Below are 263,126 nucleotides of genomic sequence, written 5' to 3'. Positions count from 1 at the left end.
TGAGGGTGCTGTTCATGGAGGAAAGATGAAAGCTTCAGCTTTTTTCATTAAAGAGTGGGGATGAAACACTTCTTCTGCCCACCAACCAATATAAATAGTTTTTTTCTTTAAGTGTTTAAAATTTCTGCTGCTTGAACGTGATAGGGAGAAGCACATAAACTATATATAGAGCTAAATCTCTCTCTCTCTCTCCCACTTTGTTTCTAAATTTTTTATTTGCTTATTAAATCTGTGTAGTCTTAACTTTAATAAATGATTAAAAACAAATCGGTTCACCTCGATTTGATAAAGGGTCTGAACCTTTTGTGTACCATTTTTTGCAATAAATATTCAGCGTTCACGACCCACCTGCGCCTGCCTAAAATATTTTAACATTAAGTAGGTTTGGTTGACTACAATTGGTAAAAGGACACTTATGGCTGGGAAACCTAACTACTTGAAAAGTCATACAATCTCTAACTGCTACTTTATATATATACATATAAAAGATGACCTTCACCAGTGAGCTGAGCTCCATTGAATAGTCAAGTCCCATTCAATTTTCATATATATATATATATATACCAACCCGTTACCTCTATGGCCAGAGAGTTGTTGTTTTTTTATTTTGTGATGCTAAAAACTATCACTATTAGTGTGTTTCGCAACTAAAAATTGGCCAATCAATCATCGCAAAATATATTTTATATATATATGGCCAGCTGATGTCAATTCCTCTATATAGTTAACCACATTACTAACTATATTTTTTACTATCTTTCAGATTGGTTTTCAAGTTGCTCGTTTTATTAGCTTCAATTTGGTGCGTATTTAATTTGTTTTTTTAATGTGAAATTATAGGGGTTTTTATCAATTAATTTAATATGTGGATTTAGCAATTAATCACAATTCACCAAGAAGTTAACATGCTGAGATTGGCCGATCCATGTCCTTAGTAAGAATTCAAAATTCATCTCATCTTCTCCTCAAATTTCTAGAGAAGGGAGAGACTTCGGCCTTCACTCAGACAGTCGGATTTCCTTCTTCTCACCCAAGAGAGGCTACTACTACCTGTCAAGTCAGCTTTGTGCTCCAGAATTATAAAAAGAAAACGTAGCAAATGCACCTAGACCTGCATTTGAGACGTTTGAACTAACAAACTTTTTTTTTTTTAAGAAAGAAATAAACAACTCAACTTTGGACTGAGTATCATATTAATGCATGCATGCTACCTTTGATAATGATGCTTTCATCACCAACTTAGCATCTAATGAAAGTTTCCATGTTGGTACTTGGTATTGGTCATACCTTCTATATTATTTTAAGGCAAAATTTAGTTAATTACTCTTGAAACAAGAATTTTTTCGATCGAAATTAACTTAATTTATTCCAATGTCAGTTTGATGTTGTCTTGTAGGATCTCATTTATATAGTAGAAAATGATTATCACTAAGAATAATGTAACAAGAAATCACTCCTAAGTACTTTGCAAGCCTGTTAATTTGATTGCAGGATGTCCACAAAGAGTCACAGAGCCTGGTGCCAAGTAAGGCTGGGCACCGTGCCGGGCTGCCGTCAGTACCCCATACCTGCCTGACTAGAACTTAGGCCCCGGCCCAAAAAGAAGGGCACCGGGTTGGCCAGGGTGGGCCCCATAACAGTTTTTAATGTATTTTTTTATTATGTTTATATATAATTATAATATTTTATTATGATTTTTAATATATATATATATTATTTTATATTAAAATATATATATTTTAGAATTTACTTGAGCAGGGCTCAGCCTATGCATGGGCTCGGGTTTTGAGTGTCGGACGGCCCGATGCCCGGGCTTAGTGCCAAGAACACTGCAGAAGCTATTTTTATCACTAAGTAATCTACAAAAACTTGAATAGGTGATCGGTTCTAATGATTCACTCAAAACAAGGAAAAGGTGAGAGATCATGAGATCAAGAATGTCATTTCAATTATATATTTTCAGTAAGAGGGTGTTTGGAAGACAACCTGAAATCAGGTTTTGTGAGACAAAACCTGGTTTTGCCCCAAAAAGCCATTTCAAATATGTTTGGATGACATCAAAACTTGGTTTTTGAAAACCCAGCTTTGGCAAAACCTGGTTTTCATAAAGACCCTGAACATGTGAACTCAATCTTAGCTTACACTTGAGCAAATATTGAACATATATAACGAATTGGAGGATATGGATGCTTTGCTGCAATGTATCGACCTTTTTCCTTTACTTCGGAACACTTAATTTCCTACTGGTTTCATTCTCGTTCTTATTGATCATACCTTATCTATGACAGATATGAATTGTCCTTGTTCATATTCAAATCTGAATATGTAAATATTCAAAAAATCGGATTGGTGAAGGGTATGTCCAACTCGAACCCGATGCGTTAACATCCCAAAAATATATTTGTTTTTGAATCATTTATATATTCACATAATTGTGATAATCATGTCTTTCATCCTTTAGCTTATAATAATATTCTCAGTGTCGTAGTTGATATATTTATTCCTCACATGAAAAACTACAATAAATATGATAATCCAACCTCATTTCAGAAAAATGGCAAAACTTGTACCAACCATACTAACATTGCTTGCCTCAAACCCTCACATGAAAGAATACATGAAGCTAGCGTGCAATTAAACATGTTATATTTGAGCTCATGTTTTCTCAAAATCATGTGATTGTGCCTTCAACGACAACATATTCATCTCATTTGATAGCAAGAACTAAGGTCCTTCTCTTCAATGTAAAACCTGTAAACTTTTTCCTTTAAAAGTTATTCTTATTCTTTTGTGATGCTTAAACACATCTATCCTTTCGTCTATCACCATCCAACTAACCTAATTTGGTTAATTACGGATCAAAAGAAAGGGCATCGAATCATGCACTTTACCAAGAAGACAAGAAATCTCTCTCTCTCTCTCTCTCTCTCTCTCTCTATATATATATATATATATATATATATATATATATATATATATATATATATATACACTATCATCAGTCCAGGAAAAATAGATCAGTCAAAAACATACAAATAGTGGAACTATATAATTTATAATTCCTTGTAAATTCACAAACGTCTCATCCATGCATTGACACAAATTGAGTTGAATTAATTCTCATTCACATAGAATATGAAATGGGTCACGGGCTTAGAACAGGATCAGAAAGGATCTCGACTACCAGTGAAAAATATATGAAAAGGAGGAAAAAAGACCAGATGAATATTCTTATCTGCAGTTTCCAATTCCTTAGAATCAAGAATGACAAATCGATCGGCGCAAGAAGTAGACCTTTTACCAGACCAGCAAATGCTCAGTGACAAAGAATTACAGATCATTCAGCCCTTTGGACCATACAGCAACGCAGATAGCATATCAACTGGGAGAGAAAAATTTCTGCTGCTAAATCAAGAAGATAAGAGAATCAAGAATCACCCAAAACAACAAAAAAGACACACTAGAAGATCAACAAGACAAGCCATCGGATTGGTTCTGCTGTTGATCCATGATGAAATGAGACAAAGGATATTGCTGGGAACGATTGTGCTTGTCCACCACCAAAAGAGACAAGGCATTGCATTGTTGGAACTGTTTCCGCCGCACCGCCAGCCAAAGCAGTCGCCGGCGAGGAATGTTGGTGGTGGCCGGAAATAATGCAATATCAGTTTCACCACCAGCACCAGCACCACCATGACAAGCCAAGCGCACCTTCTCCTTAGCTACCAAATCGTTCACAATGCAAAGCGAGTTGCTTACCATCTTGTTGATCGGGTCCATGTGTTTCTTGACATCGTTGAGGTGCTTCGTCCTCGCCTTCGACTCCTCCAAGCTGATCATGCACGTATCGTGGTCAGCCATGGCTGCACTCAAATATTCCTTCACCTCATTTTCATGCCAGGAAAAGAGGGACGAGCCCTTCGCCGACGGCGGCGGCGTGTGGCCGGAGGGGGACGAGCCGAGGTGGCTAAGGACAGCGCCGAGGTTGGAGATGATCATGTCCATCATCTGAACGCAATCGTTGATGGCTCCCCGCCGCCGCTTGCTCCTCCACTTTCCTTCCCGGACGAGGATGCCGTCGAACTTTATGAACGCCTTCTTGGCCAGGCGCGCCGCCTCCATCACAGAGGCCACGAGGATCTCCTTCTCGGTGACGGCGCCTCGGACTCCAGGGTGGTGGGAGAGGGAGGAGATGCAGAACTCCGGATAGAGGGTGACGCTGCAGGAGTTGTTGAGTACGTCGCCTGCAGAAATGGACTTCCTGGTCGCCGTCGCCGCAGGAAGTGGTTGGTGGTAGCGCTGCGAGGGGGACGCTGTGGAGGAGGAGTCGCCGTAGAAAAAGATGTGAAGCAAGGCGAACAGTACAACAGAGAGGGCGATGAAGACAAGCAGGGTGGAGTTCATGACCTTAGTGCAAGAAGGATCCACGTTTTCGTCTGGGGATCTTGCAAGTTTTCTGGAATCGCTGCCACCATCAATGAGGTGGGAAGAAGAAGAATGAGGAAGTGGGGAGGCAGGAGGAGGAGGCAGAGGATTCTTGGTCGCAATTCTGATACTCGACGTCGCTGAACTCATGGTCACGACTGGTCCTTGCCTTCTTGGCTTTCTTGGTAAGAAAGATCGAATGGAGAGGAGCAGTTTGATTGCAGAGAACAAATAAAGCAGATGAAGAAGAAACAGAGAGAGATGCACATATATACGCACAACTTCAACCAGTGAACTTCCCTTAAGTCTCATCAGCAGGGCTCATGAATCATGAAGACCAAGAGATGCAAAGTATTTTTATAGAGAAGAGGCGTAGATGGATGTACCACGGAAGATTTCAAGTTGGGGGCTGAAATAAATTTTGTAAGTACTATTTAAGTGCCCAAAAAGACCAAAACAAACCATATAATGGTTCCCCTATAAAATACATAAAAGTGATAATAGATTGAGAAAAGCAAAAGTCCCCTGCAAAAAATTATAAAATGGAAATCAACAAAAGGCAAAACGAAATGCCAAGATTGAAAAAAACTTACTTGGTTTCTGTTTAAAAATTTTCAAATTTTATTAAACCTGATATGATTCTAAGCTTACCTCTTGGTCGCCCATTTCAAGGCTTCAGATGCACTCACGAGTCACCAGTCACTTGGTTCCTCCACCCTTTCGCACCTCCCTTGAGTGGGAAGCGCCGCCCCCGAAGAAGGAGATCCTCGTCGCCTCTGTCATGGAGGAGGCGCGGCTGGCCAAGAAGGCATTGGTGAAGTTCAATGGCATCCTCGTCCGGCCGGGAAAGGAAGCGGACGAGCAACCGGTGGTATGGATTCCTCAGCCTTGGCATTGTCCTCAGCCACCTCGGCAGCAGCTCCTCCTCCGGTCCCCACCCGCCGCTGCCATTGGCGAACTGCTTGTTCTGCTTTTAATGGCATAAAAATGAGGTCAAGGAATATCTAAGTGTGGCCATGACAGACAACGATACGTGCATGAACAACTTGAAGGAGTTGAAGGAGACGAAGAACCAACTCAACGAGGTCAAAAAGCACATGGATCCCACCTACAAGATGATAAGCAACACAAGGATCCGATCTACAAGATGGTAATCAACTCAGTCTGCATAGTGAAAGATTTGGTTAGAAGTGGGGGAGATGCACTTGGCCGGTCATGGTGGTGGCGGTGGTGAAACTGATGCATTATCTCCGGCCACCGCCCCTGCTTGAGTTGGTGATGCACAGAAAAAGATCCCGATATTGTTACGATGTCATCTGTGGCGCACAGGCACAATCATTCCCAGCAACTTCCCTTGTCACTTTTCCTCATGAACTAGCAGAGCCAATCCCATCTCATGGCTTCTCCTGTATGATTCTCTAGTATCTTTTTAGGTGTTTCTTGTTTCTTTATCTTCTTGATTTAGCAGCTGAAGTTTCCCTGTAGTTACTGAAGAGATGATGTCTGCAGCGTTGTATGGTCCAAACTACTGAGACTGTAATTCCTTGTCACAGAGCATTTGCTGGTCTGGTAATAAAAGTTCTACTTGCAACGAGCGATGCGTCTCTTACTGCCACTGCTTTCAAGATATGGGTCTTCTTGTTTTTAAAGAAATGACAACAGTCATAATATTCTGTCTCTTTCTTCAAATTTTCTTAGCACTCTCCGGGCTCATCCAATTGTATGGCAATGCAAACCATTTCATATCTTATGTAAATGAAAATTTCATATTTTGCCTAACTACGGCCTAGACAAAAAGTGGAATCATAAATATTAACTGACAATTACTAATTATATAAAATGTATAATTCCAACATCTCATTGTGTTTGACTGTTGTCGGATTGATGATATTGGATAAAAAGATTATGAGAGAGATAAAGAGAGGTTCTTAGTAAAGCGCATGATTAGGGAAAGGTGCCCTTTCCTTGCTTAAAGGAGCCCTTCATATGATGAATTTTTCTTTTTGCGTAAAATGCATAATTTGAGATGCAAGAACATACTTGTTTTTTTATTGATAGATAAATGATATTTATTTAGTTAATCACAATAATTGAAGTTTTTACTTTTCTGGTTGTGATGTGCTAAAGAGAATGGTTCCAAATTGATATTCAAGTCGCTCATTTTACTAACTTTAGTCGTTGTGTATTTTAGTAAAGAACGGAATTGACTCAGTTCTCTGCGAAGAAATCCAAGGAAACATTCTCTCTCTCTCTTTCTCTCTGACCCAATATCATCAATCCAACCACGATATTAAATCAGTAAAAAACAATCACTCAATCCAGCCAGAATATTAAGTCAGTAAAAAACATTCAAATGTTTGAATTATATATTTCACAATTGCTTGTAAATTAATATTCCACTTCTATCTAGGCCGTTGATAAAACTGTCATCTGCTTGAAATATGAAATGGATGCCAGGGTGTAAGAATCGCATCAGTAAGGAGAGTACTCAAAGAAAAAGAAAATACTGGATGAATATTATCATCTGCAGTTCTAATTTATTTGGAAACAAGAAGACGCATATCTTTGAAGCAGTGGCAGTTATCTCCCGAAAGACGCATCGATCAGTGCAAGAACTAAATCTTTTATCAGCGACAAAGAATTATTGATCATTCAGTACTTTGGACCATACAGGGTTGCAGGTATGATTTTATCAGGAACTGAGAGACGGAAACTTCAGCTGCTAATAGCTGCTAATCAAGAAGACAGAGAAACAAGAAACACCGAATTAAAAAGATAGTAACGGATCAAACAAGTGAAACCATGGAATTGGTTTTGCTGATCCTTGATGAAAAGAGATAAGGGGAGTTGTTGGGAACGGTTGTGCTTGTCCACCACGGAGAAGACATCGCCATATTGTTGGGATCTTTTTCGCTGCATCACCAACTCTAGCAGCCGCGTGGGTTGTGGCCACCAAATCTTTCACCATGCAGAGCCATTGCTTACCATCTTGCAGACGGGATCCATGTGCTTCTTGACGTTGTTGAGGTTCATCTTTGTCGCCTTGAACTCCTTCAAGCTGTTCATGCACGTACCGTATCGTGGTCCGCCATAGCCGCACTCAGATACTTCTTGGCATCATTTTCGTGCCAAGAAAAGTAGGACGAGCCGTTCGCCGATGGCTGGGGTGACCGGTGACCGGAGGAGCTGGTGATGAGGTGGCTGAGGACGGTGTGGATGTTCAAGATGGTTACGTCCATCATCTGGACGCAGATATTGAGGCCTTCATACCGCCGGTTGCTCGTCTACTTCCGTTCCCCGACGACGATGCCATCCAACTTCACCAACGCCTTCTTGACCAGCCGCGCCGCCTCCATGACAGAGGCCACGAGGTCCCGATGACCTCCTTCTTGGTGGTGGCGACTCGAACTCCAGGGAGGGAGGTGGGAGAGGGCGGAGAGGCAGAATTCCGGATGGAGGATGACGCTGCACGACTTATTGATTACGCTGCAGAAGAATGAAGAAGAGACGCAGGCGGAGGCCGAGGATTCTTGGAATCAACCTTTATACGTGCTGAATCCATGGCTTTTTCTCTTACCTTGCTTTTCTTGGTAAGAAAGAATTGAGGAGAGCAGCTTGATTGCAGGAAACAAATCAACAAGATGATGAAGAAGGGGGGAGAGAGAGAGAGAGAGAGAGAGAGGGACAGCTAGTAGTAGATGGGATTCCCGTTCATCGGCATTCGCTTATATATAACAGAAAACTGACATAAACTCAAACAAAAAGCGGTTATTGAGCAGCAGAAAACAATGCTATGATCTCATCGCCAAAGCATTTTAATAGATAACATCTAAAAATAATTTTCTTTTCACATTACTACCTTACTACCTATGAGCAGGTTATACTGGGTTAAATGATAGAACCTTTCTCATGACTGACTAAGCTTGGGCATTGGAAGAGGTACTCGGCTTGACTCAGGTTCGGGTCCAAAAATTGAGCATTGGGCCGGATCATATGGGCTCGTTTAAGCTCGATAAGATATATTTAATATAAGTTTTATTAGTTTATATATGATTATATATATATTATTATGATTAAATTATATTTTTATATTATTTTATATTAACAAATATATATATATTTTTAAAGTTAAAGTTAATCAGACCGACTCAGCTCCCAAGTTAAAAGGTGTAATTATAAGTTGAGTCAAATCCTGAAGCAGCTTTGAGCTTTCCAAAAAAGCCATAGGAAACCAAAAGTTAGCTCCCTCATAAAGCACATAAAAGTGATAGTAAATTCAAAAAAACAAAAATCACCTGCCAAAAACATATATGATTGAAAACAGCAAAAGGAAAGTGATAAATTTTACTCAAAATTTAAAAAAAAAAAAATCCCTTGAGAACAAAATGGAAAACAAGGGCCATCTGATCCTGGTCTTATACACTACTGGGTCTTCTCGCCTTCAAGAACAGTAAGTTGGATTTCGTTTTAAAACTTAGACATTTTTTTTTTTTTACATCAGAACCAGTTCTAACCTCATCTCTTAATGCTATCTACTTTTGCCCCAATTTGACCCATTTCAAGAATTCCGATCCACTCCCCAAGCCAAACATCCCTACTTGTCAGACAAGCATGAATGGTAAAAACATGTAACTTGAAGCAAGATCAACTATTACAATGCAAAGTGAAAATCATGTAGAACCACGCAGTCAGTCATGAAATCGCGAATAAAAAGGCATCATCTCCAGCATGAGAAGGCGAGGATGCTGGACGTAACAGACAGCATAGATACAGATTCCCCCAAGTATTTTCTGATGTTTAATGAATGAAAACATAAGTGTACCAGGGCAAGCATAGACACACATTTTCTGGCAGAATAACAATATCTACATTCTGAACATAAAGATTATTTCAGTCATTTTAAGTTCATTATTTACGAACTGTTTACAGAAACATAGCTACATGATTGTCTTATGTACACAGCTCTCTAAGTAAGCTCTCTGATATTTTTTTCCCCATCATCAGTTATACCTCCTCCACACACTTCAAGTGATCGAAAATTTTTGAAATCTGCAAAAGCAGAACGATTCATGGAAAGCTCTGCAATTGATCAACACGTAGCATTAGATTGTCAAAAGGCTAGAAAGCCACAGTCAACAAATACAAATAAAATCAACCATCCAAAAAATGACATGGAATAATAACTTGTGGAAATACTTTTGTTGAAAAAAATCAAACAGGCAAAAAAAAGAAATACGTACTTAATATGAACGGATTATTTCAGCCCCAAACTTGAAATCTTCATAGTGGTACATTCATCTACGTCTCTTCTCTATAAAAATACTTTGCATCTCTTGGTCTTCATGATTCATGAGCTGATGATACTCAAGGGAAGTTCACTGGTTGAAGTTGCGCGTATGTATGTGCATCCCTCTCTATTTCTTCTTCATCTGCTTTATTTGTTCTCTGCAATCAAACTGCTCTTGTCAGTTCGATCTTTCTTACCAAGAAAGCCAAGAAGGCAAGGACCAGTATAAGGAAGCCATGGGTTCAACGACGTCGAGTATCAGAATTGCGACCAAGAATCATCGGCCTCCTCCTCCTGCCTCCCCGCTTCCACATTCTTCTTCTTCCCACTTCATTGATGGTGCCAGCGATTCCAGAAGACTTGCAAGATCCCCAGACGACAACGTGGATCCTTCTTGCCCTAAGGTCATGAACTCCACCCTGCTTGTCTTCATCGCCCTCTCTGTTGTACTGTTCGCCTTGCTCCACATCTTTTTCTATGGCGACTCCTCCTCCACTGCGTCTGCGTCCCCGTCGCAGCGCAACCACCAACCACTTCCTGCGTTGATGGCGACCAGGAAGTCCATTTCTGCAAGCGACGTACTCAACAACTCCTTCAGCGTCACCATCTAGGGGAGTTGCTGTGAACGGTTGTGCTTGTCCACCACGGAGATGACATCGCGATATTGTTGGGATCTTTTTTTGCCGCATCACCAACTCAAGCATCCGCGTGGGTGGTGGCAGGAGATAATGCATCAGTTTCACCATGGCCACCACCATGACCAGCCAAGCGCATCTCCTCCTCTGTTGCTACCAAAGTTCGGATCCATGTGCTTCTTGACGTTCTTGAATCTTGATGTTGTTGAGATGCATCTTCGTTGTCTTGAACTCTTTCAAGCTGTCCATGCACGTATCGTGGTCCGCCATGGCCGCACTCATATACTCCTTGTCCTCGTTTTCATGCTAAGGAAAGCGGGAGAAGCCGTTCGCAGATGGCTGCGGCGAGCGGTGACCGGAGGAGCTGGTGACGAGGTGGCTGAGGACGGTGTGGAGGTTCAAGATGGTTATCTCCATCATCTGGACGCAGATACTGAGGGCTCCATGCCGGTTGCTCGTCCGCTTCCGTTCCCGGACCATGATGCCGTCGAACTTCACCAACGCCTTCTTAGCCAGCCGCGCCGCCTCCTTGACAGAGGCCACGATGATCTCCTTCTTGGTGTTGGCGACTCGGACTCCATGGAGGTGGGAGAGGGAGGAGAGAAAGAATTCCGGATGGAGGGTGACGCTGCACGACTTGTTGAGCACGCCGCCTGCCGAGATGGACTCCCACGCCGCCATTGCCACGGGAAGTGGTTGGTGGTAGTGCTCTGAGGGGTCCATAGCGGAGAAGTCGTTGCCGTAGAGAAAGATGTGAAGGAAGGCAAGCAGTACCACAGAGCAGACGATGACAATCAGGAGGGTGGAATTTGTGGCTTTAACAGGAGAACGATCCACGTTTTCATCTGGGGATCTTGCAGATCTTTTAGAATCGCTGCCTCCATCGATGGGGTGTGAAGAGTGAAAAAGAGACGCAGGAGAAGGCCGAGGGTTCTTGGAATCAACTTTTATACGTGCTGAATCCATGGCTTTTTCTCTTACCTTGTCTTTCGTGGTAAGAAAGAATTGAGGAGAGCGGCTTCATTGCAGGGAACAAATCAACAAGATGATGAAGAAGAGAGAGAGAGAGAATTGGTGGGAAGATGGGATTTCCGTTTATCGGCATTCGCTTATATATAACAGAAAACTGACAGATAAACTCGAAAACTGACGGATATAACAGAAAACTGACAGATAAACTCTAAACCTGACGGATAAACTCTAAAACTGACACACGGCTTATACCTTCACTGCGTTCTGCCAAACCAAGCCCACATATGTACAGAAGCCTTGGTCATTGAGACAAGGTTGAATTAAACGAGACTTGTGTCCTACCAGTCGAGTCGAGTCGAGTCGAGTAAGGAAGGCACAGATTGGCTCATTCAGCTGCACTGACCGTCTTAAAAGCCTCGATTGGCATAGTGCTGTCGATAAGAAATGGAGGACCAGTGCTCGCCAATTTAATTTTTACCAGCATTATGAGCACTGCTTCTGTCAAAAGGTGGCAGGCATTACTCTCGAGTTAAAAGGGTGTAACTAAGTTACTAACCTCTCCTCTTATGCTCTCCACTTTCGCCTCAATTTGACCCATTTCAAGAATTCTGATCCACTCCCCAACCCAAATATCCGTACTTGTCAGACAAGCATGAATGGTCAAAACATGTACCTTGAAGCAAAATCAACTATTACAATGCAAAGTGAAAATCATGTAGAACCATGCAGTCAGTCATGAAATCGCAAATAAAAAGGCATCATCTCCAGCATAAGAAGGCGAGGATGCTGGAAGTAACAGACGTAAGCCGGAAGAAACAGATTGTCATGCTTTAACAGCCCGGAGTGGACTTATAGTATATCCTTTAATCCGTCAAAAGTATCATGCATTCTTCAGACCCTTTACGAGTATCTCATCAGCCATTTTCCACCGCCCCACGACCACCATGCAACCACAAACTTCGAAACCCTAAAAACAACAGAAGGAAGAACAACGATTGTAAAGAGGACCAATGGGGGTGGTTTCTCGAGGTGGAAGATGACATACGGAGCCAAAGAAAATTCTCATATTACTTTTCCCAGGAGGAGAAGCGGGAGCTCTTTGTTGCAATATGGAGCTCTTTTGACAGAATAACCGCCTTAACAACTCGGACTTGAATGTATGAGCAGCAATTCATGCAGTCCCATCCATACAACATACAATTGGGAGACATTGGTGGTATACCAAAGTTATGATGCAAACCCTGCATTTCCGTGTGTGTCTGTACATTTTCTGATATTTATTGAATGAAAACATAAGTGTAGCAGGCCAAGCATAGATACACATTTGCTGGCAGAATAACAATATTTACATTCTGAACATAAAGATTATTTCAGTCATTTTAAGTTCATTATTTACAAACTATTTACAGAGACATATCTACATGATTGTCTTATGTACACAGCTCTCTGAGTAACACCACCTTATCTTTATACTTAACAGCCATTACTGAATCAGCTACTTGGGACGAATATTTACCAGGTTTGGAAGTGCGCTCAGCTGCAGTTTCTTGATCTCATTGGGTGCAACTTTGCACGACTCCAAGGAGAGGGACCTCAAGTTTGTCAACATCTTGAGATGCTGCAGTCCTGCGTTTGTAACCCGTGAGCTTGAAACGTTCAGTGAAACCAGCGCTGTCAGTCCTGCGTCAAGGAAAATAACAAGTAATACACCCACACACGGTTCTGTAACAGCCAAAGCTTGTAACGTGTATCTGAACTGACTGGTTGGACTAAATCTTTGATATTACAGATTCACATACTTGCAAAAGCAAAAATGCAGGCACTATATGGATACCTGAAATTGATTCGAGTGCCTTGTCCGTGAGATTGCAATTCTGGGAGAGGTTCAAATGTGTCAAACAAGTAAGCTCTCTGATATTTTTTACCCCAGCATCAGTTATACCTCCTCCACACACTTCAAGTGATCGAAGATTTTTGAAATCTGCAAAAGCAGAACGATTCATGAAAAGCTCTGCAATTTATCAACACGTAGCATCAGAATATCAAAAGGCTAGAAAGCCACAGTCAACAAATACAAATAAAATACTGGCTTTGCTTCTGGATTCTGCAGACAATTACTGTTGCCATATCTCATGTAGAGCACTTCAAATAGAACCATCCAAAAAGCACACAAATCAAATTATATATTAAAAGAAAAATGACATAGCAAGTAAGACACTTCGAGAAAACTTCAAGGGAATGTGCATGATATTGTTTTCTTGAATCAAACTAGTCGACTGGAGAAATTAGAAAAACTTCAACATTGTCTGTGACAAGTATTAAGATATTGTGTCAAAAATGCATCCAAGGTTACATTAGCAAAACCTGCTCAAAAATAAGACATGCTTCCAATTTTATCTTCATAACAATCCACTAAGACAAACATAATGCCTATACATTTCACCACATGAAAAGAAATAGCGCACCTGCACCCAAAAGCTATGACTTCAAAGAATGCTAATGATAACACTAAGGATCAGCTTGCAGCTGATGAGATTGACAAGTGCCAGTGCAAGAATTAAATGATTAAGCAGGAAAATACATAAAAATCACATGAAAACGGTTGAAATACACTATCTAAAGAATGAAATTATCAAGTGCAAAACACGACGCAAGAGTTTAGAACCCAGTACCCCAGAACTCGATTTGGAGTAGATTGACTGATTTGCCAATGAATTGCCTAGTTTTGACAACTTTTATGTAGACTATATTTGTATGCATATACAAGGGTTCTCAAAACATTATGGTGTTAACTATCAAATAATACTATATATAAAATGTATACTAATGAATATTCATAAGATGCAATTTTCAATCATTTATTTACTAGAATTATACCCGAAAAAAACCTCGCCGTTTAAATCCCCGAGACGTTATTTGTGACTCTAAAGTATACTTAGGCTAAATACTCCTGCTTACCAATAGAGAAGTGATACTACCAAGTTAAGGCACCCATTTAATGCCATTCACCTCATATGTTTATTTAACATGCACATTATATACACAATGACTATTGAAAACTTGTGACTCAATCTTATTGCTAGAAGTCTAATACTGGCCTGATGCCTAAGTTGTCAAAATCAGAGTCAGATGCAGGTCATTCAAAACTACAAAAGGAATAGATGGGACTAGTCAGATCAAGTTGATTGACTAAAAATAACTAAATAATATACACATATATGTAGAAGTACATAAACAGATATATATTTATAGAAATAATACATAAGATTAAGTATTGGTCAGCTGACCAACGATTAGGCTGACTAGTTCACTAGTCTGACCAACTACAAGTGAGTTCAAAACCAGCCACTTGCACTAGTCAGCCAACTAGCTGGAATCTTATCCACCAAGCCTGACACAGCTAAAACCTTGGATGACTCAACCAGGTCGCCCCATGACTGGCCTGTCTCCTCTCAACTTCCTGATTATAATTTATCTTATTCCACGTAGGTAACAGACTGACCAAGTCAGCCAAGTCAAACTAAGTATACTTGGTGAGTTTTCAAAAGCCAGCCAGATGGAAAAGGAAGAAAACGCCTGAACAAGAGATAGAGCTGGAAGCTGCCTACCTCAAAAGCACATAAATCTCAAACGACAACCAATACAAAGATCAATAACGAAGTAATGACCCACAACACACACTTCACGAATCTCAAGGTACAAATCCTCTGCATAGATCCATGATAATCCACAACCCCAATGTTTTCCCCCTTGTGGCAGCTGATAGCAGACAATCCCCTGAAATTACTGCATGCTTGGGCAGATCACTTAGACATTTGCTCTCTCCACTTGGTCCAACTATTAGAGGTACATCTTTAACCTTTAACCAAACCTCAAAACTCAACTTCAATGTCACAACACTCGCAAAAGCAAAATCCATAATAACAAATTGTAACCTGTAGGAAAGAATTCCAACTGGAATAACAAACACAAGAATCAAAGAGACATAAAGAAAAAATTGTATAAACAAGCATGTATCATTTGTGTGTGTGTGTGTGTGTGTGTGTGTGTGTGTGTGTGTGTGAATTGGGATAAAGAGTGACAATATCCAATATCAACATAAGGAATAGATTGACCAATGCAAGTATTTTACAACCACGCAAGAATTGAAGTAGATGTATAAACAAAAAGATGGAAATCTTTCTAAATCCAAGTATTTTCACCAACATCTTAAGTAGTTTGTTCCATAATCTGTGATGCGAGCACCAAAAAGATCCAGATGTGTCAAACTTGTAAGACCTGCATCACAAAATAAAGCAAAAAAGCTTCCATAACTACACAAAATCACCAAATGCACCCACCAGCAGATTCATCTACTCCTTTGGTGCAACTTTGCACTTTAAGAATAAACAGCATATAAGCACGTTTGGAACAAGAAATATTAGATGAGCTCCAAAGTCTAAAGCATGCTTTGAGGAAGTTTTGGAGTTGCTCAAAATTCAAAATCAACTACAATTTTTCAATTCAGTATTTGGATGAGCTATTAAAAAAATATGCATTGAAAGGATATCTTGAAGAAATAATAGAAAGCACCAAACAATGTAAATAGCAGAAAGCCTTACTAGCTACGTTACTGCCTACTGGGTGAGCCACCCACCTCCACACTGCTGGTGCACGTGTGGAACCTAGCAGAATCATATTCTGCATTTTTTTACTATTTTGGAATTTTTTGTGTAGCAATTTATAATACATGAGTATAAATAAGACATATACGTAGTTGTTTTTTTGCGTGTGTGTTTGTGTTGTGTATATACCAGGGCCCTGAACCCAAGTTTTTGAAGAAGAGAGTTTTGGGAATTGCATTAAATTGTCTGACACATGAAACAAGCAACAGGAGTGGATCCAGTCATCCAGGTACTGGTCTTACTTGTAAGTGATGCAAGCCCTGTGTCTGTAATTTGCCGAGTATCCAGATTCAGTGATTTAAGTGATGTCAATCCTGAGAGTCTTCTCAAACCACCGTCAGTAACCAAAGTAAATGAAAGATTTACACTCTCTAGATTCCTCAAACCTGCAAAGGCCAAGGAAGACAAAGATACAGAATCAATTTATACATGTGGGTCTTTCTTTCCCTCCAGTGGCTGTCAAAGTCAGCAATCAAGTGTAGGGGCTACTCCAGTAACCACAATACAAGAATATAAAAGTAGAAACTCATATTCAACTACTTATGCTTATCTCATATACTGACCATCTAAAACTCCCCAAAAAGAACCAAGGCATAAGACAACGAGACCAAAAATTCTAGCTAAAGACATTATGACGGCATTTTGAAAGAAAACCATCTCATGAGTCAACGTTCTACTACGAGAATAAGATGCACAAGTTGTCAAAATTATAGTAAAACTAAAAAAAGAACGGCAATACAATTTTAGGGCAAAACATGGACAAAAAATGACTTAGTGGAAGGACCTTAATCCCGGAGTGCTTACACCGTCGTCACCACTACTGTTCTCAGCAGTTGCCCCAAAGAGTTTCATTTTAGGAAATATAGGTTTAAAAACTTAAAAAAGAAATTGTATCCATGAGTCGTAGTAGATAAGAAGTACATATATTGGAAAACACAAGGACTGACATGACAATCGGTTGGAGGAAGCTTCACCATGGGCCACATAATGCATAGATATCAATATTAGTCTTGGTAAGATTTTCTTGGAGATTTGTCTTTAAATGTACTGTCTTTTTTAGCAACTGTAGGAAACTTTTAACACTAAACAAAAAATTGTGGAAAAAAAAATGGCATGGAATTAATAACTTATGGAAAAACTTTTATTGAAAAACAAAATCAAACAGGGAAAAAAAAAAGAAATACATACCTAATATGAATGAGGATATGTTTTTGAGAAATCCCAAAATTATAATGCTGCTGATGTTGCAATAACCCAATACTGTAATATTCTGTTCTGACCTACGTCACGCAGGTACTGCTCCTAATACCCATACCATACTGGTACGATACCGGTATGTGTGCCGCTACATACTCAGGTACGTCTTGGATACAGGTCTGACCATACCGAGTACGGTCAACGTACCCGAGTACGTATCCATCTTATTTCGTACTCAGTCAAAGTTAACCAAGTCGTAATCCGTCTTAGAATTTAGGGCTTTGGGTTTTTTTATATTTAAAGAAGACGCGAGGACTCTGCGTACAACCCATAGCAGAGCATCAACATCTCCAGAGATGCTCCGGCATGCGTTCGAGTTTTCCGGCAAGAGTATATGTCTCCAGCAAAGGGCGACCGAAACTGACTTCTCTGTTGACTGATTTGGACATTTTTTTAATAAGCTTCATATTTGGGCCTCTTCCTTTTCCAGCAATCTCTCCCATTGTCCGGCGGCAGGTTTAGGTTCGTCTGCCCCATCAACTGTTTTTCATATTTTTTTGTTTTTCTTATTCTACTGGTCTGTCATTTTAATCTTCTTTTTCTTCTTCAAAAATCATATCGGCTGCTCTTTATCTTTTACATTTATATGCAACAATGCTCCACATCGTTGAGTCGTTCCAGTATTTTTGTATTTGGTGCCTAAATCTTGTATTTTCTTTAACTGTTCTAGTTCAGCATTTAGCACTTACATTCCACTTCCACAATGATTACCATGTTCCTTTAGATGTCAAAATGTTCATATTTGACTGTCTAGGGGGCTGCTTGGTTGTCCATATGCTTAAAGCCTTTCATAGGTTTCTTATACACACTATTGCAAGAGCCATTGATATATATTTTCTATGTTGTTTACTTGTTTATGTTGATATATATTTTCTATGTTGCTTACTTGTCATAGATTTTTCTATTTGGTTTACTTGTTTATGATTTCTTCCTAAGTTTTTCTCTTTAGTTTTGTGTGTCTGTGTGTCATATATATATATATATATATATATATATATATATATATATATATATATATATAGATAGATAGATAGATAGATAGATAGATAGATAGATGTGCAGCCGTAAATCGTTTGAAAATGGTCTGTCACCTACTGGCACCTGTATCCATACCTATGTGACAGAGGCTCTGACAATCTTTTTCCTGTAACTCAGCTGGCTCCAAAATGTCTATAACAATAAAAGGTTCCAAGAAACTGGCATTATTGAGCACTGTGACATATTGACGAGAATTGAAGAAAGCAAGCCTATGTTCCATGTCACTTTGTGCATTTACATGTACTAAGGATCAACCCACTTTTTCTCCAGAGTCAATAGTTCTTTTCTCTCACTACGTCCTAGATAGTTGGGACTCTCTTCCATCAAATTGAAAAATCATGATTTTTCATGTCAACAGTTGGGTTTCTGGACATGCAGATCACCTCTGTGTGATCAAATTTCACAAAGGAACACCATCAAGAACGAGAGCCATGAATCATTCCAATTCTCATTATGCATTTTTGTGAAGAAAAATTAATTTGTCCACGTTGTCAAAGAAAACCTTTCACTGCTTGCAAAACCAAGTAAATATTTCCCACACCAGATTAAAAGTTACAAGGAAGTTCCTTTGAAGTACATACTACTCATACTTGGTCTAAAAATGTATCGTGTGAAAAGAAAATAAAGATAATTATTGATAATCTTAAAGATAATTCTTGATAATCTACAGTAATGGAAACCTGCATGTGCATTCTGTCAAAGCAGACCATACCAAATTAAGAATAAAGGAAGGGCCAGACTCCATCTAGCCAATACGTTCCAAATTGATATATAGAGGAAAAAAAAGCCAATAGCAATAAAAGATGACCAACCAGAGAGATGACGAAGCCCACTGCTTCCAACCTCGGTGTCAGACAGCTCCAAACACCGCAATCTTTTCATTCCTATTTGAAAAGTTAAAAGTAAACAATTGTTTAGAATGGAGCTCTACTTATGAGATGCATGTTCAAAATAATAATTTTATCAAGACAGTGAGCAATTTTTTTTGTTCCCATTTGAAAAGTTAAAAGCAAACAATTGTTCAGAGTGAAGCTTTACGTATTAGATGCATGTCCAAAATAATAATTTGAACAAGGCAGAAGCTTGCTTCACTGGATTGTCCTGGAGTATAATATTGTCAGACTAACCTATTAATAAGTATTACTGTTTACCAAGCCATTTTGCCCACTTTAAAGCATTGTCATAAATATTATTCTCAGGAAAATCTCAGAGGTTTTCCTTGGTTATTTTTCGGCAAAGTTATTCTTCTCAGGTAAATCATGGGAAAATCTCAACAATTTTTTAAAAAATTAAAAATCATAAAAATCCTTAAAAAATATGAAAATATCGGGAAAATCGCAATAAAATTGCAAGATTTTCATTTTTGGAGAAATTTTCAAAATCTCGGAATTTTTTTCCTATTTTTTCAGTTTATTCAATTTTCTCGTAAATATTGGGAGATTTTAGAAAATCTCGCAATTTCTATGACACTGCTTTAACATGTGATGCTGTTCTAATAATCAATAATGAATAAAATGACCATGGTAACTTATATTAGGCTGCCAGATATTAGAGACAAGGGCTCTCTTTTCTGCAACATCTCTTTTCCATCCATCAACAAGCTAAAGGTTCTTCCTTAGACACGTTATAAACAAGCACATTCACACACACACACAGAACAGGATTTCCACAAAAAACCTTCCAAGTAAGCCATCCCTTCATCGCCAATCTTACATGAGTCCAAGTTCAAGCTCTCCATATTTGTTAAACCTGAAAGATAAGCAAAGCAGTTTAGCTGCAAAGTGATAACACCTTAAATGTGTCTAAACTCTAAAGATAATTATTAGGAAGTCAAAGGAATACATGCAGATAAAAAATAGTAACCAAATACAACGTAGGTTTAACAAATATGGAGAGCTTGAACTTGGGAGATTGAGCATGATGGGTGACAGTACTTAATGGTGGTTTGCTGACCAGATAGTGACAGGGTTTCGCTGATGATGGTTGTCACAAATGGCACATTGTGGGATCAGAAAATTATGGGTAAGAGAAAATGACATTCAATTATATTCAAAAATCATGCTCAACATTTTCCAGGACTTTATTTTGCGGTCGGAAGCAGAAACCAAACCAACTTCAACCTTTGAAGTTTGAACCATTGGTTGTGTGATGCACCTTGGTTGCCAAACCACCAACTAGCTTGTCCAACTAGTTGACTAGTCAGACTAGTACCCTGGCATGAAAGTTACCACGGCCTAGTTGGGTGACGGTGCCAGGCAGCACCTAGCGCCTAGGCGGAACTAGGCACGCCTAGGAAAAAAAGGAAACCCTTTCTTTTTTGTTACATTAACCATTACAATGTTTACATAATAAAATTATGAAGTTACTGACTGAACTGTAAGCTTCTATTCCAAGTAAAACCTGAAAAACTGTCCTGTTTTGTTCTAATTGAATGATTATACATTTATACTTTGTAAGTAAAGCCAAAAAGGAAAACATGAAAAATTGTTCTGTTCTTGTTTACATGACAGAGTACATTTCCAGATTGTTTACATACTGGAAAACTGTGTTGTTCTGTTTTAGCTGATGCCTTAGTTTGATACACAAAAGGAAACACATCATTCTTGTTTACATACTAGACAATGCTTGCATTTCTTATAGACTATTTCATTTGAATCATTTCAAACAAAATCATATCAAATCAGTACATATAAAATACATTACAAGTTTACAATAGATTGTACATATAACATATAATAATAATATACGTATAACACACAAAACACTCACAAATGAGAAAACGAATCTGTATTCAGGTTGCAAAAGTGAGGTCCGCACGCATTTGTCTTATTACTAGACATGCACTAAACAAGAGAAACTGATGGTCTTTTTACCATAAACCTAGGTTTTAACATGGGTAACAAGAAGGTAGGCATAGGTTCCACAAAATATGTTTTAGAGCACACAAGATATATACAGAAATTCATTGGTTTTAAAGAGTATGTATTTAACTTATGGTTGGAACTTCCATTTGATGAGTTGATATAGAATATGTAATTAACACACAGCAAATTGTACTTAAAGAACAGAAATTATATAATATAACTGCATATAATACAAGTATATACATTATAACAGTGTATAATAAAATTACAGGACTTAATTTGAAGGGAAGGTGATTTTTCACCTTCCCATGGACTAGGCGTGCTAGCACCTAGTCCAGCCTAGGCGCCAATCTAACACATGTCGCCTAACTGATGGGCTTAAGTGATGGGTGTGGACACACGCCTAGGCGTGGACTAGTCCACACCTTAACAACTAAGCCACCAACTAGGTCAGCTAGTTGCTGCCCAGGTTGGTGTTTTGAACCACGCAGTGTACATTTAGTTACTTTTGTTTTTAAGTAGGATAACTTTTAGAAAATCAAAACATCTATACCAAAAGTTAGATCTGTCATATGGTTCCTGATTTTCTTCAAGCCAAGTCTGGTACCTTTCCAAAGAACTAGAATTTGGATTATGGTTCTTCTCAGAGGTAGAAGGTTTTGGAATGGTTACTATATCCTTCGGACATAAAGATGTTGACTGTTGACACTAACTACTAATGCAGGACTTGAGTTCAGCTGAGAGAGAAGCATGCTTTGTATCTATTTCCATGTACTTCAGTCTTTCAGTGGAACCCCAAGATGAGGAGTAAGAGATGAAGACATCCGTGAAGAAGATATCCTCTTGCCATGTTGGTCCATGAGAGGCACTGTAGCCTGCATTATTAAGAAGCCTTTTAAACTAACTAGCCGTGGACTACAACTGCTGTCATCTTGAACAACCATGTCATTTAATTCTTGTTTTCTGCTTGATCATCCAAAGTTGACTACCCAGGATATTTTTACCATCCAACTCTTTCCTCTCAAAAGAAATTGCATAAATTACAAGCCTCCTGATTACTTTAAATTCTTAATATAACCATAATTTATTTACATCTTTAAATAAAAAGTACAGAATCAAATACTGATATTTAGATCTGTACATTAAATAATTAATTTTACACTGATTACAATTTAGGTTTAACTCTCGTTATAGTTCGATATCAATCAGTCGTTTCCTTTTATGACAAATTCTAGGCCATAACTCATGTTGCAAAATATGAAAATAAAACGCATCATGCACAGCCAAGCTATAGAATTCATCAAAGCTAGATCCATGACCAGAATGAAAGCTTCAAAGAACCACAGCTACTTAGCAACAGATATGCGTAGTTCAAACTTCCCAGATGCAAACACAATGACGAATGATGAAGGCAGAACACAGGTGAAAGAACTTGACAAATTAAAGGTCAGACAAAAAATTAACCTGAACTAGTTACTAGAAGATTAAAGGCCAATTTAAATGAATAAAAATTTTACCTTTTAAATGCTTTAAGCATGCATCTGTGATATTGTTGAAACCTATATTCAACACTTTCAGGTTCACAAGTCCTGCAGAAGAGAAAAATGTCATCTATCACATCCAAAGTTCCAAACATAATATTTGTTATATCTAATTAAAAAAGATAGGTACGGGCAATGCAACTTTGGTGCACTGAACACTTCAATGATAGGATGAACATAAGAGTCCAACTAAATAACATGGAAAATAGGGAAAACAGAAGCCATATTGACAACTTTTCCATCAATGACATTCCTTCCACAATTTACATATTTATTCATAAAAATCAGGTAGCTGGCATCAGGAACATAGTTTATCAAATCATAGTATATGAAAAATGCTTCACTATAGCAATAAAAAGTAAAGAGATGTTACAGAAGAGATGCATCTGCCTAATCCTACACTGTCATTCAACAAGTTTCTTCCATTTATTGTACAAAAGAAAGAAATATCGAAATTTCCTGAAGAAAAGCCCTAGTAGAACAGAACATAAACCCACAGCAATAATCACAGGAACTTTTGACATGTAATAACCAACAACGCAAAAATCACACCCTCTAATGCATATGAACTGATTGAACCATGTCTCATTGCCTTCCCAAACTAAAAGGAAAACCAAAAAGAAGTTAATCTATATGCAAATCAACAATCTCGAAAATTGGAAAGTATCCATAGCTATTGCGCAAGTTGTACCTTGCACCATTCTTATGGTCCCATTCATGCTCAGTAGAAAAGTCTACTAAAAAGAGGCAATCTGAGTTGCATGTGGGCAAGCAGAGGAACAACTACCTCACATTATACAATCAAAAGAAGCAGCTAAAGGCTATAATAATTTGCATATATAATAATTTAAGAACAGCAACAACTATCTAAATAGGTAATTCTCAACATTAACAACTAACACTCCTGAATACAAGAGCTACCTCTCAGGGTCATATTCAATGGAAATGCCTTTGGAAAGGAATATCTGTGTGTCTTGACTAAGTTGTGATTTAACTTTCAACTGAATGCTGATCACAACAGACTTGATTGTTTACTTGAATAACACAAGAATGCTTCAGCATGTAAATATGCATAGGCAAATCTTAGCAATATGCTCCACTAAAAAACTTTCTTCCAAGAAATTGAAGACTTGTATTCCACAAGGACCTCGCACAATCACATAAAATGAAACAGAAGCATGTAAATATTCTACAGCACCCTTACCTGCAAACTTATCACAACCATCATCAGATAGATTGCTTCTTTGAACATTTAAGTGTGACAGCTTGGCGAGTCCTATCCATGAAACGAAAACCAGATGTTATATTATGTCATATTTCATGAACATCAAAATGATAAGATTGTTGATCACCAAAAAAACCAATTTTCAACAAAGAAAACAAAATCAAAATAAATGATAATGCAATAAAACTTTTACCAGTAGTAACAAAGAACACTATGACAATGTAAATCAACAAGTTTGTTCATATCTTTGCCACAAATATCGTTCTCCGGCGAGATCCAGAACTATTCTTCACAAAGAGGATACTACAAAGTGTACCAAATAAGTAAAGGAGCCTAACACTAAGTCACCATTCCTCTCAGAATTTTCTTTATAACCTATGTCACATGGGTGCGGATGCGATACGGGTGCGGATACGGGGATACGGGTGCGGATACGGCAATTTTCAAAATTTTCGGATACGCGGACACGGCTACATTAAATATTCTAAAAAATGATAAGATTAAAAAAAACATGTGTTTTATCACAAAAGTACTGAATATTTGAAATGATTGTTCATGGAAATAATTGGATGCATCACAAAAAATTGATAAAATGAAAAAAAAAACATTAAATTTTTATTTTTTGCCGTGTCCTAGCCGAGTCCCGTGTCGGCGAGTCGACACGGGTACGCAGCCTCTTTAGCCGCGTCCGTGTGACATAGTTTATAACTCCAAAAACCCAGTAACAAGAGCATTTTTGTCAGACATAGGTTCAAAGATTACAACCTTAGTTCACCATCCAGAAAAAGAAAATTAATAACCAACATATTATCCAAACTATAGGGAGAACAGTGAGAATAAAACCTGAAATCGTCTCTAAGCATGCTGCAGTAACTGGGCATCCTTCCATGTTCAACAGTGAAAGTTCATGCATACCTGTAAACAAAATACATAAGATCAGACAAATGCATATAAGAATAAACACAGCCAGTTTCTTGAACCAAAATATTAATGTTAAGTTCATTAACAAACGAAGGACTTAAATCCATTAGATAAACTATCCATTTTAATCAGCCTGAAGGTGCCCACAATCAATTTGAACCAAGACCTAAGGCAGTTTAGCAGACTTTATTGCCTTGAAATGTCAATTTTGCAGGCCTATTCTTCCACCCAAGGAAGAATAGCTAACACCTACCTTCTCAACTGCAGAATCAAATCAGCTCCACTTCATGAAACGTCAGAATGCTAGGTACTAAAAGAAAGGGAAAAGGATACTATGAAACAAATGAATGTATAAAAATTGAAAAAGACATGTCCAGGAAATTAAGAAGTAAAATGTGTGCAAAACAAGTGAACTCTAGCAACAGGTCCGTGCAAAAACAAAAGGAGAAACTTCACACCTGCACCCTAAGATACTTAACAGGGCACAAAAGATTTTGAAATTCAGGAACAAATCGCTAACATATAGTGTCTTTTCATTAAGAACCCTTCCACAAAAAACATATTTGCAAGATAACTGTCATCCTTATATTTTTCCATATCCATCATTCCATCTTACTGTTCTGGAATATAATATCTAGTGAAGGAGTAAATATGATATAAACAAACAACTCTATTGCTAGAAATGTTCTACACACTATCCTACAAGCTGCAATTATGGACTCCTACCTAAAATAATATATTAAAAAAGAAATTAAGCAAAAATTAAGAAAACTTCATTTTTAGTCAATCCAACCATCCTAAAAAGGAATGAACACCCATGAATTTACAGAGAAGACGGCTTAACAAGAGAAAAAAGGAGAAAGGAGAAAGGAAACAAAGATAATTAATTACCTAAAGCATTGTCTACTACAAGGATAATTACAGCAAATACTTCCCTACCTAGAATCAATAACTGCCTAAACTAAATAATGAAGTCATATAAATAATCACAACAAGATCACATTTCTAAATGTAATGAGTCTTATAATTTGATCTATTACCCAATCATATTCTATAAATCCGGAAAAAAAAAGTCCATAGTGAAAATATTCGGATCCGAGCAGATCCAATAGAACTTGATGGTAGATCACTTGCACCCACCATCGAAATGACACATCCACATGATGATAGTCAAAGTCAAACTGCCTCTTAAAAGCCAAGGGAAATCTACCAACTCAAACTGCCTCTTCAAAGTATGTTGATTATAATGAAAAAAAGAACCAAAATGCCCATAAACTGGTTTGGTAATATACATGCTTCAGTTGGCAATTATTAGATCACATTATAACTAATCCTTCCCATACAAACTCTTATTATTCTTCCCAAAAACACGAAAGAAAGAATCATAAATAACGTAAAGAATGGCAACCAATGATACAGGGAAAATGACAAAATGTAAAGCACCTTTTAGAAAGACAACTCCATCATCAGAGACTTTACTTCGCGGCAGCAGCAACACTCTCAAGTTTGTCAATCCTGCCCAACATCAAGTAAATTATATATGATGACACAAAACATGTATTAGAAACTAAGGAACAGCAGTGTTCCATGAAATAGAAGAAACCTTATAACCTGCGAGATAAAACAGTTACGGTTTTTAACTTGTTGAAATAAACTAAAGGGCCTTTTATCTTGTTTGTATAAACTAAAAGTTAGCCTCCATATGGACCAACTAAAACACTAAGAGGATGGAACAACATTGCCGTTTTGTATGCCACCAAAGAGGAAAATCTCAAATTGTTGCATGTAATAAAGGTGCAGAATGATGATGTAAAAAATACACGCTTTCTGATTTTGACTTTCAAATAAACCCTAAGTCACATGGATACTTCAGTAAGGTCCACGTACCGTGTCGCACCTTTATTACTTTGTTTTAATTTTTTCCACCTTACTTTTAATTATATTCTTAAGAGTTATTGTTCATTAACATACTAATGTTTCTATTTATATCACTTGTTTACTAAAATGTTGCTTTCATTTTGATTTTTTTGTGTTATTTTGCACATATACATACATATATCCTTTTATCTTTATCACAAGTAATGGTCCATAATAAAAGGAAAAGCTTGCCACATCAGCAGAAATTGGAAATATGGAGACAAGAAGAACACCACCAGAGAAACGTAGAGAAACCAATTTTGGGCTGTGTTTTGCATTTATTACTTGGTTTAATATTTAGAATATTTTATAGGAAATCCAACAAATCCAAAGTATAGTGGTAATTGGCAAATTTCAATGTCAAAATTAATCTAATATAATAGTAATAAAACGAGACCCTGACATCTCCAAAATATTGAAAATATTCCCATATTATCCCAGCATTTCAGAATTAGGCAGTAATATTTGCAAATTTAATGATATGTTCAAAATCGATACGTGTATCATAATAGAACAATATTTTTGCATATTTTTTTATAAAACTCCTTTTATATATCGTATTTTTTTCTAATTTCATTGTTTTGACTTAATGGTTTATTTGCACTTTTTGGAAGCAAAATGCTATAAAACCTATGACTTTGTAGATGTTTTAAGCCTCTTATTAACTCTTTAGATATCTATTTATGAAACACACAAACCAAATATATATATATATATATATATATATATATATATATATATATATATTCAAAAAAACTTAAAAAGAAAAATTTGACGAAAGTTGGAGAGGATGATTTTGGTGAATATGACAAAAACCCATATTTTTCAACGTTTTATGCATGATACTGGAGAACATTGTGAAGGACAAACTAAATGAAATGGTAATGAGAAAAATAGATAGCTTAAGACAACCGCTGATGGCTTTCCAGTCTCAATGTCATCACAATATAATTTTGTGATAGACACACCATCTTCCAAAGGAAATATAGAGTATATCAACTACCTGAAAGAGGTTTGAGGTCGGAATTTGTAATGCAGTTACACCATCCAATATTAAGTGACTCAAGCTTCGTCAAACCTGCAATAAGGAATAGCAAAGGAACATCAAACCACTCATAGAAACATGTGCATCCACAGACACAGTGGAAAAATAAAGCAACCTGAATAAGTTCATCAAAAAAACATCAAACACTTATCATCATCATTGAAAAATAAAGCAAGCTGAATAAGTTTATCAAAGCAACATCAATCACTCATCATCATTTATAATATGATCACTTCTAAGTTCTATCAGTGTTTCGGACTACCACTGAAAGGCATTTTAATAGCAATATAGGCACAAACACCATAAACACAATTATCTTCAACTTCCTGGCAGTACAGTTTTAGTCACAAATTAAAAATTTTAAATGGAGCATGTGTGCCAAACAGTCTATACCATTTCATCTGCGTCGGATTCATAATTCTGTATAACAGGTAAATAATAGGTTTTCATAAGAAATGGCCTCTTCCAAATACGAATATGTCTTCTGAAATTCAATTTGATCAATAAAATTGTTGATCACAGTCAAAATTCAATCCACTTTGCAGTAACAGTATTTCTCCACTTGCCATCATACTGCCGGAAGAAGCCATCTACATTCTACAGTAGTGGAGCAGGTCCATGTAGTAGGTAGATAGTTTCTTTCTGGCAATAAATATTGCTTCCATAACATACAAAAAATTAAATTGTCCAGGAGAATCTGCAAGGTATGTTCAGGAACAAGCCATCCTTCTTTCAAACTGTTTAAAACTGCAGATATTTTTATCACAAGCTTGCAGCAGACAAATAACACACCTCTGAGGTGCACAAGTCCACCATGAATGCCCGGACACCTTTCCAGATCCAGACTTTTCAGATTAGTTAAGCCAGCAAAGGCAGCCATTCCTTGTGCAGTTATTGAACTACTCTTTTTGAAACTCAAGGTGGTCAGGTTTGACAGATCTGAAACACAAGAGCATGATCATTAGCCAACATTCCATGCTTCATTTAGCATATCTAAAGTGGACGGAGTAGAAAACATCTAAACAGGAAATGTTGCCCAGGATTAGCTATGATAAGTGGGTTATTGAAATCATTCGGCCATCTGTCCATCTGGATGTCTCACACATGCAGCCCAATGCATTATGCAATGCATGGGGCTGCATGTGTGACATCCGGATGGACAGAGAACTTCAGCTTCTACATTGTGTACATATACATATACATATATATAATCCAACTTTGACTACTTAGTCATGACAGATTCATATCACAACATTTTCACTGAAATCATCCTTTCAGAAATTTTTAGATTGGCCAATTTCCAAAATTTGCAGTACTATTTAGTTTCACACTTTCAAAAGCCTTCCAAAGAATCCAAACTTTGAAAAAGGTAAAGAAATTTCATCACGGTTCTAGCTTCTAAGTCATAACCTGTTTAGACAAGTCAAGTACCAAAAAGACAGCATTGGCTAGCACTTAAACAGAAATGCAATAGAAATTATCTTAAACTATTGATGCTTACAAGTATATTTACAATAAAAAGGCTGAACCTAGGACATAAGCAGTAAGAGACAGCCGTTCAAGGTTTACAGTTTACACCCAAGCAGTAAGCAACAGAGTTCCATTATTTAAGCACATAAAAACTGGAATTTAAGGAGACAAAACCATGATATGCACTTAACATCTTCAAAAGTCCAAATTGAACCTAGGACATATGCAATAAGAGACAGCAGTTCAAAGTTTACAGTTGACACCCATGCTGTGAGCGACAGCGTTCCATTATTTAACCACATAAAAACTGCAACTTAAGGAGACAAAACCATGATATACAGTTAACATCTTCAAAAGTACAAACAACATGAAAACGGCTTTCTCTCTCTCTCTCTATATATATATAGAACTGACCAGTTTCCAAAGAGGCCTTTTTAGGGCCCTAGCACCTGAGTCCCATCTAGCACTTTTTTTCCACATAGATATGACTGCTTATGAGAAATGACTATTAGAAGGTGCTGGTTGATGTAGGACTTAGAGACTTTGAGCAATGAAGGTTAAACATATACTTGAAAATTGAAATGAAAGGGAAGCCAACAAATACCCAAATAATTTGCTGGAGATAGTACTTCGCCAATTCTAGGAACCCAGTATTTTCACTTGTCCAATACAGATCCCCAACTAACCAACAACGTCTAAGACGCTATGCACTACAAAGTATTTCAGAGGCACAAAATTGATTTGTATCATGTAAACAGGATCAAAAAGATACCTGAAAGAAACCCCAGCCCAGAATCAGATAACCTATAGCAGTAATCAAGAGTCAGACCCTGAAGATTTGGGCAATCCTTGAGGAGATCAAGCCCAGAGTCTGTCACATCCGAGGCAGAAATATCTACAGATAATAGAGATGGACCCTGAGATGCAATGACACTCATCCAACTGTCTCTCACTGCGGGGTATTCACCCAGGTAAACATCCTACAAAAGAAGAAATAATTGAGACATCATGCATGAATCTACACTCTTCTGGGGACAGTCAAATAATCAATGGAAGATGGAATATTGAGAGCAATACTTCGAGAGCACAATCGCGGAAGGCTTCAAATGAAACATCAGTCAGAAGGTGAGAATCAACCAACTCATTGAATATCTGCTGACTTATATCTCTTGGAATCATGGCGAAGCTACTGTATTCATTTATATGCTGCAATGTACAAAGAAAGGCATTTGAATTATGAGGAACCTATTCACTAAAGAGACACAGAGAGCAATTGCCTCATATATTATATGAAAAAGTGAAGAATGCTAGATCGTTTTGCTATCTAAGAAAGAAGCAACGGAAGCAATTACCTCACATATTTTATGAATGGTCAATTCCATAAGTGTAGGGCATGTGCTCCCACGTGACATGCCTGCGCCTGCACGAGGCAGGGAACTTCCGAGCCATTTTGAGCTATAGTTTTTGCAGTATTTCCCTGGAATTCCTCTTCTTACATCATCTTCACGCACCTGTTGATATCTTTTCCTGGAACACGCACCCCCCATGATGACTGGCTCTACTACTAAGATCCCAGATTAAGTTGGTCAAACAGCAACGGGCTCAATGATCTCCCACCAAAATTTCAGTACGAGAATCAACCATTGACTAACACATAACAAACATCGTCTAACTTTACAGACACCAAGTTCTTCAAAACTCTGAACATCTGATTCATTGTCATTCATAACTCAGGCCCCCATCACCACATGTCAACTGAAAGAGCAAACCATCTCGCAATGCCTCATAGGAGAAGAACGCAGCTGCCTGAAAAACAGATTATGATTAATGACCTTACATTTTGTATATTTCTCTCAAGCGTATATCATGAGCAATTCAAGCGTTAGGTGATCGTGTATTTGTGAAACTCCTTAAACTTAATATGCTTGAAAAGCGATGAGATATTTTTATTCGTCACCATCGGATCTTTTGGCAGAAGACCAGATTTTTCATGTTCTGGTTAATTTCTTTAAGTACGTACCAGGTCCTTCAAAATATTCATAAATCAAATCATCCAGGTTAAATGTCATCAACTAAGACAGAGTCATGAACTAACGACTGAAAGGGTGACCGAACATGGACAAGCATTTCCATCCCCCTGATACTTGTTTCGACAAATAATAAGTTTATGAAAAAATGTTAACGTCCCGGCCGAAATTCTAAGTTCTAAAGCATCTCATAGCAACTTTATGGCCCAAGGCGTCATTAAGGGATCTTAGCTTCTCAGTAATTTAGATTAACTAGCTATTCCAAGACAGTTTGTATATAGAAAACTATCAAACTATTTATTTTCAAACTAATAATTGTCATACATAAAGGAGCGCGAGGACGACATAGACACCAACACAAAAGGGAAAACGTTTCACCGCAGAAACTGGCATATCCAAATGGTCGGTGTTAACAAATCTTCTTTAAGTGAAATATCAAGCAACTAAAGTTAGCTGATATTTTCACCATGAACACAAGGGCGTCCAGAAAACAAATATTATCGCTGGGAACGTCCAACTTTTTTTATTGCAAATATACATGATCAGAATACTCTGTTAAAAACCGCAGTATTATCCTTTTTTTTAACAATACATAGAACTGTGGAATTACTGGTATTAAACTATGACATTCTCTGAATTAAACTCCACCGCCATCAATTCTCAGTGATGTTCTCATTATCATGGTGAAACTAGAGAGTATATATTCAGGCACCAAGGTAATACCCGATCATTAGCTTCATACTAAATCAATTCGCAGGATAATTTTGATCAACTCAGTCCATGGCAAACATCTCCATGGCCCCTTGAGCTAAACCCCAACAAAAAAACTTAACCAGACCATCATCACCAACCTCCCAACCACACAGCACCCACCCCACAAAAGAAAATTGAATTAAACATCCAAAAATCCAAGAATCAGACCAACACTAACGACTAATGTAAGAAAACCAAGAAAAAAGGAGACTGAAAAACGGAAGAAAGACCACCGACGCCCCCTAACAGCACAACGACCAAAACCTCCACAGCTCCAGAAAACAAAAAGAAAAAGTCCCAACGATTCATCGGATTCCGATCATCGCGAAAAAGATTAAAGAAAGCAACGCGGAGGTCGGAGGGCAAAAGCCATCGAAAAAGGGAGACGAAGCCACCCACCCGATAAGGGGAACAACAGCCTCTTAAACCCCGCCAACCGGAGAAGAGAAACAAGCGACCAACCGCGAGGCCCAACCGCGACGCCTCCCCCGGCGGCCGCCACTCGCCATGGCTGACTACCAAAGAAAAGGAGCAAGAGGAGAGAGGAGAGGAAGGAGTCGTTCCACCGCGATGACGACGACGACGACGACGGAGCGCGGAGCGCAGTGGAGCGCGCTCGCCGCGGGGAGGGACGGGGAGAGAGGAGGAAGTGCGGCAGAGGAGAGAGAGAGTGTGGGCAGAAAAGAGGGAGGCGTGAGGCGAGAGGTTCGGATCCGAGCCTCCTCCGAAGCTGGCGAAGCTGACGAGTGTATTCAGCGGTGGGGCCCAACGGGTAAAGAGATAAGAGAGACCGGCGGGGGAAGGGGAAGGCGAGTGGGTCCCCGCCCGACTTTTTAGAGATAGAAAGAGAGAGAGTTGGATTTTTTCTCACGCAAACGTGGCTTTCATGATATGATGCGATCTGGTGACGGGGCGGGCAAAAAATTCTCCCCAGGTCCAACCATTTACAGTTAATTTGCGTCCCTGTCAGAAAATATTTCGAGAGTCGAAACTTAAGAGGAAAAAAAAAAGGAAAGGAACATTTTTATAGTTCGTGCAATTTTCTGCACTAAAATAAATCGTTTTCCCAAAACGATACGAAGAGAAGCCGTCTTGTATCAGACTGTCAAACGATTTTTCTTTCTTTTTTTATTAAAGGAAAATCAGCCATAAATTGGAATTATATATAATTAAACTTTTTTCAAACGAAGAAATTGGGTTTCCATTGGCAAGTCTTGATGAGATTAACAACTCATCATTTATAAAATATCTAATTGTTTGTGGAGATCTTCGGCTGTGTCTCTAGACCTAGATAGAATGCATTATACCAATAAAATGTTATTATTCCATAGTTGAAGCGTAGCACATATAAGACTTAAATATGTGACACGTTTTCTATGTGTCCGCCCACTCAACTAGTTATGCTACGCTCTTTGATCTAGGTCTAAAAGGTCTAAAGACTATATCGATTGTCCCCTCACTTAAAACTCCAAAGAAAAAAAAAATCACAATGAAAAACTCATGGCTCAAATGGAGAACTTTTTCTTTTTTTTTCTTCAGCTTTCCGTGAGCTTTGACCTCTAAGGTTGACTTATTTTCCGGCTCGTGTGTTGGTAAAGCGACTCTTTATCTTTCTTGAAGTGATGGTTAGCGCAACCAATTAGGCTGTGTCGCGTGTATTAACCAAATTCGAGGTTGTGTTATCATGATGGTATTGAGGAGTGTTGATTTAAGTTGAAGGTTTGCCGTTTTCAAGGTTAACGCAGTTGGGTCTTAGCCCAGGTGGGCCGCATGGACCCTGACCCCTCTTAAAGAAAATTACATCTAAAATTTTAAAAAAGTTCACTTGTTTTATACAAAAAATTTGAAAAATGATATTTCGGCATAAACTTTAATTTGACCCCCTCATAAAAATTTTCTGCTCCCCTTCTCTCTCTTAAATTTTAAGATTCTTGTCCAACTCTGCTGCTCTCTCATAATCTATAATTAAGATGAGGAGGTGCGGCCAATTATTTTGCCTTCGGTTTCACCACAGTAATTAGAAAAAGTTTAAAAAACAGATAATCACTCTCTTTTAAACTTTAAGTTTTTGTCTAACTCGGCCGGTTTCTCATATCTATAATTAAGACGATGAGATCCTGTCAATTATTTCGCCTCCAGTTTCACCGCAGTAATTAGAGAAGCATTAAAAAAAATAACACTGATAATCACCTCTCTCTCTTTCTTAAATTTTAAGATTTTGCCCAACTCTTCCGTTTCCTGAGATCTATAATTAAGATGAAGAGATATGGTCAATTATTTTGTCTCCGGTTTAACCACAGTAATTAGATAAACATTTAAAAAACACTTAATCATTAACTGATGTTAAAAAAGATATTTAAGTTTTACATATTGTCCAAAACCAACTTAAACTTTTTGATGGCCAAAGTAAAAGTAAAAATTAATTTATTTATGTTAAATCAACAATTTTGCACCCAGTGAAAATATTATGAGAGATGGTTTCTTCTCCAGTCCTTCATGTGAGAAATGTACTTGATTCATGGAAAACACGAGAAGCATACCCAATTTTGCGAATACACTTAGGTTTCTATTCAATATTAAAAATCACCAACTAATTTTTATATAAACATAAAAGGGAAAGGCCAATGTAATGGAGAAATACATGGATTAGCATGATTTGGTATTATTAAAAAAGAAATCAAGCAATCAAGTGTACGAATTTGGAGTTTTTTAAAGTAATGAACAAATATTTTCGATAAAAAAGCTTTTGAAAATTATGATCTTCCTTGATGATGGAGATTTATTATGAAAAAGGCACGATAATCCTTGAAAGATGATGAAAGTTTTTACTTTATCACGCAAATGAAATGAATTATGTCAGAGATAGGTTGCATTGGGAAACAGGTTTATTATAAATCCTCTTTGCTGTTATCTTGCCATGATCAACATTGAATATGATTACTTTAACATAATTTATCCTTAGTTTCAAATTAAACATGCTATGGACTAATTTGCAAAAACTCCACAACGTAAGGACCATTTTTTCTTTTCTTTTCTTTTAAAAAATATTTTTATATTATTAGTCAATTCATATTCAAATTAGGGCTGAAAAACGAATTGATCCTATTCATGCTCAACTCGAACTTGCTCAAAAAAACACTACTTGAACTCAATGGGTCAAACTCAAGTTTAAATTTATACTCAAAATGTTAAACAAGTCAAAATTAACTCGTAAAACATCGGCCCACTCGACTATTATGTAAAACAAGTGATTATTTAATTTAAACAAATTTATACTCAAAATATTTGACAACCATAGTTAAATTAGTTAAACAAGTTAAATTAGTTAAAAGAAATGAGTTAATCGAGTCGAGCTCGAACTCAACACTATATAGTCAAGTCGAGCTCAGGTCTATTCTACTCAAGTCGAGCTCGAGCTCGACTCAGCATAGTATGCTATGGCTGTGCCATAAATATGGAAACTTTTGTCACCATTTTGAAATTTGAATAGGAACTGGGCCTTAGTTGTAATGTGCCCTAAGGAGTATATCTCAGTGGGTCAGTTTGCTAGATATTTAATTCCTGTGGTTGGTCAAGGACGAAAAGGGTCCCCCATTGACTTTTCAGGTTTATCTTATCAGATTTGTTAGAAAATATTTATTTTTTATGTGCTTTGAAGGAGAGAGAGAAAAATATATTCTTGCCTTGGGCATCTGCCTTTGCTTTGCTTAGAAATCAACTGATATCGTAAAGATGCAACTCCTTGTACATTGATTATATTTATGGCAGACAAAATTGGATCAAGTGGCTTGAGATTTGGATTTGTAGTTCAATAACGTGGATATTCTAAACATGACTTAGTTTTGGATTTGGATTTATATTTAGATTCAGAACTAGGTATATAATAGAAAATGAGAAAGCTACCCAAGGCCGAGCATCAAGGATGACAATGAATTGGACTCTGATCCGATATCCAAACCAAATTGCTTCTTATAGTTTGATATGGGAAAAAAAAATTTAACATCCCTTTAATAAATCAGATCGAACCCGAGCCAAGCCGGTGACTCGGCTCGGCTCACCCTCCTAGCGAGTCAACCTTTGACTCATTCTACTTCATTTTTCAATATTTTATTGCTGTTTATAGTTGATACATGTTAAGGTATAAGTTTTGTTTGTTAGTTTATTAAAGATACAAGTTCAGTTTGTTAAAGTCGAGCAATACTAACTAAATTGGTTGAGTTTTCTTAATGCTTTTTGCATTGAACATGCTAAATTGCAACAATTCATGAAGGATGAACTTAGTTGCGACTTTACGTTAGTTTGAATCATGTAAGTGTCCCGAAAGAAATTAAAAGAAATTAACATAACCCAGTCCGAGTCATTAAGTTGACCCACAGAGTCACGAGTCGAGAACAGCCGAGTCGAGTCCCGAAAGGAACACGCATAAAAAAGATGGAAGCAAGAAACTGAAACCTAACCTCATGGTTTCTTCCAAAGGACGTCATCAATCTCCTCCAGCTCTGTAGATTTTTTTCTTGACCAGTAGAAATAGAAAACAGATTTTCTATATTAATTGGTAGGTTGTCAGGGACAAACTTAAATGCAACTGGTAAGGGATTTGCTAATTTCCGTCACTCAGGTTACCTTTTGAATCAAAGTAGCGACGAAAGAAAGGATTGGGATATATTTTTCCAGCCGTCCGATCCTCCCATGTCCGAAGTTTTGGACATGAGTACTCACCATACCAAAACAATGCCATTAGTGCTCCCAATGGCAATTGTATGCCTTCTATAATTGCATGTTTATAGATATGATGTGAAGAATAAGTTAATGTGAAACATATATTAAATTAATGGTTTTTTTTATAATTTAATCGTATCTAGGTACTAAATAAAACTGAATGTCTCATTAACATCAAAATTTTGATGGTAGGGTTCAAGTCACCTTTTTCCCATAAAAACAGCTTACCAAATTTAGTTTATAAACATATTAACAATGTTTTATTTTATTTAAAATAGTTTTTTAAAAAAATAAAAGGCTTTAATTTTTATCCTCTGACCTAACGGTTTATCATTTATGATTTACCAATTTTTTTATCCTAATGTCTCCCACATGCAGCCCAATGATTGCATCAAGTGGAATGTTTCATGTGTGAGATGTGGATGGCCCGAATAAATAAATAAATAAATAAGTAATATATATATATATATATATATATATATATATATATATATATATTTATTTATTTATTTATTTATTTATTTATTGCAAGTTGAAGTTGGTCTAATATTGCTGCTTTGTATCTAATCTAAAAATTAGTTTAAATTTATTGAAAATTTTAAAAAGTGTTTCATGAATTTGCCTACTTTTTGAGAGATATACATGAAACAATAACATATTGTTAACATTCCCAAAAAGTCTCAACAGTCTCATGAACATATAAAAAATAATAATAATAAGCATATTCATGTAACACTGTCACAAATGTCTTATTAATCTATTTCATTTTTTGAGGCACATTTATGAGATAATAACAATGTGTTACGGTTGTCAAACTACCTTTAAAGAACTGACCCACTATGCAAGTCCCAATTTATTCTGATTTTCGATAGAGTCAACTAGATTGCCATAAGGGCCATAACCTAGAAGCCTAAACTATATACTTGATTAAATCCACATCTTCTTGCATTTGGCACTCCTTCAAACAGTATTCCTTCTCTAAACCTCTTTGTATTTTTTCGTATAAACATCTTCAATCAATAATTAAACAATATCCACTTATCATCATATCTAACTTGGTTATTTGGTCAGGGCTGAAGAAACTATGCCACTGGATCATTATCAAAGTCACCAGATTGTTATCTAATTGACTGCATTTGCTTTGAGGATTCATTCCACTAGTGCACTTTTTAATAGGTTATGAACTAGATTAGAATCATTCTAAACAAATTCACAAGTGATTTAATTTTGTTAATAGAGTCCAAATGAAGATCAAAGTTCTCGAGCGATCAATGCTTATTTTGACGGTCATCCGGTTCTATATTTATAAGGGCAAAGGCCGGGGGCTGGTAGGGGTCATGCCTGCTGCCCCCTCCCAAAAAAAAACAAACCCCTAGTTTTGAAAAATAAAATCTCACGTGCTAAGTTTTCAAAATTGTTGTTTGGCCCCTGTAAAACTTTTCAAAAGTACGCTGACCCTTGTGAACTCTCAGAAATTTTATTTAGCAATTTGGCGGTCCCCGAAGAAAGAAAATTCTGGCTCCGCACCCACATTTATGAAGTGTTCTTTTTTTTTTTCTTTTAGAAAACATGAAAAAAATCATTCTTGCGGCGGCATTAGGTGCCTTTGTAATAGTGCAAGACTTTGAACTAAATAAAGTACTTTTATCAATTTCCAAGAACTTTTCCCCAAAAAAGCATCGCCAAAGCTCCATTTCCGAAAAAAAGTGCAACTTGGATGCTTGGGCCCCTTGAATTTGACTCGGAGGACTTTCCCCCAGCCAACCTCATTTTCAAGGAGTAGTTTATCGAGTTCTTTTTGGATGCGTGTGAATGATACTTCTTTTATGACATTTTGTCTAAGATAGAATATTGGCGTATCTAATTCTTTTTGTCCTATCCAAAATAGGTTAGATAAAAAAAAAAGTGTATACAAAGAAATGAACTACAATTATAAACTTGGTGAAGTGCTTTTTGAGTGAATAGGAAAAGTATTTCATCCTACTGTCAAAGAAAATAGTCGAAGCCTTCACCCTTTCCTTATCCCTTTAAGGTCCTAAACATACTTTTAATGCTTTTGAATTACACTTTCCACTATACTTCAATATTTACAATATGAGCAGAGAGTCCTACTACTATAATTAGGTCTAAGAAATGCTTTATTAAAGAAGAACTCAAACGTCAAATGACTAAAAGTTGCTTTGAAAGGCTAAAATTTTTATATTAATTAAAGAATCTAGAACCCATTTATTAAGGTAAGAACCTACTTGGTTTGGCATGTATCCTCGAATTGATTACATTTAATGGTTCTAAGATTGAAATGTGTTTGGCGAGATCTCATAAGTACACAAACATTAAAATCTTAAAGAGGCGTTTGAATCAAACTCAGAATCATGGAATTTTAATATCAAAACTTTCATTTTCTTAAGAATCAAAATTATTAAACAAAAAAAGTATTTTTTTTCCTACGACGAATTATGGTTCTGAAATTTTCGTTCTGGAATCAAAATTCTAAACCATCAAACGCCCCCTAAAGGTGCAATTGATGGTAACTCTAGGATTTTCAGGCAGACCTGGCTTCCGGTCGGTCTCCAGAAAAATTCATCCGTTTTACATGCCGCTGCAAATCTAGGGAAACCCATGTGATCTAAGATATAACTTATTCTGCGTTTGATTGACCTTGAGGCAAACACGCCCTCATGCAAACGCAAAACATGGGCAGCTTAGATAACTTATATTCTTGGCAAAAAGGGTAGTAGAAAAATGTCAGGTTTTCAGTCCTTCTTTCGCTCTCTCTCGGGAAGCTGCCCACTTTAAGTACAAATACAATTAAAAATCAATGAAAACTTGTGTTACTGGCTAAACACACATTGGGTACTGTTCACTAATAAAGCTATCCAAGGATAACTTCCCCCATGAAGCAAACGAGTCCTTGTTTATATCTGTACTTCTTGTCCCAATACCATAAATGCCACATCATTGAGTCAGGATCATAAAACAGTCAGATTTCTACATCTCAGGCCCCCTGATCAAGATGAACTGCTACAAAGATTTATCTTCAACTAATTAATTATCCAGCATAATAAGAAAAATAAAAAAGGAAATTGTTTTGCCACTTGCATTTATTACAAAAATCATGCCCTTAAGTTCATGATTCTTCTCCCATCATTGGCATCTTTATTGAGATCAGATGAGGATACCAACATTGATCTTCTAATTGTTTATCTTTTCCCATTTGTCCTGGCTTGCTTTTACAAGGACAAAGACTACCCATACAGGGTATCATTCTTTTGCATGATTGAGAAGCCATCATGGCCCTACCAACTATATGTATTATATTCTTTGTCCCAATTCCCAAGTCTAGAATACCACCACTGGACATCATTCCAGTGTTTGGTCAATAATAGAATTCAATGGCTGTGACTCACTGCCTTCATTTATGATTTTTATATTCTCTGCTTTGTTGCTGCCTGGTTGGTAAGAAACTTTGTGCTTGTTTGTTACTGTTTGCTAGAGTTTTAGAATTTTGGGTTTTTCTTTTCAGGCATCTTCTGACATGCAGATCTGCCCACAGGCAGGAAAGAACAGTGAGAACAACTGATACATGTTCAATTTTCTAATAGGGGATGCACTGCATCAAGTGAACCTAGATAATAAAGACTACCAAGTTGCAGATATTTCAGATATGGATCGGTTCAATGCATCAAATGGATATGGACAGCTCTCTCTCTTTCTCTTTCTCTCAACAGTTAGATGATTGAGCGAAAAACAAGAATAAAAGGGTATGAAATAATATTAGATGATGAGCATACCTTCACCCATTTCTACTTGCTTTTCTCTTTTAAGAGTCATCTTCATGAGTCGGACGGTCTTGATTAGATGGCTGTGTGACTTTGGAAAACCAGAGAGTATTATATATATATAGGTTTTGCTTACCAACCCTAGTTATATGATTTCCAGCCTCTATTGTTGTCCAAATTTATGATTTGAGTATGGAGTTCAATAAATTGAAGCTGTAGTTGTGTTGGCCCCGGTAGGTAAGCTATTTCATCAAAAGAAATTTTTCCTCAAAAGGTTTAACATTTTCCTTATAAGATAGAAAAGGGCTTATGTTTCTGAACATTTCACGTGGGCCAACTTTTTTCATGACAATTCCCAAATACAGTTCCAAGGATAAACCCTAAGTTTCTGAGGATAAAAAGTATTGTGTGAGAAGATAAAATAAGTATACTTAATTCGGGAAAAAAGAAAGAAAGAAAGAACCGCTACAGTCTGGGTTCAGTTTTGAAGCATGGTGGTAACACAAGTTTTTTTTTTTTCACTAGTTCTGAGGATAATAATTTGCTGTACGTATGAGAAATTCAGAGAGTGAGGGCCTTCTTAAACACCATTGGCCAAATTATGGCCCTAAAATGAAAATTCTCTTCAAATAATGCAGTAGGAAGTACCTTGCCTGCACTTTGGTTGCAAGTTAGGTGACAAATATATATTCCCAGACCCAAAATTCCAAAAATATTTGTCAAGAGGTTTTTCATACTCACATTTTCAAAATGCGTCTTCATATAACTTTTAATCTCAGTTTCGATATGGTTCACAGACTCGGCAAATCAACTCGAAGTTGACCCGGACTGCACCCCGAGCCATTAAAAAAATGGGGCACAAAGCCAGGCTTGTTTGAAACAAACTTTAACTTGGTCAAGGGATTGACTCACCGGAGACGGCAAGGACTTGACGGAGCCGAAGGAGATTTGCCAAGTCTGTCTCTCTTTACTAAATTGTAAGTCCTCTGTGATCAGGGGATAGTCTGAAATTTTTCATAAATAGAATCAAATTAAAGTTTCTAAATTTTGGTATGGGTCGAAATATCATTTTTCAAAATTTTTATATAGGACAAGTAAAATTTTCCTAAAATTGACATATATATTTTTTAAAAAAAAATTAAGGTGGAGCCAGGTCCGTGCAAGCCTCCCCTTGGCTCCTTTTGTGATTCAATGTAAATACATGGGGGCTAGGAAGGTGATAGTTGAGTGGCTACAGCTACCCTTTTCACTATGTAGGTGGTCTTACGGTACACTCTTCAATTTGAGTGTCGTGCATGTCATTGTTTGCAGTATATAAAAGAATCTAAAAAAGTTGCACCTACGAAATCTATTTACTTAAAGGATTTGACTCGCCCGAGTCACCGGTTCTAATCAGCTGAGTAGATGGTAGGCCGGTTCTAATCAGCTGAGTAGATGGTAGGCGATCCAATTCCAAGTCGCTTGATTGACTGTAAATATTCAAAAATATAAGTTCTTCTACTGAATGGAAGATGTTTAAGGGTAAGTATTACATCTTGGACTAAAAAGTCTTATGTCTAAACCAAACCCAAATTAAAAATATAGAATCAGACAGAACCGATTAGTCCGGACCCTATTTTAACGGTCACCAAATCTAACTTGGGTTTATCCATAACAACAAGCTACATTGAAATTGGTGAACTCCATGTTTCATATTCAATGTGGGATATTTTTCCCTAGTAGGCAAAATGAAGAACAATGAATCTGACTCAAATATTATACGTACAAGACATGTTAAGCGGCAGGAGATGAGAACTATAAAGTAACTGAACTCTAAGAGAACGTTTGACAGCTTTGAAATCATGTAAAATAAGGATCTTTTAAGTGTGGATCTTAAGTTTGACCTTAAGTTTGATGTAAGATCTTTAGTTTGATGAACCATAGATTTTATTATAAACAGTTTGCCACGTCAACAAAAAAGTAACAAGGCAAGCCCACATCAGATTCATGGATTTCAAGTTTAAGGTTCTATCTGTTTCACCACTAATTTGAAATCTGCAGTGATTGAGATCCTCATAATATCTCAAATCCATAGATTTAAGATCACAGACCTTAAATTTATGGTTTTTAATCATGGGTTTATTTAACATGAGAACTTTCTATGAAGCTTAAGATATGAAGCTATCAAACACAACATAAAAGTTTACCATGAATGAACACGTGTTCGTACGTTATAATCTCAAAAAATGATTTTTTTTTGGAGAAAGAAGACGATACCTGGAGGACCCATGGATAGTCATATTCCATCGTTTTCATGGTTAAGGCTGTTTTTCACCTAAAATTGGTGGACTCTAAGGAGGCCAAAAGAAGACATGTAAATCTGTAACAACCCGACCCACTCAGGACTGCACATGAACCGAGACTGAACTCAACTCGACTTGACTAAAAAAGTTGAACTTGAGTCGAGCTCCATAGAATAGGGCTTCAACTTGACTTGCCGATACAATATCGAGCTCAACCTTGACTCGCTTAGCTGGTTTAATTTATTTCTGTTAACTACTTAACTTGTGTTGTTTCTTTTAACTCATTTAATCGGTTTTTTTTAACTAATTCATCTATGAACGACCATCTAATCGAAAATCCAAAGAAAGAATGCATATATTTTGCATCCAAATATCTCCTACAGAAAAACTTGCAACAAAATAAGCATCTCATTCATGACACATTTATGTAGTCGAGCTCTTACAAGCCTAACTCAACTCGTTCAACATTTTGAGCATAAAGTTAAACTCGAGTTCAATTATAAATGAGTCAAACTCGAGTTGAGTTTTTTTGAGCAGATTCAAATTAAGTCCGACTCATTTTGCACCCTCTAAACCGACTATGAGAACACTTTTACTTATGTCCCATTGGTCTATTTATATTCAAATTCAAAGTGCAAAACTCTATTTGCATTCTCCATACTGGTCTCCCATTTCACGACCCGTGGCAGAGCGACATATAGACAGGTGTGGGCAGTTGCCCACACCACCCTCTTAATTTTCCTTCATTTTTACATTAAGGTTTTCTAATATTTACTTTGTTATATATGTAAGTGCCCCTTCAAATATGAAAATATGTTAATTAATGCCCTTCCAGAAAATTTTTTTTAGCTCCGCCAATGTTCATTACTGCCTCTTCCAACCATTACTGCCAGCAATTATAGCATGATTTCCTACATCATCCTACTCTGCAATTAGCCTATTAAAAAGTTGATAAATCTCCGTTGTATCATCTCCCTTCTTGGCCGGAAACATTTCTGACCAATTCCTACTTCCATACTGCTAGCACAAACAAACCATCTTTCTACCTTCTGATTATGACTTGTAACAAGTTACACTCTCTCTTGAACAGAGTCGTTGTTCCGTATCAAACCCGTCGCTCCCCATATGAGGATCATCTCCCTTCTGCATCTTTCCAGTTCATACCATTGACGACCTCTTCACTGAGAATTGAGTTCTCTTCCATCTTATCATGCACATGCATGGTCATGTTTGCGCACCACCGGCATTGCTAGCAAGTAACTTGGAAAGAAGGGAGCTAGCATTTCGAACCCATGTTGATGTTTGGTTTCAGCTACTTATTCCTGGAATTCTTGTCTCGTGTTTGTCCACAGGATTCTTGTCCTCTTAATTTTTCTTACTGTTCAATCCAAACCCCCTCGTCACCGTGCAGCTGATGAGAATGTAGTGACTTTTCTTTTCTCTCACTTTAGAAAGTTGAGCATCTGTTAGCCATCATTGTTCGAAGACCTGGCGTGCAATGGCTTCCACCATCACCTAGGCTGATTTATCATGCTTATTCTTCGCCACCAATCACATTGAAGGGATGTCTACATTTCTGATTTGAATGGGATAATCCAATTAACAGTTTCGGAAAGAAGGGATATGAAAAAATTTCATTTCTAATTAAGAAATCTGATCAGATTTAAAAAATGACATCCAATTGGATTCGAATTCAAATTCAGTTACACATAGATTAAATTTGGATTCGGATCAGATTCCTTGGGCTCGAGCCTATGGAAGGTAAGTAGAACTGAGCCCATGATGTTTGAAAAGTACATGCAGTGGAGGTTCATCCACATAAACATTCCCAACCGAGGCCCACAAACTATTGTTGGACCCATGGAAATGATCAATATTAAAGTTGGCGATTAAGAAGACACCAAAAGAAAAGAAAGGGCGATTGGCCAATTGTAAGTGAAATGGAGCAGAATAAGAAGAAGAAGGAGATGATGGCAGTCCATACTCCATAGGCCATTGGAGCAAGAGAAGAAGAAGAAGAAGAAAAGCAAGAACGACAAAGATGGAGATAAAAGGATGGCTTGGTTAAAGGAGGAGGTGAAGGAGAGTTAGGACTTGCTTACTCCGGTGACCATCGATCGATTTGCGTGAGGTGGGAACCGACTCATATGAAAATGAAAGGGAGCAGGTAGCGGCCGGAAGAGGCGGCCTGAGTGGAAGGCCAACGCAGAGGCGGAGCCGGTGACGGTGGAAGATCTAATGCAGCCATTCAGCAGCTAGTAGGGATGCCAAAACTTCACCCAACCTACCGTGCCACCATGTAGTTCCGTTGTCAGTAGCCTGGCACGTCAGTTGGCGCCAAAGCCTGCCAATCTGACCAACTAGACTGCATCCCTCCAGGCAAATTCACGTAAATGAAAGTATGATTATTTCTACGGTAGATTACTCCATATCTTCAAGTGAACAATAAAACTTCGGCATTGCTGTTTCTCCAATTATTAATAAACTGGCAGGGGTGTGCCTAATGACAGCATTACACATCCACCTATGGGCATTTTAATTCATTTAAGCATGCTAAACAACCGTGCGTGTTTGACCGACCTAATGTACAAAAGATTCACATTTGAAAGTAAATCTTTTATGCTTGAGCTAAAACCAGTAACCGCAATATTTCACTATGCATAAAACTTCGGCAAAGCAGGAGAACCAAGAGCAGATGACGTGCAAAGGAAGAATATGATTAGGAACAAGTGGAACCCGTAACAAGACATTCATGATTTTTTCATTTGGGTAATCCAGTCTCACTCATGGTACAGCGAGCCCTGTGGATCTAACAATAATTCCAAAGATGACTGCCCCGGACCTACAACCACTCCTTTTTCATTTCACAGGTAAGAATAACTAATACAGAGACTATGGTGAAACAAATGGCACAGCCGCAATCGCTCCCAGCACACGTTAAAGCTATCTTGCCTCATAACCCTTAACTTCACTGCCAGCCAGCAAATCATGAAGCTACAACAGCACGACCATTTTGATGAGAAATGCCACTTCTTCCCAAACCAAGACCTAGACCAAGAGGGACTGACTCCGTCTTCTCATGGTTGTCTTTGCAATGAGACGAGTGTGCGTGCCCATGAACTCTTGACTTCCTGGATTCCACATCCACACATACGTGTCCGTTGGCATTTCCTTTCTGCGAACCATTTTCAGAACCTCTAGTTACAGGATTTTTGGCCATTTGAATCACGCTAGGGCCTTCAGAATGGCTAGGCCATTCTAGACGCTCCACATCTTCATTGTATCCGTTTATCAGGAAGTCAGAACAGTTCTTCCACACACCATGGTCGTATGGGTTTCTGAATCTGCCTCCTGGCCCTCGCAGATAGCTGTAGCGCATGGCATTTGCCATTTCATTCGTAGTGATGTTGCGAGAGATCTAAAATACAAGGAGTTGCAGAGAGAAAGAAAGAGTATCAAATGCACTTGCTAAGTAATCCTGCAGAAGCTTGAATGGCACTCATCAAAGGAAGAAACGAGCAAAACTTGCAAGTCGATGAAGCATAGGAACTTTCCATAAATTAGAAATAACAATTTATATGGTCATTCCAATAGTTGGCGATTTATCATTGCTTGTTTCATAATCAACAGTCATTTCGACAGGGGGGAATGCAGAACTTAAAAGGAAATTTTAGTGATGTTAAGGAGAATCCACTCTTGCAGTAAAATTTTGTAAATTAGAAGGAAGAGAGGGACAAGGTGATGACGTGGAATTTGTTCCAGAACACTATTTTCCACTTGAATTAACAATCAGCAGTTGGTGCATTCAAAAGAAATGCTAATGAAGGTAAATATAAGATTAGGGTAGAAAGTATACGACAAGAATGATACCTGAGAAATCTGAACAATGGTCAAAACTGCAACACCAAAAAAAAGAAACACATCTGCGATCAGAAATGATATTGCCCCAAGATGGTGGGTCCCAGCATGGCTCATCCATGCTCCAAATGAAGATGGAGAAAATGGATCAGAAAAGATTCCTGCTTGACATGGAAACCTTAGTTTTTTGACAGGCAAGCAACATCGATGATAAAATATCTAAACACAACAAAAGGCAAATGAAGGGAAAAGGTATGATACATACTTATTGAAGTTATAACACCAGTTACCAGCATGGCAATAGTTTCCAGAATAAGAAACATTAAGAAATCCCATTTGTTTCTCTGTGGAACATCATCAAGCGGATAGGAATCGATAAAAAGCCACATTTGAAGCCAAAACATAATCCCATGAGAAAATAAGATTGACAAAAATACAACTAAACTTACCTTGCCAATGCAATTTGATACCCAAGGACAATGATGATCAAACTGTTGAACACAACGGTCGCATGTGGTGCAATGCTTTGATCGCAGAGGTCTGACTATCTGTTCAGATACAAGAAAGGTTTACATACGAATCTCAACTGGCCAAAAGAATGTCACAGAAACCCATTCAAAAAGAGAAGACAAAACCTTGCAAGTGGAGCAGAGCTGTGACCAATTTCCGGCAAGTAATGCAGGATGATTTAGTTCTGTTTTCAATAATGGCTCCTATTAAACAAAATTACAAGACAATCAATGAAGCTCCAGATATCCAGTTCAAAATATTTAAAAGAAAAAATGTAGAGATTCTACAGAACAGGGTTGTGGTGAAAACATATAGAAAGCAAAGCCTAGAAGGCTCTGTGCCTATACAGTAGCAGTGGCTTAGGATGTTCAGGACACAAACAAGCAGGTTGGCACACATGTTTTTTAGCAATATATGACAAACGTGTTATGATTTAATTTCCACCAATCAGCCACATGTCCAGTCTTGCATTCAGAGCATCAAACTGAGGTCAGCTCACATTACCCACAACCTTTTCCAAGGTAAGCCAGGAACTAACAAATATATGGAACAGGGGTACTAGCTGTCCAGGCCTAACTCAGAAAGCAACATAGAACTTTAGGCAGAAACTCAGGAAATTATGCACAAGCAAACACAAAAAAAAGTTATCTAACAGCACGTAGCAATATATTTAGAGGCTAATGGGTGCAGCAAGTGTTTGTAATCTTTGACTCGTTACCATCAGAAAAGGATTCATGCTCAATGCCCTTGCAAACCCATAGCGAAATAGCATAAAAGAGAAACAATCTGCATATGGTTCTGAGTCTCAAGATTCTACAATAGATCATGCACCTTCTTACAGGTTGCTATGCATATATGACATAAATTTCGAAAATCAGAACCATCTTCCAGATTCATGACAATATGAGCTTAAAGCCTTAAATACTTAACCTTTATTTAAAGGTTCATTAATCATGTAAATTGCAATGCTGAACTGATACCTAGAGCCATCTCGCTGATTCAAAATGTCTAGACAACAAGATTTTGCTTACACAAATAATACATGCACTTTCAAATAAACAAGAATATTGATGAAAGATGAAGAACAAAGGTAAACAAGTTTCATCTGCAAAAGGCGAAAAGAAAAGATCACCTAAACTATGTTTAAGTTGCAATACTCACATCAACATCTTTAAGGTTTCCGGGACCACGTGCATTTGTCCTTATGTAACCAGGATCCTTTCTATATGAAAAAAACAGGCAATACATCACTATAAACATAGGGAAAAGATGATATATCGCTATGCATAAGCATAAATGTGCATATCTTTGCTTTAGAACCACATGCATGAATGGTCAAATGCAATTGCAGGATCCTAATCATGAAACAAAAGGAAGTTGCAAATTAAGGCAAGCAGAAATATTTGCTAGGGAGAAGACAGACTAGTTATTGGGATGGTCAAATGGAATAGAACTCTTTGGAGCCTTTTAACATTTAGAAACAGTAAGAATAACCAATTCAATGAATGTATGGGTTTTCCTGAAGCAAAGTAGGTGACTTGTTATTAATCATAGGCTTCTCAGATAGCTAAAATGCTCCTGACAACTTACAGATGCTAATTTGTGAAGAATCAATTGGATAGAACCTATAGCATTACTCTTTGCTTGGAACTGGTATATTTGCAAGAACTAGATCACAATTGCTATCGATTAAACAAATAGTTGGAACACCCAATCCCAAAGTGATGCATTCTCAAAGAATCTTATCTTCTTGCTGATCTATGATGATTATGGTGTAACTCCATCATATATTTGGTACCACCCAGATACAGATGAAGAGAGATAATTCATTCTCAATATTGTTGCATCCAGTTCCATGTGACGACTGAGTTGCCCCATCTTCACTCTAAATCCCAAGTTCCTGAACTTCTGAAGCCTCATTTTTTTGTGAAGTTTAAGACCATTTATCCCAGAACCTTTGAAGACTTGAACCAGAAAAGAATAATAGAATGTGTTCCAGAGAAATAGTGCAAAGACGATCACATACTCAAGTGCGAGTTATATAGTTATCAATCAAAAGAACCCCACCATGCTGATCAAATAATACAGTAACCTTCTTGAAAATTTCTCTAAGAGGTTCTTCTGAGAATTTTTTTTCCAAAGCGTTGGTTTTTCCCAGAAAAGCTTCAGGAATTAAAGAAAAGAATATTAAATATTAGACAAAACTTTTAAAAGTTCCTTTTCTCTTATTTTCTTCCTTTTCCATCTTTCATCCTTTCTTTCCTTCATTCGTTCCATCGTTTTAAGTTTTTCCCTTCTTCCTTCCTTTCTTTCTTCCCTTGATTTTCTTCATTGCTTTTCTACTATTTTCCTATACTATGAACAAAGGAACTTTTATGAAAGGAGAACATATTGCAATGATATTAAGCTTTTTTTATAATGTTGTTTCCTTCTTTTTTATGATAAAATAGCAATATTTTCAAGATACCACTGATATTTGTGACTACACTTTCAAGTAAAGCTGGACTCTGCTCGGATTTACCTTGGCACATTGTCACAAAAAACATGTACGGGTATTATATAGCGAGAAATTTCTCGGGTATAATACGGCAAAGTTGTATATCTCGGGAATATCTCGGCAAGTTTTTAAAAAAAATTAAACCATTTAATAAATCCTGAAAATTATAAAAATACAAAAAATGCAAAAAAAAACGAGTATAATACGCGTTTTTTTCACATTTTTATTTTCTGGCGGTTTTTTACGGCAGACTGTTTTTTGGCATATTATACGCGTTTTTTTCGAATAAGACACCTTTGCTGTGATAATGCCTTGGCACAAGTAGCGTATACCGCATGTAATAGTCAGGTAGGCTTAAGGGTCAATTCATCCAGAATGTGTCAAACAAGGATGCAGTATTTAGCATAATATTTAGGGGCTTAGAAACATCCTGCTTTAGAATTGAACCTGAAGTCTAGTTAGCAATGCCAGGCAACTAAGATATGTGCTGAATTACATTGGCCTACTGAATCATAAAAAGCCTCCAATTGTCTGACACCTAGACGTGAAAGTAGCAATCACCAATTTTATCAATACTAGAAGTTTTAACAAATATCTTCTTAAGCATGCAGTTCTAGAAGCAGATCAAACAAGTCATGTTGATTTCCATCACAAATCATACGTTAATGCATGAAAGAGATGCATATGAGCTTATAAGGTACCTCACCACCTCCAGCGACGAGATTAAACTTTAAAGTAAATGAATGAATTAATTTTAATTCTTGAAGAATACTCTTCAAGCTTCATTCCATGAGCTAATCATATCACAGATTGAGCTGTAAAGCATACCTGCTACATCTGTAAAACATTACAAGGCCAGCAGTGGCAAAGAAAACACCAAGCCAGGCAAAAAGTCCAATCACAGCTGTTAACTTCAAAAGGGATGTTGCTGCAATTAGAAGAAAAGGCATAAGTATATATTACTAGAAAGAAAGGACAATGACTGAACAAGATTTTCACAAATGCACAGTAACCTACTTGCAATAACAGAGTGGATGTATGTGACAAGAAGAACTATGATTATACACCAAAGAATAGGTGCTAGACCTAATCTCTTAATTTTCCCAAGGCGGCTGTTCCCATCACACCGTTTGTCAAACACCCTTTTAGCATTTGACTGCAAAGATAAAAGTTCATCATGAAAATTTGAAGTTATTAGCCAACACAAGCTTCAAAGTATAAAGATTGTGTACAACAGGCTGTTTTAGTGCAAGATGCAGGCAACCATAGAGAACCAACATAAGCTACTGGCAAAGTGCAGACGAAAAGGAATAGGCGACAAACAATTTGATAGAAACCAAACAACAGGAAAAAGTGATCCCCCAGAGCAACTATCAGAACTGAGACAAATTTTGGGTTTTGCTTATTTACGCTAGAGAAGTTGGTCCAGAATCTAAAGATATAAGATGAGTAATCCCAACCCAGAGAAAAAAAATTGAACCAGTCTGAACCAACTTTACTAGCATTTGTTATAGCCTTATAGAATATGAGATTCGCAACCGTCTGCAGAAACCAGAAATTGGATATAAATAGTTCGTTCCCCATGGAGTACTAGAAATTGGATATGAATAGTATGTTCTCCCAAGACTGGTCAAAATCAAACGCTCAAAAAATTGGTCTTCGTGTGGAGACAAAAACATTGGTTTTAATTAACATCCCACTTTGAAAAGTATAATCTTGTATCTAAAAATGTGAGGAATTTTGTAGGACTTATAAAAAAAGGTTGTTAAGTGGTTGGTTGTTCTGATTCTTAATGAACCAAAGCTGCTAAGGGGCAGGTTCGGATCCACCAAACTAAGGACACAAACCTGGTGTGGTGTGGGGTGGAGTGGGTTCTTACAACATTAATAAAGCCGGTTCAACACTCGAACATAGGGACCCATACGCGTGGATGTGTGTGCCTTGAGGGAGTGGATTGTAATGTCCCACTTTAAAAAGTCCAGTTGCATCTAAATTGTGAGGAATCCCAAAGGACTTGAGGTTGTTAGGCAGTTGGTTACCTTGGTTCCAACACTTTTTAAGGCTGGAACCGAAACAGCTAGGGGGCGGGTTGAGATTCACCACACCAGAGGCATGGGCCCAGTGTGGGAGTGAGCTGGATTGTTACAACTTACAGTTAAAGTAGGCCTCATTTAATAGTTTAAGACTATTGGTAATGTGGGTTAAATTTCTTAGAAGCATAGCCACAAATATCACGATATTTTCAAAAATATCGCAATATTTACGATGAAAAGTGAAAACAAGAAAAACATTAAAAAATGGCAAAATACCGCGATATTTTCAAAACATCACCAAAAAATATACATCGCAGTTTTATCACAATAAAAATGTGATTTTATAGCACTTTTTTCGTCTCTATTTAAACATGCACTCAAACAGGGGCATTCTTGGTATTTAAAAAAAAAAAAACTTTAAACTGCACATGCTCCAATTCCTTTTTAAAAAGGGTAGTTTATGTAAATAAAAGTTTTAAAGGAGCAGTTTTGAACTCTATTCTTCTTTTTAATGATAAAATCAGAAAAGGGAATAGAGGATCAGGGCTTTTAAGCCATCTTTTCCCTCCATGATAGGTTTTGGCGTTGCTGCTCTTTGGAGAGAAGTTGGAGATATGAGAAGGGAGAAGAAACCACCTGCAGTCCTGCAGTAGGTTTTCTTTTTTCTCGCTTTCTTTTTAAATTTTCTTTGTAGATTTCCCTTCACCTCCACATGTGTTCCTGTCTTTTAACTGTTTAATAAAGGAGCAGCAAGCTTTACGCCTAGTTCTATAATAGGCTTCAAGTTCTGTTTTTCTTCTCAAGGTGTGGCATGTAAAATCATGTTTTGGTTTTTTGTGTTGTTTGTTTTTACATAATTTTTTGATTTTTTTCTATTTTTTTAAAAATTGCAGACATTTTCAGGAGATTTTACAGAGTTAAATAGCTTCACCGAAAAATACCCGAGAAAAACCTCACCGATTTTTTCCCAATGATGTTGGCGTTGCATAGAAGTTATTGCTATTATTATTTATAAACCAATGGAATTACTATCACCTTTTTCTACATAGATGACATAATGACTACAGGAAATACCAGCACTTAGATTAAAGATTAAAAGAGAACTTTGCATGATTGACCTTATAGGCTTATATAAAAGACTCTGACACCTCAAGGAGAGTACAAAAGTTAATCTGTTGGCAATGGAGTTAGTTCTCATAGACTAATGCAGAAATCTGCATCCAACCATAAAGCATCTCATGGAGTTAAAATTCTCACAGTGTGTTACAGGAATTTCTCCCAGCTCCAATTCCCATGGTAAAGGATACAATAAGTTCACTTTTAGGATGGGCTGATGATGAATTGATACATAAGACTCAACATCTTGTGCTCAAAATTCAGACCAAAATTGAGATAAATTTTATTTGTAGGTGTGTGTGTGTGTGTGTATAAAAGAGGGAGTCAAAAACAATGTTGTAAAAGGCGAGGAAGCGAGGCGAGGCGTTAAGCCTCTCATGAGGCGAGTCGAAGCGAGGTGTTAATCGAAGCGTAAGCCTTGAGGCATATGCCTCAAGCACTGAACGTGCCACATATGGAGGCGTACGCCTCAAGCACTTGAGGCGCACGCTTCAGGGATGCGTTCGCCTCACACCTATAACTCAAGGCGTTTTTTTTAAAAAACGCCTTGAGTCGTTCACAAATTGTAAGAAGCTTACGCTTCTTACAACATTGGTCAAAAATTAAGGCTGTCGCATTCACCATCTGGTATAAATCAGAAACACACAGCAACACTTGCTAAACAGGAAAATCATTACTGAATCATGTGTTCTGCAGTTATGAAATACCTACAAGGAAAAAAGCGACTTGCAGATGACCCTTTTCTGATGCAAGTTGTGCTGGGGTGAAGCCGGTATTATCTGTCACCATCAAGTCCTCCCCCCTACTTGCTTGCACTAAGACTGTGCATGCCTCTAGATTTCCCCTAATAGCAGCCCAGTGAAGTGGAGTACATCCTAATGGCATATTGTAAGATACAAGAGTAAAAGATCCTTCACCAACAAAAAGGTTCTACTTGCTTATGCAGCATAAATTATGCTTACCAATGGAAACAAGATCATTTTTTTTAAACCAATAAAAGCCAGACTACAATACCTTCCTTATCTTGTCTTCCCCGAAAAGCATCTAAAAATAAAAGCAGTCGAACGCAATCAGCAAAGCCTTTATAAGCAGCCCTACATGAAGACATGAAAAGAATGAATACTCTTGGGTCTAGCTGATGCCTACAGCAGTAAATGGTACATCTTAAGCCAGAAAGAGTGACATGGAAATTTTGCTTGGAGAACAGAAAATGTAAACGGACGATATGTAACCTGAGACAACCGTCCATGTAAACTGTAAGTCTGTAACTAGATAATGCAGAAAATTTATATTAGCTTGTGAAATGTTACATCCAACTTTGTCTTCAATAACTTCAGCAAGAAAAGCAGACCAAAAGAAGCCAGAGATGAGAAGACCGCTTATTCAAGCAGGTTTGTACTCGGTATACAGGTAACGTGTTAACCGAACATGTCTCTAACACCATGGACATTACTATAGTACCTAAAGAATGCAATCAAGACCCCCTCATCTGCATTCTCTATAATATTGATGATGTACATGCATAGAATTCATTTACAATTTCATATTAATGCCTGTCAACGACTAGAAAACTTCAGATTTTTACCGAACTGACCAACACAGAAATTTCATCAGAATCAGTTGTCAATAAGTAAAATATATATATATATTAAAATCACTCTTTCAACAAATTATATAAATGAAAAACATACATAAATTAATTAAAATAATAAAAATTAAATATTCTTCAAAAACGAAGCATGACACTGTCTAATCACTGAATCAAATCGGTTTGCCATGAATTCAATGCGAATCAGGCCAATACAGGATTATTCTGATAACACTGGTCTGTCTTCACACATGCGCATACATGTGTGCAAGTGCACTCATATATATACAATTATACATACATAGTTAACAACTATGTTGTCAAAAGTTTTCCCAAACCTAAATTCTTGTTCATTTTTCCTCCTTATTTGCTTTTCCTTATATTGAAACAGATTTTTTTATTTTTTTTCCTTCTTCTATTAATGTGCAGTTTTCTTTCCTTTTTTTTATTTTAGGTGATTATGCATTAAAAGGATGTGCACGTGCATGCACACTTATAGACTTATAGCTACATTTATAATTTGTATATTATCATATTTTAAATATTTGCATATTATTTTAGGTGTTGAAAGTTGAAACTCTACTTTGCATACATATGTGTTATCCTTTTAAAATTTTTCAAATTATACTATAAGAGAGTTTTATGGCAAGCAGTGATAACATGAATTTGGAGTGAATTTGGAAAGCTTTAAGTTTTAACTCCATCTCTCCTACTTTCCTTTTAAGTGAATTTGAAGCATAAAGTGATAAAAGAACTTTACGGATCAAAACCTACAACATGAAGTCCTCTTAATCGAGAAGATAATCTTGCATCTTTGAATTTTGGGCATAAAATGATAAAAGGATTTAAACTAATCTAAATTTATGACACAAAGACATTCTAACCGAGAATGATAGCCCGTGATGTTGCATTGTCTAGCAAATACAAGTTGGTTTACCGATAAGTTGATAACTCAGGGATAGCCAGCTCAAATCACTCACCAAGAGGCAAGAGCCCACTGAACAAGGGCCTCCATGAAGAACTATTGCTGTCAATACTTCCATAAGTATTTATTTTGTCTAGATGAAAATGCTCTTTACCTGGAAGTTGGAACTCTCCTCAGTCTCATGATGAGTGTTGGTAGGCGGTCCAAGCTTGGGACTTTCCATGACAGGTTAAGTTCAAAAAAGAGACCTCCTTGCTTAAACAACCACCTTTCTCTTCATTCAACTTTTACATTTCAAAAGTTCTAGGGAAATCATTAGTCTCCCAATTCAGTCCTTAAAATTTTAATCTTATCTACAATCATGACAACTATGAAAGTGGCCTATGACCTATTTCTGTTACCAATGGCAACCCTTCATTTCTAGCTATTGCTTGTAGCTCGTGACCTATTTCAGTTACCGATGGCAACCCTTCATTTCTAGCAGTTGCTTGTAGCTCGTGACCTATTTCAGTTTCCGATGGCAACCCTTCATTTCTTGCAATTGCTTGTAGCTCTTATACCTAGTGGAACTTTTAACAGGTTGTCAGTATTACACCAAAACCATGTTAGAAACCTCATTTTAGCATCAAACTAATTTTTAAAAATTTACTTTTTGATGTGAAAAGTTAAAACCATGTTTCTAACATGGTTGTAGGCTTGTAGCATCATTGACATTGACCCCAGATCTGGTATATGCTGTCACAAATTCCAACCTTTCCTGGAACCTCATCCCAAGTGAATTACAAATCCCGAAAGTCAAATGTATCTGGATGGTCATTGTCCTCGCACATATTAAATAATCTACCTAGTCTTTGTTTCCCTTGATCTGGTGTGTCCTTCTTGCTCTTAGTACACTAACACACAAATACTTCAACATTGAACACTTCCACCTAATTTCAGTCTAGATGCAACATACACCTGCTCCAGGAACAACTGGTCTCAACGCCCTTGGGCCACATATGGTGTTAGTATCTCTACTTCCAAGAGAAGTTTGATTTTTCTCAAAACTGTTGAAGTTCCACTTTCTCAAGCTTAGAGAAGCGATGCCTCCGCACATGATATCTGTTTCATCAATCATGATGTCAACTCCTAAAACCAAACTAGATGTTGAACAGATGTATCCCACCTAAGATATTGAGGCATCAATATAGGCAAGGAGTTTAAACCTGCATCATGGTTCGATAGGGTCAGCCTTCTACATCAGTTTATTATACACCACAGACATCTTCCCTTGACAATGACATGCAATAATGCTCTTTTTGCAAGTCCTTTTCAGGATACGTCTGTGTTTGTATCTTCAAGACATTACTCACTACATCATCCTTTTGACTGCAATTTTCCAAAACTCTGTTCATGCAGAAAAAGGATATTTGAAACCTAATAACAGTAAAGAGATTTGCATCGGTGAAAAGCAATTTTGTATGATAACCATGTACTGCTGCTCTAAAGATGTCTATCTAACAGCGAAGAATAAATTATATGAAGATTGAAGATGCATTTATACATCCACAAAAAAGAAATCTAAATCTCCGCAAATTGTTTCATGTGCCACAGGAAGCCAACATAAATGAAATATTTATGATATATTTGTTAACTATATTAATATTTTAAAGTTCCAGAAAAGGCAGTCACAAAGTACCAATGCAGTGGACTCCTTCCATCATTATCAGGGGTATCACTATCAGCATTCCATTTCATAACAATGTGATACAAGAAAGCTGTCTGCCCATACTGTGCTGCAACATGCACCGTCTGCAACAAGGACAAAGGACATCACTAATGCATGCAGAAAAAACTTATGCAGATTTGTGTCTACGGTAGTGAGACAAATTAAAATTAGCAGAATGGAACCATTCAGTCAAACGAAGATGGAATAAGAAGGGATAAAGAAGATTCCATCACAAACTCTCTTCACCGTCAACTTAAATTGATCTGCTCTACAAAGATGGACCAAAAAATGAATTTATTTGTCGGAATCTTATAAACAGTTCACATTAAAACATAAATACAGCATTAAAGAATGTATCATTAAGATTCTCAAAGATGACTTCGGCTTGCATGAAATTAAAAAGAAAAAAGTTAAATAATTGTCAGAAACTGTATGAGGCTAGGAGCCATTATTCTTTGTACTAACAAATAGCAAGATGTAGATAGCTTGAGATTCAGAGAAAAAAACATCAGTTAGGATAAACAGCCATCAACAACATGCACTTGAACTTTGATGCCAACAACAGAACAACACCCTTTATGGGCATATCTAAGACGGAGACAACAAAATATATTGTTATCCACATCACATGAATGCAATAACCTATGACCAGCATGCATTATCTGAATATGCAAGTGTGTTCATCTATCAGTTGGATAAAGAAAAAATAAATACATGAACAACTTGCACAAGAAGACAAGAACGATCATCGTGGGTTATGCATTTCAACAAAAATGTGGGGTGATTCAGTAGTTTACTTCCATCCTAAGGGTCCCGCTACATAACTCCTTTTGACAAAAAGTGATAAATCAAGAAGAGGATAATTTATGTATCAAATCGGGTACTCTGTAGTCTTTGTTATACATATTTGGGCTGCTGTTGAATTGAGCACCTGCTTAGAAAATACGCCTGAGAGTATGTTTGAAATGTCCACCAATTAAGTTCATATCATATTAAAAAAACATATAGCTCTCATGGGCTATGCACCTTAAAGACAAAGTTGCCTGCAGCTTATAAACTCCTTAATGTAAGTCTCTATCATCTCCTCTATATTATCCAAAAAACAAATCAATGAAATCATCAGCACTTGAGTCACTCTCAAGCTAAAAGCAGCCAGATGGAGCATGCAGGCAGCAAATATCCACTAACACGGATGCCTGAGCACCTTCATGACCGGCCATTTGTTATACCTGTACTATTGTGGTTGGCATACTGTGACTATGATTTGCCCGGCAAGTTATTGAAAGGTTTCAAAACCCAGCTGGAATTATTCTGATCCAAGAACACTTCCTCATAGTTGTAGTTCCAGGGAGACACATTGAATCAAGACAGACTTAGGCCCTAGTACCAACTTCTATTGCTAAAGCAGGTGGCCTTGGGGATACAGTTGCCAACAACATCTTAGATTCGTGCATAAAAAAGGAAAAGAGAGAACGTGAATGATGGTGAAGGAGGTGGTGTCCTTATACAGTTGCAAGCTGAGTGCTCCCAAACAACACTAGGAGTCAAGAAAACTGCGTCAAAGCTCTCCAAGTAGGAGGAAGTATTGGCATTTCTGAAATAGACGTCAAAGTCTAGCGTTCCAAACAAGGACCAAAGCACTTTCCATGGAACAAAAGGTTTGTCCTTCTCATTAACCAGTTAGCTTTGTCATCTCCACATGAATTGTGCCCTAACAAATGTCAAAAGAAATTAACTGATTTCTCCTTTATATGACATGCTGATAACACTGAGAAAATGAATAAGAAAGGAAGGCTCTCAACCATGTGTCATCTAGCATCAAACTCCTTATTTTTAGGCAAATAAAGCTCAAGGAAAGAAATCAACAGGCAATCTCCACAAAGGGATATAAAACTGAGACTTATAGAGCATGAATAGTTGTCAATAAGAAGACGTCGTCAAATTAAAGTACCAAATTTGAGAAAAGAGAGCTTAATTATGCTCAAAAGGCACAGAGTAAGGAAAAAGGTTACACATCAAGAGAGACCATGACTGAGAGGACCCATTAACTCTCTTTATATGTGTAGAGCTAGACTAGAATTCCTAAGAAATGTAATAATGCAGTATGAAAGAGACGGTTAACTTCATCGATTCAACCAAAATATGATTTTTGATCAAGATGAAGAGTTTAACACATCAATTGAACTCACGTCATGGTTGCGCAAGCATAACTCCCCAGAAAAAAGGATCCAAGCCAATGAAATCCAAAAGGAGAGAAAAACGGCCGCCACAAATCAGATGAATGAAGCAAGCTACAGGCAATAAATGGTCCAAGTAAAAAGGCTGCAGATCAAAGTGATGAACATCAGAAGGTTCATCAGAAGTGCACAGTGGTGGATAGCCTAACCAACATGTGCCTTCATAAATTCAGGACTGAAAAATCACATCGCTGCTTTCTGTCCAAAACGCAAGTGCTTCTCACTAACTAGACGGTTTTGCTATCGAAAAAGTGCCACCACTAGTATCCACGAATCAAATAACACACGCCAGGTAGACAAATTCGATTTACTTTTTGCACAACCTCCCTCGTCTTGAAGCCCAAAAAGCAGCGAAAAATTGTGCTATGTGCTGCAGATCAGCACACAGTACCAACACGACTATTGAAGAATTTCAAATTCTAAGCGCAGATGAACTGCGTTCAGCAATCGGACGAGCAGGGACTGAAGAAGGAGAAGAAGCGTGACTATAAACGAATGCCCAAGTGGTTGTTCTATCCGCCGATGGTCCGGCCAAGTAAACAGAAAAAACCTATGCAGCAAGCATAACTTCGGCAATTGCCCATTGTTCAGACGGTGCTGCAATTTTTCAGCACAGAAGTACGCAAAGGCACTGCCAGGAAGCAATTGCGCAACTACGAAGCAACAGGAATCTTATCTTACTAGAACAAAGTCAGAGCGCTAAACAAAACGACGGGCAGAGAGAAAACAGAAACAAGGAAATCGCCTAACCTGATAACCGTTCATGTCCGCCGCGTTGAGGCGAGCCCCTTCCTGAAGTAAGATCTCCGCGACCTGAATCGCCCCGCGTACCGCGCTCCAGTGGAGCGCCGTCTGCCCCGTGTGGTCCGCGGCGTTCACGTCTCCTCCGTGCTAACCCGATTGCCAGTTCCCCCAACGGTCAGCGCAATATCAAGAACCAAAATAAGGGGAGACCCAAGAAAAAATGACCGAACAAAATTGCCCAAGAGGAAGAAGAGAAGATCATCAAAACCCTAGAAGCCATGAACCCTGCGATCGGGCGGCTCACCTCGAGTATGTATCGAGCGGCGGCGCTGCGGTTGTTGAGTGCCGCCCATTGCAACGCGTAGTAGCCGAGCCCATCAGGCTCCGAGACGGAACAGCCTTCAACCTCGACGAGTCTCTGCAACTTCTCCAGATCGCCGTAGGCCGCAGCAGTGTAAACATCGTTCTTAAGGGACTCATCGCCGGCATTGGCAGCCGATTGCTCGCCTCCCTCCGTCACGACCTCGACGATTTCCGACGCCATCTCCGGTCCGAGGAGGAGCGGAAATGGCAGGCGACGTGCCGCTTCTCACCCTTGTCCCTTCCTTCCAAATCCCAACCTCCTACGCTTACGACGACGACGACCACCGCCACCAGCAGCAGCGCCACCGCCCGCCTACCATCTGATTTTGGAGGGAGAATTGGTGGAAATGGACAGATGTTTGACTCGGCCACGCCTTCCTCACCCTCCTCCCTCCTTCCTCCCTTCTTGCCTGTACCACTCTCTTCATTCTTTCAATACTTTCATCATTTTTAGTAAGTCAATTTCAGTTTCAGCGCTCACATTTTGCCAATAATTACAGGAAGGTGACCTAACATTCCTGAATTTCTCTGTGCGGGTTTCCATCGACCCAAGAAGCAGTTATAGTATCCACGCTTTTGGGTAGGGCCGCCAAATTCATAGGTTGCCTAATTCCTTGCTCAAACTTGGAACTAGCAAATGAGAAGAGGCTTTATTATTAATCTAAATTTGAATTTGGTATTGTATTGGATTTGAGAATTCAATTCTGAATAAAATTCAGTCTCTCTCTCTATATATACATATTAATTAAGTTAGATTCAAGAGAGCTGAGCGATGTTAACACAAGTGTAAGAAGGGAATGTGAAAGGCATGAATTTGAAGACATTAGATCGATTTTTTCAAACTATATTATTTGTTGTTTGAGTTTTTCTTCTTGTTGCTCTCCTCAAGCTTTCTCGTCGTGATTACAAAATCATGTCTTGAAATAAAAAGTTTAAAAGTGTGCGGCTTTTGGATTTATGACTATTAGAGAGGTCATAAATGAAATAAATTGCCCCGTCGTGCTATATTTTCCCGGTGTTGGAAGAAGGTTCAAAATTCAACGACGACGACTCATTCCTTTGCTGAGCTGGACGGGATAGGGCAGGTGAAAGCCGTTCGTCACTTGACATCAAGCCCACCTATTCAGAACCAAACACGTGTTCCGTTCATGGTCACCCGTGGCAAATGGTGGCGGCATAGTCATGGGGCTTGATTTTAGAATATTCAATAGTGTTCCGGATTTATTTTGCTTGCCCATAGCGTACGCCCTTTTAGGCATAAGTAGGCGGTTCGGATATTATTGGGAGGCGGGCCCCACCGAAATGAGAACAGACAGATAAGGATTCCTTAATGGTCAAATTTGGATATGGATCCGAAATTCCCAAGTGAACTGGATCGATGTTCATAAGCAGATCCAATAAAGATTGACCACGTTGCATCGTGAAGACGCGAATTTTCTAAACAAGTCGGGTCCATCCGCAATCTGAACCGGTTCCGTTCAGATCTTAGTTCTCCGCATTCAATTTTAGTCCAGAGGTTCGGATACGTCATGATTCTAGGCCATACCCGGACCCTTTTGTTCATTCGGGTCGTACAACGCTGTATAAATTGTTCCACCTAATGGATCTAAGATCTGATTTAAGGTGGAATGTCTTCTCATCCGATCTTAATTTGGGATTTTTGAGTCGATCTTAATTTGAGATTTTTTATTCGAGACTGCATAAAAAGATATGTTTTAGGAAATCATCAATTTAAACAACTTAAAATCTCAAGAGCAAAGATTTTAAATCCATGTTGTATGTTAAAACCATAGTTTTATGATCTTAAATTCATAAATATTTCAGATCTGTAATGAAACAAAAACAATGTTAATGTAGCATCAGATCTGAGACTATCAAACGCTACTTTGGACATTTGGTAATAGGAACACTATTTTTAAACACAACAATGTTGCATTGATGTAACTTAAATATCAAATTCATGAAATTCTGCATTGTAAATGATATAATGTTCCTCCTACCAGTCGCCCCATATGGTCGATAAACGGTCAACTTTACTTTTCATTATCAATTGATTTGAAGTATGAAGATCGCATCAACATGGTTAATTTATCGATAAAGTATTCCAAAGTTTTGATATTTAAAAATGCTATAGTTGATTGCACGTATATGTGCTTAACTTTCACCATTGATCAATATAGAGAACTACGTTAAAGCCATATTTGAAATAAATAAACAAACTATAAAGCACAAGGATAATGCCACTTTATTATTTTCCTTGTATACTTTTTGTTTTGTAGTGTGTAAGAATTGTGTTTGTTTCACTGCAGATATGAGATCAGTGGTGCATAATTATGAATTTCATATTAGACTAACCTCTGGACACGATTTTAATAAAAAAACAAATTCATTATTTTTTTTTTAAATACAAGCATGATATTTGTAATAAAATATATAAAAGTAGTTGACCCGGGCCGGATACCCGAAGCCCGTCACGTACCCGGTCCGACCCCGCCTTTACTCGAGTCTTTCAATATACTTAGGAGTAAGCAATTGGAATTAAGTTAATTAGTGCTCATGCATTAAACAAAAACAACATGTGTAACAACACATATCTCATTAGTTTGCGAATTCCATGAAGAGATTCGATCGTGCAGTATAACATTTTTCCTTTTATGTTTGCAACAACGCAATTTTACATTATTCATCTTTTCCATTTACTATACTAAGTAGTGAGACTTAAAAAAAATTGCATCTGATGCTATTTTAGGCATAGTTCAAGGGATGGTTGGCATAACTTAGCTTAGCTAGTTGAGTTAGTGGCTCGAGACCAGTTAGATTTTCGTAAGTGCTGCTAGTTGTGCCTTATGAAGGTAGAACGCGACACCGAACTACAAGTACAATTTATGTAGATAGAACACTATGTCGAACTACAGGTACAAACTCTACCCAATTACTGAGGGCACGGGCACACCACGTTATATGAGGCATCAACAACAGACCTTGACGTTAGGGGGACAGACGAGAAATGGTAGGAGTTTCAACCCATTGATTGGGCGGTATAATGAAATACTCCTACTACTTTAACTGACAGTCATTGGAACAGTTATAAACCCATTAAATACGGAGAATGAGGAAATTTTTCTACCTGTTTTTTTTTTTTTTCATGGAGTGCGTTGTAATCATCGTATTACCATAAAATAATTGGTCTTTTTTTTAACACAAGTATTTGTTGGCAATTATAAATGAAATTTCAAGTTAAGTAATGTCCTACTAGCAGCTAATTGTGAGAAAGGAAAAGCTGGTATGACATACATAAAAACAAAAGTGACCCTAATGTTTGAAATTATTGTGAAGTGGTGTAGTGTAGATAAAATAATTTTTTTGTTGTTATTTATTTTTTAAGTTTATGGTGGATGATTAAGAGAAAACCCCACCATCTTGGGAGAGGCTAAAGACCTTACGTCATTTTGATGACGAGTAAAGCCGAAGTTGTGTTTGGACTTGAGTGGACTTACAATTCCTCTAATTAACTCGAAAGTAATGTTTGTTATCTTTTGCAGTTTAGACAAGTAGCACTCACAACAATCAAACTGTTCTTTCACCAGCTTCCCAACACTAAGTCCTTTGGATATTAAAGCGGACCAATTAAGCCAAGCCAGGTTGTGTGCTTTTTTTTGTCTGTCATAGTCGTGGTTGTTTACATGATGCAAAATCCCAATGTTATTTTTTTTTCTTGAAGTACAGCCAGAACATATACATATATATATATATATATATATATATATATATATTATATTATATATTATATATATATATATATATTTCAAAATCCCAATGTATATGGGCTCATGCAATAATGCCTTACTCTCACGTTAGGACAATATATTTTGTAATGGTAATTGTGACGACAAGCCTTTGCATCCATTTTTTATTTTTCAATATTTGCTAATGTATGCATCCGTATGTCACAATAATAACATGTTATATATATATATTGCTACTTCATTTATTTGCATTTTATGGCTCCTCACTATTGTTTTACAATTTGTTGTATTTTTGCATTATAAATGTTGCGACTTTCGTAATTTTATTATTAGCATTCAACCATCAAAAAAGGATAATACTTCTGTTAGTTCAAATCCATTTTACTATTAGTTTAAATTGGTTGATTAACAACTTCATGATAATATCGTATAATCAAGATTGAAATTTTTATTGTATTTGATTTTTCTAACGCTTCCTAAACATGAACAACTATTTTCTTTGGAGTCAGGATGCTGGATGCTGCCATTAGTGTTATAACATCTATCAGGCATCAATGCAATTAGGGGCAGAGCAAAAAAATTTGTGTGAGAGGGCTGAATTAAAGTTTATAAATTTTGATTGAGCAAAAATATTATTTTTAAAAATTTTCATAAAACAAATGAAATTTTTTAATATTCAAATGTAACTTTTTATTCAAAAAAATATTTTTTTTAATATTTAAATGTAATTTTTTTCTAAGGGGGCCCGCGGGGCTTTCACTTCGGAGACTTCGGAGGCAGTTGAAGGTTTTGACTTTTAATCGGGGGATTTTTTTTTTTGTTTTACTTAACCCGAATTTCATACATAATTTACTTTCAAGTTTACCTTTAAACCAGAAGTCACCTGATCAATGCGCTAATTGAATAACGGGAAAACATATTTATGCTGGAAACCATTTATCTGCCGTTGTTCTTTGCAAGAAAACAGACTCGTTTGGAGAACTCCTTGGTACGATTAGCTTATAGGCAAGATCAAACGAATGACTGATATTAGATCAACGAATATAAAATACTTTAACTATGAATGTAAGTTGTGTATAAGAAGAACATTCCTCAATTCCAGCAAGAATAGATCCTGAAATTGATCTTCCTAACAGTTTTTTTTTTTGTTTTTAACTTAGAAATGTTGGCAGTCCCTGGGCTGGATTATCAAATATAAATTTATCGAAATAAACCATGAAGAAATCTCCCCGAGATTTTTTCTGTTCACCGTTGAGTGGCCGCCTCAAAGACGACACCGCAGAGATAAGAGTGGAAGCTCCATTCTCAGGGCACAGCTAACCAGGCACAGCCGCCGATTCCCCTCAAGCCTCACTTCTGAAAGGGAAGAGAGTGGCTTTTGGGTGCTTGTCGTCTTCTCGTTTCCTTGTTCTTTCTTTTTCCTCTCTTCTCCCCACCTACCCAACAGCCACAAATGGCTGCCTCCGTCCCCTCACTGGGCTTCGCGGCCACGTTCGTGAAACGCCACGCCGCAGTTCAGGTCCAAGCTCATACCTTCCTCTCCCGGCCTTTCGCACTCCTCCCCCGCTCCATCAGCCTCGCCTGCATTAGAACTCCGCCAGCTTCTTCGCTCCCCAAACTAAAGGCCAACTTCCCTAAGTTTAGGAGGTGCACACGGACGGTGGCTTCCTCCGCGGCCACAGCGCAGAACCAAGGGGAAGATTTGATCTCCAAGATTCCCCCGGACAACCGAATCCCTGCCACCATCATCACTGGCTTCCTTGGCTCCGGAAAGGTACTTTGTAATTTGCACCAGCGAGTTATTCGGTGAGGTCGAACCGTTGCCATGGCTAGTTTTTCCTCGTCTCGAATTTCATGTCTGTATTTCAAAGCCGCAAATTCCCCCAGGTGCAGTTTCTGTTGTACGCGCTTCGCCGAGTTTCGGTTACTACGGGAAATTTGGCAACGGAATGGACGTTAGTTAGCATGTAAACAGTGGCGTAAACTAGCGCAAGAGTATATAGGAGCAATGCTGGGAATGAATGAACTATAACAAGCTCTCGGTGGCGACGATGAACTCATTTTATGTGAACCACTCGAGCATGAGCTCTTTTTGGCTGCGATATGAATCTCAGTTTTTTGCTCTGCATTAATGACAATCTGATTGAGCAGAAACCGGGCTGCATTTCTTTAAGGAACAACATTTTGTTTTCTTACAACACATAGGACATAACCTTGAAGAACTTCTTTGATCTCCCTTTTCTGATTTAAGATTCAATTTCACATGTGTTAATGAGCTTCAGCTGGGTCATCTTTAAGGGCAATTTGTGTGAGAATCACATGTTATGCCTGATAATCTTTTTAATAAATGCATAATTGTCTGCTGACATCTTTCTGAAAGCAACAACAATTTCTGTTCCTTTCGTGTGTGTTTTCCCACGGGGTTAAACTTATATTATCAAGGTCTATTGTGTTCTTCCGTTAGTTAGCTTTTTTGGTATCGACTTGAATTTGTATACAATTCTTTTTGGATAAGTTTTTGCTGTTGCTAATAGTTTACTCGTTGTTTCCATTAATACACAATTGTCTGCTCCTATATTGCTGAAAGCAAAAAGAAAAGTTATGGTCCTTTCATGTGCTTTTTTCCCCCCAAAAGACTTGTTAAGTTTATATATCAAGGTTTATTATGTTCTTCCGCTTGTTACTTTCTTTAGATCACTTGAATTTATGCATAAACTCTTTTCTTTAAGTTTTTGCTGTTGCTAAAAGTTTACTTTTTGTTTTCATTGGTACATAATTGTCTGCTCTTAACTTTGTGGAAGCAAAAAGAAAAATTATATTCCTTTCATGTGTTTTTTACCAAAAGGACTTGTTAAGCCTATATGTCGAGGTCTATTATGTCATTAATTAGTTTCTTTTGAGATGGATTTTGAAGTTTCGCTGTTGATAATGCCTCACTTTTTGTTAGCTGCTGCTGATAGTTATTGACTTCTGATGTGCCCAATTTTTTGGCAATGCAGACAACTCTTTTAAACCATATTTTAACTGCTGATCATGGAAAAAAGATTGCTGTCATTGAGAATGAGGTCTGTGGTGGTAACATTTCTTGCTTTAATCCAAGTTGATTAATTTTATGTATACTTTCTTCTACTCCTGCAGAGATTCTTAATGCTCTGGTATGCTAGATTTAGTTATTGAGTTCTGTACATGCTGCTGTATTTAGTATTGATACACAAATTTCTATTGTTAGTTTGGTGAGATTGATATTGACGGTTCACTGGTGGCTGCCAAAACAACTGGAGCAGAAGACATTATCATGCTCAACAATGGTTGCTTGTGCTGTACGGTGAGAGGTGATCTAGTTCGTATGGTCTCAGAGCTACTCGATAAGAAAAAGGGGAAGTTTGACCATATTGTTATAGAGACAACTGGTATGACATGCTTCCAATATTTCTTTGTTCCGCACTCTGTCAGTTGAGATGTGCATTCATTGCAATGTGTCATATGTTTCTGCGTATAAATTGCAGTGAGGTTGGAAGTGATATCAAAGTGATCTGGAAATTTGGTAAGTTTGATTAAGAGGACTATTGAAGTTAGAAGTACATAGAGAGCATAATTATAATCACTTTGGAAGAAACTAAGATTTATATGAACTGATGAGCAGCAGATGTGGAAGGCCATTAAATGTATGAGTTAGTGTTTAAGTCACTTAACAATAGCATGAGAAAACAAAATATGCAAACAGAATATTGGAAAGCAACAAACCCTTTTCACTGTTCAAGACTATGGTGAACTTACTTTATTGTTGTTGTTCAGTTGAACATCGATATCTTCTGCAGAATTTGACAACATGAAGATCTATTGTAGCTTCAGTTAATTTCTATCAAATTTGATGGCCATTGAACTACTTTATGCTATTTAAAGAATCAGAATGGAAATCCATGGGACTGTGTCTTGTGAGAGTTTCATATGGATGTTGTCTTAAAGTAGAAATTCTTCCATGTTAAACATGCTTATGTTATCCCAAAATTGTAAAGTCTCTTCCCTTTCCCACCTTTTTCTGCTCCACACCAAACAAAGAAAAGGAAAGAAGAAGAACAAGAAGAAAAAAAAATCTCATTTCTTTTTAGTCTCATTAATCTAACTGTTGGAAAAACGGAAGTCTATGTTGCACTAACCCAAAATGATAAAAAAGGTGCCATCTGTACTAACCTGATAAAGTAGCTCCAAACCAATATAGTTTAATGACAATCCTATTTTCAGTAGTTATTGACTTCTTGATGCTTTAACCATAGAGTCTACAGATGCTCTTATTAACTTGCAATTCTACTATGAAGTTGTCAGCATTAGGAGTCTAGTTCAATATCCCCCTTCATATGGGTGCCCCTTATTTGGTTATGGAGCCATTGCATGGAGGTGGCTTCTACGGTTCAGTGGGATGTGCTTCATAATATGCATGTCTGTGGTTGGTGTGGAGGGCGTGCACATGGTAATTGCAAAGAAATCCATGGTGAGTGAATGAAAGCCATTGTCTATTCCAGCTATTTCATAACATATGCAAAATACCCAACATCGAGTCAGTGGAACCAACTGCAGATCCATCTTCACTAGAACTTACTTTAAGAGCTTTCAGCCCTCTTGTGGTAATAATGAATCTTTCTCTCACTGCTTGGAAACTGATAGGTTCATATGATAAATATGTCTGATGCATGTGTGCACTCTGCATATACTAAAATAAATCAAGCTTTAGCAAATGAAAATCATTATTTAGTCCAGCTATTTTTTGCACAATGCTGATATGGATATACCCCATGTTGACTTATTGGTACCAGGTGCAAATCCATTTCCATTTGAACCACTTTTAACTTTTAAGGGCTAACATGTACTGCCAGTCAGCAAATTGTCTTCTGTCATACTATGTCAAACTCTATTTGGACTATTTTACTTCTCTCCCACATATAAATTGAAAAAATGTAATTATCAATAACATGGAAGAAGGTGCAATAAAAAAACTTGGGAGCTAAAATGTTTGACACCCGACAAGGAAATTTGGTTCATACTAGACAACATTCATTAATGGCCAGATTATAAATTTTGCAACAGGCTTGTACATGTATCACACCTGCAACTTATGTCATTGGCCACACCAATCTTTATAATTTCCAAATTGAACTTATCAGGGGAATGAGATTTCAGATAAAACATAGTGATCATACCAATCACATACTACATGGGGTAAACCATATTCCATTATACTTGTTCATTCAATCACTCTATGACAATTCACTCAAACATTCATTCATACATACAAAGGTGTGTCCCCCTCAAACAGGTTTCAGTACAAGCCCAGTTACTACTCAAGGCACACATTTAGTGCACGTCATTCCTCATACACCATGTCAATTCATTTACTCTAGAACCGCTTGGCATACTTCTCTCCTAGACTACAATGACGTATCTCACATTACCTAAGCGTTTTTCTTTTATACTCGACAGTCTCGCAGTTTAAGCAACCAGGCCCCCAACCCAGCTTCACTAAGTATGACTAAATACAAGTTTCTTTTGAAGGCCTTAGACTGCTCACCTATGTGATCTTGCCAATTTTAACCATCCCACAGTATGATTCTTTCACAATACCATTTTTCAATTTGTATATCCTTTGGGTGCAAGAACAGTTGTGTCCTTTGAGATTGAAGTTTTTTATTTTGGATTTTGGTGTCTTTGTATAAGGTGTCTATATATATGCTTTGTATAGATGAAATGGAAAGCCTAGTTTGTGGTCTAAGCTTTATGTGTTTATACAATGTTTTTGAGTCTGTCACACCGCCAACAGTTTATGTCTGCTGAGCACCTTAAAGGAAAAAAAAATATTGGGTGAGAATTTGGGGTGTGACAGTATTGGTAGACAACATTCATAGATGACCAGATTATAAATTTTGAACTCATGAGATTGGTTATGGGCACACATAACAGACATTTATAGAAGTTCTTTACTCATTTTTGACAGGTGTTATGTCAATTCAGAATAAAAAAAAGGACTTTTCCTTTCTTTCCTTTGAAAAAAACAGAAAACGGAAAAGAAAGCAGGATCGTCTGGTTGAAAACCTAATTATGAGTTTATTCCTCATGTCCTCTATGACTTTGGCACATAGTTGCATCTTGGTTTTGGTTTTGTTTATTCCTTCTCGGAGCTGATTTTGTTAGGTATTATTTAGTTCAATCTAGAGCGTGTCTTGTTTTTCTTCTGTTTTGACATGGGGCTTCCTTATATTGCTTCTTTACAGGCCTTGCAAATCCAGCCCCTATCATTCAAACTTTCTACTCAGAGGACAGACTTTTTAATGATGTCAAGTTGGATGGCGTAGTTACTCTGGTTGATGCAAAACATGCAGGCATCCATTTGGATGAAGTAAAACCAAAAGGTGTAGTGAATGAAGCAGTTGAACAAATTGCATATGCTGATCGTATCATATTGAACAAGGTGTGGTTCATTACATGAAGATTTGCTTGAAAGAATGGGTTTATTCAGTAGCATGAATTTAACTTATGCTTCTATTCTACACTTGGAAAAAATTGTTTTGGATATAGTACTTGGGACTTGGAGAATTTGGGTTCCTTTCTTTTTTATTAGTTCTTTGTTGAGGTCAACATTGTTGCTTGGAAGTTCTTCCAATGTCAGGTTTTTTTCTCTTCAAGACTTCTCTATGGGTTGGAACCACTTCGAGTAATTACTAAATGTGTTTTCATTACGACCAGATTGACTTGGTTGGTGAGCAAGAGCTTTCTTCCTTAGTTCAGCGAGTAAAGGTCATTATAAAACACATTGATTCTTTCTGTAATTGTTTTCATGTGCTCGTTTCTAGGAAGTTTTGAATAATTATTCTTTTGTTTTCATATGTCTAGAATATTAATGGTATGGCTTCACTCAAGCGAACAGAGTATGGCAAAGTAGACTTGGATTATGTTCTTGGAATTGGAGGATTTGACTTGGAAAGGTTCAGTTTCCTACTGTTGCTTCTTGGGATATGTTCATTTTTTTTTTTCCTAGCAGACTAGTAGTTGTCTTAAATATATTTCTAGTTTCTATGCCATTGGTTTGACTGAGATCTAAGGTTTGCAGCTATAGTCTTATTATGATTGTCTTGGACCAGGACAATCTATACTTTGTTTTGAATCTGTATCATCAGATATTGCATAATATATGTTAAAGAGTATTTCTGAAATATTAGAAAGTTAAGGAGGATGTCTTTAAATATTTCCTTATAGTTGTTGGACTTTTTTTGTAAAGTGTGTACCGCCTGCCCTAATCTCTTTTAAAGGAGATTAGGGTTACATTAATGGATATCTCTTTTGGCTCTCTCTGTCTCTCTCCTATCGCAACATCTCTCTCTCTCGTCTCCTCTTTTCTTCAATCTGCAACAATATATATATATATATATATATATATATATATATATATATATATATATGTATATCAGTAGTTTAATTGCCAAAATATTTACTTTTAGATAATTTACTATGTTGCTAGAGCATGAGTTCTTTCTTGTGGTGCCTGAAGAGAAGAATGTGGCCATGTGCCTCCGCAAGAAGTGTGTATTTCTTTCTGACTAAAAGTAAGATGCCAAATTTGGTGTTTGGAAAGGCAACTGAACTTGTGGTTCTCTCAACTCTATCCTAAGTTTAGAGTCTAGACTGATAACGTGGAAGTCATCCCATCAGGGAAGTTCTGATTTTGGTTTTACCCCCGAGGTCTCTATCCAGACTTGTGGATCTTGGGTGTCTGTTGTGTTGGTTCATCCTATCTTCCTGAAGTGAACACGTTAAACGGAACAAAGTGAATCCTAAAGCATTCTGTTGAATTAGAAAGTTTTAGTTTCTGAAATATTTAAAAATAGGTTCTCTATGGACTTTTTCTTATTTTCCATTGAAGTAATTTGCAAACTTTCTACCTCAGCCCTGACCTCTTTATTATGGAGATTAGGGCTAGTTAATCGACAGTTTCTCTCTTTCTCTCTCTCTCTCTCTCAAACTGTTGGCTGTATCACATTCTTTTCTGTTACAAGAGAAAAATCACCTCAAATGGGAAAAAGAAAAAGGCCATGTTCTATATTTGGTCTTTCTACATTTCAAGCCAAGAAGATGGCAAGGGAATTCAACGCAGAAAACAATACCAGATAGCTATTCTTTTCCTTTTTGTGCTTCAGTTGCTTAAAAAATGGCAATAAGGCCACGCATCTCCTCCATAAACTGCACCCTCTATCTGCAAGATCTATTCTTCTGATTGTGGTCTTAAGATGAACCATTTGGCTTAGGCACCATCTGTTGTCTTACATTTTTTTTCTAAAACTAACTAGGGAGGTGGCCAGCTTTTTGGATATATAGGATTTGCTAATTCGGGCCATACATTTTCTGGAACGTTGTTCTAATTGTCCAATATGAAATCCTCTAGCCACCCTTCCTTTGCTATTAAGAAAGTACACCAGCTGGTCCTTCTTTGTGAAGGACACAGCTCGATCTCTGATCTCCTGCAACTTATCTACTTGTCTTTGAATTTTTCTCCCCTATAACAACATTATACTGTTGCACATGCACGTATGACATGAAAGAGCATTTTTGTGTAGAACTCCAGGTCAGAAGACAAAGAAATAGTTTGGTTGAGGCAAACACAAACTGAAGAGTTCTGAAGTGATTCAGAGAGGTGTAAAAAAAAAAAAACCTTTCCTTTTATGTATGAGGCAGTGAATATGTCTACATGGTAGGTATTGGTCTATGGTTATTATGAGCAATGAAGAGATTCAAGAAACGATAGGAAAATCCAGTCTACATGATCTCAAGCTGTACATGGTTAGTTTCAGCATATATGTAAAAGTAGTTCTTTTGGCAGACTGGCCTCAAGTTCCCCTAGAGATATTATGTATTAGTGACTTCAATGGTATTTGCACATGCATGTTTTTCTCTTGTTCGTTTCTTTTAAATCTTATTTACTTGGTTTATAACTCTCTCTAGGTTGCTTCCTGGCCAATGACACTGTTACTTTGACATTACAGGATTGAAAGTGTTGTAAATGCTGAAGAGCCGGAGGACCACTCTGATCATGATCATTGCCATGGCCACTGTGATGATCCCAATCATCATCATCATGACAAGCATGAACATGAACATGGTCAGGATTCAACAAATTGACTGACTCTTCTCTGTTATTTATCGAGCATCTTCTTATGGCATTGATATTGTAAAATCATCAATAATTAAGGTCAGGAATTAAAAAAGAAGCGATAAATAATCAAACAAATAATCTAAGCACCTCTTTCTCATTCATATTGATGGACTTGTGCACTAGCGAAGTGCCATACAGTGATACAGGCATAAACACTTGTGCCAGTAAATCAAAATCGAATTATTTATTTCAGTGAGATGAGATAATAACAAATAAGCCAATTTAAAGAATGAGACAGAAGGAAAAATAGCCCTGTTACATGCTATGGTTGCCAGGCTGACACTCTGAATCTGTTTACTTGCAATATATTTGTAATTCACTTGCCTTTGGATATAGATGAATACAAGTTCAGTAAAATTTTAGGGCTTGTTCTTAACCATTGACAGTTTGACACTAATTGATGGGCTTCTTAAACTGCAGAGGGAAAAAGACTAGATGATTGGAGAGGAGGCCCAGGCTCTAAAGTCCTTACTGATAAGGGGTTTGCTAATGCCTAAAGGAAGCTGACCCCTCTTATTGGTGCACATGACCAGAACAGTTTCTAATGGCCCCTAAAAAATGAAAAGATGACTACAAATAATGAACTACGTGTAGTGCATAGCAGATATGGTGATTCTTGGATGTGTTTTAATTTTTAAGACATGTACTGACCTACTAGTTTCACGTCCCACTTGCACTTAAAAATTTGACTTAAAAATGGTTCAATAGGAATCAACGAGTTTGGAGATAAGGGCTCTGCTGCATGGCTGAACGGAGTGTCTCCAAATGTAATTATGAGACAGGCCATGTCAGAAGTACAAAGCATGAAACAAACATGTGACTGAATGTCAGGATCAGTCAGTCACATTTTTTATTGAACTTCTGCATTATTTATGTCACCCCCTTCAAGTGCAACAGAAAATGGGTGTCATGGACACCTTATCATCTGATGGAGTTCTTAGATGGAGTATCGCATGACTCTCATGACATCCCGTCCACACCTCTCAAACATCCCTAAAGGTGCCAAAACTGTTGGTTGTGTATTTGTGACTATGCTAATCCACTGAACAGAGCACAAGGAGATGTTATCATCTAGATACTCTTATTGAACAAAGTGCTCAATGAAATTTTGCAAGTCCTCATGAAATTCAAGACACTTTAGTTATTGCAATATGAAACAGTCACGGTAACAAGGTAATGTTTTATTAGCTCTAATCAGATATGTTTCAGAGATCTAAGAGTTTGTCTTGTCTCCATTCCATGTCTCAATCTAAGTTTTTCATCTTGTAGTGCTGTGAATGAAGACATTCCACATGATTTTTATACTGATTAATTTTGTTTTAGATGGCAACTTTATAAATTCCCCCATTTATATGCCCTTAATTCCCTTTTTAAAGGGCTGCTATTTTATGGAGTGGCTAAAAGTGTTTTCTGGTTAAATCTTTTTCTCACAGAGCACCATGCAAGCAATCATGCACATGATCATGCACATGATCATATACATGATCCAGGTGTTTCATCTGTCAGCATAGTTTGCGAGGGAAATTTGGATCTAAATAAGGTCTGCCTCTTTACTTTAAAAGTTCCCTATTGTCATTTTTGTTTCTTCACAACGTTTCATCAGCTGTTTGGATATCCTACTGCTTCCATGGTCACCTTCTTTCATTTGTTCTTTGAAACATTAGCAGTTTGTTACATTTTGTCATTTTCTCGTTATGTTTAGTAAAGCAGGAGCTTGTCACAAAATTTCTAATATATGGGAATCATAAATTGTTTAATCTTATATCGTATCTCAGATCTTCACTTGCCTATACATGGTGTTTTTTTTCCTTTGGCAGGCAAATATTTGGTTGGGGACCCTACTGCTGGAGCGCAGTGATGACATTTATCGAATGAAAGGCCTTCTTTCTGTTGATGGCTTGAACGAGAGATTTGTTTTTCAGGTGTGTATGGTACATCTATCCAATGATACAAGTTGGACTTGCTATCTAATCAAGTTTGTGTCGATAAAGTTGTCAAACTAGGAAGCTTAAGGGAGAAATGCAGAAATGACATTAAAAATATTAGGAAGTAGAAGGGCTGGTATTGCTCGCAATGAATTAATATTCAAACTGGTAGCTGCTTGACAATTGAACTAGAAAAAGGTACTGAATGAGAAGCAAAATGAGGATTTGGAAGCAAGCTAATGAGGAGCCAATATTCTCTTTTAACCAAGAAAAACATATGGGAAAAAAATGAAATGAAATATAATATTGAAAACTGAACCATGTCTTCATTGACTTAACAGTTGACACTTTTACTACCTTAAAGTTGTCAAAATTGGAAGTTGGACACAGGTTGGTAACTAAAAATTTAATGTAGACTGGGTTTTCTCTCCCCATTTTTAAATACATGTTTAAAATAAGTGAACCATCGCAGAGGGAACCCGATTTTGTTGAAAAAATGAAGAATATGAGAATTGATGAATGAAAGAACATACAAGATCGCCCGTAAAGCAAAACTAAACCAGAACAGAAAAACAATGATACTGCCAACATAATCTCCTCTTAGAATCCCAATCACCTCTCTAGAAAGCATCCTATCCTGAAAACTCACCGTGCCAATCAATTGACATCCCCAAAACAACTCAGAGTGATTACCAGCAGCCTTCTTGAGCTCTGCCAGAACCCACCATTTCCATTTTGGAATTGTGTGAATTTAACCTTCACCTCCTGAACCATAAAGGGAACCCAGTAAAACAGCTTCCTCAGCAGTGAGGCTAACAGAAAGGCTGATCATTATCAGCCAAGCAAGACACAGAGAAGCAGAAATACAAATATATTTTATAAAGAAATACAAATATGTCTACAAAGAATGCATATCTATATTCATGTGTATATATAGGTTTCAACCAGTCAAAACTGGTTCGCAGTCCCTCTCCTCTCTACCCATCTAATATATTTTTTCTCTTCCTTATTTGAGGCTGGTTTTATTTAGTTCCCCACTGTGTTGTGTGTGTGTATATATATATATATAAGTGAATAGTGACTCTGGTATCAGAGTTACCCAGCTCACTCATGAGGGCGGTTGGATCTATCGTGATGGATAGTTGACTGAAAAACAATGAAAAAAAAAGTGTAAACTAATACTAGATGACAAAATGTCCATTATCTTTCTCTCCTTATTTTTCTTGCAACTGTCTACCATGATGGATCACATGGTCCTCATGAGTGAGCTGGGTGGCTCTTCTAGAGTCCTCATTCAATTATATATATATATATATATATATGAGGGAATGAGTTCAACTATTCCCATTTGGGACTGTTTTTTCAACCCGTCTTTCGTCTCTCTCTCTTTTGTTTTAAAGATTTTTGCTTTCACAACTGTCCTCCTCACCTTAGGATTGAGGAGGGAAAGAGACTTGGAAAATTCAGTCTTTGGACTCATTATATATATATATATATATATATATATATATATATATATATATATATATATATATATATATATATATATAAGCAATTGGTAGAAAGCAGACACTTAGGCCAGGGATAAAAACCAAACCCTTTAATTTTTGGTTAAAAAATTATTTTAAATAAAATATAAACATCTTAATATATTTGTAAAAAGTATTTTGATATAAAACATGCTTTGGTTAAAGTTGTTTTGATAAAAAATGTGGATTTTCTTGTTATAAAAAAGATGATGCTACGTGGGTTATTCATTTTTTCCTATTATAAAAACACTATTAAAGACTAACAAATGATCAACTTAATGTAGCGCTTCACCTTGGCTTTTCAGTCTAGGCATCATCATCAGTCTGTCCAGATACTGTTGTTATTGCTTCACGGCATTATTGCTCTTTTGTTTTTGTTCAAGTCCTAGCTATTTTGATTACAGAAACCTTCTGAAGCTTCATGTAATTTGCTGTGGAACAGGGAGTTCATGATATATTTCAAGGATCACCTGACAGACCATGGGCCCCAGAAGAGAAAAGAATAAACAAGATTGTTTTCATAGGAAAAAATTTGGATGCCAAGGCTATAGAAGAGGGTTTCACAGCCTGCCTACTGCAATAAGGATTGCCCTTGCCCTGGTGTTCGATACTTCTGTAGAGGTAGTGGCCAGCTCTCTGTTTCTCTCTCTGTTTGCCGCAGGTTCATACTTTTGGGTGCTAGTAAATATTCCAGTGTTCGAGCATTTGTTCAAGAGAAACCCACATGTTAGTGGGCTGACAAAAAGACTTCTTCTTAGAACGATATTGCTGCATGGCATTTCTAGCATTTGAAGATCAACAGTCTCCTGCCAACTGATGGATGCATATCTCGAAGGTTGTATTCAGGAAATGGCAGCATATCATGCATGCAGAATCGCAGATGGTATACAATAAGAGCAATCTCGTCTCCTATCTAAGGAGGAAATGGTTGGACATTGGCAGTATGGAAGAACGACCATTACTGGCATACGTACAATGTTTTAAACTTTTACTGTTTATGGCTATTTTGTTGCGACTTAATAAACTTCGGACGAGTATACCGGAGAAAAACTAAAAGTAGCAGAAACAAGCTTTCGAGTAAATCCAATTTCGCATTTGATGAAACTTAGGTTCCTGGTTTCAATTTTAACGAGCCAAGGTTGCTTCTTGCAGAATGGCACAACTACCTTCTGATGTATACGACTAGAAAATGGTTAACAAAAGAAAATCGAAACATCACAAGCCAATGAACGCATTCTCTTCTTTTTCTGGAATTTTCGCAGACGCTCCAAGTTGACGGTTCATATATTTCATTGCCAATAAAGTGAAACATTAAAAAGCAAGGAGTAGAAAACCTAATCAAAGATTCTATATACAAGGCATATTGAAGAACAGAAAAACAACGCGTAGATAGAGAAAATCAGGGAGCAGCGGTAACAGTCCGATCAAACGGTGGCGTTGAGAAGGGACTGGTGGAGGCCCTCCTTGCTGGCGGCTGCCGGTGCCTTGGTCTCCTTGGGTTCCCTGAGGCCGTACTTAAGGCAGAGGCCTACCAGGAGGAGGGAGCCGAAGGTGACCGTGCCGAAGAAGATCCAGGACATCCACTTGACTTCGGAGGGGAGGATGGACCACAGCCTGATTCCATAGTTGTACATGAGGAGGATGGAGACCGGGAGGGTGACCACTTTCAGCGCCTCCGACGACGGCGATTTCTCGGGAAGGAACGACGAGACGGAGATGGAGGCTGCCATGATGACGTAAAGGAGGAAGAGAGTAAGAAGTATGAAGGCGTTCCATGGCTCCGGCAGCGAACCTTCCATGTTGATCAGGATGCAAGATGTTGATCAGGATGCAAGGTTGGCCTTTGCTTCTGCGTAGAGGAAGGAAGACGCAGAGGAAAAGAGGCCCTTAAGGGACGACGGCGACTTCTTGACCTGTGAGATCTTTCGCCCCGCCTGTGGTCGATTTGGGGAAGAAGAGACTTCCTTTTTATAGCTATGTATGACAGAAGGCAAGGGAAATTGTGCAGGTAGTTTCCTGGAAAGACGTTTCAGACCTGACGCTCCTTCTTAGCATGTTAGCGTTTCATAGCCCAAGATCTTAGATCCGAAGCTGATTTAAGATCCGAGGATCTCATATCCACCTTAAACAATCTCAACCCCTTTTCCTTTGTATGTTTGGTGCTTTGTTCTTCTTCTTCTTTTGTTCAATCCTCTCTCTCTCTCTCTCTCTCTCTCTCTCACACACACACACACATACATGTATCTATATATATATATATATTTCCTATGTCAAATTGAAATACTGTTTTCAATGTTATTAATATTTTTCTTCTCTAGTCTTTGAAATAAGTGGAAAGCCATTGTTTTAGAGTTATAGGGTTTTGCCAACAACTTTAAAAGCTTATGTTCCATGGTCAAATAAACTGAGTGCACAAACTTCTCTAAAAAAATTGTAAGAAGAACTGTTAGTCTATTATGGAGAAAACTACAAGATTTATTACACTTATGTCAGAATTCAAATAAAAAAGTCTACAACCCATTAATTAAAATACTGATTGGGCATATAACTTCAAATGAATGAAAGTTACTGGTTTTATGACTAAAATGCATGTGGTAAGGCTCATCTAGAAAAACTTGTAATACAAGCAAGAATATTGATTTCATAAGGGTATGTTTGTTGATCTCGAAGATGGGATTTTATGTGATCTAAAGACAGGTCAATTTGTTGGGGTAGAACCACGTATATAGATATGGCTTTCACCGGAATTTAAGATCACAAATTTTAATGACCTTAACTCACCCAAACGCGTTTTTGATTGACGCCGTCGTGAAGCTAACGTCAAGCACAAAAATTTAAGATCCGTCGACTCCCAAACGCGCTCTTGTCTCACGCTGACGCGCATGTTGCAAGGGTCCACAAACCCGACCGATACAAGAGTCGACCCGGTTCATATTTTGTATCGGCGTGTATCGACCGATACTTATCGTATTAGCTCCTAGACAACACGATACAAGCTCGATGCAAGTTCTTCTTTTCAATTTTTTTTTAAAATCAATTTAAATTATTTTTTTAAAGGTAAAATAGAGCAATATGATACCAGGGAGAAAACCGATACGGACGCGACACTGTTATTGTGGACAACATCGGTTCGAGCTCGTCTAGCCCCAAAATGCCTGCTCGGTTCGTTGTGCTTGCTTTCTAATCAACGCCCTCCCCAACTCCAGACTCCTCCAAACCCCACCCCAGTAGGTAGCTCCCTTGCCCGTCTCCCTCCCTTAAACCCTACTCTCTCTCTCTCTCTCTCTCTCTCTCTCTCTCTGTATCCATGGCGCCAATCCTCTCCCCTCTCTACTGTATCATTGTGCGTTCTTCTTCTTCTTCTTCTTCCTCCCTCTGGTAGCTTCTCCTTCTTCCTCTCTTCTCCACCAAGGCCTTCTCTCGGAGCTCCAGCTTCTTTCCTCTCTCCTCCACGAACGGTACCGCCTTCTTTGCGTCGCTTTTCAGTGGCTGCTCTTCTTCGAGTGTGCTTTTCTTTTTGCGCTTTGTAAAGTGGTTTTTCGTTTTCTCTTCTTGGTATTGGGTTTCCTTGGTTTTACAGGAGGGCTGGGAAGTGATGGGAGGTTCCTGTCCCTTGGAGACCGTCGCTGGAAGGCATATGGTCGCGTCGTTGATGGACGCCGTCGCGGTAGAGACGGTGCTTGTCGCCCAGAAGTCTCTCCACCTCGTTCTAGCGGTAATTGCCGTCCCTTTCCCGCCTGTGGTACTTGCCTTTGTTCTTTTCTCTATCTAATTTCTTGGATTTGATGGCTTACTACTGTGGCTGAGCTTCTATTCCGGTTTCTACGTGCTAGTGTTTCTTCCGGCGTTTAGATGTGAACTGTACTTTCAGTAAGAAACCTTAATATAGGTTTCCTTTTGGAGGAGGAATAGTCCTATATGATTTTGTTGCCTGTTGGTATTAGGTTTTTGGTTGTGATGCTCTGGCGTTTGACCTCACGGAGAGCTAGGAAAGGTTTCCAAATTGTGGTCGTCTCCCCCCACTCTCCCTCTGCGAACAATCTTCTTTTTGGGTCTAGGGTTCCAGTGGAGAATCTGATTCTTTTATTTCCCTTTAGGTGCTGATTTTATTACGTTTAGTTTTTGTACGTACTATGACCAGTTGCTTTCCTCAGGGCTTTTTGTTAGAATTTTTGAGGGTTGTCAGAACTAAGATTTTTGTTGTCGAGGAGTTTAATTGCTTGTTTTTTTGTCTGGTCGGTATGAGCTGGATTTGATTTTATCATCACTTCATCATCATACTCAATTGGGTGGGCGGCCATTTGGTTCTTGTTGTTTGCCTTTGCTTTTTAAGATCGGTCAACTGCAAATTCACCAAAAGAGAGAGAGAGAGAGAGAGAGAGAGAGAGAAATATTTGATTTATTAGCGCGTCATTAATGCATCAACTTCCCCCAGATGGGCTTGCTGTTTAACGCAATAAGCTTCTTGGATCATCAGCATGGCGCCAATCAAGGGTAACATCGGTGCTTTTTCCTTCTATTCACTGGCATTAAAAAAAAATGTCAGTTTTGCTGATTTGACCGTTTCTCCTCTTTCAGGTTCGATGATTCCGTGACAGTTGAGTTGAACCAAAAGGCAAGTATCAATATTTATGTATATACCAATCCATAGTTCAGTTGTTAATGCTCAATCCAAATCAGTGTTGGCATCAAACCGTAATACACTCCAAGTTGGGTGACTGACACGATAGTGAGATCAGGTAATTCGGTGTTGCATGTGCTATACCGCCAGGGGCCACATGTGTACCTGGTGGCTTGTCATTGTGCCGCTGATGGGACAGTAGCTGGGTCGTTTCTCTAATTCATTGTGGTTTTGGTAATGCCTGTGATTTGCTCCACCATGGAATTGGTTTTTGTGGAGTAATTTCTCTAATTCGGTTGCTTTCTTTTTTGTTGGAGGTGCAGCATGGGAGATATGTTGGAGATGGGTTTGGTCCTGACTCCAACCAGGTTCCTCCTGAGAGCAAAGAGGATGGTGATACAGACGACGATGATAAGGATGAAGATGATCAAGAGGGCGATGAGCAGGACGGTGAGGAGGAAGGTGGTGGTGATGATGTGTCAGGTAATGAGGATAAGAACCAAGATGACGATAACCCGAAAGACGAAGTTGAAGCAAATGGAGATGGTGGCAGCGACGAAGAAGAAGAAGAAGAGGAAGAGGAAGATGACGATGATGACGAAGATGAGGATCATGATGACGAAGAGGAGGAAGAAGAAGAGGATGAGGAAGATGATGAAGAGGAAGAAGAATCTCCACCAGAACCTCCAGCAAAAAAGAGGAAATGACCAAAGAGGCAGGAGTTTTGTTCTAGTGTCTCAGGATCAGAACGTAGCGATGACGCTGCTTTGCTGTCATGTGCATGCGTTGTTGATACCTAGAGGTTGGCTTTCAAACATGGTACTGGTTAGCCTTTCGTCTTTTACCAGACGATACTGATGGTTCATCAGCTGGTTAATGTATTTCTTTATATTTATAAAAATGTGAGAACAGTATTTGGTCTTCTAAAGGTATGTAGCGACCTTTCTTTCTCTAGCAGCATTGGTCGGTATATTTTATCTTCTCTGACGCTGAGTTGGGTTTTTTCTCTCTAACCTGTGGAAACCATCGGTTGCATGGTCCGACCGCTAACATGGGAGCCAAAAATTTCTACTAATCCCCCTTGTGAAATATCTGCGAGACATGAAAAATGAAGAATAAATAGGAAGTTGTGACCACAAATATTCATCCACTTAAAAATGTAGAAGATGCAAAAATTGATGGAAGGAAGCCGTGGTGGAGTTAAACGAATGCGATGGAGAGGATGCACGGCACAAAAGAATATGCCAGGTTTCGCTGTAAGATCACCGTTAACGACACTCAGTTTTCCGGAAGAACACAAGGGTATTGCATCTGTCGATTATGCAGGCGTCCAGGTACATGAGAAACTGGAAACCAGTGCCGCTAGCCTGGAACTGACCAGAGTGTGCTTAAAATTGAGAAAAGCAGCAGGCAGTGGAAGTGGCAAATAGCCCTTATCGGTAAGGGGATTTCTAATTGCATAAAATGTTTTGAAGAGTGAAGGCGAATAGAATTTTCAGGAGCTAGTATTAAAATCGCTCACGAGTATTTTCAAAGAGGCGGTTTATTCCAAGGTTTCCAGTAGTCAGATAAGGTGACTGACTTTGCCACTGAGACCCAGTTACTTGGAAAAATGACTGACTTCGCTCCATCTGACACCCAGTTACTTGAAAAATTGACTGATTCGGCTCCATCTGACACCCAGTTACTTAGAGAAGGCCTTTGAGTCTCGACCGTAACCAGGAGAACAGGTTTTTCAAATGATATGCAACACTAGTTTGTACAGAATATGTTGGATGTGAAAGTTGGTTTCAAGGGTTCTGTGGAATAGCATCACTTCTTGGACCTGCAAACAATTACCATGTGGATTTCAGCATGTTGCTTATAAACCTGGTCAAATATGGCCAAGAATAAGCGTGTGGATTTTGTGAACTCAATTTTGCAAATTGAATTATACGACACTACGTGAAATTTTGCAAATAAATCATAACCTGAAAATAACCTTGGTGAGAGAATTTCTCAAGACCAGTTTTATGTTGCTAATCTCGACTGATCAGTTGAGCCATCTGTCGACCAATTAAGCGTGTGGATTTTGTGAACTCAATTTTGCAAATTGAATTATACGACACTACATGAAATTTTGCAAATAAATCATAATTCATAACCTGAAAATAACCTTGGTGAGAGAATTTCTCAAGACCAGTTTTATGTTGTTAATCTCGACTGATCAGTTGAGTCATCTGTCAACCAACCTAGGATGGGATTGCCTGCAATGGAATCGATAACATTAACATGATTCCATGCGTGTCAAAAATTGCTTTCTGAGAAATTTAGAGAGAAATTTTTTTGTTGCTAATAGAGTAAATAAATCACTGGAAGTACTATAAATTTTTTATGCATTTAGCCGCCGTTTAACAGATATTACAGACATTGAAGCTTCTAGGTCCATGTCTTTCTGCTACCTTCTCTTATTTTTAGTCATGTTTATCACAATCTTATGAAAATCTTTAAGATCTGCATGAGCATATAGGACCATAAAAGAACGATAGTCGAGAGTCTAGCACAGACGTTTCTAAAATGTAGAAGTACCTGTCTTGACCCAAACCAACAGAGGTGTGGGTAAGGGACATGGCAGACTTAATTTTTGTAGTTTCTTTGGGTATATGTTAGTATTTTTTTTGTTCAGTAACAAATGAGTATAAACAATGAATTTGTATGTTATTTGCTTAAAAACTTATTATATATGTTTGTATACATACATGTATGTATATATATGTATTGTTGTGTTTCCGGACCCAATTTTTTCGAAAATGCCCTGTACCTGTGTCCGCACGAGCATCCGTGCTGGCACCCATGTGACATAGGACAGGATGAAGTTTATTGAAATTTCTTTGAAAAGAAACAGGAGTTTTCCAATAAGAGTATCAAACTATCAACCAATGGTGCCATTGGCTCCTATATGGTATACTGTTACATGTCGCATGTGTAATGCTACTAAACTAAGAATGTGGACACTAAAGAAAGTAGCCGGATAACAAAGAGGAAGAAAGAAGCTCCTAACAAAGAATTTCTACAGCTACTCTTTCAGTAACGACAACTGAATCCTAGCTGTTATCTCTGTCTCAAACTTCTAAGCAATTTGTTGAAAGAGTGGATATTGCAACCTGGGCATGTCATGAGGCTGAAGTTGTCACCTCGTCAACCTTCTACCCTAAAAGAAAATACTTGACTAACAAGAAGAAGAAAGAAGCTCCTCAACAGGAAATTTCCACAGCTACTCGGTAACAATAATTGAAACCTGGCCTTCGTTTGTTCGTCTCCAATTCCTAAGCAATTTGCTGAGCAAGAGGAAAGTGCAATCTGAGACATATATCATGAAGCTTTCTGCCTCCATTGCCTTTTGTTTTTGGCACTAATTCACTTACTTTAGTTTCAAAAACATTTGGTCTCTTTCCAAAACAGATGCTTCCTTACCATATTTCTCAAATCTCAACAAATGATGGATGGAGACTGGAGAGTGTATGTTCACCAGACAAGCTCTATTATGTTTCAATGCGTTCATTTAGAAATGGATTAGGCCAACAAAGTCACCCTTCAACTTGGGCGGACTAAAACTGCAAAGTTCCTTACCAAGTAAGTTTCTAGATTCTTCAATCCAGTTTAAGTTTTTTTTTTTTTTGGCAATTCATTTAAATGCGATTTTTTGTTTCCTGCGGCTCTCTCTTCCTATGTTCTAATAACTTAAAAGGATACATTTTAGACAAGCAAGGTTCATAAGTACACCCTTACTTTCTTTTCAAGAACACGCAGAATCGCAGATGCAGCTAGTTAAAACATTATTCATCAAGTCCACTAGCATTTGCAGTTGAGCTAGAGGCAGTTTTCCATTTCCAAGTTCCACTTTAATAAAGTTTATTCTCCAGCCAGCAATTATTGATAGTTATCTACGTAGTAGTGAAGATAGATTCCACAATCTCAAGGTCAAATTGCAATATAGATCTCAACCTGAACAGTATGGGGAAGAATTAAATGTCCATGAGATCTTCACATTTTGAAGCTAAAGAACATTGAGTAAGGTATGGTGATGAAGACATTTTGTTACATTGAAAGAATAACCTAAGGAATGAAAAGTTATTCCAGGACCAAAATGCAACAGAGAAAAGCAAATATAGAAAACAGAAAACCTAAAGAAAATTTCGAAGTAATAAAGGATCTCATTACTAACTGAACCAACAAATTGTTTGATCAAAGAACAGATAGAACTAGACAAATTATGAACGCAATTCCATTAAAAAAAAAAAAGGGTCGAGTTCCTCACTTGGGAGATTCCCCAAGAAGACAACCTGCATACCCGGACGCATTCCTAGATCCTCCTGCAAGAACCAAAACCGCCAATCATTTCTCAGCCCCGCCCCTGGTTCTCTACGGACGCTCCGTTCTTCTTCAGCCTCTTCCAACTGAGATAGTTAGCGCCATAAAAAATGGCGGACTTGGCCTTGAAAAACACGACCAGCGGACCAAGGCGGTGCGCCCCGAGCGAAAAACGGAAACGACGAACCAGTGTTTACTAACCCAAGGAAAAAGGAAGAACCGGCGACGTCGATGGTCGATGAAGAATAAAGTCAAAGACGGCCGGGAAGATACTCTTACCAGAGGACAGGATTGGATATATAACCGGGACTAGTCTGAAAGACCGATCCTCTGATGCTTGGACTCCTTGTTGCCTTGGAGATGATGGAGGAGAGTCGTTGCCGGCGTGGGTGTTGTCGCAAACGTTTGCTGCTGCTGGTGCTGCTTCCTGGCTTCCTCCAGCTCCTGCCTGTCTTCCTCCAAATTCATCTCTATCCTGCTGGGCTTTCTCCTCATCATCTTCCCTCCCTCTCCTTTCCCACAACAAAAGCAGCAGCAGAAGAACAGAGACTTGAACGGATGAGGAGGAAGCAGCGAGGGTTACGATTCTGATGGCAGCCGCTTTCCCGACTCCCCGCCACCAAGCAATGGTGTCTTTAATAACTTTTTGTACCAGTGACTGTGAGAATCGGTTTGTGAACCGAATCGGGAGAGCTTCCGATTCGGTGAAAATCGGTTGAAATAAGTACGACATCGGGGAATGGCGTCTGCCCGACCGGTAACATTTCCCAGCGACCTCACGTTCTCTCGCCTCTCTTCCCTCTGCTCCGTTCATTGCCCTCTCGCCGTGGTCGACAGCCGCCGGCCACACTGACCGCCACCCACACCGCCGGTTACAGGTGAAATCTCCCTCTCTCCTTTCTCTCGCTGATTGTCTCGATCTTGATCTCTCGTTTCTCTCGTTCCTCTCGCCGACTCTCACTCCCGAAACATTGTTCTCTCGTTTACTCGACCTTTTCTTCTTGCGGCCACCTGCAGTGCGAACGGACCAGCGGCGACCCGCATCTCTCACCGCCGGCAGCCCGAACGAACCGCCGCATCTCTGAGGTGACTTTCTCTCTCTCTCTCTCTCTGCCTCCTTCTCTTTTGATGTCTCTCGCCGACAGTCCTGCAACCCAAACCCTTTCTTCCAGCCACCCTCATCGTCATCTTTCCAAGCCCTGATTGAATCCCTATTCTTTTTCCCTAATTAAGCACTGCCTCAAAGCGAAGGGACCTGAGTAAAAAAGAAAACAAAGAAACGGTAGTTATTGAGTAGTGGCCTTCTGCTGGCCAAAGCGTGTGAAACATCTGGGATTTATTCTTGGACACTAAGTCTATGTGGTCTTCGCCATAATTTGTTTTCATCTCACCAAAAATTGAGCCGAAAGCATGTCTTTTCATTTTCATTCTGTTTTCTGTCATGTATACAACAAATTTTTATCAGATCAAGATAATTTTCATGTTCACCTGTAGTTTTTGCCATTTGTGCGTGTGGTTGTGTAAATATCTACCTTTTGCTTTCTCCAGATTTAAACCTAGCCTGTTTCCTAGTTTGATAATTGCAAGTTGTCTTGTCTTGTTTCTTAGTGACATCATGTGTTTGTTATTCTGGTCTATTTGAAAACTTGTGTCCAGTTGCTTGACGTTCTGTTGTAAATTATTCAGGTGCTAGTGGTCTAATGATCGACTATTGTTGGATAATTTTCTTTTGGCTGTAGGAGATGCTGCGATCTTGTTTGAATCGTTAGCTATGCAAGGAAATAGGATAGGCATCACGAGCATTGATATCATCTATTCATCCACTCGTTAGAATTCAAGTTGCTTTTCCTGAAACTTTGCCTTGGGGTGTGCACCTTGAGTAATTGTAGTGCTAGAAAGTGTTTGTAACAGATAAACATTATAGTTTTTTGATCTCGTGAAACTAGTATGCTAACCGTGGATATCCTTTTTCACTCAACCTGTCCCCCCTTCACCTAGCTGAGATTGAACACAAACACGAGGTTGTGTTAAGAACTGCTTTTGTATCTGAACTAACACTGAGGCAGACAAACAGCTTAGCACAATTGTTATTTCATCTTGTGAAATCAGTATGCTAACCATAGATACTTTTTTTTTGTTCAATTTAACTCCCTGTTCACCTAGCTGAGTTCGAATCCAAAGACAAACCTGTGTTACGGACTGGTTGTGTGGCTGAGCTAGAAGCGTTGAATTTTTGGATCACAACTGGCACTGAGGCAGACAAACAGATTGTATGACAGGAACAGCTTGCACTACATGCATCTGCCGAGGCCCTTCAAACATCTTGAATGACAGGAACAGTTTGCACTACATGCATCCACCGAGGCCCTTCCCTTAACCTCCACAAATTGATCCAAAAGTTTATTCTAACATAAGGATACACCTGGTGAATCTACAGTGGCGGTCCGATTTTCAGCAATGCAGCACAAAACTTATCTTTACATCTGCTTTCTAATTACTGGTAGCCGAAAGTTACCCTCTTAGTCCAACTGCACCCTATTGTCATTATCAAATTGGAAGCAAATTCAAAGATGAGATCTTTTACAATAAGTTCCTGCGTAAAATCATTCATGATCGCTGGACACTAGATGGATATTCAGTAAGATATGTGTTATCTATGTAAACAAGCAATATGATGTCTTTCTTTCTTGTACAAACATAGAAAGTCAGCAGCAATATCTAAAAAACCATAAGCAGAAAGAGGCTTGTTTCAGATTTTTTAAGGTGCAAGTTTGCAAACATGATTCTCATCCTCATACCTGGCGGTTGCTGCATGAAAACTTCTTTGCTTAAGGAGCGATGAAGGAAGACATTTTAATATTAAGCTGCTTAATTTTACATTGACCAATTACAATTATACTGAGAGCAATGTGAGCAGTGTCTGTTTGGATAACCAAGGGAAGGGTTTCATGAAAATTAAGTCCCTCAAACTGAGTAGAGCCACTAGTCACAAGGTGATCTTTCAACCTACCTAATGTGCCACTTGAGTTCAATTTGGTTTAGAAAACCCACTTTGTTTTAACTGTATCCATATTTTGGTAATAAGGAACTAATTCCACTGTTTTATGATGCAATGGGTGGCCATCTCATCCATAGCTGTTTTCTATCTAGGATGATTAAGAGCTTCATTAATTTTACAAGGTTCCTTTGGAATTGGCATACCTTGGAATAGGTTTGGATATTCCTGTTGTTGACCTAGTCACAACGGTACACAGGAGAACATTTATTTGATCCTCAGGTTGGTCTGACTGATTTTCTTGCCTACTGTCATTCTCATTTTGATGAAATGATTGATTTGTGTCTTCTGAAGCCACTTTGACCTGCACAAGCTGCCTGGATTTTTGAGGGTGGCTCTTTTGAATTTGCATTTCACTAGGATGATCAACAATAGGAGGAAGAGTAGCTTGATAAAAAACGTTATCAGGTTTGTGTCTTTGTGAGCAATAATATGCTGATCAAAGACAGATGACTAAAGCTGATCATGGTGCTGAAAAACATATTTTCTTCCCAATCCTCATACTAACAAATCTATTTCTATGTAGCCATTTACATGTAATTTGAGGAATTTTGTATGGAAATTTCTGTTCATCAAAAACCACATGTCATGGTATATAAATTCAATGAGTAGAAGGATTCAAGTGCATAAAACTTTTGTTAGAAGACTATAACTGAGGAAAACACAAGGCAAACCTTTTGACTCATACTTATTTTTGGTGTAATCCCTCAAATATGAAAGCATCTATATCCAAAGGTTTGAGAAGTCAAATATCCAGGATGTTTACAATATAATCTAAAGAAAGGAGAATTTATGTTTATGGATGAAGGCAGGTGAATTATCAAAAGCACAAATAGTGAAAGCCTCAAACCAAAATTCTTGGGTATGTGAGCATGAAACATCATATTTGAATCCAATTCTTTGATATTGTGATGTTTTCTCTCAGTGAGGCCATTTTCTTGCTTGGAATTAACACATGAAATTGTTGTTTGATTTCAAAATTTCCTAAAGTTTGGACAAATTTATGATTGGTTTATTTTGGTCTGCCATCATTAGCAGTGCAGGGAAGTAACCACAAATTAGAGCAAACGTAACGCTCTGTTCTTACTGGTACGTTTGTCTTTATTGCTGCTGTTACATGACTGGAATATGCATATCTACTGATTTTTTTAAACTGATTTTTTAATATCTATGCAGCTCGTGAATCATCTGCAAGATGGTTTCCTTCGAGATGAATGACCGGAAAAGTATGTGAATGTACCTTATTAACCTAAAGTATTGCTGATATGTTTAGTTGTTTACATGTGTCTCAGCCTTTATTTTTATCTTTTTGGTGCTGGTACAAGGGATCAAATGGGATAATTGGTTGTATATTTGCAAATATTATAGATGGCAGGTGTTTGGTTCAAATAGCATGGTGATATAATCCAACATGAATATGAAAAAGCAAGTGCATTTTTTGTAGTGAACTAAGACTGGAGAAGCATTTACTTTCTTGTTTCATTCTTCTTTTTTCTTTGCCATTATGGTCATAATCCATCATGTTATTTGGAAACTAAAAAATAGGATAAAAATGTATTTAGGTCCCTTAATTGCTTATATAGTTATTTATGTCAAGCAGGACATATCTGGGCCAACTCACCCAGTAATTATGGCCTTACGCTTTTATTACAAAGTCTTCAAAAGGACTAGGCTTCTTCTCAAACAAGTAGCCCTGTAGTGGTAGAATCTGATTACCCGGATCATCATTATGCATACACTTGTTAAAACGTTTGCACATTATTTTCACTAAAGGTCCGAAACTGGGGGTACAACACGTGATTTTTTTTTTAAAGAATTATTTAGGGTTCATAAATAGTGTGTATGATGAACAGTTTTGTTTTTTTCTGCTTTAGACGCCAATTCCTGGTATTTGTTTAGTGGTAGCTGGTGTAGATGGTCCATACAATTTCAATAATAGAGTAGAGAAGCCACTCAAAAGGTTAATGTCCAGTGTGCTCTCTCCCCTGTATGTGGAGGCAGTGCATATATGCTTTGTGTTACTTGCAAAGCTGTTAAACAAGTTTTAGTTGATTTCCAAATTTTCAGCCATTACCACTTGAAGTTACTTTTAGAAGATTTTAGATTTCTCCTTATGAGTTCTAAAGATTCCTTGAGTAACCTTTGTTGGGTATGTAGAAGTTTTGTTGTATAACTTGTATGCAGACGATCTGACTTCTCTTTTCCTTGTCTCCCCTTTTACAATAAGGAATAATCATTCTCGTTTTGGACGTTTCCTGCCACTTGAAAATTTCCTTCTATTTGGACTGAATTTTATCATTTTGATTAAACTTAGCTGAATGCATTTCAGAAATTGTTAATTTCTGTTATTGTTTCTCTATGTTACGTGAGTAATCTTTGCTTTTCGTGCAACAGAAATTGGGCTTGGATTGACGGGGTTTGGTATCTTTTTCTCCCTCTTGGGAGTCCTCTTCTTCTTTGACAAGGGACTTCTAGCCATGGGAAATGTAAGTAGAGCATGAGGTCTGATCAAGCAGCTTTGCCTTGAATTGATTTTCCCATTTTTCTGTTGTGTTGTGTTGGTTAAACTGTCATATTTATTTGTTGCTTTTCAGGTTGGTTAAACTGTTAAATCTATTTGATTATTTTCAGATACTTTTCTTGTCGGGAGTGATGTTAACCATTGGACTGAAGTCCACAATGCAGTTCTTCATGAAACGACAGAATTACAAGGTGTAATGCTTTGATCAAGTTTTTTAACTTGTTGATATCCTTTTCTTACACTCGATCACACAATGTTTTGTCAGGGTACAATTGCTTTCGGTCTGGGTTTCTTCTTGGTTCTTATTGGATGGCCTATCATCGGCATGATCCTTGAATCATATGGGTTCATCGTACTCTTCAGGTACTTGCAGTGTTTCTGTCTGTTGCTGTAGATCTTCATTTTACTTGGAATGCTAATGCGTTCTGTTGCCACAGTGGTTTCTGGCCAACACTTGCAGTCTTCTTGCAGCGGATACCTGTTATTGGTTGGTTATTCCAGCAACCATTTATTTCATCAGTAAGTCTGACTTAACTTTAATAATTGCTTTTCCATCTGCATGTGGTTGAAAAGGTAGATGACGTGTGTGTGCGTGTGTTTTGATGGTTGGGCTGTGCATTGCAGTTTCTGGATCGATATCGACCCAAAAGAGTCCCTGTGTGATCATTCAGATGAACATGTGGTGGCAAGGACAAAATAATTCTTTGGTGCAAGTAGAAGTTTCAGCTGTTGTTGCAGATCGATTGCATTGTCCACTCATACTTTTGTAGTGCAGTTATTCACCATCATTGTATTCAGAAATTTTGTGCAGTATGCAGGTATGGGTGGTAAAATTCATCTGTTCATGTGAATACATCAGGGTTGGACCATTATAGATAGATATTCTGGATCCGCCTTCATGTATTGACCTACGAAGCAGCTGGAAGGCCCTGTTTAGTGCTGAAACTGACTTGCTTGCTAAACTTCTTGTGCTTTGTTAATTAGCTGTTAGTTCTGTTGAATCAATTGGTATGTTTTCCAAAGTAGTCCACAAGGTCATGTTTTCAAAATTGTAAATTCTGTTTTTGTCATTTTTGTTTGACATATACTTGCAATTCTGCTTCTGCTATTTTGAGACTCTCTCTCTCTCTCTCTCTCTCTCTCTCTCTCTCTCTCTCAACCATTGCTCCAACCATGAACCTACTAATGGTTGGAGTAATTTACAGAAACATCATCGACTTTTTGGTGGTATAGCAAAGATATATGCAAATTGTTATTTAACCACTTGAATTACATATAAAAAGTAAGAGGGTTAGATGAAAGCAATTCAAGCTTAAGCTTGGATTTTTTATACGACCAAAAGTTATGTACTTTTGTAAAAGATTTATTAATAATTGGACACAGGCTTAGTAGTTAGTAATGCACTTGAATCCTAGTAGAATCTGGATCCATGTCTTGAGTTGAGAGTGTCCGACCATCAGACTTTACGAGTGACGAGTTGAATGTCGATCTAGCGTCTTGAATGTCGCTCTTTCCTCTTACTAGTTCGCTACGAGGATAATGTATCCATCTGAAAAGTTAAAGTTGGTTGTAATGGTTTTTTTATTTTTGGAGTTTCATTTCATCGAAATTTGGGACCCTTGATTCAAAGTTCAGACTATCTGCATCCAATTCGGAATTCAGATCAGATAAAGCCTCATGCGGAAAGATCTCAGCGGGATTCTGTTACATCTATCCTCCACGGTTGTTATGGTCCAAAATTCACCCGCTTCCTATTCCGCAACAATTTTCAGGAAACCGCTTCATTCTTTAATATATATATATATATATAGAAAACGAGAATCAGAAACTCTGTTTGACTAAAAATAATAACTATGTAATGTTACGAACATAAGCATAAGTTCGATTTTTGAATTCTTTTCGTTTGATTGTTATGGTGCATACGTATTAATTTTACTCTTTTAAGCATCGCGATTAGCAATCTCTCTTGTCGCCTTTTGATGGTTTGCTTGCAAAATCACGTTTTTCAAATCATGCTGAAGCGTTCAATCAGCGATTTAGCTTTACGTATAACCGATCTCAGCTAGATCCTTGCCTGTTAACTCTGCTCCTTCTTCTCCGATTCTAGTTCCAGGACTTTGCTTCAATAATCTGAAAAATCACTAGTCCATTTGTGCATGCTTTTGGAGAACACACTCTGTCCAATGTTCATTGCATGAGAAGTGCAAGTAGATCTTAAAGTAAATAAGATGCCTAGCTTCTTTTTAAACATTTAACCGTGGACATGTAATCCTTGTAGTTGAAAACCTAGAAACTGAAGATCATGTCAGGAACAAAAATCCAGTTAAAATTCTTGAAGTTTTACGCTCATGTGAATAAACTGATCCATGGGTGAATCTATTGGTCTTTACCATTGGACATTGCATGAATCCAGTAATAATTTTGAAAAAAAAAAAACATCTACATTTTACTGTTAGAATACAATTGAACTACTTGTGCAATTGCGGTGGATTCAATCCTCATTCGAGACATTAATTTGAAATTGAATGGCACGAAATCGACTTCTGTTACAGTCATCGTCCTTGTCATAAGTATTACTGAATCTTGATGATCATTCTTTTCTTGCCATCCTGTTGGCGACATCAAATTCTTTAAATAGATTTTTACTATATCATTAAAAGAAACTCAAACTGAAGGCAAATCATTATTTAGCAAACCTGATCCCAAACAGAGTTGCATTTACAACATGTGCCACACCAGATCCATCTTGGAAAAGAAAAGCTAGACTAGTTCAGATTCACATAGTTCAGATTCACATAAGTGACAACCTTACCCACCTGAAGCCCATAAGCCAGGGGCTGTTTGGCAATAGTAACAATATGTTACTGTTTTATGTATCTGCCCCAAAAAATAAGACAGATTCATGTAACACTTTTAAAGTGTCCATTGAATCTAACCAGTTAAATACATGAGGCAGTAACATAATATTACTGTTCCCAAACAACCCCATACTGTGGTAAGAGGCCTAACATCTTACAATAACCTTCTTCAACTTGGGGACGTTTCATGTGAAGTTATTGTGGAATTGATAATGGTGACGGATTAGTCCGCTAGTCCTTGATGCCAACTTGGACGACGAAAAAAATTCCCGAACCTGAAACTGCCTGGAGCAACAATAAACATTTCGGGTTATATTTCACTATACCAACAGATGTGCTTGCTTCTGCTTTTGGAACAAAAGCAAATGCATTTTTTTTCGAGACAAGTGTCACCTATTAATTAGAACAGGCCCGCCTCTAAAAGAGCCGCCGAAGGTTATGGTGGTGCCGGTTGACGAGGTTTTGTCTTGATTACACTGCAGTCTGCAGCATGTTAACCCTCACAAGTAAAAGGTAAATTCCCTAAGCAAGAATACTGTCTTCCTGATAAACTTTCATAAAGAAAATTCAAGTTAGGACCACATGGGCTACATAGGTAGGGATCAAATGGTGACAAAATGACTCTCTCTCTCTCTCTCTCTCTCTCTCTCTCTCTCACACACACACACACACACACACACGCACAGAGAATATCATCACCATCTCAATTAAAAAAAAACGCTTCATGAGTCGTCGTTCTCTACTTGTTATAATAGCATTTCATGTCTCTTCAAAAAGATCATCACTATCTTCACTAAAAAACCACCTTACAAGTCAGCTGCTCATACCGTATTCGATAACGTTTATGTTTCAGAATGACTTAAAATAGTCTCACTTGATTGGTCACATGTATACGAACTTGCATGACCTATTGCTCTTATTTGTGAAGAAAAAAGGGAAAGTATTTAAGAAAGCTTGCACTGACATCTGATGCGGACATGCAATTACCACCTCTTAGTTTGACTTCAAAGAGCCAAATCAAATTATTAACACAAAAAGGGACTTAGAAGATCTGTAAAATTCCAGCCACCACCGGAACATCCATGGATCGATGCGTGATAACAAGTTACACTGCACAAGCCTGAGGATGATTCTTAGATAATAACCGGTGCTCACCACCACACGGAGAAGAGGAAGATGACATGAAAGCTTCTTATAGCTAAGCTGAATGTTCTACTACAAATAATACAACATGCCATCAAACCCAAGCAACAAAGAACGGAACCCAGCAACGACACCATCTTCCCCTTTAGTAAGCCGTGCGGAGCTAGTTGCCCGGAGAAAAAGAAAAGCGAAAAAAAATTGAAAGGACCAGGAAAGAAGGAAAAAAAGACTGCCTAAACAGCAATATCCCTATCCCCCAATAATATGCCCTATAAATAAATGCTATATAAGAAGATTGATGAGCTATATCCCCCACCCATTTGAATTTAGAAAGGCGAAGAATAGACCAAAAACTTCCACAATTTTGGTCATCTCTGCGGCTGGTCTATTGTGGACCCAGTTGCTGCCGCAGATGGAGCAGCAGACATGGTGCTGGCAGAACCATTCTCAGCTGGTGGATTGCTGCCCCACTTTCCTTCTGACTCAAGTGGCTCCAAGACATGAACCCCTCCATCTGTTAGGCCAACTGCAAACTGGCTTGGTTCGGATGGATGTGCAGCAATGACAAGGGGATAAACAGTGGAACTGCAAAAGAATATTATTTTATCAATTTAGAAAGCCAAAAGTTGTAAAACAAAGAATGTTAGCAGGCCTACATTGGGTGATCAATTTATCAGTGTAGTCAATTCAACCATAATCAAGGAATTGTGTAAACTTGCAAACGCATCAAGGACATGATCATTATGCAGACATGGGATACAGTGGGGGGTTCAGATGTGGCTTTACTGAAAATTAGACATGCATGGGAAAGTAGCAAATAGTTCAAATAAGGATCATACTTAAGCTAAATTCAAGCAAATTATCCCTCTGCACTAGAAACTTGAACATTCATTTTGATTATAAGTGATCCATGTAGAATACTGACAGAACAGCAAAACAACAATAAGGAAGATAAGGTAATTTTCGTGCTTAGGGACATTAATGCAGAGAAATAACTTAGTTCCTCAATATCCTTCATTATGAAGCAAGCATGATGAAAAGGACTCACTAATTGATCGGACCAATTGAGGAGTAATATTATGCAAAACAAACTTCTTCCCTTTATCCATTTGAATATGGTAAAGTTTACGATAGCCAAAACTTATGCAGGGGAGAAATGTCTTCACCTATCAAACACTACCTAAATGCACAGATTAGCAGCCTTGAAAAGCCTTTCTCTTGTAATGCAGAAAGGTGTTTCAATGGGTATTAAGTAATGTGCACCTAAAGCTTTTTAAGTATCACCAAGAACTAGCTTGTCCTAAGCCACTTTTAGAAGCCGAAAGCAGGTAACTGTTCATACTAAGAGAACCATGCTTCTCCAAGCAGGCTGTGGGCAAGATAATTGGACATTCACTAAGAGGCAACATATTTTCTACAATTAAAAGCTTGAGATGTCCATAAGTTACTGACCTATTTAACTGAAGTGAAGGATAATGGTTAAAACACTAAGATGCATAAACTTTTAGAAACAAAAACTTTTTTTTTTTTGGTTAATCGAGGCATTCAGAATTTTGCTTGCTCATGCAATCATTTAATCAAGCATATGATGGTGTTACCAAGGAATGTTTTTTTCTGTGAATTTTAAGATACTGATGCCAATTTTCATCCTTAGTTCTAACATGTATAATTCCAACAAAAATAAGAATGTTTTTCTTGGTTCAACAAATTAGAAAATATTAGTTGGTGAATAGTATTATTATATGCTCATTGCCGATCAATTGGAACAATTTGATTCCCAAGTCTAAAAAATATTCATATTTCGATTACTTTGTGATACTGCTTTTTCCAAAGAAAAGATCCACAATTTCTTTCCGGCAAATGTTTTGATTAGTCATACATATGCTGACAGGCTTCTTCCTCAATCTGCTTGCTTTCACATTCCTTGAGTATCAAAAGGCATCCCGAAGGCAAATCAATAAGCATTATGAGAAAGAAGGAAAGTTGGCAGGCAAATGGCTGTAGGGGACCACGAAAAAAGTTCCAAGAACATGGAGGTGTCTAGGTGGGAGAAGGAAGCGCCAGAGGAGCAAGGCATGAAAAAGGTATAAATCATAGGGAGATTATGAGGCAACAAAGAAAAGTATGCAGCAGGAGGATAAGTTCTGCCAATAAAATAAGACAAAAGCTGGGAAAGGCATTCAAGAACCTCCCTTGATGAAACCAAGAAAAGGCAAATGCAATAGCCAAGGGCTTCCAATATGACGTGAAAGAAATCGTCTATGCAAACGGCATAATCATCCATCAGACATGTATTTAGACAATCAGACATGTATTTAGACAAAATGCTAGTGCTTGGAAGTTGCACCCAAAAATCTGGTAATTTGTATGATATTCTTTTTAAAAATCTCAGGCTGCATGCCCATATTTCCCTTAGTCATACAAAAGGAACTAAGTGCCTTTAACTTCTCCTGGATAAGAAAAAAGTCCTTTGTGTGTGTGTGCGAGAGAGGGAGAGAGAGAAGAGAGACAAAGAAGAGCTGAATTATCCAGATCTCTAAAACATTATAATGACAACATGGAAAAAAAGCTTACCTGGCATTAGCGGAAAGATAGGCTGCTGGATTAATTCGACATCTTAATCTCAAATTTGCAGCATTAAACACACATATTGCTGAATCTACAAAGGTAACGTACACCAACTGGCTGTCACAAGAGAATGTAGCATGGGATATAGGGGCAGACGATTCTCGTGGAATCCACTGCAGACAAAAGTTCAATAAAAAAATTAGCAAAAATGACTGATTGGCAAAGAAAATCGCACAGGACTATGACAATACCTGTTTTACACATTCCAATTTTGTTGTTTCATAAATAGCTATCTGTGTCTCATGAACAACTAAGAAATGTGTTTGATCCTGGTGAAATTGCACACGAGTTTCTGCCAGTGGAGCTGGTGTCCGGCCAGCAGGGACCTGCAATGATCTGCTTCTTTGCTTTTCCCATCCATCTGTTCCCCAAACACATATCTGCAGGTGGAGAAGAAAACTGATCACCCTTGTGAAACCACAATGGAAGGAGAAAGTGCAGGTGGTACAAATGGTGGAACCAATATTTCTGTAAATATTAAATATGTCTATGTGCACCCTGGCCAGCAAGAAGGCTTACAGAAAATGCATTCAGATTATGAGAGCCTGTATATTCAAAGGAGAAAACCTTGTTACCTGAGCATCAGCTCCTGATGACACCAAAACGTTCAAAGAGTTTGAGAATGCAAGGCCAGTGATTCTTTTGGAATGGCCTTTGAGTTTGCTTTTCACCTGAATCATGATAATGCTTTTAGAATACTTCAACAGACAAAGAAGAGGGTTATTTATTGATTGTTATGTATTACCTCATCTACTCGAACATTATAAATCTGGATGGTGGAGTCATCCATGCCAATAGCAATGATGTTGTTATCCTGTGGGTGGAACGCCAGAAATGTTGCTGCTGGAGGTGGTGGCATGAAAGTTGTCATTGTCTGCACATTGTAAATGCAGGTAACAATCAATATATGTTCGACTGAAAATGTAAACTGGGCACATCCTCTATTTAGCTTACCTTGAATGTCATCATATTGAACAGAGAAATTTTTCCACCTGAAGCTGACATGACATATGAATCATTTTTGGACAGTGCAAAGCAAGGAACAGCTTCTTCAGGATTTGTATCTGTTACATCATTAGTCATCATGATGCCACTTGGTGGTTGCCATAGTTGAGGTGGGATACTTGCTGTTGCCTGCATAAGGAGAAAAATCTAAGGAAATATGCACATAGAAAATACTATCGAGGAGGTAGTTAGTTTTTGTCTTCTGCAAATTTTTTACCTTTCCACTAGTGTTCCGGTCATTACGCTGCCATTTCCAGAGCAGATGAAAGGCATTGGACGCTAGTGCCAGAAGGGCAATACCTGAATTAGTGTAAATTAGCCTTGATATCTGCAGTCATTACAAGGACGATCAGAACCAAAACAATTGCAAGGGAAATAACTTGTCTAAAGTGTTCTACACAGATACTGTCGCGAAGACAAATCATTTAATGAGAGAATGAAGATATAATTTCTTATATTTCACAATGAAAATGATATCAAAACAGGAAGCAAATGCACGAAGCTCATCTTAGGTTTCTTGCTCCCAACATAATTTAACTTCACTGGAATTTATTAGCATAAAACCATGGCAAGTTGCTTAACTAGCTCATCTTAGGTTTCCTTGCTCCCAACATAATTTGACTTCATTGGAATTCATTAGCATATAAAACCATGACAAGTTGCTTAACTGGCAAATTTTAAGCTGTCCAAACAGATAGATCAAACTGTTCATGATTGGTGCCCTCATGCTTCTCTGTCTCTGTCTCTCTCTCTCTCTCTCTCTCTCGCTCTATATATATATATATATATATATGTATATGTGTGTGTGTGTGTAGAGAGAGAGAGAGAGAGAGAGAGAGAGAGAGCACTGGCAAGTGAAGGAAATAAACAACTCAAATGCCTAGTAGTCAGAAATGAAGCAAGCAAGTGGAAAACCTCTCTTGCAGATGTGATGCTACTATGATTGGACTGGATCTCACTCACTCAATTAGAACAGGCGTCAGGCCCCTGACGAGCCTTCAAGACTAAGTGATCTTCACAGTCAAAATAGGTAGCGACCACGAGAAGTGACGGCAAGCATGAGAAAGAGGCATTTACTTGATCTAGCTCGAAACATAAAGATTAGCTACTTACAAAAAAAAAAAAAAGCTCATTCAGAAGTTGTGATCCGAGTCATCTGACTGTTCGCTTTCTTGGTAGCAAAAGCACCTTTCTGCTACCTAAGTAAATAGAAGGTTCCAAAAGAGATGATTGGTTTCCCAGTATTGGAGTAATTACATATCCCTTTTTCTTATGATCTCAAAATATAGGGTGGAACTAGGGGAACTACTGGTGAAACCGTGAAAGATGGTTTGTTGGCCTGATCAGCTCAGGCTTTTAGTGGCTCAGGTCGCATCAGAGGCATCTGTTTATGAAGATTATTTTCTGGAGACTTGGCAGGTCAATCACTGTTAGTCGATCCCATCCTAATGGGCAGGATCCACATTTAGGTGTCTTCTTCCTTGGTCTTTTTGTTCAATGCGATAGTATCTAGGTTTCTCATCATGCTGCATGAACACATTTTCCACTATCTAGGTTTAAATTTGTTATCCCAGTGCAGCTTAAAAACCATCTTGTAGCAAGCAAGATACAAACCACTAGTCTATCTGAACAAGAGGCAAGTGCAAGCAATGAACCAATCAAACATAAATGCCATTATTGTACTGATGCTTAGTTCACGCAAACAGCCATATGGGACACAGAGAAGTTTCAGTTTATAGATGCATTCACATCAAACCTCCAAAAAGAAAGTAACCACCATGTACAAACAGAATCTAACCCCTTATAGAAGAAGACATTCTGTACCATCTACATTCTTCTCTTCTTGCATATGATAAAGAGTAATACACCATGTCATGGTGCTCTTTAAGCATTGGCTAAGCCAGCTTAGTCTATATTCAATAGATTGTCTTGTTCAACAAATTACCAGATCCAAGCACGTAAAATTTGCTTTCAAGATATAATGTGAAGCTGAAGACTTGATCTACTGGAGTTTCATGCCAGCGGCATGCCAAAATCCTGAGGTCCTGGCACAGTAAAATTTAGCTTTTTTTCTTTGTTTGGAGATCTGTCTTCTTGCTTTCGGAAGTGCAGGTGCCGTAAAAAGAACAAATCCAAATGGAACAAGGATCAAGGCATGCAAAGACCATAGGACCTTCATTGCACATGTAAGCAGTAACCATAGATAGGACCAAATTAAGGAAGCTAAATAAGTGTAGAATAAAGACAATGAAAAGTTCCCAATAAAAAAAGTTCAGTCCATAGACATAAATACCAGCTATATTTTAAAAAAATTGCAATAATATCACCAAACAGGAAGAAATTGAAGAAAATGTGTATTTATATTGATACTTTGACATTTTATGCCAATTTCAATTTCATACAAATATATGACAAAATTTCCACAAGATTTAAATATTCTTTTTACCATATTTTGTCTTGTAGTTTCATTTACCATTTTAATAATTATTTTGAATTTTTATTAACGTAACATAACAAAATCAATAGAAAGCTGATAATTATTTCCACTACTTTTCGTATTTTATTAATTTTTTTGAATCCCAGATACTTTCCTAAGAAAACAATCTTTCCAATTGATACCTAAGAAGAACCACATGCCTCGCCAATAAAAAAAACCACGACCTACATTTATAAACATGGTTTGGTAAAATATATCATTAAGTAGGGGAAGTCATTTCTTGGTTAACAATTTATTTGCCCATTCTTAAAAAGTTAACACTTCACTTTCAAGAATAAATGTGCAACCGCCCAAATAATTAAATAGGAGCCTATCTCTGCCTTCAACCCTAGGATTGACTTTTAATTGGGAGAATTCAATAATAGAATTATAGAAGGTTTGCAAGTTGCAACATGTCTCCATGAATTGTGTAAATAGTAAATACTACCTCAAGACCTACATTCTATCCTTCACCATAACCATTGATGTTCAGATATAAAGCTGTAAATATTGGCTGCAATAACCAATCCATAGACAAACTAAAGAATGGCATCAGATTTTTGCATGATCTGCCGCCAATATTGTAAGCATATACCTCATAGTAGGTAATCCTACCTTGCTAGCTCTTAGGTTCTCAGGAAGCCTTAGTGAGCGACATTGTGTTGGTTCACTGATTTCAGTAAGCTTCCAAATCTTTGACTTATCCAGTGAGTCATCAGCAACTCTGGCTTTTACATCGCCCAAATTTCGAGAATCGCCATTCTAAGTAAACAATAATCAATCAGTAAAAATGCAGAAGATATAAAGACAGCCATTGTTCTTGCATACAATATAGCAATTGAATGGAAAGCTTGCAGTAAAAACATGCTACCATAGCCACTACAGCAGTAGCTCTATCTGCAGTTGTGCTTGTACCCCCAGAAGAAGAAACAACAATCATAGCATTGATTCCCGGTGCCTACAAGAAAACTTTCCCTTTTGAGCCGTAATCTTATTCATTTATCTATCATACATTGCAAAAAACAACCACTTTATTGACCTTAGCTACTGCCTCAGAAGCAACTCTAGAGGGATCAAAAGAGCGATTCTCAAATGTACGCAACAGACGTAACCCATCTGCATTTGCTAAGACTTTGAATCCATTATCACTTGATGAAACAGCCAACAGTGTCCCCTCCTTGTTGAAACGGATACGTGGGCTTGCCTGCCAAGAAGAATGTTTAGGGAGCATTCTTTGCAAATTAAAATCTTTAAGAAGCAATACATAGATGGTATTTTCTATTTTCCTTCAAGGGCTTACAGGCAATCCAGCCTCAGCATCAGTGGTTGTCAGAAGGTTAACATTGTCCATGTCCCAGAACTTGATCAAATATTCATCACCAGCAGCAAGAAACCTGTTTCTTGTTGTATCAAATTGAACAACGCCTAAGGAACGTTTTCTGAACCCCTGGTATGTCCTCTTTACAGCACCTTCACTTTCATTCCACTCAACAATGTACGACTCTCCTTCCTTGCTGGTACCACATGAAAATAGCCTGCAGCACATTCAAAAGATATTTATTCCATGACCAGCTTTCAATTTTACAACTCAGTACCTAATTTTTTGAGTAGTAATCGAACCTTGAACCATCAGCACTGTAGGCCATTGTGGTGCACCAGTGACCTGGAGCATCATAATCAACTCTTGAACCCATATTATCGTACAACCATGCCTTAATTTTTCCATCTACAGCTGTTGAAAAAATGAACTGGAGCCAGAGCAGTTAAAGCATATTATTGTTCGAAAGCAAGTAATGGAAATGTAAGATGAACCAACTCATATTACTAAATGGGCAAGTACCTGGATATTTTCTTTGTAATGAGGACAGACAGAATAAACAGGTGCTTCATGTCCTTCAAAGCAGTACTGTTTAGCACCAGTGGCAGCATCCCACACCTATAATATGCAGAGTTTTATAACAAGAACATACACTACTGCAAACCAGAATAAATAGAGTCACAGAAGACAACCTTTATCGTCTTGTCATCACCACAAGTTACGACACATAGTTGCTTGTTGGGGTGACAGAATGCAAGGTCATTTACGCCACCAGCATGAGCATCAATCTTGACATACAAGAATTGTATGGCCAAATCAAGAAAAGTACTAATAATGATGATGGTTAACTGATACGCAGCACTACAAAATACAAACAATCTCCCAATATTGTATCCTAAATAACAAGCAAACGTACCTCCAAGTGTTGTCTTATCTCATCTGCACCATGATAGGAGTACACATGCACAATATGCCTTGAATATGCAACTCCTGGAGAAAAGCAAAAATATATATATGATTTAAGATATACAAAGCTGTTGGAAGCCAGACAGACAAACTAGATGACTCTATGTTCTTACCAAACAGTGAGCCATCAGGACTCCATATAACACGATTAACAGATACACCAGGTTCTTTACTAAGAGCAGCCTGATCATTGGAAAAAAAAATGTTCAGTCAAAAATTCTGAACAAGTTTTGGGACATTTTCAAGCAAATCACCATGCTACAACCTACCTGTAAAGGCATAGAAACAGCACCATGGTCCCAAACCTTGAAATTTTTCGCCACCAATTTTTCTCTGGAGCCAACTTCCCACAATGCTATGTCTCCCACGTTTGTACCAACTGAACATAGTTGAGATAAAAAGACAACATTAAGTTTATTTGATACATCAACAGGAAGCTATGTCACATGGGTACTCCTCTTAAGGAGGAGTACCCGCACGGTACGGGTACGGGTATGACCCTGGGTGCGGCAAAGGTGCGGTCAACGCAGCACCGGGTACAGTCAACGTACCCAGGATCATTTTTGTCCATTTTCAGACTCGGTCAACTTTGACCGAGTCCAAAGTTGTCCAGTTTTTGAGTTGAAAATTAAAAATCCCCCTTTCTTTTCCTGTTTCCTTTTTCACACTAAACCTTTCTTGTACATAGTTCCTCACAACTTTTCATTTAAAATCTTCCATACAATGTTTCAAAAATCGATCCCTTCTCTATAACTTGACTGTTTGATAATAGTGTGAGTCATAACCATAGCGATGTCAATATATCTTAAAAGTGTGACCTGTTGCTCCTTCTAATCTTGATGATGCGACGGAGAATCAAGAAAGTTGATATATTTGTATGTTAATTACTTCCATACTGTGTTTTGGATCATGATTTATGAATATGTTATTCATTTTGAAAATTTTTGACATATATATATATATGTCCGTGTGTGTGTACGGCCATACCCCCGCACCCAAATTTTTTGAACATGGTCCGTACCCATACCCACACGGGTACCCGCACCCGTACCCATACCTATGTGACATAGACAGGAAGAAATTAGAAATGTGATCAGGCATTATGACCTTAAGGATCCAAAAGGAAAAAAACAGAGAAGGCAAGCTCAGGAAAGCTGACCAAGAAGTATAGTTTGCTGTGTGGGATGGAAATCCATGCTCATGACAGTCGATCCCTGACTCAATGTACGAGCAACATTCTTCGGCAAATCATCTAGAGTATACAAGCCCTGGACGTGGCTCTGACCAGGGTAACTAACTGGCAATATATTTACAGGAAGGTTAACCTGTAAAGATGGCCCTGAATAAGCCATAACATTTTTGTCCCAGCAGGTTGTTCAACAAGTTCATATACAAAAGGAAGAAAATGCACAGAAACTCTACACCAGCTCTTCAAAGTAGCAAATTTTAGCCTACCTCGTCAGATATTCCAATAGGCCTTGTTCTTTTTGAGACATGATCAGAATCTGCCGAGTGGTAATCAACAGCAGGATTATTGGTTGGGGGTGTCCTTGGATGTTTCAATAATGCAGCTAAAGCCAAGTTGAAAAAGCGTAAGTTCACAAAAGCAGAGACAACAACAAAACATGAAAGGGATGTGTAATAGCACAAACGCTGTTAACTCCTGTACCAATAAGGAGCTGTATATACCTGAATTTCCAGGAGCACTAAGACCAATGGCTGCACCAGAAACTCCAGCATGGGTTACAGTAGGTGGATTAGACATCCAACTTGCCAGTGGAGTTGCAACAGATGCTGCTGCTGGTTGAAATGGCTAACCCAAAACAAAGTTAGTTAAAGTTGGTGGATTAGTTCAAGATGCATTACTGCAAAACTCTTACCACATGCGCTGTCAATGGGGGAAAACCTCCAGCTTTTGGCATGGATCCTAGCAAAGGATTGTTTGCAGGTGAAGGAGCACGTGCACCATTTGGTTGCCCACAAGAATGATCCACAAAAAGAGTCTTTATATCAGGGTTGGGTCTAGGATTCTTGCACAGCTGATGTTGCCAGTTCAAGCTGCAAGAATGAAAAAAGTGAAAGGATTAGACTGTCACTTGTCTTCTTCCTAACAAAAGAATATGTTCATTCCATTCTTCACAATAAAGTAGTTTGCCAATGTGTTGTTTGGAGATAATTAAAGCACAGCACAAACATGAAAGTAACAAAGCTAGTCTGTTGTGTAAATTCTTTCTTTTGGAATCTTCAGGGCAAAAAGAAACAGAACACAAGCGCTAAAAATGTGTCAAGGAGTAAAAAAGTACACATTATTTCTGGAAATAATTGGTTGGATCCTTCTGGCATTAAAAAAAACCAGTTTATATCACTGTATTTTTTGTGGACATGAAAAGAATTGATAATATCCTAGATTTCAGAAGTTTCTAGTGCATTCATAAGAACAGCCTTCATCTCCAAGCAATGCAAGAAAAGAGCAAGCAGAAAAAAGAGATAATGGTTGTTCAGAAAAGATTATACGATGGGGATACCAATGTAACTAACACATTCAGAAATAGTTTTGACACATCGACACAACATGGTAATAGCCAAGAAAACCAGTTATGATGCATGTCTGCGCATTTTGAGATCTGTTTAAATAATTTCTAATAATATCTTAATGATATTTCAACGAGAAGATTTTTCTACTTAATATGAACATCAAAAGACTTGGTTTGCAATTGAAAGAAATCAACAACATGTGCACTCAAGACCAATTTTAAGGGGAAAATGGGACAATTAAAGGTTGGAAAGCTTTCCCATGGCCTTGGACCCATGGATCAGAACACAAACGACATTAGGTACTGCAAAAGTACATCCACGAAACCAAAAACTTCAGCAAAGAAAAGGATCCAAGTAAAGCATTTGGAAAACCCTAATCCTAATGCAAAATAGATAAATCTTGTGAATCCAACTAGCTTTCCGGAGGGTGGAGCCAAATAATTTTTCATGGACTCTTGAGAACAGAATTCATCTAGTTTTGCACTATGGTCTGAATGTAGAAAGGAAAACTTTCCTTGCTTTTTATATTTTTCTCCAAAAGGAAAAAATAAAGACTGGGTATAGCTGTAGAAGTAGGAGGGTTTTCTCCAATCACGTAACTATCTATGTTCTCTTGCTCTTCCATTTCATCACTTTTTTCATGTCATTGGTTCCTAGATAAGTAAGGATCAGGGTATTGTTTCCCAGAAATTTACACCAGTAATTTTGTACAACAAAACCTAAAGCACTCATCAAGATAAATTTCCCCCAGAGCTACCTATGCAGATAATCATAATTAGTTGCTAAATCAGTCTCAATATAGTAAACATCTAGAAACACCGGGAAATAGTGGAAAACAAAGTTCTTATTCTGAGGATCTCAAGGCAAAACAAGGTTTCACTTTGCAGAAGCAGCCAAGATAAACATCAAGTTCATTACCTCTGATTAATGAGAGTTCTTAATCTTGAAGACTTGAGGCTTGGGAACTGAAGCTTATCGCGAAAAAGAGGATTTGCTTCAATGAGTTTTTTTAACTCAACCAACATGATGGTTCTGGCAGACTTCGTATCCCCATACTTAGAGAGCTGCTCATTTTCCCTTGCAAAAAAAAAAGAAAAAAAGAGCAAAGCAAATGAAAACCTAAACTGCTTTCCATAGAATGCAGAAGGTTTAGCAAATATGAAGTTCACAATGGCAACAACTACAACACCAACGGCATAAATTTAAATAGTGACCACAATGAAAAGAAGGTTGGAAAATGATACCTGAAATTTTCTAAGGTTAAAAGTTGGGTGATTTCCTTAAACAATTCTTCATTAAATGATGCAAATACTTTCAGATCTTTGACAAGGATATCCACAGCCTTTGAACGGTCATGCCTGCAGAAATCCAAATGATATGCACAGTTACTGTGTATAACACTAATCTAACTGCCGTAATTTGGGGGCGGGAAGGATAAAGATATGCATAACATGAGAAACAATAAGCTAACTCACTCTATCTTCAACCCTTCCCCTTCCGCTTCACCCTTTCCCTATAACATCAGAGGAAGAAAATGAAAAAACAACAAGAACTGGTCTTACTTATCCAATGCTTCGAGGTATTTCTGCTTTCGAATCTCAAAGAAGATCTTCATGGAGTACCGATTATCATCCACTTTCGTGAATCCAGAGAGGTACTTTTCCACCTCATCCCACTCCCCATTGTGAACAGCATCCTCGAAATACTTCATGTTAAAGAAGAAACCAGACTCTTGCTCCAGCCTAAGAAACAAAGATCATGTCAAATGAATCAACCGCCCCCATTCCCAAAACCAAAGCGGGCCATGAAAAGTACAGCAAATTAAAGGAGGAAAAAACAGCAAGCACATACTTACTTGTGAACAGTCTCTTTGAACTTCTCTTCATCAAGAAACTGAAGTATCAGAAAGACGAGTTCTCTACTAAGCGACGACATCTTTAAGACTGCCTCGGAAGGGAAAACCTGAACTTCAAACACTGGCTGCTAGAAACAGGGAAGAAAAAAGAAAACTGATGAATGAAACCCTTCTTCTCTAGACGAAGGCAGATACCCTCACACTACAGACAACAAATCAGAGCATCACTACTTACAAAGCAACTACAAATAGAAACGAACAACGGATTGAGGGATAAAACAGGAAAAAATGAACATATTTCCGAGTTCAAGCAACCAAAGAAAAAGCAAAGAATCAGTTCAGAAACCTAGGTTTGACAAGGAAAAAAACACGGCAAAAAGCAAACGAGAAGAAGGGAGAATTTAGAACGTCTCCAAGCAGTGCAATCAAAATGCCACGGAAGAAAAAACGAAGAGCGAGAGATTCACAGAGAACTCACCTCTTCTCCTCTGTCAGAGAAAAGATAAACTACCAGGAAGCACGAGGGCGTCAGCCGGTACTTCCCTCACAAATCCCATCCGCGGCACCAGCCCGTCCGCCTCAGAAACAACCCGCCAAGACTCCCCCTTTTCTTTCTCACCCAAGACGAAGAACAAGAAGAAGAAAACAGATGGAAAAAACTTCCGAGATTCAGAAGGAAGCATTTATAGGGAGGCGAATCCAGCTCGACATGTAAAGCAGCGCTGCTTATCAACGTTTGATAAGCAAGCGTGCTTATCCAAGGGGCATATATAAGTTCACCAACTTATCGACGTTACTCGAGGAAGGTGTCTCCAGTGGCGTCTCTGAGAGCCACCGACAGCTGCCGGTCGTGTCGGAGAGAGCCGTCCGGACTCCAAATCAGATTTAACAGCGGGGGCTTGAGATCCGCAGAACGAAAGAAGGCCGCCCGCCCGGTCTTCACTCCACATCAGTCATCGCGTATACCACCACAGAATATACGTATTCGTATATGTCGGTGTTGGTGTAAATGACCTAAATACCCTCGTACATATAGTAACCGCGGCAACGAAGGAGGTTGTTTCGGTCAAAATTGCGTACGACGCAGGAAGCCTGTAATTTTACGAGACTATCCTCCAGCTGTTTTGTCTTAAATACCCCGGAATGATCTTCGAAAGGACGTCTTTGGGTTTGGGAGGGAGTGGGTTGCGGGTCCCACTTGACCTGGTCTGAGGCTCAGGCGCCTTGTGCCTGCTGCCAGATGGACCGTACTGGGAAGTGTGTGGGTGAGCGCGTCCCTCATGTGAGCTCCTTTCGGGGCGAGCCTCAACCGCCCATCATAATAACTTTATTATCATGCCGACGAAGAGGAGACCGCGTCGGGCTGCTGTCTTACAGGAAGTGCAATGACTTGACTGCCCTCGGTCCTCGTGATTGGGAGTGAACCCCTTTTAATTGCTTCCGAGATATCATCTTGTTGTTGTGGGGGAAGGAGGAGAGAGAAAGTGGATTGAAGATGCAGGGTCATGACTTTCACGCGGTGGCTTGGGGATCTAAACGGGTCGGGTATCCGTCAATTTCGATTGGCCCTGGGTTCATTTAATTGTTCGGGTTTTTCCAAGAAAGAAAAACCAAGTAAGTTAGCCCTGGGTACGGGTTGGGTCACCACCAGGTACCCGGGGTCTCGATACTGTAGCATGAGGCCATGGCTAAGCCTGGTATCTAAAGCTTAGGCCCGATTACATAAACAAATATTTTTTAATATAAAATAATACATAAAAATAATTAATGATAATATAATATTATATATTAATATAAATTTAAATAAATCATTATCGTGCCTGACCCAAGCTTATCGAGCCCACTTGGGCTGGCCCGATAACAAGTCGGGCCACCCCGAGTCACATTTTTTTGGGCCCAAACCCGAGTCAGGCATGGTACCTGACGGCAGCCCAGCCCGGTGCCTAGACTTAAACATGGTCCTGTCTTTCATAGTCTGACCAGGTAGCAGGCCTACCCATAATAATTACCGTGCAAAATTATAGGCTGGCCCGCCCCAATGCCTAGTTTAGGTGCGGCTTTAGAAATTCTGAGCATATGTGGTTAAGCTTACTTTATGTAAGCTATCGAATTAAAAAAAAAATCATACTATGGAGATTAAATTGCAAATGTAACAGCCAAGCTATTTTTTAAAGTGCCAAAATTCCTTCAAATGATGAGTGAGGGAGAGAGAGAAAACAAAAGAAACAAATGAGTTTCATTAAATGAAATCACTTGTCAGATGTATTTAGAACTCTTTTTATAAAAAAACAATTTAGCTTTTATATTTACAATTTAGTATATACTATCTGATCTTCTTATAATCAACGCCATATATGATTTCTATAAAGTTTGGTAGATAAATGTTTGGTAGCTACTTGATGTCTCCTTAAAAGAAATTTGCTGTATAAATGACCTCTCTTTCGCAGCGACAAGATATTGAATTCTCTTTTTGTTTTTTTACTAGGTCATTAAGATGTAGGTGCTACCAAAGTATTAATAACGATGAGCAGTAGTTTATGGAGCTTTTAGCAATGGTTTATATGTTTTCCGCTACATGTTTTTAATTGATTCAACAACTGTTTGGCATCCAATAAATTACGATAATTTATTTTTTTATTTTTTAACTGAAGGTGTTATTGCTCAAATATCTAAATCTTTATTTCTTTTTTACTCTTGTATTAAGCATTAGATATAATTATATTTCTACCAAAATAACTTACTTTATTTAAACTTCTAATTTCTTTCGTCATACTTTTATTCTAGATAACTATAGGATTTGTCTACTTATATATAAAAAAAAGTTGAGTCCTTACTCAAATTACTCGTGTTGAAAAAGTTGCATCAAAAGGTATTTTAAAAATTTAATATATCTGAATTTTGTTGGATGGTGCTATTTTGATGGTATTAAAAAATGTTGAGCTACGTATAAACTTGGACTTAGATATTTAAATTTGGAATTGGATGAAGAGATTCACATACAGATATATAAATTTGAGCTTAGATATCCATTATCATTTGTTATGCTTATTATCAGATCAGATATCTATTTGACACTAAATCTTAATCCAAATTCGATTGGATGTCAACTTTTAAAACGGAAACTGATCCTATTTTTATTTAAGATACCAATATTTGTTTACATCTCATTTATTTAAAAAAGTTCAATAGGATATTATATCTAAATCTTATTCATTGACATCCCTACATGGATTTTTCATGAAGTTCTCAAGACCTGAATCCCAATTATTAAGGACCTTATAACAATTAATTTCATTCACAACTATTTTCATCATGTCATCATTCTGTGTTGCAAGAAAGTGGTCATTGACGTGCAAGGTGAAGAATAGTAAGAGCGGCATTATGATGTATTAAAAGCAGGTCCTTTATCTTAAGAGGCTAAAGAGTTGAGTGGAAGCTTCAGCCTTCTACTAGGTAATAGGAAACCCTGCTCACCCATAAATATAGAGTTATGACTCATGTCGGGTAAAGTCATATTTAATACAACATTTTAGTGGAGAACAAATTTCCACTTATAACTAATGTTGAGAGCCTGTTTGGATGGGAAAAAAGTGAAAAAAGATAGAAAGAGAAAAAGACAGTTTGTTTGGTTGTAAGGAAAGCAGAGAGGGAATGAAAAAGTTAGATATGTTGAGGACATAGTTTTCATGATGAAAGTTAAATATGTTATTTATTGGTAAATATGTTTTATTTTTTTTTCAATAAAAAAATTTGACACTGCTACAAAGAAGTACAAGAATGAAACAACTAAAAGATAAATACCATGGCTCAAAAGTATAAAGAACCATTTAATATAATCACCTCAAATCTTGGAAGCAGTTAAAATGAGGGGTATTGGAGACATTATTGTAAACATAATTAAATCATTTCATTTATTTTCCTTTACATGACTAAACAAACATGATTTTTAACATTTCATTTCCTTCCTACCCATTTCCTTTCCCACCTCATCATTTTCCTTTATTTTATTTTTTTTCATGAATTAAAATCTTTTCCTTTTCATCCATCCAAATATAGCATAGTTTTCATAATTTCAAGCCTACCAAATCGAAGCTCTATATCTACCAACATCCACTTATTTTTCTTGTCTACTTTACTCTTTTCTAAAATTAAAAGCGAAATGCAAATGGTATTTTTTGTATCATATGGTATATATCTTGAACTTTGTTGTTAATAAATTAATATTATATTTTTAAGATAAGTTTGATTCATTTTTTTTTAAATTCGCTTTCTTGATTATACTCGACAGGAACTAAACCAATTATTCAGAACAAAACTTAGACATTTATAGTGTTTTCTTTTTGAAATATAACCTTACTAATATGGTTTTAAGGCAAAGTTGATGAAAATATATATTAAATTGATTTTTTATACTATAAAATTCAATATTTTTCATAAAAACAATTTGATTCAAAACATGTTTTTTTATAAATATATTATAAGGTTTATATTTTATTTAAAATAACTTTTAGCAAAAAATTAAAGGGTTCTGTTTTTATCTCTAATCTAAGTATTTAGATATATATATATACAAAAATTAAATGATGATTCTGTCTTTTCAGAATTATTTCTCATTCAATTAGGACCATTCAATTTATAATGGTAGATGATGAAGAGAAAACAAAAGAAAATGAACATTTACGGTTTAGAGTAGGATATATTGGGAGCCGGCCGCTAAATAGAATGTTATATTGACATTGTTTGAAGTCCAAGAGAGAAACAACGACGCGAATCAAACGGGAGGGAGCAGCTATGAAGCTCTCCATCCATCCATGTAGAATAAGAAGGGGTAACGAATTGCTTTTAATAAAAGTTTTGTTCCTTTTGGGTTCTATTTTCAGTTAACGGGGGGCAGGTCTTGCGCTAAACCCTCCGGAAGGCCAAAACCCTTCCCCCGGCCACCGTCGCCCCACAACGATGGCCAGGAAGAAGGCAGCGACGGAGGAGAAGCGGAACCGGAGGCCCAGGGAGAGGCCGAGGAAGCTGACGAGGCAGGGGATTAACCTGAAGCAAGACGAGGCGGCGGCGCTGCTCTCCTCCGTCGCCAACTGCATCGTCTCCGTCCACCGGTTCTTCTCCGAGAACGATCTCTACCTGCTGCCCTCCCAGACGGCCTCTCTGCACTCCTCCCTCCGCTCCAGCGTCGTCCTCGTCGCCCACCTCCATTCCCTCTTCTCCTTACCCGATCGCCTCTCCGTCCCGCGCCTCCCCAGCCCCAACCCCAAGCGCACCTGCTGGTTCCATCGCTTCTCCTTCTCTGCCTCCTCCTCCTGCGATTCCCGCTGGTCGGATTTCTTCCACATGCCCAAGCCCGTCTTCGACCGCCTCCTCCTCACCATCGACCCCGCTCTCAGCTCTCCTCTAGCTGTTGCCGGCGCCTCCGGCTCATGCTCCAGGGAAGTCCCTTCTGATTACAAGCTTGGCGCTGCGATCTTCCGCCTCGCGCACGCGGCCCCCTTCCCCGTCATCGGCAAGCTGTTCGGCTTTGACCAGGAGACTGCGTGCGCCTCGTTCTATCAGGTATGCAAGGCCCTGCACGCCCGCCTTGGGCATATCTTTGAGTTCTCGTCGTCCTTCCTGCCGGACGTGATCCATGGCTTCTCGTCGGCGATCGGGCTTCCGAACTGTTGCGGCGCTCTAGGGTTCCGGAAGTTTGTGGCTGAGAGGGATGCGTCCGAGGAGGGATCCGACCTAGAGAATGGGGTGACTATGATGGGGTTGGTCGATTCGGAGGGGAGGTTTATGGACGTTTCAGTGGGGTGGCCAAGCTCGATGCCACCGTCGAAGATTTTGCCCAACACCCATTTGTATTTAGAGGGGAAGGAAGCGATCGGTGGTCCTTCTTTTGAGCTTGCTAATGGCTTCCCCATGCCAGTCTATGTGTTGGGAGATTCTTGTTGCCCGAACCTACCGTGGTTGATGACGCCCTACTCTCAATCGAATCCAGGAGATAAAGATAAGCAGGCGGCATACAATTCGCTTCATGAGCGAGGTATGAAGGTGGTGGAAATGGCGCTCGGGAGGGTACAGTCTTTGTGGAAACTCCTTGCTGTGAGGCCGAAAACTGGTACTTTGGGGTCCTTGCCGGTTATCGTCACCTCGGCCTGCATTTTGTATAACTTTCTAATGAAATGTGGAGAGACCATGCCTGGGGAGGTGGATGATTGCCTTGACAAGACGTTCCCCGATTTTCATGGCAGAAATGAGGATGCAGAGGGAGCTCGAGATGCGCTTGCTTCGCATATTATGGAATTGAAGCAAGTTACACAGTGATTGATGACATGATGAAATCAAGTGATTCCTCGTTTTTCTCAGTGGCACTGTATTTTTCTAACCATGGTTAACTCTCTTACATTCAGAGTAGGAGTGAAATATTTACAGTCTTGTAAATAGGTGCACGAAAATAAAAATCAGGTCTTTTTGTTCTCTAGCTATGTTAGTTTTGTTTGGGGACAATTAGAAGCTGAAATTGCAGGCTCAAATTGTATGAAAACATCTTGCTCCTTTGCTCATTTTCCACGGGAGCAAATTGAAAAGTTTTATGGGCCCTCATGCTGCATTTGTTTTGCCAAACAGGCAGATGCCACTGTTAACTTCTAATTGGTGCACAGTAGATCTTAATGTAGTTCTTTTTTCTGATTGATTTCTAGAGAGTAGTTGGTTTGACCGTAAGAGTTTCATCTGAGTTCTCTTCCCACGGATATGTCAGCTGATGGTATTTTTTGAAAGAGAAATGAAGGAAGAGTTTTTCCACGGATATGGGCAACGATTATTCGAGTGTCCATTACATCGGCTGGTGCAACACGGAGAATTGGCGTTGAGGTATCAGCTGAGCAACTGCTTCTCCACACGGTACCTCTATCTGATATATGTACTTTTACAGTCTTTGTTACTGGATTTATTGTCATACTAGATATACGCTTTCAGTCAATGCTGATGAAAAGCCTCTGCTATGTGGCATTCTTGTTGCCTTGTTCTGGACATTAACAGAGAAGCTCGGGTTTGTTTTGGGAATGTAGAGAGCATCAGGTAAATCTCAGGTGTAACTTGTAATGATTGGAATTCCAAGTTATTGATAATTTTCAATGTATCTATACTACCAAAGATGCAAGAATGTGGAGAGTGTAATGAATATACCATTTTGGTCTACAAGAATACACATATAGCTAGTTAGGCACCTTCATGGTGGTGCCTAGATATGCGAATAATTCTGCAAGCTTTTGTTGAGAAGAGAAATATGATAATGACTGATAAACAATGTGGTTTTTGGTTTACTATAATTTACATATAGCTAGCACCTTCAACAAGATGTTAGATATTATGAATACTTTCTTCAAACTTTTCTTTGGGAAGAGAGGTAGGATGTTGTATTCACTAAATCCTTTTACTATAGCCCGTTTTTCATGTCTTGCATCTATTAGTCTTTCACTGAACTAACCATTATTTGGTTTCTACTTCACAATTCTGGAAATGCACAAAAGAGGGAGAACAAGAAACTGCATACTTCTTTGACTTCTTGTTTGTACACGCCTGACTGGGAGGAAGATCTTGGCTGCAGCTTCCAGATGAATCCAACTGGTGAAACGTGGAAATGCAATCCTGTTTAATGGAGTAAAACCTCAGAAAGGATCCCACAATTTTATTGTGGTATGAACCAATGTCCAGGAACACATAAATTAAATTTTTTATAGAGAGGGTGCAGGGTTAGCTTTATTTTAACTTTCATGGTAACATGACTCTCTTTTCTTTATTTTTCTTTTTAAATTCCATTCCAAATGATAGTTGCTGTATGGAACTTGCGGTTCTTTTTAATGTATGACACTGTTGCTTTGAACAAAGGTAGAAGTCTAGCATCCAATGCTAGGGTGTCATAATTGGTCCATCAGAGATTTCTTTCTTTTTTTGCCCCTTCTTTGAGAAGTCTCAAGTTCCAACTCTGCAGGGTCCTTTAGTTTCGTTGAAAAGGCTAAAAAGGATTTATTTGTTATTGAGACAGGTTGAACTGCAGCTTGCAATGGAGTTTAGCATCCAATTGGGTAATTTTCTGCTTCGTGGGCTTCATAAAGGCAAAGGAAGTCTGAGAAAGATGAGAAAATGTGGTTTTAATAATTAGTCAACCCTATGACCTGCAATGCAGGCAAAGCTAAAGCCTATGCATCCTCTGCAATTGAAAGAGGAGGCATGGGGACAAGGTCTAATGACCCATGAATGTAGATATCTCCATTGAAGACAATGTGGAAAACTAGTATCTGCGCATGTATAACTTTGTGGTGTAAAACAAGATACAAGGTGGTTAGATGAGATCTGGCCTGATAGTGCAATCTCATAAAAAAGTAGTTATAGGTAGCTTTTAGCAGGACAAAGTTTGTGGTCAATCAGCATGTACCAGTTACAACTTATGAGCCCCTCATTCACAGGATGTAGAGTTTCAAGACAACCTGGACACCCTTGCTTTGATTTGGCAAGTAAAATTGTTAACACAGTGATAGATGACCACTATGGATGTACCGTGTTTAACTTATTTTAACAAAGCTACATCAATATAATATAATTACATTGTTTGGCTTTGACTACTCAATTTATTTTTTGTTCTTCTGACCTTGCAATGGAAGTGGCAAAGTTGTGAAATGTTATTGACAAGATATACCGTCTGCATTAGAGAAGTTCAATTTTAGTTGCTAGACAATCAGTTTTTCAGCTGATTCCAATTATGATCATTGAATTTTAACTGTTGTGTTTTCTTGTCACTTTTCTCTTTCCTTTGTTGTCATGTGATGTCGATTTCATTTGTCATTGCTCTAATGGATACATTTCCTTGGAAATATTTAGATATGTTACTCAATTTTGTCTTTGGTTCCAGCTTCAACTTGCTATCAGCGTTAGGAGGTTTCATTTGCTTGTTTTATAAAAATTAGAGTTCCTCTCTCTGATGTTGTACTAAGCTCCGATTGCAGAATCAAAGGGCAGTTCTATCCAACAGTGAGAGATTCACCGACCATGTTGTACTTCAGTCACCTTGCGTGTGTGGTATGATGTGCTAGGAAAGAGAAAAATACTACAAATCAATGCGATAAAAACCAAAGTCTTACCACAACTATTGGCCATAAAAAATAGTAGATCTGCTTAAAAATATTACAACCTTATTTGCTAACATCAAAAGGTCTCAACATTTCTATGTGTGGCATAAAAAATGAAAACTATTTGAACAAGTTGCTTGCTCAATAATGATAAAACTAATGAAGAGATCTTCATGAGAGAAAAATCACCAATCAATTGTAGTTTATGACTTCATGGTTCATTACAAAAAATATGTACACAACCTAGTTCGATCATTTTGAAAACTGTTGGCAGAACAAAAAAAGAATGACACAGATCCGATGAGGATTTGCAAAAAAAAAAAAACCCTACCCAACTCCCTTCAAGCTATCAACTTTGCTGTCCATAGATAAAATATCTAGGGAACTGGATAAAGGAAAATTAGGACTACCCAATTCTCATTCAATTAGAAATCAAGCTAGTTGGACATATGGATAAAACAAAAGAATAGATAGTTAGAAAATCACAAGCACAAAAGACAAAAACCATAGGCGAACATGAAAATAGACTTGATTTGATAAAAATTGGTTGTATACATTACAGAACATAGATGAAAAATGAAAACACGTGTTTTCTAGCTCAATTTCTTGTGCCCCTCTCATGTATACTCAATGGAATGAAAAACAAATTATGGCAAATAGATGTTTCACATGTTTTTGAAAGTATGACGGCATAATGCAGCTACTCATAACTACCACTTAACTACCACTTCTCTGTTTTCTTTTTACATGGGTCCCTTTCGTTTTTTTAGTAAGGAAAAATATTGAGAATAGGATTCCGTTGGTGCATTTGGGATGCAGGAGAGAAACCAGAGAAGTCGAGAGGGAGATGTCACCTGTCACGGGCGCTGTGGGTGGCCGTTGGTGGTTCGGGTTGCCGGCAACTATTGAGTGAACAGAGGGAACTAAGGAGACAGAGCTTTGGGGGTGAAGTTTCTCTCGGGAAACGCTATGCATCGGACCGGCTCCACCCCTAGGATCCTACCTACTTCAACCGATTTTCACCGAGTCGATGAAGCTCATACGTATCGTTCATGTGTATCGGAAACGGAAACACCGTCTCGTGTCGTTCATATGCATCAGCTCGCATAATCACTTTCAAATGTGCTTAAGTTCAAAATTAATGTTAAATTGTTATTTATTATGATTTCTAGAATTTATTGCTTTTGGGATCACAAAGATTTCTTACAAAAGATGGATTAGAAAAAGTGTGTTGAATTTGTCACACCCGCTTTTAACATTTCATACCATTTTCGTGCAAAATGTAGCAAAATGTAGACGTAAATCTTGGTCCTTAAAACAATAAAATTCTACCTAAAATGACGTTATAATGCAGAAATAAGATCTTAATCATCCTTTTAAGCTTATAAAATTCATTTTTGTGTTGATTTTCACAATGTAACACATGAAGATTAATAAAGTTTGATAAAAAATAATGACGGGTCCTCTTTTATATATATATATATATATATATATACTTTGCTAACTTTATTTCCTTTTCATACGGACTAAGACCCATTTTTGCATGATCTGAAAGTTTACTGAAATAGTTTTTTTGTTCAAGTTACCAAGTAAAAGCACCATTCACTCTAAGTTAAATAGTTCTAGCTATAGTAAAACTGATTGGAAGCAAACCAATGTAATTAAACATACTAACTGCACACATACATGTGGTAAGAAAAATAATCAATTTTGAGATGCAAGGGACAGTCCCTGAAGAGTTGTGGTGATCGTAAGCTCCATTGTAGGCGTGTTCTTGGTTGACAGTGCCCTGCACCTCCTTCGAATAATAAGAAGACAGATTGGTAATCAACATTATTTCCTCTTACAATTTTCATTTATATATAGATGCCCCCTATATATATATATATATATATATATATATATATATATATATATATATATATATATCCACAACGATGGTCGGAAGCTGATGGGACCATGGTCGAGATTTGATGCTCTGTTCTTGAGGACCATGGTTGAGAATCTGATGCCTTGTTCGTTAGGACCATGGTACATACATTTGTCCTTCCCCTATGTTCATGAGTCAATAAGTGGATAAAGCAGAGATGAAATGCGAAATAGTTTGTTCATTATAAGGTTCTATGGTGATTTTCATTTTTTATTCAGAAAACCATCCGCTTGCTTAGCAAAAATTTCACTGTTTCAAGTGTTTGAGATCCCATTTCTGGTCATTTAATAAATTAAAACATATGAAGCTTTGTTCTCCTTTAAAGTGGGGGAGCCGTAAAGCATCACACCCTCATTTTCTGAACTTCTCATATACGCCCAACTCCCTCTATGCTATCAACTTCACTACCCATAGATAAAATATCTTAGGAACTTTTTCACTACCCATAGATAAAATATCTTACGAACTTTATAAAGGAAAATTAAAACTATCAAATTCTCAGTCAACTAGAAAGCAGACTTGGCTGGGGACGAAGCAAAAGAATAGATAGTTAAAAAATCACAAGCACAAAAAGCAAAAACCATAGGAGAACATGAAAATTGACTTGATCCGATAAAAAAATTAGTCGTATACGATAAAGTACATAAAAGAAAATGCAAGTGGTTGGCAAGGAGAAAACAATAGGGGATATGGTAAAATTTGAACACTTAGGTCACCGATAAAAACTATACATTTTATTTTTTTTTTTCTAAAAAATTATTTTAATGAAATATAAACATCCTAGTACATTTATAAAAACTATTTTGATATAAAACCTGATTTGCATCAAGTTGTTTTTATAAAAAATGTTGATTTTTCTACTACCAAAATGTTGATGTTATGAGAACCATTCATGCATATTATAAAAACATTCTTAAAACCCAAAAAGTGATCAACTTCATATATATTTGGCATCAATAAATAAGATCATATTGGTATATATATATATATATATATATATATGTGTGTGTGTGTGTGTGTGTGTGTGTGTGTGTATAGACACACACACTCTGACCAGTCATGCATGCAGCACTACATGTTTGAGTGTGATTGGCGATAAACAGAAGGATTAATCAAATGGATGACCAAGGGTTAAGACAGAAAAACACCTGTTACAATATTTCTATAAATAATTTTAAATATTTTTTAGCTGAAAGCAGAATTTTTAAAAAACAAAGAAACTAATGAAATAGCTGGTTTGTCTGTGCCATGAATTTGGATGTGCTTTGCACGATCAGTGATAATTATTTTTTTAATTAAGTTATGGAAACATTGTGGTACCCTCAGCTCTTCCAAAAAACGAAAAAAAAAATCATGATATTTCAAACATTGCATATAATTTTCCGGCCAATTGATTGATAATGCCGTGAGGCATTATCCTGGTTTCTGATAAAAACACAAAAGAAAAGATCGGTCTTAAACCGGAATTTATATTTTCCGTTTCTGCTGCTATAAACTTTGACTTTGATTTATAATTGAAGGTCACAGATCTGAGTTCTGCTTTTCAAATATCATGATCTTTTATAGCAAGAAATCACATTTTCCTGAAAAATTTTGAAAGTGATTAGGAAACGGTTCACCTTACTGATGGAGAGAGAGTGGGAGACCAATACCAGTGATTTTAAAACATGAAAATCTTGAGGTAGTGGTGTTGCTTACCCGAAACTATATTGGCCTTAGACTTTTGAAAGTTACGGCAGGATGGCAGTTGAAGGAATCAACCGCCGTTCTCCCTTTGAAATCCTCTCCCTGTTTTCCCCTCTCCCTCTTCAGTCAACTACGTGTGCCTGTGTAGGGGGGGAGAGAGAGAGAGGTTCTTCTGCACTCCATGTGGTTTAGAATTTTCACTTATCATTGATATACACAATTGAGCATTCTCTTCTTTGGTAAATTGGTTGAGAATTGTTTTCATTTATCATTGATATATACAGTTGACAGTGATTCCCCTCTTCCCTTCCCTTTGTTTCCACAAATCTTTGCAGTTTGGAAACCATGTATTCTGACCTGCCCATCTCATCAGAAGTCCGTTGCCCTACAGATCGATCAGGTAATCTCATAGTTCCTCAGAAACCAGCGTTTGCAGATGGTGCCCACAGAGAACCCAACTCTTCACAGCAGCATGGTCATGATGACATCGACGTTTTGCCTCTTATTTTCAACGAGACTAGAAGTGGGTCTGGCGTTCCCGGCGCCGTCTTCAACTTGGCAACGTCGATTATCGGTGCCGGAATCATGGCCCTCCCAGCAACGATGAGAGTTCTGGGATTGTTGCTTGGTTTTGTGTCCATCATTTTGATGGGAATTCTCTCTGAGTTCAGTATTGAGGTTCTGGTTAAGTTTGCTGCTCTTAAGAGAACTACTTCTTACGGGGAAACCGTCGAAGTTGCTTGTGGCAAGTCTGTTAGGGTGATCTCCGAGATCAGTATAATTGTTTATAATTGTGGCATTTTGATTGTTTACTTGATCATCATGGGGGATGTCTTGTCCGGTTCATCGTCTCATAAGGGGGTTTTCGAGCAGATGTTAGGGAAACAGGGGTGGTGGGATGACAGAAGACTAGTAATCTTCCTCCTGTTGATCTTGGTATTGGCCCCCCTCTGTTCTCTGCAAAAGATCGATTCTTTGAGCTCGACATCGGCCGCTTCCGTCGCTCTGGCAGTGGTTTTCGTCGTGGTTGCTTGCGTTGTCGCCTTCGTTAAGCTCGTGGAAGGAAAATTAGAGGCTCCCAGGCTACTGCCTGATGTTGGTACCAGGAGGGCTGTTCTTGATCTGCTTGTTGTGATCCCAATTATGACTAATGCTTATATTTGCCATGCCAACGTTCAGCCTATATACAACGAGTTAGAAGGGAGATCTGTGAAGAAGATGATCAAGGTTGGAAGGATTTCTGCTGTACTAAGTGTTGTTGTATATGCATTCACTGCAACTTCTGGATACCTCTTGTTCGGGAAAGGCACGGATTCTGACGTACTGACAAATTTTGACAGAAATCTTGGAGTTCCTCATAGTGCAGTTATCAATTACATTGTTCGAATTTCGTATGTGATACATCTGCTGCTTGTTTTTCCTGTGATACATTTCAGTCTTAGAAACACAGTAGATGCTGCCATTTTTAGGAGCTCTATTCCCCTGCAGGAGTGCAGAAAGAAGTCCTTGCTTCTGACTTTTGTGTTGCTGGCATTGCTATACTTGGGTTCTGCGGTGATTCCTAACATTTGGGTTGCCTTCAAGTTCACGGGCACGACATCCGGCCTCGCCTTGGGATTTTTTTTCCCGTCTCTTATAGGATTACGCTTAAATGGGCAAGGGGAGAGCTTAAGCTCTAGACAGAAGATGCTTCTAAGGTTGATGCTTGTGTTGGCATTGGTAACAGGAATAATAGGAGTTGTAGGAAACGCTTACAGCATCAAAGAACCAGGAAAGTGATTGGTTTGAAGCTCTTTAGAGCAAAAATAGCTTGAGTGGCATATGAATCTATCTACCCTCAACTTTAGGACAACATTTGATTTCTTCTCAGCTTGCAACTGCTTAATTTTGGAGCTCTCTTTCCAGAGGCGGTTTTGGTGAATGGCACCGTTGGACTAGAAAAATACCAACATATGATTGGCAGAAGATGGAGGCGAGTGCAATGTCATGGAAATTTCCACTCTCAAATGAAATCTCTTGAGGATCTAGAAGAGTCTAAGTTAATACCTTGAGGATTTAATGTTGTTGGCATTAGAATATTGCATATTTTAAGTAGCACTGTTAATGCCACTCAATTTTGTTCCAGTGGCTTCCATTTTATGGCATACTGTATTCATGTTTTCATTTATCAATGCATTCGAACTGGAATCAAAGACTTATGCAAGCTTGAAAATGAAACAATATACGCAGGCAATTTGATAGGCATTTCATTAAATTCTTCCACATCGCATCTTCCTCCTACAAACAAATCATGAGTTGATCCAAATCGTAGAACAACTAAATATTGGACATAGAAGTGACATGATATTGGATCCCCACGTTGTAACCAGTCAACTTCTCAACCATTATATGATTAGTGAATAATCCATTAGTTCCAAAATGACCATTTAATACAAGTATGGCTGAATTTCATAAGGCAGGAGAATGGTGATTTCTTGCAGGAAGCCCGAATGATGCTGACTAAGTAGCCAATACATCCTCTGCAGCTAGACATTGTGGATTTAGGTCTAATTCATATCAGATCTATACTTAGTTCTTGATGTCAACTAATCGATAGATACACCCTTTACCATATCTAGCTTATTGGGTGTTCACATGTTTGGATTTGAATGTGATTCCAAAGTGAATGAAGAAAGCTGTCGGTGAACCTGCCTTCCTATAGAGGAGAAGCCCCAACCAATAATTTGGGTATTTATATTATATCCATATCCGACTTAGTTTAAAATATGGATCCAGACCAGATCCAACTTTTAAATTCGCAACCAAGCCTATCCAACTTGCATTTTGATATGCTAAGAACGGACTTTCAAAATGTAGGGACATTGGATAAAGAAAAATTTAACTGGCTATGTTGTTGCTTTTTATCCGATCCAAATACTTATTTAAAACCGAATACGAAATTGATCAGATGTCATTTCTTGTTTCTTGTCAGTAGTACATATAGACAAGTTCAGGCTACATTGATACTTATTATCCCCTCCAAATATTTAAAAACCGATTATGACTATGGTTGGATGCCATTTCTTAGATGCAAATGCAATCTAAGTTCTTAATCAGATTTTAGACTTTTTTCCATATTTGGCTTTTTCAAAAGTAGTTAGGTAGATATCCGGCTCGAATTGATCTATTGACATCCATGTTCATGATTGAACTAGAAATTCTCTTGTAAAAACTCTCTCTTATCTCTATCTTTCTGTCAGTTTGTCAGTTGGTCTCTCTCCCAGCAGGGTTACTGTCTTGAAACGTAATCCAATCCAGGTGTGCGGGAAGTTAACAACCCAATGTTTGGAAAAAAAACATGAAAGCCTTTCATTTTCTTTGCCTTCAGGGTCCCGAGTTATGTCGAGGTCACCTTTATCTCTACCAATCACTTCCACCTTTTGCAACACTAGAGAATAGCACTCACGGATATCGAAGCAAAGCTGCGCTGTCTATGCCGTCCAACTATACTACTCCCCTAAAGGCACTATTTTGAAACAAAATCAAAGTCAGGACAGTGGCGCAGATGGTCACTGGTTCGAGTGGCGTGAGTGCACCTGTACCTCGCTTGTCAATAGAGGGAAAACTATGGATTCAACCTCCCTTGTTTTCGGTTTCAGCTTGAAAAGGGCTAGGAAATATGACAACAACCACTTTAACAATTCCTTGCATAAGTCTTTCAAGATCATTTACAATTTTCAATATAAAACTAAACTTTTTGAGGTGTTACATGTACACTACGCACACCAAAGAAAAGCTTCACCTCTCACTAGAGGTGAGCATCGGGCCCAGGTTCAAGCCCCAAGAAACTGGCCTCGGTCGGCCCTTTTAATAATAAATATATATTATTATCAAAATGTATTTTATTTTCAAAAAAGATTATTTTATATTTTTAAAACATATTTTCTTTTATTGTAATTGTGCTTAGCCGAGCCCGGGCTCGGGTTTGAGGCATTGGACTGGCTTGATGCCCAGTCCTATCTCTCACTCAAACAAAATAACCCCACCATGATGAGCACTAAACTAAGTCATATAAGGACAACCCCATGACAAAGTTTAGGCGACAAAATGAAGGAGTTGGCACTTGATCCAAACTTTGCACTCTTCACATTTCCAACTTACCAACATGAATGGTGTCACTTAAATTGAAGTTTTACTTTAGGAAGGAATCTTATAATTGTGAAGAAAATAAAATAGTAGCTTTTTGTAGGTAGACGTACCAGCTTGTAAAGAATACCAAACTTTGGAGTCCGTCCATAATAGGTGATGACAAATATTATGAATGAGTCCTAGGCAGGCAATGAAGCAGAGAACAAGTGGCAAGCAAATAATCATTTTCTATTAATTTTTTGTATCACGATTCCTTGAAAAAAAAAGTAGACATTCAAAGGGGCTAGGCCTGCTTTCGGTGCTTTTGGGTAATGCCGCCCATATGCTTCAACTTATATATCGGCAACCACCTTTTGTACCATGGAGACTCGACATCATGAAAGTTTGAAATGGAGACTGAAGACCGCATAATGCTAGTTTTCGCCCCATTGATTGCGCTAACCCCCTTGCAAATACATTATCCTAATACTCAAATATCAGGCTTGGGTTCACTTCTGTTATAAAAGTGAACATTAGTAATTGGATTTAGATTTTTTTTTTACCCAATCCAACTAAATGGATATATCTAATTCATTTACATCTCCACTGCCATATAAAAACATATGAAAACAAACTTTTGTAATAGAAGAAAATAAATAAATAGAAGACTAAAGTATGGCTCTTTAGGAGCCTATGAAGTGGAATTCTTGAGAAAATTGAATTTTCTTAGTGGCTGATGATCTTGCCAAACGTAGGTGTTTATATCAAATTTCCTCTGCCAATCTTCTTTTCCTTAACTAATTAAGTGCAATAGGCTAGTATTTAGCATACCTTTTTATCTCCAACAGTTTCTTTTCATTTAAGGTCGCGTTTGATTACTGAGGATCTGACATCCGCAGTTTTGAGATCAATGTTGAGGCTGGATGCTGGAATCCACAGTTTGAGAACTGGCATGGATTTCAAATCCTCTTAGATTTGATATCCGTGGAAGATCAAACACAACCTTAGATGATCAGGCAACTTACTAAAATCCAGCTTCTTGATTCTTTGGGACTCTGATTTGAGCAATTTAACAGCAAAGAAAATGCCAAGAATAGATTCTCGTGAGAAAGCGCAGTAGACAAAAGCAAAATAGTTGACTACTACTTAACTAGATTTAATATAGCAAGTCAAGAATCTAAAATTTTTTGGGCATGTAAACGGAGACTAACTTAGGCAAGATAAAGATAGAATATTTGGAAAGAAATGAACAAGCGACTTAGAGCCTTACAGGTTACAGGCTGAATATCTTCATATAATATTAGCTAGTAGCAACTTATACTGCCTCTATGTAGCATTTCTATTAGCAATGTACAAATTATTTCATTATTTCTAGTGTTTGTCAAGATCCCCACTACTACAGCTTCTTAATACAGCCTATCTGAGTTTCGGCTGTTGGGTTCATGCAAGACTCAGATGTGGGTTAAAGGAAGAAGAGTATTTCATCCTACCACCCAAAGAAAAGTAGAAACTCTTATGCCTGGGCATTGGCCCGGCCTAATAAGGACCGGGCATGGGCCGGCCCGACACTCAAAACCCGGGCTCGTGCCAGGCCCGACCATTCAAACCTGAGCCCGAGTTCAGCCCAGGCCTGGTTCGATTAAATTAAAAATAATTTTAATATAAAAAATATATAAATATAATTAATTATAATAAAATATTATATATACATATTAATAAATAAATATAAAGAAATTATTGGGCCCACTCGAACTTATCCAGTCAGCCCAGTGCCTCTTTTTTTTGGGCCCAAGCCCGAGTAGGGCCAAGTATCGGGTATCCACAGACCTTAGAAGCTCCCACCAGCCACTTGTTCTCATAGGATACATGACTTGCTTTCAGTACTTTGAGGTATCATTCTCCTTTCATATGCTTCAACTTGCACATTAGGTGGCCCTCTTTTGCAGTACAAAAATTGAGGTTTTTGATATTCAAAACAAGAACTGGCTGTCTACTTGTTGCTGCCCTGACAGCTGTGTCAACCCCTTCACGAACATGAGAGACTTGGATGTGACATGCTAGAATTTGGCGATGTCAATAAATTAAAGAGTCAATTGAGATCACTTCCATTAGTAACTAAGATTAAGGAAGCAGTACGCAGACTACATTTTTGGGAGCATTTTGGATGTAATGTGAACTGGCATGGGATTCAATAGCTTGAAGTTCCGGCAACCGGATGCTTCAAGAGTCAAGACCATGAAGTTAAATTAGGCTGGAGAAAGAGCTTGGTGGCCCTGAATAAAATTTTCATGCTGTGCTTTATCTAAAAAGTTTGATATATCAAGGAAAAGAGTCGAAACTTGATCTTGAAATTTTGAAAAAAAAGAAGAAGAAAATACTGTATTAAATTAGTCATTTTCTCACTTAGAGCATTTTTTTAATAATTACAAAAATAAGCAGTTCTTATAATACAAAGTTGTACTAATAAAAAAATCAAACTTTTTTACAAAAATAACTTGAAATAAAACATAATTTATATTAAATTGATATTTATGGACATAATTTGATGTTCAATTTTTTTAATATCTATATAAAAGGCTAGATCATTTTCAAGTTTCTTGTCAATGATCCACCAATCATAGCATGACGAAGATGATTGTAAAATTTAAAAATAAAAAAAATAATGAAGAGAAAAAAAAAGAGAGAAATAGAGAAAAAAATGACAGATTGGGAAAACCAGTATTAAACTGAAATTGGTTGAACTCTCTTTATATATATATATATATATATATGCACTCAATCTTTTCAAAATGATAGATTGAGAGAAAATCAATATTTTATTATTTTTTATTAATTTTCTCTCAGCCATTCATCTTCAAAAGACCAACTACCAAAATGATTCTTTAAAAGTCATTCACTTAAAGTTATATATATATAACATGTTTCATTGAAAGGTGCTTCAAAGGTCTTTTAAAATGTTTGCTAAAAGACAAAGGACACTGTTGCTTACAAATCTTAAATCCACAGGAAAATAAATTCATAAATAACTTACACGTTCAGTTTGGAAAGCTTGCAGTACCGAAAATTGCATTATCTAATTATTACAAAAAAAGCCACCTAAGGAAGCAATATATATATATATATATATATATATATATATATATATATATATAATATATATATGCATCACAACTTTATTTATTGGGGTGAACCTTGTTTGAAATATTAATTGCTTCTACAGTCGGCTTTTTGCAATTATCAGATAATTGCATTATCTGATAATTGCAAAAAGCCGATTGTAGAAGCAATTAATATTTCAAACAAGGTTCACCCCAATAAACAAAGTTGTGATGCATATGTAGTTTGCAAACAAGGCACCATATTCTTTCATATGCGTGGGTTTTTTTGTGATATTTTGCTTTCCTTTTTCCCCTCATTAGAGAGGAATTTCTCCACCCGTGTCATTGAAGTTCCGTTTGAAGGCAGGTAAAAATTTGGAACGATAAATTTACCATGAAAAAAAAATCCATAGTAAAAAATCGGATTTCAGAAGGTTTGACTTTTTTGTAGGGTAAGGTAAAATTACCCTAATTTATCTATTTCAGCAGAGAAATTTTTCTTGTATTTGATTTGAAAGTGAAAAGCCGTACAAAAACATCAAGTTTCTCCGATGCATAGTAAATTTTTTGTGTATCAAACAGACCCTAGTTTTGAAATGAATATGCTTTATTCTACCTATTGATTCTTCTTCCTTGTTTGTGCAGTATAACATACCTTAAAGCTTTTATGAAAACAAATACTTTTGATGATGAGGTAACAAAAACAAAAACAGAAATAAACTTAAGTGAGAAACACATTTAATTGAGGGTGACTTATGTGTTAGGGCATTTCACTAACGTTAGTCAACCCATCGCAGGTAAAATGCATCAACTCCCGACTTAAGCTCTTTATATATATATATATATATATATATATATATGGAGATTTTGACTTCAAAAAATTGGTGAAATTGATGTTCTTAAGGAGACTTGTCTCCACGTTCCACTTGACATTGACATCATTTAGGTTTGAGTCGCTCAGCCTTGCCCCGTTGACCAGGCAATTGTTGTTCGGTGCATTGTTCTTCTGGCGCCACCAGCTGTTGGCTTGTCGGCTGTCTATCTGACGTGTGCGCGACTGGGTAAAGTTGGGGTCAAGCTCAATCCTTTTCTTGACCTTAAGTCAAGTTTCACTGTAGTCTCCGTGACTCATGAATCGTTATTTACCACTCAAGTTTATGGTTGCATAATGAGTCGAGCCAGCTTAAGCATCACTCATAAAATCGAGCTCGAGTTCAAGTGTATATTAGAAATGTTAAAACAGTTGAGTTCGAGTTGTAAGGACTCGATTTAGCTCAACTATAAACGGGTTAACGAGTTAAAAAAAAAGAAACATGTTTAACATAAACAAGTTAAACGAGTTGAGTTCAAGCTCGATGTTATATTATCAAGTCCACTTGTTTTATTGAGCTCAACTCCAATTTTCTGAGTCGAGTCAAGTCTCCTTATGTGCAACCCTATTGGATACCCAATACCAATTGGTCAATTTGAAGTAAAAAAACCATTCACCAGGGTAGGGTCCATAGGGGTGAAGTTAACATTTTTTTTTTAAGTTCAAAATTTACTTTAATATTTTAAGTTCAAAATTTACTTTAATATTTTAAAAAGCTTTTCATAAATTTCTCATTATTATAGTTTATCAAATCACCAAATCAATTTTTATAAAAAGTAATGACATTTTTTTTTTTTAAAACTCCGGCTGATCCATTTCCGCCTATTTCAGGTTTTTCTTATTTAAAATATTAAATCAGAAAAGTTTTAAAAAACTTAAAATTATATATATTTTTTAACCCAGGGTAATCTCAGTGTAATATTATTGACAAACCTTTACGATTGATTGATGGGAACAAGCTAAATGAACATATTGTGCGGACCAGAAGACGGAACGGTGGGCTGATATTTTTGCGGTGCTCACCATGTTCTCTCCGCTATTCGCGCCCGCTCGACGACAACGTGACATTTTCAACATTTTTTTAGAACGCTAATCAAACAACTCATTTCAGAAATTAGAATTAACATTTAAAGGCCTAATTCTACCATAATATAAAATATTTTTTTAAATTTTAATCTACAGCAAGTTCTTGCAAACGGCCATGCAACCAGGGCTTACTTTTACGAGTTCTCCTAAAAAAAAAAAAAAAAGAAAAAAAAAAACCGCTCAGTGCACTACAACCACTCTCAGTAGATTAATTGATACGCCAGCATTGAGGATGTTCCAAACTCCATCCACCTCCAATATAGGTTCCTTAAAAGGTACTTTTAAAACTTTTGGTAGATCTCTCGCTATGATCACGCAAAGGCCTGCAAGTTAGGCGATATTCTTCATTTGCTTTAGTCATATTTATTCAATACCGTACATGACATCTACCAAGTAAATCTATATCTCTTTTGGAACTTAAATTTTCTATATATATGTACATATGTATCCACAAACAGACAGCTACTGGATCTTTGTATGTCAAATTTGATGGAAATCATCTTTAACTGTTCATTTCAAAGTGATCAAACAGTAAACACTAGCTTGCAAATAAAAATAACTTGTCTTGCATACATGTAAATTAGTTTCCACAATCTGATTCATTTAAAATCCGCCGCTCAGGTGGTTTATATATATATATATATATATAATAATAATGAATCTGATGGCCGGGTTTTCAAGAATCTAGCATATGACATTCCCAAAAAAAAGTTCATTAGGAAACAGTTTCCCAATTCCAAGAAGATCATCGACGGTTGCAGAGGGACTCACCGTCCATCACCAACATCCCTCTGGTAGTCGCTTGAATAGAATGGCCCCACCATGTTGAACATTTTAATATGAAGGTGATCATCCTCTCCCCATCTATCAAGGACCATCACTAGCATGGCCCCCTTCTTGTTACGACTCCTAATTCAGATTGATTGCAGACCGCATTTACCCTCTTCTGTCCCTTTGCTCCCAGGCAACATGCCGTGTGAACATTTCAATGGCTCTTCTTCCTCCTCGGCGCTCAAGTCCAAGACAGGAGATGGCCCACTTCGCCATTTCCCATGGCGTGATTGAAGATGTTCCTGAATGCAGTCACTCCAGACCTACTTTTGTGCCTCCCTCTTCACCCCTTCCTGGGCCCGATTGCCCCAATTCTCAACTACCCACCATTAGAAAAGTAGCGGAGAGATCAATCAGAGGCAATATGGCCAAAAGGATCGGCTAAAGATAAAAGGAGCTGGGTCTAATCATTCTGATTTCCAGGATCTCTTTTCCTCTGATCTTCTTCCCCTCCCCATGTGCTCGCCTGCTGTTGTTGCGTCCCTTCTTCCCTATATAGACGCATCCATCACCTCCCCATAATTCATAAGTCTCAACCATGGACTGGTTCGGTTGGCTGTCTAAGACCGGTCTCGAGCCTTCGTTGGTCTATGAGTACGGCCTCACGTTCGCGCGTAATGAGCTCGAAGAAGACGATATCGCATACTTCAGCCATGACTTCCTGCAGAGCATGGGCATCACGGTGGCCAAACACAGGCTAGAGATACTCAAGCTTGCGAAGAAGGAGCGAGGGGGAAGGCCGCAGCCGTTGTCTAGACTGCTTGCTGCGATTCGGAGATCTCAGAGGTACGTCTTCAACCGCCTGCATGATTGGCTTGTTACTAGGGAGTCTTCCTCCCTTGCGATCGTGCCGAAGTCCAACCGGAATAGGAGTTGGAAGGTAAGGAAGGCCCGGAGGTTGATGTCTGCCAACTCGAGCAGACTTCTTCTCACCAATGGCAGCACCAATGGCAGGTCCACTGCCGTTGTTCGGCCGGCAACTCCCGGTGGAAGTCCCCTGGCTTTTAGTTTCAAGAATGATTATGCTGATGGCGGTTCAGTTTCTCCATATGCGAAAGAAGAAATTCATTGGTCTTCAATGTTTCAGGATTTGAAACCCACATGAATGAATGAATGAATGAGTTTTTCTTTTTTCTTTTTGCCTGTGAATTTGTATATGAAGAGGGCCGTCTTTTCTGGATAGTGGGAGTGCTTGCGCTTTGCAGCAGCCTCCCCTCTTTATCAGCAAGATGCCATGAACCCTCTCTGTTTCTGGGTTTTTCTCATACTTTTTTGAGATTTTTGTGGATCATGTTAAACCGAGAATACTAAGAATGTTTTTGCCTGTATGAATTGTATAACATTTACGCCTGAAAGGTTTCTCGTGTTGAGCATCAACCCTCATCTGTTTGCGAACTGCTCGCGTTTGCTTCAAATACCATCTTTGAAGAGCAAGAAGTTTAATCTGGTTTCCCATTTTCAACGATGCAAACAGGAAATGCTTGCAATACACATCTTCCCTCTCTTTCTCATTTATTAGGCCAACATTGTCTATGAATACTCTGATCATCTGATAAGGGAAGATCATGAACAGATTTGACAGAAACGTTACAAGTTCAAACCATGCATTAAATGACCCCTGGATACATTCAAATGGGCATAGAAACTCAAGAATTTTGATAAATAAAAGGCCTGCTCTTGCGCAACCTGTAGTAAAGGATTTCCCCTTTCATCTCGCACATACTGCCACCACACAAGGGAAAACAAATGATGAAAACAGGAATTTTAAGCTACATGATAATTTTAAGCTACATGAGATTATTTGCCACGGAAACTTTACAAAACCATCCATACCAACTCCTCCAGCCTGCCAACCAGAGCAAGACTGATTAAAGAAAACTGACGCATCGAAGACTCGAAGTACATGGACCGATTCATTCTTCATTCAACTAAACCTTCAATTAAGGATGCAAGAGTAAACATAGACATGGCCCCAAGTAGAAGGGAAAAAACTGCAATCTTTTCTTCAAAGAGGTTACCCGGGCAATGATCTGGCCCTTTTATTATGCTATCATTCTAACATTCTGAATCCCGAGGAACTCATGCGAGTAATGATACACAAAAACACAACAGTTCGAATGTGAGAAGCTTCTCTCACAGCTAAGTACATCCACACTGTATTATATAAGCTACACTGTAAACTGGATCAAAATTTTTTGACGTCAATGATTTCAAATCCAGACTAAGCAATCACAACAAAACTTCTTGACCATCAAAATTTTCTCTTCTGCACTTTGGGCCACTGGCTTGGAAGTACCGAGCTCTACAACTTGATTCTTCTCCATCAACAAGAAGAGCCACCTTAAGACTGTGAAGTACCACGAAAACGAAATGAACCACCTGAGTAGAGCATTTGATATACAGGTCTTATTCTTACTGTAAGAATGACGCTCAGTAGGGAGCCCAAGGCACAAACACCTGCTAAAACAAGGAATGTGAGCCTGAAGCACATGACACCAAGACATGTTTCATCCGATGTAACCAAACCTTCTGCAAATTGTTTTTCTGCTTCCTTATCATAAACATACCCAGCAAGGCCTGCAGAGAAAATAAGAGCACCAAGTGGATTCCCTATCCCTATAAAGTTGTAAATAACACCAAAGTGCTTTAGTCCAAACAGCTCAGAAGCTGTTGGGATCATGATAGAGAACTGGACGCCATAGCAGATGCCAAGCAATGCAGTTGCGGCGTATAATGTGCCAGATAGAGCTGACGCAAAGAGAAGGTGTGCTACCAACATGATCAGTTGTGTTACTGTCATCCAAATTGTCCGAGGGATTGCTTTCAACCTGAAGGACACAAGTGAACGTCACATCCATTAACTAAACAAAAGATATGTTTTAATGAGTGTAACCTAGAAAAGGAATTACCTCACAAAGTATTCAGACACTGCACCTCCACCAAGACGACCAATGAAATTGCCAAAGCTGAAGAGGGATAGAAGAATGGAGGTATCATTAGCCCCAAGCGCAGTTCCAATTTGTGCTAGATTGTTGAGAACAGTGACACCAGAACCGACACCAAGGAAGTAAACCAGAAAAAGAAGCCAAAAATCAGCCTTAATTATGGCTTCACGAAACATAAAATCTTCCCCCCTTTTGGGTCTCCGTTTCTTTTCTACAGCACCCTCCCCCTCAGCTAGAAGTATGTCCACATCAACTAACTCTTCATCATCTTCCAGGGTCCCAAGGCTTCTCGTTGACAAAGAAACATGCAAATATGGCTCTTGGTTTTCAGAAATTTGATCGACAGGGACATAACTGCTAGGTGTACTCTTTGCCTGCTTTTCTTCCCTTTTAGAACCAACAAGTAAAGGCTCTGTATCAGAACCTCTCAGATCAGACACACTTGGGGTTCTGGATTTATCTCGAAAAAGCGTCATCTTTATGGGAATGGCCAATGGTGCCAAAAGGAAGATTACCATCACAAGCACAAATGACACCGAAATCACGTAACTAATAGAAAGAACATCATCTAGTATTGTAGTCGTGAGAAGATAGATGCCTAGAAAGATGCTTGTAGCTTGGGTAAACAAGAAATGACCATGCTCAGCTGAGTCTTCTCCTGATGCAGGTGTGCAGCGCCTGATAAAGTACATCAATGCAAGACATATAGCAGGAAGGCCCAATGTAAGAAAGAGCAAAAGTTTTTCCGATGAACTATACAGTACCCCTGCATAGATTTCTGTATATACAGCAGCACTAAGTCCAGCATATCCCTTGAGGAGGCCAGCTACTGTGCCTCGACTAAGAGGAAAGTTCCGCATGTTGGTCACAAGTACAGCAGTGCCAAACCAAGCCCCACTATTTGTGCCAATGCATAAAGCAAGCCATAACTGCCACAGTGCAGTAGAGATTAATCTACTTATAAATAAATAGACAGCATTTATTAGAAAAAACAACTACTACAAGCATGCACTAACAGTTCAAAAATTGAAAAAGATATCAAGATTGCCATGTAAATAATTTTTCATCAGCTTATGTTGAACAGAAATCAGGTCACCACCCATTTCACCTCCTTGTGTCACCCAGCTGCAAGAGCCCTTCATTAATGTCAGTGACATGCTCTCACCAGCACATTGACAACTCTCAGTAGTGTACTCCCATCAGTACACTGACAACTCTAGCAGACTGAATGTATGGTCCAATTTACAGGGCAATGCACACAGGTGGTGACCTGACCTCAATTTACTTGTCTTCCTTAAAGTACTGAATGGGAGGCTTTGCATTTTTTTTACCTCAATTTATCATCGATTATCTTATATTTCAGTTTCAATTTATAATTTATTTGATGCTTTTACTCAATACATTTTCAGGTTTTACTTCTTTATAACTTACGCATTTTTTGGTCATATTCTCCTTTAATCTTCAAGAGCAGTCACAGGGTACATGCACATTTTGTCGTTCCATATTCTTGCATCTATATCCAGGCCACATGTAGAGCTGTTACATGCATAAAAATGTTAGGATATAGGACTGACTCAGGCAAGGACATGAAGGTATTCTAGTGAGCTATCTTGACTGATTTGGCTTTACCAACCAAAGTCCATGAATTTCAAGCAAATGATGACAAAATTGATCCATGGGAAGCCAGAAGTCATCCAAAATTAAATGGGATGCCAATTCTACAGTCTACATAAATATCCTGCTTCTAGCCTGGTAATCTATCAAATGCACCAAAATTGCAATCAGTCACCTGTTATCAGCACTTCGACTGATACTACAACTACAAACCACCATAAATTCTAAAATTAGGTATTGCAGAAAATCCTATCAGAGTATTGCCAAACAAAAATACACTAATAAAAAAAATCACAATTTCCAGTTTCCTAATTAGCCTACAGACATAAACCTTGCCCAAATCTGCAGCTAAACGTGATTGTCTTAAAGAAACCGCCAAGAAGACACTTGCTTATCCAAATTGTAGCACTCAAATCCATTGTTGGCAAACTCAACGGGCTGACTCAAGAATCGCCCGAGTCATCTCGGATCAGCCACAAATCCAGTCACATGTCAAGGTTTTGGCGAGGTAGAACCTGACTCGGCCCGACTCACCTGGAATCACCCGATTCGGCTGCAGTAAAAATACATTATGGTAATTTGATTACTTGACCAAGTCGACGAGTCAACTAGCCGACCCAATGACCCGATCATCTGCCAATCTGAATCCAAGTCATGGGTTTATCAACTATGCTCAAATCAGTATAAACAGGGAAAAAATGAAAAAACAATAACCTGAGAAAACAAAACAATGGATAGACATTAACGTTTTAAACAAGCCTCCCCTTTAAAGATATCTACATGGAGAACAGAATGATGTTGAGTAGTCTAAGAGCATGGGAATCATTTTCAGAAAGAAAAAAATACCTTTTTCTCAAAAAATGCTATGGGAGGAAACATGATCTAACAAACCACAATCTCAAGATAAAACTTATATACTAATAGCAGGAATTGTAATTTGCATCTGACGCACATCAAGATTACAACAATAGGAACCCTGTGGAGTCAAGTCAAGATTCTTTCTTTCTTTCTTTCTTTCTTGGGAATTTCTAGTTCTGCAAGGCTGCCACAATACCATCATTGTTTACCAAAGTACAATTTATAAAAGGTAATCACTAAGCAAAAACAGAAAGTGAAAAATGAAATTCATTGTCTTAATCTATGTCACATGGGTAAGAATGCTGGTATGGTCCCCATGGACATGGGTACAAGTGCAGACACTGGCACTGACTGTTTCAGAAGACTAGGGTGCAGGGAGCAGGGACACAACCATGTGTGTGTGCATATATATATATACAATAAGATCCTAAGCAAACAAAAACATATTATTTTTACTAAATAAGAAATACCAAATGAGACCAAAAAAGCACCAAAAAATAATTTTTTCTGTGCCCTGAACCTGCACAGCGCCCTTCAGCATAGTTCTTCATCAAGCTGTAGTGTTAGGGCTCCCATCTTCAAGACACTTCTGAGATCCGAGTTATTCCATCTTAGCTAGCCACTTTTCATTGTCTCCTAACAGCTCAAATACATTTTCATAATCCTCAAGAAGGATGTAATATGGATCAGAAAGTTGACATAACTACCTAAAATAGAATAAGAGTCACAACCCATGCATGTTAGATCATGAAGGATACCAAGGGTCAGTGGTTCGAACTATCTACCTGAAGCACCAGTGCTCCAAGCTGGGCCATTTACTAGAACAAGATTATATTCCTTTGAGGTCGACAGACATTTGTGACTATTGAAACAAAAGAAGTAGCCTTTGATGCTGTTCTCCATCAAATTTTGATTGTTAGACATATCATCCATCACTAATCCTCGAATGGTATGTTACATAAGTGGAGGTGCTGGGTGCAAATGCAATATAGATGCAATGTCGTCAAAAGACTTGGAAGCAGGGGAGTGGGAAGGGCATATAGTGACCCACAAAATCATCATTGCAGTGCAAACTAATCAACATTGTTTGAATTGTTGTTCACTGATGATTAACGGAAAAAGTAATAGAAAACTGTACACAGCAAAAGCATAATATACGAACTTGCTTATGAAAATAAGATAATGAAACTATGAATTATCTGATTTTATATGATTCGCTTGATTTTCAGTAAAAGGTCAAATTTTATGTGACTTAGGATGTGGATGAATTCGAGCACATACAGTTAACTTTAGCTGACATGGCTGACCAATGAATTTGGCCAGTCAGAGTCGCAACCACATGCATACCAAGAACCTACTAGTGGGTGTATCAACCACTACGTCACATAGCTTTAGGCTCTCAAAGACTCTGGAGAATCAACTATAATTTTTTGTTCACTGAGACTTTGTTCATCACTTCCTTCTACTTTTCCAATCCTTTTTCCATCGTCTCAACCTAAGAAGTAGTAGAGACAGAACCATCAGAAATTACCTTTTGTGAGGAAGTGTTCCAAGTTCAGTTTGGTATTCAGCAAATCCAAAGACCCAATTTCAAAGGTGCAAAAGGTCATTTCTTTAACAAATGTTAGTTTGCATTACAAACAGCTCAAATTTGGTCTCCTGGTTCTCAGGAGGTCAATGACGATAATCAAGAAGTCTCCAAGAGAGTTCACACTTAAAAAATTTTCACATCGTACCACATGCTGTCATATGTATCTTAATTTCTAACTAGAGAGAAACTAATACGGTTCACTCACTAAACCAGTTTCAATGGTATATCAGTTCCCTATTGGTCTTATCGTATAAGGCATTTTTATCTTTTATGACACTGTATACCATGGGAAATGTATCTTTGTGTGTATCTGCTACCGTCATTGAAAACTCATAATTGGAGAATCCTTTTTGTTTTTAAAAGTAAAGCACCTAAGATAGACTCTCTTACACTGCATGTTAAGCATGATGTAAAAGATAACCTTAGACATTCAAGTGGAAAGGCCATACCTCTGGTGCTGATGTTGTGCATAAAAAAGAATGTACATGATTTTCGCATGGAGAGTTCCTGTTTCCATCTTATGAGATAGAAATTTGACTTTAGCTTTTATAATTTTTGGAGCTGCTTGAAGGGAACAAATTGCAGACCAAAGTAATTTTCTACGTCATTTTTGTTTAAGCATTGTGGACTATTTTAAATTTTTCTGCCGAAAATTTTAAACAAAAGGTTATGGATTTTACGAAGCAGTGGTTGTTAAATGTTAACGAATATCTTAATTTGGCCCTAACCATTATGGGTTGGGATACTCATTTTACATCACTAAAGCTCATGCAAATATGGAAGGGCTTCAATCAAATGGGTTACATAAAGTCGGACAAATATAAACTAGTTCTTGGGGGAGAAACTAGAAGAAAGTTGGGACCTACTAATGATTCATATAAGCCCTCATGAACTGGAACGGGCGTTTTGCAGTTGTCAGAACCAGTAAAGTTGATCAAGGAGCACCCCACCGGTTAGATCACAATTACCGTAACATAGTTTGCACAGAAAGCAACAGCACAATAAACGGAGGAGCAGCTACAGTCTCAAGTAAACGGTCCTCCATCACCCTAAATTCATTTCTTTAGAGTAGAGCATGCCACCACAACTAAGTAACTACTGACAAAGAACGTAATAGGTTTACTCACGTGAATGGCTCCAACTTTTGTCATCATTGTGTGTGTGTGTGTGAGGAAGATCCATTAATAGAAACTAGCCAGAATGAACAAAAATTGATCCACAATAGAATCAGTATACAAAGCACATACATGCTATAAGAAAATAGCACCTAGGGATTCCTAAAACAAATAAAGTTAATAAACCATCATCCACCGGTTTCCCATTCTCATTTTTCTGAAAAGTGAAAACATCATCCTGAAGTAAAGGAAAAACCACCAATAAATCAAAATCTTACACAGACAAAAAAAATGGTTTTGCAGACTTACAACGATAAAAGGCAAGGAAGACACGGTCTGACTGACGGCGAGCCATATGACACCATAGCCCAGAAAGCAAAATAAGGCGCCAATCATGAGGAGCACCCATGGCGGGAGCTTGTTGCAGGCGATCCCCGGAAGGATGCCGACGTTTTCGCCTATGTCGTTGGCCACGCCAAGCAAGGTGAGCTGCTGTTGGCTGTAGCCAAGCACGGACTTGAGGGTGGGCGAGTAAAGGGGAAAGTTGAAGGGATTGCCTGCAGCTACTTGGACCCAGACGGCAGCCCCAAGTCCCACCCATGGCGGCCTGGAGCCTGCCTTCAGTTTCACCATGTCTCTTCTTCCCAACTACAGCCACCCGCCTATCTCTTCGTGGTGGTGAGTCGGGTGACGGTGGTTGCAGACCGAAGCCTCTTATAGTAGCGTAGCATCAGAAGACGACCATGGGAGAGAGGGAAAGGGAGAGACACGGCAAGAGAGAGAGAGAGACCTCCTTTCTCGATGCTTTCACCCTCCTTTCTCGATGCTTTCACCACTGTATCATCCTTCGATTCTTTACCTCCAGAAGCCAACAATCCAATCTGGCTTTTCTGCCTTCTTTTTCTTCGCTTTTTTATTCTCGAAAAGTCAGTTAAATTTTCGCCCTTCGCTTTAAAAAATGGAGGTATTCACTATTCATTACCGGAACGGAAAAGGAGGAGGATGCTTTGGTTTCAAAAAAATGTTAAAAAATACGCCAACATTTGAATATTTTTATATTGCAGATAGAACTGTGTTGCACTATGAATTCCCTTCCGCCTTTTTTTTTTTCACCGCTAAGAACCAAAGTTCAATTTGAACTCTGATTCAGCAGCAACCATGAAATGAAATGCAGATGGTCCTTTGGATTAACAAGTTCAATCATGAGTTACATTAAATTCAGATAAGATTCATTGGAGATTGTTATACGTTAATATCTGAAGCATGTTATTTTGTTAGAGATTGATGTGTAATGTAATGTGGTTGAAATATTTCATCGTCACAGGTAAAATACCATAACACCCAAATGTCATGTTGTTGAAACATTTCATCGTCACAGGTAAAATACCATAACACTCAAATCACTATTGTCTCTCTTAGCTCACTTTTTTTTTTTATGACCAGAAGCTATAAATTGCCTTCAATATCAAAGAAGGTAAACAAATCACCCTTTTCCATTTGTTGTTTTATTTTATTTTGAGTTATAAAAGCTTATTACTTAAATGCACAATTTAAATGCCGTCTTTATTAGAGAAGTTTTCTACTTTGTGTTGACAACCAGGTGTGAGAAATGGCTCCTTTCCACAAATAATAAATTGAAAAAATTGCCTTAAAAGCCTAAGGTTTGGGAAAATAACAAATCATGTTCAATTTAAAAAACTTAAGAAACAGGCACTCACCTTTTAAAAGGAAATTTTGGAGAGCCAACCTCTAAAAAAATATTAGCTTTTGATGTTAGATGACAAAATTACTCATCTTGAAACAATTCTTAAATAGTTCTTTGTAAGGGGGTAATCTTAATCCTTTTATATAAAAAACTATTGATGTTGGTTGATGCTTTGTAAGGCAGCTCTTTAAAAAAATTCTTTAACTTTCAAAAGTTGAATGATGCTTGTTCTTTGCCCAAACATTAACTACTTTCTTATAATTTTTTTTCACATATTGTCCCAGTTTAACTATAACATGTGAAGCCCAAAACCCACCAAAGAAAATTGTCTTGATTCCCAGAATTTTCATAACAAAATTCAATCTCTCCCCTTTTTTTTAGATTTTTTTTTATATTAAAATTCATTCCCCTTTAAAACAACAATAAAAAGAGGAGCAGGTTAATGTTATAAGAGGCACCATTGACAAGTCGATGAGCTTTCACTCTCATCTCTTCTACAGATCAAGGGGGGCCTATAGACCTTGTCTCGTCAAAAAAGTTTTTTTTTTTTAAATTACATGTAAATTTTAGAAAATTTCACTTGTCTTATATAAAAATTTAAAAAATAATATTTTAGCTGTAAAACATTCTATCATCGCAAGTGAAATATCATAAAAATTAACTTCTCAAATTGTGCTTCTTCTTCCTGGCTTGACTACTTGTCATCATAGGTCCCGTTTAGATTCAAACTCTTCTACTTTGCTGTTCATCAGGAATTTCAAGTCAAGTCAAATTTCAATTGGAATTTTCTCTTTTAAATTCAATATTTAATCAACAAAAAAAATTGTCAATAAATCCTTTTCCCAATGCATATATCCCATTAGCTCATATGATCGGTGAAAGCAATACCCTGCTTCTTCTAAGTGCAAAACTTTAAAACCTTTTATTATAAATTACTAAAAAAAATACCCTGGTAATAAAATGTGAAAACAAATATTTTCATGTGAAATGAACATTCTTTGCTGAGTTTGAACAAGCTTATTCTGTAGTTCTAAAAGTGGAGACTGTTTCTGGTAATGTTGTGAAATTTGGTTCACCACATTCTTGGAACACGGAAGAATGCAAAGGGAATAACTAAAAATGCTGTGCATTGACAAAGATTATTGCAAAAACTTTGTTTAGAAAAATAAATAAAGGAATGTACTGAACACTTTAATTAAGCTACATCGATTGAAGATTGACTATGGCAACACTAATTCTTTTTTTTTTTTTTTTGTCCCTTGCCAACATGATGGGACCATTAATAATAGAAAATAAAGTGATGGGTATTTTTGTTATTTAATATTATTATTTTTTATTTTATTGTCAATCATTCATTTGCTTTATATAAATGACCTTGATTAAATTGTTGAGTGACTTTAGATAACCAAAATCAAATATATATATATATATATATTAAAATAAAAAAAATTAAGTATTTTTGCATCGAGCACCACCGACTGGATTTGATTTTGATGACACTGCTTGGAACAAGTTCATTGATTTTACAACTCAATAATTGAAATTGTTATAGAAAAAGTGGAGCCCGACATCTTCCACTAATTTGTTGGAAAGGTACCTCATAACATACAAGTTGCCCTTTATTAAAATCATTGACTTAGCTCATGCCAATAAATGGCAAATGAAGGGCCTTTTCATTTTGTTCAAATTTTTCTAGTCCTCTTTCAGGGTTAATTCGGTCATTTTACCCCCTAACACCAGCTCAAAAACACGAATCTTTGATTTTTAAAGTAAGAGGAAAGAAATTATATGTGACAAGTGTGTTTAATGGGATGAACCTCAGTCATAAACCCATAATGGGACCTTATATTTTTCGAATATGTTATATAAGTAGATTATTTACTCAAAAAACGCCAAATGAAAGGCCCAAGATAATCTTCTTTCATTTTTTGGAGCATTTGGAGATTTATATTTCCCTCATTATTCTTTTCTATTGAGAAGTGCTAGCTCTTGTATAGAACATGACGATTCCCATTTATAATTAAATACACGGTTCTAGGAGATCTTGGATTTCAGAGCTATATAATTAAGTTTTTTTTTTAAATTTAATATGCCTTAAAACCTATAATTTCATCAAACTTTAGATTTCATAACCATGAATTTAAGATACTAAATATACCTTAAATTTATGTATCTCAAGTACTCATGATTTGAGATTTATGAATTTGAAGGTGCAAGGAATGCAAATTTAAGATGTAATTTTCTATGATCCTGGATAATCAAACACCCCCTCAGATTATAAGACTTCAAATTTGCAAGGTCTAAACAATAATATATATATATATATATATATATATATATATATATATATATATATATATATATATATATATATATATATATATATATATATATATATATATATATATATATATATATATATATATATATATATATATATATATTGTGTGTGTGAGATTTATGGCTAGACTAAGGCATTAGTACCCTAGAATTGAATATAAATCTAACTCTACCCAACTAATTTTAATGAGAGGCCTCTCTTGTTTCAGAACTTTGATCTGAAGCCCAATTATTTGAACTCGACTCCTTAAGAGGTGAACCCTCCGTCGGTCACATCATAAACCTACGAACATATCTCACATTACCAAAAAATCAAATGGCAAACTAAAGAAACACCTTAGTTATTATTTTGAAATTCTTGAATCAATCATAAGTATCAGGCTGAATTAAAGTTTTTAAATTTTGATTAGAGTTGAAATATCTTTTTTCAAAAATTTTTATATAGAAGAATTGATTTTTTAAAAAATTTACATGTAATTTTTTTTTTTTAAATTTTGAGGTGGGGCCAAGGCCCATGTGGGCCCTACCTTGGTTCCGCCCCTTCCTTCATTTACTTGATGTTTACAGTTCATAGATAAGTTTGACTTCTTCATTAATTCGTAATTTCTAGTAAAAATATACAGTAAAAATTTATAAACCCAACCCAACGAGTCACCAACTCGCTAAACCCTAGTCAACCGGTCTGACTCCGATTCATGGGGTTTTCAACAATGTTGAACATAGTTTTTCAAAATCAACGACAACTAGGAAGCAGCTAGTCCACGTTGGGCACTAAATTCATGATAGGAGGTTAGAATTGTACATAGTTATCGTGTTTTATAGAAATTTTGATCAAATGAAGTTAACTTAAACAAAACACCGGATCTCCCACCACCCGAGTGAGAGCCGAAGCCCCCCTTTCATCATTTTCTCGGGTCCAAAGCTGTGTCGGTGCTTAGATGTGTTCTTGCTGAGCGTCACCTTCACTCATTAAAATATCACACAATCCACATTTTCTTTTACTAGAGAATGAGTTTGAAGTAGTTGGCATGGTTGAGTTTGGTTTAACTTGACAAATTAATATCGGTCCCAATCGAAGCATGGTAGCCGCTACATAAATGTATTGGTCTCTTACCGATACAACACAAGGTTGATAACGCGTTTGAGAAATTTGGAAACAAAGAGGCGATACATAACGATACATACCGGCGGATACGCCGTGTTAGTTAGTAATTTATACGATACGGCTACCATTATTTAAACTGATGAGAATAGATACTACACTTGTTCTTAGCCAAAAGGCCAAGAAAGGTATGATACGGATACCAATATTTAGAATGCTAAAGCCCAAAATCTCCTGCTCTTAATATGTGGGGAAAGGATGATTGGAGTTATTCCAGGGATCTAAGATCCATGCAAGAAGCTTTGGTGGGATGTCTCCTACTAACTTCAGCCAATATATATATATATATATATATATATATATAAAGAAAGAGGAGAATGAGGGATTAGAATCGATCTATCGAGCCACCATAATGGCAGCACCTATAATACCAAATTTAACATTTTCTCAATACCATCAAGATAACACCCTCCAAGATTTGAACTAAGAACGTGACTATAACACACCACCCAACCCAATTGATTGCGCTACCTATCACTTGGTAGAGAGAGGGAGTGAGAGATCGTCATTTCGCCCAATAAGAGCCATGTTTTCATTCTTATTAAGTTCAATCCAATGGAGTGGCGTAGCCACATTGTGGCTGGTGTGGGCAGCCTCTTAAAAGTTTTTTATTTTTAAATAGAAATCTTAAATATATATATATATATATATATATATATATATATATATATATATATATATAAAAGTATCCCACGAGATTTGAGTTTGTTTAAACAAGTGTCCCTCCAATCAATTTTTCTAGCTCCGCCACTGGTTGAGCTTTTTAAGAAAGAGTTGAAAAGAGGGCTGAAGGAAGAAAGAGAGAGACATGGACAAAAAATGGCGGTGAATTTATTGGAAAAAGCGAGTAGAAAGAGTTAGCGGGCATTCATATAGAGAGGAAAAGAGTTAGGTGGAAGAGAAGGAGAAACATATTAAGCTTCAACTTGGCCAAAAAGCTGAGAAAGGTATTTGGATCCTTCCTAAAGGGGGAGAAAGAGAAAGAGCAATTTAGGTCCGGTCACTCTCAAACACGGATTTGAAAGCGATAAGAGGAGCCCTGCCGATCAAATTGGATTTTGAGTCAAGTAATTCAAGCTGCTTAGGTCGGCCCTTCAGCAACGAAGTTGAATAAGCTGTAAATTGAAAAAACAACGTTATTTTTTTTTGAAAAGAATAAAAAAAAATATGCAAATTAATTAAACTAAAACCAAAAAATTTAAAAAAAGCCAAATAGTAAAAAAGTGATAACATGTCTCTGTTTGCGTTTGTCACCACCGAAATTATTGGGAGGAAGATAAAAGAGGTTCCATCGGGCAAAAAGGTTCATGATACTCACCACGTTATATCATTGTCCTTTTCAGCAGTACCAAAAAATGCCATCATTCAACATGTCACGCTTCTTGTCCTTCAAAAGAAGCCGTCGGCCGAGGATAAGCTTGAGGTTGAACTAGTTCCGGGTCTTTTTAAACCGGACCTGATCCAGTTGGATCTTCCCGGCTCATCCTAGAACTCAGATCGGATTTTGCCGATTTTGAATCGAATTTTGCCAATTTCCAAATTTTAATGGCGGATATTTGTCTAAAAATGAATTTGATGTGAATCTGTATTTACATCCGGTTGGATATTTATATATATCAGAATCTGAATCCAAATCTGATCTGATTTCTTAATTGGATATTATTTTCTTCTTCATGTCTGATTTTTTTGGATTGAATCGGTCTGATATCCCATTCAAACCGGATTACATTGACATCCCTAAGTACAACCCAAAGCAAACATACATTAATGACATTATAAATGTTTGTAGAGGTAGAGGTAGAGAAATTTTTTTTTCATGAAAGAGGTCAAATTATGGTTTCAAAATTTTGACAGGAATCAAAATATCATTTTTCAAAATTTTTATTGTAGGATACATGAATTATTTTTGGCCCCTGTCTGGAGGTATTGGTATTCCTCCAATGGGGTGCTTGTATTCTAAGCATTGCCGTTCTAACACACCAAGATAACACTTAACTATCTCCAATTTATTACTTCTCTAGCTGACTAGTCAAGCTTGCAAGCAAACTATGGTTAGTTAGTCACCTTCATGAGTTTGTTTGTTCCTTTTGATCACTAAAAATTGTCCAATCTTCTTTGGGTTATATATATGAGTTGTTGATGTTGGTTTGCTTGTTTTCTCTGCGTCGGTGAATGTGCATTCATTTTATGTGAAAAGATGGAGGACATGGATGGGTTTTCATAATACATGGATCGTTGCGATCTGAGTCAATGGTGTTGTGGGTCAATACTTTGATAGCTCTTGTGGCCTCAGACAAGGTGACCTAATGTCACATCTCTTATTCATTGTTATCATGGAGTGTTTCCATAGATATATTCTGCATAGTGTGAACATGAATAAGCTTGGTGGGCCAACTCTCCCACTCAACATTGAGTTTCTTCAAGAAATCAAAAGTATTATGAGAGATTTCGATATCAAAGTTGGTATAAGAGTTAATGATACTAAATCGAGAATTATAATTTTCAATGCCCATGAAGACTTGAGCAACTTGGCTGTGGCCTCCATGGGCTGGCCCCTTGCCTCCCTTCCTCTTAACTGCCTGAGGCTCTCCCTCTTTGTGAGAAAACTTAGTCTTGACCTCTGCCAACCCCTTGTCCTTAAAGTTCAAAGGAAACTGGCAGCATGAAAGTTCTCGCTACTCTCTTATGTGGGCACATATGTTTTACTTCAATCTTCCTTTATACATCTCATATTTTTCTGGTGTTCCCCCTTCAAACTTTCATAAAAAGATTATTCAGGTACTCGAATCTCTTACTGCTAATTTTTTATGAGGCTCTAACATTGGATGCCACAAACAACACTTAGTTGCATGGAATAAACTTTTCAGACCGAAAGAGGAGGGGGGTGTAGGCCCTAAAAGTATTACAGACCTACACAAAACCTGCTTAGGAAATCTTGCTATGCAGGTTGGTCATAAAATATCTTCTTGGGCATCCCTTGTCTCGAAGAAATATCTCATGAGCCACTGTCTCTGGACACGCAAGGGCAAGACAAAAGACTCATGGAAAAGGAATAAAATGAGGTTGGGACGCCATTAAAAAAGAGGTCAGATGGTCTGTGGGGAATGACTCTATAGCTAGAGTGTAGTTAGATGGCTGAGGGAGGCATTTTGTTGTTCAAAGTCCATTCTTCTAAGTTCTATATTTTAAAGGCCATGCGTTCATTTTCTATTGCAATTTTAAAGCTTGCCATTCAATATGACTTTAATGCCAACCAATTGACTATGGATCCGCCTTTCTCAATTTCAAGACTTGTGGCAATGAGAGGGCTTAGATTGGGATAAGGTATCTTGGTAGCTTTTTTGAGAGGATGTCGGGAAGAAAGGGAGCTCTTTCTATTGAAAAAAGACTATCCTCGATGTTGTTGTTCCCCCAAGACCCAATGGTACACCTACATCATGAGCAAGGGAAAGTTGAGCACTATGGACAACCTCAAACGTAGAGGGTTTCATCTGTCCAATAGATAACCTTTTTGCCTATCTGATGAGGATTCTATTAATCATATGTTTTTTGGTTGTGGCCTTTGGCAGCTCATCATTACTAAATTCCAGAAACCTTGTGGGACATTGAGGTCGTTCCTGCAAGGTATCAAGTGGTGGATCGTCTCCTCTTTCAAGAGGGGATGGTTGAACCGGTGTTGGCGAATAACTTTTCTAGTAGCGACATGGAAAATTTGGGCATGGAGGAACTCATTAGTCTTTGAAGATCGCCCTTTATTCCCACAACAAAATGTTGACAAAATTTCCCACAATAAAATGTTGACAAAATTTGGAAGGAGTGCTATTTGATTTACCAATCTTTCAATTGGTCACCAGATCAGAGAAGAGAGATTTCTCTTTGGGTGAAAACAAACTTCCTTCCTGGTCTAAATCTCCTCAAAGCAAATTATGAGCTTCTAATCCAAATAGCTACATTAAAATTGGATGACTCTGTTAAAGTTGGGGTGCTCATCTCTACCAAAAGGGAAATTTGACACAAGGAAGTAGGCCTGGGCATCGGGCCGGGCCGGGCCGGGCCGGCCCGACCCGTTTAGTCAATGTCGTTAAGGGTCCGGATTTGAATCAGGTCGACCCGCTACCCGGCCCGACTATTATCGGGCCGGGCCGGGCTGGGTACCGGGCCTCGTCAACTACGTCCGAAGCCCGCCCGTTTTGTTAACCGGGCCGGGCCGACTGTCCCAAGAAGACACCGTCCACATTGACGGTGAAATCCCTCTGAAATCCGCCGAGGTCGACCTTCCGAATGTCGTGGCGATCCTCGGTGCCGCTCACGCCCTCGTTGTTGACCTTGATGTTGAGGCGGCCGAAGCGGGCGAGGTCGATGGCCGCGGTGACGTCGCAATGGGAATAGAGGAAGCCGTGGATGGTGTATGAGCTCCGTTCTGGTCTGCCCGATCCCTCTCACTCCTCCCGTCACGATCACGAGTTTCGCTTATGATCGCCAGTTTCCTTCCAACCTGCAACCCGCAAATGCATCATTCCCATGACCCAACATCATTAATCTTACAACAGAGAAAGATGGGGAGAGCGACGGTGAGTCAATCAACAAAAAATAAAAGATTTGTAATGAATCAGTTGAATCGATTTGAAGCAGTGGATGGGATTTGGGGTTGATCTTACCTTCTGCAACGGGAGGTGAAGACTGCCATGAGGTGCGCCGGTGGTGGACTGGAGGTGGATGGTGAAGGACGGTGGTGGCGCCAAGGCTTACTCAATGCACGCGCAATCTCCTGTCGAAAACCCTAAATCCCTAAATGCATTTCCTAAAAATTTTAAATTGAAACTCTTGAATCCATTCTCGAGTTAACGGGCCTAACGGGTCCCAACGGGCCCGTTAGCTTAACCCGGACCCGGCCCGTTATGATGTCGGGCCGGGCCGGGCACAATAGGCGAAAGACCGATAAGATAAAACAAGGGCCCGGACCCGGGACCGAACCGGGCCGGGTACCGGGTAGCCAGCGGAGGCTCGGCCTGGCGCCCAGGCCTACAAGGAAGCACTTTCAGGTTTCCTTGTCATGTTCATTTCCCATCATCAATTTCATGAAACTACTGGTTTGGAACAACTACTGTCCATGTTGCAGATTGAGGGGCAGAGTGTGTAGGTTCTCTCTAACAACATGCAGTGGATTAAAACTATGTGGCAGGTGATTTGTGGTCAAACCCAACTTCAACCGGGCTCCCACAACGTCTGCAAACTGAAGTCGCATTTCAATTTTCGTTGTTGTAATCCCTCTAAGGAGTTGAGTATCATTTTGTCTTACTCCTTGCAATCTAATGTTATCCTTCATTGGGACCCCTCCTCTTGTGAATGGAATTTGAACTCGTTGCTTAGTTCTTTACCATAAGTGACACTTTTGTGTTCTTTCCTGTGTACATTCCTTCCACTCTTTTGTATCTTTTGTTCATAAATTTTCAATAATATGGTTGGGGGCCTTCCTCTGCAGGATTGCATTGGAAAAAAATGGAGGACGTGATGCAAATTAGGCAAAAAGTTGCATTTAATTTCATGGAAACTGTTGTCATTGACTCTTGACGAAGGTGGAATAGGTATTTTGATAATTGCTGAGTTGACTAATGAAATGGAATAAATTTCCTTGATTTCTTTCCTTGATTTCATGTCTTTTCTTAAAATGTATTATCTTAGATTTGGAATGGGAGCAGTGGTAAAGGTAAATGCTGTTTGAAAGTCATTACTTTATAGTATATTTTCATGCGGTTTGGATTCCGATGAATATTTAAAAGTCGGATTCATGTATGGTATAGACTTTTCTTCATTTTCATTCACATTTGAATCTGAATTCGAGTTTGAGTTTGAATATGTGAACATATGATAAATCAGACAAGTGCCAAAATTATGAAAGCGTGCAGGGTAGGCTCCCCTACCAAAAATTTTATGTTTGGGATAAGGTTCCATAGTGGGTCGCATAAGTTTCAACCCGCCGTCTTCTGCTCAGGAGAAAGTTCTTAAACAAGTTTAAACTTTAAAGTACTGTGTAACATGATTTATCTTTCTATTACAAAGTTTAGTTAAAAAAATAAGTAGTCTTTAGTACTTTTGGAAGTTGTTGGCCTTCTTTTTCTTAAAAAAAAAAAACAAGAAATATCGTGTCATTGATATAAAGAAAATGAAAAGTTTTATTCATAAAACAACATTTTTACACGGTTTAACTCGGGGAATAGTTTCTTAATTTTGAAAAACTTAAGTAATCGCAGGTTTAGTGGCATTAAAAATTAATTGGACTTTGAACTTGGAGATTTTAGAAACATTTTCACTGATACAGAACATATATATATATATATATATATGCCTCATTTACAAGATTACCCATTTGTTCACAATCTGTATGTATAAGCTTGTTGCTTTTGAATGCGATATTGAATATACAAAGGGAGAATGTCTTCATATACAAGACCACCGATTTGTTCATAGTCTCAAATATATACGAGCTTTTTCCTGTTGAATTCTTTGATGCAGTCCTCAGTTTTTGGCAGCTGTCATTAAGAGCTTCCGCTTTAACATTTTCCTTTTAACTATATCTTAAAAAAAATTAGTTACCGCGTGAAAGAAATGACAATCAATATACGAAAAGGGACAATATATATATATATATATATATATATATATATATATATATATATATATATATATATATATATATATATATATTTCGATATCTCTTGGCATGTCGTTGTTTCACTGGAAGCACCTTTTTTTGGTTTTAAATTTCTTATAAAAGTAAAAAAAAACTTCAAATCAACAACGTCTAGAAACTCGATCAAAATTCACCTCTTTTAGAAAACGGAAGTAATATTGGCAATCAGGGTTGTCAGTTCCCCTTTCATATGGCTGCCAAGGTGGATTATTATGCAACAATATTATTAATCTATTTTCTATGTTGTTAATCTAGCTACTTAAGTGCAACCCCATTGACATAAAGCATGAGAATCGACGAATCATAATTCTTTAATATGTAAATGAGATTTTATGTGCTCGCAAGTTTTTAGATAATTGTCATTTAAACTTTCCAATTGCTATCGATCTTTATTAGTTTAATTTTCTTTGCAGGTTAGGTAAATAAAGAACTGCCAGTTTATTTAGGTAACTTTTTGGTGGCGCATGCTTCATATGTGGTAAGAAATTTAATTCATTTCTGCCATTTAATCCATTCACCTTTTAGTAATTTGTCTCTGAATTGTTACATTTCTCACAGTTTTTTATTAGTGTTCATCTTTTAATTGTTTGAAAATGAAAAAAAAAGTCACTTTCTCTGTGAAACTTCTGAAGGCAGTAAACAAATCGGATATATATATATATATTGAATGAAATGAAATTGGATGAACTTTTAGCATTAAAACCATTAATGGGTACAACATACAAAGATAATCAGATCGTATCAATTTAATTAATGGCAGCAACAAAGCTCTTTTACATCTATCCATATATACGCAGCCATCAAATGATCAGTAGCTGCATCTGCTGCATCGATCAGCTCCGTCCCCATGTCAAATATCACCCCGTTAGAACCATTCAGCACCGCGTTCAAACCAGATAAATCCACCACCACCGGCATGTCGCCGGAGCTCTGCTTCATGGCCTGAATCTCCTGTATCATGTCCATCTGAAAAAAGGACATGCCGGTGACTAAGCTGTCCCATCCTGCTTGATGGTACCTGTGCTTCCCCTCTCCCTCCTTCACCTCCTCCTCCTCCCGAGAATTCTCCAAATATTCCTCCACTCCAAGAATTTCAGCCATTCTCCGAAGCCCCAGCTTGCCGTGCCGGAGTTCATCGTAGAACTTCGCCATGTATTTCAGGTCGTATATGTTGCAGAAGAGGCGATTCACCTTCTCCATGAACTCTCGTCGGGTGGACGGCAGCGGCTCCCCCCCTTCTATCAACTTCAGCATGTAGGCGAAATCGTAGGTCCCGTGGAAGCAGAGCCAAGCAAGACGGGGATTGCCGAGCAACCCTGCTGCCCAGAACTCCTCGCAGAGCCTCATCGAAGCGATCCCCTGCCGCCGACTTGCCGTGAAATCGATGCCGTTCTCCTTGAGAAACTCGACCGCCGAAGGTGAGTGGCAGTCGCCGGAGGGGTCGAAGTCGGAGAGGTTGAACTGCCACACCACGCCGCAGAAGGGCTTGGAGCAGGGCAGCATGCCGAAGCCGTCGAAGAAGGCGAGACCCACTTGAATCAGCTTCAGACTGTCGACGTTCAGTTTGACGTCGCCGTATAACTCGTCGGGAGTCGCCCCCCGAGACGACGACGCGATGAAGCCGGGAAACTCCGTGTCGAAGGCCACGAAGGGAAAGGAATCCTTGATGGAAGCAATCATCTCCATCTCTTCCTTAAGATTCCAAGCCCACACTTCCCTCACTTCAATCTCCATTGCTCTCCTTTCTTCTTCAATCTCCTCTTGTGGGGATCGAACCAACGTAAAGGGAAGGCCCGAAGGAAGGAGAGGAAGAAAAGAGCTCCGACCATATTCTCCAAATGTGGAGGACACTCCAAATTTATATGTAAAACTCAGGGCGGTTTCCTGAGTCCTGATCAACATAATTATCTTTTTCATTTGATTGGTACCTTAGATAATTCTTCATCTTCATCTTCATCTTCATCTTCATCTTCATCTGAAACCGACAAGTATATCCTTAAGTTTTCATTGATCTGATCCCAAAGTCTCTGTCTCCCACCGAACCATATCTTGTGTTTCCTATGTGATCCCAAAACAAGAACTATGAATCACAGGAACTCGTTAAGTTGGATTCATGCATTTGCCAATCAGGATTCACATTGGAATCTGAATGCAGTTTTAAATAAATAGAGTTCATATATCCAATATCCATGCATTTCCAAAGTCGGTACTCTGCAATGTGGTTCGGATTCTAATGTATATTATTTAAAAGTCGGATTCATATATATAATACATAAACTTTTCCTCATTCACATATGAATGGGAATTGGAGTTTGAATATGTGAATATCTGATAAATTTGACACAAAAAAAAATCTTTTTTGGATAAGGTTCCAATGTGGCTAGCGTAAGTTTCAACCGGCCTTCTCAACAGAACTGTTTTACATGATTTATCTTTCTAGTGTAAAATATAAGTAGTTTCTTATTTAGTACTTTTGAAAATTGTGGGCTTCCTTTGAAAAAAAAAAATCGTGCTGATATGAAATTGATATAAAGAAAATGAAAAAAATTATTTATAAAATCACATCTTTACATTATTTATCTTATGAAATAATTTCTTAGTTCTGAAAGAATTAACTAAGCGCTGGTTTAGTAGGATTAAAAATTTACTGGCCTTCGATTTTGAGATTTAAGAAACATGTGCGCTGATATGTAACACATAATTGAATCTACAAAAGAAAATTTTTCATAGCTTGCATTTTGCCATTTTCCTTACATAGTTGAAAAAATCAGTTATTCGCTGTAACGCTTTTGGGCATCCCCCACCAATTTTAATGCCAAAAAATCAAGAAATAATAAAGAAAGAAAGAAAGAAACTGACGGAGGCCACTTTACAATTACAAAATGGTGTCCCAAACTGTCTTGGTTGTCAAAAAGCAGAGACTGAGTAAGATGATCTAAGATGTCTGCAGCTAACAAATATTTGGGCTCGACTAGAACTCGCTCGGTCAAGCTCGACTCCAACTCAACTTGTATGTTGAACGAGTCAAGTTCGAATTTAACTGATAACTCGAGTTTGTAGACGAGTTGATTTCGAGTTCGATGAACTCGACTCAATTAGGCTCGTTCGACGTTAACACTTTTGTAATTTCAAGAACTTAAAATGGCTTAAATAAAAATGTTAAAATTTTAAGCAAAACATATGTATTAAGGGCACAAGCTTAAACGAGTCGAGCTCAAGCTCGGACTCAGGGAGTTGAGCTCGAGCCCACCTCATAAAGCTCGAATTGAGCCTGAGCATAAGTGCTATGTGTGAGTCAAATCGAGTTCAAAAATGTCTCCTTCTTTTATTTGGTATATGTACGTTGCATGCACAGAGCGACGCACACAACTCTATCCGTCTCAAATTCACCCTACCCACCTTGAAAGGACAATAGAATGCATCCCCATTTAATAAGGAGAAATCTGTGAGACTCCACTTGTGAACCCCATAATAATTCAGCTAAAATTTTGCTTAATCTACCAATAAGCCCCCAATAGTCCCCTTGTGCAATTGAAAAATCAGTTATACGCGTGAAAGAAATGACAATGATGCTAATCAATATATAACAAGTAACTTAAAACCGCAGTATTGAAAAATATGTATAATTTCAATATCTTATAATATGTTGTTTGATTGAAAGCTGGAGCTACACAACCAGCTGAGCCAACTCGGGCTCGACTCAAACTTGCTTGAAAAAACATGGCTCGTGCTTGACTCATTTGTAAACGAGCTGAGTTCGAGTTTACAAAAATAATCGAAACGATAAACGAGTCGAGTTCAAGTTTCAAGAACTCGACGACTCGACTTGCAAACCAGTACACTATATAATATTGTTAGAATCAGTTAACCGAATCACCGGTTTTCACTTTTTGGGCAAAAACAAATTTTCACAAGTTACACGAGTTGAACAAATTAATGCTTACATGAGTTAATGCCTAAACAAGTTAAATGAGTCGAGCTCGAGCTTGCTGTAAGGAGCTTGACTCGAGTTTGAGCCGTAATCGACCTCGAGTTTTTTGAGCCGAGCTCAAGCTGGCCAAGTTCGAGCTCAACTTGGCTCGTGTGCAGCCGTATTGAGAGCACCTCTTCTACCGTTATAGTAAGCAAAAGTGAGCCATTCTCTTCATATAAAAAAAAAAGAAACATAGTGCCATATTGATAATTAATACAGAAAAAAATGTAAATCATTTCAATGAAAATTTCCCAAACAAGTGGAAAACTTTAAAAATGCAATATGTATCCAAAGTTCTTACAAAAGTAAAAATGTCTTCAAATTAACCAGATCTGGAAACTCGATCAAAATCTTTAGCAACAAGCCCTGCTTTGAGAAAATTAATGTATATGCTCATTTCCTCCTTATGTCTGCCAAGGTAGATTATTATCCAGTATTACTTTATCTTTTATGTTATTAATCTAGCTACTTAAGTGCACCCCAATTGACCAAAACCATGAGAATCGAAGAATCATAATTCTTTAATATATATAAATGAGATTTCATGTGCTTGCAAGTTCTTCGATAATTGTCTTTTAAATTCTTATAAAAATTTCACTTGAACATTGAAAATACGTGCTTTTTTTGTTTTATATTTCTACTCATGCAGAAAACATTCATGGATGAGATTGTGAAAAGTAATGCACAAAATACCCTTGTTACATATTGGCAAGACTAAAAAAAAAAAAACAAAAACTTAATTGCCAAATAAATTTCAGGGAAAAAGTAAATCATATATAAAAGTATATAGCAAGTCGAAACCTGAGGGCACTGGTCCTAAAAAATAAACAAGTGAACTTATGAACTTAACATCCAACACATGGCAGGATCGGACTTTGAAATATATGCATCTTGTCTTATTGAATCATTGGTTAAATGTCTAAAAATTATTTTGTGAGATCATAATTTCATTGATATCAAGAGGACTGTATATCGCAACACATAAAGGAGCAGCTTGGCAGCAGTAACACACAGTTATTATCCAATAAATATGCTTTAAAAAATGGAACAGATTCACGAAACAGGAGCCATGAATCAATAGCAAATATGTTACTGTTGTCAAATGGCCCTGAAGGTTCTGATGTGCCAATAAAAGATATTGTACTTCATATTAATAATTTATGAATGAAAATATATAGGAAATGCTCTAAAATTTTTGTATGTATCAATTCGGTTTCCATCAAGATTTCATAACGACAGAAAAGCCATGACCATGAATCGTCACCCTTTTCATGTCACAAAAAAAAAAAAAAAAAAAAAAAAAAATCAACTACACGTACAAGTATCGAGCTTGTATCTACAGTTTAAGTAGCTCGCAATGTGGGATGTATAGCAAACAATGGTATGAGCTTAAGGATCAAAGGTTGCAGTTGAAAGCATCAATGGTTTTTGTTATTTATTTGTTTAGAATGCATATCTTTTGTTTTGATGTCTCTATATTTCCTATTTCAACAGAAAGCGAAGAACTGTATGCAGGCGGTGATGCGAAACTGAAACATGTTTTCCAATTTTCAAAATAGCAAAAACTGCTTGTTTAATTAGAAAGCAAACTTTTTATTTGAAATTGAAGTTTCGAGAGCACAAGGGCTGTAGCATAACTGGTTGAGCTGATGGGCCGGTGAAAATGTAGCAGACTGTTTGATTTTCATGGGCATTACGGTGAAAATGTGGCCGACTGTTTGATTCTCATGGGCATTACTCTTATGTGCTCTAAAGGCTAGTAGGTGGTACTCTGGACGGTTCACTCAATTGCCTAGGGAAAGGGGGGATTAAGGAGGAGGAGGAACTTCAGTCTCTTACCCGGGTGGTGGAGTTTAGTCTAGGCATGGGGCTGGCCCAGCCCAATAAGGAGTCGAGCTCAAGCCAGGCTATAGCCAATGTCTAGGGCCTAACCTCGGCCCGACACCCGAACCCCGAGCTCGGGCCTGGTTTGGCCTGGCTTGGTCAAAATTTAAAAAAATAGTTTGAAATATGAAATCATATATAAATATAATTAACGTAATAATATATATATATATATATATATATATATATATATAAATCAACAAAAATAATATTAAAAATATCTTATCATGCCAAACTGTGTTTAGTCGGGCCAACCTAGTTGAACCGGCCCAGTACCTAATTATTGGGCTCGAGCCCAAACCGGGTACCTGACCCGATGTCTAGGCTTAGTGACTATAAGGGTCAAAGTTGTCTACGGAATACATGGATTATCTACTTTGGATCTTTATTATATATTCTAGGTGTTTTCTATTAAAGTCATGTGGATCAGAGTTGTTGTGGCTAATGGCATGATAGATCAAAAGAAAGCAACAAGGGAGTCAGTAGCCAGACTAATAAATGCAGATGTGCTGGACGTGTTCTTCAGGTATTGGATAAATTATACTGTTTTCTCTGAGTACATATCTTGTACTAATCATATACATCCCTAGATAACATCATAGCTTGTGTATAAAATTCATGTATTTATGTGAAAAGAAATAATGTTTTTAATTTATGAATAATAGACGTAGATTCATTAATCATAAATTGAACCTTCTTTCAAATGTTGTTTATGCACATCCCATGGTGTGAAGTCCACATTACTACTGATGGAATTATCAGTCATGCAAGTCTTATGTCACTACTGATTTCTAGCGATGCAAACACGTAAATGTTAATCAGTAATTTCATATTTGTATTAGAGCGGTCTTCAAGTATATGGAAGCATTGAACTATCGTATGTTTCGGAACTATCTTGCAAACGAAGCACGGGTCGATGAAGGCAGTTTGTGACACCAATTACAAGTTTTACTAATGAAGCATCAACAATCTGTCAAGAAAGATATGTTGATGAAAAATTAATGACGTAAACACACACACACACATATATATATATAAATTAATGAGCTATGAAAAAGTATATATTGCTGCGTTTTACTTTACATAGTATTGTCATCTTCTCATATGCATGGCATCACGCAGTTGACAAAATACTTCGAAAATTATAAGCTTTTCACTCAGTAGATAAAGTTTGATGTTGTGAAATAAAGTCAGAAACTAGTAATGTCATTTGTAAATATACACACGATACATCACACACACACATGCATACATATAAATAAATAAACATATATATATATATATATATATATATATATATATATATATATATATATATATATATATATATATATATATATATATATAAGCTATGAACATGTAAATATTGCTGCGTTTTACTTTACATGGTATCGTCATCTTCTCATATGCATGGCATCATGCAGTTGACAAAATACTTCGAAAATTATAAGCTTTTCATTCAGCAGATAAAGTTCGATATTGTGAAATAAAGTCAGAAACTAGTAATGTCATTGGTTCACTATCTACGTTTTCACCTTATAATTAACATATAATACATTCTGCGAAGTGGTCATTGGATGAGTGTTGCAAATATCAGTTTTCATCTCCCGAGGAAGACTTGCAAGATTGGGCCGATAAGTTCGCTCATAATGAACTAAATAATAATAAAAATAACTTCTTAATATATCAGCCACTAAGATGCCATGTCGGTTAATACATGCAAATATAACAGTTACTGTTGTTTAGAGATGAAGAATATGGATGTTTATTGAATTGGAAAGTTGACTAAATCTTAAATTGCACTGAAGAATATCTGCCAATTAGAAAAAAGATCGATGAGATTTAATTAATTAATTAAGGAATAAAACTTCTTTTGGTAACTATGAAAATGATCAATCTTTACTACCGAATCTCTTAGTTGATAAGTCTCGTATCCTCTCTCATTAGATAGAGACCAGAGAGAGCCGATAATGTTCGATTTTTATTATCTTTAGATGGCTCCAATAAGAAATCTAATCAATAAGAATAATCTCAAGTTTTTTCTTTTACAGTATTTAGGATTTACGTTCAATTTATCTTTATCTTGTAACATCTCTCACAGTTTTCAAGCAATTAAAAAAACTGTGGGAAACGTAACAGGATAAAGATAAATTTCTAGAAAAGAGTGGAGTAAATGGCAGAAATCAATTAAATTTCTTACTGTATATGAAGCATGCTTTTATGAAGATTGATCCGATTCCCATGATAAGCATGAATCATCAAGCCTATCTAAATAGTCTCAAGTTCTTTATTTTCCTGACCTGCATGGTAAATTAAACTAATAAATATCCATATCAATTGGCCTGTGATATATTATATGCTTGATAACAATTATGAATTACCAAAAATTTCTAACTAATTAAATAATCTCGAAGACTTTTCAAAAATGAAGCTACTAAAAGAATTTCCATATCAATTGGCGAGTGAAGAATATTGGATATTGTATCTGCATAGTTAAAGGCTGCAACAAGCGGAAAATATGTATGAAATTTTGATGCGCTAATATGGTTAGTGATGAAAATTCTCTGATTTAAATATAAAAACAAACTTTTTATAAAAACAAAATAGGAAATCGAAAAATATGAAAAGATTAAAAAGGACATTTTTTTATAATTTCAAAAATGCCCTTTTTTTTTCTTTTGGCATATGTATGTTGTGTGCAGAGGCTTTTTTTTTTTTAAATTTCTGGAAAGCATATTCCAGAAAAGAGTTCCTGACTTTACATCAAACATATTGTTTCCTTTTCCTTTATTTGGCACTCGATCATGATTTATCACCTTCAAACTCAGATTCATTTATTCACAATAGTCACTTTTTCCTAACACTCATATTCATTCCCTTTGAATCACTTCAGATTGGTTCTATTACTAAAAAGTTTCTAAGGGCATTTGACATAAAGAACAATGTGTTCTTGGAATATATGTCCTTAGAATACACTTCCAAGAAGAGTACTATTATTTTTTGGAAACATAATGTGGTTATGGTTAATGTGCCATACATTTCATAATTAAATGTCTTATATACACATAATATATTTTTTAAAACAAGGACACGGTGTTCTTTGATGGTGTAATTTAAGAACATTTATTTCCAAAGACAAAATGTTCTCATTGTCAAATGCCTTCTTAATTGGATATCTAGTATAGAAGAAAATTGATTCAAACACTGTACCTATGAGATAGAGATAAAGAGAGAGAAAGAAAGAAAGAAACCAAAGATTTGACATAGTACTTTGAATTTAAAAATCAATTTAATTGATTTGGTGAGAAAATTGATCAGATTATACAGGATAAAAAATTCCTCTACCACATTAAATATATCGTGTTGTCTCCATAAACTAAGTAATCAATTCATAATTAATGCAGAATAACGACACAATCTAATCCATCACAGCGACACAAAGGGCTTTTAAAAGAAAGAAAACAGGGACAGTCATGTGTCGCTGGGGACAGCCCATGTTCTCTCCAATAATGAAAGCGTCCGGGCGTCAATTTCATGTTGTGCAAACGCACGATCACGCACCTAACCACTAAAAGCAAGTCCATGTTCACCTGTCCCGACCCCGTTGACCGACCACATGATCCCCAGATTCAAGTGGACTAGTGGGTCTGGTCATCCCTAGTCTCGAATACATCTAGGTGGTAGAGATTTTTTGTCCCTTCAAATCAAACGAGTTAAAAAGATTATGTATTTGCAACTCAATTTCTAATACAAATATAATTGAAGAAAAGTTTATACCACATTGGCGTCCGGTCTTTTAAGTTCACAATTTGAATTTGATTTTTATATTCACATGATATAAAATCCAATCTCAAGCTGAATTTTGAATATACAATTGTATACGTTAAAAACCGACTTTCAAAATATATAGATATTGGAGAACAAAAAACTGTGGGGGGCACGTGGCAGAACGGTGGATGTGAGGTGAGGACCCATTGGAAAGGGAGAAGCGGATAGGGGTTGGGCCCCACCTGGCATGACGAGCCCACAGCATGGAACTGGAAGGCCGACCTCGTGGACCCCACTCTAAACCTTCGCGGTTAAATCTTAACTCGAGTAACGGTCCCCGTGGTTGAGTTAACCAAAAACCCTAGCGCCCCGTTACCCGCTAGCGGTTTGCTCCGGGAGGGAGGGAAAACCCTAGAAAGCGGGAAAACCGAAAGTTGTTAGCCCGATTTCACCGCGGCGGTAAAACTGTTAGCGGCGATTCCTATAAAGGAATCGCTGCAGCGATGCCCGGTTTGCCAAAATAGAGACCCAAGCCCTCCTCTTCTTCTTCTTCTTCTTTGTCTTCTTCATCAGCATTTTTCTTCCTTTTCTTCTCTGTTGATTTCTTCCTTCTTTTTTTGTTTGTTTGTTACTTTCTTCTGATTCGGATTCGGGAAAACGAGAGAAAAATGGCATCGTCGAGAGCCAAATCTCACGGTTATGGATTCCAGAGATCGATCTCTCCGGGAGGGAGGTTCGTCTCTTCCGCCACTCGCTCGCAGTCCTCTTCCTCCTTCTGCTCCACTTCCGCTGCCTTCTCTTCCCCGCCCGCCGGATTCTTCACCAGATCCGCCTCTCCGACCAGGGTTAACGTCGTTGCGTCCGCGCCGTCCGTCAGGTTTTCCCTCGATAGAGCGAGATCCCCGAGCCGATCACTCTCCCGGTTGCCCGTCTCGTCTCAGCGCAGCGGAGTCGTGAAAAAGCAGAATAACCTGTCGTCGCCGGCGCCCAGGAAGACGTGCATGTGCTCGCCGACGAATCACCCCGGGTCCTTCCGGTGTAGCCTCCACAAGAACACGGGCTCTCCGTCGAACCGGCTCGACGCCAGGAGGTCGTCCATGACGAACTCGCTCGTCCGGATCGGTACCGTGGAGGGCGAGTGGGTGAGGAGGGCTCTCATCACCCTGATCCGCCCGTCGTCGCACCAGCAGCGGCGGAGGGCCGCCTTCCGGCCTCGTCCCAGCCGCCTCTCGAACATGTCCAAAGCCGGAGAGTGAGCGTCGAAGCAAGAAAACATGGAAAAAAGAAAAATCAAGGTGTGTGAGTCTGTATATGCATAATTTTGTCCTCTTAACCAGAACGTCTCTCGTTCAGCCTCTCCGGCGCCGGAGTTTTACAGAACCGGCCAGTCTTCGGCAGATCTTCACCGTAAAACTCATGAGAGCACTCAAAAAAACAAATCAGCCTTTCTGCTATCAGATTTTGTACGGCTGATAGAGCAAGACACTGTGGATGCAAAAGGAGTGAGTGAAATCTAGAGAGATGAGGGACGCGCGCGTCCTTTGTACATAATCAATATGTTAATATACTTTGAACTCTGTTTCTGCTTTGATTTCAGAACAGCCGAGGACTCATTAATCAACTTATAATCAAAATAAACTAAGCATATTAATTAACATTGAACGGACCTGTCACCATTGGCAACAGAGAACCGCAGCACAGAAAGCCAGAAAAAACTGCCAAAACCACATAAAAGGCGGCTCATTTCCGACCGGTGCGCCGGAATCCGCCGTTCCGCTCACCGTTTCCGTTGCGTTTAACCCGTGAAGTCATCGGAAATGCTCCCCGTCCGTCGTCCCGTGCAATCATTCTTCTTCCTGAAGTATTCGAGGTAATTTATTTATTTTTTCTCATTTACTTTTGATATTACGCAATGAATTTATCTACTTCCTGAGATATTAATTGGTTGGTGTTTAACGCTTTGACAAATTTATGGGGTTAGTTGCTTATGCAGGGGGCTCTGTTTCTGGGGGCGCCCGCGGCTGGTGGAGCCAACTGCCAAGAGAAGAAAAAAAAATATCAAAGACGAAAATATTTTCTGAATTGATGGAGGTTGGTCCCGGAACAATGACAATTTAATAAGAGAATCGAAACGATAAAGATTGTAAATGCTAAAATAAACGCTGGCGTGAAAGGATAGACACAAAAGATAGAGCGGGACCTGAGAAGGCGTACTCTGTAAGATTTAAAAAATAGAAGTTGAAATTTTATTCCTTCGGATAAGTAGTGAGGGGAGGGTGGTGGAGGCCAGGTGCCGTGGAGCCGGGGGGACCAACGTCGACAGCATTGTCCTTTCTTCGTTCTTTTCCCTAATGATGCTAAAAAGTGTGGAGTAGTAGGTTTCAGACGTCACAACATATATATATATATAAAGATTTTATGATTATATAAGAATTTTATGAGTTTTGTCTAGGAGCAGGATTTAGTTTTGTGAAAAAGCTATTGCTTAAATGGCGGACTCGAAAAGGAAGGAGGAAGAACACATCACTGCCTACTGATTTTGGCCTGAAACGGTGGGCGGGGGCGACTGTCATTGATGGGTTGCCAACTTGGAGTTGCGAGGACAAAGGGATTCCTCCATTAAAGGATTGGGTGGATCTTCCCTTTTTCTTTCCAAATAGTGATGAGCTTTTCGAATTCAAAAATTGAAGAACGGAAACGGTGGCATCTTCACCTTTTCTCCCTACAGAGAGTCAGAGACTCGACTATCTTTCTCAGATGCGGCCTGCAGGAGCAAATGCTTTTCCTCCTCCTGTTGTAATTTCAGGCAGAGGCGTGGTGGGTCCCCCTGCTCATCCTTATCTTCCCCAAAGCGAAATTGAGGCCCCAGCTGGTCCTTGCTTCTACGTCACTCACATGGCGGCTTCTGCAAATCCAGCTCCTCCTTCTTCCCATCCTCACCCTCTTGGATGAAACTTCAAGTGGTGAACCGAATGTATGGCTCGTGACGCTGGTTTGACTTCTACATCTACTTTTTTTTTTTTTGTAGTTTGCTGCAAAATAAACTCTTCAAAATTTTAAAACCGGAATCTATCTTTTTTTCAGAGACTGTTTAAAAATATAGAAACCAATAAATTGATGTTACCATGTCTGGGTGGCGCAGGCGTCTCCCTAAGAAATACAATTTTTTTTTTTTTATTACCGAATATAGGAGAGGTATCTGGAGGAGGTTGAATTCCTTTTTCATTTTCAGTTGATTTGAAGTTTATAGCTGTTTTAGTATTTGGGTGGAAAGCTACATACTCATTAATTAGAGTGTGGTACATTCACCATCTATATTTTAATCTATATTTTAAGGAAATAACAGTCATAATACTAGCTGTGCCCCTCGGTATTAATTACCAAATATTGAAAAAAAACATTATAAAATTCATGAAAAGCTTTTTGGAGAAGCACACGAAGATTGATGATATTCAGAACATAACTGAGCTTTTGATATTATCAAAATCATGCCAAATACGAAAAAAGATTCGTAAGTAAACTTTAGCCATTGTATGTTTAAAAAGAAACAAGCGCGTCTTTCCTCCTTATAATAAGATAATTATTTTGGAAACTAATAAACATAATTATTTTGTTGTCAAATTTAAATCGCCAACTCAACTTGAGTTGGAAGAAACCAAACCAAGGTTAAATGGATGGTATAGCAAAGAGTTTTTCTAACGCCTGCCTTCAATTAGATCCACTCATTTTATTTGGCCGCTTGCGGAATGTGAATGGTAGACTGCCAAAGCAAGAAAGAGGAGTTGCAATTGCTTGGCAGTTCGGCAACGTCTCGCAGCTTAAGGAATCATCGATTTCATGGATGTGAATGGTTCGAATTTAGATGAGATATTCGCCTAATTTGATACTGCTTAATCTGATGGGATCCTGATTAAGATCGAACATTGAAAACTACCCGAACCTGCCCAAATCAGATGCCGAATCCGAAGCTTGATTATTAAATGAGGCGTGAATCTTTCTTAACAAATCCAACTACTTCAATTTTGGGCCCAACTATGGTAAGGGAAACGGTTTTCCACATCTGAGCTTTGATTGTTAATGAGATGTGAATTTTCTTATCAAGTCCGACTAATTCAATTTGGAATTTTGTTATGGAAATGCTTTAACAATCAAAAGAATCCGATTATCAATCAAACGTGGGTTTTTTAGTTTCAATTTGAATTCAAATTGCTCATCCAGTTATGTTTGAACCTTTGAAAACACAAAACGCTCCTACACTTTATCTAATGTTTTATTCCATTGGCATTTGATGGTTTGGAATTTTGATTCAAGAATGAAATTTCAGAATCATGGTTCTTCCTTGAACTGGAATGGAATCAAAATTCCAGGTTTCAGTCCTAATTTCAGAAACAAAATGTCGTTGTTTAGTAATTCTCTACAAATGAGTATGCCGATTGTCTACAAACGCAGGAAAATAGTAAAAGAAAAATACAAACATAAGGAAAGAGAGGGCACTCAAATGGCAACCTTTTAACGAGCCCACAGCTTTTGGGAGCAATAAGCTTTCGTGAGGGCACCAAACTACAGTCATTGCCAGGTCAGAATTATATCTCCCATAAGAATATGTTTGATAGCCTCGTATCTTAAATCCGAGGCTACCACTGATTCATGGGAAACTGTGGATCTATAGTCCCAACCCCTTCCCCACTTTATTTTAAAAAAAAAAAAAAAAAAACTGCGAACTCCAATTCAGCCTCAGATCTCATGTCCGAGACATTAAGGGTGGGCAGCAATTAAGGGTGGGCAGTGGGCCGGTTACCCAATGGGTAGTTGGGTATTCGGCCTGTGATGAGCTGAGCTTGGGTTGATTATTTGACATTGGGGCCATCCCGATAAAAGAACTCGCTGTGCCAATTTAGCCCGAGTCAGAGACTGGGGGCCCGACTCAGTCTTATATATATATATATATATATATATATGTGAAAACTCTTCGTGTGTTGCCGATGGCTCCTTTAGAGTCTCTTGGCACATTACCAAAGCCCTTTGAGATACTAAAATGTAAAACGTTAAGAGTTTCAAATATGAGCGGACCTTGAACAAGGTACTCGATGGATATAAAGTTGATGGCCTAGCCAGACAAATAACTAAGCGGTTGGGCTTGGGCTGCAAACAAGGGCTTTGGGCTGGCCGGGGGCGATGGCCAGCTTTAAGTGTTTGTTGATGATCTTATATCTGAGGTTCATATGTCTAACTCTCCCCCCACATCCCTTCTCAAATTTGAGATTTTGGTAACTTAACATAGATCTAAAATTCATGGTACTCAAATCCGTTGTTTTCTTACTACAGTTAGCTATCAAACATGCCCTAAAATCTGTAGATCATGTGACCCATTTAGAACTCTTTGGTGTACTAAAAATATATTTTTACAAATATTTTTTGGTGGGGCTCATAATTTCCAACATTGGGACCTACCAAATGATCATCCATGTGGTGGCTTTTAATTATTTTGAGATTCCAATATGAAAAAGTCTCATATTCTGAAGGAGTGTAGTGACATTTGTAATTGAGCTTTCAGGTCTTCACATGGGGACAGATCCAGCTAAGAATGAGAATCCATGGTCCCCAGGATCTTGTTGATCCATTATGTCTCCCAATCTGGCTTTCAACTACTACTTAAATTATCGAGTTTTTCTGTAAGAATCCGCAGTTTATTGACTATTTTCCAAATACCTTTTTACATTTTGAATTTTCCACACCTAGCCTTTTTTTAGAAACTTTAGAAAATGATATAAAAATTATTTCTTCCTAATTGAGTGCAAAAAGTGTTTCCCAAGCCATCCTTTGTTTTTAAAATCTTTACAAAATCCCAGATAGACAACATATTATTTATCAAATAGATTTTTTTTTCCTTAAACTTTAGTGTCATTCCAATTAAGGCCTAGGTGATGCTATATTTTTAATTAAATTTGATGTTTTTCCTTTACCCAATTTAACGATCCTCGACCATAAGGGTAGTTTTGTGCAAGCTGACCAAAAGGCAAATGACGAATTTGAAAACCACATGAATTCCAAAATATCTAATTGAAAACCCCTTGAGTTTTAACTTAACTTTATTGATGGTGATTGAACGTGAAAAACCAAGGTAGTTCCAAAACCATCATTATTTCCTATCTTTAGGGTCCTGCGCTTCATCGGCATCAATGTTAACAGTGATACACCTTTCAATTAATTAGTTACTTTGCATTAGGCTCCCAATTTTCCTTGCTTTCAGAGGTTTGGGCAGCATTAGCTTGAACGACAACAGCACTAACCCAACCAGCTATGCTGCGCTCCTTGACGCTACCATCTTTTACTCCGGTAAAATAATGCACTAGAGCAAAATACTCGTACAAACATCATCATTTTTACCTCATGCTCCCTGCACAAGTCTTCCTAAGTTTACTGGAAGAGAGAGATTTTACCACTACCCACCTGAAAGAAAAATAAAAATAACACCCCAGATCTTTGTAGTTTGTACTCTTGCAACTTTTCCCCTGTGGAAGCCATTAAAGTTTATTTCTGCAACCAGTCGACCAAGGGAATCAAGTGGGGTTTGCTCGTGTGCTCGACCAATGAGGACACCTTCTGACACAGGCACTAAACCTAAGCCTACCAACTCTTATCCGCTTATCCCCTCTACAGGAACAAGAATGAAGACAAGCTCCACTGCAATCACATGACTCATCACCTGTCTCATGAACACATTCATTCTGCCACCAACTGCTATTAATGAAAACATCAAGGCAGGGACTGTGCAAAGGGATAACCACAAGGGAAAAAAATATAGAGTTTGACATCATTCACACACTTTTTCTTTTTGTTTCTCTCTTTCTGTAAAAAAAATCATGTCCATGGGATTTCGGAATCTTGATCTTGACGATGATGATGGTTGATTATGATTTGACAAGAGAACCAGGTTGCCCGTGCCTGAAACTTGTTAAGAATTATGAAGAGGGACAAAAACAGAGTAACAAGAGTTTAGAGAGAGAGAGAGAGCAAGAGAAGAACAAGATTATATGGTTCGGCATTACTGCCTACATCCACGAAGATAGCAGCTAATCCTTATAGAGAAAAATTTGAGATCTCGATATTCAGATTGCCTATCCGAGAGAGATCTTCGCTTGCTGGTTCCACCTTCTTCCTTAATAAGAGAATAACAATCTCTTCCTCAAGTTGGTGCACAAATGTCTATCTGTCCCAACTTGTGAATTATAGTTTGATGTTTTTCATTTGCCAAACTTTTGGTAAATATATCGGCCAATTGCTTGTCACTTTTGACATGAAGTGTTTGAATAGTTTTATCTTGGATCTTCTCCCGTATGAAATGGCAATCAACTTCTATATGCTTGGTTCGTTCGTGAAACACCAAATTAGCTCCAATGTAGATAGCGGCCATGTTGTCACACATCAAGTTCATGGGTCCATTAGTTTCAATATTCATATCCTTTAGTAAGGCTTTAATCCATATCAGTTCACATGTGCATGTTGCTATGACTCTGTATTCAGCTTTTGCGGTTGACCTGGCAACCACTAATTGTTTTTTACTTTTCCATGTGACAAGATTACCTCCAACAAGAGTGCCAGAGGTTGATCTCCTATCATTTGGGTTGCTTACCCAATCAGCATCACAATATCCAATGACATCTAATGTCTGACCTCTCTTCATTAAAACTCATTTCCCGGGAGTTCCTTTAAGGTACCTAAGGATTCTATGAGCAGCGTCGACATGTGAAGACCTGGGCTTATGCACGAATTAACTTATAAGACTGATAGCATACATGATGTCTGGTCTGGTGACTGTAAGATAAATAAGTTTTCCAACAAGTTTTTGAAAACTTTGGACATTATCGACAAGATCACATTGATCAGTTTTCAATTTGCAATTCATTTCAAGAGGTGTGTCGGCGGCTTTTGTTCCAATCTTACCTGTCTCCTTAAGTAGATCTAGAGTATATTTCCTCTAACATATGAAAATACCTTTATCTGAGTGCGCAACTTCAATCCCTAAGAAGTACCTCAAGACTCCTAGATCCTTGATCTCAAACTGCTTGTTAAGAAATGTCTTCATGATAAACATAAAAAAGTCATCATCACCTGTCAATACAATGTCATCAACATATACCGATATGATTGTAGTTTTAGATTCATGAATACGAGTAAATATGGTGTAATATGCCAAACTCCGTTTAAAATCACATTGAACAAGAGCATCACTAAGGCGAGCAAACCATGCTCGAGGAGATTGCTTAAGACCATAAAGAGCCTTTTTTTAGTTTGCATGCATAGCCACTCTTACTGCTTACATCGGGAGGAATTTCCATATACACTTTCTCAGTAAGCTCTCCATTGAGGAAGACATTTTTCACATTTAGTTGCATCAAGTTCTCGTTTTTATTTGTTGCAATTGACAACAAAGTCCTAACAATATTCATTTTAACAACTGGAGCAAATGTTTTTGAGTAGTCGATTCCTTCAGTCCATTTGCAACAAGCCATGCCACTTTTGTATTTGATCTTGCATATCCACTTGCTCCCAACTAATTTCTTTCCTTCGAGAGGAGGCACCAAATCCCAAGTCTGATTTTTTTCCAGAGCATTCAGTTCTTCTTTCATAGCTTCCTTCCACTGAACATGTTTGATGACTTCTTCAAAATTTCTTGGTTCGATGTGGAGATAAGTATTGAGGACATAGTTCCTATAAGTTGAGGAGATATGTTCAAGGGTTAGGTATTGATCAATGAAATGGATTTTGTTTGTAAATAGATAGGTGTAATAATCACTGAGTTTGTAGGTGGTCTTGTAAGGCGGGATGATCGACACACATGTTGGTCTTCTAAGGGTATGTCTTGGGATAAAGTGATAGGCTCTTCGAGGGTGATAGGGTTACTAATAGGTTGAGGAGCTTCAATAGGTGAGTTGGATGTAATATCACGAGTAGTGGGCATATTTGATTTGAGGAAAGGATCTATGATGGGTTGAATAGGTTCAGGTTCAATGGTAAAATTTGAAGTTCATGGAGATATTATTGGTTTTCTCCCCCTGATTTGGTGTCTCAAAAAATGGTTCCTCCTAAAAAAATTTAACATCACGGGAAACAAAAAGTTTTCCATTCAAAGGATGATAGCATTTATAGCATCTCTTTTTGCTAGAATATCACAAAAAAATGCACTTAACAGCACGATTCTCAATTTTGTTCCAAAGATGGCCTTGAATATGAACATAACATTTGCAACAAAATACTTTTAGATGTTGAACATAACACTTTCTATCAAGCAGAAGCTGAATAGGGATTTCATAGTTTATACTAGAATTTGAAATTCAGTTAGACAAGTAACACGCAGTGGCAATAACATGAGTCTAGAAATAAGCAAGAACATTCATATGCATCATAAGAGCACGAGCAAAGTATTTGACGGTTTTTTCTTTCAGTGACACCATTTTGCTAAGGTGTCCCTGAGCAGGTGTACTGAGGTTCAATGCCTTGCTTTGCCAGGAATGACTTTAGAGTGTCATTGACATATTCCCCACCATTGTCAGACCGAAGTTTCTTAATTTTCATGTCATACTGAGTTAAAATCATGCTATAATATTTTTCAAATACCTCAGGAACTTCACTTTTATTCTGAAGAAAGTATATCCATGTCATTCTAGATTTATCATAAATAAAGGAAACATAATACTTGAATCCTAAATAAGAGGCCTCAGGAGCAGGTCCCCAAACGTCAGAGAAAACAAGATCAAATAAATTAGAGGACCTTTCACTAGAAGTAAACGTCAGAGAAAACAAGATCAAATAAATTAGAGGACCTTTCACTAGAAGTGTGGAATGGTAACCTTGTAAATTTTGCAAATTCAAAAGCATCACAAGCCCAATGTTCAGTGACAAGGTTGGGAACAAGCCGCTACAAACTGCCATCTGATATGTGTCCAAGACGAGCGTGCCACTTCTTGTAGTTTGACTCGTTCAAATTTTTTCTACTAGTAAGAAGACTAACATCACATGAATCCATGACATACAGACCACCATGTTCTCGGCCTCTACCAATCACTTTCTTCGTGGCTTGTTCCTGAAAAATCACCTCATTTGACAAGAAAATAACCAAGCAATTATGAGATTTAGTTAACTTGCTAACATATATTAAGCTGGTACTTATTTTTGAAACATATAATACAATAGACTTGTTTCCTTTGTCAAAAGAACTAGTTTTGCCAATGCCATCAACATTAATCGGACTCTCGTTTGCAGTAAAAATATGTTGTTTTTGTCCTTTGTTAACCTCATCTAAGTTTGTTGGTCACCGGCTATATGATCGGCGGCTCCAGAATCAATTATCCAAGGTGCACATTTAGAAATTGTCACTAAAGCAAAGTTCTTACCATCATCGAGTTCCCGACAGGTTGAGATGTAATGAGGTTGGTAGTCTTTGCAAATTTCTGAAAAAATTTCTCAAGATCATCTTTTGTCACAAAGTTTGCAAGATTTGGTGGCCTTGAAAATTTTTCTCTGGTAGGATGTCCAACAAGTTACCAGCAGCAATACTGAGTATCCCAGTTTTTTTGCAGTTGGTGCATTTTAGAAGTGATCGACTCCTTTGGCCACTAAAGTTCTCGCCACCACATTTGAAGTCGCTTTGTTTGTTATCGCCTTTTGTATAACATACCATCTTGTCACTGTTGTTGTCATCGACATCGAGTTTTGGAGGGACATTCATGACTTTCCTTCGAGCCACTTCACGTTGTATCATTTGACACACACTATTAAAAGATGGCAGAGGATTGGAATTAAGTACCTGGCTGCATAGAGTCTCATACTCTCTTCTGAGGCCTGCCAAAACCTTAAAGATCTTGTCTTGATCAAATCACTTTTTATATACTTCTGGATCAGAAGTGACTGGGCGATACTGAAGTAATTCGCATTTGGCCGAGGTAGAGAGTAATAGCTTTATCTCCCATAGTGAGTTGCACAATCTCATTTTGAATTTCATAAACACGAGCGAGATTGTTCTGCTCACCAAACATTTCTTTCAAGATGTCCCAAATGGCCTTTGTTGTTTCCACATAGAGAAGAAGAGATTAGCAACAGATGAATCCATGGAATTAATGAGCCATGACATAACCATGTCATTTTCACTCTCCCATTCATGATATTTTGGATCATTTTTTTCTGGTGGTTTTATGTCACCATTGATGTATCCCACCTTTGAACGACTCCTCAAAAACAATATGGCGGCTTTTGCCCAACTTAGATAGTTTGGGCCTGTGAGAGGTTGTGAGGTAATCTTTAGAGTGTTATTGCCTTGATCAGATGATCCACTCTTAAAATTGCAAACGTTGCCATCTCGGTGCATTGTTGCCATAGGTTAAAGAATAAAATAGTTGATAGAACTCACACTTGCTCTTATCGCGAGATCTCTGCTTAGCTAGAGTTTGGCCGATTGTCTTCCTCTCCCCTCGGTTGAGTCTGTAACTAGAGATGGGAGGGAGATGTCATCAGACGTTCCTTTCTATCATGGTGAGGATGCTGCTTCCGGCCCATGGCGCACAGAGCGGCATCGACAATGGGTGGACATGCAGAGGTTCGTCGAGCTTCTCATGTCACCAGGAATCGTTCTCAACGATTCAGTTCATTGGGTCACCTTCCTCAGCGGGTATGTGATCAAGCCCCTGACTTGTCAGTATATACTGGAAAAACAGCTCCAAGACGCTGTCGTCATCGATACAAGTTGTGGAGATAAAGGGCAAGAAGACTGGCGACCAGCAGATGCTGCTTTGTTTACGGTGAGGAGGTGGCCTCTTGACCCTGGTGCTCTGATACCATGTTAAGAATTATGAAGAGGGACAAAAACAGAGTAACGAGAGTGTAGAGAGGCAGAGAGCAAGAGAAGAACAAGGTTACGTGGTTCGACATTACTGCCTACATCCACGAAGAAGGAGAAACGAACTTCATTAAACTGGTTTTTGTCATGTGTTACATCGATGCTATGCTCTTCTTTATATAGGCAGGGGACAAACATGGGATAAGGATAACAATTCCTTAGCCATCGAGAGAAACTTGAGATAACAGAGACAAAACCGAGATAGCAGCCAATCCTTAGAGAAAAATTTGAGATCTCGATATTCAGATTGCCTATCCAAGAGAGATCTGATAAAAGGAGAAGAAGAAGACTCAAAGATTAACGTGGTTCGAAAAAATCCTACTCCACGACTCAGTCATCAATTCTTTGATGATCTGGTTTCCTTTGTTAATCACTATTTTATACACAGTATTGATGATTTTGAATTCGAATTTGTCTCAACAATTCTCATCGATTTACAATGTGTATCCTTGATTTGCACCCTCCTTGACTTTCTCTTTTGGTTTCAAACAAAAGAAACTATCATCATCCCGCTGCATTTTTGTTGCTTGTCTATTTTGATTTGTTGTCACTTTGATTTTTCCTGATTTGCGTGAATGATGAGCCGTTGCTAGAGTCTCTCGTTGGATTTGATTTCTTTCTAAATCGATGGTGCCTGATTTGTTGGAGTGATGAGCCATTGAGGCTGATTCAATGGTTACGCCTGATTTGGTGGAACTATGAACTGCCAGATTTGGTGTGCGTTATCAGCCCCCCTCAATCGAAGGGAATGTGGTAGTGTAAGCCAATATGTCGAGTGAGGAAGGTGAGCCATTGCTGAGACAAAGGCTTGGTAAAGAGATCCGCAAGCTGACCTTCGGTAGTCACAAATTGAGTGTTCATATTACCCAGCGCAACTTGTTCTCGAACGAAATGATAATCAAGTTCCAAATGTTTCATACGTGAATGAAATATTGGCTTGATAGTGGTATGTAATGCTGAAATATTATTACTTAACAGAATAGGAGCGTTGGAGAGATACATGTCAAGATCCAGCAGAATAAACGTAAGCCACTTAATTTCAGCAGCAGCCCCAGCGAGAGCCCTATATTCAGCTTCACAGGACGAGCGGGCAACAGTTGGTTGTTTCTTAGAGCTCCAAGATATACAATTTGGACCCATAAATGTACAATAGCCAGAAGTCAATCGACGAGTATCAGGGCAGCCAGCCCAGTCCGCATCAAAATAGGCCTTGAGAGTCAAATCTTGAGATTTATAAAATTGAATACCATATTGATATGTGTCGCGAACATAACGGATAATCCGCTTCAAGAGTTGAAAATGTTTCACCGTTGAAGCATGCATGAATTGGCATGCAAAATTCACCGCACGTAGAGATCTGACCATGTAAGGGTCAGATATTGTAGTGCCCCAGCTAGACTTAGATATGTTGTGGCATCAGAATAAGGTGGATCAACTTGTTCAGACGATTTTGATAGGGCAGTAATAGGAGTGGCCATCGTGTTATAGTGTTGCATTTGTGCTCAATAAATAATATGTTGAGCATACTTACACTGATGCATGAACAAGCCAGCAGAGGTGCGTACAACTTGGATTCCTAAAAAATAATGCAAATCGCCCAGATCATTGATAGCAAATTGTTGTCTGACAGACACTAGAAAAGATGATATGAATGAATGAGAATTACCCGTAAGAATAATATCATCAACATATAATAACAAAATAGTGACATATCTGTCTTGTCTGCGAACGAAGAGAGAGGGATCGGTAATGCTAGCAATGAAATTCATAGAAAACAGGAATTGGGCAAATCTGTCATACCATGCCCGAGGAGCTTGTTTTGATCCATAGAGAGCTCGATTCAATCTGCAAACATGACGAGGCTTGAATGGATCCTTAAAGCCAGGAGGCTACTCAATATACACTAGCTCACATAAATAACCGTTCAAAAATGCATTCTTGACATCTAATTGCTTGAGAGGCCAATCAAACGCAGGGGCGAGATTAAGAACAATTCTTATAGTAGCAAATTTTACCACTGGGGAGAAGGTTTTCAAGAAATCCAGACCTTGAATTTGACTATATTCATGTGCTACAAATCGAGCCTTAAGTCGTTCAAGCTGTCTGTCGCCTTTCAGTTTTGTTTTGAAGACCCAACGACTGCTGATCACATGCATATTTGGTGTACGAGGCACAAGATCCCAAGTGTGATTTCTCTGTAAAGCAGTCATTTCCTCTTTCATAGCTTGATGTCAGCCTGGATGCTTGAGACCAAGAGTATAATGAGATGGTTCGGTTGGAATGGTTGAAGTAGTAAACACATACTTAGGATTAGGTTTGACAATGCCTGATTTGGATCGAGTCGTCATGGAATAGGTGGGAAGAGAAGGATTCGTGGGAGGTAATGGTGGGCTAGGGAGAGTGAGAGGGGAAGGTGATGAAGGTAATGGTATTGATGTTGATGGCGGTGAAGGAGGGTCTTCGGATGGCGAAGAAGGAGGATCTTTGAAATTGTGCATTTGGGCTAGACGTTGGGATACATGATGATGGTTAGTGGTCGAGTTTGAAAAAGATACAAAATCAGCATTGGAAGTGATGGCCCTAGGAGTTGGCATGGTATTTTGGTAGGGAAAAATGGTTTCATCAAATACGACATGACGTGAGATGTATACACATCCAATGGGAGGATGTAGGCATCGATATCCTTTATGATGGTTGCTATATCCAAGGAATATACATGGTAGAAACTTGGGCTGAAATTTATGATTAGTATATCCTCTGATGTAAGGATAGCATCTAGATCCAAAAGCGTGGGGGCAAGAATAATCAGGCCTCCTCTAGAACAGTAGTTCATATGGACTTTGCATGTGTAAAGTTTGCGAGGGAAGTCTGTTGATAAGCCAAACCGTTGTGGAAAATGCCTCGACCCAATTGAACTGGAAGATGACTATGAAACAACATAGTAAGTCCCAATTCTGTAACCGACCTATGCTTTCGTTCCACCATTCCATTTTGTTTGGGTGTCTTAGGACAAGTCTTTTGATGTTTGATGTCATTGTCCTTTAAGTAATCCATGAGAACCGAACTATTAAACTCACATCCCTCATCACTTTGAAATACCTTGAGCTTCGCATCAAATTGAGTGTGAATCATTTTATGAAATTCAAGAAACTTGGCAAAAAATTCAGATTTTCGTTTCAAAGGATAAATCCAAGAATATTTAGAGAATTGATCCACAAATAAAGCATAATATTTGATATTCTGACAAGAAGCAATAGAAGCTGGTCCCCATAAATTACAGTGAACTTTAGCAAATAATGTATCCCAATCATCTTCAACAGAAATAAAAGGGAGTCAGCATGCCTTCCCCATCTGACAACTAGCACAAGTAAAATATTTAGGCAAACTTTCTGTCATAGTAATCAATTTATTTGCAGTCATAAACTCTAATATTTTATGATGTGGATGGTCAAGACGTCTATTTTATGATGTGGATGGTCAAGACGTCCATGCCAAACTTCGAAAGGAGCTGATTGAAATCTTGTTGAAAAGAACACACTCTTTGGTTTTGGCTTGAGGGCATATAGATCGCCTTCTCTAGACCCCATTGCAATCACTTCCTTGGTCTGCTTGTCATTAATAGTAAAGAAATTGGAAGATAATTCAAATATGTAAGGCATAGAAGAAGTAAGTTGGCTGACAGAAATAAGATTCTTCTTACTATCAGGAACTATAAGCACGTTGTCGAGAGGAATCGTTCGGTTCCCTACATGAATGTCGGCAACTCCGATGTGTGTAATATCAAGATGTTGACCATTTCCTACCGTAATTTTTTCTATTCCTCTATATGGAATACAACTTTGAGTTTACCTGGATCATCGGTCACATGATAGCTTGCTCCGGTGTCAGGGAACTAATCTTGATTAATAGGATCATCAATTTCAAAGCAGCAAATGCCTGTGGCATATCGCGTGGCTGATAAGTGTGATCAAATCTGTGATAACATTTAAATGCACTGTGATTATTTAGGCCACAAATCTGACACGATACCTTAGATTTATTTGTCTCTCTATTGGTCGATCCTTGCTGACGGCGTGTCTGGGCTGCAGGATTGAACCCACGTCCCTTGGAGTTGAATCAACTATTGTTGTTATTGATATTGCGCCAGTTGTTGTTGTATCGTTTTTCGTTGGTTTGATTGCTCGATTGTTGTGTGAAGAAGGCCATTTGGCTTTTCAATCTAGTCTCTCCCACATGTAGATCCTTCATTGTTTCATGCCCTTGAAGTAGTGATATTGTGTCAAGATATGAGGGAACCGGCGACTTGAGAATAGAAGTCATGAATGACTCATATCTACATGAGTCATCATCATCAAGAGGCTTCCCTATCACTGCAAGTTCATCATATATAGCATTGAAACCAGTAACATATTCAGTGATAGGTTTATCTAGTTTGCCGTGGAGTTGTAGCTTTCTTGTGAGCATGATTTCTCTATCCTTTGATTCACGAGCGAATGCTCTTGTCAAGGTTTTCCACACTTGTTCGGAGGTTTCAAGCCCCACGACAAGTCCAATGACTTTTTCTATGAGCGACCCAGTGAGCCATTCAATTAAAAGACTATCTGATTTTTTCCAAGCAGAAAAGTCATGATTCGATCGTCTCACGACTTCATCATTTTCGGTAGTATCTATGGTAGAAGCTGGTGTGGGAATCGACCCATCCATGAATCCAAACAAATTTTGACTCTCTATGAGTCCAAGAATTTGTGTTTTCCACAATAAGAAATTCTTGTGTGACAGCTTGATAGAAACAAAATTAGCCACATTCACGGTGGAGGGATAGGGGTAATTAGCTGCCGAATTTGTTGCGGATATTGACATGTTGAAGACCTGCGGCACTTGTAAATTCTGTATCTCTTTACAGGATTGTCCAAAAAATCTGAAAATTTGTCCAAAAATACTAAACTCTTGGCCGAATCCAACACCACCTAGCTCGACCTTTGAATCACCTCCAGTCAAAACGCGCCCCAGAGAACGTAATGCCTGGAATGCCCTCTCAGGCGAGTTTGGACGGGGCTACCTTCTTCGATAGCAACGACGGAACTTGTAAAAGGCCTGCTTCTCGCAAATACACAACCAGTCTGCCGGTGAAAGCTTTTACAGCTCCGATACAATGATAAAGAAGAAGAAGAAGACTCAAAAATTAAGGTGGTTTGGAAAAATCCTACTCCACCACTCAGTCGTCAATTCTTTCATGATCTGATTTCCTTTGTTAATCACTATTTTATACACGGTATTGATGATTTTGAATTTGAATTTGTCTCAACAATTCTCATCGATTTACAACGTGTATCCTTAATTTGCGCCTCCTTGACTTTGGTTTCAAACAAGAGAAACTGTCATCATCCTGCTGCGTTTTTGTTGCTTGTCTATTTTGATTTGTTGCCATTTTGATTTCTCCTGATTTGCGTGAATGATGAGCCGTTGCTAGAGTCTGTCGTTGGATTTGATTTCCTTCTAAATTGATGGCGCCTGATTTGTTGGAGTGATGAGCCGTTGAGGCTGATTCAATGGTCACGCCTGATTTGGTGGAATTGTGAACTGTCAGATTTGGTGCTGCGTTATCAAGATCTTCGCTGATTCTGCCTCATCAACAGAGATCTTCGCTCGCTGGTTCCGCCTTCTTCCTTAATGAGAGAATAACAAAACTTTGCTGCTGTTAGAAGGTCAAGCCTTGAGGGTCGTATGGTGTAAGAAATGAGCAAAGGCCTCCTGATCAAACAGGACCTTCCATTCTTGGGAGCAATAGTATTAATACGTTGTGGGATGGTCATGGAGGAGGAGGAAGAAGACCGAGCGCTGCAGTAATCGTGTCAAGGCTGCACCTGAACGAGCCAGGACGGGCAACTATGAGTTGATGCACCATTTCTCCTCCTTGTTGCAGAAGCAGAGGGCGTGATGGGCTCGTGCTGGCCTCTGCCTCCTTTCATCTTCGTCTCCCTCACTCTCTCTCTCAATTGCTAAGTGCTCTTAATTGGACTTTGATAATGCAGAATTGACCAATTTTTTTTCCGATCTTTCTGTTTTAATTTTTCTTGAAGTTGAGGGAAAAATGTCAGCCCTGCTGCGCCTTGTTTGGTTCGAACTTCGAAGATTAACAAAGGGTGGCAGAGCACCCAGTTGTTAAATCAGATGATGCAGATGATTAATGTTCAAACTATTTGATAGTTGATGAAAATCTATATGATTTTCTAATAAGCGTAAATGATGGGCAGCAACAAAAAAATTTAACATAAAAAGATCAGATTTTGGTTAGAAAAAAGTATGAAGATCTGGTGAATTCATTTATAAGTTCTGATTGAACGGTAGATACGCATGAATTGGTAAGAAAATGTATAAAGATCGATAGGCAGGAAATTGGTCATGGTGAATTCATTTACACGTTATGCTTTGAACAATAAACAAGTATGATTTTTTCGAACAAGTGCCAACTTAAGAATAGAACTTCAAATACAAGGAGATCGTCTTCCAGTTAAAGAGGGGAACATACTGCCAAGAATTCAAAGGTGGTATAGATTAATCAATTGACTTGATCGATGAGCTGATTTCCACAGCCGGTCCATATGTTTGTCCGATTGCATTTCAAATCTGTTCACCTTTGCGTCCTCTTAAAATTAGCAGGGATGAGATGGAGGACGACTAAAAACATATTAAAACTGGGTAGAAATCCAAATTTTTCATGTAGTGAGAATCTTCAAGCGAAAATATATCCTCGCCATACACAATCAAACATGAAGCACCTGGTAAAAAAAGTCTCTATACCTCTGTTTCACTTCTTAATCTTAAAAATTCAGGGAAGGAAGCAAAGCTCCAACTTTCTTCACCCGATTTTGGGGTGAAAGTATATCCTAATAAGAGCACGGTCGTTCACCAATCAAACACGTATAAGATCACATGTTTAGGAGTGAGCGCTTATAACTTGTAATCATGAGAGTGAACCTTTACAAAGACAAAAATGGGAATGGAAAAGAGTTGTCAAGGACAACATATCCCTGAAATGACATATCTTCTACCCGTGTTTTTAGACATGTCAAGGTGGGAACTGAAGACTGTATATAGAGGTAAGCACGTCAAGCCAAGTGCGGTACCCTCTTCACAACCTCTCCCCATCTCAGCCCCCTGATTTGTATCTTAAAGTTTAAATGAAGAAAACCATTTATATGATATTTTTTTTCTCTCTCTTGGAAAAGGTCTTTTCTCTTCATCAACTTTTTGGCAAATGGGACCCTTGTAGAGAATATATTGCAAGATACTCTTTGTTTGAAATAATTGTAAAGATTGTCCCTATCTCTTGTTGGATTAGTGCATATGGGTCCTTTTTCTAAAACTAAACTGTAGTCAAGATACGACATGGGTTAGGTTAACTGCTTGCTACAGAATTGGGTTTTTTTAGTGCAAATTATATTGATCCTAAGTTCCTAACCCTCAATTTTTGTTCAGCCAAAAAAAAAAAAATTCTTATTGTTGTCTGACACTGAGTTAGGTAGTGTTTGTTAACCGAAAATGTCGTCGTGGATGCTAGATCCACTGATCTTTTGGGTGAGGAATGACGTTTCTACTTATTGCGGAAATCAATTGTTTGTAATTTAAACAGCGAATCCTGCCCCACAAAATGCTGATTTCAGATCCCTTGGGATGGGAAAACAAACATGCCCAAAAAGAAAAAAAGTCCTAATGTCCAAAAGATATCAATCCTCAGTTCAAATTTCACGAGTGTTACTTTTTTGGATCGCAAACGGTTGATATACCGCACTCTAGTTGACGACTTTATAACCCAAACATGCCCAAAAAGAAAAATCTTCCTAATGTCCAAAAAATATCAGTCATCAGTTCAAATTTCACGAGTGTTATGTTTTTGGATCGCAAATGGTAGACATATTGCAATCTAGTATACAACTGCTCCCTACCAAACATGCCCAAAAAGAAAAATCGTCCTAATGTGCAAAAAATATCAGTCATCAGTTCAAATTCCATGAGTGTTACTTTTTTGGATTGTAACGGTAGATACACCGCACCGCACTCTAGTCGACGACTGTAAGTATGACTCCCTACCTAGGGGTACGAGAAAGGAAAAGGGTTTCGGCCTCTTCGGTATCTCCCTCATTGCTTGCACCATCACTATAGCATGCTTGAAGCTAAGGATCCTAAACTCATGTATTCAGAACATGAAGTTCGTGAAATCATGTACGACCCGAGGTGATTAATCAAATGCCATTGCAAGTTTTCATTGTTTGTCTTTGACGAGAAGGAATGACACTTGTTGTTCTCCAGTTTCTTGTTTGCTTTGTTGGAACATGAAAATAGAGTCTACTTCGTTGAACATATTATAAAGTAGTCCTACATTTGAAATCTGTGTCATAAAAGCGCTATCTTATAAAACACCTATGTATCAGCTCCCTTGGAAAAAACTTTGTAGAAGTATGGCAAATCGCCAAGTCCAATCTCTCTCTGTAACAGCATCTCAATTTTCCAGTTGGGAAGCTTTCAATGGAGGTTGGGGAAACTTATTATACAGGACAGGTTGAACTCCGCAATTCTGGGTCCTTACACTCAGATCAACGACCGGACAAATTTATTAGTGTGTGGCTAACTACTGGAATGCTTCTTATGCATTGTGAAGGGAAGGGAGATGAGTTGGAAAAGGGCTAATATGCCGACTAAGTCAGGCATGTCTTGTAGGTTCATCACATTCGTTTTTGAAAGTTTTTCTGCTTGGTTTCTTGTGAGCATGCTGATTCTGCTAATAAGAGGATAGGATACACTCTTTCCTTATGCACAAGAACTTGCATAATTGTTTTGAACATTAAATCCCACAGCCAACAATATTGTTCTGTACATTTTTTTCGATCTCGCCTTACCATCCTCAGGACTTGACAGACTGCTTCATGATGAACAGTGCCTATCCTGCAGGAAGCTTTTGCCTTATGGAAGCTGTGGACATGTCAGTTATGAAATGGCCCACCCTTTGGATACATGCCAGCAGTGCAATTGATTTGACTGCGCCATCTTTCATCCTGTTCCTTGGTTCATATGCTTTTTATTCTCTTCTGTTTTGCATGATTCATTTTGTAGCAGATCTACGGCATTTAGTAATTATAGTGCACGTCAGAATAACACAAACCATGGTTGCCAAATACAAGATAACTTTCACATTGTGCAGCCCATTGAAAGGAGAAAAATATCATGTAAAATACAAAGCTTCCAACACCAAACTACACAGGAAGCACAATGAGGCTTGTGTATGCACATCTCCTCAGGCCTCATCCCCAAACCAACCATCCCAATGATTAAAAGTACAAAGCCTCCAACACCAAACTACACAGGAAGCACAATGAGGCTTGTGTATGCACATCTCCTCAGGCGTCATCCCCAAACCAAACATCCCAGTAAAAGCTTTGTTCTGCTGTAGCACTTGATACATCTAGTATTGCAATGGCAATTTACTGTACTTCCTGTGCCGCCTCTCTCGAGCATATATAACCCAAAAGATCAAAGAAAACATAACAGCAGCTGAGACCATGACCAAGCCAATATATACCCATTTGCTGTATTTGCGCAGACCAGGGCACTCAGTGGTACCGATTGTAGAAAATGTATCACGCACAAAAGTACAATCTTCTAGATTCACCAGGAATGGACCATATTGGTACAGACCATAGCTCACATTGACAGCCGCAGTCATCTGGCTATAGATGGATGGCGTAACTCGACCAACAGTAGTGCATATCCCTGAGGATGAAACTTGACACATGTATCCTCGCCAAACCTAGACATTGAGTGGTCAGTCAGAAGAACGTTCTCATTGGCGAACAAGTTATTCACATCCAATTCATTGATGTTGATGGTCAATTTACCTGTGTAGCATTGTTAAAGTCCACTTCACCAGCTTGGCACTGTCTAGTAGACAAGTCAGAAGCGAAAGGATTGCAGAGAGCAGGCATCAAAGGTCCAGACTGGTTAAAGTAAAGTGGAGCAAGGGCAGGTGGAAAATTCTTATTGCTGACGTTCATAACGACCTGATTGAGAAGATTAACCATTTGATATGTGACTCTCCGGCTTTGGTACAAGGATTCATTGGCAGTTGCAACATCCACACAAGGAAGTATATGATCCAGTGCAGTCTTTGCAGTGGGGTGCGCAACCCACTCATTCATTGCAACACAAGCATCTGACACAACACTGCAAGTTTGACAAACAAGAAGCTTCAAATGACATTTATCTTCAAAAAGTGTGTATACACTAGAAACAAAAGAGAAACAATTTTTCAACCAAAAGATAAACAAGGAAATATAACAGAATTCTGAGAAGAACAAGCAGTTCACTATTCATGGTTGATTTAAGACCATGGTTGCTATTTCTGGAATTCAGAAACAGTACTGAAACCAAAATAAGGGAACAGAATTTCCAAATTCTCATAAACTTTACAAATAAGGAAACAAAGTAGAAAGCTGTTTGGGAAATTTTTTGGCCATATACAGAATTTCACATGAAATGCTGATAAGTGAAAAATTAATGAATCTCACTAGGAACTTTTAAGAATGAATAGCACGATCAACAACAATTAACGTTTTTGTTAAACAAACCAGTCTTTCAACAACATAAAAGAGCAGAAAAAGATATTCAAGAGCAATAAATAAATGGAGTATTTATGAAACTTAAGGCACTACCATTAATAAACGAGTTTATGGAATAGTTTATGTACATTATACATACAACATTACAAATCTTGTGAACTTAAGTAAGCCTAAAGACCCATAGTTTGTTAGACATTGAAAAACTTCACAGATGTTGCTTTGCTTATAAAATCATTACAGTTCGAGTTCTGCCTAAACCATGAATTTCCTGAACTTTTAGGGAATAGCCTCAGCAAAAAATAGGTCATCCACCACATGGGAGGAAGCTTGTTATCAAGTTCCATTTCATGCTACGAAAACAAAGAAACTTATAACCTGAAATTATTCCTTTAGTTTCTTGTTCTGTAAGTATGTACATTCTACAATACATTTCATACCAAGTAACTCAAAAAAATAATAGGACAACCTTACTCCGCCCACTAACAAATAACCATTAACCAAATTGGCCACTTACAAATATATTTTGGCTAAGAAATATTTGAAGCTTTTGGCAAACGGACAAACCCCTCATCCTCTAACCTGATGAAGCTCTCCCAGGTGGCCCTTGACTTTCTGATTTTCTATGCCACAGCTTGCTTACAGGTCTCTCTCTCTCTCTCTCTCTCCGTAGGTTCATAATGTTTGTTTCTTCACATTTGGGCAACTTTAGAAGCTCTTATTTCGTGTTTAGATGAATCATCAGATCCCATTTGAACTTCCCTTTATCTTAACATTCTTCTGACACGATATTTACAGTGAACTTCCTCATACCCTAACGTTACCATGTTTTTCTGAGAACAACATCGGTCTCATACATATTATTTCCATTACACCAAATTTAAATAATAGAAAAGTTGAACAGCCTTGTCCAGAACAAAGATAGAGAATGCTGAGTGGTTATTCAGGAACTTAGCTGGAATCTAATTGTAAACTCCTCCATCTTCTTGCTTAAACTGGGATTGTTATAAAGAGCAGTCATTAGCATTAAGAAATTTCCTTCCAGGTTGATCTTAGAGTTACATATCTCCTATGATGTGAGGAAACTCATAGTTTTGAAGCAGGTCCCTGAGCAGACGTGCTGGAAAATGGGTGATGAATGGGCATTTGAAGATTAAGAAACTGGAAGAAACTACTATTTGAATGTGGAAACTGAGGACATGCTATCAGAACTTTTCTACCAATTAGTTCAGCAGTCAAACAAGAGGAAACACAAACACATATACATACAATATATACAGACATCCAAAGAGAAAAGATACTTTTATTATGTAGATAAGTCACAAAGATCCACAAAGAATGAACGCAAAAGCAACTCGTGGTTTGTTCTTTAATCTAGCATAGCATAAAGCAAACTCATCAATGAAGCACAGATAAAGTTCATAGAAAAGAATTTAGGCTTGAGGAATACTAGAAGCTGATCACTGGCACATGAGTAATCATTTGACAATCAGAAATTAGGATTAGCAAAGCATCCCCCAGATTATGAAATTAATTACAAAAGACGAGATAGCTATAACTCAATATAACATTTGAGATAAACAACGACCTAAGAAAGGTTGGTATCAGACTCTTACTTGTTGAGCAGAAGAAATACACCACATAAGATAAATGTGCCGGTAACAAGTAGCCAACCAATAATTACCAAGCTGCATCAACCAAAGTCCTCATCAAACCATTAGAAAAGGAGTTTATTCCTTCACACAAAAATAAACATTTAAGAAAAGATAAAAAAATAAGCATTGGATTGAGCCAAGAAAAAATAAGCACTCACACGTAGACGAGAACTTGCAACCCGAATATAGAGAATACTACAACAAAAAAGGAGAAAAAGAAGAGGATAATGCATTAGCATATAGGTATAACACAAGTGCACAAATAGTTCTTTAATTATAAGAAGGAGGCGAACTAATACCAAATCCTAGAAACACCAAGAAGAGCATCACAGCCGCAACAATGATTAAATCCAGCCGCCTGCATTCCAGAAGAAACGACATAATAAGAACAACCAAATTAAGTCGATCAGAAAACAGAGGAATAGAGAAGGAATCTTGGTGCTTACACAGAGTCAAGCAGTCCCTGGATATCATCAGAATTCTTGGCTGTCTGGTTTCCCAGCTCATTAGCCGTGGCATTAAGCTTCATCTGTATAATGTCTATCTTCGCCTGGTCATCAGCAGGAAGAAAGATCTGGTCGACGCCGATACTCTTGGCAGCAGCCAGGTAAGTGGAAAAATTCCTAAGATTGCTGACTGTGAGATCGGCCTGACCAACAACGTATTTCAAAGTGTTTGTTGTACTGCTATGAAATTTCCCCTGGCCGTTGTACAACACGACGCAGCCCACACTAACGAGCCGAAAAAATAAAAAAGGAAAATCAATTGAAAGCCAAGAATAAAATGAAAGAAAAGGAAAATTCGGAAGTTAGAATGACTGTACATTGCAGCAACGGTGAAAAAGATGAGGAAGATCAGGGAGAGAGCATAGGCCACCCGGGAATAAGGATAGCCCGGCCTGCGGTGGGAGCAACAACAGTAGCAGCAACAGATGAAGAACAGGGTCAGGCCGAAGAACACGAACCATGCAGCAGCGATGACGAAGAGCGGCGCGGCCGTAAAACCAACCGACTACAAAGATTTCAGAAAAATCAAAACCAACGAGTAGAACAATGAGGACACTGAAATTCAGAGAGAGAGAGAGAGAGAGAGAGAACGGACGGCCCAATATTCAACGTTGGTAATGTTCCACCCGCCGGTGTAGCGGTTGAAGCCGTTGAGAGGGTCCTTCCTGTACGTCCGATTCGCAGCCAGGACGAAGGAGCTATTTTCCGCAACAGCCCCTTGCGGAGAACTCGCAACCTCCGCCACCATCCTTCCATGTGGAAGACCGAAGCTGACGGTCACACCCTCTGCAACGCGCAAACAACAAGCCAATGAGACGAACCTCCATCCTGGACGAAAGTCGGGAAGAAGAAAAACCATTCCCTAACAACGTAAATTACCTGGTAAAGGGAATGGCTCGACATGGAAAGAAAGGGTGGGGAGAAAGAACAGCAACAGGAAAGAAAGAACTTCAAACAAATGCCGGATTCTGAGCAAACCCATCTTGTCCATTCGTTGCATATACGAGAGATATAGACAAAAACAGAGAATGGGAGATGATAGATCCCGCGCCGTTTATCAGTACAGGAAATGGTTGCTTCTTCTTCCTCGTCCCTCCCCTCTTCTACTCACGATATCATGATTCCCATAGTTGAATTGTTGAAGACGGGAGGAAGAGGAGAAGTGGGGAGGTTGGTAGGTGACGCTTCAGGCAAAAAAACCAACCGGTTTTGGGTGGTGCGTTAGGAATGCACCTCTCTCTCCCCTTCTTTGCTATTCTTATTTTCACAGCCAAAAAACGGCCATTGGGTACCTGACAACAGATCTATGAATGTCCATCATTCCCTTTTACATATTTGCAGAGACCAACTGATCAACTGACATGGACGTAATCTCTCCCTATATCTCCCTTAAAAAGCAGAAATAAAAGGAAAAAAAAACGAAAAAGATAAAAAAAGGAAAGGTAAATGAAATCAAAGGCCACCTTTCCAAAGGAGAAAGAGATATAAGCAAATTAATGCAACGCCAATCACCGACACTCTCCCTCCTTCTTCTCTTTCATCCATTGATATGTTTTTTCGAAAAGAGAGTTACACGCTAATAATGTGCACCCGATCCTTGCGCCCACCACCAAATTGGAAAAATATCTGAGTTTTTAATAATTCCAACCAAAGAACAAGAGAAAAAAGCATGCATCGCAGAAAAATAGAAATATTAAGGTCATTTTCTGTAAGTACATATTCGTTGGAAGAAGGTGCAAACATATTTATATCCACGACAAGGACAGTGGCTCTTTCAATAATGGAGATCTTGGCTGCTCTTTTGTCAGAAGTGCAAAAGCACTTACTTTGGAATTATTGCAAGAGCTAGTTAAAAAGTTTCTTGTTAACGAATCTAAGAAATTATTCCTTCCATAACTTATATTAACAAAGAGAAAATAAAATCTATGTAATGGCAGTGAAGATTTGCACGGAATCGATTTGGATCTAATTTGTAACAAACCCGAAATGTGCGGATTTGGTTAATACAGAGACGCATGTCTGACCCCAAGTTGTGATTAAACTTTGTTTCTTATTCACAAAGAAGCATGGAAAATTGTTATTTTAACTTTGCCCTCCACCAGATAGCTGCAGTATATATATATATATATATATATATATATATTGGCTCTAAGTCAATAAACAACGGCCAGTTGTTTTCGAATGATATTTTGGAGCTTGAAGTACAGGAAGGAAGGTAAACCAGGTGCACCTATTTTGTTATAAATTTATTTTTTAATAAACAAACTAGGGTTAGGTAGCCGTAGCTAGTTAAATATTGACAGAAAGTCGCCGGGCTCCACGCACTTGTTCCGGTTATATATATATATATATATATAAAAGCACTAAAGACGTTGTTTCTGACCCTTTCGTTGCCATGACCATTCTCAACCAAAAAGTACATGAAATTGTGTGTGCATATATGTACTTTGGTAAAACCAAACACTTAGATCAAGAATAAAAGTCTGACCCATTTGATTTTTTGTTTAACAAATTATTTTAAATACAATATAAACATCTTAATATATTTGTAAAGACTATTTTGATATAAACATGCAACTTGTTTGAAAAATCTTGATTTTTTCATTATCTGTCATTGGGGCCTCTCATTTTTTATTATTATAAAAATACCATCAAAGTTTAACAAAATGATCAACTTAGTATATGTTTTTCATCAACCCATTCTTAAGAACATATCAACATAGTTAGATTGCAAAAACAATAATTAAAAATAAAAGTGAAAGGGTCTGGTTTTTATTCCTGACCTTGGTGTTTGATCTCTTTCTCTCTCTCTCTCCCATTGAAAGAAATTCCTGAAACCATACCATTAGGTCATGGGCAAAAACTGAACCCTTTAATTTTGTATTAAAAATATATTTTAAATAAAATATAAACATCCTAATATATTTATAAAAACTATTTTGATATAAAACATAATCTGAGTCAAGTTGTTTTATTAAGCATGTTGAATTTTTCATTGTCAAAATGTTGATGCTATGGGAGCCCTTCTCTTTTTTTTCTTATTATAAAAAATGTCATTAAAGTCCAAACAATAATCAACTTAATATATTTTTTTCATCAACCTATTCTTAAAATCATATCAATACGTTTAGATAGAAAAAGAAAAACCACTGTAAACATCACATTTCAAGTGATTTGGTCTTTGTCTTTGACCTAATGGTTTGGTTTTTTACATTTCCCATTGGGCTCTCCTTGCAAATAAGGAACAGCAGGATGACATTTCTTCTACCCTTCCTTTCATCATTATTTATTCAAAATGCCCACCATTGTAATCTGGACATCTAGAGTTTGCTGGTCAGAAGATGTTGATGGGAGAAAGTTATTTATTGGCAAATGACAAAGGAACAACCGAAGGGTCACTATTACGCCTTGTAGTATATGGGAACCAAGTTTCTCTCTTTCTTTTTCAAGTGTGCCGGTCAGTTCATGGGAGCAGTTACATATAACAAGAAACTTGGGCTGAGCAGAGGGAAAGATAAAAATTCTTTATGATGAAAGATCGAATTAAAGTTTTAAAATTTTGACAGAATTCAAAATTTTATTTTCCAAAAATTTTATAACATAAGTAATTTTTTTTTTAGGTGGAGCCAGAGCCCATGCGAGCCCCCTCCTTTGAGTGCACCCACATAACTAGTCTTGGTTCATTCTTGGAAACGAATTAGGCAACTGCCCACACCTAGCTCCACAACCGGGTCCACGGATTGGCCTTTTTTTTCATTATTATTAAAAGATATGATGTTTGATGCTTAACTGCCCCTACCACTTACTTATAAACCACCATTGTTTTGCTTTAATTTTGAATTGAATTGGCCAGTTGTCAATTCTGCAAAGGGTCGTCAATAGGCAAAAATGATTGCACTATTCATTTTTCAAAAAAAAGAAGAAGGGACTACAAAATATAATAAAAAAATTATAAAAATAATTGAAAATAAGGAAACCCATTAAACTATATAAAAAAAAAATCATAAACGACGAAACGTGACACCCTCTTATGACAGAGATACATGAGGACTGGAGTCCGCCACTTGTCTACACCACACCAGCAGATATGAAAAAACTCATTGAAGGACTTAACATTACGACGCGATTATTCAAAATTAAGTGGAGTATCTACACAGGACTAGGGGTGAACACAAGCATACTCAATCCCGGGTTCAGCCAGCTCGACTAATGAAACATTGACCTCGACTCGGTTCAAGTTCGAAAATAGTTTGCCGGAAGCAGCTCAAGCTCGACTCTACAGTTATGCGTTGAGCTCGAGCTTGACTCAATTAAGGCTTGACAAACTTATTTGAAAAGAATTGACATTCATCGTTATGTGTTAAGCTCCAGCTTAACTCGATTAAGGCTCGACAAACTCATTTGAACAGAATTGATATTCATCGTTACGTGTTGAGGTTGAGCTCGACAAACTCATAAACTCATTTGAATATATCGACTTGATTAAGGCTCGACAAACTCGTTTAAGGCTCGAGTTCGATTCGACAGTTACATGTTGAGCTCGAACTCCACTCGATTACTTGAACGAGTCGACTCATGAACTCCAGTTCAACTCGTTAACCAAATGACTCAGTTAAAACTCGTTCACAAGTTGAGCTTTAAACGAGTCGAGCTCGAGCTTGTTGTTCACCCCAAACGTAGGATTTGAGCTGGTGACTCAAGTGCCCTTCAGCCAGCAAATCCTAACACCGCCACTGCTTGTATCAGCCATTGAATCGAACCAGTTACTATTTGATTACATGAAGACTTTATAGGTATTAATAGCCTTGCGGATTTCACTTTGATGGATATGATAATATTTGTGCCTTCGTGGAGTAGAATTGATGAACTCTTTCAATTCATATGAACAAATTATATAAAGCATGACCGTATCATTTTTGTTAGATATGCTTAAAAAATTCACTATAATAATGTTACGGAACCTTAAAATTTATATTAAACTAGAATTTTCAAAATTTATTCCTGACAAAAAAAAAAAGATATGCACACACCTAAACCACGAACAAAGGTCGCATTCTTTCACATCCATTATGAGCATCGCTTGTAAGGTCGACTATAGTGCATTTTTTTAATCGAAGGAGGGCGTTCACTACCAAGAACTATCAGGTATGTGTTTGATCGCCTCTGATTTTAGATCTCATAAAGTGATTTAAGATCCTTGATTTTAGATGGGTAGATTTGTCATTTGAATTAAGCTTGTGCATCCGGCCTGGGTAACCGGTACTTGGTACCTAGCCCCATCAAGCTTGGGCTCCAGTTTGAAAAAACTGGCTTGGGCCAGTCATATGGGGCTTGATTCGGCCTCATTAATTTTTTATATTATTTTTATTTAATATATATTTTATTATTAAAATATATTTTCTATTAAAAATGTTTATTTTATATTAAAAAGTTTTAATCAGCCGAATCCGAACTTAGGTTTTGGGCATCAGGCGGGCTCAGGTTTCTAACGTCAAGATTGTTCCGACTCTGCTTTTGAGACTATGGTTTTTGCTTTCAATGGTAACTTTATAATCCATCATTTGTTTAATTAATCAATCAAACAACGGATTGATTGTTCTTTCCTTTTCTTTCTTTTCATTTCCTTTCCTTTCAACCAAACAGGTCATTTTCTCTTCATTTCCTTCCAACCAAACACGGCGTTAGACGCAAAGTAAAAAGAACAAGCAACAAAATGACAGGAATATTGCGAAATACATGGCTGAGATAGGACCCAACGTTATCAGCATGCTCGTTATTGGAACCTCAAATTTTCAGGTTGTATTACAAAAAACAAAATGTACCAGATTTTCATCTCTATGTGTGCAAAGATCTCACAATGAATCAAAATCCTTTTCTCTAATGTGTAAATCAGATGTTATAAGGATTTTGAAATGAATGGCATAAAATCGTTTGGTTTATAAATTAAAAAAAATACAACACAAGAAACAAGATTTTATGTGAAATTCTGGTTTTTTGGCATGAAGAACATATCCGTATATGTGGTTAGTTTTGCCAACAAATTTTGCTCAAAAATCTCAACTGAAGAATTCCAGTCTCACGGTTGTCGCAAAAAAGTTGCGTGTCAAATCCAAATGACGTCTTAGATTCAAGTAAAGATTGATGATTTATAATGGTTACCAAACCTTCATATACCATATTTGAGATGGATCATATAAAGGACATCAAATGGTGGATATTAAAATGAAAAACATAAAAAGCCAAGTTGTTTTTGTAGGAGTCGCATCTCCAAAGGGACGAAGTTTCATTGAAACTTATTTATTATTTTTTATTTCTCTCTCTCTCTCTCTCTCTCCTTTGAAGAGTACTGATTTTAAGAGTGAAATTAAGATTTGATCTCTTTCTGAGCTACTGATTCTGACAATAAAATATTAAAAGTAGGTCTAAAAAGTTCGCTAATTATCTTCAAATTTCACATTCGAGTTCCACTTTCTTCCCATCATCAGAACCAAAACATAGTTAAACGACCTTGGTCTTCCTTCATTGCCTACTTAACAATCATTTTAACAATCTTGAACAGCATGGGCGGACCCAGAAATTTTTCATAAAGAAGGCTGAATTAAAGTTTTAAAATTTTAACTAGGGCCGAACTATCATTTTTCAAAATTTTTATATAAAATAAGTAAAATTTTTTAAATTTTACATGTAAATTTAAAAAAAAAAAGAGGTGAAGCCAAGGCTCATGCAAGCCCTACCTTGACTCCACTTCTGGTGAACATACAGGGGTAGGCGAGCCATTGCGTAACTGGAACTCCACATGGGCCGTAGAGCCACACAAAAAGAGGAGGCACATGCTTGACCCCGTTGGAGTCCCCCTCATATAGACGGACCCGTCCCAGCTGTCTTTTCCATTACAGCTGTGTGGGCAGTTGCCCACAAGTATTGATACGTGCCACCACCGTCTTGCATGCACACTCACTCGTCACATGGCTCAATAATATCAACTGAAAAAAACATCTTTCCTGAAACTAATGAATTTGAGGAGCAACTTTTGTGCTCGTTTGCTGTAAACCAACTACTAAACAATCTCTGGCTTAAAAGGGTGAGTGCTTGTGGGGCACTGACAGAGCCCAGTGTCGACACCACATGTGACTGCACCCAGATCCAGCTCAGTCAGAATAGAAAGACTTGACATGGGCAGTGGCCCAAATCAGTTATACAGAGGTGGAGATAGTGTAACGAGTAATGTGTTTTTCGAGGTTCCTTGCCACACTCTTGTGAATTTTCATCTTTTACAGGAACAAACATTCATGTTCATGCTCAGTTTCTAACAGATATTGCCATCTAGATATCCATTATTGACTTGTTCGTACGTCCAAACTGCATAACGGGACAAACATTCCAAAAGGAATCTCAAGGTAGCACTAGCACTATCAACGTATATGTATATTAAAAAAGTTATTATATACCAACACTGGTTGCAGTGAATTTTCGTCGTCATTATAAGAATCTGTTCAATTGACTAAGTTGTCAATACATAAGTAAAATGGAAGGTTGCGACCTATGGTAGATGCCAGTGCATGTCATTGAGAGATTTTGAATGGCCAGTTAGATGACCTGAGCATCTTTCTAGAAGTTTGGTTTGGTTAGCATGAAATTTCCATTGCGTGTTAGTGAACACAAGCCTTGGTGGAGGCAGGCCTCCGAAATACTGACTGAACATCACAGGAAGAAAAAGGTTTTTAGAATACTCAAAAAAGCATCACCAATGATACAAACGTTACATACAGTCACTAGAAGAATGCAAGGCTTCGCTACTCGTAAATCTATTGGAGTTGGGTTCCATTTTCTGCAATGTATGTGAGTAGACCCAAGAGGATTCCACTCACACATTTTGGATATATACACATCTACTTTTTTTTTTCTTTTTTTTTTAGGATGAATGGTTCATTCCACCGCCTAAGAGATGCCACAGCTCTCCCCCCCTCGTCACCCTCCGCCCTGAGTGAAGTGAGCTTGCTTCGAACCCTTTTACCGGCCAAGGACTGAAACACGTCTGGAGCGGGCAGGTGATGCCCAAGGACTCGACCCGAGTTCTTAACGAACATAACACTTCCCCCGCACCAGTGTGCTACTTCCAAAACAACTAAGTTTGAAGAACAACTTTCCCCCGCACCAGTGTGCTACTTCCAAAACAACTAAGTTTGAAGAACAACTGATGACTCAGTTCTTTCCCTCTTTCTAGGGTCTCTGACAAATGATCAGTAATTGACATTCCTATATGGCATGATTACTCATGGCCCCTGGGAATGATGGGATGTTGATTGATATAATAATAAAATATATATTATTTGTTGCAAACTTGTAATGTAATCTAAAACATTTTATTAAACTCTAAAATCAACACTTTTGTCATTTCATGTGATGAGATTTTTTTATGTACAACACATTTTTTTCAATTTCTTATTTGTTTTTCCTGATTTTACCTATTTTTTATTTTTTTAAAAATTTTATGAATTAAAAAATTAATTTACATATGTTACTAGCTTATGATATGTTAGTTACAATACAGCGTAGGGCAGACATATGTAAGGGCGGAACCAAAATTTTTTTTTTTCAGGAGCGGACCAAACGGTACCACTTTAATCTGCATGCCCACATGAAGCCACAACCAAGCCTGATACTGTTATTCCGTGCAAGCACACAGGAAAAGAAAAAAAAAGACTACAAGTCACAAATTTTGCATGTACAACATCAACATCAACTGACCACCTTGAACAATCTTAATTTATCTTAAAATTGAAAGACTAACAAATACAGTTCACAGCAAAAAAATCACAATCATTAGCTATCTTGAAGTAAAATAAATTTTCGGTTCTTTTAGGGGATGCCATTGTTTATAATCTCCTAAAGCAAGAAATAAAAGCACCTGAAATTCTATTGGCTACACAGAAACTCCATTAACAAATAATCTACATAAAATTTCTAGAGGACACTCCTTGAGGATACAGCCATACTCTGATGTAGTGCCACTCATGCAAAACCGCACCAGCATGCGATATATATTAACATGGACCTATAACATATACACATGAAATCATGCTGCATGAAATAAAGATCCAATTAACCAAAAGAAAACGAGGTCAAATAAAATAAATGAAGCAACCAGCATCCATCTGATATAAATCAAAGATGGATTGTAATACATGTACTGGAAAAATGTGACTTCCATTCTAATTTACACATAATTTACCAAGTAAGCAATTTACAGAACAAATGGACAACATAAGCCTCTACTGGCTCATCCCTACTGAAATGTTTCAAGGAGTTCATAGAACAAAAGTGCACAACATGCATAAAAGAGACAGTTTAGCCATCCCTAATGGTTTGGAAAAAGTAATAGAAATCTAGGTTGGTCAAGATGGTATTCAGCAAAGAATATATGGGCATTTGAATAACAAATTAAAAATCATTGATCATATATAATGTTGAACATCTTGTAAGACAGGAAATAACATTTTTTTGCAAGCAGACTTCGCATAGTTTTTCAGTAAAAGACACTGTTTTCCATGTTCATATATATCAAAATATGCTGAACATCCACATTGACTGACACGTCCTGCAACTGCACAGAATGGTTGTAGCTCCCGGAACATACATACATATATACATGTATATGATCTGTGTATAAACTTAAAATTAATGGACAAGCATGATGTAGCACAAAATAGATTTCCAAGTATATGCCCACCAGGTGAGAGCTTTCTTCCGGTGTAGAGTGCACTGAACAACAGGCTTGTCACCAAAATATTGACAGCCACCAGACTTGCAGAGTGCTAAGTCTCTGTTTGCTGTGGAGATCTTGTTTAGAACTAAATCAAGTCCTTGCTTTGGTGAAGAAGTCAGCGATCCTTTTGGTCATCGAGAGGCCTTCATTGAGGCATAATTTTTCTTCAGCAATCCCTCCACTGATACCATGAGGGAAACATAAAAAACAAAGATGAAAGGAAATCATTTAACGTGGCTGGAATAATTCCTAGCCCATCGAAGGCCTCCACCCATCGGCCTTAGTACATTATAACTTCTTATTTATAATGAATTTCAAAATAGTTTCAAAACGCTTCTCCTAAGTGTAAGGAGCAGTTACAATAAAGAATTCCCTATTCCATTAGAATTTAGTAACTGCCCGTGTATGGTCCATTCTTTCTTGATAATCCAGAATCTTCATCAGCACCATTTATGCCATCAGTACACTTGAGGACAGATGGAGATGCATCGACACATTACATGCTCAGTTAGACATGATATTGTAATATACAGATGTTGTAAGACTACAATTATATACATATAGTGGCATAAGGAAGAGATGTAGACAGCTCGAATGCCTCTATTCAGTTACAGGAGGCAGCAGAACATCCTTTGCTTGCCCCAAACATAAATAAATAAATCAATAAATAAATTCACATGTAAATAGATGGATAAACAAAAGAGAGAAACAACCCAGAATTCCCCTTCTCTGTTCTTGTTTTCAGTTTTTGTCTTTTATTGGGATCATTTCATTTTTACCCGTTATTGTGGCTATTGTCTTCATCAAGAGATGTTCAAGCTTGGTAGACCAGTAAGTTGGTAACCTTAACAAAGAAAAATATATAAATAGATAATACAATAGTAAACGAGAGAAAGGAAAACAGAGTGTGGACAGGGTAGAGAATCCCTATCCTACTAGTGGGTTAACTGTGCGAACAGTGAAGCATTCAACCCAATTATACTGTAGAACTGATTATGCATCTATCTCAAATGTCTTCTAAAATAATATGTGAAAATAGTACGATTAAAATTAAAAACTCAAATTAAGAAGAACAAAGGTTCGAGGTCCCGAGGACTGATCGGTTTTACTATTACTAGCATATGGGACAGACATAACATCCAAGACATCGTGATTGAAGGTTGTCAACCCAAAATATTTTGAAACTCCAATTCAGCCCGTGACTGCAGAAGCAACAAAGAATCTGAAATCTCCAAAAACAAAGTTACAAACAAAGTCAGGCAATGCACAAATCAAATCCATCCTTTAAGGCCCATTCATTGATGAATAATGAGCATTGGGCACCTACGATACATCAACCAAAGATTTCGATTACACCAACATACTACCGAAGCAACATGGCTAGGCATTCAATCAAGAGTGTTAAGCATAACAATGAAGTGATCAACACGTAATATCCTAATGTTACTGCTAAAACCAATAACACGCATCAACAGAGCAGACAATTCCAACTCACCAGAGAAAACACTCAACCCTATTTAAAAAAACATAATAATTAGACAAAATTGATAAAAAATAGAAAAAAGGGGTATGAGAGAGAGAGAGAGCTAACAAAAACTAAGAATAGTAGCGGGCTGTCAAAACCTCAAAAAACTGAGAACTCTCACACAAGAGTAGAAGAAATTCAAAATTAATATCCAACAGACACGGTGTTAACTTAATCAAACAAACTAAAGCCCATATCATCGTCCGATTCCTCTGCTGGCTCCTCTTTCTTTTCTTCTTCTTTGGCAGCAGCAGCAGGTGCGGCAGAAGTCTCAGCAGCTACAGGAGCAGCAGCCACGGCAAATTTGCTTGGATCCTACACCATCATAAAAACATCAAACTCATTTGTGAAAAAAAAAAAAAATCAGCAATGAAAAATATGTGCGGGCCCAGGTTGGTTGCATACCTTTAGGTATTCCTTGACTTTCTCAGCCTGAGGGAAGGAATACTCTGTTGCAAGGGCAACGGCTACAACATTCTTATATGCATTAGCAAACATATGCGGTGCAGCTGCAAGAGTTGGATACGATAGGGCCAAAGATAATGCTGTCACCAATGAAACACCAGTTGCAAATTTCTCCATAAGATCATCCTCTGTTAGGTCCAGCACTTCGGGACTAAAGACAGAACCATCTTCATACACAGAGAGGATAACAAGACCATAGGAAAATGGCCTTATTCCTAGCTTTGCCAACAGAGCTGCCTCAGATGAACCCACTTTGTCACCCTTCTTTATCAACTCCACAGGAGTGATGATTTCAACGGTACCCTTGTTAATCTTGGTGGGAATGTTCAGAACCTGGAAAAATGATGTCTGAGAAGGATCCAAGCCAGTGTTTCCAGGAGGCACAATCACATCAATGGGAGCAACAAGCCCAACACGTGCCGGTGCTCCAACCTTGTATTTGGAAACTTCCTCTCTGACCTCCTTCAGGTCTCCCTTGGTGAAAATAAGCCCAACGTTGCCCACAAGCAGGGGGATCAAGTTCAGGAACGCCTTGTTGCCGGTCTTCTCGGAGTGAAGGCGGATCGTCCGCTTCATCATCGTGTTCTTTCCCATGAGGACAATGGAATCGCCCCTGAGACCCTTGCGGATGCTCTGGAGCTGGTTGGATCCGACGTTGTCAGCCGCGGCGATGAGCACCTGGCTGTACTGGTCCAGCAACTGGCAAAGCTTCTTGTCATACATGACCTTCTTCTCGGCCTTGGAGTATTTCACCGCCATTTCTGCTGGAGGAAAAACACACAACTACAAAAAAAACTAGCGAATGAGGAAGAAGGCGAACGGAAAGTGGTCGGAGAAAAGCAGAAAGAGGACCAAGACGGATAGGGATAACTATCGTCAAGGTGGACAGCACGGCGCCGTCCCTTTAACCCCAAAATAAAACCCTAAGAATGAAGCAGGGAACGCGCGAGAGAGACAGAGTCACAGAGGCAGAGAAAGAACTCGTGTTGGGTAATAAGAGGTGCAAGAAATGGGGTTTCGATATCGGACAAACCCTAGAAGAAATTTCATAAAAGCCCCACATGTTCCAGTTATTGTATAATATACTGTTACAATCTTAAAAAATCTTGACTCTCCTCATTTTTCAGAAAACCAATTGCACTAAGAGGGTCACGGGCCACTCACGGCCGCAATTTTAATAACTTTGCATGTTTATAAATTCTAAACAAAGTGCTTTTAATGTCTGTAGGTAGGGTTGCACACTAGTCGAGTCGATCTGCAGCTTGGCCAGCTCGAGCACACGAACTCAAGTTTAACTCTTTATAACAAGTTTGAGCCCGACTCGATGGCACAAAATCGAGTTTGAACTCGACTCGTTTAGCTTGTATAAACGTTAACTCGTGTAATTTTGTTAAAATTTGTTTTTTACCCTAAAAGTTCAAACCAGTGATTTGGTGAGCCGGTTTTGACAAAGAGTACCAGTTTGCAAGTCAAGTCGACTATAAAACTCGACTTGTTTATACACGAATTGAACACGAACCGAGTTTTTGCAAACGAATTTGAGTTAAGCCCGAGTTGGCTAGGCTCTTTGTGCTGCCATTATCTATAAGGTACCTTTGGCTCATTTTATGTTTTTGAAACTTCCAAGTCTCTTGGACTGGTATTAGGAAATTTTGGATCTTAACTTATTTTTGGGACCAAGTTCTATGGACACGAATTTATTGTACACTTTACCTCACGATCTCAAATATTATTTTCAGAAGACACGTGATAAAACAAGTAAAAATTAACTTAAGTTAATCTGATTTCAATATATCTCATATACATCATGAACATGCACCATAAAGTAATGATAGAATTGAATCTGGATTTGAATTTTTAGACATAGTTGCATGCCGATTATTGCATGTGCATGTGGATTGTCATATGTGAACATTCTTGATTTCTGGTTGCATGCAGGCTTTTGTTTGGATTTGACTATGCATTGAACATGCATTTGTGATTGTATTTTTGTTATATTTCAGATCTAATTAAGTTGGGGATTTAGATCCACACTGTTGGTGTTAATGACTTGATTCATGATGGCCATAGATTGCATTGTGCCTCTCATTTCCATTAAGCATGCCAATCACATGGTTAGCATGCATTGTGTACATGCAGTTGAATGAATGTTAGTTGCATCACTCGTGTAGTGCCTGCAGTGCTTTGACAAGAGAAACTTAATTATGGTTGCAAGGATGCTAACAATAATAATTATTTGCATGCATGTGCATGAATATATATCTCACTTCTTTGTTACTGTTAAATGTTTTATTATCAGTACATATTTGATGCCAAAAGTATACTTTGAGTCACTTGATTTCATAGAGTACTAAGATAAGGGTAGACATCATATTGAAAACTTGTTCATTTTAATTCACAAGTTATGGTGGTTCGAGCATAATAGTATGTAATGATGCATAACTATGTTTTCATGTCATGAATGTTTGAAAATTTTATTTAGTTGAGTGAACATATAATTAAATAGGCATTCTATTGATCTGCATGCCATAACTAAACTCAAATTTCGCCATTCAGTTGATTGTCAAATGAATCTTGACCATGATTTTGGTTAAATTCACAATTTAAGTGGCTATGCTAGTATGAATATTCATAATAATAATGTCACAATTAAACATGCATGAATTCGAAGTAGAACTCATGACCTCGTTTAAGGAAAGTTGTGATAGAACATAACTCTCTCTAATAAGAAGTAGAAATATTAAGGGCTGTCTAGTCGACTACCGTTTCGAAATTGCAATTCCCCACGAAATGAGTAGTTCCAACTCAAAATTATTAGTGGATGGCTGAAACCATTTCTAAAGGGAAGAAAAAAATGCTAATGGCGCACTTACAAAAAATTGATTTTACTGACGCTAAAGGACGTGGGTAAGCGTCAGTACAATATTTCTTGTTTTTTATAGTGACGCAAAAAAAAATGTCAGTAAAGACTTTTATCGCTAAAGCCACCACTGACGATTTGCAACATGTCAGGCAAAATATTAACAATGAATGAAGAGACAGGAGCAAAATAAGAAATTTTTGATGAGGGCGCCGAATTAAGTTTCTAAATTTTTTTATTAGGGTTAAAATATTATTTTCTAAAATTTTTATATAAAACAATTGAAATTTTTTAAAGTTTACTTACAAATTAAAAAAAAAAAAATTTGAGGTAGGCAAGGCTCAAACAAACCCTACCTTGGTTCCACCCGTGAATAGAGAAATGGGTGGCAACGACTTTATCTCGTTTAATGCCCGTGATTTCTAACTACTGCAAGGGCTTGGTGAAGGATATGAAGCTTTTCCTGGCTTCGGCGTTCAAGCCTCGTGCTCGTTCCTACGAAGAAATTGCACCTCTCCTTCAAAGCTACAACGCCATATCAAAGATTTTGTCTGCCCAAATGGCTATAATCTACCAGCAAAATGAAAAAAATTGAAGCAATCAACAGTGGCTTTGCAACTGATTTCTGAGAAGCTTCATCAGAAGATGCTGCAGGTGTAATAGAGAAATCACCCAACTGCAAAGCCATGCAACTCCTGTCTCTCAAACACATGGAGCCAAAACTCGAGTATTCCACTTAAAAATTCTCTGCATGAAGAAGTTTAGGAGAAACAAAGTTCTACGCGTTATTTTCTTTATGTTGTCCATCCGTAGTTTTAGAAACAACTTCTTCAAAACTTTTTGTGGCCGTCTCGCACGATTCTCTCTATCTCTTACCATTTCATGGTTTCCGCCATCCATCGGTTCCTTAATTTGTTGGATCTTCTTCAAAATTTTCTCTCCTTCTTGATCTTGTGCATTGACAATGAGCACTTCTTTTCTTGTTTTGTAAAGCTAAATGTAGCTTGAAAACAACCGTGGATTCAATTCATTAAACACATATAATTAATGAACTTGTATGCAGCAACCATGTTCTTCACCTTCAAATCTCAACCTTTTATGGTGGTATCTGTTAATTTCTTTTTGCACATGGTAACATGGACAAAGAGCTTGAATTGAGATCAATGACTAGTTTCGTTACTTTTATCATGTTTATGAACAAGAAACACGTGTTTAGCAAATAAACTTAATATCATCCGTAGAAAACGTAAGCAACAAAAACAACAAGAAACTGAAATGTGCAATGAAACCTGAAACCATGCTACGCTTTTTTTAAAAGAAAACTTGAACAGATTTTTCAGGAAGGACAATATTTTAAGGCACCATTTATTTCGTTTCCAGACATGGAATAAACTCTATATAATTTTAATGTGTCTGGTTTTTGTATAGTGGACTGGTTTTCACCAACTTTTTTCCTTTTCTCTTTCTTTTTCTCTCTCTTTTTATATATATATATATATATATATATATATATATATATATATATATATTGAAAATATTAGCTTTAGATGCCCACGAGATTCATGACCCAACTGGAAGCCCACGAGAACCATGAAGATCAGCAGTATTGATCGTTTGGTCGCCTTATTACACAAATGTTAAGCTAGATATTAATTTGCCAGACCTAATGGGCCGCACCTGATCCCAAGTTTCACGCCAAGGACAAGACCAGGGTTAGTTTGAACCACCCACACTATAATGAAGTAAGTCTACATCTATGCGGGTGAGCATGGGAAACCCACTGCTTGACTAAAGGTCGAAGCGCTCACTCAATCTTTTATTTTTATAGGGTACAGTGTCTACTTTTGGTGTCTGGAGCTGAAGCCCACGTCCATATACGATAAAAATTCAAGTAAAAGTAACAACGTTGTAAATACTGTTTGATGTTGTATTGTTTGATGTTGTATTATGAGCACAAAAGCTGACTCCAACCAAAACCATTGTCATAAAATCAGTATCCTCACTAGTTTGATGTTGCTATTTAGGAGTTGTTTGGCAACTGGAACATTAACACAATAATAACACAATAATAATAATGCTTAATATTTATTTTGTTCCTAAGATTATAGTAGACTCGTGAGAATATTGACATAATGTTTCATTTTAAATCTGTTCTACAAATTGTATAGATTCATGAAACTATGTTCATGAATCTGCCACCGTTTGTGGGAGAAATTTAATCTGCCACTATCTCTGAGAGAAATTTATAAAACATTGTGTTAGAGTTCCTATTACCAAACCTGAAACTTGCAGAAAAATTAGTTGGTTTGCATACAAGATTTTGCCAGAAATTCATGTATGATCTCAGGAGGTTCAAATTCAGAAACCGGGAACGGAAGCTGGGCTCTTAAATCAATATTTCGCTTCTTCCGGTGTTTACATTAACAGCTGATTTGTATGCATCTCTTTTATTTATTTATTTTTTTAAGGGTCGGATGTGAGGAAGTCCTGAAACGCATTTATTGCATGAACTTAGGCAATGGAATAAAAGGAAACGGATTCAATTCAGAGAAGGGAATTTTCTGAGCTTTAGTTCTAGAAAAAGTGCGCATCCTCTTTTCAAAAATCAAAGATCTAACGAGAAAATCGAGGCCAAACATCTGTTGTTCTAAGGGACGTTAATGTGAAAGAACAGAGGTTGATGAAGCCAGAGGCACAGCAACCGGTCAAAGAGCAGAATGGCGGATCGCAGAGGAAAGGTTCCAGTGCCCTTTCTCCTGCCAACCGCCATTCTCCGGCCCCATGTCCAAATTAACCGACTCCTTTTCATATACCTCGCCATCTTCTCGTCGCCTACTTCAGCACCATCCAAGGTGGTGGTGGTGGTGGAAGAGAGGCCTCATTTTCAGAATGAGACCTGGACGCCCTGGTCCGCCGGACGACCCTTGGCGGGATTTTGGACCTCCTCCTCCTCCACCGCCAGTTGACCCTTGGGGACCTCCCCCTCCACCACCGCCCGTCGACCCATGGAGACTTCCGCCACCTCCACCTCCTCCTCTTCCTCCTCCACCGCCACCGCCGCTGTCGTACCCGCCACCCCCACCACCGCTATGGTACCCACCTCCACCCCCTCCACCGCCTCCACCACCTCCACCACGACCACCGGCTCCCGATCCTTGCGATGACTGCTGCGGATGTTTAACAGGAATGTAAGTGTTAGAACTTAGAACTTTCTTCACAGAATCTCTACAGGTGGTTTTGCTAACAGGAATGTAAGTGTTAGAACTTAGAACTTCCTTCACAGAATCTCTACAGGTGGTTTTGCGTGGGTCTAGAAAAGATTTAGTTGCTTAAGTCGAAACCCTTTTCTTTGGTGATCTTTCAGACTCTCCGTCCTTTGCTGCTGCTGGTTGTTCGAGTCGCTCTTCGGTGGACCACTCTATGCGCCGCTTGCGCCGCTGCCGCCTCCGCCACCACCGCCGCCGCCGCCACCACCGCTCTTCTAGTACCGTCCGCCCTCCACTGAAGGGTCCAAGCAATTGGTATGCGCTGGCAATTGATCAGAACACGCACACGCTATTGTGGAGAGTTTTCTGGAGTCCATGGCAGATTATAGCCGATTGTTGATGCTTATGTTTAAGATACAGAAAGAATACTGTTGCGCTCATTTTAAAATGGGCAGAGTCATCGTCTGATTATGAACTTCGACACTCTAAATCGAATAAAGAAACTCTTTATCTACCATTGTCTTTATCGATGTTTCCCAGTTAGTTTCTCTCTTTGTGGAGAGACGATGAACTCTATTTGCTTCTGCATTTTTTTTTTAATATATGGACATGATTTAGAACAAAAGTATGTAGTTTACCACAAGTTCAATTTCTTGGATTCTGGTGCAAGGTCCATTTAAGAAAATATTATGAATAAAGTATATCCATGTAGTGAATTTGAATCAGAAACTATCTAATTTGTGAAAGTTGGCCTGTGAACCAAATCGGCGGGCCTCTATCACCGGTCATAACATTAATTGACTCTTGACAAGTTGAAGAGGCTAAAAAGCAGCATGGGCTCGAACCGAACGACCGCAATTCAACCGAGCATACCCAAGCCCTACCGGTCTTTCATCCTCTGGGAACGCCGTGAGATTGGTAGGTTCAGTTGATCACATCTTAACTACACCTGAAAGACGTTGCTTGTGCCCAACCACACCTTCCTTTCCTCCTCCTCTTTCTCTAACATAAAGGTTTTTTGGAGGTTGTAGGTTTGAGGGGTACTCCGGCCGAGTACCCGATGCGTAGGCTTGACTCGGGCCTGGGCTTGGGTCAAAAAAAAAAAAAAAAGGCATTGGGTGAGCCCGACTAAGTTCGGTTCGGCTCGATAAGATTTTTCATTGTTGGATCCAACTCGAGTTTCAAATGTCAAGCGGACCAGCCGATGCTTAGGCCTACAATCAAGATAATCAAGATAAAAAGAGCTTTCTAAATAAATATGCACCAAAAAGAAGATGCGAGCATTTTCACACATTTAAACAGTTTTATTTTTTGTATTTTTATTGGGGCGTTTATGTTATTGCATACTTTTGTGCACCAAAAAATCCTTCACAAATATAACCACCAACCAGGTTAGATATTGCCCGAACACCCAGTCCCATGTTTGGCCCCTTGTGCAACTGTGTGAGGGGAATTTTTTTTTTTTTTTTTTTGCTTCTTTAAAATTCCTGTTCTTTGTTTTTTATTCTACGAATTGGCTTGTTTTAGCTCAAAGTTTGCTTATAAGAATGTCAACAAGTTCGACTTGGATCTTATAAGTGACGAACTGTTTCAAAAAACTCGGACAAAAAAAAAAAAATCAACACTTTGTTTTAGAAATCAGATTATATTTGAATTTAATTCCCATCTGGTATGGATTCAGATTTAAATAAGTATCCCACTGGATTCTGTTTCGAACTTGTTTAAGTTCTTAATCTATGGCAGATTCGCAATGCAGTTTGAATTTTGTTTGAAAACCAGATTTAGAGTCTAATATAAATTTAGAAATTGGATTTGGACCATATTCGAATTGTGAAACCTGATTCAGATTTAGATATGAAGTAGATTTTTCTTCTTCTTTATTTGAATTATTATATGTGAACATCCAAAAAAAGGAAAAATGATACAGTTAAAGAGTACAACTAATCTAAATCTGGCCAAACAAAATGAAGGAAAATTCCAATGTTTTGTCTTGCAATTGGTGCATTCATGAAAGAAGGACTAATTATTTGGAATATTATAATCGTCTTGCTATTTCTAAAAAATATTTGTCAAACAGCTATTTTAAGCACAAAACGGTGGATCGGTTAGAAGTAATTAATGCTAAATTAATGAAGACAAAAAGACAAATTTACACCCCTTTTTTTTATTTTCATTGATTAGTCATTATCAAAACGTGTAAAGATTTGGATATCCTTCCAGCCTTCATTCTTTATGTGGACTTATATATATCGGTCATTTGGCAAAACTCGACACACCAAATTGTTTTAGGAGAGAAATACATTAATTGAAATCAAAGTTAGGCGGATTTAAACATATTCATTAATATATTTAGTTTTAACTGTAAAAGGCTAGGAATCAGAACAATCAATCACCTAACTAATTTTCTTCCTATAAACTTTTGAAGCTTTCTCATCGTCTTCAATACATAAATAAATTTTTTTTTAGTAAAGTGTCACAATCTACCTTGCTTAAGGTACATACATTTTACACATATGAGATTCTAAATTGAATGTTGAATTGTGCTCTCATACCAATTGAAACAAGTCAGCCTACTAGGCTTAGACCCCTGGTTTGGTGGATCCCAACCTACTAATCTTTTACAACTTCGATCCTAGCACAAGAAATAATAAAACCATCAATATGTGACCATCAATCACTTAAAATCTCTATTTATAAGTTTTTGAAGATTTCTTATAATCTTTAATATGAAATTAAGCTCTCAAAGTATGGCATTACAAACTACCCCATTCTCATGTGTGGGACATTAGGTTCGAGCGTTAAACTGGTTCTGATATCAATATAAGGTCCCAAACTACTTCCATTAAGGCTCGAGCCCATTCAAGTTCCAAAAATGGGCTTAGAAACCTACAAGTAAAAGGTCAAATAATAATTCTATTGGCATATTTTGCAGCAGCAACCGTTTGAAAATATCTTTTCAACTCAAGTGGTTACTTGTAACTTTTGAAACATTAGGTGAGTTTCTGTAAATATACTTAAAACTATGCTTGTTGCCAAACGAAGTAAATTTTGAAAGCGTTAGGGCTGTTTTTGCCATTCTTCAAGACTGACAAATAAATTCTCCAAAGTAACTTTAGACGTTATTAACGTCCACATTATAAATGGTTCTAACTTCCCATTAACTAGTAAATCTCTAATTATCTTATGCTACACATCAAGCGCCTTAACTCACTATGAATTGGAGAAGAAGAAATTGGTGCTGGCATACACAACAAGAGCAGACATGAAGAAAGAATCGCCACGTAGCTTCAATGAGCACAGATGGGTAGTCCAAATCCGTCGGCAGATTGAGGAAGCACTCGACGACGACGCCGATGCCGATCTCCCGGTCTCCATCTTCAACGTGCCGAAGCCATTAATGGCAGCCAAGCCAGAGGCCTATATTCCCCAGCAGGTAGCCATTGGACCATACCACCATCGAAGGCCCGAGCTCTATGAGATGGAGAGGTACAAGCTCTCTTCTGCTCGATGGGTGCAGAAATCTCTCCGAAATATTAAGTTTCAAGCCGTAGTGGAGCACTTTACGAAGTTAGAGCACAGGATCAGGTCATCCTACCACAGGTATGTGGAACTCAATGGAGAAACCCTTGCTTGGATGATGGCAGTCGACGCCTCTTTCCTGCTCGAGTACCTGAATCTCTACGCCGTAGACTGCCCGCGGGCATCTCCTGCGTCGGCGCGGATGTCGCATCTTATCGACTGCACAGGCAGGAAGGCTGCCCACGGCGCCACCTCGAGGGACATTGTCATGTTGGAGAATCAAATCCCCCTCTTCCTGCTGGCCAAGCTCTTAGAATTCCAATGTGCTTCGCCTCAAGAATCGGAAAGGAGGTTGCTGATGATGTTGATTGGTTTTTGCAAGGAGCTTTCCCCTTTCAGGATGGTAGACGATGCACCACAAATTCAGGTTACTGATCAGGGTGCCCACCTTCTTCAAGTCCTCTACGATGCAGTCGTTCCACCGGCCGAAATCACGCCGGAATCTGGTAAAAAATCCGGCGAGAATGTCGAGGAAGAGATTGACGGCCATGACGACGATGGCCCCAACTCGAATCAACAAAAAGTTTCTTGGACATATTTCCGGCAATTTATTGGTTCAGTCTGGAATCGCACCGCTCAGAGGCTTCTACCACCACAGCCTGTCAAGCTTATCGTCATCCCATGGAAGGTACTCCGCAACCTCCCAGTTTTCGCCTTATTGAGGCAGCCGATTGATGGACTGCTCGATTCTATCTTCGACACCGGGGCCTCCGGGAACGTCGGGAAACAGAAAGTTGGGGAAGAAGACCAGTTAAGGCCGCCGCTGGCGGAGGAGCTAGAGATACCCTCCGCTGCGGAGTTGAAGGACGCAGGAGTAACGTTCCGTCAGACCACCGGCGGCCTGATAAGCATAAGATTCGACTCGAAGAGCGCCGCCTTCTTCCTGCCGATCATCACGGTGGACGCCAACACAGAGGTGATCATGAGGAACTTGGTGGCCTACGAGGCTTCGGCGACGCCGGGGCCTCTGGTTCTCACAAGATATACGGAACTGATGAACGGAATCATTGACGGCGAGGAAGACGTGAGGGTTCTCAGGGAGGAGGGGATCGTCTGCAACCATCTGAAGAGCGACGTCGAGGCTGCCTGCATGTGGAACGGCATGAGCAGGTCGGTGAGGCTGACGAGGGTGAAGCATCTGGACAAGGTGATACAGGAGGTGAACAGGTACTACCATGGAAGCTGGAAGGTGAGGACGAGGAAGTTCATGGGGAGATACGTGTTTGCGTCATGGCAGTTGCTTACTTTGTTGGCGGCGGTTCTTCTCTTGTTGATGATGGCCTTCCAGGCGTTCTGCTTGGTCTATGGCTGCTCTCGGCTTTTGGACGAGCAAAAGGCCATGGCAGATTAGCTTAAGAGAACTTTGTAAATCAGAGCGATAGAGAAAAGCAAGAGAGACTCCGCGATAACAGATTAAGAAGCTAATAGAAAAATTGAGACACAAGGTAGGCACTCGTAATGAAAGACAGAGGAAGCACATAAACTGAACAGACTCAGCAGAGTGTATTGTATTTGGTTCTAAAATCTTTTAAGAACGGATGCATACTCTAGGTACATACATACATGCATGCATCCATACATCATGCGTGTTTGGATTAAAATAAAACCACTTGCATTTTTTTCTTTTCTGTGAGATAAATGCTTTGTAACTTGTCTCAGCGATCCCACGTTACTCATAAAGTTTTGCAGTGTCGTTTTTTTGTACCTTCTGATGGTGCCTAGTGGGGTTTGGAAAGACCTTACTGTTCATTGATAGATTGTCGCTAGCAAAACGATTTGCTGTTCTAGAATTTAAGAGTATCTCACTCTAGGGACTGATTCTCCACTTCCTCTTTATGAAATTGCTAAATTAGCAAGATCAGAAGCTGTTTTGTAGCTTCTGTTCGGCGCATGCACCATTGTGCTTACATTAAACTGTCATATGCAGATAACCATGGTTCCAACCCTTCATGAGCTTTGCCTCTTCCTTCAAGAAAATTTCTCATTTCAGCAACTAAATCTTTCAATGAAGATTCTGTGCAATTGAATTGGTTCTATCCATGCTACTAATGACCTTAAATTTGCCTTTGACTCTTGTCTCTGTTGTCCACCGTGTCCTGAACTTTGCATCACATAACATCTGTTCATTTGGTGCACTTGCTTCTTGTTATTTTCTGCCTGAAAGTAACTTGTCATACACATCTTCATCTCCTCATCCGTTCTTTGAGGCCACCAAAAAATACCCACTTAGTAGTATATAGCAAAGGCTGCAAGAGATATATTCCTATGATTCCACATCTCCAGTTTCTTTATCAACTTGTCCCCTGAGGAGGAAAAAGGAGACAATCTACCACTAAGCAGCAGGACCCCAAGATACTTGGTAAGCAAAGATTTTTCATGCCATCCAGTGGATTCTTTTGTCAAAATTTTCCCGTCACTGGTTAGATTTTCTTAATTTGAACTTGACAATAACCTCAAAATTTGACTGGATTCTTCTATTACCTACCTTGAAGTTGAGGTAATTCATCCTGTCTATGAAGAAAAGGGAGATAGCTTACTATCTATAGGAAAGAAATGACATGCTCGTTGAAGTGGAGAGTCTAATAAGACGAACAAGCACTTGTTTACAGGGAAGGTCAAATAAAAAATCAGTTTTAATAGTACAGAGAGAAGCCTCCTCTCAAGTGATGGGTAGTGCAACCGGTCGGGCTGTGTGGTCCATGTATATATGTCTCATGAGAAATAGCCATTGTCCACATTAAGTGGCACCAGAATGCCTACCAAATGAAGAAAACTGCAGGAACTTGAAAGCTGATTTTGTGTTTGGATACTCCAAAAGACTAAAGGACCTCTGACTGAGCCCCTTTCAGAACATTAAAAGGAGGCAAAAGAGCAAAGGGAAAAAGACTTTCTAGCTATAAAAGACAGAAAAAAACTTTCATGGCACCATGTATAAACTGACATGTTCTCTTTTTAAGAGGATTGAACACATGAAGAAGGACCTACCAGGGGAAAATCTGGCAAGTATGAACAGAACCAGGCAATTTCTTTGAGCAAATGATACATTCCACTACAAAGAAGAAACATCACCTCAACTTGTCATAAAGAATCTTGTTCATGTGCAATAAAGACACTCAGAGGAAGCCCAAAGAACATGGCAGTCTGTCACATTTCTTTCCTTTTTTTTTTCTGAATTTTGTCTTTTCCAAGATTTAAGTGAGCTCAGCCAAATTAGTGAGTTCAAACTGTAATTTCTCATGACTATTTCAAAAGATATTTCACAATTTAAAATGAGCATCAATAGGACAAACAAGTGAAACATGCATATGAACAAATAACATGGAGACCTCTCTATGAGTTGTTGAACAATGGAAATCGTCAATAATTTGGAGGTCCGGTTAGTTCAAGAATCAATCAAGTAATTTGTATGTATACCGTTTTTATTCAATTCAAGGAAAGCCTGACTGTGAATATCAATACTCAGAAAATAGTGCTGAAATATCAAAACAGCTACTTATTTATGTTTTTGTCAAACATTTCTGTTCATTTAGTTTTCACGATATCATCAACATAGATGAGCAACAGGATATCAATCTTATAATCATACAACCAACTAGCAATTACAGGTTTTTAGTGCTTCATAAAAAAACCAAGAGATGAGGAAATTCGTGAAGTGCCTTAAGTTCTTGGGTGTGCTTCAGCAATACTCTAAGAGATAAATAGAAGCAGGTGAAACATACTATGTATGTCCTAAGGCATAATATTTAAGCCCACAAAAGGCCTTATTGGAAGCTTGCTATGGAATGATTGCATATTTATATTTCCAAGATGTTGTTATTGGACATTTATATTTCCAACAGGTTAGTCGTCCAAGGAGAAGCTCTTTACTCATAAGTCCATGAAGAAGGTGAATATTTGGAGAACCGATATAAAATATTCTCATAATTTCATTTAAGACATGGGAAAACTGCAATTGAAGCCAAATTTCATTTAACACATGGGAAAACTGCAATTGAAGCCAAGATCATAAAGCCTAGTAGCTGGTACTTCAGCCATGGTTGGAAAGCTCGTGGAGCTGACTCAGGAATCACACGAGTTCAGCTTGGATCGCCAATGATCCAACCAAGAGTCAAGGTGGGCCTACTTCACCCTTGACTTGCCCTTGACCGAGTCTCACCCCTGACTTGCTCCTGATTTGTTTGATTCAGCTGCAGGGATTTACATTTTGGTTATTTGAATACTCAACGGGGCGATTCAATGAGTCTAACACATTGACTCAATGACCCAGTCATCTGCCAACCTAAGTCCAAATCATGGGTTTGCCAACGATGACTTCGTCTCCTTGAGCCCTATATATACATGCTTATGCCCATGCCAACAACTCCAGCTCTTGAGTCAATCTGAAACCAAGTTCAACTCCTCTACATCAACCCTCTTGGCACTATATAGACACACACACACTAGTCAAAGTGGAAAACAACGTAATGCTTTCATATGCACCAACAAATTTTCTTTTTAGTGTTTTCTTAGGAGAAAGTTTTTTCGACCTAAAATCCCTAACACCATATCCTCATATTTTCAAGATTCCGTCTTGCTTCGAGGACTGAGTAGACCTAAGATGCATCATTCAACTTGCTTCGAGGACTGAGTAGACCTAAGGTGCATCATTCAACTCAGTGTCAGGCTTGCCATTGCAAACCAATAACAATAACATATCCGAGCATGAAAATGAGCGTAGAAATTGAACCTTGAACCCTTAAATGTGAGCCACCTTGCCACCCACACCCAGTTGCGTTGTGCACCAACAATTTACCACCATAAAAGTCTATAACTGCAACTCACATTCGTATGTTCAGATTGCTACGGAGGAATATGACGGTAGGTGGAAGACTTGCACTGACGCAATCCAGTGGAGCGCGGGATTCGCTGCCGCACCAGTACAATTAGTGGCGGTGCAGTCGCTGGTGCCGCTGTAGAGATTAAAATCGGCGGGGCCAGCTCCAAGGGCAGACACCGCCAGAGGAGTGAAAATTTAGCGCGGGCATTAATTTGGGGTCTCGTCTTCCCTCCATTTTGTGCGACCCTGCAGCTGCTACCGCAGCCAGAGCAGTCATCCGTGTTTCTCGTCGAAGGGGATACCGCTGGTTGTGGCTGCCTCGGCCAACGATTGATTTTGCCGGAGCTGGTGATTGCGGCGGACAAAAACTACCGGGAGAAGGGGTCCTCCACCGCTCGTTGCCTGCCGTTCCACTTGCCAGGTATACCGTTTCTCTCTCTCTCTCTCAACGTCGAAAAATTGATGCCGCGCGGAAGGGGTTTCATAGGCAATGTTGCTGGAAGACCCCTTTCTCTGATCATAGAAAATGGGAACCGGGAAATGGGAGTGTAGATTTCCCTGCTTATACGAACTGTTCATCAAGTTTCTTCTTCATAATGTTTCTGTCCCTGCTTCATTTTTTTTGCCTTCTAAGCAAACCAATGGAACGGGATTGGCTTTTAAATCTTTCACCGACTGGACCCCAATGACCCTAGAGTGTGCATCAATAGATATAAAGAACCTCGAGTCATTCACTTCGTCTAGGCTCCTAGTACGTACCTCCGCTACTTGTTGCATGGTCAGTATTTTCACTTCTCAATTTGCCTTCTAAACTAATCTCCTGCAGTGGAAAAAAATGTTAAGTTTATTAGTAAGGACAAAATTAAGCATGTTTCAAAACGAATAGTCAAGATATAAAATTGGTTATAGGACGATAGGAGTATAATATTTATTCTCAAAATCGTAAAAAGTAGCTCTTGACCGAATTTTTGCAAAGCCTCTATAATACGTCAATATGGATTAGCTCATTTACCAATTAACTTAGCTGAATTGGAGTTCATTACTGATCTTCTTAAGTGGCAAGTTTTTAATTACAAGTACTTTAGAACATTTTAGGCTGTTTTAATCAAATTCTTGTATGTAGGATTTTATTTCAGTTCACAATCGGATAATCACAAATATGGCAAAATTAAGGTAAAAAAAATTCTTCTGTTTATATGATGAAAGCATGATTAAGAAGTCTTTTTTCATCAGCTCAGCCATGTACATTTCAACTAGTTTAGGCAAGTTTAATCAGAATAGCTTAAGAAATTTAAATTTAAAATGGTCAATTGTGGCCTCATCTTCCAGAGCTGGCCTAACTGCATCTTAGATTAGTGAGAGCAGATTGATCCAAGTTGGTGAGGCATGGTATGATGAACAGAAGTTTTCATTCTGGCCTAATTTATGCTGATGCTCCTTCATGAGATTAGGCAATCATAGGAAGAACATCAACGGGATTGAGATGGGTCTCAAGCTCAAGTTGGATTTCCAGGTCAAGTTGGGGCTTCAGTCAGCTGGAGTTATGGATCTGTATGGTCCTTTAGTTTTATGCAACTCAGCACCAGTGTGCAAGTCTGAAATACGTGTAAACTAGGTGATGGCTGTTGAAATTGTGGTCTAGGAAGGTTGTTGAAATTTCAAGAGGGTAAGATTTATATGATTGTTTTGCAATGAAGCATAATTCGGATCATCATACTGCATACCTTGAAAATTTCGATAACTCCTGTTGCTCATATTCTGCAGCCATATGGACTATCATAAGAGATCCTGCTTACTGAAATGTATCTGAAATATCGTGTGAACTAGGTGATGGCTGTTGAAATTGTGGTCTAGGAAGGTTGTTGAAATATCAAGATGATTTATATGATTGTTTTGCGATGAAGCATAATTCTGATCATTTTACCACATATCTTGAAAAATCTGCTAAGTCCTATTGCCCACATTCTGTGGCCATATGGATTATCATAAGAGACATCCTGCTTGCTGAAATGTAGATATGCTTTTAATCCGAGTTTGAGCTACAAGGAGGTTTAGAAAATAAGTTTCCCATCTGAACTGCTAAAACATCTTCATTATACAACACAGATTAATCCTCGATCTTCTGATGGAAGGATAAGTTAGTGCAATAGTATCTTCCTCTCTCCTAATTATCTAATGAAAACATGGCAAAGATTTGTTTCTGATATAATATTTGAGGAGGTATGGAAGTTAAATTGCAATAAAAATTGTCTAAAAAACATCAAACTCAGATGCAAATTTGTCACAAAACTGTCACTGAAATGCTCTTGGGATCAGGAAAATCTATTGTTTGTAAATACTTATCCAGTTGATTTGCTACCGAAATCACTTTCAACAGATTGGAAACTGAACCCTGAATTTGGTGAAATGTTATTGGAGTCTAAAAAAGATCTTACTTAATGCTTCAATGAAAACAATCAAGTAAGCTTAAAACGACATCTATATATGATAGATATGACATGAATTTGGAGACCATGACCAGTGTAGGATGCGACAAGTTACAGTGGACTTTGTTAAGCATCATGTTAGAATTGTTCGTAAATAAATAAAAAGGACAATGTCGACCCGTCTTGCCTATCAGGTAGCTGTTGAATAGGCAATGAGCTATTGAGTTTACAACAGTAAATATATCTTTTCCTCTCTAAAATTCTTCTTTCTGATCTTAGTGTGAATTTCAAAAATATTAGTACCATAACTCTTTTTTGGTTGTCTATATAAAAGTTTCTGGCCTCCAATATGTTTCCTTGTTCAAATTGTTCTTGTCATTAATCAACAAAACCAAAAGATGAAATCTCAAATTAATACATACGAGATACTTATGGTTAATTAGCTTACATAAATTTCGCTCTTAGTTTCTGGGACGAGCAAAACATTTTCTTGTGCCAATGGCAATTTTATAATCACTTTCTATCATTATGTTTTAAATTATCTGTAAGACTTCAGAAACCAAATTTGATTTTAAAATTTTTGAAAATCCATATGTATACATATATAGGTGTATATATCAACTTTGTTACTGTAGTTGTCCTAATAATATTCAGTTCTTCATTTCCTTAATGGCCTTGAATTATCCTGGTGTGCATCATTGCTATCCTTTTCCTTTTACTTGTCCTGCTTTACCATGGACTTTTATATTACAATTCCTTGCTAATCTCCCACCCTTGCATCTGACTGCAAAGCTAAATTACTCCGTCTTCACTCTGAGAATATGAAGTTTGTCACACTCATTGAGAGAGAATGAGTCCGTGGAGTTCCTGCCGTATCCTCAGGGTTGGTCGCTCATCGAAATGTGACAGATGAGCTTGATCTTTGGAACTCGTATTCCAACAAAATTTGAGGAGGTATGTTGAGAAGAAGGACTTTGATATAAATGTTATAAAAACTGGTATTTGATTAATCAGATTGGCGAGGCTGCTGAAGCAGTTATGAATTTGTAATTTTTTTTTTTGTACATAAACTAAATAAAAGCTTTAAAATTGTCCAAGAACAGTAAAAAATGAATAGCATATGGCGCATGGCCAATGAACAAATGAATTTACTACGAATTCATTCCAATATAGTCCAATTCAAGCTCATGTTTACAGATCATACTGTCATCAAACGGCTAGAGGGAGTAATACTATTTGGGCCACCCGAAGTTTTAAGAGAAAATCAAAGAGCGAAACTTTTTGCAATATAACCTCCTAAAAATCTTTAGAAACCATGAACAACCTCCCCTTCTAAGAAAATTTTACAGAAGCTTTACTGCGCTATGTCTGGCTCAACAACTGCTGGTTGTCCCACCAATTATTGGCAGGGGACGAGTTTGCAAAATCCCATGATGGATGAGCGAACAATTTCATGCCCTTAATTTTCTCAAGAAAGAACAAACACCAGAGCAGCTTTCTTCAAAGAACAAAGAAACAAGAAAGTAAACCACAAAACTATATAGAAGAAAAGTGCAGACCCACAGGTGAAAAACCAATAATTAATTAGCCAACATTGAATCGATGGGCTGTAGATTTCTGTTGGCCAAATCGCTGTCTCCACTGTTTCTATGTGACTCTGGTTATCTAAAATCACCCAGATCACTCATAAGGGTCGTTTAATATGAACGGTTGAGTGAAAAATAATAAGAAAAAATGTAATAAACATTTTCATCATCTATTTTTAGTTCATACATGTTTTTTTTCCTTAATTTTCTTTTAATCGTCTATCATGATGGATCAAGTAAGTGAGCTGGTGACTATTCATTCACTATTCTTTTAATTGTCTATTATGATGGATCAAGTAAGTGAGCTGGGTGACTATTCACTCACTATATATGTATATGCATCAGTTCTTGTCACGGATACTTTCCTCGGCTTTCAATTTATATTCATTAGCTGCTATGCTGGTATAGCATGTTAAAGATACAAAAAAGGGGTTTTCTGAAATATTAGGAAGTTAGGGAAGGTCTCTTTAAATGTTTTGTTACTTTTAGTGGACTTCTCTTGTAATTTTCCCTAACCCTAATCTCTTAATAGAGATTAGGGTCACGTAATGCAAGATAACTTTTTGCTGCCTCTCTCTCTCTCTCGTAACATGGTATCAGAGCGGGTGTGGGTGTCGACGGCAGAGTGCACTTTCCGGTGACCTTCTCCGGCGATCACCATCTTCTCCGACGAACAGCCAAGTGAGTTCGTTCCTTTTTTTTTTCTCTCGTTCTCTCCCTTGTCACCTCTACTCCTTATTCCCTCTTATCACCCAATAAGGAGACAGTGAGGGAATAGGGGTTGGGCGTGCCGTGAGAAGGAGGACCTGATCACGCCTATGTGGAAGGCGTGATCAGATCCTCATATTGGTCGTATGAAGAGACTATTGTGGATGCAGCGTGACGTGTGACGCTGTGGTTTGTGATGATCGTAAATACAGTTTCGGTAAAGTCAAGCTGCGTGAGGTGTTGTGGATGCTTTGTGGAGTCTATGTGCTGCTTATAAATTCAGGTTTTTTGAATATGATCAGATTTTTTTTCTATAGATCGTGGATACAAATTCAGTAAAGAAAGGCTGCGTGAAGACTGTTGCTGATCCTTAGTACAAGTTTTTGTTTGATTTCGTGGCTTTCTTTGACACGTGGACAGGAAGTTTTATGAGAACTAGCTGCTGTTATAAGTGGCAGCAGTCTTCAGTCGTTGGGAGCAACAGTCTTCAGTCGTTGGGAGTTCATTCTTGTTTTTGTCATCGGCTAAATCAGATCTGAAGTGACAGTAATTTCCTAGCCCTCCTTCTTTAAACGTTTGCGTCAATCTGGTCTTCTTTATTTACTATGGCTGAAAACAGTAAATCTGAAGGGTCTACTGACTACAAGATGGCTGGGAATTCATTCTCTTATGGAACCACGATGAAACTTAATGGCTCAAATTATGAAATATGGTCTAGGGTATTCATAATGTCGGTGGCTGGTCATAGGAAGAAATATATTCTTGAGGAGGATGAACCTATTGAGAAAAAAGGAATATATGCTGCGTGGGATGAAGATAATTATATTGTTATGTCTTGGATTATGAATAGTGTGGAGTCTCATATAGCCCCAACTATTGCATATTATACCAAGGCCAAGGATATGTGGTCTTTCTTGAGAAAGACATACTCGCATGCCACTAATGTAATCAAGATCCTACAACTAGAAGAGGAGTTATGCAACATTCGACAAGGGGATCAGGACCTATCTCAATATTTTGCTACTTTGACTGCTGCATATGAACGGTTAAAGGCTCTTCGCCCACCTTGCCAGCATTGTTATGCATCACACGTTGAGACTGGTATGGTGGCAAAGTTCTTATCTGGCCTATCTTCCGAATACTCTGTGGCAAAGTCTCAAATTCTAACAGGCAGTGAACTTCCAGATTTAGCAGACACGTATAATAGGCTGAGTCGCTTTGCAGCCACTCTTTCTCAGACTACGCATGACATACCAGTCTCTGCACTTGTGATATCAGGAGGACGGGGCCCTAGTTCTTTTGGAGGCACTAGGGGGCGTGGTACGGGCCGTGGTGCTGGACGTGGCAGATTTCAGTGCTCTTATTGTGGCAAAATTGGTCATCTAGAGGACCGTTGTTGGGACAAACATCCTCACCTCAGGTCTAATGTTTCCCCTGGACGTGGTGGAGGTAGAATCACCACAAGCAGAGGTCCTTCTTCATCCCAGGCAACTCATTCAAAGGCAACAATATCTATGGTTGAGTCTTCTACTGATCCTTCTATATCTATGTCATATTCTCTTAACCTAAGTAAGGATGAATATGATCGTGTTCTTGCTCAGAGGTCTGGCTCTACATCTGCCTCTACATCTACCAATGCTGCTGTTGTAGATTCAGCATTCTCTGTTGGTGCTCCTACTGCTGATCCAGGTATGACATGGATGATAGACTCGGGCGCTTCTAGACATTGTTGTAATCAACCACAAAATTTTTCATCATTTGTCAGATTTTCTACACCACAGTATGTTAAGCTGGCTGATGGCAAGTTGTCCCCTGTTTTGGGTAGCGGTGATATTTATCTTCCACATTTAGGCACTATTACACATGTGCTATATGCACCTCAGTTTCCTGTTAATTTGATATCTGTGAAGCAGCTAGCTATCGATTTACAATGTAAAGTCATTTTTGAATCTGACTCTTGTTCTTTTCAGGACTTACCAACTGGGAAGATGATTGGTGGCGGCCATGAGCGTGAGGGCCTTTATTTTTTGTCAATCCCAGTTGATGTTGCTGCATCTTCAGTCCCTTCCAAGCCTTCTCCCTTCCAATGGCATCTCAGATTGGGTCATCCGTCCGTACCAAAACTTCGTCGCATGTTTCCAGACATTCCTGCATCAGAGTCCTTCTTATGTGATGCCTGCCAGTTGGGCAAGCATACACGGAGCAGCTTTCCTTCGAGTCAGAGTCCATCGAGTCAGAGTCCTTTTGATCTCATTCATGTGGATGTATGGGGTCCTAGTCGGGTTCCTTTTCGATCATGTTTTCGATATTATCTTGTTCTAGTTGATGATTTTACTAGAGTCAGTTGGGTTTTCTTGTTAAGGGAAAGATCTGAAGTCATATGTATTCTTCAAAAATTTATCAAGGAAATAAAAACTCAGTTTGGATTCATTGTCAAAAATATTCGCACTGATAATGCTCTTGAATTCAAGTCTTCCATTCTACTTCAGTTTTATGCCGACCATGGAATTCGACCTCAATATACTTGTCCACATACGTCCCAACAGAATGGTGTAGCCGAACGCAAACATCGGCAACTCCTAAACGTAGCTCGTACCCTCATGTTACATTCTCACATGCCTGCCTATTTTTGGGGTGATGCTATCCTTACTGCGTGTTACCTCATTAATAGATTACCCTCTTCCTCCATTCAAGACCGTATTCCAATTCAAATTCTATATCCAGGGCGTTCATTATTTCATTTACCTCCCAAAGTTTTTGGATGCACTTGCTTCGCACATATCCTAGGCCCGAACAAAAGCAAACTGGCTGCCCAAGCTATCAAATGTATCTTTATTGGCTATTCAGCTAATCAAAAAGGATACAAATGCTTTGATCCCGTGACCAAGAAAGACATTATCAGTGCGGATGTTACCTTCTTTGAGTCTCGTCCTTATTTCCCTCCGTCAAGTCCCTCTTCATCTGAGATGCATGCACCTATACCTCTTCCTATTCCACCAGTGTCACTTGAGTCATTTCCATCATCTCAACCTAGGTCACATGAACGTTTTCTTGAGCCTCTGTTGGTTTACACTCGTCGTCTAGGTCCCTCTCTCGACCGTCCACCAGCATCGTCTCAAGAGGTAAGCTCTACTGATAAGACTGACTCAGGTTTAAGTGATGACTATTCTGCAGCAGATCTCCCTATTGCTATTCGCAAGGGCAAGCGACAGTGTACCTTACATCCTATATCTAATTCGGTCTCTACTGCTCATCTGAGTACACACTTAGTACAATTTGATCAAGCTTTATCTAGTCATGTTATCCCGTCCTCGCACAATCACGCCCTGTTAGATCCACGTTGGCGACAAGCTATGCAGGAGGAAATGGATGCTCTTCTTTCTCGGGAGACTTGGGATTTGGTAGACCCCCCCAACACGCTGTGATGTGGTTGGCTCACGATGGGTATTCACCATCAAGTATCATTCTGATGGGTCAGTTGAAAGGTTCAAGGCCCGTCTTGTCGCAAAAGGTTATACTCAGACTTATGGTGTTGACTTCTTTGAGACCTTTTCGCCTGTGGCCCGGTTGGGCACTATTCGCTTGATTATCTCTCTTGCTGTCCAACGAGAGTGGCCTCTTTTTCAATTGGATGTCAAAAATGCCTTTCTGTATGGAGACCTTTCTGAAATTGTTTATATGCAGCAACCACCTGGTTTTGAGCGACAAGGGGAGTGTTCCAAGGTATGCAAGTTAAAGAAGGCTATTTATGGACTCAAACAGAGTCCCCGTGCATGGTTCCAAAAGCTTACTGAAGTGTTATCTAAGTGTGGATTTAGCCGATCCCAACTTGATCACTCATTGTTTATCAAGCGAGGCTCAGCAGGACTTGTGATATTGATTGTCTACGTGGATGATATTGTTCTTACAGGGGAAAATGATCAAGAGATAGCTCAAACAAAGGAGTTTTTACAGCAACACTTTGTTACGAAAGACCTTGGACAACTTCGTTATTTTCTTGGTATTGAGGTGGCTCGTAGTAATAAAGGAGTTGTAGTGTCTCAAAGGAAATATGCTCTTGATCTTCTACAGGAAACAGGACTATTGGGGGCTAAACCTGCCACACTTCCCATGAATCCTCGCATTCATATACATGATGATGACTCAGAGCCGTTTGACTCTAGATCTTACAGATCTCTGATAGGGAAACTGTTATATTTGACTGTCACTCGTCCCGACATTAGCTTTGCTGTGAATAAGTTGAGCCAATTCATGGAAAAACCCCGAAAAGTTCACTGGGATGCAGCTCTAATGATTGTAAGATACTTGAAATCAGCCCCGGGAAAGGGGCTATGGTTCAAGAAAGGAGAATGTGTTGACATCGAGGCGTATAGTGATGCTGATTATGCTGGATCTGTAGATGATAGGAAGTCTACTACCGGGTTTTGTGTCTTTGTGGGCGGTAATCTTATTTCCTGGAGGAGCAAGAAGCAGAATGTTGTGGCTCGTTCTAGTGCTGAGTCAGAATATAGGGCTATGGCTCAAACTGTGGCTGAAATGTCATGGGTTAGATCACTACTTGTAGAGTTGGATGTCTCAGTGAATCTCCCAATGAAGATGTATTGTGACAACAAGGCAGCTACATATATCGCTAACAATCCTGTCTTCCATGAGCGGACTAAACACATTGAAGTGGATTGCCACTATATTCGGGACTTAGTTCAAGGAGGAATTGTTAGCACTATTCATGTCTCCTCAGAAGATCAGGCAGCAGATATTCTCACTAAAGCTCTTCCCATAGGCGATTTCCTGAGATGTTGTAACAAGCTGAGCATGATTGACATATATGCCAGCTTGAGGGGGAGTGTTAAAGATACAAAAAAGGGGTTTTCTGAAATATTAGGAAGTTAGGGAAGGTCTCTTTAAATGTTTTGTTACTTTTAGTGGACTTCTCTTGTAATTTTCCCTAACCCTAATCTCTTAATAGAGATTAGGGTCACGTAATGCAAGATAACTTTTTGCTGCCTCTCTCTCTCTCTCGTAACATAGCACACGATAAGGTAATTTATTCCCAGTTGCAACAGTCGTTCTTTCGCATTCTAACATCACAGACCGGGTTAAAGGAAATGGAAATTTCCGTTTGAGGACATCGTCTTTTTGGCTGGTATTCTGAAAAAAGTCTGACATTTTCTTAAAAGAAGAAGTCAGCCAACTTTTCCGGAGACGCTGCCACCTGAAGAGAAATGCATTCAGGTCAGACTGCGGTCTATAGATTTAACCACTCGGGATTGAATTCCGTGACTAATTTTCAACTGGATTAAATTAACAAAATCTTATATTTGCAAACGTCTGGATTCGGTCCCTAGTTGGAAACTACAAATTGGGTTCAGATTCAGCTATGAAAGTGCATACAAAATTAGAATGCAACTAGTTTTCTTTATAAAATGCGACTGAACAGTTTCAAAATTGGATTGAAGCCCTATGAGTGACCTGAACTGTGACTTTCGTACTACCTGAGACTTAAATTGACAGCGGTAAGATCATATAATTTCTTTACAAAAGCAACTTTTAATTAATTTGCCTGTTTTCTGCCTCATTAGTCGCCACTTATCATGTTCAGCTTGTTCACCGGTTAGCTTTCCGGCAATCTTGCCGATTAGTTTGATAAAGTAAAGGACAACAACCAAGAAGGTGTAGTACTGTTGCTGAGACGGTTCAGAAGCTTAGTTTCAGTGAACAGGTTACCTGAGAAAGAGGACTAAAGAAGTCAGTTGTAGATGGACTGTTAGCAAGCATTAGCATTTTCTGCTGACTTATGTAGTCTTCTCTAATCTTCAAGCTTCAAGCAAGGGAAGGCAGGCAGTCGAGTTGCTTTCTACCTCATCTTTCTCCTACTAAGGGCAGTCATAGAAATATTAGTCTTTTGAATCATGTCGCTAATTTTTGTCACATGGCCTATATACCATAGTTAGCCTAGGTTTTTTTTTTTTTCCCTTTTGGCTAGCTAGAAAAGAACCCTCCAAAGACTAGACCACTGATTTCTTATGAATTAAAGGCTCTAACCACTAAGCATTTGGCAGGAAAATGCGATGGGAAAGCGTAGACACCCGATTGACAAATTTGGGACTTGATGGTATGGTGATCTTCATTTTTAAAACCCCTTTTAAACCTTCCCTTATACAACCTGCTAGCTCGATGAGATAACCTTATATTATGTTCAACTATTTTTGTTAGGCTGCTGTAAGAAGAGGAAGTGTTGGTCTTCAAATGCTGTTTAAGAAAAAGTGATGCTCTTTTCAGAATACCAGACAAAGGTAGGTCTCCAAAGGAAATAGTCTGCAGGAGGAAAGAAAAGCCACTTAATTTTACTTTCCTTCACCAACATGGTAAAGGAATTAAAGGGAAAAAGCAAACAACCAGCTTTTGATGTTAATGAGTAAGACCTCTTTTACTTAAGGTTGTAAATGGTTTCGATTTGGTCAGACCCAATTTTCTAAAATTAGATTTCCATCTGATTAGCATAAGATCTGACATTTATATATAATCAGGCTAGGTTTGATTAGATCTCAGTTGATTGAATAAGAGATTTGCATTCTGTTATACATGATGCTGCATGCCAAATCTGAATCTGATTAGTAATTGATCTATAATTCTTACCAAATCTGACTAAACAGATTTGGAATATTATGAGTAATGAGGTATACCCCTTCCATTTACATCCCTGTCTCCACTGCATCTTCATGCCTTTGAAGCATGAAGAAGAAAACATAAAAAGAGTTCAATTAAACAAACAACCATATTGACAATTCAAACAGCAACAGCAGATGCGTATCAGCGTCCAGGAAAGGAAAATCGGACACCTGTCAAAGAGAGAGAGAGAGATGAGAGGCTCCAAGATACTATTGTTAAGTTGGGTAGACAAAGGGAATAAAGAAGGTGGGGGAGATAAAATAATTAACTGAAGACAAGATGAAAAGTCACAGGCAAAGAGAATGCATGTGATGAACCGCAAGCCCTTTCAAGTGGAAGCATCCAAACAAAGGAGTCCTGAAAAAAGCCTCAACCACGTGACCAGAGGGAGGGAAGCCCCATGCTCATCTCAAGTGAAAAGAAGTGAGGAAAAGGATCATGGCGATGCTGGTGGTAGAGAGAGAGAAAGAGAGAGAGAGGTGCGCACGCTCAACGAAACAAAGAGATGATGCTGAATGGTCCTGTGTGTTCTGTTTTCTTTTCTTCTGAAGTTGAATGAAAAAGGGAGAACTAAACAACGGAGCTGCTGCTGCTGCTTCTGTCCCACTCCTGATCTCCATGAATTCTACTCGTTTCTTTTCACTTGAGTCAGCACATTGAGAGGGGATCCCCACGTGCGAAGCGCACGTGCATTGGTACGGAACCACGTCGGATTCCCTGACCGTGTGCAGAAGGGCTGACCCACATAGCTTTGACCAGTCCCATGAGAGAGAGAGAGAACAGAAGTGGCTATTAATTTGCACGACTAAAGCTACCACTAATCAATCACTCGTATGTTGGTGTTGGGTGAGCAGAGATCTGTATTCATTATCGTAAAATATCAGCCCATGTTGGTCCCAGATCAAAACAATATTTGGGTTTGTATTATCTGTGTTTGAAAGAAAAAGTAAGGCTAACTTATGGTCTACCATGGGCATCCATTGTTTTGCAGAAGCCAAAGCAGGTCCTTTTCATGTGGGCAAGGAGAAAAGAGGCCAAGTAGTTTTACTCCCTTGATTCACTGAACCCCAAGTAGTATTTTGAGTCATACTGTTGTTAGAATCAATCTGACTCAGTCGATTCGAATTGAATTAGTGGCAAAGTTGGCTGATTTAAGACTGCCATATGTCAACTTTTAACTGATATTTTAAGATTTGCTTACTTTCACTTGATTTTTAAATGTCTTTTCATTTATTGTTTTGATATTTTTGATTGATTAACAGGTGAATAGGCCGATTGAACTTTTTTTACAATTCATATTCGAATTCAAAGGTAAACTGCATACCAGATTTAGAACCAACCAATCTTCAAATACCTGCTTACACCATAAATTGGCAACCTGGTAAACTCAACCTTCTGACAACTGTAAGAAGATGATGTTTTTGTAGAACCCGGCGGCGAGATCCAGATCTGCATGTGATTGCTGTTCATTGACTCTACTATTTTTGTTTGTTCTATTAGATCTGTTCACTTGATACCGACGCAGGCGATTTGATCTCTTATTATCTTCAATTCGTGACAGTAAATTTCCAAGAAAGTAGATGGGCAGTTCCGGAAGTGCTTCAGAAAATTTTTGACATTATTTTAGTAATTATAAAATCGTAATTGAATGGTAATGTATAAAAAAAATCAAAGAAACCGTGTGGCAGAGAAAGAACAGGGGAAAAAGAAAGCCGGAGGTTCTTTGTATCCTTTAGCCTTCTGTAGTGCGTGCGAGAGAATGACAAATAAATAAAAGGGATTGCCCAATAAAACAAGACCAATCTTCCTTTGTTTCTCATTTTTATTCAACCACAACATTTACTAATATAAGTTAGATTCTTCAGGATTAGGAAAACTATCTACGACAGACATTGTTAAGAATATTAAAGATAGCTACAGCATCTCTGTTCAAACTTAGGAAAATTTTAATTGAAAAATCTTCATCAGAGAGCTAGAAATGTACCCGTTTATTTGTTCCTTCTAAGTTCTTCATTTAAAGGGCATATAAGCGCTCACCGTTATCAAGACACTAGTTGCAGGCGCCTTTCATCAGTATACCGATAACAGTTTCAAAACTATATGTATGAGTTAAATTCTTGGTCAACACAAAAAGTGCCGATCTCATCTCAAATTTGCTTTCTTCTTTTTCTGCAACACTCTATAAGCTAAATATCGTGATCTAACCTTTCCATTTTCCAATGCTTCCGCAGCAATATATTGTTACTCTAATGAGATTATGAAGTTTAATTTTCATTACAAATTACTGCTCTCTCTTTTCCTGTATTTTTTTTGCTGTTCTTCCTACAACATATCGTTCCTTTACTGTTGCCTCTTTTCCTATATGTTTCTTTTACCATTTCCAGTTTCCTGCTTTTCATTTTCATCTGTATGCTTCCTTCGGAAGGCTTGAGGTAATTAATTTGCTCCACCATTGCACCTACGCTTCTCTTTACCCAAGTCTCAAGGACTCGCCTGTCTAGTTGGAATATGAAGTTTCGACATTTTCCTTAATTTTTACCTGGTTTCCATTTTTTTTTTCCTGAAAGAGGATCACGTGAATGATTCCGTGTTGTTGTTTTTTTTAAGATCTTGTACTCCCCTTTCGGGTAGTCTATGTTGCGTGGCAATGTTCGTTACGTTCATTGACCTTAATTTGAGTTTCACTGCAACGAAAAGAAAAACTTAACAGATTTTGTATTGAGTAAATTAGTTACTGAATTGAGTTGGTTCATCGGACCAAGTTCATCAGTTGATCATTATTTGCTGAAAATCAATTTAGGTCCCTGCCAATTCTCATATTATTAGTAGGAATGCGGTGAGAAATTGTTCTAATAAAAGAAAAAGAGGGAAGAGAGACTTACTGCAGGTTTAGGCTTTCCTCAAAGTAAATCTGACTTATACATAGAGTACTCTACCTGTCATAACATAGATTGCACAATATACTCTCAGATTGACAAATCAAATTTGAACCTAAGAAGCCTTTGCAGGTGATTTGCTCAGGAGCTCTGCTTTGACAGCGAAGATTTGATTGGATCTGACCTTGGTGCTGTAAAGTTCCCATACCTCAGTGAACTTATATTAGTTTCTTAAGACGGTTGATCACTTTGTTATTAAAAGATAATTACTTTGCGAACAAAAGATATCTTGTCCTTTGTACTGAACCGCATTAGTCAAGAAAAATGGCATAAGCATAAAGAAACATTAGAGTGGAGCTCTTTACTTTTCAGTTCATGATATTTGCCATCATAGTGAGAAATCAAGAAACCGTAAGGCTTTAGAATCTATCTTAGCCACGTATAAAAGAAGCAAATATGTTGAGCAGATTATAATATTTTTCATTACATGGAAACTTTTTTCATGGTTTTTACCTTTTCGATGGGGAGAATCTTAAGTTAAAAATTACATCTTCTCTTTAACTCGCCAACATACTTTCGGTTGAAAGAAAATTGCATCCCTTTTTTTTTTCCCCCTCTCATGTTAAGCTGCAGATTCGTACTTTTTTCCAGCTCGTTTGTTTATGCAATTATTTTATTTGCCAGTCATGGCTTCAATAACCAAAAAGCCTTCAACACATGGCAACAGTGAGATATTTTTCTTGGTTTTCTGCATTGCCTATTTACTGATGAAGGAGCAGAGAAATATCTTGTGCAGTGCAGTCCCTCTTTATCCATGTACACATGCAAGAAGCAAGTTCCTCTATGTTCTCTGCTGTTGTTGATGGAATGTTTGCTTAAGAACAGAATGTGGGAAATAGTCAGAGACCTTTTCTATGGAGTAGTTGCTAAAGCACAGAATGTGGGGAATAGACAGTCACAGACGCCTTTCCTATGTGTGCATGAGAAGAGGTGTTTTCCCATCAAACAGGCAAATAGAGCCCATAAGGCCCTTTCAAGAAGAAAGAGTTCATGCCATCCAACAGTCTGGTCATTAAGTCTTCCAATCTCACTTTTTCATGGAAACATGTTTCAAGTTTTGAACTCTTGATCTCTTTTAACCTGAAAGTCTTCAGTCCAACTGGGTACTGAAGTGAACCGAAACTCAGCTGCCTCTTTTTCCCATAAGGATTCTGCACAGGTGAACTTACAGTCCAATGTTTGTTAAACTTACACATTTCAAGTCAGTGGAAGCCCACTATTAGTTTAAATAGTGAGTCACTGAGTCCCTCAAAAAAAAAAAAAAAAGAGAAAAAGAAAAAAAGATTTCCACGGAGCAGTGGCTGAGCCAGAAATTTTTTCTGGAGGGGCACCATTCATAGATTTTCACATACGAAGGGACACTTACATGTAGAACAAAGCAAATATTTGAACATATTAATGTAAAAATAAAGAAACATTGAGGGACTCCCCCACCGCCACTGGGAAACGAGCTCACCTCAGAAACTGAGTATGCTCAGTGATGTCGTAAAAATTTTAGTGAGAAAGAAACAAAGGGAACACATGGAAACTGAATGTTAGTGCTTTCAATTGCTGAATATCTTCTGATGACCAATGAGGGTTGCCCTAAAGATTTTACTGAGAAAGGAACAATGGGAACACATGGACCTCTAAGCTGGCTGACAGATTTAGACAGGTTCAGAAAGCTTTGGATCCATGATTCTTCATCCAATGGAAAGGCTTCTTTTTTTTCTCTCTCTCTCTCTCTTTTGATGAAAAATGAAGAGCCTATTTACTTAGATCAAGAAAAAGAGATCCATGAATGTGAAACACATAAGCTAAACTTCAGTAAGACCCATCTCTCCACATGAATCTTGCTGCCATAAAGTGTTTGCTTGGTAGTTTTTCGAAGTCAGTGCCCCTCGTGCACAACAAACACGACATAGTAGTTCAAACAAAAGGTGAATATATTGGATACACAAGCCTATCTTTTTTTTTTTCTCCATGATTAGCCAAACCTTCCAATTTTTTCTTTCTAACATGATAAAACCTTAGAAGAGTTGGTCGCACTCCAGACAGCATAAAACCCCGGGGCTAGTACACTCGCATCTTCCTTCAGGTTAAGTACTTGGAGAGGATCCAAATTAATTGTGAATGTGATTTGAAGTCCGGAGAAGCTTGTTCTGATCAATATATATGGCCATGCATTTGAGTACACTTGATAGTGCTTAAATTCCAAGACAAAAGCAGCTTGAACTAATGGTGGAGATACATGAGGGCCGATGTGGGCGGTGGCCCATACCAGTCTATCAAAAGTTTCATTGGAAAAATGAAAAATGACATTGTACTGATGACTAAAAATTATATGGAGCGCCCACATCAAACCTGTGCTAGTGATTCGAGCGTCCTTTAGCCAAAATATTCTGGCTCCACCACTCCTTTGAACCCCAAATGAACCTCCATTAACACCCACCATTAACAGGGCACATTGGGTCGCTTTCTTCAAACAACAATAGCATTAATGGCATCTAGAGTGTTGCAAATGTTCTTAGTAGAATCACTAAGCAACAAAGGTAGGTGCAGATTAAATATCAAAACATTATCCTCCATCCCTTTTTTTGGTCTAATTGAAATATTTATCTCCCCACACCTGCACGGGCGGGTACTTGGAGACTCGCACCATGATGCGGTCCACCACCACTAGCTAACTTATTTAATGCATAAATTGATAGCAACTTAAGATTATAATAAGAATCACTCTTGTTTGAAGGACATTTTTTTTTTTAAAAAAAATTGAGTCCAGCATCGATTTTGGGTCTCCTCTAGTTAGCTCCTAGTTACTTGGCGCACGGGACTCCAAAGCGGCTGTGCTAGGTTAAGCCCAATAATGGGCACATCCCTCGTGCTTAGTACCACCATTAAGTTTAGGACTCTGGGTAGACTATGGCTTACAACAAGGATACTTGTCTCGTTTAGTTTTCCGGGCAAGGGCAATGCCATGGCTCAAATATTAATATCGCCAAATTATTGAATGATTGGGGTTAGTTTAGCACATTTTATACACTATTTTTTACGCATAAATGTACGTATCTACCAAATTTATATACATCTACTCTTTCATAGAAGCATAATTATCCAAGAAAAGATTTACTTTTCCTTTTCTAATCTCTGCCAAGTATTAATGGGGCAGCAATGCCTCCCCATGAACTTATATGATCGTATCAAAAACTAAAAACACTTACGCTGGCTTCTTTGAACCTTTGGTACTACTTCTGTCCTTAACTATGCGAACCCACCTCGAAGTTTTTCATGATTTTTCAAGCCAACCCTCTGCAAACTGCCAATGCCTTTGTACTGGGGGACTTTAGTGTCTGTTAGGGTTCATTCATCAATGGCACGTAAGGGCTGGACTCGTGCATTGTGTACATGCAATAATTAACATGAGATCGATCGAACTTCAGAAAATTAGGAACTGATGAAGAACTCTAATGCCACATATGTCACTTCATGTTTCAATCATTTTTTTGTACAATTAACATGAAAAAACCATGAGTTCTAATTCCTAAGGATTATCAAATGGAACTAAATAAATGCCGGTAGATGGTTAAGCGTGGGATTATCAGATTTGAAAATAAGATAGAGGATTTCTACGGCTATTGCTAGGGCCACACATGAGTCGAGTCGAGTCGAGTTGATCTCCATATAATAGGCTCGAGATCAACTCAACTACATAGTATCGAGACCAAGCTTGACATGCTTAACTCGTTTCACTTATTTATGTCAACCTAACCTGTCTCATTTCTTTTAACTCATTAGCTCTTTTAACTGGTTTCTTTCAACTAATTCACCTATGAATGAGAAAAACTACATATATTTTTCATCCAAATATCTCCTAAAAAAGCCTTAGCAACAAAAAATCTCTTATTCATGACACATTTATATATTTGAGCCGAACCGAGTTTAAATGAGTTGAGTTATTGCAACTCAAACTCAACTCATTTAACATTTTGAACATAAAACTTAAACTTGAGCTCGATTCGTAACCACAAGTCTAGTTTTTATGAGCGAGTTCGAATTGAGCCCAAGTTGGCTCGGCTCATTCTGCAGCCTTGGTTATAGCTCAAGTGTAGACTTTTAGATTCACAACTGGGGAGTCCACTATGGTAACTCCAACCTCCATGCTGTAAGAACCCCACTAAAATTTTAGGTATACTGTTTGAAGGATTCCAATCCATCTTCTAACTGAGTTCATTTCCGAAAAATCTACCAACCAAGACAACTGTAAAGGGGTAAACTCCTGAAGATTTCAGAAATATTTTGATATACAAATCCTTTTTCAAGTACTTGAATGTATCGTAGTTTACCTCCAGGTACAATAATATGTAGCAGACATCAAAGTAGAGAACACAAGTGTGGCATGAAGTACTTACTATACTGGCCTTTCCATAGTTGTTTTTTGAGTATACAACCTGCAGATAGGAATTACAATGGGATGGAACCCTACTGGGCACGGCAAAGTAGTCAGATCACCTAGGTCCTCCCCTAAGAAGACCGCCATGAATGGTCCTCCGTCTTCCCTCCAGCAACACACGAACAATTAGGCAGGGAAATTACCAAAATTTCTAGGGATGGCACCATGGCACCTCTCCCAAACACAGGACAGACCAAGCAGGAAAAATCAAGGTTTCCTAGGGTTGGCAACCACTGGGGGTTATTGTTTATTCGGGGGATGAAATTCTCGAGACAAGGAACTGGTAACAAATGTTAAAAAGGAGAGAGGGTGGGAGACACGGAAGCAGTGCCCACGTTCTCCCTCACATACTGCACCATACTTTAATCCTGCTCATAAACAACAATCTCTTTGAAGAAAAAATGAGATTTTATTGCACCAAGGAATAATAAATTGGCCTTCTTGATGTTGAACTCCAAGACATTCATAAATACGCACTCACCCCTCTTCTCTTTTCCCTCTTGCCCCCTTCTTCAATTCCCAGTCCTTGTTCTAAGCTAGAGCTAGATTGTGAAAGTGGGAGAATAGTCTCTAAATGTGACTATGGTGAGTTTGGTCTTCACCTTTAATTCATATGGGGGAGTGCATTTTCTCACTCCTTGGTCTTGATCTTTAGCCATTGGAAGTGCAACTGATCGATTAGTGGGCGTTCTTGTGTTTAATCTTGGGTTTCGTGTTCTCTTTCAGGGGATTCAGAAACCTGCTTGGTTGGAAGCACTCAACGCTCAGAAGTTCTTCGTGAGTTGTTCCGCTCATGAGAGTGCAAAGAAGAATGAGAAGAACATATGCTGTTTAGATTGTTGCACCAGCATCTGTCCTCACTGTTTGCCTGCGCACCGCCCTCACAGACTGGTTCAGGTTCGACGTTATGTATATCATGACGTTGTTAGACTTGAAGATCTGGAGAAGCTTATAGATTGCTCCAACGTTCAGGTAATTTTGCGGAGAATTTTGTGTACAGTGAGTTTTCTTGTTTATTTTTTTGTTTAATTAAACAAGTTCTCTTGTTATAGGCATACACAATTAACAGTTCCAAGGTGGTGTTCATTAAGAAACGACCTCAAAATAGGCAGTTCAAGGGGTCGGGCAATGTTTGCACCACCTGTGATAGGAGCCTGCAGGAACCTTACATTCATTGCTCCCTTGGCTGTAAGGTGAACGCTGACTATTCAAAAATTATCTGGTTTAATATGCTTCTTTTCTAATCATTTTTCCTTCAAGTTTTATGTCCATCTTTACTAGGTGATTCATATACCATTTCTGTGTGCCTGCACCTGTGTGTGTGTGTGTGTTTTCTCTTTTGGGTTAACTCATAGTATCAAGTTCTTTGCATGTCAAGCTAGCTGATACATTTCTCTGTGTGTGTGTGTGTGTGTGTGTGTGTTTTGTTACCATTAATCACTTTTTTAAGTGGTGTCAGTTGAATTGCAGGCAGTTAATTGTAGATTTTTACTATGAGAGACGCTAGTCGATCGCAGGCTAGGAAAGCACCAGGTTTATAAATTCTAAGCCATATTCAGAATCAAGCTGAAGAGCTGCCGCAATCTTCACTGCTTCAGATTTTGGACAAAAATAATCGTTTAATTCTAAAGAAGCAGAAACTGTTAATCTAATCACAAGCGAGTTTTGAGTACCAATTTTTTGTTCGAGGCACTGTATGAACTCAAACGTCAAATATCGCTTTCAAGAAGATCACCCACCATATATATAAGTTTAGCCGCTGAACAAAAATCAAAATTTCATTTCTGACGTGGTTGAAAGAAATGGATTCGCTCCTGTTTCATATCGACGAATAGATTCATAATTGTCTCACTTCTGTTAGCAATGTTTGGATTTAACAGGTGGACTTTGTACTAAAACAAAAGAAGGATCTCTCTCCATACTTGAGATCATGCGAGACACTGCAGCTCAGCCCGGATTTTCTAATCCCTCATGAGGTGGGAGACGATCAGATGGACTTGCAGACATCCAATTGTGCAGAAGACTCTGACGAACTCATGGGATCATCATCTGTCTCTTCCGGTTGCGAAGCCGCCAGCGTTCAATGCACGCCGGCGACGGAATTCGTCCGGAAGAAGCGCAGCGGGCTCTTTGTGTGTGCAAGATCTGCAAATGTCACCAATGAAGACATGGCCACAAGCCTAAGCAGAAGGAAAGGCATTCCCCACAGATCTCCTCTATGCTGAAGGTCTTCCTTTAGAGTACTACTACAATTTAGTTGGTTCCTTTTATTTTACTTAAAATTTAAGTAGCTTTGTCTTAATGGCTTCACGTGCAAAGGGTTAGTTTCCCAATTCCAATTTTGTATACAGTTCCCAAGGATCATACAGTGCTCCCACTGGCAATGCAGTTTTTAGTGAGAACATAGTGAATTGGGGTCGGAGGGTTTTGTTTATAAGTCTTCTCTTATTGTATCCTGGATTTTACTATGACTTGAATGGGCGAAAGTTGCATGCCAATTAGAAACAGAATTGGCACAAATTAATTGGTCCGTTTCATTTAATTTCTTTCTGGCATAAGCGCAGCTTTAATATGCATAGTTTGGTCCAAAGATATTTGTCAGTACAATTGGCTTAGGGCTCTATAGGTCTAGTTATCTATTTATTTATTCACTTATTTATTTATTTATATTCAAGTTGTTATGGAGTTCAAAAGTTTGACTACCCTTTTTGGTCATCGAGAAGCCGCAACTTTGCATTATTCATGACTGTTCTGATCCCATATGGCCTAAGAAAGAAAAGTCTTGAATGAGTGTTTTTTCTTTGTTCTGTTTTGCTTTCTTTCTAATTTTCTCCTTCCAGGGTTAGGGCTTTAGGTCATCCCTTTTCCTTCCAAAATTTGTAGCATCCCCTTAGTAATATTAGAAAAGAATCTTGGCTCTCCTTTCTTAGTAATATTTGAAAAGAAGCTTAGGTTTCTCTAAAATAATCAGAGGTGTGCAATATATACACCATGGAATTGAAACAGTGATCGAATTGTTTAACTCAAAGATCCCCATGTACCGAAATGTGATTCTTGTCACAAACTTTTCAAAAGCAAAGCTATATCAGTTGAGAATGAAATATAAATTAATGGACACTGAGTTATGAACTTTGGAAACTGCTTAAATTAAAGGGATACAAACTTAATTTCTTGCTCTGAGGTCTTTTTTTGGATGAATATACTCGACTTCTTTTTACAATTTTTTTTTTTTTTTGGACTTTTCATTCTGTGGGGTTGGGTTAGTTAGTTGTTTAGCCATTTGTCGACTCATTTTAGTTGCAGCAAACTTCATTCAAATTAGTCCTATCAGGAAAAAGCTTTTAAATGTCTTGGGAAAAGAAGGAACTTAAGTGTATAGAAGGTTAGCTTCCCATGATCCAATTTTTCTCTTTGAAGAAGTGCCGTTACTCTTTAACTGGCTTCAGTGCTACTTACTTCCACTTGTAACTTTTACTTGAATCCGAATCTATTATTTAAATCCAAACTTCAGGTACCATTCTAGGAACTTTTTTTTGTTAAAACTCTTACCTTTTTGGCAATCTTCACAAATTAAATAGTTATTGAAGTTAACATCTGTTGAACTATGACAGAAACTGCTAGGAAAGTATAAGGAGCAATTAAAATTACCGCCTTCTTCTTCTATATATCCAACAATTTTCAGAAACAGAGTTTTACTTTGGAAACTAAAAACTGAAGTTTACATTTTATGTCCAGACATGGGCTTCTACCAAATGTAAAACCATGACAACCATGTGCGTCTCAGTTTTTGTTGAACATTAAACATTCAGCTTGACAATAATAAATATTCAACCTCCTCACTAAATGTTCTTTGTCTCTTTTATCATGTTATCTGTATAAGTATGTGTGTGTGTGCACAGGCTAGGCCATTCTTTTTCTTTATTTCTACCTTCTTTTTTGATTTTGATTTTCGAGTTTTCTCTCATATATAGCTTTTTATTGTAAATAATATTGGTAAAACTTATTACTTTTTGCCTTTACAACAAAAAATGTACTATTAAGTTTGATTGAGATCTAATAATTCAGCTGGATCCTGTTTAAGGAGTGATACTCGTTTCCCTTTTCCCTTTCTGGAACAATGAGGCAAATATTTCTTTTTAGAACCAATTTTACAGGAAGATCGCATATCCTACATGTTACTTTGTCTATGTCAAAAAAGAATTTGAAATACCTCGACTTTTCCAAAACAGGTCCGAATCAAATCGCAATGATTTGAAACACTTCAAAGCAAAAAGAAAGAAAAAAAAAACCCATACTGTAAGCAACACTGTGAAGCATAAAATGTTGAACTACTCCTTGTTATGTGTGTAGATTATTTGTTTTTGGTGCAAAAACCTAAAATTGGTGTCCCCAAGGAAACAAGGTAATCTAAAAAAATTTCGAGTTTGGATCTTGTGCACCACTCAGAGATCCAATATGTCAGTTCATTTGCAATGAAAGAAATCACTCCGTTTATTAAAACAAGAACTCCATTGAAGTGGCCGCTTCATCTCCCAAGTTAGCAATAACGCCTCATTATTAGGATAGGTAGCTCATCTCCATTAACCAGTTAGATCTCAATTGAGAAAGGAAAGAAGTCTAACTGAATATGTTGGAGATTCATTGTCGACCTTTAAGGTTTCAAGCATCACAGGAGATTAAAAGAATGGATGAAAAATACTTTTTTAAGCCAAAGTGGCGCTTGGTTTTAGTGGAACTTAGTTGGTTAAAAATTCCCCTGCCCTCACCTCGCATCAAACTTTCAAATATTTCAAATTTTGTTGAATTTTTTAAAGAACAATCTCCATCATCCCTGATTGCAGAGCTTTCTGCACATCCTCTGCACTTGCTTCATAATTGTGCTTGACCTCTCACTTGAAATATAGCCTTGCAGAGAGACTCCTGTTATTCCATGTATGGCATTGGCACCAAAAAGAGCTCACGTTGGCAGAGTACCTTATAAGGGACCATCTTTTAGCATCACATACATCCTCAGCTCAGGAGCACGTTGTTTATCTCTCGAGTCTTCACTTTTGAAAAGTTCCAACAGATTCACAGAACTGATCAGCCTCAGAACTACCTTTATTTTCCAAAAGAATTGGTGTCTACTTCTTTGGCATAGCATAAGCCTTGCTCATACCATGAGAAAGAGAGAGACATTAATTTGTAAGCACCCCAATTTCGACCAACATAATTTACGCAACCCATTTATGAGCTTAATTTGGCATTTAAAATTGTGTTTTCAATCTTCAACTAAAGTGGTGCCTGACGAGATGCTGTTTGTCAAGTCTTTAGAGTCGAGTCTTAACAAAGTCCACCAGATAATATAGCTTTCCAGAATCAAATTCTGATAAACAAGTTTTGAAAAAATTACAATGGCTCCTGTTGTAAAAGTCTTATGGTCTCGCCACTGCCTTCAGTAGATCCATATCCAATTTATCCTTGCAACAACCCAAGTTGTTGCTTCTACTTGGATTAGATCTAGACCTTGGTTGGTACTGGCAACTATGGGTGTTATTGTCAACTCATTTGAGACTAGATTTTGATCGGAAGCAGTTTCACCGGAAATGCCGTAGGTTGCCAGCCATGCTGATAGTTTTCCAGACACAACTGATCCAGATATGATAAGTATTCACCAGCGTCATTTGATAGAGACTAAAAAGACATTTTCCTTATGCACCCCATGTTTATTGAATCATCGAAGTACCCGTTAGAGCTCAGCTGGTATGAAATCTTAAATGAGTATCACACCTACATGAGGTCTATAAATGAAGTTGCTCTCTCATGCCATTTAGTTGAGACCTCTAAATTTCCTTTGCGGTCTCTCTCTCTCTCTCTCTCTCTCTCTCCGTGTGTGTGTGTGTGTGTACACACACATACGAGCCAAGCCATGTGTATATATATACGCACACTCACACACACACACAACATACGAGCCAAGCCAAGAGGAGAAACCTTGGCCATGCTAACAGATTATGTGACAGGACACTATTGGAACCCTTGTATACATGAACGACAATTTATGAGCGGAACAGAGTCGAGCCATTGCTGCACATTTCATTTACAAGCTCAACCCTTGGGAATAATAAACAACTGGATTGGCAAGTGGGGACGTTTGCATGCTTCTTTGCGGGACTGATACAATGGAGAGGACAACAAACCCCTATGCTTTTTTAAAAGAGAATGTACCTCAACACTTGGTTTAATGTCGACTATACATTTTCTATGGTTTCTGTGCGGAAAAAATAATAAATGCTCGATCTGTCTTACTTGTATAATTAGTAAATCCACATGACTCGCATAGATCTTCAATCTCCTTCTCGCTTAGATTGTTGTAGCTGCTTGTTAGCTGCCTAGCTGCCTGCATTGCATTAGGTGGAAAAGTAAGGCTCATCAGCAAGATGAAAATCAGTACCGCATTTCCTAAGTTACACAGAAGAATAGGTCATTACTTCTATAAGGGGTCTCACTTCCCGAAGAAATGGGCTGGCGAACGCAGGCCCTAGAAACGTGGTCGCGACAAACACACCACCACTTCTCAGGACGCGACTGATTTCTGCCACCTAACCATGAACAGAGAAGAATTACTTCACCTGATGGTGTAATGATATGCACACAAGTATAGCAGCCATGCGACAGTAAAATTGAAAGCAAGCTTCACATCAGATGCAGCACAAAAATGAAAATGACAAAGTGCATTATGTAGCTCAGGCTGTTCAGCATTTATGTGCAGATATCCGGCATCCAGTGAGAGAAAAACAGCTGAAGAGCCATCTAGGTGTTTCTGTTTTTACAGAAGACAACTGAATTGGCCTTGTAGTCTAGCAAACATGCAAATCCGACTTACAGCATTAGAAGGTGAAGGCCAACAGTGTAATGCAGCACCAGCATGAACAGCATCAACAGAACCAGATGCAAAAGGAAGCCTTGAAATATCAGCCCGAACAAGAGCAAAATTCCTGAAAGTTTCTCCTCAATAAGCTATCATGCATCTTCAAAAGCCTCAGTTTTTCAAAACCAAGATAAAAGAGATTTCATGATAAGAGAACAGAAACTGAATGGCAATAATCCCTTAGCATCTTATGGACAAACTTACGCAGATAAAAGGCTTTCATCCTGTTTCACAAAATCATAGCATTGTCTGAGCATGTTCTCTGAAAAGTCCAATGCAATCACGCCAGAGTATGATCCACATTTGGCAAATTTCCTTGAAAACAAGCCACTTCCACAACTCACATCAACCAGCACACCACCTTCTATTGGTTTGAAATAATCTTGCGCCATTTTGAACTGCAAAATCCAGTTCACTGAATTTGATTGCATAAAGCATTTTAATATGATGGAAACTAATCAATCATACAAGATTCATGGGAAACAAAAAGGCCAAATAAATTCAACATACAAGGAGTTTCCACTTGTGTCGACCACCAATAGCCAAAGCTACAGAATGAAAAGTCAAGAATCCAGTGAACGTATCAAACTCAAATGATCACAGGTGGAAATTCAAAGTCAAATTATTTACACTATTTGATGCCAAGTGTAAAACACTCCAATATGGTGGTTGAGAGACGGAAGAAGAAGATATAAAGGACAAACTTTTCATAATTTTAGATCACATTCATGCAGTGCCATACATGATACATGATATAGACAGGATGTCCCTGGAAAAAAGGTTCTCTATGAAAACCCATGTTTTCTTCCCGTTCTGCATTACTTTTTGCCTTTCCGATTGAAATTAAATCTTTTTTCCTTCATGTCCAGGGTAGATTAGTTTTAATTCAGTGATTTAACAATCAATTTGTACATTGTTTTCCCCTTATTCATCACCCGGACATGTATTGGTACATCATGACCATGTTGCACCCAGAAATCTGCACGACAATTTTCACCCATTGGGAAGATATCAAACTGTAAAGGTGCTGGCTGCACTACTATCTTGGTGGCCATCTCGCTGTGTCCCAACAACCTTCCAGCAGCTACCAATTACTTTTTACACCAAAAGGAAATCGCTCCATCTACTAACCTAGCCATCTTGGAGAAGATTTACAATGTTGCTCTCTGCATATCCTATAATGTAAGATCTACCTTTACAAAGAAAAAGTATATGCAATGTAAAGCTCATGCAAAGAAGGCCATGAGAAAGAAACTACCTCTTCATCAGGGCCGGGAAAGCCACTCCTGCCAAAATTTTGACGCCATCCTCTTTCATATGCAAATGAAACCAATGGGCTCCTAATGCACGTGGAAAATAAGAATCAACCAATCAACACCTTCACAGATGAAAAAGAAAACATTCGGAGCTTATATACCAATAGAAATAGATTGGTCTTCATTTGCTTGACTCTTTTGATGATAGCTTCTCTGAAAAGAAATAGGAGTAAATTTATGCCCTAAAGGCTACAAGTTCAGCAAAAGTTAGTGTCCTGCCTTCCATTTGGTTGCCTAACCAAGAGAAGTTTGGCCTTTCAAACTTACTTATCTCTTTTTTCAGTATGTGAGTGGGAGAGCTGGCGAGCTTTCAATAATTCAAAAATGATAGGCTGACAATGCTGGAAACTGACAGCAGTATAATGTCAAATTTACTAAGAAATTTCAAATTATTCACATTCAGTGAATAAGAAAAGGAAATGATTCACCTAAAAGCAGAAAAGTAGAGAAGGCTACATGTTACATCTCATGGAAAAGAAAAAGTTGGGAGCATTGTTATTCCACAACGAAAGGGGTTGATCCCAGCTTTTCAAAGGCACATCTGCAGATAGCAATTTCTTCTTTTCTTTTTTGAAGGATATGTAGATTATGTTTTGAGGAATTATGATTATCTAGATCTCTATATGTAGATAGATACTGAAATGATCATAGATGATGAACTTCAAAAGCTTATGCGAGTTGAAACCTGAATAACTCTGTTCTGGTAGGCATGACCTCGTTATACCCTTTTGTCCCAGAGGTGACAGTGAGATCCAAATATGTCTCCTTACTAGAGTAGGTCCGCTTGCATGTACGACACTTAAAACCTGACCTGTAAATAGCAGGCCTGCAAGCACCATACCAACATTTAACCACAGCCCCTAAAAGAAACAACCATACCAGTATGCTGAAATGTTCAAAAAGGGAAAGTTTGAAACTTACAAGTTCAAACCTGATGGACCTTTTCTTGTCAATTGCTCAAAACAGATAGGGCATGCAAATAAATCAACTTCCAGTTCATCATGGTGCAATTTGACAGGTGCCTGTGAAAGGGACATAAAACCGAGAAAAAGAAAGAACATCAACAAACTACTTAGCCATTTCAGAGAACCTTGCAAAAAGAGTAATATATTAGGACCTTGATATTATTTCCCTTTATATTTAAATGAGCACTTTACATAAGAAAATGAAAAAATAAAGCCTGCTATCGATATCTTTATTATAGAGAAACTGGGAAATATATATCAACGTATACATAACAAAACATAGAGGGACAATTTAGATGCACGTGATCAACAGCATTGTTTTCCTAAACAAAATCCATCTTCCTCATATTAAAGCAGCATGCTGCTCTAGGGGTAAATTTCCAAAATCCTAACCATAAAACCAATGCTTTCCCACAAGACTTTAGCAGGTATTATAAATTAGCCTGCTGTCCTCAATCAAAGTTTTTGTCAAGATTATCATCATCCGCCTATAGGTTGTTTCCTTTATAAAATAAGTATAACCAAATAAACGCTTTCTGAACTCTATCTATGGCCATGCTAATCTTTTTTATTTATTTATTCATAACTACTCTGCACAAATAGCACAACAAGTAGGGACTTTCAATTACAGACAGCATCATAAAAAAAAAAGGTGCAAAACATGAGGAAATTTTAACAGGAAAAATTTGCGAAGTGGTTTCTAGATTGTGAAAGGCAGGAAGAATAACATTACCTCAAGGTTCCTGACAGAACTTCTGTGTAGCATTTTATCAAACAGAATACTTGAGATCAGGAACAAGCCTCTACTCGTTAACCCATTAAACCATAAAACTTTGTTCCCAAATATTGTACATCAGCATAAATTTCTAGACAAACTTACCTACTATGATCCTTACTATAATCCCCCTGGTTTTGCTACTTTTTGCCTTCTTTCTTTTCTTTAAGTCTTTGCAGTAGCTTGGTCATATTTATGATTCTGACATCGACAATTATATGTTAAAAAGGATCCTTCTCTTATGATTCTGTAACTTCCAGAGAGATCACAAGGATAGTTATGAGTTTAGGAGAAAGTCAGACAACGTTGCACTTATTTTACCAGTGAATAAGATTAGTAACAACAAAAAATTAACAAGGCATCCTCTATTCCTACATTATATGAATCAACAAAACAGACATCAACAAAAGGTTATAAGAGTGATACAAATAAAAAAGAAAAGGCTTCGACAATTTCCTCAGTAAACCAAACAGAAAAGGTTAATAAGAAACCAACGGTGGCAGCATAATGATTTTGAGAATGCACATCTCCCTCCCCATGTCACCTCTCTTTCCCTTTTCTCTAGCCCTTGTTGCTCACTTAAGAATACCTATGTGGCTAGAAGAACCAATAATGAAGTTTATGTATTCCAATCATGAGAATGCTCACAAAGCTAGCAAGATAGCTCTCTAGGATACCTAGGGTTTTCACATGGACTGCATAACATGAAGTATTAATTTGTCCACCATCTGAATTTGTTCTGCACATCTAGCAGGAACTTAGTCTTGCTAGTTGCTACACTATAGAGGCTAGTTTTGCTACACCACAACCAGTCATATCTTCCCAAAAGCCAAGGAGAATGGTTATCAAAACATGTCCATTCCTTGCCAAACCAATTTTTTAGGAAAATTGGACGATAAGAACTTCTGATTTCTCTGTCCATTTACCAACTGTATCTGGACAGCAGACATACAGAGTTCGAGATTTGTGCTACTAAAGGATTCACATTTTGCGGTACTCCCTGTTGCAGATGGTTTTGAAGTGCTTAAGGTCAAGTCTCTATCTCATACTCTTAATACGCTGAAAGAATTCGAACCCAACCATTCATATCTGACAATAGCATCAACTTTTAATAATTAACATGGAAATCCTAAAACAACTGAAAAGTTTTACGCAACAAGCCCCTTATCAAATAATCGGTTCGAGCAACTTAGCAATGAGATTAACTGCCGGTGATATTCCAAATTGTATGAGGTCGATACCAATTTAATAAAAGCAGAAAATTGACCCTCAATTCTTTCCGATAGTTGTCCATTTTTAACGAATGAAAAGGAAATTCTAGAACACCAACGCTCCACAATCTCAAAGGAATTCGCAGCCATTTAGATTATTGATCAAGAATTTTTACGAATCGAAAGCTACTTTCAACCAGAAGGAACAAGAGATATGAGGAAAGATGAAAGGAGAAGAGGGTATTACCGCTTCAGTCAGGACAGTCGCACGTAACGTGAAGCCACCACCATATCGTCCCGCCATATTGTGTCCCCGTCGGCGCGACCACTGGCCTCCAAACGAAAGCGACGATGAATTGTGAAAGGTGATTTGGAGTAGAGCAGAGGCCATGATTCTGTCCCTCTCTCTTTCTCTGTACCTCTTACACGACTACTATGATGCGTGACTAGCCAAGTTCAAAGACCGACCTATGCAGGAGACTTCTAGCTGTGATACTTTTCAAATTTTTGATGGGGAGAAGAAAGGTGCATGGGAGGCAATGAATATGGCGGTTGTTCCTCTGTAGCCCTGGGGCATGTGGCGTGGAACCGCAAATTCCGTGTCGATCTTTTCCATCATCCCATGGTAGTATGAGTTCCAAGGCACCCGTTTGGTTTATGGTTGTAATTGCAACAGCAACGCTGAGCAGATTTTTGTAGTGGGCCTAGATCAGTCGGTATCTTGTCTTGGGAGAAGAACTGCGCCTGAGCATGCATTTCTGCAGATGAGCGATGATCTCGAGCCGGCTCATGTATTTGTTTGTCAATATAAATACAAATGTTGAAGGGGCATAGGATTGATTCATCGGTAGTGATCTAGAGTCCTCTGCAAAATCAACATACAGCAAATCGTAGACAGAAATATTATCTAGAACAGACAAACGAGAGATTAAGGATTTCAAGGTTTGCTTAACATAATTGATTGAACAGATGGTCGTGTACATGCCCATTCTCTTTTTCGATAACCATAGGTATTGTTTTTCTGGACTATAAAAAGTGGGTTATTCGATAATCATAGGTATTGTTTTTCTGAACTATAAAAAAGGTGGGATCGTTAACAGGGTGCACCATTTATTCTGCTCAATTCCTAACAAAACTAAAAATGTCTAATTAAAATGCATACTTTTTAAAAATTCAATATCTGACAATATAATATGCAAATTAGCAAATGAAACTATAAAATTATTTCATCATGTAAATGAGTTATGTGTCTGGTTTTATGCGCGTAATTGCCCACATGTGCCTCCTCCATTATATTGAGTGTGACGGCATAATTCGGAAACTTAAAAGGGAGTTTGATTACCCTGAAAAAAGGAAATTCAGAGTATATTGGACGGGTGAACTTCCATCCGCCCATACATCCTGAACCAAACACAGGTGAAATCCCATGTTATAACTTAAACAGTTCAAAATGTCTTAAAAGAAAAGGTCATTCACAGGAAGTCAGACCATTTTTATTGAAATATATTTCCCTCTATACAGTTGAGAGTGTTTGTTTCAGGCTATCAAGTGTCTTATCCTCAGAATTCTGATAGGAGATGACAGCAATTTTGGTCCTATTTCTAAATCAGTGGTGGAGGCATGTGTAGGCTACGTGTGGGCAGTTGCCCACACAGACATACAAAATATGTTTATTTTGACGGTATTTTTGTTATTTCCATATTGCTGCCCCTTAAAGTTCTAAGATTTAAATACTACTGCCCTACCAGGGCTTCGCCCCTGTTTCAAAGGAAAAGGGTTCCAAGAACATTCAATGCGACAGATCTGGTCCATGTTTCGTGTTCGTGACTTCTTTTCTCTCTCTGTTAATATAAAACATGATATGCTACTGAATGCGATAACCGGGAAAAAGTAGCCCGGTTATGTGACCAGCATGTCACTGATCAATAACCCATCTTGCTCAGAAACAAATACATAATAGGGCCTATTATTTCTTATGCCAAAGAACTTTTTGACATTCATAGATTTTCTGCTTATGAATGGTATATATATATATATATATATATATATATATATATATATATATATATATAGGGAAAGAGAGAAAGAGAGAAATTGGTACACAAACAGACCACTTAGGTAAGAGACAAAAACTAGACCCTCCAAAAATAATTATTAAAATGTTTTTCATGCAATCTAACTGATGGATATGATCGTAAGAATGATTTGATGAGGAACATGTATTAAATTAGTCAGTTTTTAATTTTAGTAATGTTTTTAATAATAAAAAAATAAGCAGTTCTTATAACATAAAAAATTTGATAGCAGAAAAACTAAAATTTTGTTCAACAATAACTCGAATTAAAACATAATTTAAATTGTATAGTGCCTATGAATATGTTAGGATGTTCACATTTTGTTCACAATATTTTTTAAACACAAACTTAAGAGGTCTGGTTTTTATTTCTTGCCTAAGTGGTTTGCTACTTACCAAAACAAATATCAATTTGTTTATACACACATATTCTTAACCATGGCGGGCGGCCAAGATAGCGGACTACAATCAATTCTATGTTTCGAATTATCTGCCTCGCCAACGATAGGCACATGACGTGTGATCAACAGGAACCACTCGACTCCATCTGCCACACCCAGCACATATTCAGACCTGGTCTGCTAAATACACTCTTCTGTCAACGACACAATGTAATCATACCTTAATTTTTTATCACTGATCCAACAGTAGGAATCAAAAGATAAAGACCAAAGAACGGGAAGTCCGAAAACAAGATCTGTTCTATGAATACGCTCAAAGATTTAGACCGATTCATGAAACAATACAACATAATGTTTGCTACTGTTTTCATTACCAAACAGCCCTTTAAAGGTCAATCATACTGAAAATTAAGATGAAGATGCATGGAAAGATTGGTGTGAAATGAGAGTGGAAATAAATGAGGGCACGCCGGAAAGGTGAAGGGAGCACCGAATTAGATGGAAGTCAGAGAGTGATGTCACTCATGTCAAGTACTGGTCGACAATCTGCAGCACAAAGTCAAGACCAAGATTGCAACTTGGCTTGTCCTGAGAAGGCAAGCGAGCAGATGCTGCTGGCCCGTCGCAGTGTCGGTTTTCGATAATGAATTGAGGCTGACAGGGGGTTGCCGATGCTGAAATGAAACCTTCAGGATGCCCACCTACCCACAAAAGATCGACCGCCATGAGAGAGAGCAACTCAGTGTTAATTTTAATTTCCTCCCAATATATACTGGAATTAGAGCTGCTGGTATCTTGCATTATTAGGTCTAACTTTTAATATGATGTGCTAGCTAGAATTGCCCAGAAACAGTGTTAGTTATTTCTATGAATATAAATAGTGTGAATTTCTCGGAATATTCATAGTGAGAATAGATTGAGATGAATCTTGTATGTTATGTGTAGTGTATGGACTATTGAAATAGAGGAAGCCATTTAATTCCTTAACAAGCGATCGAGTTAAGAAGTCGAGCATCTTCCGAAAGAGAAAAAAAAAAGAGTAAGAAAAGATCAAGGCAGTCTTCTGCTTTCACATAATAGTCTTCTCATTGCGTGCTTCTTTCTTGTTCCTAGATGCTCATCATAACAGCTTCCCTAGTCCGAGCTACCCACATGATATGGTTTCTTGCTAATTCTTTGATTGCTGCATTAAATCATTGGATAATAGATCAGAATAAAAGTTATATTGTAAGATGCTTTCAACGTGTGATTTTAAAAAGGTCAAAACTCAACAGCAAGGATATCCTTAATGTTTGACATTGAAGAATGCATAATAATCCTCATAAAATAGATAAGAATGAATCTAGCTGTTCAAATCTCTATCTCTCTTAATCTATATATAATAAAATGAGTCAAACTAGTCTCATTCTCCTGCTCTTCTCCTTTTTTATAATCCATTATTGTAATTAATTAAGGCGGAGAAGAGAGTTATGGAATGAAGGGAAAAGGGAAGAGAGAGAGAGAGAGAGAAGGGTGAAAAGAGAAAACTATTAGTGCCCTGAAAAGAGTGGTATTGAAGACTTGTCAGGTATAGTTGCATTTCAGGCATGTAAATGTAAGGAAGTGAAAAAGTTAAATGAAGGTAGAGAGAAAGAGAAACAATTATATGTCGTGGTTCTGTTTCAAAAAACCTACATCCATGGTGAAAGGCACCTCTCTCAAACCTCACGAGCTTTCTTTTTTGTTTTTTTATTATCAAGGAGAGAGGTGTTATATCTTTCATTGACTATTGCTGTGCTTAAGAGAAAACAAATTCCATACGTATTTCTTGTCCTGCAACCTTCTCCCTGACAAAGTGACAATCAATCTTTATGCACTTTGTGGAGACAGGATTGGCTGCGAGATGGGTAGTGCCTAAATTGTCACATAGAGATGCCTTCTTGTGGGACGTGGGTCTTTAAGAAGGTGACAAAGCGAAATCAATTCAGCATTATCTCTAGCCATAGCTTTATATTTTGCCTCTGTACTAGACCAAGCAACATATTGTGTGAAGTAAGGATGAATACAGGAATTGTGTGTGAAGAAAGGCAGGCCGCTCTGATAATAGAAGGGTGATAACTGTCCGGAGAGAGGAGGATAAGAAGGATCTACTAGTAGAGGTGGAAGTAGGAAGGAGGGATAGGGACCGGGCAGAGCTAAGGTTAGTTGAAAAATGGCTGTCAGTGCAGAAGCAGGCCCAGCAGAGGTTGACTATCACCTCTTATAACAAAAGTTGGAAAGCAAGAATGAGGAGTTACATTGAGGGAGGGGAGAGGGAAAGAGTCTCGTTGGCCCTTGATTGAGAAGTATAAGATCAGGTTGATTATGATTATTACAGTGAACCACATTTCGATCAAAGCAGGGATGAGTGTGATGGTCATGGCAGTGTATGGAATGGATGGCAGATATGATTTTGGTTAAATCCTAGCACTTTGGGTGAGCGATTTGTAAGCAGTGAGTGATTTAGTTTGTTTTTCTTCATCTTGGCAGTGGCAATTTCAGGTTGCCGGCTGTCATGTGAACATTGGTTATGGGCTTTATATTCTTTGCTGTATGTAGTCATATTCTAAAGTGGGAAGCCTTACTTCCGGCAAATTTCTAGTCTTAAAATGGATGGTAGAACTCAGTATTCCCTATATTGTTTCATCATTGGTATAAGATCATAATTCTCGAGTTTCTATGTCGAATTTATCAATGGGACCTCTAGTTTTCAACAGTGGAGATGATATGTGCTAGATTAAATTTTCTTTAAATGGGCGCAGTTTCATAATTCTTGAGCAACTACATTTCACCGGTTCTGTTGATCATCTCTTTCGAGGTCATTTACTACCACAGACAGAAGGTCCTATTTCCAGGATGTGCTCATGTTCTGCTTCAACGTTTCGGCGGTTTATACTGAATGGCATGAAGCACATCTTCGCATGTGTCGACGGGAGGGGCTCACGGCAAAATGAATGCGATCTTCCCTTCTCCTCGCATGTTACGAGCATTAAATAACCTCTCCATGATCACAATGCTCAGCTTGGGCCATTACTATTTCACTGCTCCCCGGAGTACCAAATTTGTCTCATACAATAAATATTCGTGCACCTCTCTCTCTCTCTCTCTCTATATATATATATATATATATATATATATATATATATATATATATATATATAACAGAAAAAACTGAAAGGTTTAACTGCTGTCAGGATTGCGTCGAAGATTGTGTTTTGGAGCATTAAATGGCAGTACCGGTAGGCGGCCTACTTGAACGTCTGGCCCGCCATGGCCGGTTGATTTGAGCAGTTTGGTATGTATCCCTGGGGCCAGTCGAGGGGTGGATGCAGTCATAGTTACCATGTGCTCCAACCTCCCGGCCGGACCGTCGGCCATTGCCCATCTCTTCCTGATCAAATAAAGAGGAGAAGAAAAGACAGAACACATGATCCCCACCTTTCACGCCACACCACATCTGCGTGATCCCCTGCAACACTCGTGTAGCCTCTTCAGGGAACATGTGAGCCCACATCAGTAAAGGCGCACCGTCCCTCCAATTCAACTACTCTGCCGCCTAGCTGCACCGCCGGCATCCACCATACTCGAGCGCCACCCTCCTGCTGCCTCACTCTCTCTATTAATATCATATTGAACATGTTTAACTCGTTTACCAGCCTTTCCTTTTACTTGTTTAAATTTATAGAATAAAATGGACTTGAAATTATGTAGCAGTAGCGAGAGAGAGAGAGACAGAGAGAGTTATGGAGATTATATACTAAGAATTCGAAGTTATGACAAGTTGGGCACTACGGATTTATTTCTCTTCTTATAGTCACTCTTACTGCGTTTTGTCATCATGTATATTTGATAAGAAGGCTCGGTATTCATCCATTCAATAAGAAAAGAGATAGATTAACTGTCAAGATTGAGCTACGGTAATATTAGCCTCCAAAAGCATAAAAAGGACAATCAGAAAGATATTAATTTCTTTCTAGTGTATGAATAGAAAGCTCTGTCACCAATTCTTAAAAGGCTGTACATAGGCCAAAACAACATTATTACATGCCTATTATAGCATTGAACATGGAGATCATATGCGTCCGTACATCTTTTGAATGAGTTATGATATCATACCACCCAACAAAAAGGTGAAACCCCCAACGTTTCTTATATTCACCCTAAGGTACTAGGCATGCTTTCTGTGTTTCAATATTGTTATGCTTCATCTTCTGTTTCAATATTGTTATGCTTCAACTTCAATATTGATTCTCTTTTTCATAATACAAGAAATTGACACTCTTGAAATTCAAAACAAAAACTCTACTTAAGAGCTCCTATTCGGTATCACCTTTTCAAAAACAACTTAAAATATCTAAGCTGCATCATCGAAACATTTTGTCTTTATATATATATATATATATATATATATATATATATATATATATATATATATATATATAAGAGAGAGAGAGAGAGAGAGAGTACTTCACGTTGCATTCAATAAAAGTAATATATATGAACTTGTTATGTACAAAAAACTTGTGCCTCCGCAGAACAGGCGGCATGTTTTCATGAATGGTGTGAAGTGTGTACGTTTTGATCTTTCTAAACTATGTTTTTTCTCCACTACAATTTGAAGTCAGTTGTGGTTTGGAGTGCTCTTCCTGGCAGAGGAATAATCCATTCCTGCGATGTCCATGATATCTGGAGCGTCATGATCCGAAGGTGTGACTTCTTGCCTTCCTTTCTTCTCTGCCTTACTCTCCACGCTCACAAGCTGTAGCAGTCAAAAACATAAAGGAAGTTTCAGAAACAGAGAAAGCAGTGGCTGGAAATAGATACAGAGAAGTTCATGGCTGTTAGTTTTCTGACCTGGGTGGAAGTGAGCGTGTTGGCAAGCAATCTTCTACTTCCTGCAACAAGAAGAAAAGAAACATCTTTCAGTTCCACCTGCAGCTTGCTGCTTGGCTTACAAAATTTCAATTCCATGCTTTGTTCTGCGACTTTCTCTCTGGCAAAAGAATTGTTGGGGTTGTCTTCAAATATCCCCAACACTTCTAGTGATGCTTGGGGTCATTTCTCCTAGGGCCAGAGTAGTCAGTAAAAAAGCTTGGCAGTAGCTGTCTTTCGTGGAGTTTGTTGGCAGGCCAAGAGTTGAAACCTGAACATGATGAACCTCTGCATTGGAGAGCATGTCTCGCATGGCTGCTGCCCTGCACTCTGTTCTCCATTGAGCTCCTTTCCTTTCTGATCATCTGTTTCATCACAAACTTTTGGTGAGGCAAGCATACAGAAGAAGTCATTTGAAGGCTGAAACACAAAGCAAGGGAAGAGATTGTCCCTACCTGGACTCTCACAGCGGGAATTTCAGCTATCAACTCACGACTCAGACGTATTCCTGCAGCAGAGGAAGCAAAAAGATGAACGACAGTCAGAAGGGCTTTTGGTATAGTTCAACGGGAAGCTCTCTGTCTCTCTCTCTCTCTCTTTTGTTATTGTCTTTGCCTTTTGCTGGGTATGGTTGGTGTGCGGCAACGTGTACCTTGTGCTGTTATGAAGAGGAGAAGCAGCAGCAACAGAAAGGTGATTGATTTGGGAGGCTTCATCTGGAGGAATCTCTCAGAAACGGCCTTTCTTCCTCCTTTCTCTGTTTTTCTCTTATCTTCTTGGGGAATTTCAGCTGGATGGAAATGGAATGACCCTGATACTTCTCTTTGTCTGGCTTCACAAGAAAAGGTTGGGATCTTTCAGAGGGACAGAAAGAGTGACCTTGATTCGTCCAATATATAGACCATCTGAGCAAGAGAGATAGAGAGAGAGAGAAAAGAGAGAGAAAATTACATGTTGGCAGACAGCCAGATCTATTCCCAGCATAATTTTGACTGGAGAGATGTACCCTTGTCTCCCTGTGCTTTCGGGTTTATCCACCGCCTTCGGTCCATAAGCATAGTGAGAATGGAAGATGCGTGGATCCCTCCGAAACCAAACCCTTGAATAATCATACTACATAAACGTACTTATCTATGAAATTTGATTTCTATAGAACATGAACAAGTTCACATTTCCAAAACTTTAAAATCCACTTGTAAAGATTTTAATATCTATGAAACTTTCAAAAACTCTTCACATATCTGTGCCCTTTTCTGCACGTCATCTAAGTTTCAAACTACTTGGAAATTTCCACTTGAAGTTGATGTAAATGAGGAAGCCGACAAGGTGAGGTGCCAAGGCTTCCATGGCAAGGGTACATTGGTCATTTTCTTTGCATGAGATGACAAGGTCATTCAAAAACTTGAGAGGGCTAGAGGGGAGCCATACTGCCACGTAGGCGCATGACGGGCCCACGTTGGGGCCACGTCAGCTGGACCGGGTCACGAGGGCTGCTATGGCTTTGGTAGACAAGAAGACATTTGGGGTCTCCCCCTGCTTGGATGTTGCCACGCCTCTTCTTCCTCCATCCAACCCTCTTCTTCTTCCTCTCCTCTCCTCTCCTCTCCCTTTTCAATGTTCAAATGAAAGCGCCATTGTTTTTCTAGGGTTTGATGGTTGCCCCAGACACCAGACATCAGTACTAATGCTTAATACTTTTTTACCATGGTTCTTCCTCCTTCAAACCTCCACCCAAATGGTTAGGGTTTTTCCTATTTTATATATATATATATATATATATATATCTGTGTGTGTATGTGAGAAAAGTTATAAAATATTAAAACTTATTTAAAAGGAGACATGGGGCTCTTGAATGCAGAAATATTGAATTGAGAATCAGCTGATTTGGATGGATTTAAATAAATAATATCGGCTGGAAGTTTGGGTCATGGCTTACTCATTTTTTTATGAAGCTAAAGCAAGTACTTCTTAATTAATTTGAAGCTAGCTAGGGAAGGGGGCCGTGTGATTTTACGGACTTAAGTGGTTAGGGTTTCGTTCATTAAAAGGCCGGGACACAGTTGAGGGCATGAATTGATATTAAGGATATGTATGATAAGTATCTGTCTATGGTACTTTTATTAATATTCTATGAATTATATTGGCTCCCTCAACTTTTCAAGACTACCAGTTGTTTTTCTTTTTTTTTTTTTTTAAAATCCTCGCAGATATTAGTGATTATCAGTACTGCATTGAAGTCGGTCCGAGAACGTCGCAAAAGTTGAAAGGAAATGAGGATCTTAGAAATATTCCTAGAAGTAAGGACTGTTATGAAAGATCTGAAAAACAGAAAACATGACATAAAAAAATCTTTTTTAGGTTTTATTAGAGGTGAATTTGGATAGCAAGTCATTTCCAATGAAGGGAAGCTTTCCTTTTTTTTTTTTGGATTTTGCTAGTAAAGTTCAAATATTATGACAAATTCGTGAATTTACGTGAACAACAACGACCACAATATTTTCAACAGCGTCGATGTTCTCTGGTGCTTGTCTCTGCGAGCTCGTTTCAGTCACTGTTCTGGCGGTTTCATATCACAACGGTTTGTTCTCGCACTTGAGAAAAGAACAAGTTTCATGTTCTTTCACTAGTGGCAGAGCTATAAACTTTGGCTGCAGAGGGGCACAGGTAGGTATAAGTCTTGGCTTCTTAAGCGACACCAATATATAAATGAACAAACTAGTCATCATGTATCAATATTGAAATAAGCATTTGTGTGGGTCTGTGTGGGCAAGTGCCCAGTGGCCACACACTTGCCCAGATAGATCCCCACCTTCCTCCGCCACTGTCCTTCGTGAAATCTCTCCTATAGAACACCAATATTCCACTATTTCTACACAAAGTTTCATGAAATGCATGCCTTTTTTTTTTGTTTTCTGAAAGCCACAGGTCCCTAAGTTATTTGTGCCTCTGCTGCGAAATCTTGAATTTTGTGTTGCAAAGCTCTGCCGATGCCTGTCATGTTGCTGTTCAACAGTGCAGCCGAAAACTCTTATATTCAGTTAATTTGAGGCCGGATTGGTATGGAATCCACTTCTCTAGATCCGATAGTCCTGTAAAGGAAAACGATAACATCAGATCAGACATCAACAGAAAGCAAGTACCTGAAACTTTTCAAAGACATTCACGTCCTAGTTGTGTTCTTAAGTATCTCACACTAAATTAAGCTGTACCCATTGAGAACTTAGTGTTCATGTACGCAATGGAAATCACACCATGGTTTCCACAATGCCTTCGGGTGTTTAAGATCACCACTGTCAGCAGCCCCCCAAAAAAAAAGAAAAGAAAAAAGAAAAAGGGGTGTTTCCTGGCCTCTGGCTGGCTGCAAGCAAAATGAATTAATATGGAAGTAATACATAAAATGGGGCAAACAAAGTATTTGAGGAATCAGGTTCAAGGGAATATTGGGAAAAGGAAGTAAGCAGTTCCAGGCACTTCAGCTATCCGTTTATATACTAACTAAACATTTAAAACAAAATTAAGTGCTCTTAGAAAGTTTGAGTCGATGATTCTTGGCCTAATGTATATGGTTTTTGCAAGAAATTTTGAAAATCCTAGAGTTCAAAGAAGACCAACATCAACAAGTACAGGAAAATTAAATTAATGGGTCGCTGATCAGTTTTTAAAGGGAGTTTTATATGTGTTGTTAGGTAACATTCTGAGTGTACTGATCACTAGGCGGCGGGTTGAATGAATCAAGACCAACAAATTAAAATTCAAAGAAGACACTGACAATTAAGCATCCGTCTGTCCTCATCTTGCCAACGAAAAGAAGGTCGTTCTTCTTGCTGATTCATGACAGTCACCATTTACAAGATCTTCAACCTCATCCTCACTTATCATGTATAGAATAGAATGGTCCAGGCTCTATAAAAGGATCGATCGAGAAACGAGACGAACGCAAGAGCCTACGAAGGTGCGGCTGGTCAGCAGAAGTTTTCTCAACACAAGACGGTCAAAAAAGTGTGGGAGCAAAGAGGAGAAGGGTGTGATCCTTTCTTGGACGTCAAGAGATCAAAAAAGTGTGGGAGCAAAGAGGAGAAGGGTGTGATCCTTTCTTGGACGTCGAGAGATTCTTCTCACACAGAAAAGGCAAAATGGTGGGACACTGAATGCCTACAGTACGAAAGGTGGTCCAGGAAAAGAGATGGCATGTGGGTTTGCTCCATTACGGTACAGGACACCATGATCATCTCCTTCGAGGATCCGCAGGCTGAGTACTCTTGATAACCTGCACATTCATTGAGTTCCGCCATCTCCAAACCGAAACCAACCGATCATAGTTGCAGAGGGGGAGAGAGAGAGAGCAACAACTACGAGGTGCATCGTGCAATGCATGCATGGAAAAAAGGACCACCATGAGAGAGAGAGAGAGGGAGAGAGAGAGAGAGAGAGAGAGAGAGAGAGAGAGAAATGGCTTCCCTCTGTGAGGTACAGTGTTGGATGAAAGGGTAGTGTAGCGGAAGAGACGGACCAGTGCCGCGCTGGCGGCAGTCGCCATCTTGTCCTAAGGGGATGTACGTGTAGACATCTGTGACAAGAGAACCACATGGAACTTGAACGAGCAAGAAAGCAGGTTCATCAACTTCGCTGCTGCATTAGCTTTCGCATCTAGACAATTCTATCATTTCATTTACAAGTTTTCTCCTCGCATCCAAATGACAGACTCAAAGCGCAAAAAGTCTCGCTTTCTCTGTGGAATGAGAAAAGGGCAATGGCTGCATGAGAGGGAGCCTGTAAAGATATTCCATAGCAGCAAAAGATTATACTGCAAAGTGACTTTTAGCTGCGTTTTCTAAATTCAGTAAATATCATTTATAGATAAGATGCTTTATTATATATGTTCAATCTGATACATTGATAAACGTATGTCAGTTAAATTTGGTATAAGTTTGAGGGTTTTCACCAAGTTTTACTTCGACTGGAACCTGAAAATTTTCACCCTTGCATGAAGCTAGAAGAGAACTACTTTAACACGTCTGCTTCTAATGAAAAAGCAATATATAGATACATGCACCAGTTCAAACCCAAATGAAAAATACTTGTTTGCACATGTTTGTTAGGGACCAACGAGGGGGGTGGACCAATGGATATATATGCTTCCATATTGCATTACTTGTCTATTGTTAAATTGATCTTCTACCATTTCTTTTAACATGAAATTATTAGTCTATAAAAATTACCTTACCAAGCAATTGGTAGTTATCTAAGTGGAGGTGCACATACGCACGCAGGCCATCTCTCTCTCCCTTTCTCTCCCTTTATGATGAGAAGCCATTTCTCAGATCAAACATCTCCTGCTTCTTATTCTCCCTTTCTGGTTCCAATTCATTTTAATTTGCATGTTAGTCAAATCTCTTGCTCATTTTTTATTGGTTTCTCTCATCTGTAATCAAATTCCAGAAAAATAAAGGAGCTGGAGCTGACCAAAGGGTCTTTAGGGTTCTTCACAACTTTGAAAGCAGATCAGCATTGGAGAAAATGGTAAATTTTTTTAATTAATCACTCTTTGTGTATGTCCATTTCATTCTAAAGGTGGAATAACAGTATTAGAATTCCTTGGAAAATGTCTTGCTAGCAACTGCATAAAGCTGCTCATCAACTTGCTACCAAGACTTTCTGTCGACATTGTTCTTCCTTTATTAGCATATTAATTATCATTCTCTGTTTAATACCTTCCAGGTCTTTCATTCTTCCATTATTGTCAGGGCACACTCAATTCCATACTATCCTACTAATTGAATTAAGATAAGGAATTCAACTATACATTTATCCCAAGCAATTCTACATAGAATCAGCTGCCCCACATTCTTATCTAAAAGATGCATAGATTAGAAAACTAATAATTTTAGTGGGCGTGAGAATGGCAAGCGTGATCACTTCTCTGGAGTTATAAAAGTCAGAAACTGAGTTTAACATAAAGATTATCCAGGCAACGAATTGTGCTTTCAGAGAATATAAACATATATTTGCAGGCATATACATGCGCTTAGCATTGAAAAGAATCTTCGCGAGAGATATAATTGACCATCACTAATTTGAACTTTTGCATAATCGTTTTAGTGATGGAATTGCAGAAAGGAAGAGCCCTTCAAACAAATAAGGTTGAAGGTATTTTGTAAATCCGTTAGGTGGTTTTGCTCATAAGACAAGAGTGGCTGAAGTTAACCTGGAGGCTAAGCATGATAGGATCTCTAAACGTTGTTTTCCAACTTTTTTCATTTAACATGAACTATTTAGCATATTATAAGCATTGAATAATATGATGATGCTTTTAAAATGGGAAAACACAATTCATAGTTACAAATCAATTGGTAGCGGTGCTTTTCTTTGCTTTTGGGTACTCTAGTTCCAGAACTTACTCTTACCTTTTCATTTTAGAAGCCTGTGAATTTTATTGCCGATTACAGATAAAAGTTTATCGGTCATATTTATGCTGTTTCCAAGTAGAACATTTTAACAACAAACATCCATATTAGTGTACGCAAAAAATTCTGCAAGGAACAGTCCTTACGTACTCTGGTAGTCCTTACAATGTTTGTAGACCTGGAGCCAAAATTTGGATACTATCAGCCCTTGAATTGAGATTTATCAGGAGCACAGCATCTCTATCTGCATGGATCGAAAGCATGTTCCACCCGCTTGAGTTATGAAGCATTTCCTCATCGAAACGTATTTCTTATCCGGCTTTTCCTGATTTGTGAATGGACAACAAGTGCATTCAGCTCACAGGAACACAGCGCTCCAGCTAGATGAGGACTCTATGTACCAAAAAATAAGATGGGGACTTAAGGACATTTTCCATCTTGAATCATCAAATGAAAGCGCTCCTTCTAAATAATAGAGTGGAAGGAATTGGCTGCTGCTCCTAAATCATCGAAACGTGTCTGTTCTTTCTCTGTTCTTGCTAGGCCAAGAAAGTAGTATCCATCACAATCACCTTCTGCTTAGCTGGGGGCAATTAATCTTTAGTAGGTATAACTTTCAAAGATAATCAAGTGCATGTCCAATTAATAGAACCTTTCCACCCAGAATGAGTAGGTCTTCCCTCAAAACGAAGGTTTTGGAACAATGGCCATTTCATGCGTACTGATAACTAGCACCTGCCGCATCCCGATCTCAAGCACAATCAACATCCGATTCTCCACTAAGGCATTCAGTTCTCAACTCCTTGCGAGGCCTAGGAGAAACGTCCCTTGCCAACATTTCCTTGACGTATTTCGATGCTACCTTTCTGTATCAGAGCATCGATCAGCGCATTGTGCGGATTGATTTGGGGTTATACCGTGCCCCTCCATCGTCTTCCAGACCTTGAACAGAGGGCGGAGCCGCGGAGGTAACCCCACGACGCAAACTTCTTGATCAGCAGTACATATGTGTGTATTGGAGTGTAACCTCTGCTAATCATTTTATCAAACAGTTCTAAGATGACCTTGGGGTCGGACATTTTAGGAAAGAAATAATGGTACGCGATGGCGTCGGGTAGGAAACCCATCTTCGGCATTTGATCAGGTAATTGAGCGCATGAACATGATTAGTCCCGCCAGCCTTGCAGAGGTTCTTCAATATCGCGTTATACGTAGCAACGGTCAGCCGGCACGCCGAGTCGAGCATATCGTGAAAGAGACGAACCGCTTGATCAAGCACCAGCGCATAAGCTTGGGCACCGGGACGGGCCCGGGCCTGGGCCTTCAAAAATTGAGTTTCGGGCTTTTTTTTATCGGGATTGACCCGGTAAATAATGGGCCGGGTTCGGGCTTGGCGCTGTGATCGTCGGCGGCCCGAGAAGCCCGACATTATTATTATAGTTTTTTTTTTTTTACAAAAATAAACTTAGGTAACTTAGGGTTTTGGACTTTTTGTTGTTAAAAATTTCATCTCCGTCGTCAAGATTGCCTCCTCCCATCCTCCTCGTCGGCCCTCGGCTGCCTCCTCCGATCCAGCCTTCGGTCCTACCCATTGCCGTAAAGGTCCGACTTTTTTTCGATGATTTTTTTTTTCTGCCCGTTAGGGCTTCTTCCATCTCGCTCCTCTCTCTCTCTACTGCCTCTTCATCACACTCTCCCTCGCTTCTCGTTATCATCGCAACCATCGATCATTTTTTCATTTCGTCTTCAGATTTTGCATTCCAATGGATTGTCCTTCACAACCACTCGATCGATTTCTCTTGCGGGAAGGAGAAGAAGAAAGAAGAAATGAGAAACAGGCTTGGCCCGCCCCACCCAAAAGCCCGACTAAGCCCGCCCGACCCATTATCAATCGGGCCGGGCCGGGCTTCGGGCATTAACCGAAGCCCGAGGCCCAAAATTACATTGGCCCGGCCCGGCCCGTTTATAAACGGGCCGGGCCTCGGGCTGGCCCGATACGGTTTCCGGGCTTTCATTTTGATGTTCTTATCGGGCCGGGCCGGCCCTGCCCGGCCCGATGCCCAGCCCTACCAGTGCAGCGAGGCCCGGCGAATGGATTGCAGTGTTGCAACCCACCAAGTCCAAAGCGATCTGTCTCGTGCTTCATTTCATCAAACACGTTGACGGACGGCAGGTCTGCACAACGAGTCGAGCCAAGCCGACCTTGACTCAAACTCGCCCATATGAACTCAACTCGAGCTCAACTTAAGCGAGTCGAGTACGAGCTCAAACTTAAGCTTGAAACATTAAATGAGTCCAGTTTGAGTTGGAGGAACTCAACTCGACTGGCTCTTTATGTACAACTGAGTCCAGCGTGACCTTTAATCAAGGGCTTGAATATAGATATGAGCCAGACTCATCCTCCTGCCTCAAAATATTTGTGGTGTCAAAGTCTTTCAAAACCCTAATATCTCTCTCTCTCTCTCTCTCTCTCTCTCTCTCTCTCTCTCTCGGGGTTAGCAGGTTAGGATTTCTTTTTCGTTTGCCCATTGGAGCCAAGGCTTTCTCCTTCGTCTTCCTCACATTTGAGTATGAATTTACCATTGCCTCATTCTCCCTTTAGTATGGCTGCTCTTCTATGGAGAGGACCTTCTCCCTTTAGTATGGCTGCTCTTCTATGGAGAGGACCTTTTTGTTGATGTTTGCTTGAGGACATTTGGGCATCAATCTGTCATCGCTTTTTGTCCTACGGCGGTATGGATTCTCTTCTATCGACCTTTTCTTCTGGCTCAGCTTTGCATTTGCTTTTTCATTGTTTGAATCGATTAATTTTTGTCCTCCATAGAGAGCGGTTTCAACTGACTCATTATGTCTCTTTTCTTTTATATAGGTATTATATATGATATCAACATGAATAAGTATCGGCCTAAACGAGCCGACTAGTCCAGCTCTAGCTCAAACACAGCCTCTCGAGTCAAGCGCGAGTTAGAGTTGTCAGAGTTTGACTTGAGCTTGAGTTGACTATGCATGAATTGAGCCGAGTTTAAGCAGACTAGACATAAGTCGAGCCGACTTGCGTCAGCCGATTTCGAGGACAAATCGGCTAGTCTCGTGTGCAGTCTTATGTGACGGATTATACGGCTTGCTGGATTTTATCTGAATGTCTATGTATATATATGTATATATGTACATGTACTGGGAAGGTCTGCGTTGATCCCTAAATTGCTCCCTTGCCTGTTAAGGCGTTTTTTCAAAAAAATGCCTTGAGGCACGGGTGAGGCGCACGCATCCCTAAAGCATGCACCTCATATGGTAGAGGCGTACACCTCCATTTGTGGCCGTTCAATGCATGAGATGTATGCCTCAAGGACATATCCCCAACATTCTGTTCTCTGTTTTGCCGCCAACCCATACCTGATCAGTCGAGGATCGCGGCAAATCGGTGGAACATTTGAGCAATCACCACCATGGTTATCTTCCTCACATCCTAAGGAGTTTCCGAACAAATTTTGAAGCAAATCCGACCACAGACCGGAGAAAAATCCTACAAAGCTGGAATCCGACGGAAATCGGCGGCGATTTCCAGAATTCTACCGCTAGTTGGCGGCAGCGATCCCAATCTCGTTAGAAATTGGGGAAAACTCTAAATCTAGTGATCTTTCGTATAATCTTTTCTGAAGTTGATTTGATCTATGCCTTGCATTTGATTTGGGGATTTTCGTTTAATTCGCCCCAAATCGAGTGGTATCGAAGAGGAGCACTGGCGGTCGCCTGTTTTATCCTGCGACAATTTGAGGTCTTCCAGAGGAGCGCGATTCTTGTAGAAGCATCAGATTGAGACCAAATTTTGAGCATCTATTCCTAATCATATAATGAAGCTGTGGATCAATTTTCAGCTCAATCGGAGGTCAGACAAATTTTATAAAAATCTGCAAGCGACAACAACTCTTGAACCAGCCTACTGCTACAGAGACGCCTGAAAACTCTAAACGAGGTAGAGCCTCAAGCATCTCCGATTTCGCACCCCAAATTGGGGCAAATTCCCTTTCTGGTGATACGCTTAACCATTTTCAGTTGTATCGATCTCATTTCCTTTCCTCCTCTTCCCCTTCTGAAGGTGCAAGTGGGTTTCATTAGGACCAATTTTGGGTGAGATTTTATCAGTATGAGGTCTAGAAAATGAGATTCAATTCCTTTCAATTTAAATTGGATCTGGACTAGCAGCAAGGAATTGCTTCTTAGTTAGCTTCATATGACAGCCATTGTTTTTTATTGACATGCTTAGGATTGTAGTCATTGCTTAAGGCCTCACCTGTTCTCATAAGAGGCTCAACAGTTCGCTTGGCTTTCTCGCCTTTTACAAGATTGATCCAAACACACAGAAGGATGTCAAAGCAGTCTCCGTATCATATCAAATGGGTAATCGCAATTCTCTCCGATCGAGAAGCACGTTCGATCCTTCAAACCAGAGTGTCCAGCCATATGGTATGCTTCGATGGCTTCAGACACCATGTGCGCGCAAGCGTACCGATTGGACATGGTTCTGAATATTACGTAGTTTGGAGAGATGCCATCTCGCTTCATCTTCTGAACCAAAGCCTTCCCTAGCAGACCGATCACCGAATTGTAGGCCTCTACGCTGTGTCGGTAGCCGCATCTTTGAATGCATAGACGAGTTTCCAATCGTTGGCCTGGCTCTTAATCACTTCGCCGACTAACTTCTGGTTAATTATTGCGTTGTCGAGAACAGGGATCGAAATACCCAGATTCCAAATCCTTGTGATCGACGCTCCGGAGAATCCTGATGACCATTTCCATCGGCGGATCCTGATTTTGAGTCAAATTTCGATGTGGGTAGCACTCGGTTAACTCGCGATTGTTTGCCTTGTGAACTTGTTTGGAAGAAGGCGCAGAATGAAAGGGATGAGAGCATCGGAAGTCAGGAGCAGAGGTACGTCGGAGAAGGAAGAGACGGCCACGAAGGTGGGTGTTGGAAGTTGATTGAGCAAAGTAGCACACGCATTCTCCAATTTTTTTTTTTCTGTTTTCTCCTACCGATTGATTACCGGGTGGAACTCAAACAACGAAGATCTTAGGGTGGGAGAAAAGATTGAATAAACGCTAGAAAAAGACCAAACTTGATCTGAGCCCCTATAACAAGGATTACCATAAACAACATAGATTTAATGACATTGAGGTAGCTTCTATGAAAGGAGTGCGATTGATTTTCTATGTTGCAAATGCACTTGGTTATTGATTTCATTGAACATGACATCGAAGTTAGTTTTGAGATTGAAATTTTGATTAGTTTATAAGAATGATTCTCTCTCTGATCTGCGTTATAAGGGCTGAAGGTGAGGTCCTACGGGCTTTCAGGATGGCTACGGTTGTGGTTGCGCCCCCTTCTTCCTCCTTCTCTTAGGAGGCTTTTCAGAGGAAAATAACATGGAGTAGTTTGATACAGCAGTCGCATAAACCACGAGAGTAACGTTCATTCATGATGAGTAGAAGAAATACATAAGCGAGAATTTAGCAAAACGCATCTTATTTGATTAAGTTGTTTGTCACATGGACGAAGGAAGCACACTTAAGCATATCTTGTTGTTGCACTTGCATAGCTAGAGACGGTAGAAACGAACCCTCATGGCTGACAGGTAGGTGCGCGCCTAGTGTGGGTGTGGGTGGTGGCCGTGTGGTTCAGGGTGGGCAGGGCCACCAGGAGGGCCTTGATGGGGAGGTCCATGCGGCTCAGGGTGCGGCGGACCCTGGTGATGAGGAGGCCCATGCGGCTCAGGGTGCGGCGGCCCTTGGTGGTGGGGAGGACCTCCTTGAGGTGGGGGAGGCCCATGGTGATCACCAGGAGGTGGGTGCCCCATTCTTTCTTCTTCTTCTTCTCCCTCTTCTTCTTTCTCTCCTTCTTCTTCGTCTTGATTAAAATTGGAGTCACAAGACCTCTATTTATAATGCCAAATCATTGGTATGCTAAGGTGAGGATATAGAGTTGTGGATAATTGGATGATTGTGGTTCACCAGCAGCGTTAAAATATTTTCATCTTACTATCACCTTCTGTCAGATGTGATCCGATACTGGTTTATGGTTTATGAATCAATGCACGATTTTGCGACACAAGATAGGCTAACAGTTTAAATTTTGAGAGAGATGCACCAGTGATGATTTTCTGGCTATGTTCATGTACTATAAAGCAAAGTGCGCAAATTGAAGCATGTGCCGATCTCGTCATCTAGTGCTGATGCGGTTTAGACCTTGATAATAATGAAAAGGAGTAAGAGTTGAGTTATCCCTTAAGCGGTGAGATTAATCCTCTTATTCACTTCAAAGACACACCAATCTCTTATTCACTTCAAGAGAAAGAGTCACATCAATCACATCCACCATCACCAAATAGAACAATGAAGATAACGCGGTAAAGTGTGGGCAGCCTTATCAGCAATGGCCGTTTGCAGAGGATAGGACATGGCACATTTTTCACGTAGATTGACAAGGGACGGCCAATCTCTTCCTACTCGTCCGAGATATCATGTCACGACAGAGAAAGAGGAATGGGTCACCGACGGTCTTGGATATGATCCAACCTCTGTGGGGACATGTGTCTTACAAGGAGCAGTGCAGGGCTTGTCTTGTCTGTAGCTCATAGAAAGTCATTCCAGCCCATGAAATTAGCCTTCAAGTTCAACAACATTAGCAGTTGGCTTTCTTTATATAGAAAAACGGAGGCTCACTAATTCATACCAACTAACTACTTTGTATTATGTACAAAGCTTTGTCTCTTTGATGTAAACTAGCATCTATAGAAAAACAAGCAAGTAGTAAATAAATGCTCTATCCCAAAAGGGTCGGCACAGTTTTTGTTTCGAATCTTCATAACATTAATCCTTTGTGTCACAAATGAGGAGACACTGATGTATAAGCTGAAACACGGTAAAGGAGCACCTCGAAGCACTAAAAGTAGCTCCTGACATTCTTCTGAACAGTTGGGGATTTATCTGAGAGTAAAAGTTGAATCACCAAGCTCCATACCCCATTTATCACACTCTCAGATGTTCAATATGAGCTTCAATTTGGTACAAGTTGTTCAATATGAGCTTCAATTTGGTACAAAAAGGTAACATTGTCTATCCCTCTCTCTCCCACCCTCACACACACACAGTATTTTTCAAGAATGATTTCTGAATATTAGGAAGTCGGAGTTTGACATCTTGTTTTTCGTGAGGACGTAACATCAGTCTCCTGTACTGGCGTTTTATTTTTCTATTCTTTCATGTGGACAACTTGTTCATGGGAGTCTCTTGTAATGTTGAGTGAATCATCTCTCTCTTCCCCGTATCATGTTGGGAGGTCTAACTTATTGAGAAATTGGCTTTCATGAGTATCCCCGGTTGTCCTTGACATCGGCTTTATTGTAATTAGTTGAAAATTTTACTTAGTTTTTCCATAGTCAGGATGTATTAGCCAGATGAATCTTTGTTAGAGCTCATAATAACTATGAATGAATAAATTTGAATTTTCTTAGCTACCATGCATGTTTTACCTCCCTCAAAGAAGAATTGTCAGCATTATCAAAATAGGTTTTTGAATAAAATCAGAAAACCCCATGATTTGGTAAATCAAATTGGATTCATTTGTAATTCGGATTGATTAGAAAATATATGTTTAATTTTTTTTAAAAGTTGAAGTTTATCTAAAAATCAGAAAAATAGGAAAAATATTATAAAATCTTTAACAATTAAAAAATAGAAAATAAGAAAATAGGAAAACAATCACCAAATAATTCCAAACGTCTATGCGTTAATGTTTCATATATTTGAATACACGATCAATTCCTTAGAGAAAAGGAAGACAAAGAGGTGGCCAGCATGAGCCAATTTCAAAGGCGCAGATCAGACAGTAAAAAATACAAAGTTTTCTCACAAAATGGTGAAATGATTACCACCGATCGACACCGCCTTATTCAAAGCAACAACTAGGAAGCCTTAATATTAAAATTCTGGTTTCCTTCATTAATTTACTGTAAGTGTGGTAAAACCTTTGCAGTAAATCCACAAAATT

At 38.4% G+C, this 263,126-nt stretch overlaps 20 protein-coding genes, 1 long non-coding RNA gene and 1 pseudogene across 26 annotated transcripts; 10 read left to right on the top strand and 12 right to left on the bottom strand.

Annotated features, from left to right (window-relative positions):
- Positions 1 to 8,899: 8,899 nt before the first annotated feature.
- Positions 8,900 to 11,790, bottom strand: LOC116253316 (uncharacterized). Its single transcript, XM_031628088.2, has 2 exons — positions 9,666 to 11,790; positions 8,900 to 9,504 (listed from the first exon to the last, which is right to left on the bottom strand). Exon 1 carries the CDS (start codon positions 11,311 to 11,313, stop codon positions 10,654 to 10,656), a length of 660 nt encoding a protein of 219 aa, XP_031483948.1. The 5' UTR covers positions 11,314 to 11,790; the 3' UTR covers positions 8,900 to 9,504; positions 9,666 to 10,653.
- A 775-nt stretch (positions 11,791 to 12,565) lies between these two features.
- On the bottom strand, positions 12,566 to 32,708 carry LOC116252066 (uncharacterized). Its single transcript, XM_031626110.2, has 16 exons — positions 32,441 to 32,708; positions 30,614 to 31,067; positions 30,339 to 30,467; positions 30,034 to 30,241; positions 28,584 to 28,730; positions 27,750 to 27,824; positions 26,273 to 26,344; positions 24,752 to 24,823; positions 23,888 to 23,959; positions 22,660 to 22,731; positions 19,956 to 20,027; positions 19,091 to 19,162; positions 16,226 to 16,369; positions 15,526 to 15,597; positions 13,154 to 13,300; positions 12,566 to 12,999 (listed from the first exon to the last, which is right to left on the bottom strand). The coding sequence occupies exons 2-16, from the start codon at positions 30,806 to 30,808 to the stop codon at positions 12,815 to 12,817; spliced, it is 1,734 nt and encodes a 577-aa protein (XP_031481970.1). The 5' UTR covers positions 30,809 to 31,067; positions 32,441 to 32,708; the 3' UTR covers positions 12,566 to 12,814.
- Positions 32,709 to 45,517: 12,809 nt separating this feature from the next.
- Positions 45,518 to 60,820, bottom strand: LOC116252665 (protein S-acyltransferase 24). Its single transcript, XM_031627087.2, has 13 exons — positions 60,342 to 60,820; positions 60,044 to 60,184; positions 57,027 to 57,139; positions 53,850 to 53,929; positions 53,547 to 53,710; positions 50,704 to 50,842; positions 50,515 to 50,614; positions 48,351 to 48,411; positions 47,315 to 47,392; positions 47,129 to 47,227; positions 46,945 to 47,023; positions 46,692 to 46,840; positions 45,518 to 46,239 (listed from the first exon to the last, which is right to left on the bottom strand). Exons 1-13 carry the CDS (start codon positions 60,579 to 60,581, stop codon positions 45,808 to 45,810), a joined length of 1,875 nt encoding a protein of 624 aa, XP_031482947.1. The 5' UTR covers positions 60,582 to 60,820; the 3' UTR covers positions 45,518 to 45,807.
- A 4,535-nt stretch (positions 60,821 to 65,355) lies between these two features.
- LOC116252640 (uncharacterized) lies at positions 65,356 to 77,878 on the top strand. Its single transcript, XM_031627044.2, has 10 exons — positions 65,356 to 65,920; positions 67,146 to 67,211; positions 67,376 to 67,556; positions 70,410 to 70,606; positions 70,882 to 70,932; positions 71,029 to 71,120; positions 73,173 to 73,288; positions 74,776 to 74,882; positions 75,160 to 75,264; positions 77,239 to 77,878. Exons 1-10 carry the CDS (start codon positions 65,600 to 65,602, stop codon positions 77,377 to 77,379), a joined length of 1,377 nt encoding a protein of 458 aa, XP_031482904.1. The 5' UTR covers positions 65,356 to 65,599; the 3' UTR covers positions 77,380 to 77,878.
- A 5,065-nt stretch (positions 77,879 to 82,943) lies between these two features.
- On the bottom strand, positions 82,944 to 86,581 carry LOC126409990 (uncharacterized). Of its 3 annotated transcripts, none has more exons than XM_050077333.1 (3): positions 86,047 to 86,581; positions 85,715 to 85,769; positions 82,944 to 83,242 (listed from the first exon to the last, which is right to left on the bottom strand). In XM_050077333.1, exons 1-3 carry the CDS (start codon positions 86,579 to 86,581, stop codon positions 83,230 to 83,232), a joined length of 603 nt encoding a protein of 200 aa, XP_049933290.1. In that variant the 3' UTR covers positions 82,944 to 83,229. The 3 variants fall into 3 exon arrangements, with proteins under 3 accessions (XP_049933290.1, XP_049933289.1, XP_049933291.1); XM_050077332.1 differs by lacking the exon at positions 82,944 to 83,242 and adding an exon at positions 83,618 to 83,663; XM_050077334.1 differs by lacking the exon at positions 82,944 to 83,242 and having other exon boundaries at positions 85,591 to 85,891.
- LOC116252686 (vesicle transport protein GOT1-like) lies at positions 86,513 to 92,462 on the top strand. 2 transcript variants are annotated; one of them, XM_031627122.2, is made up of 9 exons: positions 86,513 to 86,645; positions 86,785 to 86,853; positions 89,861 to 89,911; positions 89,999 to 90,048; positions 91,217 to 91,308; positions 91,454 to 91,534; positions 91,609 to 91,706; positions 91,781 to 91,862; positions 91,968 to 92,462. In XM_031627122.2, exons 4-9 carry the CDS (start codon positions 90,018 to 90,020, stop codon positions 92,004 to 92,006), a joined length of 423 nt encoding a protein of 140 aa, XP_031482982.1. In that variant the 5' UTR covers positions 86,513 to 86,645; positions 86,785 to 86,853; positions 89,861 to 89,911; positions 89,999 to 90,017; the 3' UTR covers positions 92,007 to 92,462. The 2 variants fall into 2 exon arrangements, with proteins under 2 accessions (XP_031482982.1, XP_031482983.1); XM_031627123.2 differs by having other exon boundaries at positions 89,858 to 89,911.
- Positions 92,463 to 95,378: 2,916 nt separating this feature from the next.
- Positions 95,379 to 108,784, bottom strand: LOC116252480 (protein TPR3-like). Its single transcript, XM_031626771.2, has 26 exons — positions 108,606 to 108,784; positions 108,128 to 108,252; positions 107,835 to 108,014; positions 107,517 to 107,630; positions 107,191 to 107,349; positions 105,618 to 105,795; positions 105,427 to 105,550; positions 105,193 to 105,308; positions 104,897 to 105,062; positions 104,007 to 104,116; positions 103,851 to 103,920; positions 103,688 to 103,761; positions 103,464 to 103,559; positions 103,294 to 103,389; positions 103,074 to 103,201; positions 102,754 to 102,988; positions 102,493 to 102,657; positions 102,325 to 102,411; positions 102,069 to 102,215; positions 99,195 to 99,305; positions 98,927 to 99,106; positions 98,718 to 98,846; positions 98,548 to 98,643; positions 98,164 to 98,352; positions 97,919 to 98,085; positions 95,379 to 95,929 (listed from the first exon to the last, which is right to left on the bottom strand). The coding sequence occupies exons 2-26, from the start codon at positions 108,205 to 108,207 to the stop codon at positions 95,713 to 95,715; spliced, it is 3,414 nt and encodes a 1,137-aa protein (XP_031482631.1). The 5' UTR covers positions 108,208 to 108,252; positions 108,606 to 108,784; the 3' UTR covers positions 95,379 to 95,712.
- Positions 108,785 to 112,906: 4,122 nt separating this feature from the next.
- Positions 112,907 to 114,718, top strand: LOC116253501 (protein ANTAGONIST OF LIKE HETEROCHROMATIN PROTEIN 1). The gene has a single exon (XM_031628333.2). The coding sequence runs from the start codon at positions 113,084 to 113,086 to the stop codon at positions 114,437 to 114,439; it is 1,356 nt and encodes a 451-aa protein (XP_031484193.1). The 5' UTR covers positions 112,907 to 113,083; the 3' UTR covers positions 114,440 to 114,718.
- Positions 114,719 to 121,031: 6,313 nt separating this feature from the next.
- Positions 121,032 to 122,803, top strand: LOC116253177 (amino acid transporter AVT6E-like). The gene has a single exon (XM_031627949.2). The coding sequence runs from the start codon at positions 121,205 to 121,207 to the stop codon at positions 122,636 to 122,638; it is 1,434 nt and encodes a 477-aa protein (XP_031483809.1). The 5' UTR covers positions 121,032 to 121,204; the 3' UTR covers positions 122,639 to 122,803.
- An 8,100-nt stretch (positions 122,804 to 130,903) lies between these two features.
- On the top strand, positions 130,904 to 132,207 carry LOC116253679 (uncharacterized). The gene has a single exon (XM_031628614.2). The coding sequence runs from the start codon at positions 131,391 to 131,393 to the stop codon at positions 131,955 to 131,957; it is 567 nt and encodes a 188-aa protein (XP_031484474.1). The 5' UTR covers positions 130,904 to 131,390; the 3' UTR covers positions 131,958 to 132,207.
- Positions 132,208 to 132,851: 644 nt separating this feature from the next.
- LOC116253678 (protein NUCLEAR FUSION DEFECTIVE 4) lies at positions 132,852 to 139,860 on the bottom strand. The gene is made up of 3 exons (XM_031628613.2): positions 139,285 to 139,860; positions 133,762 to 134,726; positions 132,852 to 133,680 (listed from the first exon to the last, which is right to left on the bottom strand). Exons 1-3 carry the CDS (start codon positions 139,606 to 139,608, stop codon positions 133,194 to 133,196), a joined length of 1,776 nt encoding a protein of 591 aa, XP_031484473.1. The 5' UTR covers positions 139,609 to 139,860; the 3' UTR covers positions 132,852 to 133,193.
- A 4,360-nt stretch (positions 139,861 to 144,220) lies between these two features.
- On the bottom strand, positions 144,221 to 144,314 carry LOC116253764 (U2 spliceosomal RNA; annotated as a pseudogene).
- Positions 144,315 to 151,623: 7,309 nt separating this feature from the next.
- On the bottom strand, positions 151,624 to 152,607 carry LOC116253127 (probable CCR4-associated factor 1 homolog 9). The gene has a single exon (XM_031627897.2). The coding sequence runs from the start codon at positions 152,605 to 152,607 to the stop codon at positions 151,624 to 151,626; it is 984 nt and encodes a 327-aa protein (XP_031483757.1).
- An 8,394-nt stretch (positions 152,608 to 161,001) lies between these two features.
- On the top strand, positions 161,002 to 162,752 carry LOC116253554 (uncharacterized). 2 transcript variants are annotated; one of them, XM_050077676.1, is made up of 2 exons: positions 161,002 to 162,368; positions 162,492 to 162,752. In XM_050077676.1, the coding sequence occupies exon 1, from the start codon at positions 161,167 to 161,169 to the stop codon at positions 161,752 to 161,754; it is 588 nt and encodes a 195-aa protein (XP_049933633.1). In that variant the 5' UTR covers positions 161,002 to 161,166; the 3' UTR covers positions 161,755 to 162,368; positions 162,492 to 162,752. The 2 variants fall into 2 exon arrangements, with proteins under 2 accessions (XP_049933633.1, XP_031484277.1); XM_031628417.2 differs by having other exon boundaries at positions 162,480 to 162,752.
- Positions 162,753 to 177,385: 14,633 nt separating this feature from the next.
- Positions 177,386 to 178,442, top strand: LOC126410036 (uncharacterized). The gene is made up of 2 exons (XR_007573283.1): positions 177,386 to 177,578; positions 177,979 to 178,442. It is a non-coding gene; the product is annotated as an uncharacterized LOC126410036 (long non-coding RNA).
- Positions 178,443 to 181,571: 3,129 nt separating this feature from the next.
- On the bottom strand, positions 181,572 to 186,717 carry LOC116253656 (uncharacterized). Of its 2 annotated transcripts, XM_031628587.2 has the most exons (10): positions 186,626 to 186,693; positions 186,042 to 186,454; positions 185,758 to 185,948; positions 185,480 to 185,667; positions 185,103 to 185,387; positions 184,956 to 185,014; positions 184,815 to 184,851; positions 184,618 to 184,689; positions 182,285 to 182,609; positions 181,572 to 182,196 (listed from the first exon to the last, which is right to left on the bottom strand). In XM_031628587.2, exons 2-10 carry the CDS (start codon positions 186,160 to 186,162, stop codon positions 181,852 to 181,854), a joined length of 1,623 nt encoding a protein of 540 aa, XP_031484447.1. In that variant the 5' UTR covers positions 186,163 to 186,454; positions 186,626 to 186,693; the 3' UTR covers positions 181,572 to 181,851. The 2 variants fall into 2 exon arrangements, with proteins under 2 accessions (XP_031484447.1, XP_031484446.1); XM_031628586.2 differs by having other exon boundaries at positions 186,042 to 186,717.
- A 9,702-nt stretch (positions 186,718 to 196,419) lies between these two features.
- LOC116253670 (60S acidic ribosomal protein P0) lies at positions 196,420 to 197,904 on the bottom strand. Its single transcript, XM_031628605.2, has 2 exons — positions 196,859 to 197,904; positions 196,420 to 196,768 (listed from the first exon to the last, which is right to left on the bottom strand). Exons 1-2 carry the CDS (start codon positions 197,675 to 197,677, stop codon positions 196,625 to 196,627), a joined length of 963 nt encoding a protein of 320 aa, XP_031484465.1. The 5' UTR covers positions 197,678 to 197,904; the 3' UTR covers positions 196,420 to 196,624.
- A 4,535-nt stretch (positions 197,905 to 202,439) lies between these two features.
- Positions 202,440 to 203,498, top strand: LOC116252343 (formin-like protein 20). The gene is made up of 2 exons (XM_031626529.2): positions 202,440 to 202,966; positions 203,143 to 203,498. The coding sequence occupies exons 1-2, from the start codon at positions 202,560 to 202,562 to the stop codon at positions 203,261 to 203,263; spliced, it is 528 nt and encodes a 175-aa protein (XP_031482389.2). The 5' UTR covers positions 202,440 to 202,559; the 3' UTR covers positions 203,264 to 203,498.
- A 2,748-nt stretch (positions 203,499 to 206,246) lies between these two features.
- On the top strand, positions 206,247 to 208,298 carry LOC116252344 (putative UPF0481 protein At3g02645). The gene has a single exon (XM_031626530.2). The coding sequence runs from the start codon at positions 206,247 to 206,249 to the stop codon at positions 207,912 to 207,914; it is 1,668 nt and encodes a 555-aa protein (XP_031482390.1). The 3' UTR covers positions 207,915 to 208,298.
- A 22,328-nt stretch (positions 208,299 to 230,626) lies between these two features.
- LOC116253485 (protein RGF1 INDUCIBLE TRANSCRIPTION FACTOR 1) lies at positions 230,627 to 232,610 on the top strand. The gene is made up of 4 exons (XM_031628309.2): positions 230,627 to 230,718; positions 230,860 to 231,105; positions 231,186 to 231,326; positions 232,014 to 232,610. Exons 1-4 carry the CDS (start codon positions 230,716 to 230,718, stop codon positions 232,356 to 232,358), a joined length of 735 nt encoding a protein of 244 aa, XP_031484169.1. The 5' UTR covers positions 230,627 to 230,715; the 3' UTR covers positions 232,359 to 232,610.
- A 3,639-nt stretch (positions 232,611 to 236,249) lies between these two features.
- On the bottom strand, positions 236,250 to 242,273 carry LOC116253660 (uncharacterized methyltransferase At2g41040, chloroplastic-like). The gene is made up of 8 exons (XM_031628595.2): positions 241,558 to 242,273; positions 239,281 to 239,381; positions 239,045 to 239,185; positions 238,302 to 238,383; positions 237,248 to 237,441; positions 236,999 to 237,110; positions 236,604 to 236,714; positions 236,250 to 236,512 (listed from the first exon to the last, which is right to left on the bottom strand). Exons 1-8 carry the CDS (start codon positions 241,699 to 241,701, stop codon positions 236,375 to 236,377), a joined length of 1,023 nt encoding a protein of 340 aa, XP_031484455.1. The 5' UTR covers positions 241,702 to 242,273; the 3' UTR covers positions 236,250 to 236,374.
- A 6,003-nt stretch (positions 242,274 to 248,276) lies between these two features.
- LOC116253412 (uncharacterized) lies at positions 248,277 to 249,618 on the bottom strand. The gene is made up of 5 exons (XM_031628212.2): positions 249,328 to 249,618; positions 249,131 to 249,183; positions 248,947 to 249,040; positions 248,658 to 248,698; positions 248,277 to 248,562 (listed from the first exon to the last, which is right to left on the bottom strand). The coding sequence occupies exons 1-5, from the start codon at positions 249,389 to 249,391 to the stop codon at positions 248,425 to 248,427; spliced, it is 390 nt and encodes a 129-aa protein (XP_031484072.1). The 5' UTR covers positions 249,392 to 249,618; the 3' UTR covers positions 248,277 to 248,424.
- Positions 249,619 to 263,126: the final 13,508 nt, after the last annotated feature.

This window comes from Nymphaea colorata, chromosome 4, assembly GCF_008831285.2.
Source record: "Nymphaea colorata isolate Beijing-Zhang1983 chromosome 4, ASM883128v2, whole genome shotgun sequence".
NCBI lineage: Eukaryota > Viridiplantae > Streptophyta > Magnoliopsida > Nymphaeales > Nymphaeaceae > Nymphaea > Nymphaea colorata.
The sequence above is the reverse complement of the archived record's forward strand: the minus strand, read 5'-3'. Positions and strand labels throughout refer to the sequence as shown.

Excerpts from the sequence above, each read along its gene's own strand:
- LOC116253316 (XM_031628088.2), bottom strand. The coding sequence starts at position 11,313 with ATGGATTCAGCACGTATAAAAGTTGATTCCAAGAACCCTCGGCCTTCT.
- LOC116252066 (XM_031626110.2), bottom strand. The coding sequence starts at position 30,808 with ATGGGGGGTGCGTGTTCCAGGAAAAGATATCAACAGGTGCGTGAAGAT. Across the intron at positions 19,163-19,955 it reads AGGGATGGCTTACTTGGAAG|GAATGAAAAGATTGCGGTGT; the intron begins GTTTTTTGTGGA and ends CTTTTCAAATAG. Across the intron at positions 13,301-15,525 it reads TGGAACAAACTACTTAAGAT|ATTTCAAAAATCTTCGATCA; the intron begins GTTGGTGAAAAT and ends CTGCTTTTGCAG.
- LOC116252665 (XM_031627087.2), bottom strand. The coding sequence starts at position 60,581 with ATGGCGTCGGAAATCGTCGAGGTCGTGACGGAGGGAGGCGAGCAATCG. Across the intron at positions 50,615-50,703 it reads CATCCACTCTGTTATTGCAA|CAACATCCCTTTTGAAGTTA; the intron begins GTAGGTTACTGT and ends TTCTAATTGCAG. Across the intron at positions 46,841-46,944 it reads TGGTGTTATAACTTCAATAA|GAATCTTTTCTGATCCATTT; the intron begins GTATGTATCATA and ends CATGTCAAGCAG.
- LOC116252640 (XM_031627044.2), top strand. The coding sequence starts at position 65,600 with ATGGCTGCCTCCGTCCCCTCACTGGGCTTCGCGGCCACGTTCGTGAAA. Across the intron at positions 71,121-73,172 it reads GGAGGATTTGACTTGGAAAG|GATTGAAAGTGTTGTAAATG; the intron begins GTTCAGTTTCCT and ends TTGACATTACAG. Across the intron at positions 73,289-74,775 it reads CAAGCATGAACATGAACATG|AGCACCATGCAAGCAATCAT; the intron begins GTCAGGATTCAA and ends TTTTTCTCACAG.
- LOC126409990 (XM_050077332.1), bottom strand. The coding sequence starts at position 86,581 with ATGAACGGAGCAGAGGGAAGAGAGGCGAGAGAACGTGAGGTCGCTGGG. Across the intron at positions 85,770-86,046 it reads ATATCCAATCCTGTCCTCTG|GAGGATCTAGGAATGCGTCC; the intron begins GTAAGAGTATCT and ends TGGTTCTTGCAG. Across the intron at positions 83,664-85,714 it reads CTTCTTGGGGAATCTCCCAA|GCAATCCCATCCTAGGTTGG; the intron begins GTGAGGAACTCG and ends ATTCCATTGCAG.
- LOC116252686 (XM_031627122.2), top strand. The coding sequence starts at position 90,018 with ATGGTTTCCTTCGAGATGAATGACCGGAAAA. Across the intron at positions 91,309-91,453 it reads GACTTCTAGCCATGGGAAAT|ATACTTTTCTTGTCGGGAGT; the intron begins GTAAGTAGAGCA and ends GATTATTTTCAG. Across the intron at positions 91,535-91,608 it reads TGAAACGACAGAATTACAAG|GGTACAATTGCTTTCGGTCT; the intron begins GTGTAATGCTTT and ends ATGTTTTGTCAG.
- LOC116252480 (XM_031626771.2), bottom strand. The coding sequence starts at position 108,207 with ATGTCGTCGCTTAGTAGAGAACTCGTCTTTCTGATACTTCAGTTTCTT. Across the intron at positions 102,989-103,073 it reads TACAGTGCTGATGGTTCAAG|GCTATTTTCATGTGGTACCA; the intron begins GTTCGATTACTA and ends AATGTGCTGCAG. Across the intron at positions 102,216-102,324 it reads CTACTGCTGTAGTGGCTATG|AATGGCGATTCTCGAAATTT; the intron begins GTAGCATGTTTT and ends TTGTTTACTTAG.
- LOC116253501 (XM_031628333.2), top strand. The coding sequence starts at position 113,084 with ATGGCCAGGAAGAAGGCAGCGACGGAGGAGAAGCGGAACCGGAGGCCC.
- LOC116253177 (XM_031627949.2), top strand. The coding sequence starts at position 121,205 with ATGTATTCTGACCTGCCCATCTCATCAGAAGTCCGTTGCCCTACAGAT.
- LOC116253679 (XM_031628614.2), top strand. The coding sequence starts at position 131,391 with ATGGACTGGTTCGGTTGGCTGTCTAAGACCGGTCTCGAGCCTTCGTTG.
- LOC116253678 (XM_031628613.2), bottom strand. The coding sequence starts at position 139,608 with ATGGTGAAACTGAAGGCAGGCTCCAGGCCGCCATGGGTGGGACTTGGG. Across the intron at positions 134,727-139,284 it reads CTTCCTTGCCTTTTATCGTT|TTATGGCTTGCTTTATGCAT; the intron begins GTAAGTCTGCAA and ends GCACTGTGGCAG. Across the intron at positions 133,681-133,761 it reads GTGTCTGAATACTTTGTGAG|GTTGAAAGCAATCCCTCGGA; the intron begins GTAATTCCTTTT and ends TGTGTCCTTCAG.
- LOC116253127 (XM_031627897.2), bottom strand. The coding sequence starts at position 152,607 with ATGGAGATTGAAGTGAGGGAAGTGTGGGCTTGGAATCTTAAGGAAGAG.
- LOC116253554 (XM_050077676.1), top strand. The coding sequence starts at position 161,167 with ATGGCATCGTCGAGAGCCAAATCTCACGGTTATGGATTCCAGAGATCG.
- LOC116253656 (XM_031628586.2), bottom strand. The coding sequence starts at position 186,162 with ATGCAACGAATGGACAAGATGGGTTTGCTCAGAATCCGGCATTTGTTT. Across the intron at positions 185,949-186,041 it reads CGAGCCATTCCCTTTACCAG|AGGGTGTGACCGTCAGCTTC; the intron begins GTAATTTACGTT and ends TGCGCGTTGCAG. Across the intron at positions 185,015-185,102 it reads CAGGGACTGCTTGACTCTGT|GCGGCTGGATTTAATCATTG; the intron begins GTAAGCACCAAG and ends TCTGGAATGCAG.
- LOC116253670 (XM_031628605.2), bottom strand. The coding sequence starts at position 197,677 with ATGGCGGTGAAATACTCCAAGGCCGAGAAGAAGGTCATGTATGACAAG. Across the intron at positions 196,769-196,858 it reads AAGTCAAGGAATACCTAAAG|GATCCAAGCAAATTTGCCGT; the intron begins GTATGCAACCAA and ends ATGATGGTGTAG.
- LOC116252343 (XM_031626529.2), top strand. The coding sequence starts at position 202,560 with ATGTCCAAATTAACCGACTCCTTTTCATATACCTCGCCATCTTCTCGT. Across the intron at positions 202,967-203,142 it reads TGCGGATGTTTAACAGGAAT|ACTCTCCGTCCTTTGCTGCT; the intron begins GTAAGTGTTAGA and ends GTGATCTTTCAG.
- LOC116252344 (XM_031626530.2), top strand. The coding sequence starts at position 206,247 with ATGAAGAAAGAATCGCCACGTAGCTTCAATGAGCACAGATGGGTAGTC.
- LOC116253485 (XM_031628309.2), top strand. Across the intron at positions 231,106-231,185 it reads TAGATTGCTCCAACGTTCAG|GCATACACAATTAACAGTTC; the intron begins GTAATTTTGCGG and ends CTCTTGTTATAG. Across the intron at positions 231,327-232,013 it reads ATTGCTCCCTTGGCTGTAAG|GTGGACTTTGTACTAAAACA; the intron begins GTGAACGCTGAC and ends TGGATTTAACAG.
- LOC116253660 (XM_031628595.2), bottom strand. The coding sequence starts at position 241,701 with ATGGCCTCTGCTCTACTCCAAATCACCTTTCACAATTCATCGTCGCTT. Across the intron at positions 238,384-239,044 it reads ACCAGAACAGAGTTATTCAG|GAGCCCATTGGTTTCATTTG; the intron begins GTTTCAACTCGC and ends CACGTGCATTAG. Across the intron at positions 236,513-236,603 it reads AAGTGAGACCCCTTATAGAA|GCAGCTAGGCAGCTAACAAG; the intron begins GTAATGACCTAT and ends AATGCAATGCAG.
- LOC116253412 (XM_031628212.2), bottom strand. The coding sequence starts at position 249,391 with ATGAAGCCTCCCAAATCAATCACCTTTCTGTTGCTGCTGCTTCTCCTC. Across the intron at positions 249,184-249,327 it reads CCTCTTCATAACAGCACAAG|GAATACGTCTGAGTCGTGAG; the intron begins GTACACGTTGCC and ends CCTCTGCTGCAG. Across the intron at positions 248,563-248,657 it reads ACACGCTCACTTCCACCCAG|CTTGTGAGCGTGGAGAGTAA; the intron begins GTCAGAAAACTA and ends TGACTGCTACAG.